Source organism: Danio rerio, chromosome 17, assembly GCF_052040795.2.
Source record: "Danio rerio strain M-AB ecotype USA chromosome 17, GRCz13ab, whole genome shotgun sequence".
Taxonomy (NCBI): Eukaryota; Metazoa; Chordata; class Actinopteri; order Cypriniformes; family Danionidae; genus Danio; species Danio rerio.
In genome coordinates, this window is record NC_141037.1 from 49468074 (window position 1) to 49756431 (window position 288358).

The 288358-nt window shown below is 37.8% G+C and overlaps 5 protein-coding genes and 2 long non-coding RNA genes across 13 annotated transcripts; 4 read left to right on the forward strand and 3 right to left on the reverse strand.

The window, feature by feature from the left end:
- Positions 1 to 451: 451 nt before the first annotated feature.
- On the reverse strand, positions 452 to 18932 carry LOC147833180 (uncharacterized). Of its 4 annotated transcripts, none has more exons than XR_015513802.1 (3): positions 18734 to 18932; positions 4337 to 4439; positions 452 to 787 (listed from the first exon to the last, which is right to left on the reverse strand). It is a non-coding gene; the product is annotated as an uncharacterized LOC147833180 (long non-coding RNA). The 4 variants fall into 4 exon arrangements; XR_015513801.1 differs by lacking the exon at positions 18734 to 18932 and adding an exon at positions 5262 to 5284; XR_015513800.1 differs by lacking the exon at positions 452 to 787 and adding an exon at positions 1559 to 2499 and having other exon boundaries at positions 18734 to 18848.
- pgfb (placental growth factor b) lies at positions 13348 to 70513 on the forward strand. Of its 2 annotated transcripts, none has more exons than XM_087291067.1 (7): positions 13348 to 13779; positions 60049 to 60085; positions 63439 to 63635; positions 64398 to 64477; positions 64658 to 64687; positions 64768 to 64830; positions 67408 to 70513. In XM_087291067.1, exons 1-7 carry the CDS (start codon positions 13714 to 13716, stop codon positions 67427 to 67429), a joined length of 495 nt encoding a protein of 164 aa, XP_087147193.1. In that variant the 5' UTR covers positions 13348 to 13713; the 3' UTR covers positions 67430 to 70513. The 2 variants fall into 2 exon arrangements, with proteins under 2 accessions (XP_087147193.1, XP_087147192.1); XM_087291066.1 differs by having other exon boundaries at positions 66427 to 67661.
- A 1414-nt stretch (positions 70514 to 71927) lies between these two features.
- On the forward strand, positions 71928 to 76828 carry cipca (CLOCK-interacting pacemaker a). The gene is made up of 4 exons (NM_001327903.1): positions 71928 to 72089; positions 72565 to 72680; positions 73665 to 73834; positions 75943 to 76828. The coding sequence occupies exons 2-4, from the start codon at positions 72635 to 72637 to the stop codon at positions 76822 to 76824; spliced, it is 1098 nt and encodes a 365-aa protein (NP_001314832.1). The 5' UTR covers positions 71928 to 72089; positions 72565 to 72634; the 3' UTR covers positions 76825 to 76828.
- Positions 76829 to 83426: 6598 nt separating this feature from the next.
- Positions 83427 to 91927, reverse strand: zdhhc22 (zDHHC palmitoyltransferase 22). The gene is made up of 3 exons (NM_001424010.1): positions 91573 to 91927; positions 86482 to 87039; positions 83427 to 85121 (listed from the first exon to the last, which is right to left on the reverse strand). Exons 2-3 carry the CDS (start codon positions 87035 to 87037, stop codon positions 84835 to 84837), a joined length of 843 nt encoding a protein of 280 aa, NP_001410939.1. The 5' UTR covers positions 87038 to 87039; positions 91573 to 91927; the 3' UTR covers positions 83427 to 84834.
- A 4126-nt stretch (positions 91928 to 96053) lies between these two features.
- On the forward strand, positions 96054 to 239251 carry tmem63c (transmembrane protein 63C). Of its 2 annotated transcripts, XM_087288322.1 has the most exons (23): positions 96054 to 96104; positions 149461 to 149697; positions 156870 to 156949; positions 164052 to 164139; positions 166780 to 166817; positions 173280 to 173422; positions 176581 to 176632; positions 178004 to 178112; positions 181142 to 181215; positions 181328 to 181408; positions 186688 to 186808; positions 186953 to 187086; positions 189652 to 189774; positions 194207 to 194360; positions 194511 to 194617; positions 199888 to 199974; positions 200527 to 200592; positions 200669 to 200831; positions 210641 to 210746; positions 215230 to 215397; positions 227497 to 227612; positions 237726 to 237800; positions 238003 to 239251. In XM_087288322.1, the coding sequence occupies exons 2-23, from the start codon at positions 149509 to 149511 to the stop codon at positions 238204 to 238206; spliced, it is 2478 nt and encodes an 825-aa protein (XP_087144448.1). In that variant the 5' UTR covers positions 96054 to 96104; positions 149461 to 149508; the 3' UTR covers positions 238207 to 239251.
- A 2606-nt stretch (positions 239252 to 241857) lies between these two features.
- Positions 241858 to 244372, forward strand: LOC147833181 (uncharacterized). The gene is made up of 2 exons (XR_015513811.1): positions 241858 to 243860; positions 243913 to 244372. It is a non-coding gene; the product is annotated as an uncharacterized LOC147833181 (long non-coding RNA).
- Positions 244373 to 277724: 33352 nt separating this feature from the next.
- Positions 277725 to 283908, reverse strand: ngb (neuroglobin). Of its 2 annotated transcripts, none has more exons than XM_087288320.1 (5): positions 283809 to 283908; positions 283410 to 283649; positions 282613 to 282721; positions 279952 to 280071; positions 277725 to 279773 (listed from the first exon to the last, which is right to left on the reverse strand). In XM_087288320.1, exons 2-5 carry the CDS (start codon positions 283505 to 283507, stop codon positions 279621 to 279623), a joined length of 480 nt encoding a protein of 159 aa, XP_087144446.1. In that variant the 5' UTR covers positions 283508 to 283649; positions 283809 to 283908; the 3' UTR covers positions 277725 to 279620.
- Positions 283909 to 288358: the final 4450 nt, after the last annotated feature.

Genomic DNA, 288358 nt, shown 5'->3' on the forward strand with positions numbered 1-288358 from the left:
GGAACCGTTCTTCGCTGAACACGAACCCTGCTGTGACGGTCAACTCCTCTCTGCCTCTTAAGTTCGCCGTCATACACAACAAGCCACTGGACAAACTGGTTACAGCGGAAAAGCTGTCCACAAAGGGGTAAGTGCTCATCTGGAAAGCATGGTCACACCACACTGTAGCATTCGTTTTAAAGGTTAAATGCATCCATACATTCCTACAAAACTTGCGATCTTCAGAAATGTATTTAAGGGTATGTTTCCAGAATGAGCCTAGACTGTCAGGCTTTATTCTGGAATAACAATCACCTGGATGTACTTTATCCCTTACATAAAAATTAGATAAAAGATACACATGTATATATGCATAAATAGCTAGACAAAAACAAAGCCAGCATAATTAAGAACAGAAATATTTAACATCACATTCTTCAAAGAAATACGTGTCCGTGTAACAAAGGTGGTGTATTAACACTGTTATCAATATTTCCATAAATAAATTCAATTTAATTCATCTTCATTTCTATAGTGCTTTTACAATGCAGACTGTGTCAAAATAGCGTAACACAAGTTCTAATAAATTAAAACTGTGTCAGTGGAATTTCAGTTTACTTCAGTTCAGTGTGGTTTAGTTTTCACTGCTTAAAGTCCAAACACTGAAGATACCCATTAATGTGCAACTCCACAAGTCCCTCTATGGTAAGCATCATCTCTTTGTATGTGTTGTGCTTGAGGTCCTTAATGGTTGGGATCATGTCTTCACAGATTTTGGATCACATCAATGGTGTTGGGATGAGTATCCCTAGGTAGAAATAGAGAACAAAGAAAATAATTTGCGTAGCTGGTGTTCATATTGTATTTAGGAAAGAGATATTAAATATCAATGCAAAACGTGCTATAAATGAAAGCTATTCCAGACTTTAGGAGCCATAAATGAGATGGCTCGACCTCCTTTAGTAGACTTTGCTATTCTGGGTACTACCAGAAGCCCCGAGTTTAGAGACCTTAAGAGCCATCTCAAAGCAATAACAATTATTTGACTATTTCTACCATATTTTTACAGTAAAATTTGGGCAACCACAAGCACATTATTTCCAGAATTTCTAAAAAAGGAATGCTTTTTCACAGTGTTAATACAGATTTTTTAAAAAACATTTATTATATTATATTTTATATTTTTACTTTGTTTTTTCGGCGACACAATGACTCAGTGGTCAGCACTGTCGAAATCACAGCTGGTTCGAGTGCAGCAACCTTCTGGGCTTGGTCAGTTGGTATTTCTGTGTGGAGTTTGCATGTTTTCCATGTGTTGGCAAAGGTTTCTTCCCCGATTTCCCCAACAGTCCAAAGACATGCAGTATAGGTGAATTGAATAAACTAAATTCCTCATAGTATATGAGTGTGTGAATGACTGTGTTTGGTTGTTTACCAGTACTGGGTTTCTGCTGGAAGGGCATCTGCTGTGTAAAACATATGCAGGATAAGTTGGCGGTTCATTCTGCAGTGGTGACCCCTGATGAATAAAGTGACTAAGCCGAAGGAAAATGAATGAATGAATGGGTTTTTCCCAGAGTTGACTTAACAGAATTTTCATTTTATTTAACTGTTATTTCATATATTTCATTAAAGGAAAAACTTTTCTAACATAACAAACAAGACATAACCTGCTTTATTTAAAGTAAAACCACTTTTCAGGAAGTGACAAAAGGTGCCAAGAACAATAGCAAATGCCTTACAAGCACCTGTTAAGTGTCCTTATGCCAAATCTGCCGCCATGTGACGCATAATTGTCAGACAATAACAGCACGTCAGACTTGCACGTGCTAAACGCAACTTCCTAAATAAACACAAAAATCACAAGCCCATACAATAGAGAGGAATGCTGAGGAAACCGTTTAACACCTGTTAGCTTTTAAGACGTGAGGAACTCTGTCATCTCAGTCTCGTAAATAGGAAGTGATACAAATCGATAATTACCTTAATATCAAAGCAATACAGAGGGGATTTTGCTTGAGACTGAGCCACTTCCATGTAGCCCAATCTTCTATTCAGATTTATGTAAGAAACAACAGGTGGACAGACAGAGTGCAGGAATTGCAGGAAGTTGATTCATGTAATATCCGGTCGAGGTGCTGGCCAAATGGTCTACAGTAATGACAATTTTCAAAACACACAACGGTAATGGAGATTGCTGAATACCTTTAAGCTTCACGATATCCGGCAATTTTGTTCCAGTGCTTATCATGTCAACTCAGATTAGTGTTCCCATGTGTAAAATGAACCTTCCTCGGAGGAAATCGGACCTTCTAAACATTGATGAATGGATAGCTTTAATGTAGATGCGTTCTCCCTTTAGAATCTGGGATAAATGAAGGGCCATGGGGAATATAGAGTCCAGATCACCCTTAAAACATTTCTGATAATAACAGCAGCACGAGAGCTGATCCTTACATCTGATACACTGCATCTGGATGTTGTCTTTTATAATGCAGATAAGTGGCAAACACTACTGCTCTGTAAAAAATAAAAAATAAAAATAATCAAAGTATATAGGTAACACTTTAGTTTAAGTTTCAATTGTCACTATTGACTAGTGGCTTATTAACTGCCAAATTAGAAATTAGCTGTTTATTAGTGCTTTTTAAAGGATATATTCTGCATCATCTTATTTTACACCCATAATCATTAATACTTAAATCCAACTTCAATCTTAACAACTATTAATATGCAGCAAATAAGGACTTTATCAAGGTAACTGTCATAGTTAATAGTTTATTAATAGTGAGAATTGTACCTTAAAGTAAAGTGTGACCCATAAAGGTATTTGATGTGTTTTAGAAATCACCTCCAACAATATACTCCACTTTTTTTCTGTTTAAAAATAAGGAAATGATTGTTCACATTAGCTTATATCTACCCAATAGTCAATTAAATAATATTATCCGATATTTGGTTTCATTAAGTGTTAGTAAATACTTTAATGTAGATGTTCTCATTGTTATTGTGATAGCATTTTAGTATGTGGAAACCTTCATAATGATTAACTGTGACTTTTGGCTGCTTAAACTTCTAATTTACTTATCAACAGTTAGTGTAGTAGTTGTTGTATTGGTTACGTTTAGGTATGGGATACGATTAAGGGATGTAGAATATAGTCATGCAGAATAAGGAATTAAATATGTGCTGTATAAGCTCTTGTGTACAGCCAATATTACTATTTACATAAAAGTACGAATTGCTAAGCATACTACAGTGTTAACATTTTTGTTCATATTTACATATTGGTGTGGTAAAAAGTCCTCGAGGTAAAAAAAAATGCTTTTAAGAAAATGTCAATTGATTCATTATTGATTATCAATCAATTCATGTCTTTCTTTTAAGGTGACAAAGGCCTTAATTTCCCCCCTGGGATCTCTGAATTTAATTTCTTGATGCAATGTGTTTTTTTCATTGTTTGAGGTCTTGGTTACACCACCCTGTACAGCATTATTGAGTTCCTGATAGATTGAAAAAATAAAATACAAACTGACATTGCAAGAATGCTAGAATAAGTGTTTGTCTCAATCCGAATAACCTCGGTAACTGGCGTTTAAACTGTAAGTTGAACTGTTCTTTTATTTGAAACTACAGCATAATTCTAATTGGAGTATAAAAATAGTATTAATGGAGTATTAATGGCCAGAAGATTAAGTTGATGTACTATACTAACAGAATCATATTATCTCAAAATATAATTATAGAATCATGCCATCAAAATTACACAGCCTACTACTATAATGACTGTCAAAAACACGCTAATTTTCTCAGAATGTCTGAAAGATTGAAGAATCTGGTTTCTCTAATTCCCTGAGAGCTTGCTGATTGGTCAGATGGCCCAGTCTGTAATGATAAGTGCAACCCAGGCTCATTCTGAAAGCGTAGCCCTATATACATTTTTGGAAAGAGCAAAATATGTTTCCAGGAGCTACGTTTTTTTTTTTAATATATATTTTTTTTCGCGAATCCACCAGAGGCTTTTTGAGATCTCAAATTTCTCTCGCAAGTGCCATTCGCGCCTGCTGTTCTCACGTAAATTCACCAGAGGACACTGTTGACTAAATCACTGACTGACTGACTGACCACCAGATGGATCCCCTCACCTTACCCCTTACCTAAACCCAACCAATAGCACTTTGAAAAGCACCTATTGACTTGCTTACCCCCTTCCCTGAACCCAACTGCAGTGTTTTGAAAAGCAATCCAAAAAAAGAAAAGCCCTCATTTGGTTTTTCCCACGTTTTCAGACTTGACCACATTCTCACCCTGTAATTTTCTTGTTTATTTTATTTTTTGGCTTCTGTTTTTGTCTTACCTGCTTTCTGGAACCGTTCTTCACTGGACTCGAATCCCGTGGTCGTAGTCAACTCTGCTCTGAATCTCAAGTCCACAGGCGTACATGTCGAGCACTGGACAAACTGGTAACAGTGAGAAAGAGTTGTTACTACACTGTTAGACCTTACCGAGGTTTTTTACAGTAGAACACTGGCAACACTGTTGCCAGCCACTCACTGTAAAAGTTTGGTTACAGTAAGTAACTGGCAACAGTGTTGCCAGTTAATTACTGTAACTGAACCATTACAGTGAGTGGCTGGCAACAGTGTTGCCAGTTATTTACTGTAACTGAACCGATACAGGGAGTAGCTGGCAACAGTGTTGCCAGTTAATTACTGTAATAGAGCAGCAGTGGTAACTAACTGGAAACTATGTACAGTTAATTACTGTATTGTAGTGTTACAAATCACAGCATTATACTGAATACACATTAATAGTATGTCATATATAGTTATTGTAGTGTTACCAAAATTAATCAGTATTCTTAGCTGTTATTTAAAAATAGAAGGCATAAAATTTTTCAGACAAATTTATTTTATTGTTTTGGCACGAAACAAATAAATAACAGAAAAAGTATAACAAAATTAAGAAATCAGCAGATATAAATATTGTCTTGCATATTACAGGTCTGCACAGTGAGGCTGCAGTCACACTAACATTTGAGCAAGCAAAATTCTGTCATACGGCACTGCGAAGTGGAATTAAACAAAGCGAGTAGTGGAATTAAACAAAATAATTAGAGATTGAAAAAGCAAGCCAGAGAGGTCATGTTCTGATCTTTGATTGGTATCAAGCAATCACATGATGTGATTTCGCACGTCAGCGTTCTCCAAGCTTGAACTTTCCAATGCTGCGAATTATGAAATTTGTCGCATGAGCTATCATTCCAGGTCTGCAGTACTCACATGCGTATGAATGGAAGTCTATAGGGAGAAAAGTGCAGTGTGACCGGGACTTTAAGCTGTAACTCTAATTAAACACACCTGATCAAACTAATTAAGGCTTGTTAGAAATCTACAGGTAATGTTGAAGCAGGGTGGGTACTAAACTCTGCTGCGCTGCAGTTCTCCAGGAACTTGGAGTTTGACCCCCATGGTATACAGCAGTGGTGCTCAGTCCTGTTCCTGGATATCTACCTTCCTGCAGATTTCAGTTGCTACCAATATCAAACACACCTGCCTGTAATTATCACCTGGTGTTCAGGTCCTAATTAATTGGTTTAGGTGTGTTTGAAATGAATAGCAACTAAAATCTGCAGGAAGGTAGATCAGCAAATGAACAGCAAAAAACACAACATAATTATTTTAAAGTTTTAAATAATTAAAAACTGTGTTAAATCTCAATAAAAAGTTTAAAGTAATTATAAAAAATAAAGTTGGCAACACCGAAAAACCAAAGGATCCAATCGTTTATTGTTATAATTATCTCATGACAACAAACTTTATTAATGTTTCTAATATAAATTCATAGGTGGAAACACTGCTCTGAAAAATACTTAGCAACAAACTCACAACCTGGGACCGGACAGTGGAGCTTTTGTGTGTGGATGGCTATGTGTATCATGTTTTTGTGATTCCCTGTGACGATGAGCACAAGTTACCTTACTGAGATGAAGGAATTTAATTTTGGCTTAGTTGCCAGAAAGATACATACAACTGTTAGCATCTGTACATTATGGCAGTATGCAATATCCAATAAATACTTAAACTTAAACAAAAGTAATGTAAGAAGTTATATGAGGAGAGGCTAACTAGCTAACAATGTAGCTTTCAAGTACACAGTTCAAGATAACAACAATATAACTTAAAACACAGCCTTATTTTAGAAACCCTCAAAAACATTTGAACACATTTTACTTACTCATTATAGATTCTTATTTAAAGCCTAAAACATATCAGACTCTACATCTGAATTGATGGACAGAGAATAGAGCGCACTCAGCAGTAAACAAATCAAACACCTGGCTCCCTTAAAGGGCCAGCATTTTCTGAAAACTATTTCTAACACCTTTGTGTTTAGAATAAGACAGACAGCCTGTGGGAGTGTATGGTGATGCCTAAATCATTATTTTCTGCCTTTAAAATGCACGTCTCTATAAATAGCAACATAAACCATCAGAGAATTTATTGGAATTAATTCTTTGCACTACACAATTTCATACAAAGTCTACTCCTTTCACAGTAAAATAATGTGTTAATAAATAATAAATGTTTTCTTTTATTACAGCAAAACACTGGCTATTTTGCAGTTATTTACTGCACAATCTACAGAGTAGCAGTGCAGTTATACTAATTAAACACACCTGATCAAACTAAATCTAAAGGTAGTGTGTTGAAGCAGGGCTGGAACTAAATTCTGCTGGGCTGCGGCCCTCCAGGAGTTTGACATCCTTGGTACATAGCATATTTCCAAAGGAATTGCCTACATTTATCACAATCATGCACATATCATTGAATAAAAACAATAATATACAAACAATATACAAACGTCATCCAAAGCAAAAACATAAAAAATAAATAAATAATCTGATCCTCATGTTGTTCCAAACCTGTAGTAATAATAATAATAAAAAACAAATAACCTGATTAATACATTTATTTAGGAAAGTCTTTATACAATACTGTTAATGCCATTTTTACTAACTTCATTTGAAGTTTTCCAAACAAATTCATTGAGTCTCTGCGAAAATGTATGTACGTGCTGTTTAACATATTTTTTAAATAACACATTTTTACTAGTTAATTAGCAAAATACTAATATTCAGCTTAAAGTGCAATTTAAAAGCTTAACTATAGGCTAAACTAGGCAAATTAAATTAATTATAGAAAAGTAAACAAAGTTATAAAAATGATTGTGATAATTTGGTTGCTCTGTGTGAATATTTTTGCCTTTAAATGCATCTCGTCGATATCTTTACCTTTTAATTAGCTCTGTGACATTGATTGACTCCTGATACTCAATGTTAAAAACATAAAAGGAACCAAAGAAAACACAGAGATGGCTGCAGAGAAATTTAGCTTATCATCAATGCATTGTCTCACTTTCTCACTTTTTCCAAAACTGAACAGTATATATATATATATATATATATATATATATATATATATATATATATATATATATATATATATATATATATATATATATATAATATATATATATATAGCAACATAAAGCAGTACATGGGGTAATAATGGTTGAGCAGTAATTTACCATTTATTATCACAGTAACTATCTATAATGGGTACATAAAGTAAATTACTGTAATTTATTCTTTGCACTACAAAATTTCATACAAATCCTGCTCCTTTTACAGTAAAATACTGTTTCCTTTTAATACAGCAAAACACTGGCTATTTTACAGTTATTTACTGCATAATCTACAGTAAGGGTTAACAGTGTAGAACGGATACGGTTGCGGATTATTCATATTATTTAGCAAATTTCCCATTTATTGTATTTTACCAACGTCTACCCCCACCTCAACTCTAAACCCAACCATGACGGTAATGTAAAAACAGCAGTTGTACTGAGTATTATTTATGATATCGTTTAAATTATCCAATAAATTGTATTTTTGTAATGCCTATCCCCACCACAACCCTAAACCCAACCATCACAGTACCGTAAAAAGATTAATTATTGTTATACAGTGTCATAAAAAAGGCTGCTATATTGATGTGCATATCGCACTTTCGGCTGGCCGTGTATAGGTTCAAGGCTTTACCGCTAGAAAGCTGTCTACATGCAGATAAGCGGTCAGCTGGTTATCGAGAAAAGGAACTGAGTCATAGTAGCTACTAGCCATCTAGTAGCTTACGTTTGAAAGACGAAATGTAGCTCTGGCTACATACAGTAATTCACGATCTCCAGAAAGGGCTACGTTTTCAGAATGACCCTATGTTGCATATGTGGTGCCTATAGCATGTGTTGGAAAACAAAAGGCTATTACAACATTTATAGTAAAATAAACAGCTACAATGGTGTCAGTTTTATCAGTTCATGTCTGAGTATTTCTCTGATCCTTACTAATAAAATGAAGGTGAAATAGATATTGTAGAGTGAGTGTAAGTGAGTGTGTGAATGAAAGAGTGTGTGGGTGTTACTCAGCACTGGGGGTTTATGAGTTATTTGTGGTTCACTCTGCTGGAGCAGCTCCTCATAAGGAAGAAAATAACCTGAAGGAAAGCGAGTGTAAGTGTTCACTTTAATTTTTAAAACTTTGCAGGCCTTCTACATCCACCTACCATTTGAGGTTATACTTTCTAGTGTTCTAGTATACTTGCTAGAGGTTACACTCTACAATTTAACATTTCCAACAAATGAAGGCTATTTCATTGGCTTTTTGAAATTACTTATTTATTAAATGTTATTCAAATAAACAGGTAAAAGATATACAATTTCAGTATTAATGCTAATTCAAATTAAAAAGCTGTTTCAAAGTCCAAACATTACATCTTTAAACCACTATGAGTGAAAACTGCAGCAGATATTCTGACTCTGATTGGCTATTGTCATTTAAGTGTTTCTTATCAGCTCTGGATTCACCTTTGGGCTGATCCAGCCAATAGCAGACCTGCAACTACTAAGAGGCAGGGCTAAAGAAAGTAAGGGACCATCTAGTTGGTCAAATTTAGATAAAATACAAATGCATAAAATAAATGTAATTGATCACACTGGAAAAAATGCTTTTCTTGCTAAGATTTTTTGTCTTATTTCTAGTCTAAATATCTAAAGTTTCTTATATCAAGAAGCATTTTCTAGACAAGCAAAACATATTGTCTTGTTTTGAGAAATAAAATGCCAATATTACGTGATTTTTCCTTAAAACAAGCAAAATAATCTGCCAATGGGGTAAGCAAATTAATCTTGTTTTTTCTTTTGACGTAAGATTATTTTGCTTACCCCATTGGCAGATTATTTTGCTTGTTTTACGGAAAAACTCAGACAGTATGTTTTGCTTGTCTAGAAGTTTCTTCTTGATTTAGGAGTTGTTAAATATTTGGACTAGAAACAAGACAAAAATCTAAGTAAGAAAAGCATTTTTTGCAGTGCACATATATTGCATATACTATTATCATGATCACAATAATTTTGCCATGTATTGTGCAACTCCATTACTAATCAAAAATTCTATTTTAATATATTTATGGGTGCATTTTACAAAATGGCATTTACTGAACATGATCTTTATTTAATATCCTAATGATTTATGGCATTTAAAAAATATATTTTTGGCGATTCCCAAAAAAAAAAAAAATCTATGCATCCATTCATTCATTTAATTTTCTTCGGCTTAGTCAAGTTCCAGTTCAATTTCAATTTATTTTAGAAAGCACGTTTCCAACTGCCACAAAGCTGCACAAAGTGCTTTATAGAAAAAAACTGTATGGACATTATAAACAATAACAGCAATAGGCACATACTGCAATACTGTAATTACTGTGTTTCTCCTCTGTTTACGACGTTTGAAGTAGAGCGGCCGTCAACATAAAAATTCTGGAATGTAGTTGGGGACAGCGTTAGATTTGTTGTTAAGATTGTTTGTAGAACATGTCTCGCTAAAGCTAACAGTGTTCAAAGTAGTAGTCAAAACTACCTCTATTATGGTAAGAGCATCATGGTCATAAATAAAAATGGTACAACTGATGATAGGTGATAAAAGCAAGAAAAGCAATAAAGACAATGGTAAAATAAAAGGATGTCAGAGCGGCAGACGGCATGCCAAACAGCCTGGCGCCATCTTGCACCATACCCGTACCCCTATTATTTATCAGGGGTCGCCACAGCGGAATGAACCACCAACAATACCAGCATATGTTTTACACAGCGGATGCCCTTCCAGCCACAACCCAGTACTGTGAAACACCCATACACCTATTTAGTTTATTCAGTTCACCTATAGCATGTCTCTGGACTGTGGGGGAAACCGGAGCACCTGGAGGAAACACACGCGAACATGGAAGAACATGCAAACTCCAAACGGAAATGGCAACTGGCCCAGCAGAGACTTGAACAAGCAACATTCTTGCTGTCAGTGCTAACCACTGAGCTTCTGTGTCACCCAATATCTGTACAAAGACAAAAGTGCACCAACAGATCTAGTGTTCCCTGAAGATCCTTTAACAATCACATGCTTTTGTTTTGAAATCTTTTAAGACCTGATCTCTAAAATGGTTCTTCAACCAAAAATCCCTTTTAGGACGGTTTATTTTTAACTTGTGAATCTTGATAAGCTTCTTTCCCAGATGAAAGCTCACTGATTTCATTTGGTGGTAGCCCAAGAGCAAGTGGTGTAAGAATGGGGATAATCTGAGGCAGCGGAACTCGCACTGTTTGCTGACACCATTTAGCAAAGCGTGCTCTTTACAATGGAACACAGAGGCCCTGTCCATCAACAAGGCATGAAGAATGCAAACTGAAGAATCTCCAGCCTGAGCATTCCAGTGCTAGCAAACACCACATACTTGTAAATAAACTTGATGTAAGGAAAGAACTGTTCAACCTAAACCACATACAAATACATGCACTCATGCATAGCGACTAAATGTGGAGCAGATACATTTTTCAAAAATGCTGTCTCACTACTAGGCTAGTTTATAATAATATAGCATACTCTGCAAATGTTTTTTGTTTGTTTCTCAGGGCGCCTATTCTGAGCGTGAGCTTTTTCTGGTCTGGTCTGACTGAATGTGTGCCCCATACTGTTTTACCCAGAATACTTGATGAATTCTGAGAATACTGACCGCATAAACCATCGCAGAATGGGCCAAAATCAACACACATGCTTTTAAGTTTCTGTATTGTCTTATGACACGATAGCAAGTGCTAAGCCAACACAATCTCACGGCAATTCATAACTTTTTGATTTAGTGGCTAATTCGTATAATCTAATTCGTACAATTTAGTACAATTTGCTCATCCCCCAATGATGGTTGGGTTTAGGGGTGGGGTTTGGTGCCACGCCTCCTTTTTAAAATCGTACATTTTCGTACGACTGAACTCTATTAGCCACTAAACTGGCAAAATGTAAAATATTTTTGTTTTTTCGTTAGATCAGGCTGGCTAAGCATGTCACATGAAGAAAACACACTGTAAAAAATGCAGGGTTCCACACAATTCATTTATGTTGTCCCAACACAAATCTTTTAAACATTAAAAAAGTCTTAAGAATTGTGTTGTTTCTGCTCATTTGACATAAGTAGTTTGAACAAGCAGCAAAATATATTTTTTGAGTGCACTAAAAGGTAGTTTCACTCATTCTTCTGTAAATATTTTAACATCTGTAATGGGATGCTGCACTGAAACAGCTGATAGTCTTCATTTTTACCCATGTCATTTTACGTGACTGATCTCATTATTTGCTAACAAATGCTGGGTTTCACACAATTCTTTCATGTTGTCCTAACACAAATCAAGTTAGCTTTATTTTTTAACAAATTTAAGGGGATTGAACATAATCAAATTAAGTTCGAATGTATAATGCTTTTTTTTGTGTTTAAAATAACATGAATTTATGTTTTTGATGAAAGTCTGGATTAATAAATATATTGGATATTTCACAGGTTTGTTGGAAGAACTTCATTATTTTATTACTGCATGGTGTCATGATTTACATCCCCATTCCTTGTGTGTGTTTTCTGTTTAACCTTTATGTCATGTCTTGTTTCAGTCATTTTTACCTTAGTTATTTATTGTCTCACCCCCCTCCTCATCTTGTTTAGCTAATTGTTTTCAGCATTATTTGTCCCCTCTTGTTGTCTGTTGATTTTTTCATTACTTCCAAGATGTCATAGATGATCCTTAGTCTGTTATGTTTTCTGTTATGTATTCCTTGACTTGAGCATGGATCCTCAACTCTTTATTTACCCATCGTACACAAGATGGAAAATTTGGGCTCCTTCTTTCATGTCAGAATAAATGATTAAAAAAACGAATGAAATAGTTACAGATAAAACAATTTTAAAAGCAGTTTTAAAATAAAAAGTTAAATCTCCTCCACAGACTAACATGTACTGCTATTGTAAAAACACACCTAAATAATTTACAAATCTTACACTTTAAAAAATATTGGCTTGTCGTTACACAACAGTGGTCAAATGTAGACAAACTCTACGAATGACTTTAAAAGTGCGTTAAATTTATTAACTTAAATTTAAACTTAATTTAAATTTAATAAAATTTAATTCAATTGAATAAAGAAGTAAAAATAACCCAACATCCTTTGTTGGTTTGTCCATATTTGACTGAACACTCTAATGTTAATTTCCAAATTACCTCATACATGATTTTTTTTTTTAAATTATTTCAATATCTGTAAAATACTTTAATGGGACTTGGCTAATAAGAACAGCTGTGTTTAATATCTAATGTCAACGAAGATAATTAAATACTGACCAGTATATGAATCGATGCTAGTTAATAACAAACAATAACTAATGTGAATAATGGGTTTAGAGCTACCACTAAACGCTTTGAAAGAAATAGCATTTTGTGACATTATGTTCCAATAAAATAGACCAATGTGTAAAGTGTAACATATTTATGAAAAATGAGAAAAGACTAACACTTTCATAAGTGAAAGAATAAGTAATTTCATAAATAATTTAGATGTTACCTATTTAAACCAATTAAAATAATTTATACCATTATTATTTTAGACCACCAAACAATACTAATAAAAAAACAAGCTTAAAAGAAACTTGAGGAAAAAAAACAGCTTAAGGGGTCCACTTTATAAAGCACACGCACTTTGCTGTGTATCATTAATTAATTAGCTCATGCATGAATTCATACATTCATTCAATTGAATTCATTGGTTTGTATAATGTCGTCTGACTCAGCTATGCACATAATACAGTAGTGAGATGCGCGTCTATAAAGGGGAGGGCAGTGGGAGGACAGTATGAATATGAGCAAAGCTTCGGGAGGAGGAGGAGATTTAAATGATGAACTTGTTGAAAGGTAGTCAGGGCGCTCATGTGGAAGTGTGCCACTCTATTTGGGAAAGCAGGAAGCACGCAAACTGACGCTGGAGCTCCAGAAGCGCGCAAGGACCTTTAAAACCTGCAAACTGTAACTGCAAACACTGGACATTGCATAAGGACTTATTTAAAACACTTTACCACGTGCATTTACTACAGGGAGCGGTAGATTGGGTGCAATTACGTGACGTGTCACAGCTGTTGAAAATATTAAATTTAAATTGTTTAATTTAATTTGAGAAAACCTCCGACAAGGAAGACGCAATTTGGACATTTAGAATCGTTTTGTGGAATAACTGCTGAAATTGGATGGACTATTCGGGCGGACTACTGTTTGGATTTTCCTTCAATTAAACTTGTCTTGGCGTTCGAGATGAGTTATTTGACGTCACTGTTACGAGTATTTGCCGCGGTGCAGTTGAGCCTTTTACCTGGACAGGTGAGCAAATGGGTCGTTCATTTTTTTTTCACATTTACCTGCACACACTCCGAGTGATTTTTTTGTCACATGTTGGATTTCACAAGACACTTTCTTGCGTTTAATATTTTCAATAAAATTTTTGGTCAGTTTTATTTATTTATTTTTTTTTTTTTATTTTTTTTTTATTTTTTTTTTATTTTTTATTTTTTTTTTGGTCAAATTTCGGGAACCTCGGTATGTTTGTATACAATAAGTGTCGAATTAAAACTAATTCGAGCTCAAAAAGTTTGTTTTGCTCCTTTTGGTTGCGCTTTATTCACGCGTTCAGTATGAATTGCTAAAATGGGAAAGAAAACCTGTTAGCATGCCCAGAACAGATGCTCAACTATAGTCTTCCTATTTGAAATATAATGAATTAAAAAGAGGATGAGGGGGATTTGAATGTGTCTACGTGTTGTTGACAGTCATGAAAGAGCTGACTGAATGAATGGAGTCGGTTTACTTTTGACACGGCTCCCAGTCAAGCCGCACAGACGGTTGTTTTTATAACACCCTCAAAAACCTGATCCCTTTTTGAAGTGCTGCATCAGAAAGCGTTGAGTCATGAAAGGGAACGTGACGAACTGCATCGCTGTCTAAACCGCAGGCGTGTGTGACACACTGACGTGTTCGCCTTAGTGATGAACCAATGCCAAAGTCATCAAATTAAACAGCCAGACTATATTTGAAAGGCTTTATATTGTTGTCAAAGAAAATTACACACTAATTAGGCAAAATTAGCATGTCTAAGTTGTCCAAGCATGTCATTTACTGTAAGTGCTCCAATATAAACAAAGGTAACACACTGTGTGGTTCAAACCACACTCCTATAAAAGTAAAGGATCTTCACTCTTAAAAATAAAGGTGTCAGAAAGAACTAAAATTTCTGGCATTGATGGTTCCATGAAGAACCTTTAACATTCTTTTTTGTAAATGGTTGTTTACATAATAAAAAATATAAAAAATTGTTTAAGAATGATTCTTTGAAAGGTTCTTTGAGGAAACTAAAATAGTTCTTTTTTTTTAATGGCATTGCTGCGAGGACACAATTATGGAACATTCACTTTTAAGATTGTGTCCTATTTGACATGCCCAATTTCTCATTGATGAATGAGGAGATTATGTTAAGACAGCTCGTACAGTATCACACTTCATGGTATACTCTTAGAGAAAAACCAATGTCAGTGACAGTTCTTTGAAGAACATATTCAAAAATCACATTTCATAAAAGTTTAGTTGGAGAAAAGGGTCATTTAGGGTAATAAAATATTTTCACACTAAGATTATTCTTTTATGACAATGAATTCGATTTAGTGAACAGTTTGTAAAATAATCATTTATTTACTTTGGGGGATCCAGATTGGATATATAGAATTAGGGCTTCACAATATATCGTTTCAACATCGATATTGCAATGTTATCATTTGCAGTAGTCGCATCCTGAGTAAACACAATGTTGAGTCTGGATTATAATTTATCATTTTGCAAGTGTTTTTTGAGGACTGTGACTGTGTGAGGATTTTAAAAGCATTCAGACATAAGAAATTGTACCAATTGTAACTTAACAACAAATTAACAGCAATTAATTTTATTGAATTGTTTATAAAACAAAGACTATGCAGTATTATTTTTACATTTGTTTTTTTAATTACTGTATACCCAAATACAGTTTGACTCCTGTGGAAAACAATGAAACACTTTTTATTTATTTTTCAATTTTGTATATTGTATTTGTCTATGTTTGTGGATAGTTTATTATATTTTATACAGTCCCCTACAGAATCACACCCGTCAATCTAATCAATTCTGAATCTAATTCCTAATCAATTGTTTCCGAATAGTTTTTTAACTTGTATTTATATCGCAATATATATTGCATGTTAGATGTTAGATTTTTGTCCAATATCATGCAGCACAATATAGAATCTATTATAAATATAAGATTATGCACATTTTCGTCATGGCTGTTGTTGATTTTTGTAAGGGTCTCAATATTTTGACAGGATTATTTTTGTCATTTAGGTAGTTTTTTGTTCTTTATGCTAAAGGAGATCAAAATGGCTATATGCACTACCACTATGATTTAAGCTTTCATCTGAATATAATATCCTTCACATTCCTTTTTCTGTCAATACTGTCGGAGATTAGTAGAGAAGCTTCTGTAAATCTGGTATTTTCTATAGTTCCAGATGCGTAAAATGAGCAGTGACGAACATTATAAGAATGTAAATTGCACGTTTGACTTTTGTCATTCAATATTAATCACGCTACTTGCAGGTCAGAACAAAGTTTACATCCATAGTAAAACCTAAAACCGCACAGGTTTTCCGGACCCCACAAATGATTTATGCCTCTATTCACTTCCCCAAATGCACTAATGCCGCATCTCATATCACTTGACTGTAGGTGTGTCACGGCACCTTTGTTTCCTCTTTTCCCTGGCTTGTGCTTGCGGCAAAACTTTGACTTTATTTCAAGAGCTACAGGAAGTTGGCAGTCACCTGCGGTTGCTATTGCTGTGATTATTCAAAGGAACAGGTTTATTTAAGCACTTGTGTAAAATGAATAGACATCTTTCCATCTAAATGCTCAACAAAGCATCATTGGTTTCTTTTAATGTCCTAATGATATGACACAAATGTTTGTGGTACAATACATTAGAAATCCCAGACGTAAATTGATGTCCATTTTATAAGCATTTTTTTAAATAATAAAAAGGATGTTCCCTTAATAGTATAGGTCCAGACATTTGTAATTTGATAATACAATGTTTCTAGTAGCATTTGAAGTAGGTCATTATGGCACATATTTTCAATTTAAAAATATCTTAGACAGAAAGCTGACAATCATAATAAAAAGATACATGAGATTTAGTAAAAATATCAGATAGTGTGACCTTCATAATATTAGTTTAGTTTCATTTTTTATAATAATTTAGATGTGTAGTCTTTCTTAAAATAAAAATGTGGCACTGTTTGTTAATAACTTTGTATTTACCCCAAATACATTTTTAAAAGATCCGTTAAACATAAATAAATACATAATAAGAACATAATATTTTTCCACCTTTCTTAAAGGCACTGAAGAATATTTGCATATCACCTTCCTTCTGTGAATCTCCTGTTCTCTACTTAAGTTTGAAGCGTATGATGCAATCTTGTAATGCTCACTTGTACTGCATTAGGAAAGGAGTTGTTGTATCAAGTTGTATAATCAGCTCACAGATGCTTACTTGAATGCGAACTTGTAGTAATTTTAACAGCTGTTAAAATACTACATGCAGCATAAAGCTATGCAGTGAGGGTATTACATTGGAGATGAGTATTTGCAATGAGCTCCAACTACAAGAGTTTGAATTCATGCATTCTGCAATTCTAACAACAGTATATGTCACATTGTCAGAAGGGTAGTTGAGCAGGTATTAGGATAAGATTTCAGGGGTTTTACAGGCAAGTCATTTGGTCTTCACTTGAGGTGAAAGGTTGCAAACTACTGACCAATGGTAATTTTTTTAGGAACACCATACAAACTAGATTTTGGTCTGACTTTGACTTTTGATTCTTGAAATGAAATTATGCTACTTCTTCAATTTTACTTGTTTATCTGGGCCGTAAAGGTGCCATCTTCTTCTTTGGCCTTAGTCCCGTATGGTTGCGGTGTCGGCTCTTTGTAACAAGTCCTCCATTTAGACTTGTCCATATGATAATGACTTTTTTACACATTCCAGCTGGCCTGTCACCCTCATACACTACGGACAATTTAGCCTACACAATTCACCAGTAGCATGTCTTTGGACTGTGGGGGAAACCGGAGCACTCGGAGGAAACCCAAGTGAACGCAGGGAGAACATCCAAACTCCTCACAAAAATGCCAACTGAGCCGAGGTTCTTCCTGTGAGGCGACAGCACTCATGCGTCACTGCTTTGCCCCCCTAAAGATGAATGAATGCATTAATACAATTTAGAATGCATTAATACAATTTATTTTGAAGGAATAAAAGTAAAAAGTTGACTGAAGCTTAAATAAATGTTAAAATAAGGGTGAAATTCATTGTTTAAATCTTAAAAATTGTTGAGTCAGAGTTTTGCACTTACTGGGTTTACATGAGAACGAGGAAACAATTGTGTATGAGACTCATGGGATGACATTACCCTACTTTTTTTTATTCAGCTATGCCTAAGTACATCCAGATTTTCATTCTATGGCACCTTTACGACTCTACAGAACATAAAGAAACTCCAAGCTTTCATGCCCTCGTCATTACAGACGTGATTGTTGTGTACCATAGATATGGACATTAGATGACGCCTACCCTGTTGTTGTCTATTGGAAGTAATGTGTCAATAGAGCCGCCATTTTAGTACAGGGTAGTGCTCCTTTGAAATGAATGCGGGACCAAGCTGCAGTGGAGGACTGTGGCCATTTAGAGCCAGAGATATACACATATATCTATGACTGGGAGTTTTCCTGGAGGTCAGTGTGCATTTTCTTTTTTTTTTTTAATTACGAAAATTATAATTTTACATCACTTTACTACATGGATCAGTGATCACACGAGCATTCCTGATAAAAAGCTTGTGTTTGTGTGTATGAAAATGTAGTATACACTCTCCCTGTTAAATTTGATCTAATCCGTGTCCTGAAACACACCTCCTCTCCCACTTTCACTTCTGGTTCTAACAGAGGGAGCAATTCGTTTGTGAATCAATCTCCATTATGAATGACTCCTTCACCTAGCCGTCTTGTTGTCATATTTCTTTTGCATTGTTTGCTGATTTTATTCAACAAAACTAGCATAAGCTAAGTATTTAGTGTAAGTTAGTGCTACTCTGCCTAATGGTGAATGCAGTAAGTGACTGTATTTTAATCAATAGCGTTACCTGTATAGCACAAAAGTTCATAACAGACAAAAAGGTAAATAACTAAACCTTACCTATGAAATGTTTTGCCTCTGTGCTTTGTTTTCTTTGTTTGCTCGTTACTACACTCGTAGACAGCGCTAAAGTCCAGCCTCTGTACAAATGTGGCGGCGCTATTGATGCATGCTCAGGGTCCTTATGCGATATCTAGTGTATTTATCTATGGTTTGCTACAAATACATACTGCATCTTTTTTTTCAACCCATGTCTGTTAGTAGTCAACATTAGGGTGCAATACTGCCATCTGCAGGATTGGAGGGTCATTCCCTCACTCACTATGTACTGGTACTGGATTATTTGCAAATATGTATTATGTGCTTTTTTGAATGGGTAATTATATTTGCAACCACTAAAAAGAGTATACGTTATATTTAATGAATGTGTGTGGAATAAATGTACCCTGAATGTACTGCATTCACCCCGATGTTAGTGATTTTCATATGATTTACCAGTATCAATTGAGCATTCCTGAGAGATGTTTTAAAGATGGCCACCAAGTAAAATCCTAAATTTAAATGGTCAACAAGGGTGCTCCTGATTCCCCAGCACATACCAAAGACATGCACTATAGGTGAATTGGATGAGTGAAGTTTAATTTTAAACAAATTTTGAGAGGAGCACATGCTCATGATCGGCCCAGCTGGCACACATTAGCTAATCATGATCCTCCAATCAAAGGATTCCAAGTCACACACACACACACACACATATATATATATATATATATATATATATATATATATATATATATATATATATATATATATATATATATATATATATATATATATATATATAGTGACTTGGAATCCTTCGATTGGAGGATCATGATTAGGTTATATATATATATCCTCATGTCCTTTTTACAACTATCTTCATTTGAAAAAAAAAAAAAACTCCCCTCCTCCCCTTCTTCCAACTTTATCCAGAATGGGCGGCATAGTGGCCCAGTGACTACTGTTGCCAAACAGAAACAATACCAATGGCGTTGGGTCTTCGCTGGGCCATCTGGTATGTCTGTGCAGAGTTTGCATATTCTCCCCGTGTCTGCATGGGTTTGCCCTGGGTTACCCTGATTTCCTCCCATAAATCTTGAGCTAAATGTGAACTCTTGAAACTAAAAATTGTGTGTGTGTGTGTGTGTGTGAGTGAATGCGTGAGTGTATGGGTGTTTCCCAGTACTGGGCTGCAGCTGGAATTGTTGGAGGTTAATTTTGCTGCGGTGACCTCTGATAAATTAGTGACTAAGCCAAAGGAAATTAAATGTTTTGTTGAACAAAAGGGCAAAAAGCAATGGGGCCACACATTATCAGCACGATGATTGGCCTGATCCCCTGTCAATCAATCTACCTACAAATGGTCAAATGCATTGCTTCCCTGATATTTACAAATCTTCTTCCACGACTTTGTGGGATAGTAAAGATAGACACAAAATTCATATGAATTTATTCATGAATTTTCTTTTTGGCTTAGTCCCTTTATTAATCTAGGGTCCCCACAGCGGAATGAACCGTCAACTTATCCAGCATATGTTTTACGCAGCGGATGCCCTTCCTGCTGCAACTCATCACTGGGAAAAATCCACACTCATACACTACAGCCAACTTAGCTTATTCAATTCACCTTTACCATGTCTTTGGACTTGTGGGGGAAACCATGGGCACCTGGAGAAAACCGACGTGAACACGAGGAGAGCATGCAAACTCAGAACAGAAATGCCAACTGACCCAGTAGAGACTCGAACCAGTGGCCTTCTTGCTATGAGACGACAGCGCTACCCACTGTGCCACCGCATCGCTCCATTAATATGAATTAATATACATAATTTTAACACATGGTAATTGTGACGCCCATATTTTAAAAAGGACCACTCTGAACAAATAAGTTCAAATTGGCTAGATAAATCACTTGTACAATAATGCATCTGGCCATTTTAAGCTTTGTGGTTTGTTACAGAATCCAACATTCTTGTGGCCGTTTGAACGAGTGCTCTTATATTTGGTATTTTTTCCAACTTTAAATAATTATCTAAAGAAATCTAGTGCCAAAATGCACAGATGCATTACATTACAGTCTCGATTAAAAGACAAATTGTATTTAATGCATCTTTCGAATTCAGTGCATCAAGCATGAAACCCCCTTTAAATGGCTTACTCATGTGCAAGCTTAGTTGATGGAAAAGATCATTCGATGCACCAAAAATTTTCCAGTATTCCACTTGCACTTCTTCGATGCTTAAATACAAAGCTTCAGTCTTCAGTCTGTGAATTTTAATGTACCAGAGCGCACACACACACACACACAAACACACACACACACAAACACACACACAAACACAAACACACACACAAACACAAACACACACACACACACAAGAAGGCTGTCCCGTTTAGTGCCAGGTGAAGCTATTTTGAAGCTGATACTGAAACTTTATTAAAGCAAGATTAGCCACCTACAGTACTGCTACTTGGTGCAATGCAGTCAGATCACCTTTTACCCCTGGTGGAATGAAATGTAGTTCCCAGTGGACCAGGACAGAGTCTATGCAGAATAATGAATTCTCCCTCCCAAGCTTCACAAGGGATAGATGTCTTCTTTGTGCTGTTTGTCTTACCCGTCCTTCTTGCTCATCTGCTCTGTTAACCATCTCTGGAGAAAGCAAACAGAAAAAGAAAGTAAATATTGCCCATGTGGTTGTGAGGAACATTTATAGATGTCTTGTCCTGGACGCTCGTGTCGGGTGGAGTTTTCTTGAAATATACACTGAGTCAGACACTGACAAAGTTTTCTGTGTGTCGTTGTGTGGCATAAGCTTACTGTACGTGTCAGATTTGATGATGTGTCATAATGGCAGATAAGTTGTTGTTTTTTCTACATCATTGTGATTAGACAAAATAAGATTCTGACCTTATGATAACCTTGGATAAAATATCAAGGTATTTTGATTACTGCTTGTTTTAGATCTTTTTTTTAATGTCTGATTAATAAAGACAACTTGTTTCCCCATTGAACGCATCGTTTATTTTAACAAACAATTAAAATATTTGCAAACATTAAAGATGTCAGGTCAAATAATTAAAATAAATCATTGACTTCTGCTGTCTTCATTAGTTTCAAAAACACAGATTTCCTTACAACTTGAATATTTTGTTTCTTTAAGTATAAAGTAAGCTACTGCACTATTCACATCCATGGCATGCGTAATAGTTGGTTTATAAGCGATTTGCTTTTCGAATGTATCCTGAATGTGGATGATGCGAATGGGCCTTTTTTACTGGAGATACTGTAACCCTTAAAGATTCAAGAAACCCTTTAGTACTTTTTTTGAGATTTTAACAGATTTGTTTGTGTTGAGCATCAGTTAAGACAATGTTAGTACCTGTAAGCTTTAATTGTGGGGAAAACTGGATAATGTCAAGCTTTTTTTTTTAATATTATATATATTTTTTCTTAAAGCAACAAAGAGCGATACAAAAAGCAACAGCAATTATAAAGACAAAACAGAAAAAAAAAATCATAATAAAATAAAAATAAAAGGGACACAAGACAGAAAAAAGGTATTAAAACCATTATTACATCAGTTCCTCTAATATTATACATGGGTCAACAATGTTACACCTATATATCTAGGCCAGTGGGCGCAGGCAATATGGTGATCTTGCAGACGACAACAGGGTTATACCATTTAATGTGGAGCTTTTGTCAGCTAATTTCAGCTTCCGGGTTTAAAATGATTTTTTAGGGCGGGATCAAAATCGGTGACGTAGCGCAAAACTGCAAGTGCAAAGATGACTGGTCGGTTTCTCATTATTATTTAAAGCGGAGTTTTCTTATCCTATAAGAAGAGCTAGCTTCTTAATTATTCATGACTGCACGTGTTTCCGATGGCAAGACAGACCTGCCAGTGCCAAGCTGTGAGACCCTATGTTGATGACTGGGTGAGACAGCATCCACGGACCCACAGCACACAGTATTTAGCCGTTCATGAAGGCTCGTATGTATTTGTTTTCATGATCCATGGGGTTTGTTGCATGTTTTTCATCACAATCCTGTCAAAGCTGTTTGTGTGCAGCAAGCTTTTTTGTCGAGAGAGCAGTACGAGTATGGCGGAGAATGGTGGACTTTGTCCTTTATCAGTGGAGTTTGTTCACATTTAGACACATCGCCGTGCTGCTGTGTTCGCTTCAATCCTCCAGATTGCCAGCAGGGCTAATGGTAAAAATAGACCAGGCAAGAGACCTGCTGCACTGAGTCTGCATTCAGACCCGGGGATTGAGGAAAAAGTCCTCATTTATAGTGTTTACATAAACCCGATTATCTTTATAATGATATAAATTGTGGTTATCTGTATATGAAATTACAAATGACAATTGTAACAGAGAATTCAATTTCTGATTATTTCTTAGCATTTTAACTTTGTAAGCTATAAAATCATGTCTCAAGGTTTGTGTGTCATTTTGTGAGCTAACTGACAACAGCTGTTCGCTCCCTTCCTTCTCCCCTGCTGGCCACGCCCACTCCTGCCTCTGATTGTGGAGCTCCATGCTGATTATGATGCATTATTTGAAAAAATTCGGAGGTAGACTTGAACCGAAAGTGGGGGGTGTCATGGCCCTTTAAAGACTAAATACTGTAGCACAGTAATAAAAACATGTAAAAACAAACAAACTTACATTTACTATAGAATTGGTACAACAGAAAACTTCAGCGTATTTAAAACCTTGACATTTCCAAATCAGTCTTAATGAAATCATTCCAGTTGATGAATCTGAGCATAATGTTTAACTGGCTGGTAAGTATTGCTATTGGTAATAGAGCAGAAGCTTCGAATCTGACTTGATCATGCACACAGTGTTTGAATATCGTATACATTGCAGAGTTTAGCTCTATACAACTATTCCTTCTCATTCTTCAGCCTCCACATCAAAATTCCTGAAAGCAAACAAAGTCATGGTGCCCCAGGATTGGCCAGCCCAGTCACCAGACATCAACATTATTGAGCATGTCTCTGGGGTAAGATGGAGAAGGCATTGAAGATGAATCTAAGAATCTAGATGAACTCTGGGAGTCCTGCAAGAACGCTTTCTTTGCCATTCCAGATGACTTTATTAATAAGTTATTTGAGTCATTGCAGAGATGTATGGATGCAGTCCTCGAAGCTCATGGGAGTCAGACACAATAGTAACTCTTTTTCCACTGCACCAAGACTTTATATTCTATACAGTACATTATTTCTGTTAAGTGACGAGACTTTTGTCTAAGCACAGTCAGACCTTACTGTCCTAATTCAATAATTAAAAATCAAGGCATGATCATATTTTATTTTGGTAAAATAAGCGTAATGTATAGGTCTTTGTCTTTCATTTCAGCCACTTCTGAAGCCAAATGGTCAACTAGAAGTCAAGTTATTAGTTGTTGTTGCTAAAACTTGGATATGTACAAGACTTTTGTCAGGTAGTGTATTTAAAGATGTGCACACTAACCAGTCTTACTGTTTTTTTGTTTTGTTTTTGGAGACATGGGGCCCTATCATACACCCGGCACAATGCGACGCACACAATTGTTGTTTGCTACAGTAGTTTCAGCTCGGCGCAAAAGTCGTTTTGCAGCATGCTGTTTAAATAGCAAATAGATTTGCTCTCATATGTGCGCCCATAAGCTTTCTGGTCAAAAAAAGGAGGTGTGTTAAGGCGCATTGCTGGTGCATTGCTATTTTGAGCAACTAAAATAGTCTATACAATAGACCAGCTTAGAGGAGGTCTAAAGTCCAACGCAGTGCATGTCAGTTGTGCACCTCGCTTAAACATTGCTTAATACACACAGGATGTACAGCAATACGCAAATGTCTTTAAAAATGAAAAAGAATTAAATGATTAAAATATTACAAAAATTATTATTTTCTAACCTACATAAATATAAAAACCACCGCCTCCATGCCTTCTTCATCTCGGGGGGCTTTTTTAGTTTATTCATGACAATTTGCTTTTGTATAATGTTATTATTAGCAGTAGTATTAATTATATGCTTATTTATATTTGTTTTAATAAAAACTAGCTTTGCCCACCTGTCAGGTTTTAGACCATAAGGGGCACAAGTTTTTTGACCCTTCTTCGTTATTATTGTTCATTTATTGGTTTGCTGGAAATTAAAACAAAATTTAGAAATAGCTTTAAAAAAATCTGAGCTTAACAAACTAAATTAATCATGTATAGGCTAATGGATGTCGGTGCGTACAACACGTTTCCCTATCCACGAGAGTGAAAGTGAAAGTAAAGAATGAGGAGGCTCATCTCTCATTCTTGTGCTACAGATGCTCTGTTTAATTGTTTTCTCTCTAGTGAACATTCAGTTTTTCCACTTACAAAGCACGCCATGTAAATAGCAAATGCACTACGGCACAACTGACTCTTAAAGGGAATGGGAGATGAAACTCTGATTGGTTTATTCTTAAAACACACCTATAACTCATTAAGAGAATAAGCTCAACCCTGTTAGACCATGAGCCGGGGCGCAAAGTGGATTTTTCCGCCCTTAAAATAGCAAAACTGGATTTTGACACACCCTTAATGCTTTTGCGCCCTGCGCTTTGGACTTTGCGCCTAGATCGTCAAAATAGAGACCTTAGAGACTCTATTTATGTTTCAGGACCCAAACTGCTTATAAGGTTTTGTGCTGCACTGTCTGTATTTATCAAGTAGTAAAAATGCCTCATCCCATTAACAAAACAAGGCATCTGTGGATGAAGGACCACTGTCCTGCTGCACTTTATAGGCAGTGGAAAGAGAAGTCTAACCTGACTCAAGTTGTTTTTTATTATCAACAGCTCCACCGTTTCTACACATAATATGAGCAAAGGCATTTTTGTTGCATTATGTGGAGTATTGCAGTATCTTATTGATGACAAAGCAGATGATCTTGTTCACAGATGTATTCATTCCAGATTAAATTGCAGAACGGTGCAAAAGCGAATCAATAAATCAATGTGTTCTTCCTGTATTTGCTCTACCGCATCTGGAAATTCTCCAACTTTAGCTCCATGAAACAAAGAGAACACTAAATTACACCTCTATACTATGCTCCTAGAGGATTATGTGAGAGAGAGAGAGCAAGAAAGAGAGAGAGATTAGGGAAGTATATTTAATCTCTGTATTCATTCTTTAAATTAGACAAATTTTCAAATGAATCTAGTTTTAATAAAGCATTATTTTTGAAGGTCTGCTGAGAAAAGCCTAAATCATAAATAACAAATAATATAGTAGTTTTTGAACCAAACTAAAGTAACAACACAGGCTCATTGTGAAAACTTACTCCTGTCTATATTCCTGTCTAAATTATGAAGCCAGAGCTACATATTGTCTGCAATTAGTTTTTAAAAAGAATACTATGGGGCATTGTATGGAGGATATGACGCAGCTAATGGCTTCTGTTTCTGTTCCTGCAACCGGCTGACTGCTTACCTTCGTTTGGACGTTTTTTGCGCTGCAGTTTGCCCAGTAGTTCGCTGCATACATCGGTGGACTTGAAACCGAGAGAAGAATTGACCGCGACAAAACAGAAAGCAGGTAAAACAACAACAAAGACAAAAATAAAATAAACAAGTAAATAACTGGGTGAGAATGTGGTAAGATCTGAAAACATGGCAAAAATCAGGTGGTCGTGAGGGCTTTTCTCTTTGCTTTCTGAATTGCTTTTGAAAACACTGTTGGTTGGGATTAGGAAAGAGGTGCTCGGGTCAGTCAGTGCTTTTGAAAACACTATCAGTTGGGTTTAGGGAAGAGAGTTGGTGGGGGGATCAATCGGTCCTACAGTCAGTCAGTCGACAGCGGACTCTGGTGGATTTATGTTTGAAGCAGGCGCAAATAGCACTCATTAAAGAACTTTGAGACCTGATAAAGCATAAACAGCAGCCCCTGGTAGATTTGTGAAAACAAAGACTGCAAAAATGTAGCTGCTGGGACATATTTCATGATCTCAAATGTATATAGAGGTATGTATAAGTAATGAGCCTGGGTTGCATAGTAAAGTGTATTATACTGTATATATTATAGAATTTGCAACACTTTGTTAATTGATGCTACGGCATACTGTAGTATTAACTATAGTTAACTAATAAACACTGTGGAATACTTTAGTTTTAATACAGTAAAATAGTTTATTGTAACTACCCTATTGATGTAGAAACCTACAATATTGAGTTATTTGTTTATGGGCCGTTTTTCATCTACCGCCACTTTTAGCCTAGGGAGGTTGAGTAAAAAAAAAAAAACTTTATTTTAAAATAATGTAACCTCACAAGTTTAAACAATTTGTTTAGTTTTGAGATTTGTAAGAGGACAAACTTAGATAATAAGAGAAACTCTTTTTTTCTATCGTGAACTAAACAAATGTCAATTCCAGCACATCTCAATATACAGATTTTATTTCAAAATGAAATAAATGATGGCAGTCAAACATTGTCTAAGTTCATTTTTGTATCTAGTTTAACCGATCTTTCCAAAATATACATAATAACTATACATTTGTCGATGAAAAAAAATAGTTGTATGCTGAATTGTACACCTGTCACACTCTAAAATTTCATTTTAATTTGGTTAAGAGTTTATTAGAAAATAAATAAACTCAATTTGTATTTTAAATAGAGCATGAACTCATACATTGTGAATACATACAATGTGATGAGAACTTTTTAAATACTTTTTTTTAAATGTGTGTTGTGATGGAAATTACATTTTAACAGTTTATTGTGAAAAAAAGGAAAAAAAAAGCTTCACTGATTAGCTTTGAATTGATACTAGTCTTTTATGTATACATCACACTCTTATTTACCTTCATTTTGTTTAGTTTTTAAAAACATCTTTAAAGGTACAACATGTTTGGAAATGACATAGAATAAATGTATTTTTTATCAAGTGTTGTTGATAAAAAATTAAATTTATTTTCATCTTGAACATGTTCTTAGATGTCACTATTCATTTTCATAGAAACCACCTAAATAATCTTTCACACAAACCTTTTAAAGCGACATTACAGTGTTGTGGTGGAAATGACACTGATACTGTGTGACACCTAAATTTTGTATAAAGAATCTAATTGATAAAAGTCTCACATTAATAACTATCAAATATTTAAATTATTTCACTAGTGCTTAATTAAGATAAATTAATAGATACCAGATAAATAATATTTAAAAATGTTGTTTTCATTGTTGAAATTTAAAACTCTGGGTGTGCGACAAGGTGAAAACAGTAATTTTGACACTTTAAAGAAGGATGAAAAATATAAAAATAGAAAGGTAGTACATTTTTTTTATAGTAGGTTTCAGTGTTAGTTTGACAAAGAAAGAGGAATTTAAACAAAATTATATCTATTTTTGGATATATGATCAAAGGACATAAAAGTGCCGTAGTTGAGTAATTACCCTTATATTGCTATAGTTGTAACCACAGAATTATCATAACCAACTAATTCACTAATACACTAGGATTTATTATAGATTACTATAGTATTTTTTAAAATATAAGAATCTGCATGTATGTGTACTTTAAACCCTTGATGAGAATTCCCATGCCTATGCTTGATTTACACTCTTTCAAAATAGAATGCATTCATACTAGTAGAATATCACATGACTGGAAAGACCAAACAGCCAGTAGAGTGGAGGAACTATGACTTCACTTTGTAGGCTAATCGGCTGCTAGCATAAAACTGGTTCCATCATGAAAATTCCTGTGGGAGTTTCCCATAGGCTTTTCGAAGATTGCAAATAATAAGTACTGTGTTCAAACACTGTTCATTACACTTACACGTTTTGTCCAGTCGGATAATCCTCACACGAAAATACAACTTTGAGCACTTTTGGATCTTAAATACAAACGCAAGAACATTAGGCTATTAACGGACTACAGAGCCCTCGGGGCGCTCGCCTGTGACGTCAGCCCCACCCTGCTACAGACAACTTTTCAAGCTCATTTTTAGAAATATTGTCCATGACAAAGAGTTAATCTCTCTGTTTATTATATTATAATCCACACTATATATTATAAACAAATAAATACGCAGTAAATAAATAAATACATAGACATATGTGTCTTTTGGATCGTTTTTACGTGGGATTCGGTGGGAAATACATCTGTTTTGCTTTACGGTTGTTCTAAAAGTTTTGAAACTGTGTGTATAAATCTGCCTAACGTTACATATTATTATCATAAGACATATTTAAATAAGTGTATCGCTCACGTGCACACAGCCTGCTTACCTTAACAGACGACAGAAATGAGGCATGAGGAACAAGTCTATCAAATGCCTGCAAGTTCCATCATCATGGACACAGAGCAAGATTCAATATTCCTTTTGTGTCATTAAGTACAGCAAAAAGCAGCCCATACAGTCACATCTGTTATACATTTTATAGAGGAGTGTAAATATTGCAGTTATGACAGAGTTAAATGTGTTCAAATGAAGAAAAAAAAAGGCGAAAAAGCACTTGATCACGTGAAAATGACAGATAACATGCATGTATTTGACACATTTATTCATACGTTTGCATTACTGAGAGCAGGACAAAGACAGGCTGCACTAGTAAGCAGTATCTTCATAATTTGTTTATTAAAATAAATGATCAACAAATGAGTTTGTCTCGACAGCCTTTACAAGTGAAGGAATTATCTACACACAATGTGAATTCTCAATTATAATAATACAACAAACTATAAAATAATACTCATGAATATACATAAATAATAGAAAAATCCAACTGCCCAACACAAACGGGCTGCGCTCCAGACCAGATCAGCTCGTATAATCAGATCAGACGTATAATGTCTCCGACACCGCCTGTAGTCCCATTTAGCAACTTGATAGCAACCGTCTTTTTAAAAAATTCAAGAGTGTGCTGTAACTGATGTGTTTTATGTCGTAGAACAAAACGAGAAAGTATCTTGAGTTGGTGTTAGCCATGAACCTTATTTAAGCAATTTTACTGAAACCCCATTGAAAAAACCCATTGACTTTGGGACGAGGGAACCGGAACTGCTAAAATGCTAACTCACTTCCGGGTTTTTGCATACAAATTGACGTCGTAGTTCCTCCACTCTATTAGATTTGAGAACTAGAACAAACTGTTGTATAAATACCATTATGCCGTTTTTTTCCACATTGGGTCACTAGCCTGAACTTTTTTTTTTTGGGGTCCATGTGAATGCAACTACTCTCTGTAATGGTTATATCTGCTGATATTGAAGATGTACAGTATAAAAGGCATTTCACAGACTTTTATAAGTCTTTTTAGTGAATAATCTCTGATTATTATTTCTAGGTAAATAGGCCAGTTAAAAAGGGTCATGCTGTTAAATATATCCACACTTGTCTCATTTCATGATACTGTAGATTCCTTGATTGCTTTAGCAAATGTGCAGGTTCATTCGTTCATTGCTAATTTTGAAGCTATTCTATTTTCCTATTTTCCTGTGTTGTTTTATCTTCCTGTCTCCGGTGTCATGTGCGGTGTGTTCTTCCATAGTCTTTCCTCCATGTGTTCATACATTCTCCCCTTTGGGGGTCATGCAGCATGCCATCTTTCATTTCCTTCCTCAATGGATCATGAACATTGTCTCTCTCCATTCACGTAACATTATATTCCGCTGTTCTCCATATTTGTGTTAGATCTTAATCCCCCTGGACGGGACGGTGGGTTTGGAATATTTTAAAAGCTTTGTGTTAATTCACAGATTCTAGCTTCCTGTTATAGTGAACGTCCTGTGTCTGTTTTAAAAACATCATGGTCATGCCAGCTGTGTTAGATATTTTGGTCATCTGATCTTATGTCAGACCATGTTATTGGCAGTGTCCCCTCTAAGCGCATTTGTGGAGAAAAAATAAAAACTTGTTGATCGTTGAATCTCAACCAAATGAATGAGCAGTGGTAGAGGGTGCAATGCAGGCTCTGAGCAATCTTTGTGAAATTTGGAGACTATTTGCACATGATCCAGTTTATTTCTCATTTCTATTTAATGCCAGTAGGAAGTGTATAGGCCATTGCTTTTGAATGACATCCTCATATCTGCATACACATGGTGCTCTATTTTAATGATCTAGGTGCAAAGTCTAAAGCATATAGCACAAATGCATTAAGGGTGTGTCAAATTCCACTTTTGCTGTTTTAATGATGGAAAAATATGCTCTGGCGCATAGCCAACAGGGATGTGCTTATTCTCTTAATGAGTAATAGGCTGAGTAATCCACCTTCCCCCTTCTCTAAACCCAACCAATAGTGTTATAAAAAGTACAGAATCTCCTCTATGTGTCTCCACTAACATACATGGCGAGCTAACTGGACAAACTGGTAACAGCCGGAAAGCTGTCCATACAGGGGTAAGCAGTCAGCTGGTAATCGCGAAAAGTAATGGCATCATACCGCCCGTATCATTCATTTAAAAAATGAAATGCAGTCGTACGTACTTCTGGATACATAGTTCATTTTCTCCAGAAATGTATATAGGGCTACGCTTTTAGAATGAGCCCATGTTGATAATTGGTGTGTTTTGAGCATAACGTGCATTAAACCGATCTCATCTCACATTCCCTTTAAGAGTCAGTTGCGCATTTGGCACATTTGCTAATTACATGACAGAAAAACTGAATGCTTCACTAGCGAGAAAACGCTAAAAGGATAAAGAACGAGCCTCCTCCATTCTGCCTCTTTACTTTCTCTTTAACTTTTAAGAAGCTTTTTAAGACTCACCTTTTTAGTAGTGTTTTTAATGTGTGATCTATTGTCATTTTACTTATTGTTATATATTCCTATTTTATTGTTTTTACTGTTTTATTGTTTTTGTCTTGTATGCGCTTTGAGCTTGAGAAAAGCACATTACAAATAAAATGTATTAATACTATTAATAATTCTTTACTTCTTTCCTTTTGTGGAGTAAGTAAACGGTGGAAGCTCTCTCCACTAAAGAAATCCTTTAAACTACATATGGTCAATTTCAGTTTCTCAAAATAGCAATGCGCCAAACATGCACCTTAACACACCATCTTTTTAGACTAGTACACCAATGAGTCCACAAATAGATTTGCTATTTAAACACTGTGGTTCAAAACGTGGAAATTAGAGATGCGCTAGTCTGAAAATAGCAACAAATAGTGCCAATCACATCTTGCACCTTATTGCGCTGGATGTATGATAGGGCCCATGAAATCTCTAGTCTTTCACAGTGCTCCTGTGTGAAATTGATCATCTCTTCATTGACTGTAGTTGGTTATTATTCTTAATTCTGTAGCCAAGTATTTTTAGACCTTTCAGTCAGGTTTAGGTCAGGACTCTAGTTTGGCCATTTGAGGATTTGTCTGTTTTTAGCTTTACTCTATTGACCTTATTCTAAAATGTGGAAGTGCGCCTGTTTTCGCGATTGTTTTAGAACTTCCGATTCAGTCGCCTATGGGAGAAATGAGTAGGAATAATAACCGGCAGAAAACAGTCAAACTACTTGTTCTACAAACAAACGTTTGCATGACTATATAGACCAAGTAGAATAATATAATGAGTAAATATCAGTTTGCAACATCAAACAGCGAAACGAGCAGTTTTTAACGTATAAAAATGAATGGAAGTGAATAAGACCGGAAGTCTTGAGCCAAAAAGATTCTAATGGCTGCGCCCGCTCGTTGGCGAAGAATAAGGTGAATTGGCAGTGTGACAGTTCTCACTGTCCTATTTTATTTATTTATCCTAATTACCCTGATTTATTGGGAACAGCTGTTTTAATTGAGTCAATAGATGAAAAACAGAGACTCTCTGCTGCTGGTTTGTGGACAGTTATGGCTAAAAAAAAAGGAGTGAGGACCTACGGGTGCACATTATGGCTGCTCACAAATCAGAAAGCACTATATCTAAATGTTTTGGAGTTCCAGTGTCTACAGTGTAAAGTTTTATTACAAAAATACAAGATCTTTAGAAAGCCAAAAGTGCACCTGTGCTTACCTGGGGCCTCATGTAACAACGCTGCGTACGCACAAAAACTTTATGTACGCCAGATTTCACGCTCACGTTTGGATTTACTAACCATGAAATGAACGTGAGAATGTGCGTTGGTCCACGCCAACTTCATGTCTGGCATACGTGCATTTCTTGTGTGTGTTTGTTTTATTTCCATTGGCGACTAATAGAGGCAACTATGTTAAATTGCACACAACAAAGTATCTTTGGGCCGAGCAATGGCAGCTGTATGGGATGGGATCATCCGCATGTCTAGCAGGTATATAAAGTTTCCATACCATGCAGTTGACCAGCCAAACATTAAAGGGCAGTTTGCAGCGATCGCTGGTTTTCCTAATGTAATCGGAGCAATCAACTGCACGCACATTGCTATAAAGGCTCCATCTGAAGACGAATTTGCACACGTGAATTAGAAACATTTCCTTTCAATAAATGTGCAAATAATATGTGTTGCTCAAATGCGCTTAACAAATATTGTAGCAAGGTGGCCTTAGTCAAACCATGATTAATGTATCCTCACAAACAGCATGGTTAGGATGAGGCTCCAAGGTGGCGAGCACTCGGTCAGTTGTAGAGCGGGCAATTGGGCAGCTGCAATGCCGGTGCCGCTGCCTTGATAAAAGTGGAGGTGTGCTGCTATACCACCCTAACAAAGTGTTCCTCTAATACATCTGTGTCTCCCACAGACACAGATACTACTCCAGACAGTAAAGTGTCACCCACAATTGAGGTAACTCTTTCCTCAAAGGGTGTTAGTTCAGCATCCCCTGTTTCCCTGCCTGTTCGGTCCACATTTTGATGGTGTGCTGCTGTTCTCCTCTTAACCTGCATCTTTACATGGGACTATTTCTTTTTTTAATTCACTCACAGTGCAATAATTAGACCCCACTGCATTAACCACGTCAGCTAAACTCTCCGACTCTATTTTTTTTCTTTTGTTATTAATTCCGGAGGACAAACTTGCAATCAACATCATTTTTCTCTGGTCTACCTCTGATAGGAGCACCTCCAATTCATATTCTGCGAAGTTTCTTTTTTGCCTGCTTTTGCCATTGCTTTTTCGAGTCATTACCATTAGTGGGATTCCGCTTATGCAGTGTTTCATAAATCAGTTTTTTTTACTGTGTGCGCACATTTACAGCTTTGTCCTTACGCAATGTTTTAGTATGAATTCAATGCAAGTCTTTGTACATGAGGCCCCAGGAGTATGGTGAGGGGTAAAGAAGAATCCAAGGATTAACACCAAGGCCAGCCTGATGAATCTAAGCTTAGCTGGTGGCAACATCTGCACTTTACCTTTTGCAAATGCTCATCTGGACAAAGAAGACTTTTGGTTTTCTGTTTTATGGTCAGATATAACAAAAACTGAACTGGCAAAAATATCAGTGGAGACGAGCAAAAAGCTGGTCAACATTTATGCAGAATGATTTTAGGAGTATCATAACTAAAAACGTAATATACGTAATAAGAAAACAACACCTTTTTTAACTTTTATTTGATGTTTGCAATGCAAATCCAATTAGATCCCTTTAATTGGTAAACAAAAAGTCTCTCATATAATATATGTTCAAAAATATTACTTTAAAAACTGTATTGCAAATGAATCATTTGAACATTTAATAATACTATTATTATATTACAATAATAATAGTGAAACTAATTTAAAAACTGGATAAATATAAATGTACACACATTTACACAAGCAAACACATGGACTCAATGGTGGGCTAAAAAAATCTGCAGAAATCTGCGGATTTATGCAAACACTGATTCCATGTGGGCCTACTTATGTTAATATATTGTATTGAAGATATGTTTAAAAGACTGACCATTGAACTAAGTCTCATTGCAACCAACAAAAGATGTACAGTAAACCATTTATTTCTAATGCAGTAATTCAGGAGTCAAGTAGAAAATAAATCATTCTTCTTATCAAACTTGCTAGCGTATAGCACAACATGTGTAGTGATCCTAAAATGTGGATAATAGCAGTGTAATGGACTAAAAAAAATCAGTCAAACCCAAATTCATATAGACATCAAATACTGACATTTATTCTTCAGGTATGGCAACCAAAAACTAACATCCGATAGACATGATAGTGGCAACGTCCACACAACGTTAAGCTGTAACCTCATTAGATGTTGATATTTGGCTGGTTTAAGGTTGGACATTGGATATTGATGTTAGCCTGGCATTAAGATTGCTGAAATAGCCAATACATGCTTTTCTATTGATTATTGACACTTTTTGTTAAAGTTAAATAAAAGCTGAGAATTTGTTTTTTACAATGATACCCCTTGTGGGTCATGAGAGAATCCTGTCTCATTTCTGGTAAAAAAAAAAAAAAAATGGTTGAATAAAATAACTTCTCTAGGTCAGAATGTACCTGGGCTTTGATTATTTTCAGGCTTGACAGTATGTATATATGTTTCCCATCATATGAAACAAGGCATGAGTCTAACTCTCAGGTACATGAAGTGTTATGGTGGGCCTGTCAAAGATAAAAAGTTGGGGCACATTTGATCAGGCAAGATCAAATGTTTGAAAGACAAGATTGTACAAAAATGTCCTGATTTGTGTCAGACAAAAAAAAAAAAAAGGTATAAAACAACAGAGGATGTGATTCAGACAGCGAAGATCAATATAGTTCTGACAAACAGCCGAAGCTGAAGAAAGTCAGGAAAAACCCTCCAAATGTGAGATGAGAGGTGAGAGAAGTGACAGCGACATACATAGCGTGTGTTTGGTTCAGTGAGACTCGTGACGGGATTCAGTGCAGGTGTTTCCTCTCCGTCAACACTTCCAGCTAAATAATACTTGAGTCTGGCCATCTGCCTCTGCTCGCGCTTCCTCTGCCTCTGTATCGTCAAGTGGCAGCTATTTATACAAGCTACACTGAAGGACTTGCTTGCAAAAGTGAACACCTGAGCTGACTGTTAACTGATCCTGCTTCACTTTAGATCATCTGATGAACACTAAGCGTTCCTTTCTTAAGACTAGGCAATGACCACACCTGCCTATAATCCACCAGCAGTAGAATAAAGTTTCTTGCAGCAGCACATTCAGTGCATATTGGATTTCATGCATTGTGTGCAGGCACTGTTGTGTACTATTGTATTGTTGTACACTGATAATCATATTTTGCTATAGCTGCGTGATTGAATGTATGTTTCCATATCACCACAACCAATGCTTATTTACACTTGCGCATTTGGCAGATGCTTTTATCCAAAGCTACTTACAATACATTGAAAGTAAACATTTAATCAGTTCTGGTTTTGCTGGGAAATTGAACACACAATCTTGATGATGCTAATGCCACCATGCTTATGAGTAGGACCAGACATAATCTGCAGAAATTTTTTTCTATTTCTGCGGAGAATTTTGTAAAAAAAAAAAAATAAATAAAAAAATTCTGAGGAATTATGCAGAATGATTTTAGAAGTATCATAACTAAAAACTTAACATACGAAATAAATACAACACCTTTTTTACTTTTATTTAATGTTTGCAATGCAAATCCAATGCAATCCAAGATCCCTTTAATTGGTAAACAAAGCAAGTCTCTCATATGATATATCTACTAAAATATTACTTTAAAAACTGTATTGCAAATGAATCATTTGAACATTTTAACAATACTATTACTAAATCACAATAATATTATTGAAATTAATTTAAAAACTGGATAAATATACATTTATACACATTTATACAAGTAAACACATAGACTCAATGGTAGTCTAAAAAATCTGCAGAAATCTGCGGATTCTGTAGTTCATCGAGTAAGTGCCCATTAGGCACACATAAGACATTATTAATAGGTTAGATTTAGGTTGTGATGTTAGGTGACCAAAATTCAATGTCTAACCAGCATCTAAGGACAACGTTATTTTAGTGTCCAATAATGACGTCACATGACTTTGATATTTGGTCAATTTTAGTTTGTTAGAAAGTGACCAAAATCCAACATCGAGCCAACATCATATTGGCGTCAAATACTGACATTTTACTGACATTTATCAGGTATGGCAACCAAAATCCAACATCTAATAGACATCATAGTGGCAACGTCCACACAACATTAAGCTGTAACATCATTAGACGTTGATATTTGGTTAGTTATAGGTTGGACATTGGATATTGATGTTAGCCTGACGTTAAGTTCTGACGTCAGCCCAATTTTCATTTCCAAACAAAATGCAACGTCCCCATGACATTAGGGTACAATGTCAATTTGGTGTCATGTAGACGTCTTGTGACTGCTGGCTGTTTAAAGCCATTTCAGTCATCATACAATAAACATCTTCTCATCAGTGACATGCATCTAAAAAAATTTAATTCTATGTACATACATTCATTAATTTTCTTTTCAGCTTAGTCCTTTATTAATTTGAGGTCGCCACAGCGGAATGAACCGCCAACTTATCCAGCATATGTTTTACACAGCAGATGCCTTTCCAGCCACAACCCTTTACTGAGGGAAAAAATGTGTGTGTGTGTGTGTATATATATATATATATATATATATAAAAAAAAAAAAATATATATATATATATATATATATATATATATATATATATATATATATGGCTATCAGCCAATTAGATTTGAGAACCAGACAGAACTGTTGTGTATATAGATAGATAGATAGATAGATAGATAGATAGATAGATAGATAGATAGATAGATAGATAGATAGATAGATAGATAGATAGATAGATAGATAGATAGATAGATAGATAGATAGATAGATAGATAGATAGATAGATAGATAGATAGATAGATAGATAGATAGATAGATAGATAGATAGATAGATAACTTTTAACTAAAGATAACTTTTGAACGGAATGAGATGTCATCACCAAACTTGGTACACTTATGTATGGGGTCATTTTGAGGTCCCTTTAAAAACATGCAGACCTTGGCCACATGGTAGCGCTAATAAGCTAAAAAAACATGAATTTGTAATGCTGTGTCTTTGTCCAAGAAGGTGTCACAACATGGCTGCCTTTGGTCAATCGAAATTTGACCACTTATTAAACAAGGTTGACAATGGTGGATGAAAGCGAAACTTATGGGCATGTTTGACTCATGGCCCTAGAGGTCTGTACAAATTTTGAAAGAAATTAGCTACTATAGGGCAATATTATATGTTTTAGTGTTTAATTGGTTTTGTATTACACAACGTTTCACAAAGGCACACATATGACAGGGCTTCTCATACTGAACACTTTGACACTAAAATCACTGCTGTCACTCAAACTATTCATTTAAGATTCTTCAATATATGCATAGTCTATTTTTGCTAACTACTCCCTGTTGTTTTAGTCAATTGCCACAAAACCAGTGTTGTAGTAATCACTGGACTGAGTATATCAATAATTATTAAAAATATGAACTTTCCACTTTGGATAGCTGTAACAGGCTCATTTACAAAGAAGAGTGCCTTGATGGACCTGCATGCCTATTAACATGGAAAGAAAATTCAAAACCTAATGCAATTTTATGTACTTATGTGACAAGATTGTAAACGAGTGGGCAAAATTTTGTAGAGATCACACAATAGGTGGCACTATAAAATTGGAAAAGGTCTCAAAACTGTAGCTTCAGTGTGTCTTTATGCTTATTTCAGTGGTTCAATTACCATTTTAGATGCTGAATGGCAGCACAAGTACAAGACCACTTATTGCTGCCGTTTGTGCTTTTCACAGCAAATAAAACAAAAAAATGCAGATTTTACACAGCTTTTCACAAATACACTTGATCTACAAATCGTATGGTAGATTTGACCTCTCTGGGCAGCTTTTCTTAAAGACATCTGCTGTCAATCAAACAGTTTTTAATGTATATTACACTAATAATAATATATTCTTACAATCTATTGATATAATAGATTGACCATAACATGTTTTGCCTGTGTGTCAACATTATGTCCATTGAGGATGTGTAATAACGTCAGCCATAAATTCTGACTTGATCAGCATTAAAAGTTCTTAAATGCTTGGACCCCATAATGCAGCTTGCGGCTTTAATTTAGTGTTTTTCATATCACAAGAAGCTTTTAAATTCTGCAGCTAATTGTGACAAAACACTTCTGTCTGTTCAAAATAAACAGAAAATACAAGCATGATTTGAAAAGCAAGATTTGTTGCTTATTCACTGGAAAAGACAGCTGGAAATATTTTGAGTCAATTCAGTTTTATTTCTATAGCGATTTTACAATGTACAGTATATTGTGTCAAAGCAGCTTCACATAAAATTCATTTTAGTAAATTGAAACTGCTTCAATTCCATCATTCAGTCTATTTTTTTTTACTTATGTAAATGTAAGTATATATCATAATTTATATTGCGGTAATATTATTAAATAATATGTTAATGTTTGGATAAGAGATGTACACACAATTGGTGGTCTTTTAGTGGATGTATTACAATATACTTTATGTGAGAACTGTTGTAGCTTTGTTTAGCAAACAAGTGGTTCTAATTGAATTTTCATTTTATTTTTAATCTGTTTTGATTTTATGTGTTAGGTTTTCAAGTCCTACACCCTAAAAAATCATTGTGTTTTCTTTTTTTTAAAGAAAAATTCTGTGCAGAAATAGCAAAAAAGTCAAATTCAGTATGGTCCTGCTTAGCTCAGTTTTTCAAAACCCATTTGAAACCATAATCCCAAAAGCGAGGAAAGAACTGAACCATGACTTTTGTGTGTCGTTATTGCCCTAATGGATAAACTATGAAACTCTTATGAAATCTGCTGCAACACTATATATAACCCACATAATGTGTTAATAAACACACATACGACTCAGTTGTTGTGGTGACAGGACCTTGGCTCTTTCCTGTACAGGCCTGGTTTTGGCCCCGGAGATGAAGCGCAATCACAATCAGGAAAAAATGGATCTGTCCTTCCTTCAGTGGCACTCAAGGGACTGTCATCCACTCGATGTGCTTTAATCTCTCATCTGGAGGCAATTTGCTCCCATTTTCATAGCCACAACAGGGCTTACTGTAATAAGGAGCACAATTATCCATGGTTGGCCAATTTCAAGGGAGTTTATGTAGAGATGTTTTTTGGCCAATATTGTGTGTGTTGTCCCACTGGATTTTACTCACTAGCATTGGAATTTTACTCATTGGAATGCTTTATAAAAATGTTCATTATGATGTCATCAACAGACTCATGATCGATTAGTAAGGCTTGCTAATTTATGAACGGTATGTTTAAAGTTTAATGGCATTTGTGTAACTCTGTGATTGACTACTGTACATTGACTTAGTAATTACATTTGTAAATTACAGTTTTATTAATATTTTTTTTATTTTTTGCGCAGTCATCAGCAAGACTCAACCAGTATTAATATTATTATTAATCTTTTTCTCCCCTTTTTAGATTTCTGATTAAGTTATGTCAGATTTATTTATTTAGTGAATCATCTGATTTTTATTGAGCAGGTGTAATATTCATTAATATTAGTTATTCGAATTCTTATATTCACTAAGGTGCCGCTCTTTGGGGTCGAATGATGATAGTTACATCATCATTAACCTGCATTCTGCTCATAGGGCTGCGAGAACATAAATAAAAAGCGTGGAGCTGCGGAAAAATAATGAATAAAAAGAGTGAGGCTATGGACAAATAAATAAATAAATGAATAAAGGTGCGACTGCTGAGAGTGCAAGCAGCTAGAGACATCGGCCCTCACGGCCAAAAAACTGACCGGCCCACCGAGAATTCTCTCGGTCCTCCCGATTAGCTAATCCCGGCCTGGTTGTAAATTTTACTCAAAGTAAGAGTAAAAAGTAGCCCTTTTAAAAGTACTCATGAGTAGTAAGTAGTGAGTATTACGCGTTGAAAAGCTGATGCGTTTACATGTAATTTGTGGATGTGTGTAAACATAACATTCTATAGTGCATTGTGTTATTACCCAGCAGGCACACAACGTCATAGGACATTAATATTAGGTTAGATTTAGGTTGTGATGTCAAGTGACCAAAATTCAATGTCTAGCCAGTGCTAAGGATAACATTATTTTGATGTCTAATAACAACGTTAAATGACGTTGATATTTGGTTGATTTTAGGTTGTGTTAGAAAGTGACCAAAATCCAATGTCGAGCCAACATCTTAAACCAACATCCTATTGACGTCAAATACTGATATTGATTTTGGACGTCTTCTTGGACACTTTTAATGCTTCCAAACAGTTTGCTGCAATTATAAATCACCCATGTCTTGAGTTCGTTCATTATGATGCTATTTACCTTCTATGTGTGGTTTGATTGGACAGGAATTACAGGACTGATTTTGTTAATCTCCATAGACAAGAAAAAAAGTAGTGACTGCAGGTTGAAGGAAAGTAGTGGAGTAAAAGTGCAGATACAGCACTAAAAATGTACTCAAGAAAGAGTAAATGTACACATTTTTAAAACTACTCCGTAAATTACAATTCCCGAGAAAAAGTGATTAATTACAGTAATTTAAGTATTTGTAATTAGTTACTTCACACCACTGCTTCCTAGTGATGTGGAGCTGATCTGCGAATCACAGCAAATTATGTAAGCTGACTAATCAGAGCCTCTTGAGGGCGGATCTTCAGAGGAACTAAGAAATATGATCAAGTTAGTCGTTTTCATGTTAGCTAAGTAGTATGACTAAAGTAATGCCAAGTTCAGACTGCATGATTTTCAAAATAGTCGTGTCACAGACGTTTTCACACTGCATGACTACCTGGTCTCTGTTTTGTTTACACTGCAAGATAGATCAGCGACAGGGGCTTTCACATTGCATGATTTTACAATAGGAAGAATCGCCGACAACTTCGTCCAAACTACGTCTCACAACCAAAACTACGTAGTATATCTTTTGTTATTAACGAGAAAGAAGCCTTTAATGGGGTCAAAAATGTACATATTTGCTCACCTGGGTTTGAAGGGAATTATCAATTTCTCTTCAACATTCTTTTTTGACCCGGTTGTGATATTGCTTACATGACATGTCAAACAGGCATGGGTGCTTCTGCCAAATTTTCACTTGTTTTTCCTCCATTTCATGGGCCAAAACAAAACTGAAAATGAGCAATTTTAACTTCTCCCCCAAACTCCCGCGGCCTGCAGGTACACACACTAGTGAATGCTGCTCTCTCATTGGCTGTAGGTGATCGCAAATGTTATTTAAGTTAACTCAATTTTGAATCGCCAAAAGTTTCAGATATTTAGCACGCCAATTATCTCACAGGAATCAACAACTCATCTGCGATTCTCTCAGATTGCGTCTTTGATAGTTCACACTGTGTGATTGTTACTCGCGTGAACGAGCACCGATTTGCCTGTGATTTCAGACATTTGTCTGCGATTTCTCAAAACCTGTCTGCGAGTTAAAATCAGGACCAACATCACTCTCTGAATTATCCACTCCAGATAAGCCAGAAGGTCACAAAATATCTGATGTGGATAATTCAGAGAGTGATGTTGGTCCTGGAGATAGTGTTTCAAATGTATCACATGCTACCCTTAAAACACAGTAAACACAGTGCATGCAGCAGCAGTAGTTCAACCATATCATCTCCATGTATTCAAGCAGAGGCAGAAAAGACTGCACTCATGGCAATAAAAGCTTAACATGACATATGTAGGAGCCGTACATTGTATATTGGCGACTGGCCACAAGGTGCCAGTATGAGAGTTTATAACTGTGGCTTTACTGCATGGTGGAAGAGAGCGTTGGTAGGAAGCAAACAGTTTTTGACTGTAACTCAATGTAACATAACAACTTAAGGTAACAGGGAAGTGTGCATTATAGATTAAGGAAAATTGGTGAAGGAATTCTGTTGATTGGAAAATAAATACGTTTTTATTTGCATCTAATTTGCCTTCGGTCTCTGACTTTTAAAAAAAATTTGCTTGCTCTACCAACAATAGCCGCAATGGAACGCTGAAAAATCCAGCTTAAACAAGCCTAGGATGGTTGGCTGGTTTTAGCTGGTTGACCAACCTGGTTTTAGAGGGGTCTTGGCCATTTCAGGGCTGGTTTCCAGCCATTTCCAGCCTGATCTTAGCTGGTCCGGCTGGGAGATGACCAGCTAAAACCAACTTGATCAGCCTAGCCAGGCTGGGAGCCCAGCCAAAACCAGCTAAGTCCAGCTTAAATCAGGCTGGTCAAGTTGGTTTTAGCTAGTTTTAGCTGGTCATTTTCCAGCCTGACCAGCTAAGACCAGGCTGGAAACGGCTGGAAACCAGCCTGGAAATGGCCAAAACCCAAAAATGGCTCTAAAACCAGGTTGGTCGACCAGCTTAAACCAGCCAATCAACCTAGGCTGGTTTAAGCTGGAGTTTTCAGCAGGGACATGTTTCACACTGTCCACAGCCCAAGGTTTTTACTGCTGCACCATTAAAACTGACGTTTGGCATTGGCACAAGTGACTGACGATTTGGCCATAGCAGCCCGGACATGTATGTTGAATCTGTGGATCTCCAGACGAACAGGAGATGGAAACAGGTGGAATTGAGGTGCACATTTAATTCTGCAGTGAGTTGGGCAGCTGTGATTTTAGTTTTTTGGATACAATCTGGGTTAGCACCTGGACACCCCTTTCAGACAGCTTCCTCTTGCGTACACAGTTACTCCTGTTGGATGTGGTTCATCCTTTTTGGAGGTTTGCTGACATTACTATGGATATCGTGGCTCTTGATAAATCACAAAAACTTGCTGTCTTGGTCACAGATGCTCCGGAGAGACGCGCACCAACAATTTGTCCTCTTTTGAACTCTGTCACTAAAAACATTGTGTACATTGCAACATTTTAAGCAATTACTATGTTTTTACTTCAAATCAAACCTTTACACTCCGCTCTTACTGGTGGAATATGCCATTAATGAAGATTGGCCACCAGGCTGGTCAAATTTAGCCACAAAACCTCCAACAGTAAATTGGCCAGTGTTTTAATTTCATTGTCCATCCCCTTGATATATACAGTATAATAAAACAGGTCTAACAATAGATCTAACACTCAACAATTACATATTAAATAATGTTAACAATTAAATTGGATAATGTTATTTACAACCTAAATAATAATATTGTTTTTTGAGAGATGACAGTAAAAAGTCAATGAACTTTTAAAACATTCAGTTTAACAATATTAAATTAGGCGTAAAACTTAAGAACGAGTTTCTTCCAAATCCTTTTGGTTATTCAATTTGATATTGCATAACTCATCTGAATCACATGCTTTTTAATACATCTGTCTAATATTAGGCTGCTTGTTTTACTTTGCCTTTTGTGTTTTATCTGCCTTTTACCGGGCTTTCATTGATCTTTGCATGAATGTAACCTCGAGCAACATGCCTCATGATCACAGGATTCTGTACTGGTATTATTAAATATAAAGGAGCATGTGGTTATTACGCATCATTGAAATATTCCAGTGATCCACCCTGTCTCACTCAGTTTTTGCCAGTTAAGGCGTGCAGTCTGGCATCAGTTTTATAGATTTTTTTTTTCATTGTTATAATTTGTGATGTTGGAGTAGAAATTCCCATAGACTTCATGTCTGCTGTAAGTCTCTTCTTTCAGTTTACTCAGACTCTTCCTGTTAAAGTAAGCCAGTTCTCTCCCACACTGCTGGATCATTTGGAAAAGACGGGATACGCTTTCTGATGACTTCAGGTCACTGTGGATTATTATTTAAGAGGCAGGTCTAGCTTGTAGACACGCTGATCTGAGCATTATTTCTCTGATTTACACCTGGGAGTTAATAAGATAGCTGGAGCTATAAATTCAATTGATTGCTTATCATCATCTCTGTGAATTAAAGAGATTGTTCGGTAACACTTTAGAATAACTATCTGTTATAACTAGTTAATAGACCATTAATAAACTGCTAGTTAACAAGTTATAAATGACTTGTTAAACAAAAGTTAATAGTTTGTTAATTATTAGCACTTCATGGGTTTGTATTCTTGCATACTGCTGTACTGCCATGTCATGGTTCAGTATGTGTGTTTCTATACATTAAAGACAACTTTTAACATTTCATCTGTGGAGTTTCTTTGGTAAAACACAGCACACAGAAAAGCCTATAAGTGGAACAAGGTTAAGATACAAACATTTTATATTTTAAATATTACATCAAATTTCTGTAGCTTGAACTTGTTCCATCCATTTGCTGTTCTACAAGGATTCATTGGTATTAGTAGATGGTTAACAAACGATGAACAACTCTCGTCTGTAAAGTGTGAGTAAATATAATAGTTAAGTGTTAGTTATTAGCTTAAGCATGTTATTGGGACGCTATTCTAAAGTTGCAACTATTCCTCATTTACTAACAGTTAATAAATGAAAAATAGCTGCAACTTTAGAATAACGTCCCAATAACATATACACACCATAACTGATACTTAACAAGTCTTTATTAAGTAATTTACTAACAGCTTGTTCATGATCTATTACTAATTTATTAGGTATAGTTATAAATCATTAAAATACAGTTAAGAAGTCATTTACAACTTGTCAACTAACGGCTTGTAAGTTATCCATTGCCCATCTATAAGGCACAGTTGTAAATAATTAACAAACTATTAACTTTTGTTTAACAAGTCATTTATAACTTGTTAACTAACAGTTTATTAATGGTCTATTAACTAGTTATAACAGATAGTTATTCTAAAGTGTTACCGATTGTTCACCCAAAAATTTGCATTCCATCATAATTTACTTACCCTCCACTTGTGTAAGGGGCTGCCAGTTTTCAGCTTTCTTCAAAAAATCTTCTTTTGTGTTCAGCAGAAAAAAAGTAACTGATACAGGTTTGAAACCACTTGTGTAAATGGTGAGTAAACTATCATTTTTGGGTGACTTATCTCTTTAAGACTGGATAGGAGCAAAAATATTAGTAGAGAATTTAGTTTCGTTTGATTACCATATGGGCGAGGCAGTGGCGCAGTAGGTAGTGCTGTCGCCTCACAGCAAGAGGGTTGCTGGGTCGCTGGTTCAAACCTCGGCTCAGTTGGTGTTTCTGTGTGGAGTTTGCATGTTCTCCCTGCCTTCGCGTGGGTTTCCTCCTTGTGCTCCGGTTTCCCTCACAGTCCAAAGACATGTGGTACAGGTGAATTGGGTAGGCTAAATTGTCCATAGTGTATGAGTGTGTGTGTGAATGCGTGTGTGGATGATTCCCAGAGATTGGTTGTGGTTTGAAGGGCATCTGCTGCGTAAAAACTTGCTGGATAAGTTGGCGGTTCATTCTGCTGTGGCGACCCCGGATTAATAAAGGGACTAAGCCGACAAGAAAATGAATAAGTTTCTGGAAACTTGTGTGACTTTTCACAGTGTCAGTAACAGCACCCACTACTTCAAAATAATCCTCCTTCAGTGGAGCCAGCACATTTTCCCAAACAGCCTCTCATATTTTCCTATTTGCATTCGGAATGTTCTCGGTTTGTATCATAATCCACATTTTTTTAAGAGGAGCCAAAAGTCTGCAGAAATGTTTGGTTACCATTTTGTTTGCTTTCCTATTTGTTTCAACTTCCTGTCTCGCATCCTTCAGACCACAGCATTGGAGGCTTTTAAACTTGATGTTTCTGCTAGTAAACCCTGAAGTATCTCCACGTGCACAAGCTGATAGATAGATAGATAGATAGATAGATAGATAGATAGATAGATAGATAGATAGATAGATAGATAGACAGACAGACAGACAGACAGACAGACAGACAGACAGACAGACAGATAGACAGACAGATAGGTAGACCGATAGATAGACAGACAAAACATCACTTAACTTCTGGTTTATCACACCTTTTATCACCTTGTTCAATTTCTCTAGCCACACCCAGGCCTGATTACTGCCACACCTGTTTAAAATCTAGAAATAACATAAATAAGGACCTGCCGGATAAAGTTAAGTAGACCAAAAGATTTTCAAAAGCTAGACACCACGCAGACATCCAAAGAAATGTAAAAACAATTAGAAAGAAATTAATTGAGATCTACCACTCTGGACAAGGTTATAAAGCCATTTCTAAAGCTTTGGGACTACAACAAACCACAATGAGAGCCATTGTCTACAAATGGCAAAATCATGGAACAGTGGAGAACCTTCCCAGGAGTGTCTGGCTGACCAAAATGAACCCAAGAGCACAGTGACAACTCATTCGAGATGTCACAAAACCCCCACAACAACATCCAAAGAACCACAGGTCTCACTTTCCTCAGTTAAAGTGAGTGTTCATGACTTCACCATAAGTAAGTGACCGGGCAAAAATAGTTTGCATGGCAGACTGAGCAAAAAGAACATACAGCAAAATCTGATCTTAGTTTTGCCAGAAAACATATTGATGATCCCCAAGACTTATGGGAAATTACTCTGTGGACTGACGTGTATTTCCCACTATGCGTGTGACTTGTGTGTTTCCTACTTTGTTAGATTAGATTAAATTGAACTTTATTGTCATTACACATGTACAAGTACATGGCAACGGAATGCAGTTTAGGTCCAACCAGGAGTGCAAGTGCAGGATACAGGTATAAGTTATGAAGTGCAATTATAGCAAAACTATAAGAAGTGTTTACAGATGAATGTGTATTATCAACATTGTATACAGGTTGTATTAGCTATAAACAGAGATTAACACTAGATGAATATATGCACAGTTTGCTATTAATCATCAGAAGTATGCAGGTATATATATGACCATAATTACAAATGTATGTGTACAGTGGGTATGTACAATGCAAAAATCAATTCGTGCAATTTAGTGTGATTTAATGTGCAAATATTAAATAGTGCAGTGATTATGAGGTGTGTAAATTATGAGGAGAGTGTTGGGGTGTATGAGGGGGGCAAAATATTCAGTGGAGGGCAGAGTTTAAAAGGAGGACAGCTCTGGGGGAACCTGAAGCGCCTGCCGGAAGGCAAGATAGAAAACAGTCTGTGAGCAGGGTAAGAGGAGTCCTTAAGAATACTGCGTGCTCGGCGCAGACAATGTTTCTTTTGGATGTCCTCAATGGCCTAAAGTGGAGCCCCTGTGACGCATTAGGCAGTTTTCACCACCTGCTGCAGTGCCTTGCACTCAGCAACAGGGCAGCTTCCAAACCAGACTGGGATGCTGTTGGTTAAGATGCTCTCTATTGTATGGCGATAGAAGTTCACCAAGATGGCGGAGGACAGCTGGTTCTTCTTAAGTTGCCTTAAAAAAGAGGCACTGGTGAGCCGCCTTGACCTTGTCCTTTGAGATGTGGGTCCCCAGGAACTTGAAGGATGAGCCAGTCTCAACAGCCACCCTTTTGATGTGTATGGGTTTGTGTAAGCCTGCTCGTTCCTTCCTGAAGTCAGCAATGAGCTCCTTGGTCTTCGTGGTTGTAGCTGACGCTGATCGGTCAGCTTGTATTATGTTTTTTGTTTTGTATTTCATTATTTAAATTAGGGATGCACCGAATATTCGGCAACCGAAATTATTCGGCCGAAAATAGCCAAAAAAAGCCCTTTCGGTGTTCGGCCGAATAAGTAAAAAGGCCGAATAAATTTTGCCGAACAATGACGTTTTTAATGACGCGATCAAATAGCCTAGTAACCCGCGTAGAGTGAGAGGCGCGCGCTTTATGCAGCACTAAAGCGTCTTTTAAACAAAGACGCTGTAACAGACCAAGGAGTGAAAACAGCTAAAAGTGCACTCTTAGAAGAACCTATGAAATGCATCGCGACTGAGCTTGATCCACGATATAAAGATCATTACTTGGATATGGTGAAAAAGCTGCGCACACGAGAAATGATCCAGGCCGAGTTGGACTTGGGAAAGCCGATAAGTGTTGGAGACGGTCAGGTGGTGCACAGCGCAGGAGATGAAAACAGCGCCGAGAGTAAACGGGCTCGTACTACAGATGAGCCGCGCACCGACAGCGAGAGACTGTTTAGTGCTGCATCTCATGTCATCGATGAGAAGAGGAACCGACTTTCATGTGAGACAGCAGAGAAACTACTTTTCATAAAGAAGAACCTGCCACTTTTTCTGAAGAAGTAGGCTAAGTAGGCTTACTGTATGTCTAGGACAGTTATTCATTTGTTGTCATCCACATTTTTTGCACTATTTAATGCACGTTTGTTGTTGTAGACATACAGTTACATTCTTTCAGCAGCTATTCAAGAAGTGGGGCTTCAAAGATGGCCAAATAAAAATATTTTTTTATTTTACTAATTTATTTATTTTAAGTTATATTGTACTTTGTTTGTAGATTATCTGCTGGAATGTTAAAAAATGTTCAGTGTTAAATAAATATTTTTGAAATAGTATTTTTGTTATTTGATTTATTTCTCTGAAAAGCAACACAAAATAGTAAAAAGCTAATTTTTACTATTTAATTATTGTAATGGTGAAAAAATAGGCAAACTAAAAGGAAAAAAAAATGCAAAACACCGCGTTCGGTATTCGGCCTTCGGCCTTTGGCCAAGCAATTCATTATTATTCGGCTTCGGCTTCGGCCAAGATTTTCATTTCGGTGCATCCCTAATTTAAATGTGTATTGGTTTTTTATGGTATAAATTTCCTTGATTGCGACTGGGTTGAGTCGAAGGTCACATGATGTTTTGTGATTGATTTAACCCAGGGGTGTCCAAACTCGATCCTGGAGGGCCAGTGTCGTGAAGGTTTTAGCTCCAACTTGCCTCAACAGACCTGCAAGAATGCCTCTAGAAAGACTAGTGAGAGCTTGATTAGCTAGCTCAGGCATGTCTGATTGGGGTTGTAACTAAACTTTGCAAGACACCGGCCCTCCAGGACCGAGTGTGGATACCCTTAATTTTACCTCGGAGAGTTTGTATGGACAGCAAAGTAAGATCTCAACGCAGGCACCTGTTAAATGCTCCTGCTCATTCTACAGTTAGTTATCAGACCAACCTGGTAAACTACACATTGTTGTACATTATTTGTTTAATTTGATTTTATTTTTGATTGTGTTTGTGTAAAACGTTCGGTTTGTTTGTTTGTTGGTTTTATTTTTTTTTTGCGGTGTTCAATAAATGAAACGCATAGACATCATTATTTGGAAGTGTGGACTGTTTAAATAACCAGCGGGTAGCTACAGTGGTGTTGAGCAAATTATTGTCTGTGCAGATGCTGTATCTCCTCCCTGTAGGCAGTCTCAACATTGTTCCTCATTAGACAGATCACTGCAGTGTCATCTGCAAATTTGATGATGTGTTGGATCCATTTATGTTGGATCCACGCCTGCAGTTGTGGATAAAAAGGGAGAGAGGAAGGGGTTTAGCACACAGCCCTGTGGTACACCAGTGTTGAGTGTGACGGTGGTGGAGTAGATGTGGCCTGATCTAACAATCTGAGGTCTGTTAGTCAGAAAGTCCATAACCCATGTGTGGTGTAAAAGTAAGTCAAGGAAGAGTTGCTGTGATAAATAGAATGATGAATTTAGCTGGGTACCAGAACATCCTGAAACTTGTGTTCAGCAGCAGGACAGTGATTCAAAGCACACCAGAATGTCTACTTGTAAATTATCAAGAAAAGAAAAAATTCCCAAGACTTTGGAGTGGCCTAGTCAAAGTTCTGACTTGAATCTAATTGAGATACTGTGACATGACATTAAAAAAAGTGGTTCATGCTTAAAAAAATGCTCTATTCTTGACTTATAAGCACCTATATAATGTGTTTAATAATTATACTTTCATACTTCGTTAATGATTTATTTTTCATTACTAAATTAAGTATCACATTATTTACAAACCATTTGTATTTAACAGTAGTTGAGGGTTTTTAGGATCATTCAGAATGAGTTAACTAATATTTTAATAAATGCTTTATTAACTAAACTTCATGCAGTTTTGAGACCTAATCTAAAGTGAGGACTATTCATGCTTTATAAATCCCTTATAAATGGCAAATAAAGGCTCAGAATCAAGTGAACAATAATCTTCTAAAAAGTAAAATTAATGTAAAGTTTCAACATTGGTGAATAACAGGAGTGTCAAAATACAACATAAAACTGGATAAAACAATAACAATATAATAATTCAACAATATAATAAGATGTACAGCTTAAACTCTAATTAATTTTATTTTAGATAAGCTTGCAAAGATTTATTTTTCATTTGAAGTACAGTTTCATTTGTGTATCTTTAAATGAATAGGAATGTATATAGTGTCATTCTTCCTGTTTACAATTTAACTGAGCCTTTATTTGTCATTTATATGGGATTTATGAAGCATAAATAGTCCTCACTTTAGATTAGGTCATAAAACTAGATGAAGTTGAGTTAATAAAGCATTTAATAATATACATAGTAACCATTAATATATGCCTGAATAATAAGACATATAAATGTTGATTTCAATAGTTTATTAATCATTTACTAACTCATTCTGAATGATCCTAAAAAAACCAACTACTCTTAAATACAGCTGGTTTGTAATAATGTGATGCTTAATTTAGTAATGAAAAATAAATCATTAAGTATGAAAATACAATTATTAAGCACATTATAAATATGTTTGTAAGTCAATAATACGACATTTGTAGCTGCAGTTATAAACTGCTTTCTAACGCGTATTAATGTAGAGTTAATGCTTAACACATAATGAATTTACTATTTGCTAATGCTTAATAAATTATTTATAGTGTGTAGTTATTTTAAAGTGTTACCAAAACCTCTAATTTGGTCAAATTACAACAGTTCTGCACAGATGACTGGGCCAAAATTCATCCACAGCTCTGTAACAGAATAATTTCAAGCTATCGAAAACACTTTAATGCAGTTGTTGCTGCTAAGGTAGGCCCACCTAATAGTTAGGTTTAGGGGGTTATCTTTGACTGATATTTACATTTAATTAATGAGCTGAAACATAAAAGTCTGACAAACAGTAGGTAGGTAGTTAGGTAGGTGGGTGGATGGATGGATGGATGGATGGATGGATGGATGGATGGATGGATGGATGGATGGATGGATGGATGGATGGATGGAGGGACGGACGGACGGACGGACAGACAGACAGACAGACAGACAGACAGACAGACAGACAGACAGACAGACAGACAGACAGACAGACAGATAGATAGATAGATAGATAGATAGATAGATAGATAGATAGAATTAGTACTAGGTATCAGAATTTCTAGTGAATAATTTCTCTAACATTTCTCTCACACCTGGATGTTTTCCAGAGCAGTCTGTCCTGTCGGCAGTTTAAACAATGGCCTGGGGCGCTGACATGGCCTCATCAAAATAATCTCAGCAGACAGCGGAGCCATTACATTATTAGATGCAGATGGATGTCAACACACCACATATCACAAAAAATAGTGGTGACAAGTTAAAATGAGCCATGAGGAATTACCATTTAATCAAAAACTGAGACTGACAATAAAAACCGAGAAAACACACAAATAATACTCTGCATTCTGGATCTCTAACAGGCAAAAGCATCACAATCAGGAGTGTTCCAAAACCTTTATGATTTACTTTCAACCTAATCAATGAAGCAAACAAACAAAATGATACTGATTTTAATTTCCCTCTCTGTTTCTCACTTTAGGCAGCCTGCCACTAAAACATCAATTTCAGTAACTCAACCAGTTGACACACTATACCTTTAAGCATCGATCTTGTTTACAAAAGTTCCTAGTGGTGACATTAGGGAGGCCTTTATAACATTCCTATTTAGTATTTATGACCCATACAAAACATTTGTGAGCCCTTTACTTTCACACAGTCCATCTGGTTACACACACAAGGACAAAGAGGTGCTACGTGAGGTCCCTCACATAGCTGAGCTGATGTGCCAAGTATTTGAGAACCTTGCTCTTCTGTTCGAGACCAGAGGTGCATGGAGATGCCAAGTGCCTGCATTCTCATGTCTGAGTAAGCAGCAGTGAAGAAACCTCCTGTGAATAGACCTGCCTTTATCCGTCACTGAACACTGACTGCCTACCAGACAGCATTTAAGGCAACATAAGCATGTTCCAGAATAGGCTGCAAAATGGTGCCTCATAAGCATATTTATGGAGACAATGCCAGAATGCACTTTGCAAGCTCAGCAAAAACATTATACATTAAAAACCTGATCATTAGAAGGATTATTTGTTAAAGATGGCACAGTCAAGGGGAAAGCTATATGTATATACTGTACAAATGCTGGTTCACATTGTGCTGTCTTTTGTTTATATAAATATTTATTAAATGTTCACCCAAAAATGACAATTGTGTCATTAATCACTCTTATTATTCTCTTATTTAAAACTGCTTTTGCTTTCTTTCTTCTGTTGGATACCAAAAACAATATTTTTAAATACTATTTTCATTAAAATATCTAAAAATAAAAGAAACTCTTAAAGGGTTGGAACTACTTAAGATTTTTGGGATTAATTACTGCATGCCTGTAAACATTAGGACTATTATGCAAATGTCTGAGTACTGCATTTTGGCAACTTCCTGCACATTTCAGTCATCTAAAATCCCATAGCACAAAGTGTCACCACCTCTGACTTTAACTACACTGTAACAATAAAGATGATAAATAATCATCATTTTGAATTCTAAATCGGGGTTTTCACCCTAACATGAAGCAAAATAATTGTATCAATTTAAAGTTTGCAAAAAAACAAAAACATTATACATTGTGTGCATTTCCATCAAGTTTTTAGAGTGGTGATTGTAGTCAGGGCTTGACATTAACTTTTTTGATCACCAGCCACTAGCCACTAACTATTTTCATTCATTCATTAATTTTCTTGTCGGCGTAGTCCCTTTATTAATCTGGGGTCGCCACAGCGGAATGAACCGCCAACTTATCCAGCACGTTTTTATACGCAGCGGATGCCCTTCCAGCCACAACCCATCCCTGGGAAACATCCACACACTCATACACAACGGACAATTTAGCCTACCCAATTCACCTCTACCGCATGTGTTTGGACTGTGGGGGCAACCAGAGTATCTGGAGGAAACCCACGCGAATGCAAGGAGAACATGCAAACTCCTCACAGAAACGCCAACTGGGCCGAGGTTCAAACCCAGCGACCTTCTTGCTTCGCCCCCTAACTATTTTCAGTAGCCACAATTTTGTTGTTGGGAAAATATATTTTATACACATAAATATGACTTTGACATGCTAAAATTACTTGATTTAGACTTTGTGTTTTGTCCACATACCTCAATAATTTTACTTTTTTTGTGTATTAACTTGCTTAATGTGCATGAGCAAATGGGTTGTGGTTTCATGGTGTCACATTGCAATTTATTTTTAATTCACAGGACTTTTCAGTGCTCAAAATGAAGGATTTAGCAAATTTATCTCTGACCAAACCAAAAATAAAAACATATATTATTTCTTATCCACAAATTTCAAATAATTTGTCAAAAGATACAAAATATAGCTTTATATGCTCTTTTTATTTAACAAAACCTTTCTTTAATAATAAAAAAAAAACTTAAAAAAAAAATACTGCCATGTATCTAAAACTATGCACAGTAGCCTCTGTCCAGGCTAAAGGTCTCTCAGATCACCAGCTAACTACACATGCATGGGGAGTTAATCTCCTATTAAAGCAATGTTGTAAAAATGATAATTAAACCATATTAACAAAAATAACCTCAAGCAAAAATAACCAAAGCAGGTGAAAAACATACTGTGTGTAATAATGGAGGGATGATCAGGTGCACACGGGTCACGTTAGGCCCATAATTTAATCTGTTCTGTTCAAAGAAGTTCAAACAAAACAGGCAATTGCTGCTTACCAAGACTTATTTTAAAAACATCTGGAGCTTTTGGAAGCAGCAAGATCTTGGGTGCACGAGGATCACTTTTTGTCCAGTCTATTTTAAAGAGAACCGATTGCAGCAGTTGCGTTTCCAGGCATGGTTTCTTAGCGCCAGGAAACGGGAGCGCGCATGCTTTTTAAACAGTTGTGTGCATCAAATTACCAGTGCGCGCCAGTGATCATCCTCTCAGTCAGTTTTCACCTGCCTTCTTTCGCTTTTGCGAACGCTATTTTTGTCTGTGGGGCTTGATGAATATAGAGCCATCTTTATTGTTGAACGCTGCTTTTAAGAAAACAATAATTTAAAATGATCTTCAACCAGCCAAAGTGGCTAGCTGAGGTGTCTGTCAAATCCGCCACAGCTAAAATCTACCCACATTTGGCGGGTGTTCATTTAAAGCCCTGATTGTAGTATTGGCAACCACGTAACCAACAGTAAACAAGGCAAGATAATAGCTGATTTATACTTCTGTGTCAAGCGCAAGCATTTGGTCTAGTGCAGCCTTCGCGTGGTCACACTCCTGCATCTGTGGCTGACACCGACCCCAACACGCACCTCTTAAAAAATGTAACTACATGTCGCAACGACACATAGCGTAAGCTCTGTGATTTGTCTGCTTGGTGCTGAGAGCTGTGAGCCTGATGAAGCGAGTGTTTACAAGTGTGAGTCCCGTGAAGGTTTTGTGTACCTTTTGCACATCCACCAGTTCCTGCCTCTAACCGAGCAAGTTTTAGCTACTTGTAGATTTAAGTTAGCATCAGAAAAAACAAAACATCTGCAAAGAAACTTGACACAGAGGAACATAAAAACCTTCTGCTAGCTAGCGTTTTGGAAGTGTTATTGCAGAGCAACACAAACAGCATGCGGAATCGTAAATACATGACTATGCGCAAGGCAGGTGCCGCAGGTCACAGCAATCACTCGACGTAGAAGTATAAATCAGAGTCAGAGTTTATTCAGCAAATAAGCTTATTCGGGAAAAGTCCAAAACCATCTCAAGCAAAAAATAAACAAAATTTTTGTAAATTAAAGATTTGTTGTTTATAATTTAGCACTTCCACGACTTGTTTCTTTTATATTAAATATTTTTTGTTTGTTTGTTTATTTAACATGGACAATACCTTTGACATTGATATACAAAGAATTAACGCCGCGTACATAGAGCATATAGCTAATTTGCAGCCCTCGTCCCTGCTTAGGCTTTACTTAATAAAAAATAAATAAAAATCTACAACCACTACAACTACAGCTACAGGGCTTGGTTTGCTTGCAGGACTCCTAGGGCAGCTTATACAGTAGGTACTGCAGCCCGAGCGATTGCGGGAGCAAAATCTCAGGCCTGGGAAAAGTTCGGCAGACCATGGAGGAAGACCATCGGTTGGCCCCAAAGAGACTCTGGCAAACCGTCCGGCGCCTCAGGAGAAGAAAGCAGCTCCACATCGACACTGTTTTACAGTGGGGAGCTGTTGATCTTGACTAGGGATGTGGTTGGACGGTGAAAGGAATACTTTAAGGATCTCCTAAACCTCACTGACATATATTTTGTTAAGGAAGCAGAGACTGGGGATGCAAGGGTGGACTCCATCACCCATCTGAGTTCACTGAGGTAGTTTGCAAGCTCGGCAGTGACAAAGCAGCAGGGGTGGATGAGATTCACAATGTGCATCTTAGGTCTCTAAATGTTGTGGGGCTGTCTTGACTGACACGTCTCTACAATATTGCATATTGAGTTCAGGGACAGTATCTCTGGACCGGCCAACTGGGTTGGTGGTTCCCATTTTTAAGAATGGGGACCGGAAGGTGGGCTATAGGGGGGATCACACTTTTCAGCCTTATCGGAGTATGCCCTAGCATGTGATTTGTGGACTTGGAGAAGGCATTCGATTGTGTCCCCTGTGGCATTATATGGGGTCAGAGGCGCTCTGTTAAGGGTCGTCCCTGTATGAACAGAGTAGGAGTCTGGTTCGCATTACTGGCAATAAGTAAGACTTGTTTTTCATTGCATGTTGGACTCCAGCAGGGCTGCTCTTTGTCACCAATTCTGTTCAGAATTTTTATGGACAGAATTTTAAGGCACAGCCTTGGGCTGGAGAGGGTTCTGTTCGGGGACCACAGGATTTCATCTCTGTTATATGAGAATCAGCACCTTCAAGTTCCAAGGAGGTTTGTCATTTCCAGGTTGAAGGAAAGTCTTCACCCGAGGGGGAAGAGTTCCAAGTATCTTGGGGTTTTGTTCACGAGTAAGGGAAGGATAGAACATGAGATTGACAGTATTGGCAGCAGTAATAAGGTTGATGTACTGGTCCATTGTGGTAAAGGAGGAGCTGAGGTAGGTGTTCCAGGCATGTCCCACCGGGAGGATGCCTCAGGGAAGACCCAGGACAGGGTGGAGGGACTATGTCTCTCGGCTGGCCTGGGAACACCTCAGAATCCCACCCGGAGGAGCTGGAGGAAGTGTCTGGCGAGAAGGAAGTCTGGGGGTCTCTCCTAAGACTGCTGCTTCCGCAACCCTTCCCCGGAAAAGCAGTAGAAAATGTATGAATGAATGAAGGAAAAATCTACAAATAAACAAAATGATCTTACAACTGACAAATATATGCAGAGCCACAAGCGTAAATTGTAAATTAATCTGCATACTGAAGGAAAATGTAGACCTGACCACCCTGAATAAATGAAACGTTTATTAAAATATCTTCTTTTGTGTTATAGACTAAAATAAAATAAAAAATGGAACCATTTAAGAATGAGTAGGTTTTTGAGTGATCTATCCCTTTAAACATTTGTAAGATGGACATGTCTGACTACTGCACTTTGGCAGCATCTTGCGCATGTCAGTCCTCTAAAAACACAGTACAAGTTGTATAAAAACACCAGTGACTATAACTATAACAACAAACATGGTAAATAATCCCTCATTTGAATTCTGATTAGTGGTCAGTGGTCGTGTTTGCATCCTAACATGAAGCAAATATTTTCAAAGTTGGCAAAACAAGCAAATATTCCAAATTGTGTATGTTTCCATACAGTTTTTAGAGTGGTTGATTGTGGTATTGGTAACCTAGTAACCAACAGTAAACAAAGCAAGATAATGGAGAAAGATGATTAGTGGCTGTAATTTTCACTACGTCAGAGTTTATGTGATTCGGAAAAGTCAAAAACCACCTAAAACAGAAAAAAAAAAAATAAAAAAAAATTGTGAATTAAAAGATTTTTATTTTTAATTTGGCACTTACATGACTCTTTTCTAATAAGATACTTCAAAAAGCACAATACAGGCGGATGGAAACAATTTACATCTGTAGAGTTTATAAAGTACATTTAGAAACTTTTTTGAAAAATTTAATTACATTTTTTTTTTAATTAAAAATTAGAACTGTATATTTCATTATTCAGGGTGGGCCATTTATAGGGATACCCTTTAATAGAATGGGAATGGTTTGTGATATTAACGTCCTGTTTGTGGCACATTAATATATGTGAGGGGGCAAACTTTTCAAGATAGGTGATCACCATGGTGGCCATTTTAAAGTCGGACATCTTGGATCCAACTTTTGTTTTTTCAATGGGAAGACGGTCATTTGACACATCAAACTTATTGGGAATTTCACAGGAAAATCAATGGTGTGCTTGGTTTTAACGTAACTATTTTCTCACAAGTTTTTTTTATAAGTTTCTGAACACTTATAAAATAAAGTGGTCAAATAAAGTGGTCAATGTGCTGATCATTTTGTTGGATTGTCAATGCAAACCTCTTCACCCACTCTTCACACACTGAAAGCAACATCGCAGGAGAAATGCCAGACAGGCTTCCAGTCTCCTTAGTTTCAGGTGCTGCACATCTCGTTTCTTACAAAACTTACAAAAGTTTGCCCCCTCACATTTACTAATGTGCCACAAACAGGACGGTTGTATCACCAACCATTCCCATTTTATTAAGGTGTATTCATATAAATGGCTCACCCTGTAGTTATCATCCTTGATGTGAATGGACCTTATAACAGTAATGAGAAAGAGGATCAATATCATTTTTTTTCAGAAGTTTTTCCAGACTATGAGCAATTAATACACTTAAAGCCAGTAAAATCTAAACCATTTCAAGTAGCAGATGACATACTTGCACCTCTCATAAACTGAAAGTTATCTTTATAGTTTACATTTTTGCAAACAGGCTTTCTAAAAAATCCAAATAAACTCATGCATCTCACTTATAGTCAGCAACTGCTTAGGAAATGGCCCATTAAGCTGTTTTAAGCGACTTTAATCAACGGGGGAGAGTGAAATCGAAGGTTCTGCACTCCCGAATGTGTTTTATATAGCATGAGGTTAATGGTAGCACTTTCTTTTACAGTAAATGACTCCGTCAGTTCCCTCCATTCAGACTGAAAATCGCAAACGCAGTGACCACATTGACCCTGCCGGATTTCCCTTCCACTTTCACAGCCTTGCCTTTAAATTCTAGACTCGTAAAGAGACAAAGTGAAGTGTGTAGATCTTTTTTTATTGCCTGATCGTGACCCTAGTTTTTTCATTCATCTAGAATATACAAGGCATGTCTGTGATGTAGTGCATACTCTGTAGAAAATGCAGGGTTTCACACAATTCCTTCATGTTGTCCCAACAAAAATCGATGAAGTTAAATTAACAAATTTAAGTGGATTGAACATAAAACAATAAAGTTGTTCCCCCCAAAATCTCAAGAATTGTGTTGTTTCAGCTTATTATTATTTGACTTTCAGATGTGGAGGTCGATAGATTTAGCCTTTTAGTCAAGTATCAAATGTAGTTATCCTTTAGGCGCTGACTTAAAAACTGATTGTTGCATTTTTCTGGCTGATCGAATAAAAAATATACTGTTTATCCTAGGCTCAATTGAAAATAACCGCAGGGGGAGATGAACCGCTGGGAAAATAAATAGCTGAATCATATTCTTCAGGAAGCAGATTTTAAACTTGAACAGAATGTATTGTTAAATGAACACACACACACACACGAATATGATATGTCTCAGATTCTTGTTCTGGCACATGTTAGGTCGAGTAAATGTCCTGTAAAAACACAAAGGAGGAAACCTGTATTATTGTTTTTTGCCACTAGTGAGTGCTGTTGTTTAAAGCCCTGTCATGTAAATCAATGTTTCCCAATACGAGAACTGAATACGAATAAATAAAGAAACTATGGGAAGAAGGATGAGTAATATATTTAATAATAATAATAATAATAATTTAAAAATGCTATTTTTAAAAATATTTCTACACATTTTGTGTGTGTGTATGTATATATATATATATATATATATATATATATATATATATATATATATATATATATATATATATATATATATATATATTTTTTTTTTTTTTTTTTTTTTTACCCCAGATATCAATGACTTTTATATCTATTGAAAAAAGTTTAAAGTGTGGGGTTACTCAGTTAAGATCAACATTCTGTTATCAATCTTATTATTATTAACAATGATAATACTAATAAATGTGTGTCTTTTTATTCCCTTCATTTATGCTCTTTTGGAGTGGATTATAACCCATTTTTATTCTCTTTGTTTTAGAGTTCTTCGTTGGTCAATGTAAACAGCACTGATAAAGGTAAGAAAATATGGTCATGCCATGAAATGTCTCATTTTGCTACAATTACTTTTATAACTGTATTAAAAAGTACATTTAATACAATAGATGAGATTTAATGTTTTTACATCATATTGTATAACATATTTAACAGCAGGATGTACAAAAGTTCATTAAGGACTGTTCATTATACTGAACAATTAGTTATGTATATCCTCTATATTTTTCAAATGTAGAAGAGAAATTGACACTAACTCAACAACACCAACAGTAATATAAAAGTAAACAAATCTTAAATAATAATAATAAAAACAGGATGTACTCACGCACACACATACACACACTTCAGATATTTTTCATAATGGCTTTTCCAACAATTTTGTAAAGCAAATGTTTTCTGTATTAAGAAATTATTCTTTTATAAAGCTTTGAAAAAAAAAAGACCACTTGAAAACTCACTGGGTTTCTCTGGATTTATTAAACATGATTTTGAGTGGAATATTAATATTCTCTAAAAGTTTGATAGTATTGCCCTCAAATTGCAAATATTTAAAAAATATAATTTTTTCTACTTTTTGAAAAGGACAGTTGGTCAAATAACAAATGTTTCATTTTTTTCCTGATTGTTATTCAGGGTTAATATAAACTGAAACTAGTGTAATATAAACAAAAATAAATTACATTTAATAAATTACATTATGGGCCTCATTGTGGCATAGTAAGTAGCACGATCACCTCACAGCAAGAAGGACGCTGGTACGAGCTCCGGCTGGGTCAGTCGGCATTTCTGTGTGTAGTTTGCATGTTCTTCTCTTGTTGGCGTCGGTTTCCTCCGGGTGCTTCGGTTTCCCCCACAAGTCCAAAGGCATGCGCTATAGGTGAACTGAATAAACCCAATTGGCCGTAGAGTATGTGTGTGAATGCAAGAGAGTATAGGTGTTTCCCAGTGTTGGGTTATGGCTGGAAGGGCATCCGCTGCAGAAAACATACAGGATGTTGTACAAGTTGACAGTTCATTTGACTATGGTGACCCCTGATTAATAAAGGAACTGAGGGTGCACTCACATTATGCTATCCGTACCGTGCCCATGCCCATTTCCCGGATCGTTTGATAACTGTGAGTGCTCTGAATCGGGCTCAGGCATGGTTCACTTGGCCGGCCCTGGCCCGTTTGGAATCGGTATGCCAGGGCACGGTTCACTTGAGCCTGAGCCCGAAACTGAAGACGAGACGTGACTTTTACGGGACTGTTTCATATGGATTTATTATCATACTGTTTAATGAACCCCTCACTGCACGACAGCTACACCTTTAGCAAACCTCCTGATTCTTGCAGCATGAGGACTTTATGACTGGTTATGAGTATCAAAAGTGGCTGATCTGTTTGGCGAAATATTTGCTTGTCTAAAATGATATAACTAAAGAAATCTCCACTGTGCTGAGCGAGAGCGCTTGAACTGAACAGCGGGTCATCAATGACAGAAGTCTGCTTAGTTGCGAATGCAATGTGAGTGCGGGCCGTCGGGGGAGACGGGAGGGGGGACAAGCGTGCTTCGGCTTGGTTCAAGGCAACTGTACATAGTGTAAGAGTATGCCCTAAGCCGAAAAGAAAATGAATGAATGAATGAATTACATTTTGAACAAATGTTACCAGTAGTTTACAGAATGAAACAAAAATGCCATCAAACCTATAAATCTTAAATACAGACAAATATAACTTTTTAAAGAGCCCATATTATACATGAAATAGGGTCATATCTTGGTTGTAAGGGTCTCCAACAACAGTCTAATATGCATGCAAGGTCAAAAAACACTTTCATGGTCTTATAATCTGCATTTATTTTTATCTAATTATCCCAGCGACTCCTGTATGAATCGTCCAGTGATTCATTTGTTCCCAAACCCCTCCTTAGCGCGAAGCTAATCTGCGCTGATTGGACCGATGACAGTCTGTCCCGATTGGTCGACTGCCTTCAGTGAAATGACCAATAGCTAATCAGCAATATAAAAAGTAATCACAGTTCATACACGCTCAATAGTGTAGGCGTGGATTTTAGCTGCCACACACACACAAAAACACACACACACCTCCGGACGACAACGCTCCCGCTTCCGCCCGCACCCGCCAGGTTTTAGCCTGAGAACCCGCCCCGTTTTCTGCCTGCCACGACCGATCCCGCTAAAGAGCGGGGGAGAACACAACCAAAAATCACCCAGCTATACAGTCCAGACAGCCAAGCTGTCTGTATGAACGCACACACAGCACCAAGCACACAAAGCTCTCTCTCTCTCTCTCTCATACGCGCTCCCGTGATTTATTCGGAAATTTATTCCCGCGCCGCAGAAATCTGGCGTGGGGACAGCCGCGGGTATGCAGACCTCTACCACGGAGCTCCATAAACAAAGCAGCACGCGTCGCGTTTTTAACCTGACTTTGCACGCGATAAGAGAATATAGCCAGTTAACCTGATACAGTACACGCGGTTACAAGTGACAAATCACAACTAAATACATTAGCAAGCTAGAGTCAACGAGGCAACAACTTTAACCGCACGTACTTACACTTGAGAAATGGAAGAAACTCATCCTGACGTCCATCAGTAAGTTACTCTTTACTGATCCTTCCTTTAACAAACTCAGATGAAGTATTCTTTGTAGCATGTAGCTTCCAGAAGTTTCCAGTAGTTTCCAACTGCTTGGTTATAATGCTGATGTTTCATCTTTGGGTAGAGACTCGATATAATATCCATCTGCAGTGTGACTTCAATCGACCGGCATATTTGTGTGCATGTGTTTGTGGGTGTGTGTGTGTGTGTCTGGGTTTCTGCGTCAGAGGGCGGGGCCTCAGGTTTGAAATCTCCCGGGTTTGCGCGTGCACGTGAATAACTTGGTTTCGTTCGTACGTCATGGCGAAACACCTAATGACTCGGTATCAAGGCGACTCGTTTGAAGCACTACGAGTCGACTCTTTTATAGATGAATCAACCATTTTAAACACTGTATTCTTACAGATTTAAGCCTTAGCTGGATACTTCACTTCACTTAGAGCTGTGTTACACACTACATGGAGGGGAATTTTTAAAAACCCATAATATGGGCTCTTTAAAATATATTTATTGTTTTTAAACTGTAGTTGGCTTAACCAATTCTTGTCTAATGAAACATATCATGATTTATTATGTCAGAATGTATATTTGTCTGTGTGTGTGTGCCAACTATCTAATCTAATTAACTGAATAATTTTAACATGCTAACAATTGATTATCAGTTTATACTTGCTTTGCAGTGTTTATTATGTCCATATACACTTTTGTAGGTATAAAAATGTAAAGTGTATACATGTTTTCCTCCTGCCTTTTCCATTTGTGCTGCAGTGATGCTGTTTCAGGAGGTTTGGGGGAAGAGCTTCTGCCGCACTATAGAGAAGCTGGTGGAGGTGGTTCAGGAGTACCCAGGGGAGGTGGAGCACATTTTCAGCCCCGCCTGCGTGCCATTGGTCCGTTGCGCTGGTTGCTGTGGCGATGAGAATCTGGAGTGTCACCCTACGCTCACTTCCAACACCACCATGCAAGTAAGGACAACAGTCTATGCCGGTATCTATATCTAAATCTATAAACCTCAGATTAGTTTTCTGATGAAAAGGTGCAAGAGTTAGTGATAAGTTTCTTTTGGATAAAGGTTATGTCCGAGTGAACTGAAAGTTGCTGAGACTTTTATTTCAGTATGTTGAGGTACTTCCGGTCCCACTTTATATTAAGTGGCCTTAACTCAATATGTACGTACATAGGAATTAGTAGTTACAATGTACTTATTGTGTAAATACATGTATTTACTGTGTACTTATGCTTGATTAAATACATGTATGTAGTTACATCTGTAATTAACTTTTGTAATTACATTTGTAAACACACTGTTGACCATCCCTTACACCTTAACCCACCCTTAAACCTACCCATGCCACCAAACCTGTCCATAACCCAACCTCTATCCCAACTCAAAAGCACCACAAGTGTTCTCAAATACATTATAAACACAGTAAGTACATTGTATTTATTTTTTTGATGTAAGTACATAGTAGTTAGGGACACTTAATATAAATTGGGACCGTACTTCCAACTGAAACAGAATATTGAGTAGGGGGCGGGGCTTTCTTTTTGCACATCATTGGCTCGAGTAAACCAACACAAAAATACAGTCATATAAATTACAGGAAATGTGGAAATATAAATAAAAATTGCATCACTGATGTTGGATGGGTTTTCACTAAATTCAAAAACTTTGTTTGTCAAGCACGTAGTTGGGGTGGATATTAATAATATTATGACTTTTTCAGTTATTAAAGATTAAGCCAGCAGAGCAGGGCCAGGAATATGTGGAGATGACCTTTGTGGAGCACAAAGCCTGTGAATGTAGGTAAGGGAAAACATCTATTCAGTTTATGTAAGCACTGTGTTTTGCATTGCGATGCAGCTTTGGGTTGTCATTATAAATAAAAGTATTAAACATAAATGAGGAATAAACTGCATGCTGAACGGAAATAGAGGTGTTTTAATAGTCCCTTTGCTTTCTTTTCTTTTACATTGTGATTCCAAGACTAAGAAAACCTACAACAAAACAAGACAGGTAACAAGTTGTGCTACACTTACGCATTTTTGTTAATATAGGATATAGACTAAATGGAGTAATTGTTTCTTTTGTTGTAGATGGAAACCCAGAAATAGAGGGAGAAAAAGGAAGGAGAAGCAGAAAGCCAAAGACTGTGACCGGTAAGTAAAGCGTCTGCTAATAGTTTACCGTATATTAGCATTCAGCTAAGCTAACAATGCTTATCACACTTACTGACCTTTCAAAATATCCAAGGATATAAATAACATTTCTACAATTTTCATGAATAAAAGAAATATAATATGTTATTCATTTAAAGTTATTGTGCTGTACATCTTGGTCTGTTGTTTTAGACTATTTTAATGTTTATGTTGTCTTCATTTTAAAAAAAATGGCGGTCCCCTAAGAAGTTTACTGATGCCTTTGTTGTGAATGAAAGAAGAGACAAACCAGGAGAAAATTTTGGGTATTTTCAAAGCAGAATCTTTTATAACAACTCGCTATCTGTGTCGTTCATCCAAAAAATCTGAACTAGTGCAGCCAGGCACTCAGTTAAATACATTTTTATAGGCAATAATACATAGAGATGGAAACAGAGCATGCAAATGAAGTACATAATTTCCCCAGCTCTTATCTCATCAACATATAGAACATGTATAGGTGTTACTTCATTTCAGACTTTGCCCAATAGTCAGGAAATACATAAAGACAATAGTTAAATGTCTTCAATACTTGGCCAGCTATAGTTTTTCTAATGAAATGAGATTTATTCAAATTAAAGGGTATAATTTTTCAGTTAAATATTTGGAACTAATTTATATAAAATTCTATTTTTATATTTGTACACCTCCTTGTTACTTATGTCTGTGTCTGTCTACTTCTGTCAAGTGTTGTAAATGTAACGTGTGTAAACAAAGGTTGATTCTGTAATCATGGCTATTGGAACTAGGGATGCAATAGCACCCCCTGTACATCAGGCTCATACCCAGCAATGCAATAACCAGGTACATTTTCATAATCAAGAATGAGATTTGAAATTCTTTCAATGAAAAATTTATATAAAAGCATGTAGCTGGATAAATTCATGTCACTCACTCACAGAAACTGTCATAACCCAGGTGAGTAAAGGAGATTAAGAGGCTACAACCTCTGCTTGTCCATATTGACAGATCTAGTCATTATAAGCACTGAATTGTTGGACTTGTTTTAAAGGGTCATATCCTACATAGAGGGAAGAGAAACAACTGTTGGTAGTTAGCTCACAAAATGAGACACAAACTGTGAGGAGACCCATGATTTATAGTTTACAAAGTTAAAATGCAAAGATATAAACAGTAATTTAATGCCCTGCTACATTTGTTATTCGTAATTTCATATACAGATAACCACAGTTTATGTAATTATAAAGATAATCATGTTCATATAAACACTATAAATGAGGACTTTTCTACCAATCCCCGGGTCTGAATGCAGACTCAGTGCAGCAGGTCTCTTGCCCAGCGTTTTTCAACCATTGGCTCTATTGGTTATCTAGAGCAGAGGTGTCCAAACTTGGTTCTGGAGGGCTGGTGTCCATGCTTCCCTTAATGAACAACTAAATACCGTGTGCCGTGGCTGTGTCTCACAGTTTGGCAATGGCAGGTCTGCCTTGCCTTCGGAAAGTCATGAATATATGAGAAGCCGACTCTTCTCATAGGATAAGAAAACTCTGCTATGAATAATAATAAGTAAACGACATGTCATCTTTGCACTTGCAGTTTTGCGCTACATCGCTTTCACCCGGAGGAAACCCTTACAAACACGGGGAGAACATGAAAACCACACAGAAATGCCAACTGACCCAGCCGGGGTTGAACCACTGTCCTTGCTGGTGATTGTGCTAACCACTGCACCACCGTGACGCCTCTCCAGCCACTCAAATTCAAATATAATTTTTTATATCTTATCAGTGCTAAACCATTGGGCTATTTACTTTTTTTCTGCACAGCATAACATACCTTCTCATGGGTACTTTCAAAAAGCATGTTGATGGACTATTTTTTTGATAATGTCACTGTGAATATCATTATAGATTATGTGATGTCATATGATGAAATATTGTGTACCGTAACAATAGTTTTTACGTAGAAACATATGTCTAAGTGCTTTTTTTTTTGCAGTTTAAAGTCACCCAAAAATAAAAACACTTCCATCATTTATTCTCCCTTCACTTGTTCACCTCCTATTTGAGTTTCTTTCTTCAGTCAAATAATTCTGGTGGCTGGCACCCATCGACTTCCATAGTAATTTCCCCCCCTATAATTTAAGTCAATAAGTGCCAACAACCAGCATTCTTCAAAATATCTTTGTGTTCAACAGAAGAAAGATACTCATACCGGTTTTAAAACAAAAAATTATATGCAAATTTACGAAAACTAAAGCATGAATTTCCAGTATGTCTTTGTTAAAAAAAATATGATCCCAAGGCAATGTCTGTAATATAAATTTTGCATTCAAAACTGCTTATTTTAAAATACTATGAAAAAAACAAACATTTTAAAACTAGATTCTAAAACGTAATCTAAAATGAAATCTCCTCATTTTCAGTGACATTTTGATAAGAGCAAGTCTTTAAACAACACAAAGAGTGCACTGTTCTCTGATCTTAAGCACACATTTCCACTGATGTGTGTGTGTGTGTGTGTGTGTGTGTGTGTGTGTGTGTGTGTGTGTGTGTGCGTGTGCATGCTCTGTTACAGGTGTCAGCCTCCCCGCAGGTAAACGCTGTCTCGCCATGATGCCAGTCAATCACGCGCATCCGCCCCTCTCTGTGCGACCCTCACCATGGTCATCATTCACTCCTGGATCCCGCCACCTCTCCACACTCCTCGATCCAGGCGCAGAGCTGTAATGGTAGAGGGGCTTCTGTCAGCACACGGGGGAGCTTCCAGTCATCCATACCGAAAAACTGCTGCACAGCTCTTACTGAAGAAAAAAACAAAACAAAAAACAACAGCAGGAGACCAAACTTAAAATCTTAGACTGACGTCAACCCTTTGGACATTATCATAATAATATAATAAGATAATTATTTTATTGTTTAATAGTAATATTATTATTAGTAGAAGTAGCATAGTTACAATAGCGACCAGTCTTCCCTCTTATTTATTAAAATCCGCTGAAGTAAAACAGCTGCATTCCATGATTAGGGATCAACAAAGGCATTGTGTATTTGGAAAGAAGTCTAGAAGGAATCACACAATGAAAATGCCAAAGATGTTTTCATCTCTTTACTGCTATGCAAACTATATTACCCTTTAATTAAGCGAAAACCTCGTCAGACGCTCATACGTGATGCTGTGGTTAAAACTCCAGACTAGAGCTTCTGTGTGAGTTTAGCACTATGGCAAGCCTTTTTAGCATTCATTTTCCTTTGGCTTAATGCCTTATTTATCAGCAATCACCACAGCGGAATGAACCGCCAACTGTTCCAGCATATGTTTTATGCAGTGGATATCATTCCGGCCACAACCCATACATACACTCTCTCACTGACATTCATTCGCTACAGCATCTTTAAATTATCCAATTCACCTTTACCGTACGTGTTTGGACGGTGGGGGAAACTAGAGCAGCCAGAGGAAATACATGCGAGCACAGGACAACATGCAAACACACAGAAATGCCAACTGACCCATCCGTGTTTTTAACCAGCAACCTTCTAGCTGTGAGGCGATAGTGCTAACCACTGAGCAACCATGCTGCCCGCCATTTTAAAGTTTAATATTTTAAATACACTACTGTCTATTTTCACACTACTAGTACTTACTTTTTAAGATAGTACCTTTTCTATTACATATTCATTAGCTACTTGTACACATTCTTTAGGTACTGAAGTGATTTTTTTCATCACAGACCAATGGTAGCGCAAAGATGTTTAGGACCAAAACAAACTCCAAAATGTTTGCTGCAAAAAGAACTTTGTTTTGGCTGGATTTTGTTCAAAATGATGTAATTTCAGTTCTTTTTTTATTTTGTTTGAAGTATATCGGGGCCCTTACTTCTTAGATAATAGTCTTTCCTGATTAGCAATTAGTGCTTATTTAGTACATGCTAGTACACATGTATTGGTAGTTCTAGTACTTGTAGTAAATAAATAAATATAAACACGTAAATAAGTAATTAATTAATCTACTAAATAAGTAATATCTATAATACATACTAATATTAATCAAATAGGTAATAGGTCTAATGCAGGGGTTCCAAACTCGGTTGCTGGAGGGCCACAGCCCAGTACAGTTTAGTTCTAACCCTGCTTCAACACCGTAACCTTCATTCATATTTTTTTCGGCCTAGTCCCTTTATTAATCTGGGGTCGCCACAGCGGAATGAACCGCCAACTTATCCAGCACATGTTTTATGCAACGGATGCCTTTCCAGCTGAAACCCATCATTAGGAAAAACACACTTAACTGTAGGTTTCAAAAAAGCCTGAATCACAAAATTAGTTTGATCAGGTGTTTTTAATTAGGGCTGGAACTAAACTGTGCAGAGCTGCGGGCCTCCAGGAACTAAGATTAGCTGTGTCTGAAATCGCCTACTTCCATACTATATAGTACGCTAAAATAGTATGTCAGTCGAGTAGTATGTCTGGATTCATAGTATTGGATAAACAGTATGTGAGAAGTACCCGGATGACCTACTACATCCGACGAGATTCTGAAGTGCGTAATCAGATAATCGATACGCTATCCCACGATGCACCATGCAAGAATTTATGACTGGGAGTGAAGCAACGCAACTGACCTGGGTAGATCATGTGATGATGACAAATTGGCGCATGTAGTATGTCCGAGTTCTATTCATACTACTGACATTCTTACTGTATAGAATGTACTTTTCTAATGGCTGAATAGTACGCTTCAATTCAAATGCAGTACCTACTGAGTAGTAGGTGATTTCAGATGCAGCCTTTGTCACCTATGGCCTAAAATATCTAATATCTAAATACAAATTAATAATATTAGTGCAATTAACAAACAATAGTATCTGTTTACAGGTAATACTGTCTATCAAATGAGAACTAGTATCGAATAAAAGGTGCACATCTAAAAAAATAAGTTCTAGTACCTAATGAATAACTATTAATATACAGATAAATGGTAGTCAGAATGAATAATAGACCTCAGTGACACAAAAGTCAACAATAATATTTCATTTGTTACTAGTGACAACAGAATATTTACTCATCTTGGCTGAATAAATGTATTGAAGTATGTTTTATAGATTGATTGTTAAAACGGCTTGCCATATTCTTCAAATAAGTGGATTGACATACTGACCTCTAGTGGCAATAATGAAAGACTTAAAAACACTCGCAAAGTGTTTTTGGATTAACGTTGTCCTGAAAGTCATTCCACAAGAATATATATCGTTTAAATATTTACGTTTAGGTAGAAAATAAAAGATTTAATGTGTGCACTGTGTGAGGACAAAGACTTTGCTCTGAAAGGACCAGTCAACATGAAACGAGACAGACGTTCAATCATGATTTGAGTGAATGTTGATGCTTTTTATTATTCTTCTGTCAGTGAAAGTGAATGATTTCCTACACTTTGGACTCTGTAAAGTGCGGGAACTGAACCAAAGAAGCATTATTATCTATGCTGCTGACTGAGTGCAGGGCCCTAAATATAAATGCAATAATTTTCACTAAAGGGCTATTAATTGCCAAAGTATAAAAATGTTGTATGTTTCTAAAAAAAATACTGTTGATATGTATGAAAACTATACAAATTTAAAAGTACCTTTCGTTATAGAGTGACTATTGTTTTTTCTGATTATCATTAAAAATATTTTGTGAAACTTGTGGTGTATTTTATTGTTAATGTACTCAGTACTGTGTCAAAGTTTTAGGCCACCATTACATTTGTTGCTAGTGATGGAAATTACTATATTAGATACAGGACCACAAAACCTGTCTAATATTGCACATATATTTTTCTTTTATGCCAAAAATCATTAGAATGTTGAGTAAAGATTCTAATCTGTGAAGATATTTTGTAAATTTGCTACTTTAAATATATGAAATCTTTAAATCTCTATATTTAGGTTTGTTTGGACCCTCAGAATCCAGATTTTCTGATAGTTTTAGTTTTCTCCAGATAGTTAAAAATCTCAGCCAGTTATTCTAACTAACATTATACAAATATCAAACAAACTACACATCAATGGAAAGCTTTTTTTCAATCTTTAATCTCATTTCTCAGATTTCAATTTTCACATATTTATTTATTAATCACTCTCTTTATTATAGTGTACCAGAAATACAGATTGAAAAAAGTTTATTTATATTTTTGTTCTGATTATAATATATGATTAATATTTATTTAAAGAGGAAAAACGGCTGATGAAACACAGTCTTAAAATGGCCTCCACAGTGTCCAAATCTGAATATTATGAAGGCAGTACAGAACCTAGTGGACAGAAAAAGAAACATTTAACTGCATAAATTTAAAGAAGAACCCTGGTATATGCTGAAGGTAACCTGAAATTACATACAGATTATTTATGAATTCTTCTGGACAGTCCCCAAGTTTTGTTTCGTACCAGGGGAGTACAAATTAAACATTCATGTTTGCTTTAAGAGGGGATTTTGTTTTGAAGATTGTGTTTTTTGTTTCTTATATACAGTATTGTCATGTGTTGCACCTTGCCAAATTCTATGTATATTAGCGCATGACATTGTGGAATGAATTATTGGTAACTTTATAACTGACTTAATATAATTCTTATTATAATTTAATATTAATATCATAAGTTCTTAAGAATGCGTTTTCAGGTTAAAAGAATTAGTACTGGATGGATAAAGGGCTAGTTAATACCTTTAAAGAACTATTTAATACCGTATCAAACTAATTTACTTACTTTTTTCATTTTAAAACAGTACTAGCACGTGAATACTACTACTACTATTACCAGTATTAATATTAATAGTAATAATTATTATATTTTGTAAGCACAACTTGTAACGTACTTTTAATTCTGTGCCCTATTTTTGCATGCAGTGAACATTATAATGGGATTATTAAGATGATGCCGCGGCGCGTGCTGGATCACACTTGACACAGCAGTACAGATTTCACACCACATTTCAGTCACGTTTACAGTCGCAAGGGTTCAGCTCTGCGCCAATCAGAACGCGCTATGCAAATGTTAAGGCGGATCTTGCATCGTAAAACAAGTGACGTTTAGGCTGTTCCCCTGGTAACAGCCATTTAAGCCAGGGCAGGAGGCGGAGCGAAGTTTGTAAACTCACGTTGCAGTGTAGACGATCCGTTTTCCACAACAACAGAAATATAAGCTCAGTTTGAGACCGTCAACCGTCAGTTCGTTCACAGACTTCAGCAAGAAAGCGACTTCGAAAGAATATTTGTTATTGGTAAGTGTTAATAAAACGTGCGTTTGATATTGTATCGTGTGTTACTGTGAGAGTCTCGTGTTTAACATCGTGTATCAAGTGCTGCAGAAGCTTGACATTCAGACTCTGTTTAAAGTAACTTAACGTTAGATTAAAAACATAGTTATTGTTTTATTAATGCAGAATTTAAACTGTTAATATGTTTTTGTTAACACTGTGTTAGGTTATTATGGAAATGTTTACATGGCACTCTGCTTATGATTCATTCATGGGCTGTTTGTTTACTAACACAAAATTGTAGTAGTGCTTGCTAATTAATCCCAAAGCTATTTTTGTATTAATACATCTTATATTTGGTGTTTAAATGCGTACAACTGTCAGTTTGGAGCTGTATTTCACTGATATCACCGTTATAAATGTGTTCACGTTACAGTAGGCTATCATCTTTCATGGTTTTGACTTTCTTTTATTGACTCCAAGGCTTTGTCTTTTTCAGTCACGGCCTGCATCAGGGCTGTACAGATAGACTAAAATCAAACAAATCGGACCACCAGAGAAGATTCAACATGGGCAACAAACGGAAAGCCTCCAGTGACACCGACAAAGATTCAGGTTAGTCATTGACCTGGTTTTCTAGACTTAAAATTTTATATTCGCACATTCAGAATTTCTCCTTTATAATATAATTTCTGAAAAGTATTCTTTGCAAATTCCAAATAGTAAAATCATATTTAGCAGCCAATGACTATCAAAGTACAATTTTGTTCACTGTTAAATAAATAGTCCTGATGTTGTTTTCAATTCATACTTACATAAGATTTCCATCTGAATATTAGTTTGGTAAGTACTTTGGTAAAGGATATATGGAGCAAGTCACAAGTTGTCACTAAATTATGACTAAGTGCGACTATAAAAGCAACCTCATTAATTATTATTATTGTTTTAAGCAAAATGTGATGCCCTGATTTGACTTTCACTAATTCAGTGGCACAATTCTAACTAATTCCCATGTTACTGGCTGGATATATAAAACACAGCACATAATTAAGGGTATAACCCCATTTTTATGGGGGTAGGCTTGTATTTTAGAGGACTGTAAAAATACTCAAACTTGTCTTTGCAATGTTCTCAAACAATTATATTTACCAAAGTCACATTAGTGCTAATTTCGCTTCTGTCACATTCATATCGGATAGATGTCACATTCATAACGAAGCTGTTTTTCTTCATAAATACAAACATGTTAAATAATCAATTATTTTTGTTTTATAGAGTCAACTCTTTGGCTTTTGATGAGCATAGTTTCTTTTGGGTTGTGCAGTTTAATTTACAGAATTTCTACGAAGCATGTTGTATACTATAAACTCGCATACTTTTTTGGTCAGATCCATAACACATGCTTATTTTCCTAATTTAAAGTATAAAAAATGTTTACAGATTGATATTTTTCTAATCTGTAATTCTGTGGTTAATTCTGTGGAAAATATAAACGGACGTTTTAATATAATGCTAACATATACTTTCTCTGTGAATTTATGTTTTGAGTTTTTAACATCCATAACGCTGGAATTGCTCATGATTTTCTTCACACCGTAGATGCCAGCTCAGGATATTTTAGTGCTCTAGACCAGACAGACATTGAAGACATTGGACCAACTGGTTCTGCAGCACTAAACATGCCGACAGCTCCTCGGGTGCCTTTCATTACTGGCTCGCATCCAGGCATATCTCCCATGATCGTAATGAACAACTTTGTCCTCAAGCAGGTATGACGCACGCATATCATTCTGGATTTATCTTGTATTTGTAGTTGCTTTCCTGAGATATTTCGATTTTGTGACACTTGGGATTGTAGTATTGTTTTGGTCAAATTCAAAACTGTATTTATTAAATATGCTGGTAGTTTCAGGTCATTGGATCATTATTGCACTGAATACTCTTTGAATCTCAAAACATGTATAACAAAAAGATGAATATGACTAGAGATGTCTGTAAATCATTTATTAGCGAAAATCGTGAATTCAGACATCAGAAGCACACAGGAGAAATTCAATTTAATTTCAACACTGTGATGTATTAAAAAAATTCTAACGCATGTCCACATTAGCATTTTCATAAATGCGTTTAGTTCAAGCTGCGATGTTGATATAAGTGAGGTAGTTCATAACGTGCTTGTTTATTAAATTTCATTAATTTATTAGTGCAAGTTGTGGATTTTTTTAACGTAATGCATCTTTAATGTACAGCTGCTTTACATTTCACATGAGAAGAGATGTATCATTGCACATGTTGTTCATTTACTGCTTCTCAATGCTAGCAAGCGAGAACATGATGTTAATCAGAACGAGATGATTACTTTAAATATTGATTTATAAATATTAGTGCTGGGTCAATGACACACAAGGGTATCCACGCTGAAGACAAGGACGAACCTATTCATATGCCAAGAAATATTACATTTACACATTACATCTTATACATTTCTTAGGTTTTTAAGTTCGAAGTTTAGAGGTGTTCATACTTTACATTTTGTTTGATACAAAAAATTTGCTATTGCTCTCTTTACTTGATTAACTTTGAACCTAATTCACTTAATTAAGTTATTGCTGCACAATAAATAATCATATGATGAAAATATGAATCTCAGTCTGCATGCAAACTCCTGGTTCGGTTTGACCTGAAATATAAATCACAAATCAGAGACATCTAAATAATCCAAAAGCAGGACACAATACAGGGTGCCACCATAACAAGAACAGAATGTTCATGCATACCAGTTAAAGTTGTGATGTTCCTCATTACAGATCAATGCAGATGTCTAAAATCATTTCCTTGCAGCATATCTTCATTTGGTTCCTTTACACATTTTGTAAACTCTTTACATGATATCAGCTGAAACATAGATACAACATACTTTTTTATTTTTTTATTTCGGTCTAAGCCGAATAAACCAGCAGAACCAAAACCACATGTCAACACCCTAAACATATAATCTATTTAGGCGTTATATAGAAAGCTAACACATTATCCTTTTTTTTTTTTTTTTGGCTAACATGCTAGTCATAAAAAAGGTGTTTTGAAAATTGTTAGGGAGTAGCTAGCATAAAGTAGCTCAGCTATGCTTTTATTAGTTTGACAGTAGCTCAACTGTTTATGATATTATGTACCTTTTCCAGTAGCTAGCTATTTTCAGCAATTAGCAAAGTAGCTTTTTGACAGCTACAGTACATTTAGTGAACCTGCAATGGTTTGAAGCAGAAAGCCATTAGTGTATTACAGCCATCAATTCATAAAGTATTCTAACAGTTCTGACCTGAAGTAAAAATGTCCTGCAAGGACTTCAATAAAAACATTAAACAAAATATAGCTTTGTCCTTTTTTTTGTTTTTTATGGAGAAAATGCTACTATATCCCTTATCAATTAATATATATGTACAGTATATACTACATGCAATGCTACATTTATTGCAGCTTTGTACTTTGAATTTTGAAAGTTTGAGAAATTCGAAAACTGTCATAACAATACATTATTATATCATAATTATATTGTGTTGTTTTATGTATTACATATTTTACTTAAGATCAACATTTCTTTATATTGCCTTTGTGAAATAAGTTTCAGTGTAAGTAACTACATTTTAAGAAATAACTAATCCTGTTGCGAGCTTCTTTTTAAGAAGTGTAGTTTAACAGTAGCTTAGCTACTTTTTCTTGATGTGCAGCGGGTAGCTTATCAACTACAGTTTCAGAGCAGCTCCCCCAACATTAGTTTTGAAGTTGTCCTATGAGTTGCAATTGGCTCAAACTGTTATTGTGGATGAGAGCCAAAGAGTATGTGTCCGTTTTAAAAACATTTGATTTCTTCTTCTTTCAGCCGAACTCTACTGCGCCTGCTTTAAAACCTTGGAGCCTAAACACTTCATTAGATGTGGTTCCCCAGTCTCAGCTGCTTTACCTACAGCCTGTTGCTAAATGTTTACCCAGCGGTGACAGTACGAGCCAAAGCTTTGACAAGCAGAAGCATTCCAAAAAGCATGCTCCCCTGCAAAGCACCTTTCAAAAAATTGCCCCACATCCTGCTCAAGAACCTACAGTTGACCAAGGGCCTGGTGCCATCAATAGGAGGTCAAGCCACAGTCATGCTGGAAGACATCACCGACACCGTTATGAGGACAAACCTTTCCACAATTTCCCTTTGAAGCAGGATGTCTCTGAGACTTTTAGTGGTTACGGTGTAGACCCAAGTATTTCTTCTTTAGAAGAAATTGGTCACACCGTTGAAGACATGCATGTGAAAGACTCTCCGTCTAGGCTTTCAGATTTTCAGGAGCCCCATACCACCACTTCCCCGTTCTCTCTTTGTACTGACTCCTTCCTCGCAGCGTTCCCTCAGAAGTTCCCTAAAACTTCAATCAGCCAGAGCAGTGATGTGGAAAGTATCCCAGAAGCCCTCTCTCCAAGTTCCAGCAAACGCAAACGCTTTTGCAACACGTATAATATCTTGAATCGGTCAGGCCTGCTGGGCATCACAATGCGCACAAAGGAACTCATTCGACAAAACAAACGCTCCCAGGCCCAACTTCAGAGTCTACAGGCTCAGACTGATCTGTTTTTGGAGGCCATATGTAGCAGAGACCCCAAAGTCTGGACCAGATTGCAGCTCCTCCTCCAGAACTCTGGAAACAGTGAGGAAATGCCGGTGGACTCTGTAAAGGGTGTTGAGGAAGACCTATCAGATGTGGGCTGTATGGTGTAGTAGCCAGTTCAGATGTGCATATTTTAAACTGTATTCTGGCGATTTAGGAATTAACTTCTCTTTGCCCAAATGTTATTATGGAAATTTTACAATTTCATTTGGAAACGTCAAAGATTTGAGACTTTGAAGGGTTTTTTTTCTGCTTTTAACACTTCCTTTTGTGCACAATTTTGCAGTTTGAACAAGTATCATGCGAAGTTACAATGCACAAAGTTCACTCTATATCTTTTAACGCTGTTTCTGAACTGCCCCAAACACCTCTGTTGTAGGAGTTTTCTTTCTAAAAAGTACTCGACACACTATTCTGGATTTTAATTATTCCTACCCAAAGTTGCCCAAGTGGTTGATATACTGTATGTTTACACCAGACATTTGTGTGCTTAAAAGAAGTCTAAACATTGGCCTCTTGGCTAAAACAAGTAGCCCAAGATGGGCCGGCACGGTGACTCAGTGGTTAGCTCTGTCGCCTCACAGCAAGAAAGTTGCTGGTTCCATTCTCAGCTGGTCCAGTTGGCGTTTCTGTGTGGAGTTTGCATGTTCTCCCCATGTTTGCGTTAGTTGTATTGGATGAATACAAGTGAATTGGATATTCAATTGTATTTACTGCATAAAACATTTGCCGGAATTGTTGGCGGTTCATTCCGCTGTGGTGACCCTTGATAAATAAGGGGTAGATATGAAAGCCCAATATAATATATAACTATTTATATAGTTATAAATTAAACAGACTTCACATATGAAGCCATACATTCCTGATTATTTGTTTACTACTCTATTTTCAGACATGCAGTATTAGATTTTATCTGACCACACAAATTTTGCCTTGTATTAGCCAATACATACATATGTAGACATCTTTAAAGCACAGAAAAGTCTTGTTGGGTTGTCTTTGTGTTTCTCTGATTGAATATACAATATAGTATTTGACCGACATGATGAAGAACCTTTGTATTTGGATGGTGCGCCTTTTATAACATCTATCTGGAGTTTAAAAAGCACACTCCCAGAGTAATTCTGTAATGATTTATCATCTATAATCATTGAGGAATTTTGAGCGTACACTTAACAAACGTGGACATGTGAGACTTACTGTATATCACATCTTGTTAAAAAGCTTGGTACTACCCCTTGATAAGAGTCGAGAAATGAAGTTATTTCTTTGTGGGCTAAATATACCAAGTTTGCTATTGTCATTTCCCGTCTTTCGGATGAGACGTTAAACCGAGGTCCTGACTCTCTGCGGTCATTAAAAATCCCATGGCACTTCTCGTGAAAGAGCAGGGGTGTAACCCCGGTGTCCTGGCCAAAGTCCCTCTATCGGCCCTTACGATCATGGCCTCCCAATCATCCCCTTCCACCGAATTGGCTCGATCACTGTCTCTCCACTCCACCTATAGCTGGTGTGTGGTGAGCGCACTGGCGCCGTTGTCCTGTGGCTGCCGTCGCATCATCCAAGTGGATGCTGCACACTGGTGGTAGTGTGGAGAGACCCCCCTCATGATTGTGAAGCGCTTTGGGTGTATGGCCATACACAATAAATGCGCTATATAAATACACATTACATTTACATTTTACATTACATTGTGTAAACCATTTTAATATTATTATCTGGTGTTGAAAAACTGCTGTTTAGTGACTAATTAGATTAAACAACTTCATTTTACAACAATCTAATGTCATTAAGTAAGGTTTGCGGTAGTCGGTTTATACAATTTTTCACCATTACTTAACAAATCAACCCATTTTTCATCAGTAGCATTAGTCATTAAGGAAATAAGCTGCTTTTTTTCAATGTTCTTGAATTTGCACATTGTCAGAGCATCATTCGCAGAACTCTCCAGTCCCATTTGCACTTTTATGGATTTGTGCCTATTTAAGCCTGGCCTGGATAGATGCATCTATCCAACATCAACTCTTTCTTTTTCTCATTTTCTTTCTGAAAAAGCCGCAATCTAGTTGTTCATTTATTAATACAATTCATGAAGGAGGCCTTGGAACACTGGAACTGGAAAGAAAAAAAAAGATTTCTGATCAAATTAAACCAAAATGAATTTTTTTCTTCCATTTTTGTTCATCACTGTATCTAATGAATGCCTTTTTATAAATGACATATTTTGGTTTTTACTTTAAGAGATTATACATAAGTGCATATAAAATTAGTTTTTATAACAATTCTGCATAAAATGTGAAACTTGGAATCACCTTTGTGTGTATTTGAAATTAAATGTAACAATGTGTTTGTAATAAACATTTGTATGTGCATAATATGTTCTTCTCATGCATGCGTTTTTGTTCCAACGCTATCTCATGGCATTTCGTAACATTAGTGGTTAATTTGTATGTTTTCATTCGTACAATTTGCTTATCTGCCAATGACGGTTGGGTTTAGGGGCGGGGTTGGGTGCCACACCTCCTTTTTAAAATCCGATGAATTCATACAAATTAGCCACTAAACTGACAAAACGTAAAATAGTTACATTTCCTCGATCAGGCTGGTTTGTTCTTGTTATTGTCTATGGCAGTGTTTCTCAACCACGTTACTGGAGGACCACCAACACTGCATGCTTTGGATGTCTCCTTTCTCTGTCACACCCATTACAGGTCTTTCAGCTCTGCTAATGAGCTGATGATCAGAATCAGGTGTGTTTGGTTAAGGAGACATAGAAAATGTGCAGAGCCGGTGGTCCTCCAGGAACATGGTTGAGAAACATTGGTCTTTGGGAAAGACCATTGGAATTAAGGAGTACTATTAATCATTTGTGCTGGATAGGGTGTTTAAATCTGTTAACTATTTGCAATGCTTTGTGTAGTATTGTTCAGAGAGTTTACATTTACAAAGAAAAATCGGTTTTCTTAATTTTTTCTGTTGCATCCTGCTTTTCTGCGTACATACAGACTATTTGTTAGAGAAAGCAGGTACTAAAAAGCCTGCTTGTTTTTTGTTTTTTTTCTTTTCAGCATTAACCTGTTGTGTTCATATATCAAAACCAGATCTAAAATGACATTTTATTCAGTAGAAATCTATGCAACGGCCTTGTTTAAAGTTAGCTGTGAACAATTAGTACAGTTTTGTATTCACAAAATATAATAACAATAATAATTCATTGCAATTAATCAACTTTTTAGGGTAAGGGGTTGAAAATGAGGTATACGGGCTGAATTTAAACAAACAGATTAAAGGTGCAGTAGGTGATCTGCCAAAATGCTAGTCGGTTAGCAAATTAGTTTTGGGCGGTAGGGGAAACTGTGAAACTTTGTTTCAAAGCCAGGCCTCCTGAAATTGCCCACCGCGACACGACAGCAGAAAACCCACTAGTTCATGTCATTCGCAAGTTAGGCCGGCGGCGTGCAGGAATTATACTTATTACTAAGCCACACTTGCATGCTATTTCGGAGCGAATATTCAGAGTAGCATCACAGGCTGTCATTGTTCAGAATTAACCCAATGTGAATATAAAAGCATCTATAGCTCAGTAAAGCAGGCTAGGCGGAAAAGCGCTATTTACTCATGTTTTGTTGTTAAACTATAAATCTACATTATTGATGCTGTAAAAGGCCCTTATGAAACTGAAAACAGTCACGTCAATCTTTCGCCGGGAGATTTCAGTGGCTGAACAACATGTCTGTGCATAACCCATTTGTAGCATCTGCATCAGGTCTGCGTGAAGCTGAAATAGTTTTAAAAACAGAACCTGTCCTGTCTAACAGAAATACTTCAGGCATGGTGTCGTCCTTCCTCCAGTGTGCAAAAGTAACTCCAATATTGATTCAGGAGTTTAAAAAGTTTCAATTCAGCATTTGATTTTGCCGCTGCTGTGATCGTCTCATGCGGGCGTGCACACGCTAATGGCGCATATGTGTGAACAGAGATGCGCAAAAGCCCAAATCTTTATTTGTTGACAGTTTGAGCAACTTTTCGGAATTATGGGAGATGTCAGCCTGACTATATTTAATTGGATGAACATTTTTTTAGTTTCATGTCTTATCCAGAATATAAAAAAAATATAAACACATTTAGATCATTTACTGTAATCATTACTATAGGACTGTGAAGAGACTTTCAACCAGCACAACAAAAAATGTGTCTGAAGACAGTCACCTACTGCACCTTTAAGTTGAACATTACTAAATTTATTTTGTTTAAATTCAGCTCATACTGTATAAATAGTTTGCAACCACTTACCTTAAAAAAAAGCAGTGAATCCAATAAATCTTTTTTTCAGTGTGACTTTTTCCGTGCCTTCTAAAATAAAGGCATTTTACATGTATTTAATATTTTGCCCAATGATTTGTTCTACCAGTAAACTAACCAAACAAGTGGTAAAAATGACCACAGACACAAAAAAGGCAATGTTATAATATTTATTGTTATTTTTTAAAACTAAATGATGCCTAATATAACCATGTATAAATGCATTTTGCTTTACATCACATTTATATCAGGATGTTCGATGGCAATCTAACTGATTACAAATAAAGCACTAACTGAAAATATTCCATGCTATATGTTTCATGCGCCGAAAACAGCAACAGTTCTAACTTAGTTCAGCATAACAACTAAAAAGGTGGAAGACAAACTGCATATACATAAAAGAAAAATATCCTCTTACATGTAGTAGTGTGGCAGTGGAAAAAACCCTGTTTTTTTTTAAAAACCTCAACTAATCTGCAACAGAAGTAATTGATCCAGTCTAGAGGGACATGGAGAGTGTGGCTGTTTTGATAAGATGTGATTCTCAATCAACAGCTGCCTGAGAATGTTGAAGCTTCATGTTTCAAAACAATCAACAAATTTGGGATTGGAGCTGTCTTAAGCGCGCACTTACAATAATTGACTCGCTGAAATGAAACTTAATAGTGCACCGCTGTTTTATAAGAGGGTTTCAGTTACAGAACAGTGCGACCCTCCATTATTACTAATTACTTTGAATGAGGGAAGAGAAAAAAAAAATACTGCTAGCTTTGATTTAGTTGTAAATCAGTTAATAAAGCAGATTTTGTTTACATTATTATTACACACACACACACACACAAACACATTTATATATATAATGTTTATCTGCTGATCTTTGTTTAGAGTACCAAACTCATAAGTGCCCTTTGAAACATTCAATAACTAAACCACAAGATATAGTACATCTGGAAATTTATATTTATAGCGCTTCACTTTTTCCACATTTTTTATGTTACAGCCTTTTTCTAAAATGGATTAAATTTATTTATTTCCTCAAAATTCTACACACTATACCCCATTATGACAGTTGTTGCAAATTTATTAAAAATAAAAAACCTGAAAACTCACATGTACATAAGTATCCACAGCCTTTGCTCAACACTTTGTTGATGCACCTTTGGGAGCAATTACAGCCTCAAGTCATTTTAAATATGATGCCACAAGCTTGGCACACCTGTCTTTGGGAATTTCTGCCCATTCCTCTTTGCATGATTAGTGGAAACAAGCTCTATCAGGTTGGATGGCCACTCCATTAATATTTTGGCGGTGTGCTTTGGGTCATTGTCCTGCTGGAAGATGAACCATCCCTCCAGTCTGAGGTAAAGAGCACTCTGAAGCAGGTTTTCATTCAGGATGCCTCTGTACATTGCTGCATTCATCTTTCCTTCTATCCTGAATAGTCTACCAGTTCCTGCTGCTGAAAAACATCCCCACAGCATGATGTTGTCACCACCATGCTTCACTGTACGGATGGTATTAGCCTGGTGATGAGCGGTGGGTGGTTTTCTCCAAACGTACCGCCTGGGATTCACTCCAAAGAGTTCAATTTTAGTCTCATCAGCCCAGAGAATTTTGTTTCTTATAGTCTAAGAGTCCTTTTGATGCCTTTTGGCAAATTCCAGGCGGTAGAGGCTTCCGTCTGGCCACTCTACCATACAGCCCTGATTGGTGGATTGCTGCACAGATGGTTGTCCTTCTGTAAGTTTCTCCTCTCCACAGAAGAACGCTGGAGCTCTGACAGAGTGACCATTGGGTTATTGATCACCTCCCTGACTAAGGCCCTTCGCCCCGATCACTCAGCTTAGATGGCCGGCCAGCTCTAGAAAGAGTCCAGGTGGTTCCAAACATCTTCCACTTATGAATGATGGAGGTCACAGTGCTCATTGGAACTTTCAGAGCAGCAGAAACTTTTCTGTAACCTTCCCCAGCCTTGTGCCTTAAGACAATCCTGTCTAGGAGGTCTACAGACAATTCCTTTGTCTTCATGCTTGGTTTGTGCTTTGACATGCACGGTCAACCCTGGGACCTTATATAGACAGATGTATGCCTTTTCAAATCATGTCCAATCAACTTAATTTACCACAGGTGAACTCCAATTAAGCTGCTGAAACATCTCAAGATTGATCATTGGAAGCAGAATGTACCTGAGCTCAATTTAGAGCTTCACAACAAAGGCTGTGAATACTGATGTACATGTGATTTTTCAGGTTTTTTGTTTTTTATTTTAATAAATTTGCAACAATTTCAAAAACATTTTTCACATTGTCATTATGGGGTATTGTGTGTAGAATTGTGAGGAAATAATTTACTCTATTTTGGAATAAGGCTGCAACATAAAAAAATGTGGAAAAACTCAAGCGCTATGAATACTTTCCGGATGCACTGTATCTGCCATTTGATTGATAGGAAATAATCATTTAATAAAATATAGTAACATAATCTACTAACAATCTAGTACCTAACTGTAGAATTGCATCTAGCCAAGTATGCATTGTTACACTTTAAATTAATCTTACCCGTTACAAAATGTCACACATAAAGGACATTGGTCTGTGTGTGAGCTATTCAGAAATACCTATTCAAAATGACCTATTATACCAATGTTTTATTCTGGTTCGGTAACTAATTTTGCTCATTTAAACTGAATTTGACTTGAGGTAGCAAACAGGACGCAGACATGAGAATGTTAGATAGAAAAGACATTCAAATGTATTGATGTTCACACACAGTAAGTGATATTTAAATAGAACTGCAACTCTTGTCATACAATACAGTACTGTTTATGCTCAACAAGGCTTCAATAAGAAGAATTTATGTAGCAGTAATGCGATCTGAAATTGATTTTAAATGTTTCTATGTTGTGCTTGATATATTTGTGGAACCTTTGTGTTCTTTCAGCAATATAAAGTTCTGAAGAACATCATTTGTCTCAAATAGTAATATTTTGTAGCTGTATTACACATCCCAGTCCAGTAAAGTGGCTATGCCTCTTTATAAAGAGGCTCTATTAGATTGTGTTTTTACTTTTAAAAGCTGCTATTGTATAAAAAAAAATCAAAATTGCCAAAACGCAAAAAACGTCTTAAAATTTTAGTCAATAATAGTTGTGTAAACCTTCCTTGTATAACTGACCCAATCTTTTAAAGAAGGGTTTACTTTCTTGCTGGCTTGACAAGATTCAAAAGAAATAAAAGCAATAGTAGAAGGTTATACTATGTATATAGTCATATAGTATAGTTATATAGTCATAAGTTTGACTTTTTAAGTGTATATAATTTGCATCAAAATCAAATATGTGGATGAAAACCGGCATAATTTTCCACAAAGTATTTAAAATTCACATATAATTAATTAAATACCAATTTATATTGTAATTCAAGTTCTTGTAGCATATAATCAAATTCAAATCAAGTTTAAACAAATCTAACAGTCACCCACATTTTAGCAGGCCACTGTTGATGTGTTCTGATTACCTAATATGTATGTTTTGTAAATACTGTTTAAACTCATCCATGCTTTAATCCTGACCTCCTCTATCATTGCTGCTTCTAATCACTGCTGCCCTAAACTAGGGCTGAAATTGGGTTTCAGCACAGTGCTGATTGACATAGATATGGATGTTATCACATCTTGGTGATATAACGCTCACCTAATTTACTCTGTGATGACAGAAATCCACTAAAAAGGCAGATCTGTTGGATGGGCTTAAGCTGCTCAAATGAACTGAAGCCCTTATATGGTCCAAATTAAGGTAAACAGAGTGATTTGGCAAGTTTTCAGTCGTGTTTGTGATCATGGTAGACCTGCCAGTTTCCAGGTACAGTCTCGACAGTCGGAACCGGCACGAAAAGTCCCAGAACCCAATGGGAACCAAAAACGTCAGTCAGGTTTGCTCGCCAGGTACCACGACACTCCGACAACTGGCCTTTCTGCAGTTCACACCAGGTCTGTCCTCGGGCCACTAGCAGAAGCTGTTGACAGCAGAAACCAACACTCACTAATCCAATACCCAGCCAGATGTACAGCATTATCACCAGAAAGAACTGGAGACCTGAAATCAAACCTGAAGAGAGAAAACGAGTATTATCATATCCATTGATAAACAAAGCAAAGCACATTTCAGGAAAATCCAACACCATGTCATGGCAATCCCAAACTTTTTGATTTAGTGGCTAATTCATATACTCATTTGTACATTTTAGTACAATTTGCTCATCCTCAATTAGGGGTAGGGTTAGGAGTGGGATTGGCAGACATGGCTCCTTTTAAAAAGTGTAATTATGTTGGCACCAACAGCCTAGTGGCAAAGTACGCTGACATATAGCACTGTGGTGCTGGCGGTGACCTGAGATTGATTCCCGGCTCAAGGTCCTTTGCTGATCCTTTCCCCTCACTCTGCTCTCCTTGTATTCAGTGTTGCCAAATATCGCTGACTTTTTCAGCCCAAAAGCTGTCCAAAACCCACCAAAACGCACAAAAAATATTATATTAATATCTTATTTAATTCTCATGAATTTAAATCGAAATGAAGCTAATTACTTTAACTGTCATGATTTTTAACCACACAGCAAACAACATCAGCTGCCACAACATAACCAGGTCTCATCAGGTCTCATGTTTGCGCTATGCACTGGTTACACCTAACTGAATGGAGCAGGAGGACACAGTTATGGTTTATTATATAAGTCGCATATAAAAGTTACGTTTCAAAACTGCCCAAATTTTGTCAACCCGCCAATGCCATTTTTTACCTGCACAGTCAAAATCAAAACTGCTCAATTGGCAACACTGTATTCCTGTCTCAACTCCCCTCTCCCTTATAATAAAGGTGAAAAATGGGCATTTTTAAATTTTTTTTTGCGTTTTAATATGAATATAAAACCATATGAATTCATACAAATTAGCCACTTTTCTGAAAATATGTAAGTTAAGAGTTTCTTTGTGAGATAAGGCACAAAAAATGGAAGCATGGCTTAATTACTTGGAGGCTGCGACCTTTTTTTTAATTGTGTTTCAGTTTCTAGAGAAATCGAATATTAATTGAGAAAACAGTAGGCGTGGCTTGTTTTTTAAACTGTGAGCTGATTGGATGTAGTAAAATGGCCATTTCATTCAGAGAGATCGGGAAAAAGGTTTCGGGAGTTATTAACAACCCAACAGACAGCTCCTCCTCGCCATTTCTGTTTGTTGTCGAAACTTACAGTTGAAGGGGCGTGGTTAAGTATATTAGCCACACCCAATACCTCAGACAGACGTAATCTGAAAATTGCACTAAAAACAAACAGGAAGTGCATTTTCAGATTTCAATTTTCACTTTTTTGCTCTTGATGACATGCATAAATAAATTGTTCACCACAAAACTAGCAATGTGAACTAAAAAAACCATATGGTTAGTTTTGATGCCATGTGTACTTTAAACTTACCAAGGAAGAAGTAACCAGTTGAGAGTGGCAGAAGAGTGAGGAACGTCAATGGGTTCTCGAAGGAAATAGAGTACTCTATTGTCAGATATGCCACCCCTATTACCAATGAATATAGACAAGAGCTGGACGTATAGATGCTGAACATAATAAAGTAGCGCATGTTCCTGTTCCCAATACAGTTTCCAGTGAAAAAGCAGTGGTGGTCCCGTTTTAGAATCACCTTTTTGCACACTTTACAGAAGTGGCGTCCATTCAGGAGGTAGTGCGCATCAATTCTGTCCGGGCAGTCGGGTGAACAGACTGGGATAACGGTCTCGTTGGCACTCTCGGATGGGTTCCGTATAGTCATGATGTAATTACCCAGCGCATTCCCCATGAGGAATAGAAAGATACTGATGTGAGCCAGCATTGCGGGATTTATAGTCACATCTGAGCTTTGGAAAATAGTGGGCGTGAAAAGGAGGAAGTGGAGAGCGAATGTGACCACGGTTGCAGCGTAGAAGTATGCAGGAGCAATCGTGTTGAGTAGTTTGAGTTTCCCCATCTTGAACAACATGCCTGTGTTCAATTAAAAAAAGACAATAAAGGTCTTTATTATTCAGAACATCAATCCAATGATTGTTGATCAGTATCAACAATTTGTGCCAATGACTATGGTACACTTTAAAGTAGAGCTGCACCATATTGGAAAGATCTAACGTTGCATTATTTTGTTTTCTGCAGTATATATTGCGATATAAATACAATTTCAGCCAATTTATAATTTGGATTAATTGGGATGATTCTGTAGCATCTGCATAAATTGTAATAAACAGTCTACAAGCACAGGATATTACAATAAAGGAAAAGATACAAATGAATTAAACCGTGTTTTCTGGTTTTCTGGGGAGTCTAACAGTATTCAGATAAAGTAATTAAATAATCAAATGTAAAATAATACTGCATCATCTTCATTGACTATTGCGATCACATTGCGACATCAATGCTGAAACAGTATATTATGCAGCCCTAGTTTAAAGTGATACATATTATTGAATAAAATATATATATATTTTTAAAGTAAAATAAAAAAGTTTAATAAATACAAATTAGGATTTGCTTTTAATTTATTCAAACCCAATCCATCCAAGATGAAAGTGACTTTTTTCTGAGTTTCCTCCGGGTGCTCCGGTTTCCCCCACAGACCAAAGACATGTGGTACAGGTGAATTGGGTAGGCTAAATTGTCCGTAGTGTATGAGTGTCTGTATGAATGAGTGTGTGGATGTTTCCCAGAGATGGGTTGCAGCTGGAAGGGCATCCGCTGCGTAACAGCGTGCTGGATAGGTCGGTAGTTCATTCCACTGTTGCGACCCCGGATTAATAAAGGGATTAAGCCGACAAGAAAATAAATGAATGAATTTACACTGTACTGTGCTCACAGGTAAAACAGTTAAATAAAACATAAACGTTTAAATTAAAATGTGCTTTTAAAAGCTAATAAAATTGGCACTGTTCTTAAAAAGTAAAAAGAAAACTGCTGTACTTAAATGTAAAGTAGTATCATAAAGTAGCATATTCATCAAAACCTGGAAATGTTTTTTGGACCTCATAAATAAAGGTCGGAATCTGTGCGCGCAGAATTCCTCAGATTTCCACAGATTTTTAGCCCATCATTAATTCAGTTTATTTACTTGAGTAAATCTATATTTATTCAGTTTTTAAAATAATTACAGTAATATTATTGACTAATAAGAAAATGTTAATCTGATTAATGTAAAATGCAGTAATATTTTCTGTCTTTTAGTAGAAATATCATATGAGAGACTTGCTTTGTTTACCAAAAAAGTGGATCTAATTGGATTTGCATTGTAAACATTACGTAAAAGTTAAAAAGATGTTATTTTTTATTTCACATGTTAAGGTTTTAGTTATAATACTTATTAGTATTATACAAAATAATTCTGCAGAAATCCACAGATTTTTACCAAAATTCTCCTTAGAAATAACAAAAAAACTTCTGCAGATTCCATCTGGCCCTAGCAATATGTCATCATATTCACTTATAAACTCTTTTTGATAAATTTTGAAACATACTATGCATGTGTATTTGACTTATTTGTATATGTTTGAAATCTATACATAACTTCAGAATTTAGAACATCAGAAAAGCAAATGATTAAACTATACCTGTCAACATTGGGATATAATAATACGGGATACGCCCCAACAACCGTCACAAATATGGGGAGGAAATTAGCTTCAAATGATGGAATGCAAACATTAGAAAATCAAAAATAAAATTAAAATCAATCGATCACATCGATGTTATCGTATGTGTCAAAGGGTTAAAAGTGTGTTCATGTTTTACTTTAATTATTCAGCGGTTCCTCCCTGTACCAATAGAAGGAAGCTTGTGTACCACAGTTTGAAAACCACTGGAGTAGATGGTTACGACTCGGAAGACTCTTCGCGTGTCTGTTATTTTGTTTCATATAGTTTGTTAGTTAGTAAAATGCTTAGGGGGAGTTATACATAGTTTGGGTTTTGTTCTTTTCATTTCTTCAGTGCCGCCTACGTCTCTTCTGCCAGCTGTCTTGTTTTTCCCTGTCTTTGTACTTGTTTCAGAGTTGTATATATTTTAAAAACATAATTTTGCCTTGCTCATTCTTTAATAATCTACTTTGGTTGGCTTTTGCACTTAATTCCCTATTTGTATAATTTCATTTTAATTGCATATAAATGTCAAACTCCACTTTCCCCAAGAAAAACATCAGGGGTTTGTAACACCAAAGACTGTAAAATGTTATGTTTGTTGTACATTGTATTAGGCTCTACAAAGCAGCATTACAACAGAACCCTAAAATATATTTACTATGATAAAATAGCGCTGTTCCTGATCGACTGTGTCATAATAAAAGCTCCACTGCTGTCATGCAGTGTATCAGTCATCTCTTATCAGCAATCAGTTCAACAGTTTGATTTCACTTCGACAGCTATCAATATTACTCTGCTTCAAACTAACATGATACTTTTGGCAATACTGCACAGAAACCATAGGTCCGTCAATCATAATTCCAGTGCTCATTTGTAGGAGAGGCTTGTGGGTTGTTGGTAAAAAAAAACTATGGTTTGTCTAACCCCATTACTTTGTTCATTATTTGACCAAAACCAAAAAGTGTTACTTGCCCCCCGCTCTCCCCTATTGTCAAGGCCCAGGGTATAATCTATTTTTAATTTGTAAATATTGTTTTGACACCTGCAGTATTGTTCATTATTGACTTTAATTTTCATGAGTCACTAGGGGCCAGTTTAATCTAAAAGTAAAAACAGAATAGAAAACCCACTAATATGGACATTTAGAACATTTTCCATGAACTATCCCTCACAAAACTGATAAGTTTTTCATATTATTAATACGTACCTTTGGCTGACCAAATAAAAAGTAAAGAATGATATCAGTAGATGTACTGGAATGCTTTCTGAATATAATATGTCTCCAACAAGTGTTGCACAGGAAAGTGTTACTAAATAAGTGTTACTAAATCATTTATTTCATGGATAAATATCAATTGTACTACAAAACTGAACAGCAGAATAGTGATATGCGGATCGATACTAAAATATCGATATCTCCGATACCAGCTTTGTATGTTTTAGAATTGATTATCTGATCAAAATATCGATATTTCAGTAATTTGGAGCAAATGTATAGCAACCACAATTACCCTAGTTTATCTGAATAATGTACAATTAGTCGGAACTACTTGTTCTTCCACCTGCCAAGTCAAGTGCGTAATATGGCACTGTACAACTGCACAGCATGTAGCTAGCCACTCAGTCCACTGGCGTGGCACCTGTTGTTCAGTCATGCAGTCATTGAATGTGGGTGACCGCAAGCGAAGTATGTGTGAAGCTACTTGACTTCCATAAACTCAAACAATGCTGTTTGTGACACGTGTAACAAAACAGTGAGGTACTCTGGTAAAACCACAAACCTAATCAAACATCTACATATAAATCACAAGATAGAATATGACAACATCATAACTAGGCGCTCATTAAGAGGAGGAAAGGAGAGGCACAGGTGCTGCTAGGGCAAGACAGACATCGCTTTTAAAGTCCTTAGGCGCAGCAGGCAAGCGCTATCCAAGTACAGAGGGAGAAAATGTGGCGATGTGGCTGTATTTTGGGGGCTTGGGTTCTTGTGACAATGATAAAGCAACGGAAAAAGGTTAAAAATCTTCAAGGGGACCAAAATGTGAGAATGTTTATCGTTTTATGTTAAGGTGTTCAGGTAGGCGTTTTAAGATATACATTTTCAGATGCTGTCAATTAATATGTAAGTTGGCTCTTTTTTTATGATAATTCTTCCTCAATAAACAAGAATAACCCGTAATATGTCTCTTATTTAGTATAAAGTACATTATTTGATACTTTAATTTTCCAAACTGTAATTTTAGGCAAAGTATCGGTATCGGATCGGTATCGCCGATACTCGCCGTGTTTTTACTTGGTATCGGATCGGATAGTGGTAAACCAGTGGTATCGCACATCACTACTGCAGAAATTATGCGTTTCATACATGTTTCCTAAATATTCTCACGTCTTCCATTGGTCGGCAAAAAAAAATAGTCCCGCCCCAAAATTATGCCAGTGGTTGAGTCCATGTTGCCATGAAGGACTAAAAAAAGCAGTGCTGCTTAGTGCTGAAGAATGAACTTTAAACGAAATTGTGGACAGTATCTGACACAGAAACATATGCACATTAAATATGCTAATCAAAGAATGCACTCTATTTATCCATCGATCTATTTTTATATGTGTGCTAATTTACCATCACTTGTTAAACTGCACGATTAACATCGTTAAAGTGTCATGTACAGTACAGCTTATCATGACGCGATAATATCTCCAACAATGGAGAAAAGGGTCTGAACATCATCTTATGATCTTAAAACAATTGGTAGAGCTCTAATACACATCACAAATTAAATCCACAAGCAGTATTATATGCTAAAGATATGGTTTATGACGATTATACAATGCCTGAAGCATCATACAGCAGCTATCTGTTTGAAACAGAAGCAGGATGAGGATGTTGCTCGCTTACCTGACGCCGATTAAAGGAGAGGAGCCGCTGTATCAACACCGTAGTTCATCCCTCGCCGTCGGTGCTACAGCAGATAAACCACATTTGATTCATTCATAAAAGGCAAATTGGTTATAATTTCGTAATACCCAGAGCATCTGTTCGCGGTGTGTCTCAGTGGTTTAGCACCGCCTGTTGGTGTAGACAAGACAGCATCCAGAAACACTAGACATAGTAATAACAGACAGTAATACGTATAAAACACTGGTAATATGAATGTGTTTACGTATTTTTTGCATGACTTTGCCATTTTATATACGCATCTTTTTTGAATACCACTGAACCATGTTGTTTTGTCTACGATGTAGCTGCACGTTGTATGGCAAGCCATTTAAACATATAGCGCATTGTAGGGTATCACGTTTTTTTAGGATGCTACCGTAGTATACTTTCCATTAAGTATGAGCACTTATCCATAAGCTACTAGTGCTTATTCTTTATATTCTAGTTTTTATTTTTTACTATTACGTTTACCTTTTTAGATAATTACTAATTCATTAGATTGTGTTTTATTAAATCCTATCTTTATTTTACAGAGACTACCCAACAAACACATCTACGCTGTAGCAATGTCTACAACGTTGTAATTTTTCAAGGGCAACGTCGCCATTTATGTGCTCTCTACATTGTTACAGCATAGAAATTTAAGATGTGAGAAGGCTGTAGCAACGTTGTCGTGTGACATTCAGCAACCATGAGACGTTCTTACTACATGTATTAACGCTTTTCCTGGGAGTTTATCAATGCTGCCTAGAATACAGGATAAGCAGTAATCATTTTAATTATTGTTTATTCATGTTTCCTTTTTTAATTTAATAACTGCATATGTAAACTTAAAAGTGTAAGTGCCCCACAAACGTATATAATCAAACTTTTTTATTATATATTTCACAACATTTAATACATACAGTACAGACCTAATTACAAGCAAACAGTATGAAAAAAGGTTTAGATTATATTAAATAATTAACACTGGATGTCAAAGCTCTGGACTGGAGAATACAGCAGCCCGTGGAGCGCAGCCAAAGGCCAGGTGTAGTGGAGAACGCAGTCAGAGAAAGAAATCCAACAGAGAATGCAGTTCAGAGATGGATCCACAGCAGCCACAAGTCAAAATAGGCAGAGAACAAGAGAAAACTGATCAGAGCTTGACACAACAGGACTACACAAATGACCACGGATGTCTTCTTTAGTAAGAAGAAATAAAGCAATACTCACGTCTCCTCTGTTGTTGTTGAATGAGACGCCGAACGGGCTGTTAAAATTAAAACTGATTCATAGATGACGAGTAAATGTTGTACAGTTGTCGTCCATGCCGCCTAAGCACAACCTAAAGCAACGGCCGTTAAAGTGGCAACATTATGACACCGTTGTGACAACCTTCGGCAATAACGTAGATCCTCAACCTTTTAACAAGGTTGGTACAACGTTGTAGGAAGGTCGCTACATTGAGGCAACGTTGTTTGTTTGTTAGGAAAAGCTTAGATCGGGCCCAAAAAATTAAACCCGGACCCTACCCGAACCCGTGCACCTTGTGTCCGAGCCCGACCTGGTCCAACACATTAACGTAATTATGAGCCTGAGCCCAAATAAAACCCAACTATTTTTTAACATGTGTGCCGTTATAACAGATGTTCTCAACTACAATTCTAAGTTGTTTGAACCACAGAATTTAGTATATATTTATCTTAATGAATAATGCTTTCCCAGAGATGGGTTGCGGCTGGAAGGGCATCCGCTGCATAAAAACGTGCTGGATAAGTTGGTGGTTCATTTCGCTGTGGCGTCCCCGGATTAATAAAGGGACTAATCTGACAAGAAAATGAATGAATGAATAATGCCACAAGGACAAAGCATGTAAACCAGTCTGCTTCATGTGTCTGTTAATCGTAGAAGTTACTTTTTTTTTTTTTTTTGCTATCACCTCTTTCACACAACATGTGCGAGCAGAGCGTGAGCATGTGTGTGTGTGTGTGTGTGTGTTTTTTGGAATCCATTTTAGCACATTAGAATGTCGGCCTGTGGGGGGATGCTGTTGCAGGAGCTAGAGCATTGCTGCGCATGACTCGAGTTGCAAATTGTGCAAACTTTGTAGAACCACACATGTTTTGCTTAGGCCAGATTTGCTAAAATATTTGTATAATATTTTTAATTATGGCTTAGAGCTTTCCATCCAATTAAGCTAGTTAACTAATTTAAAAAAGGCTGGGCTCAGGCTCGGGCAGAGAATATAAATTCTTATAGAGACTGGTACTAATAATGTAGGCCCAAATATTTGTATATATTGTAATCATTGGATGCTTTTACTTATTTATTAGATTCTAGTATTTATTCATTAGACGTGTGCTTATAAGGTATCTTATAAAAAATGGCAAAGTACTTGTTTTTAATTAATAGTTACCAGTATCGAATAAGAACTAGTAGCCTATGTAGTATTATTTTTTTTTAATTACATGAAGATGAAGAGGGCTGTCTGGGTCAGTTGGCATTTCTGTGTGGAGTTTGCATGTTTGCATGTCTCCCTGTGTTCGTGTGGGTTTCCTCCAGGTGCTTCGGATTCCCCTACAGTCCAAAGACATGGTATAGGTGAATTGAATAAGCTAAGCTGGCCGTAGTGTATGTGTGTGAATGCAAGAGTGTATGGGTGTTTCCCAGTGTTGGGTTGAAGCTGGAAAGGCATCCGCTGCAGAAAACATTTCCTGCATAAGTTGGCAATTTATTGCATTGTGGTGACCCCTGATTAATAAGGGACTAAGCTGAAAAGAAAATGAATGAATGAATGAATAAAAAGGGCTGTGATGCCTCCATTTTCTGGATATTAGGTTTTGCTGTTGATATTATTAATTTAAATGTACTTACGTAAATGTAAAATATTTCAATAAATAAATGAATGAATGAATGAATTGACCTTATTCTAAAATGCGGAAGTGCGCCTGTTTTTGCGATTATCTTAGAACTTCCGATTCAGTCGCCTATGGGAGAAATGACTAGGAATAATAAACGGCAGAAAATGGCCAAACTACTTGCTCAACAAACAAAAGTTTGCATGACTACACAGACCAAGTAGCATAATATAATAAGAAAATATTAAATTGCAACATCAAGCAGCGTAACGAGCAGTTGTTAACGTCAAAAAATGAATGAAAGTGAATGTGACCGGAAGTCGCGAGACAAAATGATTCAAATGGCAGCGCCCACTCGACAGCTGAGAATAAGGTGAATAGCAGCCACTAAATTATTGTGGATTGATTGGTGAAACTGACATAGCTGATTCACTGCCCCTCCCCCTCCCCAATCGTCCTTGACAGCACACCTTCAATTGACAGCAATGGCAATGTAATATTCACCTTAAGGTATATCAACAAGCAGTATTAGTAATTTTGTGGCTCAGAAAGGAATATGAATAAAATATATCATTAGGGTCTGTAAAGTGAGTGTGTGTGTGTATAGTAATGGCTTTTGTAAAAATTTGTCAGTTTTAATAATAAATTCATTAATCTTCATTAATTTTAGACATGGCAAATACTGTATTCTGTAAAATAAAAGCATGTGAACAATTACTAAAAAGATATTTATAGATATGAAAAGTGCTTTTAAACTAAATATTGCTTTTTATTTGTTTTGCACATGAACTTGCTGAATTATTTCAAGGAATAAGTTGTAATATTTCAAGAGTAATTAATTAAATGAGTTAAAGCCACATTATTTTATTTAGCAGACACAAAAATATAACATTACACTCAATACATTTTGTAATGTGACACCCCAAGATTTAGTAAGGCCTATTCTGGCCACCCCTACGAAAATTTTCTGGGGGGCGCCACTGAATATGCGGGAGAGTCCTGGAGCATAGAGAGTTCGGATGTCTGCTTTAGTATGAAAATAGGCACTAGTAGCCTACTTATAGATAATTTTAAGGAATGTAAACAAAAACAATGGTCCCAAAGTATTTTTTACATTTTTAATTTCTATAGCTTTTAACAATGTTACGTTATGATTGAATTGCATCTTGTTACAGTTATAAAATAGTTATATAACAAGCAAGAAATGTTCATAGGCCAATGACAAGACCGCATTGAAATGGTCTATATTAGATGTCTAAACAGCTTGCCATACGCAGCGGCTCCTTACAATAGATCTACAACACGTAGTTTCAACTTCAACCAGCAGAGGGCAGTGCAAACCATCGCTTATTTGGTCAAATGTGTTTATTTAATTATTTTAGGAGGGGGAAGCGGTGGGGGTTAACACAGATAAAACCATGCCTTGAGACAAACCTGACGTTACGCGATATTGAGCGACGCCAACCAGCTTTTATCTGTAACTCACAGAAACACGCGAAATTCAAACTTATTCGCAGTTTTCGTGTTTGTTGATAGAGCGTCACTTTGCTGACGGTCCCTACACGGAAGGGCGCTCCCCGTGTGCGCTGGTGCTGATGCAGACAGAGAGAAGCATCTAACCGGACATAAACCACAGGAGGTGTTCGAAAGGTAAGCAGCACTATTGTTATATTCACACCACCACCAAAACAACTACTCCCGGAGAAACTTCACTTCACCAAACGATTCAAACACGAAATCTGAACTTCAACGGGTTATAAAAGTAGGCGTTTTTTTTGTTGATGTAACAGTTGTAGACACTGGGTTTAAAACGCTATTGCAGCAGACTATGCTTGGGTGCTAAACATAAAGAAGAGAGGAATTCTTCAATAATTAATCACCTCGAGGTGTCTCGAAATGCTTACCAGATGGGGGTTGCTTTGGCTTGTTTGTTTACCGTCTCATACATCTCCAGGAACCCCACTGCTTTATTGTGCCATGGGAGTGCGCACGTTGTGTCTTTATTATAAGCTCCTGATATGATCTTTTTAAAGTTATGGCTACTTTGCTGCTGCTGAAAATGGATGTATTAGTCTTTACATGCTGACAGCAGGGAGTTTAATGTCTGGATTAGGAATTGAATGGGAACAAGTCAAAGCTGTGCGTTACAAATCAGAGGATGGGGGCGGATAGATTTCTCCACGCTGTTGCCAAGAAGCTGTGATGATGCTCAAGCAGATCATCATAATAACTTCTAATCACAATTAGAAATGTAGCCTCTCATTTTCACTTTGAGAATCAACAGTCAAGAACATTTGCACGGCCATATCTGCACAAATTCAAAAGGAAGAAGAAATAAATGGTGTTTATCTTACATTTTTTAATAAAAAGTGTAAATTAAGTAGAATGACCCATTAAAATTACCTTAATGCAAAAGAATATTATATAAATTTAATCAAATGTAGATATTTATTTTATTTACAATTCAAAGTAGTTTTATATTATAGTTAAAAACTGATGTAAGAACAGATATACTTTCAATAGTCCTGAGGATCTCACAAGAATAATTATTTTGATAGGAATTCATTAAATTACTCAAAAGTAAAATATCTAATTTATTAAACCACTCAAGGAAGAATTGGAGATTTGCTAAATGTTCATAAAAAAATCTTTTAAGTTCCATTAACATTTTTATTGAACATGACTCAAGTTTAAGTTTTACAACTGCAGTGAATTCATACATTTACAGTCATTTATTATTATTTTAGTTCATATAACAATTCACACCATTTACTACTGGCTTATTACCTGCCCATTATTAAGATATTTTCTGTTTATTAGCACTAATAACGTTAGATTTTATTTTACATCCCTATTTCTACTCATTACCTAAACCAACTATACCCACTAAATTGGAATAAGCAAATAAGTGGTATTTTATTAAGCTAAAAGTCTTAGTTATTGGTTTGTTAATAGTGTGAATTGTTTGTTAAAATAAAGTGTGACCAGTAATTTTTCTATAAAGATAGTGTTGCATCATCAAGAGTTTTTCAGTTCCCAACATGCTTTGCTTGAGCTTGAAGGGGAAGATTAAGGCAGTTGGATCTTATTTTATGTTAATAGGTGACATGAGCAGGGGAAATGTGTGACTGCTTAATATTCTGCCATATTGAATGCATACTGGGTGGCACAGCGGCTCAGTATTGTTGCCTCACAGCAAGAACGTCGCTGGTTCCAGTCCTGGTTGGACCAGTTTGCAATTCTCTGTGGTGTTTGCATGTTCTCCCTGTGTCTATGTGGGTTTCCTCCGGGTGCTCCGGTTTCCACCACAGTCCAAAGACTTGTGCTTTAGGTGAATTGAATAAGCTAAATGGTCTGTAGTGTGTGTGTGTGAATGAGTGTGTATGGGTGTTTTCCAGTACTGGGATGCAGCTGTTAGGGCATCCACTGTGTAAAACATATGCTGGAATACTTACTGTAGCTTTTCATTCTGCTGTGGCAACTTTTGAAATAGAGACTAAGCTGAAGGAAAATGAATGAACGAATGTATACTGTAAGGCAGGGGTCACCTGGTCCTGGAGGGCCGGTGTCCCTGCAGGGTTTAGCTCCAACTTGCCTTAACACACCTGCCTGGATGTTTCAAGTATAGTGAAAGCTTGATTAGCTTGTTCAGGTGTGTTTGATTAGGGTTGGAGCTAAAATCTGCAGGACACCGGCCCTCCAGGACCGAGATTGGTGACCCCTGCTGTAAGGGCTATTTCTGAGTGGTCATGCTAATGTATGTTAGCGCTGGTACATGATATACACTCAAAAAATTACTATTGCAGCTTGTTTAAACTATTTATTTACAACAGTTGATGATGTTTTTTTTGGTGAAACAACTTAATTGTTTCATGTTCAATCCACTTAAGCTTGAAAAATGATTAAAGGGCACCTATTGTACCAATATTTCAAGATTTAAGAGAAGTCTTTTGTTTCTCCAGAATGTGTCTGTAAAGTTTCAGCTTAAACACCCATCAGATCATTTATTATAGCTTTCAGAATAATGGAATTTTCTGCTCTGAACACATAATTGTAGCTGTTTTTGTCGCCTGTGCCTTTAATGCTAGTTCTCTCCACCCACCGTTCCCATGTGGCTGTCAGAGTGTGCCTCAATCTCCGCCTTGGCTGCGTCAGATAAACAGCACAGTGACAGCATTAAGGAAGCAGATCTCATGTAACGTTTGTGAGAAATTCTACAGCAATAACTTTCCCAATGATTATTTGATGTATTTGTTGTGTAGTTTATTCAATCCTTTCTGCAACTATGAGACACACAATGTCGTTACAGAGTTCACGCACACACACACACACACACACACACACACACACACAGCGGACACGTACACACAGTGTGCACGGTTAACATTGCACTATTTTTGCACAGCAAATGTGACAGGATACATGCTAATATCCACTGCTGAATGGATATCTGTTATGTTAATGTACAAAATAAATCTTAACGTTAACGTCCACAAACCAGGATTGAAGCGTCTTCTTTTATAATTATACTGACATGCGGCTGTGGGGTGAAAGATGGTAAAATTGCTGTAATTCATTACAAACATGCACTGTTTAATAAACATTTTGCTCATTCTTGATCACATTTGATGATGAGCTGAACACATCTTTTAATCCAAGTTGCTTTGCTCACGTCCTGGCTTGTTGATATGATTATATGTGTTACTACGGAGACATGTTAATATGCAGTTGTCAATCAAATTGGTGGGTGGGGAAACTGCACTCCTATGTCACGCTGTGGTCAGCCTCAAACTGGGAGGGATTTGGATCCTATTTTAACGTCAGGAAATTTCCAAAAAAGAGACTTGTTGTCTTTATATCACCATAATATGACTGTGGGCACACTATACCTACACACACTTCTGTCCAAAAAGCTACAAAAAGAGGATTTGCATCATAGGTACCCTTTAACTTAACTTTATTAGGACAACATGAAGGAATTGTGTGGAACCCAGCATTTACAGTGTAGTTTGCTTTTCTTGGTAAACTTCTCTTTTGCCTTGTCCCAACATCTGGCATCTTTGTTATCTGCTGGTTTGTCTAACAAAAGAGTGTGCAGATGTTTAGCAGCGAACCTAAGGTATGTTAACATGTGCATTTGCATATTTATTTCTTAAAACAGAAACCCTGTTCATGCATATAAAGGATTAGTTCATCCTCATGTCATTTTAATCCCTTGAGACTTTTCGTTCATCTTCAGACACAAATTAAGATATTTCAGATCAAATCAGAGAGCTATTTCATCCTTCATAGACTGCAGAGAAGTCAAGAAGAGGAAGTAAAAACATTGTCAAAAAGTCTATGCGACTTCAGTGGATCAACTGTTACCAAATGAAGCTGTAAGAACACTTTGTGTCACAAAAAAGCTGTAGAAAATGACATTGTTTGCTAATGTCTTCTGCATCAGATCGGGGTGTATGTTTATTGCAGGTAATATGGTAGCTACTTGTTAAGCTGCTGACTCTAATGACGATTTTTTGTACTTTATTTAATAAATGGACACCATGACCTAACAAGACAGAGATAATTTAGGCAGGTAAATAGTTTTCACAGTTTTTGGCTACAAAAAAAAAAAATGTTCTTGGAGCTTCCTATGGATACAGATGAACCACTAAATCACAAAGTTTTTGGTTCATTTTCTGGTCTTCTGAAAGAGATTTTCTGAAAATCTCTGGACTGTTGATGTCTATGAAGGATGAGAGTAGGGTTGCCACTTTTAATACAAAAAAAATAAGGGACGCATATTGTCACAGGCCCAATAGCATGCCAGTGGTGGTCAATCTCAACTTAAAATATGTTTTTTAGGAAAGTGTGAAAACTTGGACATTAAAATAAACTTTTATTGTCTTCTGTAAACTTCTATAGTCAGTCTTTTAGTGATGGGAAGTTCGGATCATTTTACTTACAGATTTTAAAGTCTCGATCATCAAGATGAACGAATCTTTTTTCCGATTCATTTCATTCATTTGGTTCAATTTGCCAACATATTATTAAAATGTTACGAATTGCTTCCAAACACATCTAAAACTAGCCCAAAAGGTGGATTACATGACAAATAAATCATAAATAGAATACTATAAGAAGGAGAAAACAATAATTCAATGTTTACGTGCTCTTTTGTCTATGAAGGTATTGTTCTGTCTTTGCTCAGCTCACCTCTTCATGTCTTCAAATGTCAGTGATTCGTTCATGTTACACTGACAGTCATATTATTTTAACCCAGGGTTTTTCAAAGTCTAAGACAGTGGGCCTCCCTTTTGACACAACTTATCCATTGGCGGCCCCTCCTCCCAAACACGCACACGCGCACACACACACACACACACACACACACACACACACACACACACACACACACACACACACACACACACACACACACACACACATTTTGGAACAATTTAATCTGTAAATTAGTTTGAGTGATAAATGCATGACATTTGCCGCTTTCATTAATGGATAGTGTCCATTTGATTATCAAGGGTAGTCTTCTAGTCAGCAGTCAGATTTTCCGTCTGCTTTACATTTAAATGGAGCATCTTGGAAGGATATTCAGCAGTGCGTGATTATCAAACTGACTGTAGAAAGCAATTAATAGTTGTGGAAATGTCACTGCACTTGTGACAGAATGTTGGTTGAAGCTCATAATTGGATCATGAATAAATCATCAGAAGAAACACCTGCTCTTGGCTGATGTCTTTTTCAGCTCCTCGTCCTTACTAGTCTTAGGCCATAAAAAGGGATAAACTGTTGTGAGATTGTCACGTACTGTAATTGCATGTGGTCATGTACTGTAAGTGGTCAAATGTACGTACACAGTGGCTTTTGTTTTACGGGAATAATGTAAACATGGCTTTTTTAGATGATTCTTTTACCTTCAAGTGCTTTGAGTAAGAATTTGCAAAGTAGACATCCAGTCAAAATGTCAATCGTTTTGATTTGCACACTTTTCTTTGTCCAGCACTTTTCACAGAATATTACAAATGTTTATATATAAATATAGTTGGACCACCTAATTTAAAGGGCACATAGTTCACCCCATTTTTATGATTTAATATTAGTATTAAGGTTTTTCTGAGTGTGCCAGTTTAGGTTCAGTTTAAAACACAGTTCAGATTTTTTTGTTATGTGTTAAAAAGTGTCATGTTGTGGGCGTGTACACAGCTCGCTGTTTTAGGGGTGTGTTGCTTCACATGAAAATTAGTTTCGGCTTCCCGCCCAATGTAACAAGGGGGCGGAGCCAAGAGCTCACCTACTCTGTGTTTGCAACAGACAGGCAGATTGAGAGAAGGAGCAGGAGTGAGAGGATCAGCATTCAGCCATACATGTATGACTCGGACACAGACCAAAGCAGAGAGTACAAAATCATTTGTCTTTGTATAGTTTTACAGCCAACTGTGTGCTAGTTTCAAGTACCAAGCTTGGACACAGAGACTAATAACCACATACACTGAATTAACTTTGACTGAGGCATCGGATGTGCCGCTCGAAGCCGCGACACGGCACACCAGACACTCTCTGTGATGCGGCAGAAACATGAAGTCTCCCGAATCATTGTGCCACGCATTTTAGAACTCTAAACACAGGTTTCCATCAGGGCACACACAACGGCGCCCCAGCCGCCGACTTAAAGCACCGCCGCGTGCACCCCGTCAGAAACCCATGCCCAGAATTCCAAAATGCATAGCGCTGCATCAGCGTTGTGCCACGCAGAGCTGACCTTCTAGTGTGCGACCCTCAGGCAAGTTTGTTGTTTTATTTCCAATGGAAAGACGCGCACATGAGGCAACGCGCTTGCACTTTTCAAGCTGCACCTAGTTAAGATCACAGGGAGCTTCTGTAAACGTGAGAAGTGCAAACGGCTGAAGTTTAAGGTAGACGCAATGAAAAGTACAACCAATTATTCCGATCAGAGCGATAATGTGGAGAATGTCGATCTTGTGATGAGCTCAATGAGCCTTGAATCTAAAAATAGACCAAGGATGTTCCTTTAGGGATATCGATTTGACTCGCGCTGAAAATGGTGGACGTGAAACAACAAAATTCGGATTAGATGACGCGCCTGTCAATCAATATTGGTGGGCGGGGGGACCGCACTTCTACGTTAAGTTCTCTTCACTCTGAAAACAGCTCCAATTGGTCCATCGTTTTTATGTAGTTAAACTGAAAAAAAAAAAAGCACTGGGTGTGTTCATATCACCCCAATATGATTATCTATACACTATACTTACACACATGTCTGTCCAAACTGCTTGAAAAGTAGATTTTTTTTTTTTTTTACCATAGGTGCCCTTTAATAATTGCTATCAGGATGTGCAGGGACTTTTAACCAGCAAAAAAAAATAGTTTGCACCTTTAATGTCTGTTTTTACATGCTTCAGATGACTTTTCTTCAGTTAAGTTTTTTAGGCATGTGCCCCAATTTATATTCTCAATTGTCTTTTGCAACTTTATACCCCTGTGTTACTTGGAGCAACAACTCCACCTCACTCTCTGTCCATTAAAACTAAACATATTGCAGTGACATTTCAAAGAGCTGGAAAGTAAATAAAGGCCAGACAGAAAGGTTGCAGGTCAAAGCCTCCGACATAATAACACATGTGCAGTACAGGGATGAAAACATTTTTTGCCAGTTTGTGTGAATCAACAACTTTTAGGTAACAATTGAAAAGAAAAATGTGGACGCAGACAGTTTTAGATGAAAGTGCCATTTTCAAATTTCCCCCAGATTTGTGTAGACGTTGAGCATTATTACAATAGTAATATTTTTTACCAATGAAAAATTGTTTGTTTGTTTGTTGTGCCAGTTGAGTTCTGATAACCAATCTGATGACAAAGTGTAAAAAAATTCTTATTTCTATTTTAACTTGAGAGTAAATTTTAGTTCTGAATTTTGCAGTGTTTGTTGTTGAGACCCATCTTACATGTGTAAATATAAGAACATTTTGGCTTTCCATTTAATGACTCCCTTAATATTGCACTCATTTAAACAACATCTATAAAGATTTAATCAAATCAGAGGCTTAGTTTACCCCAAAATTACAATTTACTCACCGTTTACTCACCCTCAAGTAGGGCTGCACAATTAATCGGAAAAAGATCACAATCTCGATTCGACCCTACACACGATCCCAATTCAGCCAATTATATTTTCAAGGTGAGGAGAGCATAAAGGCAGTTGCACAAGGCTTCAAAGAAACATTGACACCTTCAAATGGTGTTAAAAGTGTCACATACTGTATAAGGTATAATTCACCCAGAATTGTCATTTCTGTCTTCATGTAATGATGTATTTGCCGCCGCGAAATCCCGTGTGTTGTGAGCAGTTAGTGAACAGAACCTGCATAGGCTGTGAATAACAGGTAATACAATTGTAAATAACATTCAGTTTGTTGCACAGAGCGATCATTTGAGAGCCACCCTGAAAGAATGATTTGCATGTGTGTGTGTTTTATCACAGTGACTGCAGCCATGAGCCGCAATAGGAAGTGAAAATGAAACTGGCCGCACATCATTTTAATGATCATATCGCATTTTACAGTTATGATTACGACAAGCATTTGACATGTTTGTCCTTTCATAGCTAACACATAGTGTTGTGCATAAAAATAAATGTTTTACAGTGTCAGTATAACTACTCTAGCTTATAAAATGTTGAATATAATGCAAGAAGAAATTTGATAATGACAAATGTCTGATTTTACCAGTGAAAACAAATGGTCTAATAATGCTGTCATTTGTCATTGTCAAACACGTCTCAGACATATTAATTAAATTTTATAATTGTAAATAGTTGTATTCTGATGTGGGCGAAGCTGTGGCGCAGTAGGTAGTGCTGTACCTTACAGCAAGAAGGCGTTTCTTTGAGTTTGGATTTTCTCCCTGCGTTCGCGTGGGTTTCCTCCAGGTGCTCCGGTTTCCCACACAGTCCAAAGACATGCAGTACAGGTGAATTGGGTAGGCTAAATTGTCCGTAGTGTATGAGTGTGTGTGAATGTATGTGTGGATGTTTCCCTGAGATGGGTTGCGGCTGGAAGGGCATCTGCTGCATAAAAACTTGCTGGATAAGTTGGCGGTTCATTCCGCTGTGGCGACCCCGGATTAATAAAGGCACTAACATAATTAATGTTTATTAAGGAAATATGAAATAGAAACCCAATAGAAGGTTTTCAATATTTAACAAATTTTTTTTTTTTTCATTTTTGTACCATTGGGGCCGGAATTATTTTAGATACAGTGTCCGTTTGATTGGCTGATAGAGTTGTTGTCCCAGGGTCATCATAAATTATATTGGTCTCAGGACAACTAGCACTCGGCAAAATCAGGACGAGCATAGAAATCACAAGACATGTCACTTGGATCTTTTTGAACAGGGAAAAGTGTAACGGTCAATTTATTCATTTATTTATTAGACATGGACATCACAATTACACTGGACAACCAAATGCATTTGTTTAAGTGTTTTAGCAAGCTGGCTAATTCTCAACACCTGTCCACAGGAGGCTTGACAAAATTGACTAAATGGAAATATAATAAATATAAATACACAACTTTATAATTCCTTACAAAAAATTACTGAAGGCAAAAGCAAAGATGATGATCTAACAAACTAATAGTAGACTATTTGTGCATACACAGCTGTATTGTTTTTGACCACTTTTTAAGAACTCTACTAAAAATATTTATATTACTTTCTGATTTTAGGCTAACAGGTAAATCATTCCACAGTTTAGCTCCCTTTATAGAGAAGACAGTTAGCAGTTGCTTGTGCACCTCTGTGACAGGTTTGATGCCTACTGATTAGATCAGAAAACAGGATTGGAACATAATTTAAACATAAAAAAACAATTTAAGATAATTAAATTTGATAAAACTATTAAAACTAAAAAGGTTGTTTACATAAAACTTCACAGTGATGCCATCGCATTGGCAAGTCCAAAATTTTAACTGCTTGTTTATATATTGGGTCAATAGGCTTTAATGTAGTTAAAGAGGTTTTCGACCAAGATGGAATGCAATACTGTACGTCAAGTGAGAGAATATTATTGTGTGCATGTATAATTTTGCAGTTTGATATGTCAAAAACCTTCTAATAAAACGAAAACAGTTTAGACTTGGCTTAACTTTCTTACTTATATTTTTTAACATGACTATCAAATTTTAAATTAATGTCTAGAGTTATGCTATATACTTCAATTCATTCACTTTTTTATAAACTTAATTTGTATTCAGCACCTCAAAAGTATCCCGTACAGGCCTATTTCCTATAGAGAAGCACATAGAAACTGTTTTCTTGACATTCAACATTAAATAAGACAGCTCAATATGCTGAATAAAACCTCACCTACTAGTACAGGAGCCAATCATCAATCTCTATACGGGGACTAAATCCCACCTTCTAGTACAGGAACCAATCATTGTTGGCTTAATACTGACGATACTCCGGGAGAGGGGCTTGGACCAGACATGAGACATTTAGAAACGAATCTAAAGAGACAGTTGTTTAATTTCATTGGTGATTCCTAATGAATCAATGAAATTCAAGCATAAGCTTGGTGAGCAGTTTTGGAGAATTTAATGTTTCCCCATTTAGACAGAATGCTCGAGCATACTGCCTGAGAGGCGTTTCAAAGATAGCCGGTGGGTGAAATGACTTGCCTTAAAGGTACTTCCATGGTAAACCACAAAATAATAATAATAATGTATATTATTGACCTTATTCTCCGCAGACGAGCGGGTGCTGCCATTTAAATCTTTTTGGCACAAGACTTCCGGTCTCATTCACTTCCATTCATTTTTAGACATTAAAAACTGCTCGTTTCGCTGTTTGATGCTGCAAATTTCCTTGTTATATTATTCTACTTGGTCTGTATAGTCATGCAAACATTTGTTCGTAGAGCAAGTAGTTTGACCGTTTTTTGCCGTTTATTATTCCTTGTCATTTCTCCCATAGGCGACTGAAACGGAAGTTCTAAGACAATCGCGAAAACAGACGCACTTCTGCATTTTAGAATAAGGTCAATACATTTTGTTTTAACATTTTTACTTTAAAGATTTTTATTTTGCCAGAAAACATTGCTAGAAACTTGTCGCAGAATGGTACAATATACGTAAGAGCAAGCTGAAAATATCATGAAATAATGCTATCTTTCGACACTAATTTTGATCAAATCAAACACTGAAACAATTGGTTGTTGGTGCAATAAAAAGCCTCATTGATTTATGCCTTAAAACTGGTTAATTCTCAGAAATTGCTTTAATACTTTAATACTTTCAGAATGCACCGTATAAAGAGAATAGTGTGTGAGAGCGATAGAGTGACCTTTGCAGACTTACCTTGGTTAATGCTGCAAGTTGATAATCAGCAATAAAAATGACAAATTGTACCACTTCCCATAAGGGAAAACCACCATCAACCATGAATACATTATATGGTGTCATGGCTTTGCCAAAAAAATAAAAAGTCATTATGATGGAAGTCAATTGGGCAAAAACAGCCACTAACATAGTGAAAGAGTAATTTGAACAATACACAAGCGTTAGGGCAAGATCTTGATACCCAGGCTTCCCTTTTATACAGTACAAATAAAGAAGACGATGTAAGAAGAGGTTCACGTATGAATATTTTATCAAAAAACAGCTGTTAATTTAGCCAGCAGGTGTGCCTACATCACGAGAAGCCTAAAACAAACCCTCTGTTTGTTCATGAGGTGAATTTGTAGTCATGTTGCTTAGTCATTTTCCGAGACTGCCATGTTTTCTCTCCAGTGGTTCGGTGATCAAAAACGTGTAATACATTCCTGAGAACGCACAACAAATAATCCTCAGTAAAATGTGCGTTTGGCATCTCGACGCAGCATGGGCATGAATATTTGATGGCGCACTTGGCTGAGATTGAAAGTTGATACATCCCGCTGCAGTACACAAAAGAGATGCTGGAGCACGAGCTGTACACATTTAAAGTCAAAATGATTAGCGTTCTTTTTCAAATATTTCCCAAATGATCTTTAACAGAGAAAGGAATCTTTCACAGTATTTCCTATAATATTTTTTCTTCTGGAGAAAGTCTTATTTGTTTTATTTCAGCTAGAATAAAAGCAGTTTTTAATTGTTTATTAAACATTTTAAGGTTAATATTATTAACCATCTTAAGCACTATTTTTTCCCCGATTGTTTACAGAAAAATCCATCGATATGCAATGATCTGCCTAATTACCCTAATTTGCCTAGTTAACCTAATTAAGCCTGCAATTTGAGCTGAATACTAGTATCATGAAAATATCTAGTCAAATATTATTTACTGTCATAATGGCAAAGATAATATAAACCAGTTATTAAAAATGATTTATTAAAGCTATTATGTTTAGAAATGTGTTGAACAAATCTTTCTGTTAAACAAAAATTGGGGGAAATGTACAGTGGGCTGATGATTCAGGAGGGAGGATAGAAAGTCCATATACTGTAGGTATGATTGGATGTAGGAGCTGCTCATGTTTTTTCATGTTCTCCTTTGCATTGTGGCGTTTATAGAAACATCCAACAGCTGGCACAGTGCGTTTCAGGCCTTGTTTGTCAGTCGTTTTTTTATCATCTGCTAGATTTGTTGTGTAAGGTAAGGGTTTGTTTCTAATATTATCTTTGGTGCAATTTTGTCTCGCTCATACACCCACACAAACGCACACATACATAAAAAGTCTGAAGCTGGCACCTGAGGCCTTCACGCAGTGGAGCAGTGACTGTGCGCGAGTAAGAAATAGTCGCGTCCTTGCTAGCAGACCGAGGTTAGGATATCATGTGGTGTTATACAGTATAAATGACCACCATTGTGGGTCACTTAATATATCTCACAGGTTGCTGCAAACTAAAGATGGAGCTTTACATATAAACAGGTCATTGATGTGACATTGCATTTTCACTGTTGAACATAACAAAAATTAAAATAAGTAGGATTGTCATCATTTACATGGTTAAACATGGTCTTCTATTGAACTCCTTATACAGTCAAAAATGTTGTTTGATGTTTGTTCAAACTACTTATATAAAATAAGCTAATACAACAGAATTCTTGAGTTTTTTTGGGATAACGTAATTGTTTTATGTTCAATCCACCTATATTATTAATAATACAATTCCTTCTTAATTACTTCCGAATGCATTGTGTGGAAACTAGCATTTTTTATAGTGTAGAAACTGTGTTATTACTTTCTTGAAACATTTTCTTAAATTAAATCTCAAAACGGTCATATAGTGTGACTGTTACAAACAGTTCAATAAATTACATCTCTTTTACATTAAAAAGACAATCTTTAATGAATACCTTGCTATTTATTAAATCGCAGTAATTTTTTTCAACCATATATTTCTAAAAACACATTTTTATTATTATTATTTTTTGTTCGTTTATTTGGCAGGGAAAGTGTACATTAATTAGCATTTCTACAATGCATCAGAATTAGCCAGAAGGCTATTTTTCATCTGTTGTCCCTGAAACAACAGTTGTCCCTGAACTTGTTTTATTATGTCAGTGAAAGGTCCATGGAAAATTGTAATTATTGAAGGACCCCATTAAAGATCATGTGACTGAAGCCCTCTGTGAAGTTTTTTGTCTAAAAATGTTTACTTTTTTAAAACCACTACAATATTGCGTTTTGTTGTCCTCACCCCTAGTAGTCCAACAAATTTGACAAAACATGGATAAAATTAAAATGAATAATTCTATATAAAATAGAAGAAGAACTATGTATAAAAATAAGCGTCCAACAATAAAGATTGTTCTCACGTTATTTATGTCACAATCACCAGCAATCTAGCATTTGCAGGTCACTGGAGAATTGCCACTTTAATGAACGACAGATCCCATAATGCACTTCACTCACACACCTGGCCCAGATTCCTCTCAATAAACACAGCACACCCGTACACACCCCATGTGTCTTGTAAGCTGTACAGTAAGTGAGCAATTCTAAAAGTTTCTTTGTTCTTGCCTTTTGTGCTTTTGACCTTTGTCTTGTTTATTGTTTTAAACTGTTTTGCCGTTGGTCCCGACCATCTCCTGTCTGTCCCAGTTTTGACCTTTGCCTGCCTGATGACTCTCTTAATTAACTGCATTTGGATTCTCAACTCTTAACAATTTACATATTATTAAGAGTAATTTTTTATTGTTTTGCTTTGTCATAGGACAAATTTACAATACAGCTCTTTTTTCTTAAAAAAAGGGTGTTTTACAACTACCCAAATGTAGAAAACTGTTTGTTGACTACTCAAACATATCATAGATAAAATAATGACCTTTAAATTACCATTAAAATGGTCATTAAAGCTAGGGTCACACTAGACTTTTCATTCCATAGACTTCCATTTCTATGCACGCGAATGCGTCAGACCGGAAACGCAAGTTCCTGTGTAAAGTTTAGTAGTTCACTGTGTTGCAAAGTTCAAGCTTAGTGAACCCTGACCTGTGAAATCACATAATTTGACTGTGTGAGACCAATCGAGGATCATAACATGACCTTTCTTCAAAGAAATTTAAAACATGGACCAATCGCTTGTGTTTTTAAAAATTTCTAATCATCTTGTTTAATCCCGCCTCAGAACAGAATTTTGAGTGCTTAAACTCTAGTGCGACCTCAGCTTTATTTTTGTTCACCTATTGTTTGTTTTTTTAATTCAAAGCTATTTTCTACATTTTACTATTTTTTGTCTTGTGTGAATAGTCTTTGTCGATTTAAATATTTTTAAATGTTGGAAAAGACAGCTAATATATATATATTCTTGACCATCATTCAAATCTGCGGTGTGAGGATATTTAAATTTTTAAGTATAATACCAATAAAAAAAATGAATAACGGTGAACAAAAAATAACTGTGTGCAAGCATCGTTTTACACGTATAACTATGACTGCACATCTGCAGCGCCATCACCCAATATCACTGTCTAAAGGTAGGATAGCAGAGAAGATAATAAAGTCCTCCAAAGAGCAACAATCCCTCACTGAATCTTTCAAGAAAACATACCCAACTGGTTCCGAGAGACACTTAAAATAACAAAGGCAGTGCGAGCATTTATTGCTAAAGATTTGCAGCCGTTTTCGGTGATTGGAGATGCAGGCTTTTGTCATCTTATAAAAGCCCTCGATCCGCGTTACAGACTAAAGTCTCGCATTTTTTAAGCACCGAGATAATTAAGATGATTTATTTATGTTTACTTAAAGGGCCATGAAACCCCCTCGTTTCAGCAGGGTGTTTTCACACCTCTACTTTGGAAAAAGTCAAAAAAATGGGCGTGTCCAGCTCTGTTTAGGGGGGAGTGTCGGAGAAACTAAAGTGGGTTGGTGTGGGAGTGTCTATTTGGGCACGCGCGAGTTTCAGAGTCAAAACACACACACACACACACACACACACATGGGAGAAAGTGATGGTGTTTACATGGACATCTGTAGTCAAATTAATTGCCAAATTATTAAATGGTGGACTTTAACTGCTGTTTGGCTTTTTCAATTAAGGAATTCTTTCATACCCCTCGCGACAAAAGTGATATTTGATTTGAGGAACTGCTCTAAGCTTGTATTTTTCATGCAATGTTTGATACCACACGGTGAATGAGAGAAAAAAAACCTCTGCATTTCCCGGAAACTTAGATGCACACAGCAGGTTGCGTCAGAAAGCCGCGTGTTTTATTCTGATCACAAAATGCGCCGAAAATCCTACCGAGTTTGGTTGTGAGTTTGGTTGTGGTGCTAACATGTTTACACTTGGTGCAATAGTTAACTTAGTTCAATACGAACACACTGAATAAACAAAGAGCACTGGTTGCTCACTTACCAAATCTGTAGAGACAGGACAATCACCAGCAACTAGAGCCGCGTCTTTATTAAGAGGAGACTACAAGCAAATCCGGATCTCAGTGTTTGCAGATGAGAACAGCTCTCAGGTAAACAATAATCCTCCTTAGACACGTAAGTTATTGTTGTCGAACGTCGCGTACACTGTTAATCCACACGTGACTCAAGCTGCGCTCTCACAGAGAGCACAATACAATGTGGCGTCTCTGTCGTCTAAACACTGTGACAGTAATGAAAATTAATGAAGTTGCACAATAGAGTGCGCTGATTGGTTTGAACCAAGCCTTACTCATGCATTAATGGCCGTGATGCAGCTTAAAAAAATTTTTTCAAACCGGAAGTACGAATTTGCTTGAAATAACGCAAAAACAACCAATTTACACTTTTTTAGCGAAATATAGGTGTCCTAATAGTGTTTTTAGCAGTGTGGGACACATATACGACTGTCAACAGCTCAAAAAAATGTGTTTTGGTGTTTCGTGACCCTTTAAGTACAAATATGTTTATTTGAAATGGCCAATTTGTCTTTATTAACTTCACATGTATGTTTATTTTCAAAATGTAGAATTTTATATGTTCCCCAGTTTGCACATGGGCTACCAGTAGCTGTGAGATTTCAGTGTTCATTTGTTTTTCTATACAATACACTAGGAACTTGTGATCTTTTCTTGGCTTTTAAGTAAAACAAAATGAGTATTGCAATAAATCATTTTAATTTTTTTTCTCCTTAACCTCTTACTGTTCCTATTGCCTATAGGAAAAAAAAAACAAAAAAAAAAAACACGTGTCATGCCATGAGAACCGTACTGAAACGAAAACCGTGTTAAAAAACCAAGGTTTGTATTAAACACTTGTTTGTAACACTCACACTTGCATCTTGAAAATCCAGCATTGAATTGTCCCTTGTTTCTAAACGATTCCACAGTAAAAGAAAGTGAAAAACATCACATTACCAAGTCTTGGAACATCATTAAAAATGCAAAGACTGTTTTCCCATAAGTTGGCACTGCACAGCGGCCTGTCTTCACAGCTGTTGTTGGCATTTAATTCCTGCATAGATTTGCATTTGCTATTCTCGTTTTTTACCTGCTACAGTACATGTGTGATCCTGTGGGTGGAGCCAATCAGGCAGCGATGAAGTTGATCTTCTTCAATTGAGGTGTTGATCTTCTTCTGTGAGGTGGAGTTTAGAAACACTGTTACATAATAAAGTGTCACATTCCACAACCTGTAGTTTTGCAGACTGGCTTCAGCATAAGTTGTTTCTAGGGTTATGATAAGTATTTGAGTTCTGAAACTTACAGAATGTTTTTATAGTCCAATGACCTCTTACATGTCATACGATCAAGGGAATTTTGATTTCATAATTAATGATCCCTATAAGGAGACTGAGCATTTTTTCCCCCTTGTAGCTTACCAAGAACTACTTTTGTTTTCGTTTACCTTGATTTTACAATGCTTTTATCCCTTTAGTGGAAACATGATTAAGCAATTTTTTCTGGTTATCATTTGTGAGGTGAAAAAAAGTAGAAATAAGACCATTCTTTAAAAGGAATGTAAATTCCTTTTTAGGGAATTTTAGTTTCCCTAAAATATGTCAACACATGCCTTTTGGAAATATGTGCTTCAGGATACATTTTTGTAAAACTGCAATTACTTAAACATACATTTGAGTGCAGTTTATATTTAAAATGAGCACAACACTGAATAAATACCACAAAACAACATCCCAATTTATATTACTTGTAATCAACATGTTTGCTTCACGCTTCTGGTGTGGTCAGTTTGCTTTGTAGCTCATCTTTTACGGTGTTGTAACTGTGATACAAAGCACTCGTCTTTGTGTCCGGGGAAGCATGTTCCACAAAGGAGATTAAAAAAAGGTAAAACTAAATGTTCACAGTACACTTTTCGCTTACATCTGCTTTTGAAAACACTATTGGTTGGGTTTAGGAAAATGTTTAGGTCAGTTATTCGCTAGGTGATCTGTATGACAAGTCTCGCTTTCTCATAGCTGTGATTTGCAAAAAATACACCCTCTAGTGGATTTGTCATCTAAAACATACCCAGAGCAATGTATTTTACGTTTCACAAAAATGTAGGCTAAAGGACATATCTCTAATGATCCAGTGCTGAAAAAAGATTATGTTATTTATCAAAACCAAGATGTATATGACTTTCTCAACCCAAGCTCATTCTGGAAACGTAGCCCTTTTACAAAAGTCGTCCAGCAAAAAAAAGCCCTCGTCTGTTTTTGATCGCGTTTTCAGATTTCACCGCATTCTCGCCCCATTATGAACTCGTTTGCTTTATTTTTTGGATTCTGTTTTTTGTCTTACCTGATTTCTGGAACCACTCTTTCCTGGACTCGAACCCGGTCGTAGCCGCGGCCGGCTCCCCTCCGCGCCTCCGCTCCGCCGACGTAACACAACGAGCTAACCGGACAAACTGCTTGCAGCAGAAAAAACCTCCACATGGAGGTGAGCCATCAGCCGGCGAGCTTGAAGAGGAGCGGCGTCACACTGCCGTGTAGCGTTCGCTTGAAAAAACAAAATGCAGCCACACGTACCTCCGGCCACGTAAATCGCGGTCTCCAGAAATGTCCGCGGGGCTACGTTATGAGAATGAGCTTGGGTTGGACTTTCTTGAGCTGAAATGAAATTAAGATTTCTGAGGGAAACCTTCCAGGATTTTTTTTCTCCATCTAATGAGAATAAATGTGGCTCAGCGTTCACCATTTTTCTAAATCCATTTCTAAGCAGCTTTAAAGTAATCCACGCGACCCCAATTGAAAAAATGTGTTTTCTCAAGGGCAACAATGTGTCATTTTCAGACAAATATGAACAGATTTTTTTTTGGTTCAAGCTCTGTGATGCACATTTACAAGACAGTTTGGTTCACAACCCTTCATGCGCACATCGGAAAGGTCACACAGTATTTAGGTCACTCCATTCTTTACAAGAAAACCTCCAGAGACTACACATTTAGCATTCTTCACCCTTTAAAACATTTAGTAGTCCCATTTTATATTAAACAACCTTAACTAATATCTACTTACAGTGAAATTAATAATAATTTGTTACAATATACTTATTGCGTAAATACATGTTTTTACATTATACTTGATTTATTAAATGCATGCATGTAATTGCATATTTAATTACACTGTTGTACATCCCTTACATTTAAACCCACCATTAAACCTACCCATACCACAAAACCTGTCCCTAACCCTACTCGTATCCCACCTTAAGAGCACCAGAAGTGTTATTATTACACAGTAAGTACATTGTATTTATATTGTGAAGTAAATAGTGGTAAAGGCTACTTAATATAAAGTGGGACTGCTGGACATGCAATTATACAAGTTCAGATGCGTTACTTTAGGAAATCACAAAACTACTTTACAGATTATTCAGTTAATGTTGATTTGGGTTATTTAAAAGAAACATCACGCAAAAAGAATAGCATAGCATAGGTGTGTGTTACATTTATGCCATTAGCCACTTTAATAGCTCATGCTTTTTAAAGTTTTTTTTTATTGGATTCTGCTCAACTGTAAGTACTGTATGTACTGTACACATATAATTTTTTTATTTCCCAAGTGACAGAAAAAGTGAAAATATAAGTATTGCATTTGAAATGTACACGATTTACAATGTTAAACTATTTAAGTTGAACTGCTAAATGAAATGAACACATCTATGAGCATTACACCTGTTGTTACGTTCTTTCCCTTTTTGTCTTGGGTTGGGGAAGGAAAATAACAAAGAAAATTAAAATTTATAATTTAAGGAAAAGACCAAATCACTTGTGTAAAGGTTAAATAAACAAAAAATGAGGGAACACTTCAATCCTCTGCCTCAGAAATGTGAAACAACCACAAGAGTAAACTTAAATCTTTTATTCTTTTGTTCTCGTTAAATAAACAATAAATGAAGCACAAGTCTTCAGGAGAAGGATTAACAACAACAAACAAAACCGAACTAGCTTAGGAGGAGTACTAAATTCCCTAGTTCAGGTAAAGGAAAAGAAATAAAACAACAAAGGCTTTCCTCAACTCCCTTACTATGAATAAACACAGTCAAACAAGTACAAAAATAAAAATGGCACCTTCTCCCTATACAGCTTTAATTTGTAAATAAAAAAGTCAGACAAAGAAGCAATGCAATTACGTTTTAAATACTGCACAAAACGGATATTTAAATCATACAACTTAGAAAGCAGACACACTGGCTGTAAAGTTCCACATGACTAGAGAAACACCAAGTTTCTTCAAAGACAGAAGTTAAACTGAACCCAATAGCTTAATAAACATCTCTTAATATATAACAATAGGATCAACAATAGCAATATGATATATAGGATCAATACCCACAAAGTATTCAACAACCACAAGTCTGGAGTAGGGGAGAAGTGAACCTCTCCTTGGGTTGAGGTACACAGCTCTTTTGTAGCAGCGTGTTACTGCAGCACGCTCCAATAATGAGCACCACCTGGGCCCAATTAGCTTTACCTTGCAAGCAGGTAGAGAGACACATTGGAAAACTAAAGCTGCGGTCACACTAGAGTTTGTGTGTGTGTGAAATTCTGTCGTACGGCATCATAGATATATACAATAGATATCGCATAGGGAACCTGAGCAAGCGTCAATAGCGCTACCACATTGGTACAGTGCTCCCAGGACATTCAACCGCACTTGTCAAGACAGTGTTATTACGTGAAGATGCGGGACTTTAGCGCTGTCTACGGGTGTAGTAACGAGCAAACAAAGAAAACCAAGCACAAAGGCAGAACATTACATGGGTAAGATTTAGTTTTTTTAAGTTTTTGTATGTTATGAACTTTTGTGCTAAACAGGTAACGTTATTGATGATAATACAGTCTCTTACTGCATTCACCATATGGCAAAGCAGCTCCAACTCGCACTAAACACTCGGCTTATGCTAGTTTTGTTGGATAAAATCAGCAAACAATGCAAAAAAATATGACAACGAGATGCTGCGCTGCTAGAAACTTGTATTATTGTCTGCTAAGTGAAGGAGTCGTTCATAATGGAGATTCATTAACAAACCGCTCTCTCCGTCAGTATGAGAAGTGAAAGCATGAAAGCAGGTGTGTTTCAGGACATGATTATATCAAATTTAACAGGGAGGGTGGATAGAACATTTCTGTACACACAAACACAAGCTTTTTGTCAGGAATGCCTGTGCGATCACTGATCCATCAATGTAGGAAAGTGATGGAAAATTATAATTTTCGTAATTAAAAAAAAAAAAATGCATACTAACATCCAGGAAAACTCCCGATCATAGATATTTGTGTATATGTGTATATTTCTGGCTTTGGATGGCCACAGTCCTCCACAGCAGCTTGGTCCCGCATTCTTTTTAAAGGAGCGCTACCCTCTACTAAAATGGCGGCTCTATTGACGCATTCCTTCCAATAAACAACAACTGGGTAGGCGACATCTAATGTATATATCTATAGTACGGTGCTGCGAAAAGGGGCGGGATTAAACAAGATTATTAGACATTAAAAAAGCGAGAGATTGCTCCATGTTTTAAATTTCTGTCCAGAGAGGTTGTGTTTTGATCTTCGATTGGTCTCACAGTCAAGTGATGCGACTTCGACCTGTGAAACTTAACGCATGACCCTGCATTTCCAGTCTGACACATTGACACATAGGGGTAATAAAATACAATTAATGGGAAATTTCATTCATTGATTCATTTTCTTTTCGGCTTAGTCCATTTATTAATCTAGGGTCGCCACAGCGGAATAAACTACCAACTAATCCAGAATATGTTTAAGGAAGTGGATGCCCTTCCAGTTGCAACCCATGACAGGGAAACATCCATACACACTTATTCAAACACATACACTGCGGATAATTTAGCCTACCCAATTCACCTGTACCGCATGTCTTTGGACTTGTGGGGGAAACCGGAGCATTCGGGAAACCCTCAAGGGGAGAACGTGCGGCCATGGCTTGAACCAGCGACCTTATTGGTGTGAGGCGAACGTGCTACCCACTGTGCAGCCCTGAAAATGTAATAAATAATATAAATAATTCCTCCAGCCGTGTGTGATCTATAACTGATTAACCATGTGGATGAACGATAAGCCTTCTGAGCCTATCAGTATCCGCAGAAGGCCCCTACTGGCCCATATCTATCAGCTGATAAAGCCCATAACATTCAAGTTTTATGTGATAACATTCAAATCAGCTGGAAACTACAGTATATTACAACAGCACAGAGCTAGTGTTCATACACCCACAGGGCTACATATTTTCAGAGGAATCAGCCTACAGATGTCTTAGATATACAGTAGCTGTGCAAGTTAGGCAGAGTTTGATGAAATATTGCGCCATCAAAAATTTATACACTTCACCTTTAGCGGCTTGGCTGATGTGCGTGTGTGTGCCTTGAATTTATAGTATTGCAACACCAGTAAATGTAGACCTTGTGTGGAGATATTTTTGATCACCATGAGAAAAAAAAAAAAAAACAGCTTATAAATAAAAAAATGAAGTATTTTGCAAATGCAAAATGTTAATTGTTTCCTGTTAGGATTTTGTGGTAGGGTTAGAGTAGAATAGTCCATACAGTATAAAAACAAATCTAAAAACAACACAAATTCAGCAACTGTGTGTTTGTGTGTGAAAGAGAGCAACTGATATGCCAGATTGCTGCTTCGATGTCACGTTACTGCATGTATGACTCACATCCTTTCTGTCAAGAATAGATCTTAATATTACATAAAGAAGATGCTAAAATAATCACCACCGCACTTTCTGTGGAATTTAGAAAGTCTGTGTAAAACACGCGGCACTTAAACCAATTAATTGCACAAGCATAGGTAACCATAGTTAGCATAGTTTGCTTAGGCAAGCATTGCTGTTTTTCAGGGCGTTTTGCATAGATGAGGTCCCATACATCATTATGTTTAGACACTTCATTTATAATTTCAGTATATAGCCTACATTGAATGTTTAAGGACGCGTGTATGCCTGAATGCACTGCAAACAGCACATAAGAAACAAATAGTCTTGTTCAGGAGTGTTGCTAGCAGGGCTTTACATTAACTTTTTAAATCACAGGCCAATGTGGCTAGTAGTTTTCCGATGTTACTAGCCACTCTGCATTTTCACTAGCCACAATTTTGTTGTTGGGAAAATATATTTTATATGCATTAATTTGACGTTGACATGCTAAAATTACTTGATTAAAATTTTGTGTTGTCCACATGCCTCCTCATTCATTTCATTTTTTGTGTGTCGAGTATGAGCTTGCTCAGTGAGCATGAGCAAAGGAGTCATGGTTTCATAGTGTTATATTGCATTTAGTTTTTATTTCACATGACTTTTTTTTAAAGCTCAAAATTAACGATTTACCATATTTATCTCTATAATCACACTAAGCAATAATTATTTCTTAGCCATAAATATTTAATGTGTCAAAACAAGCTAAATATATCTGTATACTATACTTTTTATTTAACAAAACATTTCTTAAAAAAGAAAGAAAAGCAATTGACTTTTAAAAAATAACTATTGTCATGTATCAAAAATAAGCACGGTAATCTGTCGTGGCTAAAGATCTCTCGGATCACCAGTTAACTGCACATAAATGGAGAGTTAATCGCCAATTAAAGCAATATTGTAAAAAAAAAAGATAATTAAACCATTTTAACAAAAATGAAAGCAAATAAAACTGTAAGCAAATGAAAGCAGGTGAAACATACCATGTGTGATAATGAGAGGATGATCACATGCACACGGTTAACTTTAGGCAATTTAATAATCTGTTCAAAGTGAAAGCCACCGGTGCTGCAAATATTGAGCTCTTAAAAACATCAGGACTGTGGATGCATGTTCATCACTTTTTGTCTAGTTTATGTGAAAGAGAATCCGATGACAGTTGCGTTTCCAGAACCTGTTCCAGACATGGTTGCTTGATTATTCGGCAGCATGCACGCGTTAAGCAGTCGTGTGTACGCGTTTTAAGAAGTCGCGCGCATCAAATCAGCTGTTAACGTGGTTGATGATCATTCTCTCATTCGGTATTCACTTGCTTTCTTCTGCTCGTGTGATCACAATTGTTTTACTTCTCGATTCTGAGATCACATTTGCACGCATATTGGGTCATCCTTATATTGTCGAACCCTGCTTTTAAGAAACTACATTTAAAAATTATTTTCAACCATCCAAAGTGGCTAGTGGGATTGTCTGTCTAACCCACCAAAGCTGAAATCTACCCGCATTTGGTGGGTTGGGGGGTGTTAATATAAAGCCCTGGTTGCTAGGCAGTTTACAAATACAGACCATTTCAATTTGGCGATGTCACTGGCCCATGACCGTTTCCTGTTAGTTGTTAAACCCTTATTTTGTAACTGTAACAAGATTTAAAAGTATGTTATTCCGAGATAACACAGGATCATTAGGGAGCTTAAGATTACCTGGACCGTCAGTGAATAGGCCTTTAGCCATAAACTTACATCCACGCTCATATGTATTTCTTGTTTTTGTTGCTATTTTGTGATTGAATAACACACAGGTTATTCTATGCTCCTTTCAACCAGTTTAGTTTTTCCCAGCTTTGCGTTTTTGACTGTTTAACATCATCTTGTCATTTAAAATGTTGAGGTTAGTGTATGTACCATTCAACCAGTTTTGTTTCTGTCAGCTCTGCGTTTTTGACTGTTCAGCATCATCTTGTGACTTAATAATGCGCAGTGTATGCTCCATTCAACCAGTTTTGTTTCTGTTAGCTTTGCGTAATGACTGTTCGATGTCAACTTGTGATTGAATAATGTGCAGGTTAGTGTATGCTCCATTCAACCAGTTTCGTTTCTTTTGGCTTTGCGTTTTTTAAATGTTCATTATCATCTTGTGAACGAATAATACACAGGTTAGTCTAGGCTCCATTTAGCTGTTTTTGTTTTTGTGAGCTTTGCATTTTTGACTGTTCAGCATCATTGTGATTAAATAATGTGCAGGTTAGTTTATGCTCCATTCAACCTGTTTTGTTTCTGTCAGCTTTGTGTTTTTGACTGTTTTGCATCATCTTGTGATTGAATAATATGCAGGTTATTGTATGCTCCATTGTATTGCATTGTATTTAATGAAATAATTAACTTTGACGATTTACAAAAAAGTTTTATGTCTAATTTTAAATTTAGAGTTTCTAGAGTAAACTAGTTTTTGCTAACACTTTATAATAACTACACACTATGATACATTTACTAAGCATTAGCATCTAGTGAATTCATTATTTGTTAAGCATTAACTCTACATTAATAAATGTTAATAAGCAGTTTATAACTGCAGCTACAAATTCTGTATTCTTGACGTATTAGCACCTATATAATGTGCTTAATAATTGTATTTTCATACTTAGTTAGTGATTTATTTTTCATTACTAAATTAAGCATTGCATTATTTACAAACCATTTGGATTTAAGAGTAGTTGAGGGTTTTTAGGATACTTCAAAATGAGTTAGTAAATGATTAATAAACTATTGAATTCAACATTTATATCTTATTATTCGGGCATACACTAATAGTTAACTAATATGTTAATAAATGCTTTATTAACTCAACTTCATGCAGTTTTTTGACCTAATCTAAAGTGAGGACTATTTATGCTTTATAAATCCCTTATAAATGACAAATAAAGGCTCAGAATCAAATGAAGAATAATCTTTGCAATCTGATCTAAAAAGGGAAATTAATATAAAGTTTAAACTTTGCCAAAAAACATGAGTGTTAAAATACCACAAAACTGGATAAAACAACAACAAATTTATAATAATGTAACAATATAATAATATGTAATGTTTAAACTCTACAGTGATTTTATTTTAATAAGGTTGCAAAGATTTATTTTTCATTTGAAGTACAGTTTCATTTGTGTATCTTTGAATGAATAGGAATGAATAATGTAATTTGTCCTGTTTAGAATTTAACTGAGCCTTTACTTGTCATTTATAAGGGATTTAAAAAGCATAAATAGTCCTCACTTTAGATTAGGTCACAAAACTGCATAAAGTTGAGTCAATAAAGCATTTATTAACATACATAGTAACCATTAATATATGCCTGAATAATAAGACATATAAACGTTGATTTCAATAGTTTATTAAAGGGCCATGACACCCCCCACTTTCGGTTTAAGTCTACTTCAGAATTTTTTTAAAAGATGCATGATTAATGAGCGTGGAGCTCCGCGAGCATAAGGCAGGAGTGGGCGTGGCCAGCAGGGGAGAAGGGGAGCGAACAACTGTTGATGTCAGTTAGCTCACAAATTGAGACAAACCGTAAGGAGACCCATGCTTTTATAATTTACAAAGTTAAAATGCAAAGAAATAAACAGTAATTTAATGCCCTGCTACATTTGTTATTCGTAATTTCATATACAGACAACCACAATTTATATAATTATAAAGATAATCGTGTTCATATAAACACTACAAATGAGGACTTCTCCCTCAATCCCCGGGTCTGAATCATAGATCTAAATGCAGACTCGGTGCAGCAGGTCTCCTGACCTGTCTATTTTAACCATTAGTCCTGCTGGTAATCTGGAGGATTTAGGCAAACACAGCAGCACGGCGATGTGTCTGAATGTGAATTAACTCCTGATACAAGACAACATCCGCCATTCTCCAATTCTCGTGCTGCTCTCCCGACAAAAATGCTTGCATCACACACACAGCTTGCTGTATGATCGGCCCTGACAGGATCACATGGAAAAACATGCAACAAACCCCGTAGATCATGAAAACAAACACATACGAGCCTTCATAAACGGCTACTGCGTGCCCGTGGGTCCGTGTCTCACAGCTTGAGCTTGGCACTGGTCTGGCAGGTCTGCGTCTGCCTTGCCTTCAGAAAGCGCGTGCTGTCTTGCTCTCATGAATAATTAAGCAGCCGGCTCTTCTCATAGGATAAGAAAACTCCGCTTTGAATAATATTGAGAAACCGACGCGTCATCATTGCACTTGCGGTACTTCGCTACATCGCCGATTTTGATCCCTCCCCAAAAATCATTTTAAACCCGGAAGCTGAAATTAGCCGACAAAAGCTCAAAATTATCTAGTTTTCCCCACAATTAAAGCTGACAGGTGCTAACATTGTCTTAACTGATGCTCAACACACACAAATCTGTTAATACTGTATATAAAAAAAAAGTTCTCCAGGGTGTCCTGAACTTTTAATCGTTTACTAGCTCATTCTGGATGATCCTAAAAACCCTCAACTACTTTTAATACAAAGGGTTTGTAAATAATGCGATGCTTAATTTAGTAATAAATAATTAATCATTTACAAAGTATGAAAGTACAATTATTAAGCACATTTTAAATATGTTTGTTAGTCAAGAAAACAGCATTTGTAGCTGCAGTTAAAAACTGCTTATAACGTTTATTAATGTAGAGTTAATGCTTAACAGATAAGGAATTCACTGTTTGCTAATGCTTAATAAATGATTTATAGTGTGTAGTTATTGTAAAGTGTTACCGAGCTCATAGAGTAAATTAAATTTAAAGTTTCGTGGCAAGTAGCTGTGTAATAAGCAAGATAAAGTACATCCAGGACAGTTGTTTCTGCAGAAGAAAGCAATTTATTCCACCTCGTGGATGTACTTTATCCCTAACTTAACAAACCTAGCATTGGAGTTTAATGATTGATCAGTTAACGATTAATAAATTATATAAGCATTGCTCATTTTTTTGTTCATGTTAGTAAGTACATTAATTTAAACTTATCTATCGAATGGGATACCCATAATTACATGTCCCGTATTGTAAAGTGTTATCATAATCCATTAATCCGCCTTCTCAGTATTATACATTTTACAATAATTCAAATATAGTTTATTTTTATTGTCATAAAACTGTAGATGGTGAAGACTAATTTAATAATAATAATAAAAACAATAACAGTCATGACCTAAATTTTTAGATTTTAATGTACGATAATAAATCCTAGAATAACATCACACACTCAGGATCTCCTGTTTTTTTTTTTTTTTTTGTAAGTTTTATTGAATCATTTGGTAAATTCAGTGAATCGTCTATTAAAGACTCCCTTTAATCTGATCATTTGAATTTTTAACCGCAAAATTTGCAGCTTCTTTTTACTATCAGTTAATCCAGTAGTTATTATTAAACGCCAAATGTCATCTATCTATGATGATGTAAATGCACAGTCCAAATGACAGATATTATTGAGTGAAGTGAACTTCTACAAACACCCCATGCTGAGTTTATACGGAGCTGTGAAACTGCGTAGGGACCCTGTGAATTGTAACACAGCTTTAGACTTTGCTAGTCAACAGCATCTGCGCTATGAACACACAGCATGCATATAAAACACAGCAGAAGCCACTGACTCCTAGCAACCACCCACAACACCCTAGCAACCACTTGAAGCTATGTTAAAAAAACTTTCAGAACATCATATAGTCCCTGAGAAAAACTATAAAGCATCAGTCACTTTTATTACTAAGTACAACAGCACATTTTATAGGGTTGGCCTTATCTAATTAGCATATTTAATTCCAGCAAGGCTTTGTCATCTAGATTCATTGTTATGTCATCAAGTCTACCCCAAGACTGTGGTCTGGATTATAGGCTGAAAGAAGAGGATGTCAGTTGTGGATGGTGGGGCTTCTTTCATCTTGGCAGGATGTTCTTTGGATATTGTGTGGCTAATCCATCCGTTCAGTCACAGCGAATTGAGTCGAGGGATTCTCGTCTGAAGTATGAGAAGGAAAATTGGGAAAGAAATGCAATATTTCCTGCCTGGCAGGGATTTTCTGTATTAGAGACAGTGATATGGCAGATTTTTAGATTGAATAATTCAAAATACAATATTCAATTCACAATAACTATTGTTTCAAAGCAGCTTTACACAAGGTGTACATTATTGCATTACAATCAAACTTGGAAGGTTATTAGTTACCATAAGTTTATTAGTAACTAATAACTTTAACTAATTAACTAGTAACTAATAGATTTTAACAGTTTAAGTTATTTTGAATAAACATAGTTAACCTGCAGTTATATGTATAGTACATGGGTGATGTCAACAGCAGGGGTCACCAACTTTTTGGAAACTGAGAGCTACTTCTTGGGTACCGATAAGTGTGAAGGGCTACCAGTTATTAAATAAATTATATGTAATTATTAATTATTAATAATATTCATCTATGTGAAGACATTGATCATGTTAATGATTTCAGTAGTTGTCAACAATGATTTAACAACACTTAATTTGTCTGAAATAGTTTTTAAAGTTTTTTTGTCATATAACTTAAAGTAATTTTCAAATTTACACCATTGCAAGTGTGATTTAAAAAGAATACCTATAAAAATATTAGATACAGCTTACTCATATGGGCTGCTATGGTGAGCTATTTTTAGAACAGGCCCCGGTGCAAGTCATGTGAACCTGGCAGGATCCTGATGCCCACGGGCACCATGTTGGTGACCCCTGGTCTACAGCATGTGTACATGTTTAATGAAGTATGTTTGTGTAATAAGTGTTTGTTTAGTCCTCAAAGTTTTCTATGGTTAGCTTCATATCTTCACGGGTCTTGGCGCTACAATACATATGCATTTAAACATGGCTAGTTTGTCTTGATTCCAATAACTGCTCTTTTAAAGGGTTACTTCATCTAAAAATGTTAATTCTGTTAATAGTTACTTTGCCTTTATTTTATTACAATCCACTAAGACTTTTTAGCAATGGTTCAAAGATGTTTAAAGTCCAAAAAATCAAAAATAATGGCTTTTTCTAGCAGCTTCCTCTCCTCAGTGTAGGGCGTACATAGGGATGAGTTATTTATTGCACAATTTTCAGTTTTGAGTGAACCGACTCTTTAATGTGGTTAATTTTAGTATGTGTGAACATTGCCATCCAAACCTCAGTGTGCACTAAACAACCTCAAGTCAAATATGGCTAGAAGTCAGAACAAAGATCTAAACAAGCTAAAAACAGGATTTGATGTCATGAGATGACACCATAAAAAGCAGTTTTCTCCAACATACCCCGTTCTGAAAACATTGACCTATATGCGTTTCTTTAGAACGGGAATTATGTAGCCAGATGTAAGTTTGACTGCATTACATCTTTAAAATGAAAGCTACGTGGCGGTATGATGCCGTTCCTTTTTGTGCTTACCAGCTTGACCGATTACCTTTATGTGGATGGCTTTTCCACAGTTACCAGTTTGTCCGGTGGCTCGCCACATACGTCGGTGGAGTTGTGACGTGGAGCGGAGTTGATCACTACGACTGGGTTCGAGTCGAATATCCAATATCTAGATTGCTTTTAAAAACACTGTCGGTTGGGTTTAGGGAAAGGGATGGGGGAATTAGTTGATCAGTCAACAGCTGCCTTTGGTGGATTTATGTGAGAACAGTACGTGCGAATGGCATTCGCGAGAGAAAGTTGAGATCTGAAAAAGACAAACAGAGTGGACTCTGGCCGATTCGCAAACAAAATCTCCAAAAAGCGTAGCTCCTGGGACATATTTGGTGCTTTGTATATAGTGCTTTGTGTATTGTATATAGGGGTACGTTTTCAGCCTGCCCATTACAGTTAAACTAATGTCATAAAAAAGAAAATTAAATAAAAAAGTAGATCCTTGTAAAAGATTATAATTGGGTTTCAAGATCATTTCACAGTTAATTTGGATTAGAAACTGTCAGGTGGTGTTACTACAAAAAAAAACACAATAATAATGTGAATACATGTTTGTAATTTTTTTATGTTCAATATTACATCTTTTAATTAATTCAGCAATTCAGATTTTATGTTGTATTTAATTATTATTTAAAATGTCAAATTGTTTAAATTGAATGGAAGTTTTTAGGAAGCAAGAGTAGTTCCAAATTCCATCAAGTGTGAATGCGACATGCCTGTGACTGTAATGAAGCGGCTGAGGACAATGGAGTTGAGGATCCAGGTGCAGTTTATTAAACAGAATGGTCATACAGGCAAGGTTAACTCAGGGACAGATGGGAGCATGCAGGCAATCCAGAGAATGGTCAGTATAACAGACGAATGGCAGAAAAACACAAAAGGCAAGACAAGGAAAACACTAGGAAATGCTCACTTATGGTTAATAAATCTCAGCAAGGGTGTGTGTGTGTGTGTGTGTGTGCGTGCGTGTGTGTGTGTGTGTGTGTGTGTGTTTGTGTGTGTTTATGTTTGTGTGTGTGTTTGTGTGTGTGTGTGTGTGTGTGTGTGTGTATCTGCTGTGTTTATAGTCCATGTAATTCAGTGGTCACCAAACTTGTTCCTTAAGGGCCGGTGTCCTGCACATTTTAGCTCCAACCCTAATCAAACACACCTGAACAAGCTAATCAAGGTCTTACTATGTATACTTGAAACATCCAGGCAGGTGTGTTGAGGCAAGCTGGAGTTAAACCCTGCAGGGCACCAGACCTCCAGAACCAAGATTGGTGACCCCAGATCTAAATAGTCCCGAAGCGCTTCAGCTGGGTGTGTATCAAGGGGAATCTGGGGCCAGGTGGGTGAGTGAAGTGCATGATGGGATCTGTAGTTCATTAAAGTGGCAGAGTTGTAGTTCTCCAGCGATTGGCAAATGCTAGATCGCTGGTGATCGGAATAGTGGCACAGTTCATTTGGATTAGAAACTGTCTAGTGGTGTAACTCCATTAATAAAATTAAAATAAAATGAATATATGGATTCTTGTATGTTGAATAATACATCCCTAAATTAAATCCACAATTTAGATTCTATTTTATTTCCGTAGTTACTTCAAATGACCTTGTGTCAATTGAAAACTCCATTAAGTGTGAACACAACAAGCCTGTGTCTGATTTGTATTGGAGAGGATCTGATAGCTGATTTGAAGAAAACAGAACTGTAACCTAGATTCAGTGAAAAAGATGCAAGCAAAACCCAAACAACAAGTACAGCGAAGATAAAAGCAGGCTGAAACATGACTCACGGATCTCCCCGGTAGAGCAATTCGGTCTGATTTGACGTTATTAAAGGTAATCATTAGTCATTTCACGAGGGCATAACACTGTTTTATCTTTACTCTTTGACAAGTTTCCTCAAACGAGCCGAGTTCACAATGCTATTTATGTCTTCCTTTTCTGCTGTCTCAGGTTTTTCTCAGTTTTTTGTACACATACTCCTCAATCATATGCTTGCTCAAGCAGGTAATGGGACTTCAGCTGACAAATGGTTTTACTGTGTGGACAAGCACTGGAGCTGATTCGTGCGGTTCAGAAGTCAGGCCAAATCTGATATTGAATTCCAGACCCACAGGATTCAGATATCAAAACAGGAAAGAAACAAGATCAGATAATCTAATATGTTGTAGTGGATTACATATCATCATGGCACAGGTGTGCATGAGTTCCCCTACTATCTTTAGGCAGAAGATTCAGAGGACAGCACTGATAGTTAAATATATAACATTTAAAAAGCTATTTATCTTTGTAATGTGACACATTCACAAGATAAGCTAAATTATGGAGGCACATTGTTAATTAGAGCTGTTTTTAGATTTGATTGTACTGCAAAAGTTTTATACTTCAGCCTATATAACATTCCTGACACAGGCTTCTCCCCACTAGTTAGATTGTGGTCTCCACAGCATCCTTTTCCTTCAAGACAGGAACAACATACTGTTGTATTTAAGTACTTAGCTTAGAACTTATCTAGGTAAACTTACCCTCTAAGTGTTCAGGCACAGGGATGTTGTATGGTTATCCTTTTGGAGAGGCTTGTATGCTCACACTACTCGCCTGGAAAAAATCCCTCTAAACTTGTAACTAGTTTGGTGGTTGTGAAATTGTCCATGAGGACCCCCAATCTATCAGTCACAAACCTTCTATGTTGGATTGTCTTGGTTTTTGGGAAAGTAACCTTCATTCTTAAAGAGCCCATATTATACATGAAATAGGGTCATATCTTGGTTGTAAGGGTCTCCAACAACAGTCTAATATGCATGCAAGGTCAAAAAACACTTTCATGGTCTTATAATCTGCATTTATTTTTACCTAATTATCCCAGCGACTCCTGTATGAATCGTTCAGTGATTCATTTGTTCCCAAACCCCTCCTTAGCGCGAAGCTAATCTGCGCTGATTGGACCGATGACAGTCTGTCGCGATTGGTCGACTGCCTTCAGTCAGAGAGTGAAATGGCCAATAGCTAATCAGCAATTTAAAAAGTAATCACAGTTCATACACGCTAGATAGTGTAGGCGTGGATTTTAGCTGCCACACACACACAAACACACACACACACACCTCCGGACGAGAACGCTCCCGCTTCCGCCCGCACCCGCCAGGTTTTAGCCTTAGAACCCGCCCCGTATTCTGCCCGCCGCGCCCGATCCCGCTAAAGAGCGGGGGAGAACAAAACCGAAAATCTGTATAAACACACACACAGCACCAAGCATAAAGCTCTCGCTCGCTCGCTCGCTCTCTCTCTCTCTCTCATACGCGCGCGTGCGCACTAACACACAAGCACCAAGCAGACACATCTTTCTCTTTCTCAGGCAGCCCGCTCCCGTCCCAAATCAAACCCGTTACCGACCGCTCCGGCGATTTATTCGGAAATTTATTCCCGCGCCGCAGAAATCTGGCGCGGGGACAGCCGCGGGTATGCACACCTCTAACGTTACCACGGAGCTCCATAAACAAAGCACCACGCGTCGCGTTTTTAACGTGACTTTGCACGCGATAAGAGAATATAGCCAGTTAAACTGATACAGTACACTCGGTTACAAGTAACAAATCACAACTAAATACATTTGCAAGCTAGAGTCAACGAGGCAACAACTTTAACCGCACGTACTTACACTTGAGAAATGGAAGAAACCCATCCTGATGTCCATCAGTAAGTTACTGATCCTTCCTTTAACAAACGCAGATGAAGTATTCTTTGTAGCATGTAGCTTCCAGAAGTTTCCAGTAGTTTCCAACTGCTTGGCTATAATGCTGAGGTTTCATCTTTGGGTAGAGACTCAATATATCCATCTGCAATGTGACTTCAATCGACCGGCATGTTTGTGTGCGTGTGTTTGTGGGTGTGTGTGTGTGTGTGTGTGTCTGGGTTACTGCGTCAGAGGGCGGGGCCTCAGGTTTGAAATCTCCCGGGTTTGCGCGTGCACGTGAAAAACTTTGTTTCGTTCGTACGTCATGGCGAAACACCTAATGAGTCGGTATCAAGGCGACTCGTTTGAAGCACTATGAATCGACTCTTTTATAGATGAATCAACAGTTTTAAACACTGTATTCTTACAGATTTAAGCCTTAGCTGGATACTTCACTTCACTTAGAGCTGTGTTACACACTACATGGAGGGGAATTTTTAAAAACCCATAATATGGGCTCTTTAAAAAGAGTGAATGGAGATGTTAGGTCTCTACGACCACAAACCCAAGCCACGAACATGGTTTGGCTCTATATCGTCAACCTGAGGAGGGACTGTGCATTGGTTATTACTCCTATGTAGCATATTGGTTTCATATGCAGACTCCACAAGCCATTAATCATTGGAGCCTTTTTAAATTAAAGTCCAAAGACAGGTCTCAGAGAAATACCCCTATCTTCAGTCACCAATGTAGTATTGCCTTCTTTTAGGGAATTTGTCACTGACAATTTTGATAATTTAAACAGTGAAATCTAACTTGAGATGAACACAAAGTGAAGTGCCATCTCTCTGTCAGGTGTTTGTGTTTATTGGGAGGACTGAACATTAGTTAAAAAGCAAGATTCACAGTCCCTTGGCTGTGAGAGTGAGCAGCTGGAGGAGCAAGAGCTAAAGCCACCTGAGCTCCTGATCAGAAGCTGAAATAAACAACACAAAGGCATCTCTCATGCAGAAAAGAATCACTGGGTATAAATTTAAAGTGTACTTTCTGCCAAGAGTTCAGTACAAACAGACTCTTCAATGCTAAAGCTCAATATATCATGATTTCGCTCACACCCCCTCATAGCAGTGCACTAAAATTACAAGTTTTCCTTTGCAGTTTTGAAAAGTACAGATTACAACACTGTGAAAAGTACCCTGTTTTATATATGCCAGGATAATAGATTGATTTCACGCGGCCGACTTTTTTTAAACGCCATTTTTAAAAGTGAAATCGAGGCTGTGGTGGGAAGAAACCTGGAAGTATTGTTAGGAATTACATAGGAGCGTTGTGTACTTGGCTGTATATCTTATCAGTGAAGAGAAAGTGACACTAATTTATCATTTCACCGCCTTCCGAATGACCTGAAGGTTCATTCTGAATAAATGATAAAAATAAAAAGGGATATCAGAGCTCATTTTCTGCTAAGTTAAGGGAAAAGGCCCTAGTTAGCTAACGCTTTCTTTCTCAAACACACGTTTTAGACGTCATTTATCAAACTCGAGTTAATGAACTGATTCTTTCACTATATTAGACTTGTCATGATACTGAATTAAAAGAAAAACTGTCAATTTCCTGCTAACATTTAAGGCACTGTTGATGGTTTTCCTAAAACAGCGCTAATTTGCCATTGTGTTCACATGCTCAACCGAAATGCTTGTGATTGCCCAAGAAGGTCATCAGTTCCCCCGCTGCTGTTTACCTAGCACAGACGAGCGATCTGCTTGACGACTCGACTGATCTTCACGGCTGCTTCGCGCTCCAGTCTCCGTGTATCTGTGTTTGCACTGGGTGAAGTGCAAACACAGATAAGGAGAGACTGGAGCATGAAGCAGCCATGAAGATCAGTCGAGTCATTCACGCTCAGCAGCGCTTCAATGTTAGCGGGAAATAGACGGTTTTAAAACTTCAGTACTGTGACAACACTATTACAGACAACACGAGGGTGTGCTACAGAGGACTGCAGTGTTTTATCGTGCACCGGGTTACACGATCTGAAGCAGGGAAGAGTCCCCACAGTGTTTACCTGCTGCCATGAACTGAAGCCTTTGAGGATACTTAAGCGTATTATTCTTACAGAGATTGTGATGTTGTTTGATGCTCAATTGCTTTTAATTGTTTAAATTGAAAATACTGAATGATATTAAGGTGATGTTTACACCATTTCTGCGTTTTGAAATCTCGGCAACAGCCGGAGGTTTGTAGTCCACAGCATGTTACTGCAATGTTTACAGTGCTTGTCCTATACCTAGGGTTTCTTCCCTCCGCAGCCTCACTTTGGTGAAAGAAACGTATAGTCGGCAATGTAGCAGAGAACATATGGTCCTGTAGTACATACAGTACACACACACACACACACATGGCATCCCTGTTAATGAATTATAACGGTCAGTCAACATTGTTCATATCACAATAGCTTTATACAAAAATAAATTTTATTTTTAGTTTTTTGTTTTGTTTCTAGTCTAAATATCTAAAAAAAATATTTTAAAAATAAGTATTTTCAGAAACAATTCATCAAAATTAAGTAAGATTTTCCTTAAAACAAGCAAAATAATAAGTAAAAGAGTAAAAGATTTCAAAATAATCATTTTGAAATAAGAATATTTAGTTTACCCCATTGCCAGATCATTTAGCTTGTTTTTAGGAAAATCTAAATTAATTTGGGGTAATTATTTTTTAAAAAGACAATATTTTTTACTTTTATAGAAAACGCATATTGATATAAGAATGTTTAGATAAGTGTTCTTAAAACAAAACAAAAACTCGAAGTAAGAAAAAGTTTTTTTAGTGTTTTTTTTTTTTTTGTGCAGTCCTGTTAACATCAGCATTGCAAAAAAATATATTCCACTATTATGTTTTCATATATCCTATCACTTGTCTAACATATTATTTCATTAAATATTATTTAGGTTTTAGAAGTAAGTCAGAGCACAGCAGATAGACACTATAAATGGGTAAACAGCATAGCCTATTTATGAATGAAGTCAAGACAGTGCTCTGTGAGAGAGAAGACTTAGGTTTACCCAAAGGGGAAACGGTTTCTGTTAAACAATTACATACACTTACATCCTGATCTGACCGAAAAATTAGGACAATGGAGGAGCTCTCTAGGGTTCTCTTACGAGGGTTCTCACTCTCAATTATTTAAATAGATCTCTATACCTGGACCACAGAGAGGTGTCCAAGAGAGCATAAGAGGCAGCCAGGAATCCGATGATCAGATCTTACAGTACGTCTCCAATGTTCTGCTAGTATGGTGGATCTGAACATTTTGAACAGTGTCCTGCATAAGGAGCACTGCAGTTCAAGAAAATGCAAATCCAGGATCAGTACTTGTCTTCTCCTACTCTGCAGAAATCTCCTAAGCAAAGTCCACAAAGTGTCACTAAATAGGCAAGCCTGCTTTGTCTGTGTCTCTCATACTGGCCAGGTTGAGCCAGAGGTGGCATTCCTGGGTCAAATAATTAACCATCGACTTTCTTTGGGACCATGCAGAGCGTAGTCAGCAGTCACTTTGAGGGTGAGCAAAGATCCCGACAGCACATTTGTGACTGCATATGGGCCACTCAAATACTTGTATGAACGGGAGTGATGTAATATGCAGATTCAGAAATTGCCATTGGCCATTTTTAAACAGATACAGAGTGATTGGTCTATAAATGGAAATTCCCCCGCAGTCTGTTAGTCAGACACGGTGCCCACACATTTCCTACACTTTAATATACACTAATAAATCTCTTATAGATCTATAGTCTTTGGCTTAATTGGTCCCTCGGCATGTTAAATTTTCAAAATAAGAGTCCAACATACATAGTAAGTTTATATAAACTTAGATAGACTTAAAAAAAAAAAGATAACAGTAAACTTATAATAACTTGGCTTCTTGTTCTGGTCTGCCTTATGTAGAACATGACCTAAAGTTTATGCAAAAGTTTGTGTGGGGATGGGAGGATAGGGTGCTAATAAATAGTGCTGTATGGAACATAACAGTGTTTTGTTCTGATAGGCCTGTTTTCACCAGAAATGTATACTCACTTCACCTGATTTACATGAGAATGAGGAAACAACGGTATGGCTATTTCATTACACTGAACTGTTCAGCTATGCCTAGGTGTATCCATATCATACCTGTAAACAATGGGATGTAAAAATAAGGGATTTGCCCACCATAATGAGGGACACCCCCGCCCCCCATCCCCAAATTACTAAATATGTTCATTTGGAGCTGTTTCATTGTAAATAAACAGTTAAATGGTCAGTAATATGTTTATTATTATTATTATTATTATTATTATTATTTACAAAAGAAAAAATAAATATATACATTAGCAGCAAATAACTTAAGTAAACAGTTAAAATTAATAGCTTTTATAATGAAATAGGATCGAGCTATCAAATCTCATTAGCCATTTCTTTACTGTATAACTTACACATTCTGATTAAAGAGCAACGAATGAATCTCTTATTTATTTAGATTTTTTTTGTTTGAATACATTAAATAACAGAGGTGTCACTTTAAAAATGCACACATCTAACAAAATAAAGAATGCATTTGACGGCTTTCCTAACTTTTTATGTTAGTTTAAGACGAAATTAGTTGTGTTTAAAAAAAAAACCCACTAAGTTCGACATCTTTAGATATTATTATTATGAATTATGTGTATATGTCTGTTTAAACCATTGGTTTAAACACGCACCCAAAAGCCAGACTTGTACAGAATCCGTTTAGGAAACGGCATCTTTTTATCACTATGAGTGCGTCAGCTGACAGTCATGCACCATCATACTGTATGACTGTTTTGAGGATTGCATGCTGTAGGTGGGGTGACAGCACCTGTAATGAAAAGGAAGGGGAATCCTGCCATTTTATATTTATTTCAAAGTGTTTTCATGGCTAAACAAAGCGAAAGCACAGAACAGACTTGCATTTACGAGCGAGGGGCGTCTCCTGGTGGTTTGGCGGTATGGCGGAATGTCTTGCGTATAGGGAGGCTCGACTTTTTAATGTTTCTTGCCATCCTTCAGAGAAACACTGAGAATACGGGAGAAATACAGGAAAATACCTTTACGGGATTATAGCGGAATAGAACTGTAAAATACTAGAAGAATCCCTGGTAAAACGGGAGGGTTGACAGGTATGATCCATTTTGTTATTATATGGCACCTTTATTAGTGTTGTCAGTATGTATGCATTTCACAGGTTATTCGTTCCATGTTTAGGAACTGCTGACTCACGGCCATAGTTTTCTAACTTGTGACAAATGTGTACACGCTGTTAGTTTAACTTATGGCCCGGGGATAAGAGTCAGACTGTAAAACAGCCGAGCCATTTATGCCTCATCTGTCCCACTGGAGGAGCTCATGTTTTCAGCAACAGTGCAGTGACCTTGAGTGCTGTTGGTCATTTGTTTAAGCTGACAGTTGTAAATTAGTGCCGTGTGAGGAATGTTAAATTATTTTCTATTAACTAGAAGTTTTCTCATCAAACATGAGCTTTAAATCAGACTTTAAATGTAGTGGTTGCTTACTGAAAAATTAACAAACCCAATTGCAAATGGACTGTTATGTACTTTACAGTAGGCCCATGTTTTTAAAGCATTTTCGCACATTTTTGAAGCATTGTTTTATATACAGTTGAAGTCAGAATTATTAGCCTCCTCTTTAAATTAGTTTTTTCTTTTTTATATATTTTCAAAATGATGCTTAACAGAGCAAAAAAATTTCACAGTATTTCTGATAATATTTTTTCTTCTGGAGAAAGTCTTATTTGTTTCATTTAGGCTAAAATAAAAGCAGTTTTTAGTTTTTTACGAACTATTTTAAGGTCAAAATTATTATCAACTTTAAGCTACTTATTTAGGGCATCTGCTGCGTAAAAACGTGCTAGATAAGATGAGGGTTCATTCCGCTGTGGCAACCCCAGATTAATAAAGGGACTAAGCTGAAAAGAAAATGAATGAATGAATCTTCTCACCGTTACACAGAAATAGGGGGTGGGGGGGGGGGGGGGTAAACAGGGTGTCTAATAATTCAGGGAGGCTACTTAAATACACTGTAAATACACTGTAAAACTATTTGTATATTCGAATTGTGTGATTCATGTTTTTATTTTTTCCTGTTTATTTATGGGACCTTGATCTTCCCTCCAACAACTTTTAAAAAACACATTCTAAAATGCGCATCCAATGGACGCTATGCTGATGCATCACAAGAGAATTCATGAATGGAAGTGAATCGAAATAACTGATGCAGTAGGTCACATGATCAAGACAAAATGGCGGCTTTAATACGTCCGAGCTCCATTCACTCCTCCTATTGTATAGAACTTAAATTTTAATTCAAATGTAGTAGCTACTGAGTAGGTGATTTTGAACGCAGTCATAGACTCATGTTGTTTCTGTGCTGACCTAAGAATATTTTCTGTCCATTCAGGAACCTTTTTGTTAATAGATTTTTACTTATTTGTCATTTAGTATTGTTATTGATTTATTCCAGTTTGGCTGGTTGGTCTCCACAAAGTCAAAAAGGTCAGATTGCAGCATTGCAAGTACAATTAAGAGTTTTGTTTTATGTTAAAAATTAACCTTTACAGCTATAATTACAGCAAAAAATATAAAATATATATATAAAAATTCTAATATAATATATATAAAAAACGGTCACTGAAGCAGGCCTTTCTGAACCAGACTTATCTTTAGGCTTGAGTGAACTGCATTGTAAAAGTTAGTATGTTTGCTTTATTTGTTCAGTTGTATCCTTTTTAGAGACTGAAAGTGAGAGTATAAGGTTTAAAAATAGGGCAACTTTGCATCTCAGAACATGTAGTTTTTTTCTCAAAGAATTTGTCAGGGTTCTGCCACTCTGGTCATGTAAATTCTTGTTTTGGTGGCAGAGTCTGGACACTAGCTCTGTCTAGTCCTGTTGTGCTCGGCTCGAGTTTTGTTGTTGGGTCGAGCACTTGTTTTGTCATTGTTTGTGTCTCTAAATGAGCGCCTTTTTTGAACGCGCATGGTGTGTACCCGTGTCTTGCGTTCAGTCTTCTGTTGGTGTTTTACTTAGCACGTGGTGCGTGTTTACCTCGTGCTTGTGTTGTCATGAACACGCGGTTAATGAGTTCTCTCATTGGCTGCTTGTTCTAGTCTTGTTTTATGTGAGCGCATGACTTGTGTTGTCTCTTTGTGTCATGTGCTCTCCCGTCTATTGTCTAGTCCCACCCTCCTTGTTAACCTATTATTAGTTAATTGTGTTCACTAGCTGTATGTTAATTTACTTCTGTTTATAATCCCCTCATGTCTGCTAACCTGTGCCAGTTCGTCACCGTATGTCATCGTTTCTCTTCTAGTCCTGTTGTGTGTTCCAGCTCTGATCCCTGCCCAGTCAAGTTTACTTGCTTGCTTGCTTGTTTGTTTGTTTAATTGTTTTGCTAGTGTTTTCCCCCTCGGGGTAGTTTATTTTGCTGTTTATTTTTATTTTTACTATTAATAAAGACTCATTTAGTTTTGCTCTTGAGTCCTCGCCCCTTTCCTCTTCACTAGTGGTTCTCAAACTTTGGTACGTGTACCACAGAGGAATGAAATATGTCATGTACATGCTACACAAATTTCTAAATTTATCAAAAATGATGTATATAATATGTCATATATGGCATATAGCCTATATTTCTGATGTAATCTGCCACGTTTTTTAACTGTGCAGAGTTGCAGCTGCTTTACTGGGCCTACTGCGCTACTGTATTGTTATACTGCTCATTTTGGTGGTAGTGGGAGAGACAATTTTTTTCCGAGGTGGTACTTGATGAAAAACATTTGAGAACCACTGCTCTACACAACCGTGACAGAATCAGCACATTTAAAACAAATCAGATGAGTAAATGATTTATTTAGTCAACTTAAATGCTGCAGTTTGCTTTGTTAAATGACTTTGCTTTTTCAGCAGTAGCTTTTACCTGTCAGTGTGTTGTACATGGTCCTAAATAGCATACAAGTGAATTTTTAATTTTAACCATTTGTATTTTACTTTAACCCAGTGTTTCCCAACCCTGTTCCTAAAGGCACACCAACAGTACACATTTTCAACCTCTTTCAACTCAAACTGAATCACCTCATCAGAACAAAAGAGACTTGAAAGATAAAGGGTCAGATAAGGTAGACATCCAAAATATGTACTGTTGGTGTGCCTCCAGGAACAGGGTTGGGAAACACTGCTACTGAAAAGAAATGTGAAAGGTGTTAAATTCTTTGAAAACGTCTCGGGTTACGTATGTAACCATAGTTCCCCGAGAGGGAACGAGACACTGCGTCTAACCAGAACGCTAGGGGAACACCTCTTTTATACGCGTCTTGAAGCACATGTGAAATCAATCTAATGTAATTAAGCAGGTGTCGTCAGACCAGAGAGTATAAAAGCCTGTACTGAGCATTCAGTATCAACTTCGAATTTGCTTGAAAGAAGTAACAGGCAGAAGAGAGTATGGCGGAATACGCAGTGTCTCGTTCCCTCTCGGGGAACTATGGTTACATACGTAACCCGAGACGTTCCCCTTCTAGGGAACTTCAACACTGCGTCTAACCAGAACGCTAGGGGAACGCAATACCCACTAGGCCAGACTCACTGCTGACTGTGAACGCACACTACGCAGTGAGAATAGAGGACCCTGGTGAGGGGTCTACATCGAGTTGATAGTGACGCACAAATGTATGTGGAGTCGACCATCCTGCCGCCAAACAAATGTCAGAAAGGGCTGAGCCCGAAATAGAAGCTTTGGAGGCCCCGACAGCCCTTGTGGAGTGGGCCTTAACAAATTTAGGTGCAGGGCGTCCAGCAGCCTGATAGGTAAATGAGATAGTCTCAACTATCCAATTACTTATTGTCTGCTTATTTGCCGGACTCCCCCTTTTTGAGGGTCCGAAGCAGACCAGTAACTGTTCACTCTTTCTCCAGTTGATAACCCGGTTAACATATGTATTCAGAGCTCTAACTGGGCAGAGTAAGTTTAACTTCTCTTGGTCCGACGACTGAAATGGGGGCGGGTTAAAGGCCTGTAGCACAGCAGGTCTCGCCACATGAGTGGGCACCTTAGGCACGTACCCCGGTCTGGGATAAAGAAAGGCTTTGGACATGCCTGGAGCAAACTCCAGAAATGAAGGTGCAACCGACAAAGCCTGGAGGTCACCAACCCTTTTTAAGGAAGAAATAGCTAATAAGAAAGCTGTTTTTAGTGTCAGAAACTTATCTGACGCCTCCTGCAGTGGCTCAAATGGGGGAACAGAGATGCCCTCGAGCACCAATGTTAAATCCCATGTCGGTACCCTGTGTGTGCTGACAGGCCTTAGCCTTATGGCTCCACGAAGGAAGCGACGAATTAGCGGATCCTGTCCTAGTGACTCATCATCTAGGGGAGAACGGTAGGCCGCTATAGCTGACACGTACACTCTCAGAGTGGATGCAGCTAACCCAGCAGACAGGCGATCTTGGAGAAATTCCAGCACTGAGGCTACCTGGCAGCTGACTGGGTTCAGCTGGTGTTCTCTGCACCAAGCTGAAAAGAGAGCCCATTTTAGGGCATAAAGCTTCCTTGTGGAGGGAGCCCTGGAGCTTAGAATGGTCTGAGCAACCTCGGTTGACAGTCCATACTCTATGAGGTGGGCCCCCTCAGAGGCCACACCCACAGTTTCCACAGGTCGGGTAGGGGATGAAGTATCATTCCTCCCCCCTGGGACAGAAGGTCCCTGCTGATGGGGATCTCCCACGAGAGACCCGCCAGCAGGGCTATGAGGTCCGAAAACCAAATACTGGTAGGCCAAACCGGGGCTACCAGCAGTAACCGTACTCAGTCTTGACGGACCCTCTCCAGGACTCCTGGGAGCAGAGCGATCAGGGGAAAAGCATACAGACGTAGCCTCGGCTATGTCTGAACCATGGCAACCAGTCACGGAGGGGCTGGATGCGCGAGAGAAACTCATAGTACGCAATGCGTGGTCTCTTGGGAAGCAAACAGGTCTACCTGCGCTTTCCGTAATCTTTCCCAAATGGACTCCACCACCTCGGGGTGAAGAAGTTTCCATTCCCTGGATCTCACCCCCTGCCTCGACAGGAGATCTGCTCCCATGTTCAGATGGCCCGGGACATACATTGCCCTGATGGACAGGATTTTGTTCTGGGCCCACAGGAGGATCCGATGTGCTAGTTTGCTTAGCATTCGAGACTTTAGACCCCCCTGCTGGTTGATGTAAGCGACCACCAATGTGTTGTTCGTGCAGACTAAAACATGATGGCCCCTTAGATCTGGGAGAAAGTGTTTTAAGGCCAGAAACACGGCCATCATCTCCAGGCAGTTTATGTGCCAGTAACGATGATGTTCTCCCCATCGTCCCGCTGCGGGAAGCCCCCTCAGGGTTGCTCCCCAGCCCGTTAGAGAAGCATCTGTCATAAGCATGACGCGATGACAGACAGCCCCCAACACTAGGCCCTGGGACAGATACTAGGGCATTTTCCACATACTTAAGGCTCGAAGGCAGCGCCGCGAGACCTTGATCATGCGGATCAAGCCCGTTGCTCCCTAGCCCGTCAGAGAAGCATTTGTCATAGGCATGACGCGATGACAGACAGCCCCCAACACTGGGCTCTGGGACAGGAACCAGGGTATTTTCCACATACTTAAGGCTCGAAGGCAGTGCCGCGAGACCTTGATCATGCGGAAAGGATTCCCCTTGAGGGAAAACCCCCTGGATTTGAGCCACCACTGCAGGGGTCTCATGTACAGCAGACCGAACGGAATCAAGCTGGCTGCTGCTGCCCTGAGACCCAACAACCTCTGAAAGTGTTTCACAGTGATGAACTGGCCTAGTTTGACTCTGTGTACGGTTGACTGAATCGATTCGATTCATGGCGGGGACAGACGTGCTCGCATCGTCATGGAGTCCCATAGCACACCTAAAGAAATGGTCGTCCTGGCTGGAACAAGCACACTTCTTGCGGTGTTTAACCGAAACCCCAACCTTCTGATATGGGTGAGAACGACATCTCGATGCCGAACTGCCATATCTTGAGTCTGAGCTAGAATTAGCCAATCGTCTATGCAGTTTAGGATACGTATCCCCTGCATACGAAGTGGAGCTAGTGCCGCTTCGACTATTTTGGTAAAGGTTCGAGGTGACAGAGCTAGGCCGAATGGAAGAACCCGATACTGGAACGCTTCGCCCCCGCAAGCGAACCTCAGGTATTTCCTGTGTTGGGGAAGGATGGAAATATGGAAGTATGCGTCTTTCAGGTCTATCGTCACAAACCAGTCCTCGGACTGAATTTGTGACACCACATTTTTGATGGTTAACATCCTGAACCTGAGGGCCTCGACGGACCGATTTAGATTTATCAGATCTAATATGGGACGCAATCCCCCATCCTTTTTGGGAACTATAAAATACCGGCTGTAAAACCCTGACTCTTTGTCGAGTGGGAGAACACGCTCTATTGCGCCTTTTATTAATAAGGCCAGTACTTCCTGTTCCATAACCAGAGCCTGTTCTGGCTTCACTATGGTGGGTGCAATACCGTTGAAGCGAGGTGGGCGTGCACAAAACTGTATTTTGTAGCCGTGTTCTACTGTGAACAGGACCCACTGGGACACCATCGGCAGGTGTTTCCACGCTGCCAAAAAATGTGCTAGGGGTACCAGCCTCTCGAGACTGGCCTCTGGTTGTTCTTTGACCCCCCTGCAGAGGGGGTGGGGCCCCCAATGCCCTCAGACACTGAGGAACGCCCACCCCGGGAGACACAGAGCCCCCCACCAGCATACGTGGTGAGGTGGTCTCTCCCTTTCTCCGCGGACCCTGGTTCAGTGAGAGCGCTGAATGGTGCTCTCGGCGTCCAGGGGGGGCCCTGGAAAGCCTGACCCCCAACACGTCAGGACTTTGTTTTATCCTTTGAACTTCATGATATGAGGAGCTGGTTGACGGCTGGCCCAGACTTTTTGATCTTGGGGGAAGAAAGTCCCCGAGGGAGCTAGAGCGTTTTTTAACTCTGTCGAGGGATTCGGCGACACGATCAACGGCGTCACCGAAGAGCCCTGAGCTCGATATTGGAGCGTCCATAAGAATAGCTCTATCGGTTTCTGACACTTCTGCTTGTGTCAGCCAGAGGTGCCGCTCAGTAGCCACCAGGGTAGCCATAGATCGCCCCAAACTAGAGGCTGCCTCTTTAGTAGCTCTTAAAGCTAGATCTGACGCCCGAAGAGCTTCTCGAAGCTGTTCGGGTGTTGCTCCCCCACCATCTAGGCACTCTTTAATTAGGTCAGCCTGATATGCCTGCAGCACTGACATGGTGTGCAGGCATCCAACAGACTGACCAGCCGTCATATATGCTTTACTGACTAGACCCGATGTTAATCTTAATGGTCTCGACAACAAAGCCCACGAACTGCTGAATAAATAGCTGTTTTTGGTGTCATTAACCATGCTGAATACGGATTTTTCCATGATTTAGAAACCGCATCATGTAGCTCGGGACAAAAGGGGAGGTCCCTTAGTGGAGGATCTACTCTGCTGGGTAATTCTCTCTCATCCAGCATTCCTGTCAGACGCAGCTGCTGCTGCTCACGTGCTGGCTGCCAATCTATTACATCGAACCGGTCAGCAGCACGTGAAATCACCTCCACTAACTCCTCATATTCCGCTGACTGGGGCGGCAGATTCCCCGACCCTCTTTTTATTTGTTGCTGCGGCGCCTCGGTTTCCTCGGAAACGGAGGACGCCGCCCTCTCACGAGGCGCAGAAGAAACCGCAGAGCGTGCTTCTGACGCTCCCGAAGGAGGATTAGATCTCACGGATCCAGAGAGAGAAAGGACAGAGTCCGTCTCCATCTCATCCACCAGATCTAGCTGTGAACCCCACGACCGAAGTCGACGCTCAGCCTCAGCACGAGCGGGACCCGAACCGCGAGGAGCGTGCGCCACGGGAGCTTTATTAAAGAACTCTCTCCGACTGCGCAGCTCTTTACGGGAGAGAACGTCACAGTGTCCACAGTCAGCATTCTCAAATGCTACCAGGGCATGCTCTTCTCCCAAACACTCTAAACACAAATCATGTGAGTCACCAGCCGTAATAAAGCGAGGGCATGGAGGCACACAACGTTTAAAGTTTTTCTCTGCCATACCAAAATAAAAAAGTAAGTTGTCAGTTTTTTTGTATTTTGTGTATGCAAATCAGTAATGAAAGATCACAGAAAGAGGGTGTATTTTCACGTGCGTGCTTCTTGAAAGCAAAGAAGTTGATACTGAATGCTCAGTACAGGCTTTTATACTCTCTGGTCTGACGACACCTGCTTAATTACATTAGATTGATTTCACATGTGCTTCAAGACGCGTATAAAAGAGGTGTTCCCCCTAGCGTTCTGGTTAGACGCAGTGTTGAAGTTCCCTAGAAGGGGAATGATTTGTTTGTTTTTATTCTATTGTTGAGAGCCAAACATTTAATGGAAAAGATGCTATTACTTGTGTTAAAGTTCAGTTGCATAGTCAAGTGTTTACAATCACCTGATAACCTGTAATCATTGACTTCCAAACTAAAAAACAAATACTAAGGAAGTCAATGGTTACATGTTTCTAACATTTTTCAAAATGTTTTCTTTAGTGTTCAACCGAAGAAAGAAACTTATAAAGGTTTGAAATAAGTAAAGGGTGAGTTAAACATGATAGAATTTGGTCACACTTTATTTGGATGGTCCATTTGAGTATTACTGTCTGCTTAATATCTGGTGATACTGCTCCTTCAAAAGACATTTAGCTGACTATAAGAAACTTTGCAAGTACCATACATGTCAGATTACACTAACCCCAACCTAACAATCTACCTATAATCTAATGAGAATTAGTTGTCATGTAGATGCAATGTAATTTAAATGCAACAAACGGACCATAAAGTAAAGTGTGACCCAAAATTTGTATTTTTGGGTTAACTATTTCTTTAAGCATTTTAAATTTCAAGGACACACACACACACACACACACACACATACACACACATACCTTCATGAATGTTCTCATTCATTCATATTTTATCTATAGGTTTTTAAAGGATCTACAACAGAAAAATATGTGAATTACCTGTTGATTCGATGTGATGTTGCATGACTTGGCCTTTAAAAAAAGTAATTTGATGGACCAATTTGACCTGAGTTTGTATGAGCTGAAAGATGGTTTGTTTTACTATGGCAACCAGCAGTTTAAGGCACAGCATTATCTGTGAAATCAGCAAACAAACCGGTGAGTGCTGACCCTTTTGTGTGTTCCTGTTAATCCGCTTGAGGGCAATATTCATAAAGGTAACCGAAAAACATCTGTTAAATCGAAAGAAACAGAGCTTTGTGCTGCCTATGTGTTTGTTTAAAGGTTTAGACCAAATTTACATGTTCATGTGCAGGCTACATTGCTTAAACTGCTTGAACCTGGCAACCATGTGAAAATGGTTGTGAAATATAACAGAAATATTTGGTAAGGTGATTTTATTTCAGCTTTTCAGTTTTCCAGTCTTCAATGAGAGGTGATCCTTCAGGAAATCGTGTTAAACTGATAATTTGGTGTGTGTCTGTGTGTGTGTGTGTGTGTGTGTGTGTGTGTGTGTGTGTGTGTGTGATACATTTCCATCCAAAAAAATCAAAATAAACAAAAATAATAATAAAAAAGAGCAGCATTTGTGGAAATTAATTTACTGTCATTTATCACATTGATTTAGAGGCTTCTTTACTGAAAAAAAGAATAACTTCTAAAAGGTAATGTGGATCAAACTATTTTAAATATTGCATTTGGATTTTCATTCGTTCATTCATTTTCCTTCGGCTTAGTCCCTTTATTCATCAGGGGTCACCACAGCCAACTTATCCAACATGTTTTACACAGCAGATGCCCTAACAGCTGCAACCCAGTACTGGGAAACATCCTTACAAACTCATTCACACTCATACATTACAGACAATTTAGTTTATTCAATTCATCCATACCATCTCTTTTGACTGTGGGGGAAACCGGAGCACCCAGAAGAAACCCACGCTAGCATGGGGAGAACATGCAAACTCCACACAGAAATGCCAACTGATCCAGCCAGGACTCGAACCGATGACAGTGCTAACCACTAATTATTTAATGATAATAAAGTTATCGTCTTGTAATTATGGAAATTATTTTCTAATTTCAGAGCAGTGGTCTGAATTCCCAATTGATATATTCATACGGAATAGACCATTACACACATTTTGCCGACGGCCAGAGGAAGACTATAATTTCCCCATCCTTACTCATGCACATCTTTCGTAGTAGCTGATTAGAAAGAATCCTAAGGGAAGAAATTACATAAATTAAAAAAATTTTTCCATCTCTGCTGTTTCTCCTAGACAATGGATTAAATGGTGATCAAAAGGAAAGTTTTGTTTCTACTGTTTCTGAAACACTTTCGTCAGTAATCTTTTAGAAAACACTTCAACGATGCAAACTAAAATCAGATCTTAGTATTAATCATTGCTACTCATTATTAATAAATATATTATTTCTTGTTAATATTTATTATCAGTTTTTAATTGTTAAGTCTGTGCAGGAAGATACAGAAAAGGCCATTACTACGGCAGTCATTTAACCTTATTTTTACACAGAAACAATGAAGGTCAATGCACAATGTATTGAACCAAACAAGGGCTTAAATGCACACAGGGTGATGAGAAACTGAACAAGACACAGGAATTAATAATTGGGAACTATGGAAACCAATTATCCTTGTCAGCTGTGTCCCAATTGCTGCATTTTTTAATTTTATTTTTGAAGGACACAGACATTGAATGAACCAAAAGTCCAAAAAAGGTCTTATGAAGAGCATGTAAGGCTCTGTACACAAGAACTCCCAACTCCAAAACTTCCATGTGATTTGTACGCACGCAAATGCAGGTTATTGAAACCAAAACTGTATGGAAACTGCTGCCAGGGTGAAGATTTTCAGAGCAACAGTGTGGTCATGTGGCCACTAAAACCTCAGATGTTTGCATCATAACGTTTGTAGTGGGCAAAGCGAGAATCCATGAAACACTGAAACAGTCGAAGCAAATGTGTCGAAGCTTCGAAATGTTTTAAAACCCATCTCTACAGTGACACTTAGTGGTCATTTGTTATGTATAGCACTAGAATAGTTTCAGCTAACTATTATCAGCTAACTTTCAGTAAGTTTCAGTTGAGCAAATTTGGGTATTGAACTCCACTTTATAGATTTGAACCTTCAAGTGACTTAGTGGAGTGATTAGGGCCCCTGACTACCATGCAGCGATAGTGGGTTCGAATCCAGGATGATACAGCTATTTTAAAACGCTCTGTTCTTGTATCGTTTTGTTTCAACATTGGTCTGACATCTGAATAAACACTTTGGGAATAATAAATATAGCTGCATCCCAAATCGCATACTTATGCACTATTCTACGCCATTTTGTAGTATAAATAGTGTAAGTAGTGCGTTCACACTGAAAACTCTAAAAATAATAAGTGCACTTTAATTACCCGGTTGATGCACTCATTCAGCCGCTAAAATGAAGCGTGGAATGATGGACACTTCACGCACTCAACGACCGCAGGTTTGCTTACGTAGCGGAAGGGGCGGAGCTATCGGGCACACATGTTGGATAACTTATTTATTTTGGATGGTGAAAGCAAAATTCTTCTACGAGAGTGATTATAGTGCCTCCCGATGGTAAATGTGGCAATACTCACGGCAGGTATTATTTGATAATTCGGTCGTTTATTTCACTGATTTGGTGACGGTCAAACGTCATCAGGGAAACGGTTTGAATTTCCGCTTAGTAAAAACACATTAGTGTGCCATTTGGGACGCCACTACATACATATACTATCCTGTTGAGTGTGTAGGTGCATAAGTACATAGTGCATGAGTGCGTATAGTGTACCATTTGGGACGCAGCTTATGTCTTGTTTTGGTTATAAAACAGGGTTGTTGCTAGATCAGACACAGCTGTAGCCAAAATTTAACAAGAATTATTTATATTATTAATTAAATTACCCATTTATTATGTTAATAATGTCTACCCAAAACCTAAACCTAACCATCACAGTACTGTAAAAATATTAATTATTGTTTTACAGTTTTACAAAAATGATGCTAAATTGATGGCGTATTCACAGCTGTATCTTATCTTGACCACACCATAAAACCGCATGATTAAAATACATAAAATCAAGATTTCGGAGTATTTGTACAAGTCGAGATTTTAAGCCAAAAGCCATATGAAGCACAGTAACAACCAATGACTGTATAAAGTATCAACAAAATTATACAAAAATATGGACCAGCTTGTTGAAAACTTAATTGAACATTATTATATTCATTCACACAGATTTTATAATTTCACATTTACTCAAAAATTTTAATTATGCTATTAATAACTCACCCTCATGTTGTTCCAAACTTCTGAGTCCTTAATTCATGTTTTAGAACACAAATGAAGATATTTTAGATTAAATCAGAGAGCTTCCTCATCCTCCATATACAGCTATAATTATGAAATGTTCAAAGTCCAGAAAAGGATCCAAAAACATTGTCGAAACAGTCCTTGTGACTTCAGTGGTTCAACTGTAATCATGGGAACTTTGTATGATTGCAGATGAACAACTGAAGGCACATGAAATTTATTTTTTTTTAAATCTATATACAGTAGGATGAGGGAGAAATGTCATTTTTGGGTGAACCATTTATTAAATACTTGACTGCATATATCTGCATATACAGTATTTAAAACCCATATGGGTCAAATTGTTAAATGAGTCATTTTCTGGTTTTGTTAACTGACTCAACTAATAGTTCCTGAAAGCACAAAAACCACTAGCTCTTGTTAACATCAAGAAGTCAACATCATTGAATACTAGATGATTTTATCCTTTCAAATCTTCAGTGGTGTAAAGTAACTAATTACAACTACTTAAATTACTGTAATTAAGTAGTTTTTCTCTGGAATTGTAAGTCGTTTTATAAATGTGTACCTTTACACTTCCTTGGGTACATTTTTAGTGCAGTATCTGTACGTTTACTACTTTTCTTCAACCTGCAGTCCCTACTTTATTTCTTTCTTCTCCATGTGGATTTTAAAAATCTGCCATGAGAGTCCAATCAAATCGCACATAAAAGGTAAATCGCACCATTATATACTGCCTCAAGACATGGGCGCTTTTTAAAAGCAGCAAACTGTTTGGAAGCATTAAAAGTGTACAAGAAGATGTCCCAAATCTTTACACACCTTGACCCAGAGACTGTTCAGATGAATGTCATTGATGAGAAGATGATGGATGTTTACTGTATGATGACAGAAATGGCTTAAACAACCAGCAAGATATCAACATGACGTCAGATTGACGTTGTACCCCAACGTCATGGAGACGTTGCATTTTGTTTGGAAATGAAAATCATATTGACGTCAAAACTTCAATGTCCACATCCTAAAAACCAACCAAAAATCAACGTCTAATGATGTAACAGCTTGACGTTGTGTGGACGTTACCACTATTGACATTTATCAGAAGTTGGATTTTGTTTGTCATACCTGATGAATAAATGTTTGTATTTAACAATTTCAGTATGATTGTAATGAGGAGTCTGATACGGAGGAATCCATTTGCAGTATATTTATTTAACAGTTTAATCACAATCACACAATAAGCACTAGCGTGCAAACTCACATTAAACGTAGTTAGTATGCGTCTATGGGCAGGCGGCTGACTGCCAAGGAGTGAGATAGCAGGCATGGGTCAGAGGCAGGCGGCGTGGATCAGAGGCTATATATCAGGCTGGGTTCAGGGCAGGCAGTGTGGATCAAGGTCAAGGATACAAGCAAGGTTCAGGGCAGGCAGCAGGCAAGGTAAGGCAAGGTCAGATATAGTCCAGGTAATACATGGGAGATCAGGCAAGGAGATAGCACTCAGCAATGTCAGACAGGGCAGGAAAAGACTTCGCACAGGACTGAGTGTGTGAGCTGCTTATATGTGTGAGCGTGGTCATCAGAGTGATGTGCTGCAGGTGTGTGTGTCAATCAGTGTTTGTGCATGACGTAATGGTTAGAAGTCCAGTGATGGTGACCTCTGCTGGCCAGCGAGGGGAATGACTGGGACCGAGTCGGTGACAATGATGTTGGGTTTAGATGTTGGGTCGATGTTGGATTTTGGTCACTTTCTAACAACCTAAAATCGACCAAATATCAACATCATTTGACGTCGTTATTGGACATCAAAAAAACATTGTCCTTAGATTCTGGCTAGACATTCAGTTTTGGTCACCTGACATCACAACCTAAAGTTAATCTAATATTAATGTCCTATGACAATGTGTGTCTGCTGGGGAATACCTGGATGCACTACAGAATGTTACGTTTACACACATCCACAATTTACATGTAAACGCATCAGTTTTTAACAGTGTAATACTACTGTTAAATACTTTTGAAAGGTCTACTTTTTACTCATAGTTTGAGTAATATTCACAACATATACTTTTACTACAAGTAATTACAAGTAATTGTACTTTTACTTGATTACTTCAGTACTTTTTCAACCACTGCAAATCTTACACTAATACATACACTGTATAAAATATCAGTAAAACAGCAGTTTACCATATTTTGGGATTCATCTTTTTTTTAATTATTTCTTGCTTATTTATGCTTTTGAATTGTATTATGGGACCTTGATCTGTCTTTCAACAACTTTTACCATGAAAAGTAAAAAAAGTGACATTTATTAACATATTTAATAGTTTGAAATGATCAATCGTTTGGGTTGGTGTTGTATATTACGCTACAGAGGCCTTGTAAAAAACTGCCAGTGAATTTTTCTGTTATTTTTATACACTATATATATATATATATATATATATATATATATATATATATATATATATATATATATATATTATATTATATTATTATTATATATTATTATTATTATTTTACTATCTATTATTTCACTATGTATTACTTTATTACTAAAATTTCAATAAAAGTCACTTTGTTAAACTGTACAGTTGAATTTTTAACATTAAAAGTCAACAGAGTGAAGGTCAACATCCCATAATACAATTCACAAGTGTAAACAAATGGTGAACACTTGTGAATCACAAAATATGTGAACTATTAATCAACAAATATGTTTTACAGTGTACTTTATTTCCTGTCGTCTCTCCCCAGTGATGCTTTGACAGTTTTGAGAGGTCTCCTGAGAGCTGCGCCGCTGCAATGGCGTTTGAGTCCTGGCCTGCAGGTGGAGTACGTCCTGTGGAGGAGCTGGACGTCAGGAGTTTCCTGATGGAGGAGAACAGCACGGCGGAGAGGTGTTACCGCTCTCACTCGCGCAGCAGCGTCCTGCAGGGTCTGCCCTTCGGTGGAGTGCCCACTGTCCTCGCCATCAACGTTGTGCTGTGGCTGGTACATCATCTATGATAACATATGCTCACATATTATGAAGAATTAATGCACCCTTTTCACATTTCCGGGTTCATCATACAGATATGGCTACTGAGAGTGCACAAGTGATTTAAAGAAAAATTGCACATCTCCGCAGTAAACCGCAGTAAAGCAGAACATGGTCTAGCACTAGAAATACATGGTATTATATAACATAATTAGCATACTGAACTGATATACTGTAGCAGCAAGAGCACGTGAGCTAAGCCGCGTGAAAAGCAGCATTCTTGTGCATTTTTTCTTTCAGTACAGTTTTTTAATAACAATTTAATAGGCCTAAGTCATCAACTGTGTATTTTTAGCCTATCTTTTTAGGCAGCTGTGTGTGTTATTATCTTATACTACATTTACATTTACATTTAGTCATTTAGCAGACGCTTTTATCCAAAGCGACTTACAAATGAGGACGAGGAAGCAATTTACACAACCAAGAGCAACAATGAATAAGTGCTATAAGCAAGTTTAGTTTAACTGACTGTTAGCCAATTTAAAACTAGGATCTCTGAACATAATTCGAATTACAATGCATGCCATCAGGGCTCTGTAACAACAGACATGCGGAGCGTGTGTAGCCTAAAGGACCGTGCCCACCGAGACGTTTTTTTGCTCGCGTTTTCTGTCGACGTTTAAAGCCTCGTGACTAAATAAAAGGCATCAATGTGATTGTGTACACCAACACGCAAAACGGCAGGCACAAAAGCATCATTTAAAAAAAAAAACGCCACATGCTCGTTTTTTTTTTGTTTTGTTTTGTTTTGTTTTGACGCACCGCTTTTGTTCACGTGCACAGAGCTGGTGAAAATACTGTAATCAGCACTTGGAGGCGCTCAAGCACAAAACTGTCAATGCAAGCGCACACTGAAGATGCCCAGGGGCGATATGAACATGGAGCTGCCTATTGCACTGCACTGTTAGACCTTACCAGGCTTTTTTACAGTAGAACACTGGCAACACTGTTGCCAGCTACTCACTGTAAAAGTTTGGTTACAGTAAGTAACTGGCAACAGTGTTGCCAGTTAATTACTGAAACTGAACCATTACAGTGAGTGGCTGGCAACAGTGTTGCCAGTTGTTTACTGTAACCGAACCATTGCAGTGAGTAGCTGGCAACAGTGTTGCCAGTTAATTACTGTAATAGAGCAGTAGTGGTAACTAACTGGAAACTGTGTACAGTTAATTACTGTACTGTAGTGTTACAACTCACAGCATTATACTGCATACACAATAGTATGTCAAGGTGTTACTAAAATTAATTAGTATTCTTACCTGTTATTAATTCTTTAAATTAATTAAGTTGTAAATTCTGACAAATTTATTTTATTGTTTTGGCAGCAAACAAATATAAAACAGAAAATGTATAACAAAATTAAGAAATCAGCAGATATATCATCTTACATATAACTGAGAGCCACAGGTCTGCACAGCAAGGCTGCAGTCAAACTAACGTTTAAGCATGCAAAATTCTGTCATATGGCTTTGCGAAAAGGACTGGGATTAAACAAAATATTTAAAGACTGAAAAAGCAAGCAACTGGTCCATAATTTTTGTTAAGAGAGGTCATGGTCAGATCTTTGATTAGTCTCAAGCAATCACATGATGTGATTTCGCAGTACAGAGTTCTCAAAGCTTGAACTTTCCAATGCTGCAAACTGTAAAATTTGTCACATGAGCTAGCATTCCAGGTCTGCAGCATTCATATGCGTATGAGTGGAAGTCTAAAGGGAGAAAAGTGCACTGTGACTGGGACTTTAAGCTGTAACTCTAATTAAACACACCTGATAAAACTAATTAAGGCTCGTTAGAAATCTACAGGTAATGTTGCAGCAGGGTGGGAACTAAACTCTGCTGCCCTGCAGTTCTCCAGGAACTTAGAGTTTGACCCCCATGGTATATAGCAGGGGTGCTTTATCCTGTTCCTGGAGATCTACGTTCCTGCAGATTTCAGTTGCTACCCATATCAAACACACCTAAACCAATTAATTAGGACCTGTGACCTTTAAAAAAAGCATATAGCATATACAACCAAATAACCAACTTTTTTTCCAGTTGGTTTTCTTATAAAAGATTCGTTAATTTTATAAACAATAAAACATCTATGCAAATTAGACAAATGCAATATTATATGTAAAAAACCCTAATTATTATATACTATAGAAGCCTATAGGCTATAAGTCAATATATTGCCTTGTTGTTTCTTCACGTGCAGCGTGCTTATTGGACTGCTAGTGACAGAGAATAATAAAGCACAGAAAGTGTAAGTTAAAATTTAAGTTAAGCTTAAGTTATAAATAGTTAAGTTTAAATTAAGTTAAATAATGACTTTGGTTAAAATGTTAACATAGATTTGTGATTATTAACAATTACAGTAGAGTGATTTAATACATATAATCCACAGAGAGATCGGCTTGCTGTTTTTTATTTGACAGAACAAAAAAATGATTAAATGAAACATGATTACAAAAAATATTCAATGCTGGTTCTTTAAAAGGATTCAGTCAGTGTTTTCGTTTTAATCTACATTTCAAGTAAAAAATTTCTAGGACAAGCCTATTTATGTTATTATTTCTTTATTCTATGCTGTTGGAAATGCAGGTGCCTGAATATGTTCTGTTAATATGTTCTGTATGCTGTTGTTCGCATGTAAATAAATCAGTGTTTTAAAATGCAATACTTAATGTGTCAAACACAAAAAAAAAAAATCTGCATATATAATAATTTAATTCATTGGGTAAACTTAGAGCACAGTGAATGGGAAAGTACAACAAATAATATTTTTGCAATCCTATTCACTGAAATAATTAAAGAAGAATTCCACAATGGTGCAATCCATACTTTTATAAAATTAAAAATAATAGTGACACTGATAACAGCAGCCAAAAGAGAGAACAAGGCCAAATTTACTGCCCAGCCATAGACACTGCATCAGAAACACCTTGCATAAGTGGTCAAGTTTTTTTTGTAATTTGATGCAAAGATGATATAATACATTCATAAATACATAAAAATGTACATATGTTTTTTTTTTAAACCTAAATCTGAAAGATTTTAAGATTTAAGATGTTAATGGCCATTATACACATCATAAGTCTAGTTAAAAGGCTCCATTAGCTGCGAACGCATGACATTCATTTAATCTCAAGTCAAGTGTAAATGCTGTGTCAAGTGGGTACTGTGTATTTACATGACATTTAATGATTAGGGCTTGGGTTGCTCTCTATTTGATGGTGTCATTGTCAAAGAGTAATTATACATTACGTATACTGAGTGATCGTAGTTACAGTTTTTTCCAACTGCTTACACACATTTTCAAAACAGTGTCTCCTTTTTTCAAAACTCTACACACACAATACTCTTCATTCTCAAAACTGCACACACAAAATGCGAAATGTCCCACATCTACAAAATATAACATTCAAAATGCCATAAACAAATGTCAGAACGAAACATTTGCATCAAATGGCACTTTCAAAATAGCAAATGTTTGAATGAGCCATGTAAACACTGTTGCTCAAAAGCTCTTTGCTCTTTAGGCTTATATCTACATTTCAATACAATGTTTTACAGTGACAGTAATCTGCTGAGAGGAGTAACAGGTACACTGTGAACACCAACAACATTGAAAAAACTAAATATTTTTTAGGCCAAATATTATTGTATTGTTTAAAGCATAAAAAAAGAAACATACTGTATGTAAAAAGTGTAAAAAAATATATAATAATAATACAGTACTAATAAATAAATTGAACATGTAAAGCAAAAGTATGTTCTCCAGAGTACAGTAAAGAACACAATTGTGTGTGAAGGGAGTCTCAGGGGGAGAAGCGTCAATTGCCTGGAAAAGCACCATGTGTGCATAGGGTTGGTCATCATACACTTTACAATGCCAGGCTCAGAAAAAAATATTTTATTCTTTTAGAATTAAGGATTTAGAAAAGGAAAAAATGGGGTAGGTACAAAACTACAAACTTTGGATGGGGTGGAAACCGATTTTTGGACCAGAACAGCCCAGTGTCCCATCACCATTGGCCTGTACTAGACAAAAAATCTCGCGTTCAATCTGCCCAGTTGGTGGAATGAACTCCCTAACTGCATCATTTACATTTAGTCATTTAGCAGACGCTTTTATCCAAAGCGACTTACAAATAAGGAAACAAGTCCTCAAACCATACACAACAACTGAAACAAGTCTTAAATGTACTTACAGGCTGCTGGTCTAGATGCTAAAGTGCTTCTCCATCAGAACGGCAGAGTCACTCGCTGTTTTCAAGAAACGACTAAAAACTCACCTATTTAGTCTCCACTTCACTTCCTAATCTGCAATTGCCTCTCTGGATATATCACTAACTGTACTCAAAATAAATAAATAAATAAATAAAATTACTAATGCTTTCCTTCTTAGACTTTACAGACCTGAAACTTGCTTATAGCACTTATTCATTGTTGCTCTTATAGTTGTGTAAATTGCTTTCTTGTCCTCGTTTGTAAGTCGCTTTGGATAAAATCGTCTGCTAAATAACTAAATGTAAAATGTAAATGTAAAAGCAGTGATTGGTTAGTTGTCAGTTAAGAAATTAGTGTTACCACATTTGAGAAGCGTTCGTGGGTGACCTTGTGATTAAGTGTAGCATTTTGATTGGTTGTGTTTGGAAAAGGAAAGCAAGTGGATTCCTGTTCAAGTTTTGTGTTTTATGTAGAGAATTGTGTGCAGTGTTTAATGCAATTGAAAACTGAGTTCAAGGCTGACAAACAGCTTCAATTTTGGAGATTTGAAATATAGTTTTGCATTTTAAGTGAGATGTTTTAGAAATCGTGTGACAAGAAAAGATTTTGTGTGTAAGTAGTTGGAAAAACTGTAATAACATGAATGTGCATCAGGGTTAAGGTTAGGGCTAGGTTTATGTCATGTAGTTTTGTATAATGTGCAGGTACTGTTATTACAGTTTTTTCCAATTGTTTACACACATTTTCTGAAAGCAGGTCTTATATTGTCAGAACTCTAACACACAGATTGGGTAAAACTCTTCAATTCTTCTGCAAAATGAAACTCTACATTCAAAACAGTGTGATTTCTTCTCAAAATGGTCTTTTGTTTTCAAATGACACACACAAGCCATCACATCAATAGACATTAATAAGATCAGTTGAACACTGATGTGCTGAATGTAATGACCACTTCTTCTCCATTTATCATAATGACCTTCTGTAAGCCTTTTTCTGTTCAGTGTTACACTTTACTACAGACAGTAGGCCTACAGATGTGCATTGTAAAATATTTCAGAGTATTGTTTTTATACAAAACAAACAAATACCAAATATATTTTACTGTATTTTCCCCACAAATACAGTGTACACAGTGTTCATCCCAACCAACACAAAGTTGCAGATAACGTGGTTTACATATAGCATCAACAGAAGTGTTTACTGAATACAGTTACAGTTAAAAAAAATAAAAAATAAAAAAATAGCAATACTGCATCCTCTTTTGTTTTGGTCTGGCCAAGCAGTGGGGGAAATGTCACCTTGCATGGCGAATCCAACCATAAAAAGCATCAACTGCTATAGCTTGGAGAAGGGGTATACGTGTGTGTGGATTTCGGTCATACACTTTACATCTCCAGGCAGAAAAAAAAAATCCTCAATAGGTTTGAGGAATATGGAGAATATGGAGGGAGATAAACAACTATAAAACATGGGTGGGCATGTAAACTAGTTTTGAACCAGATGAGCTCTGATTACTAAATTGCAATTGTGTGTGTCAGGTGTTTACTCATGTGATAAGTTAGTATGCAAAGTAGGACAACTGACTTTACAGTTGTGAATGACAGTGTGTTCCTTGCGAAAATAAAAGATTTTCTGCATGAAAATTGTGCAAAATGCAGAGAATTGTGTGTAGTGTTTTGAAAAAAACTGTGTTTTAAACCTGCAATTTGAGTGTAAAGCAGGAACTGTGCTTGTAGTTTAGCAATTTTAAAGAGTTCGGAAATTGGCAACCATTCACTGTAAATTTTTAGTTTTCCAACCAGTTTCCAGCGTTTTTTTTTTTATTTATTTTTTTCAAAGTACCTTTTTTGACTTCCATATTTTTAATTTTTTTCTACTACCAGCAGCTAGCTCTGTGCAGCTCTCACATAGTTGCCCACTGAAGCTAAGAAGGGCTGCGCCTGGTCAGTACCTGGATGGGAGGCCTGTGCCCTTTTTAGTCTTGGATAGAAAGTGCCCTTCCAAAATGATCTGAAGTGCCCCCGCTTCATCCTTTCTACTATGGAAATCAATGGTTACTAGTTTCCAAGTTTTTGAAATATATCTTCTATATTGATTTCCATAATACATTTTTTTCTACTATGGTAGTCAATGGTTACTGGTTCCCACATTTTTTTTTTCACAATATCTTCTATATTGAAAAAGAAGCTCAAGCAGGTTTGTAAAAAGCAAAGTAGTGAGTAAATGACAGAATCTTCAGTTTTGGGTAAACTATCCCTTTAAACATTACTCAGCAGGACAAATTGTTCATGATAAATTTTCTAGAGCTGCGCAGAAATCCTTCTTCCCCTTTAAGTTTTGCATAAGTTGCTAACCGTACTAAATAGAGAGCTTCCCAGCAGTCGGCCGGTGTTTTCTGTTGTCTCGTCATTGACTGCTTCTTCCGGAGTCATTACCAACACAAGTGTGCATGCAGACCTCGCTGCCTGTTAGTTTCCAAGACAACCACTCACCTCGTCTTTCTCTGGCCAAAGAAATGCCTAATTATTACTGCTGCCCTGGGGTCTAGTCAGTCCAAGGGTTTACTCACATAAATAGCCTTTTATTTTTATATCAGCAGCTTTGACACACATTTAAAGTGCCGCAGTGTGTGTGGTTGCTGGGTACTCTGGAAAATAATCACTTTAGGTTATTATTCACTATGAATGTCATTTAGGATATTGACATATAATTTTAAGAAATTTTACATGCAGCAAATAAGTAAAAACTAGTTATAATAATACTAGTATGATAATAATAATGATAATGATAATAATAATAATAATAATAATAATAATAATAATTATTATTATTATTATTATTATTGGAAATGTGGTTATTATGAATATATACAGCATTTATGCATGAATTAATGTGGTGTTCCTTTGTTTTAGATCCTGCTTCTGATCTTCTCCTGTTTGAGAAAGGCAGCGTGGGACTACGGCCGTCTGGCTCTGCTTATGAAAAATGACAGGTATCATCTCAGAAGTGTTGACAGTTTGGAGAATGCATTAAGCTGTAAATAATTGAGCGAGTGTGAGTATGTTTGTGTCTGATGTTGGAGTGAACGGAATGCTTATCAGGTCAGTGTGAGATCCTGGCGCCACCTGCTGGTTACTGACGCATATTGTGAAAAAATATAATAATATAATATAATATAATATAGTATAATATAATATAATATAATATAATATAATATAATATAATATAATATAATATAATATAATATAATATAATATAATGTAATATAATATAATATAATATAATATAATATAATATAATACAAAATAATATAATATAATATAATATAATTGGCAAAAATAATGTTTAAGTTTAAACGAATCATCAAAATATAATGAATGTTAGAAATTTTTGTATGTTTTTTGGCCATTTAGGCAAATTATAGCTTATTGTGAAATTTTGATATTTTTTATGTGCTTAAAAACCGTGACAGGACATCTATTTTTTTATTTCTAATCTATTTGCAGCATCACAATAATTAAGAATAACAGAACATATTAAATTACACTAGAAGCTGCAGCAAACTCCTTGGAAACACAAGATATGCACAATAACTACATCAGACACAGGTGTAAAACATAATCAGTGACCACTACACACTTCTTTTATTCAGTATGTACTTAAATGTTTAGAGAATGGATTATATAAATTACTTTTTCCTAGTCTGAAAGCCCCAAACCCTACATTATGTATCTACAACTGTCAATTTGTGTGCATTTTGTTTGTTTTGGTAATTTTATTGAAATGTACAATAAAGATATTTTAGAAATATATTTTTACCCAGATACCTTGAGGACAAAAATATCCCAACTAAACCACCGAACCCCCCTTAAAGCGCCAATATTTAATCCCAGTGCCATTTCATTTTGAGGTGTCAGTGTGAACATATTTCACTCCTTATACTAACACAGCATGGAATACTACATAAGTATATTAATTTGAATGCACCCTATGAATTGAGAATAACAGGGATGTGGTAAAGATCAAAATAAGAGCCCTTAGTCACAGACAGATAGTGACAACAATATAATCAGTTATTAATATTTCATCTGGTCTTCTTAGCAGAACCACTGAAGGTCTCAGCAATCTTTCTCCTGCTTGATATTTTACATTTCAATAAAACTTAGTATAGAATATATGTAAAGAAAACACCCATGCACTCCACCTGACATTTTTAAATACATAATAGAGGATGTTGGGTTTTTTAGACTTACATTGGATGAAAAAAAGAAACTTAAACTATTAATGCAGTATCCATTTAAGTACATACTAAAAAGTGTATACACTGACACAACATTACATTTTGAATACTTTGAAATTACACTTATTGTAATTTGTAACAGCTCAATTTATTTGTTTTTCTCAAAGTATAATTTAACTTTGGTTCAAACTGTAAAATTTGGTCAAATCAAACATATTTATTGTGGTCAAGAGGAAAATGACATTCACACAAAGTAAAAAGGTATATATATATATATATATATATATATATATATATATATATATATATATATATATATATATATATATATATATATATTTATTTATTTATTTATTTATACAACAGTTCTATCTGGATCTTGAATCTGATTGGCTGATAGCCGTAATAAATTTAAGTAACATCAGCATCCGTACAGCCTCTTTACCTTTTGTGTATTACTCCGCCCACAAACAGCCTGCAACAAACAGACACTACAGTTTGACAAATATTACTACTGTTACAAAACAAAATATACTTTTGAGGCTTTTTTAGTCGAGAATGTATTTGTTTAGATTGCAACTATGCAGTTTATTTGCAAGAATAGTTCCTATTTTAAAATATTTACAATTTCTGCTATAATTTGCATGTTCCTCATATTTTAGTGATTCATTTAAACTTGCACATATTTTTGGCCCCTATATTACACTGTAAAAAATGCTGGATTCCACACAATGGATTTGTGTTGAGGCAACATGAGGGAATTAAGTTAACTTTACGTTAAATTTAAGTGGATTGAACATAAAACAATTAAGTTGTCCGTCAAAAAGGTGGCTCAGAGGTTAGCACTGTCACATGACAGCAAGAAGGTTACTGGTTTGAGTCACAGCTGGGTCAGTTGGCATTTCTGTGTGGAGCATGTTCTCCCTGTGTTGGCGTGGGTTTCTTCTGGGTGCTTCGGTTTCCCCCACAGTCCAAAAACATGCGCTGTAGGTGAATTGAATAATCTAAATTGGCCATAGTGTATGAGTGTTTCCCTGTGATGGGATGCAGCTGGAAGGGCATCCGCTGCGTAAAAATATATGCTAGATAAGTTGGCAGTTCATTCAATGTGGTGACCAGATAAATAAAGAGATTAAGCAAAAGGAAAATTAATAAATGAATTAAGTTATCCCCAAAAAGCCTTGTGTTGAATTGAATTGAATTGAATTGAATTTTATTTGACAGATTTTAGACAAACTGTTCAAACAGTATTCCATACACTTTGTTAAAAAAAAAAAAAAACTGTTGAGGATAAAAACACAATAAAGCCCTGAGCTTATTTCCATTGTGGTCCTCTGTTAAATAAAAACAATGTATGGCTTCAAAATACTAATGAAGAATAAAACAAACAGTCGCCAAAGCAGTACGAACATTTAACTTATCCCGCACATGTTCACACAGCCAATGGTCTTCCAGCCGCAAACCTATTCACACTCAAGTAACATGTAAATTGAAAGATCCTCGTCCACCATGCAAACTAATTATCCTCATCAAACAACCATCTTTTGATAGCTTTTTTGAACAACCTTAAATCCTTTATTTCCTTAATTGATTTTGGTAGTTTGTTCCACATGATTGCACTTGTATATAAAAACATATTTTTCCCCACTAAACTTCTAAATTTAAATAAACAAATATTAAAATCCCAACTCCTAATACTGTATGAATGCTGTTGCCTCACCATTTGAAAATAGTTTATCAAATAGCTAGGAACCACATTATTAAACATTTTACGTACCATTCCCAGTTTTAAAAAACACACTCTATTACTAACAGTTAACATACCTAATTTATTAAAAGACTCTTTGTGCAGATGTGCTCTAGGATGCATTTTTAAAATTATTCGTACTAATTTATTTTGTGCCTTTTGCAATTTCTCCTTCAAATTTTGTGAGCAGCTATACCAAAATGACGTAGCATAATCAAAATGGGGTTGAATTAAAGCTCCTGCCAACAATTGTAAAGAATGAACATCCAAAAGATCAGATTGCATTGCTAAAAACCTAATTTTTCCATAAATCTTCGTAAAAACTTTTTTTGCCATAGCATCTCCTGATAATTTATTATCTATTAAACAACCCAAATAGTTTATCACATTATTTGACTGAATTTTCCAGTCATTAATCTTAACTACAAAATTATCATCTTTTTTTAATTTCACTCTTGAAGCAAATAAAATAGCCTCTGTTTTACCCATGTGTAAAGAAAGTTTGTTTTCTAAAAACCAGTTATAAACACTTTTTAACTGTGAACTCATAATTTCTTCCAGGGCCCTTTTGTCATGATGAGATACTAAAATTGCGGCATCATGAGCATAAAGATAGAGCTCCTCTGAACATGATATTTTTAAAACATTAATATATAAAAGAAAAAATAATGGAACTAAAATACTTCCTTGAGGTACTCCACGATTGATTGATAAGGGAGCAGATAATATACCCTTTATATCAACTCTCTGATTTCTATCATGCAGATATGACTGAATCCACTTTAAAGACCCTTTATCAAATCCAATTGCCTTTAATTTATATAGTAAAATTTGATGGTCTACAGTTTCAAAAGCCTTCTGAAGGTCCAGCAGCACCATTCCACAATATTTGCCACCATCTACAGATCTCCATTTTTTGTCTGTCATATGTAATATACATGTCTCAGTGGAATGTAATGCTCTAAAACCTGACTGTAACTCATACAAAATATGTTTTTTAGTAATATAGTTGACTATCTGTTCGTATACAATTTTTTCCAGTTCTGTTGTTTCATTTAATTTTAAATAAGTAAACAGCAAACATCATTTGTTAAGTGTACATTTCAGTGTGCACAACATGAAGTGTGTGTATTTGGTGTCCTTAAAAGTAGGATTTAAAGATTTATACCTCAGTCATTTAGTGTGCCACCCGATCTGTTTTTTTACATCTTTTTGGGGATGGTTGTATTTAAAATTTGAGCTCACACACAGGCATGGTGTCCCTTTGGGGTTTGTGGGTGGAATTCCATCATAAGTCTTTAGGCTCATGCAGTTCTGTTGTCGATGTGTTGCTTTATTCAGCATCAGCATGTTGCGTTAATGTCTTTGTTTACGTGGATGTATGTATGTTTGCAGAGCGTTGCATCAGTCTACGGAGAAAACTTCAGCTATAATGGCAGTAATATTTATTAATCACAAGAGAGTTTCACCTGCTCTTTCTCTGCTTCCTGTGATAAATCTGTGGGTGGGAGTGTTGGCTCTTTTGTGATCTTGAGGCTAATTATAGAAAAATTGGTACACTATAAAATATTGTATATAAGAGAAGAGATTTTCCAGTCAAATGTTCAGTTCATGCTTGTTTTGCCTGTTTATTTTAATTGTTTCTTCTTTTAAGATATCTTGGATATATTTACATTAATATATATTTAGTAATGCCATTTAGTAAGTGACATTTAGTAATGCACATTGTTACATTGAATAGCTATTACTGGACCTGAGGTAACATATGGAAGATTGTATTTTTATTTGTTTATTTGTTTATATTTTGTGGTGTGTTTCAGCTATTGTACATGGGAATATTAAAATAATCATTCATTCATTTATTCATTCATTTCCTTTCCAGCTTAGTCTCTTTATTATTCTGGGGTCACCACAGCGGAATGAACCGCCAACTTATCCAGCATATTTTTTACGCAGCAGATAGGGCAAGAACTGAACTTACCTCATGAACTGTGTGTGAGATCGCTTTCCCTCTGCCACACCATCCACTTGCTTCACCTCTCTGCTGTGGTTGCATCGCACTAATAAAACCCTTAAAATAATTCTTGCTTTGTCTCCTTTGTGTGGCTGTGACACTTCCAGCTGCAACCCATCTCTGGGAAACATCCATACACATTCATACACAATCATACACTATGGACAATTCAACCAACTTAATTCACCTGTACCGCATGTCTTTGTACTGGGGAAAATCGGAGCACTTTTCAAAGTATCTACTGAATCATATTTTTTAGGTCCTAAACATGCTTTAAAATTTATGAAACGTTAAATGACGAATGCTGGTTTCAGAATTCAGTTTGGCAAAATAGGTCAATAGGGTGTACTTTCTTTAAAGTAAACATGGAATTTGGTAAAGCATGTAAAGTAATAATACCAATAAATATCCAAAAAGAAGTAAACCCCTAAAAAAACAGTCACTTTAAATTTTCTCAACTAGTTTTGTGTAGTTTTGTATTTTTTCAGTTGTTGTTCAATAACAGGGGTGACATGGTGGCTCAGTGGTTAGCACTGTCACCTCACAGCAAGAAGGTTGCTGGTTTGAATCCCGGCTCGTATGCTGTAAAGGTGAATTGAAATAACTAAATAGGCCTACATGTGTGAATGAGTGTGTATGGATGTTTCCCAGTACTAGGTTGCAGCTGAAAGGGCTGCTGTGTAAAACATATTCAGGATAAGTTGGCAGTTTATTCCCCTTTGCTGACCCCTGATGAATAAAGAGACTAAGCCAAAGCAAAATGAATGAATGAATGAATGTTAAAAAACCAACTACTAGAGATTGAATCAGATCAACATTTGATCAGTCCAATCAAAAGACCTTCATGATGTTAAATGCCAAAGATATTGAGCTTTTGTTAACAAATTGTGATGCTTTGCCTTTTCTCTCAAAAATAAAAATGCAAAAGCTGTCACTATAAGGCAGTGCCTTTTCAAAGGTACATTTCTGCATCTAAAGAACACATATTATAAGTAATAGTATCTAAAAAGTAACAGTTTGTACCGTTATGATACCAATGTGAACCCTTTAGATCAGGCATGTCCAAACTCGGTCCTGGAGGGCTGGTGTCCTGCAAAGTTCAGTTCCAACCCCAATCAGACACACCTGGGCTAGCTAATCAAGCTCTTACTAGGCTTTCTAGAAACATCTTTGCAGGTGTGTTGAGGCTGGTTGGAGCTTAAATCTGCATGACACTGGCCCTCCAGGACCGAGTTTGGACACCCCTGCCCTAGATCATAGGTTTACCTCTCAACTCCTGGAGGGCCGCAGCTCTGCACAGTTGTGCTCCAACCCTAGTCAAACACACCTGATCCAACTAAACAAGGCATTCAAGACTACTAGTGTCTAGGGTTATTTCTCAATATGCGTTCTTTAGCTTTCTCGCATTCTTGTGTTCTCGTGTAAAGTCGTCATTAAATGACAAAGTACAGTTCCAAAACTCAAGACCGCAAAAACAGAGGATGTGTGAAAGATATCGAGGATGCACCGATGCAGACTTCAGCACTGTGCTCGCTCAAGAAGAAGCGCAGAAATTTTTATTATTAAAGATCAGAGATATAACTTAATTATCTCAGGAATTTTTCCTAAGTGAGATGGGGAACATAAACATTAATTTGAAAATATTAATTAATTCATAAACACCTTAAGGTTGTTTATTTGCTGAAATTCATATTCATATATTTTTTATTTGTATTGTGTAAAGTCTATTTCTAAGGTATTTGTGTATGTTGTCAGGTATTTTTGTATGGGATGTAGTCATGAACACCTTGAATAGTTGGATCCAGTGTGTTTGATAAGTGTTGGAGCAAACCTATGCAGAGCTGCTGCTCTCCAGGAATAAAATTTGAGACCTATGCCTTATATACAAACCTTTGCCTATTCTTAAAGGTACTGCCACAGTCAAAGCTTTTGTAACAAAATTTCTGAGTATTGAAAAAGGAAGTTATCACTCATCCATACTGTACAATGTCCGAATTTCCCCTACAAGTTATAGCATGTTTAATAGACTTTGTCATTTTAAAATATGCCTTGTGTAAAACTATGACCTGCTTATTTTCTTGTTTGTATTATAGTTTGACATCACTATTCTATGGAGAACAAAGCGAGAAGGAGAAAACCCCATCAGACTCCAGTCCGTCAGACTCAGAGACCAAGGACATGGTGAGAACTTTTTGTCAAAGAAAAGAAAGAGACACATTAAGGAAAAAGCATCACATACATCTTCAGTTTCAGTTTCTTTCATTTTTGTACTAATTTAAATTTACTAATTTTAATTCAAAACATCACAATAAATTGTAATGCAGAACATAACAAGAACATAACAAACATCAAAAACTATAATAAACAAATAAATAAGCTTTTATAATTTCAGAAATATATAAAAATATAATACGTAAAATATTTCCCAATTTTAAAAAAAATCACAGAAGGGAATGAATCAATACTTAAATAACTATTGCACAGTTCGTTATAATAGTTATAATAATAACATTTTGTGCTAAATTAACTATTTATTAATTTCTTATTACACACTAGCTATCAATAGTATTTAAGATACGGTATCATTCAATAGTCTTATAATGACAGGATAAAAACTATCATGAAACAGCGCTGACTTGCTCCTCAGGCTCTTGTAATGCCTCCCTGATGGCATAAGCAGCAGAATATGGCCAGGTTGGGTTACATACCTTATATGGTAACACTTTATAATAACTACACACTATAAATCATTTATTAAGCATTAGCAAATAGTGAATTCATTATCTGTTAAGCATTAACTTTACATTAATAAGTGTTAGTAAGCAGTTTATAACTGCAGCTACAAATGCTCTATTCTTGAATTATAAGCACCGATATAATGTGTTTAATGATTGTCTTTTCATACTCTGTTAATGATTTATTTTTCATTACTAAATTAAGTATCGAATTATTTACAAACCGTTTGTATTTAAGTGTAGTTGAGGGTTTTCAGGACCATTCAGAATGAGTTAGTAAATGATTAATAAACTATTGAAATCAACGTTTATATGTCTTATTATTCAGGCATATAGTAATAGTTAACTAATATATTATTAAATGCTTTATTTATTTATTTTTTTAGTCTTGTGACCTACTCTAAAGTGAGCACTACACATGCTTTATAAATGCCTTATAAATGACTATTAAAGGCTCAGTATCAAATGAACGATAATCTGTGCAATCTTTCTAAAAAGTAAAATTACTGTAAAGTTTAAACATTGCCAAAAGACAGGAGTGTCAAAACATGACATCCAACTGGATAAAACAACAACAACATAATAATTTAAAGATGTAATGTTTAAACTCGAAAGTGATTCTATTTTAGATCAGGTTGCAAAGATTTATTTTTCATTTGAAGTACAGTTTCATTTGTGTATCTTTAAATGAAAAGAAATGAATAATAATAATTTTTTTCCTGTTTAGAATTTAACTGAGTCTTTATTTGTCATTTATAAGGGATTTATAAAGCATAAATAGTCCTCACTTTAGATTAGGTCACAAAACTGCATGAAGTTGAGTTAATTAAGCATTTATTAACATATATAGAAACCATTAATATATGCCTGAATAATAAGACATATAAACGTTGATTTCATTAGTTTATTAATCATTTACTAACTCATTCTGAATGGTCCTGAAAACCCTCAACTACTCTTAAATACAAACAGTTTGTAAATAATTCGATACTAAATTTAGTCATGAAAAATAAATCATTAACAGAGTATGAAAATACAATCATTAAACACATTATATAGGTGCTTATAAGTCAAGAATACAGCATTTGTAGCTGCAGTTATAAACTGCTTACTAACACTTATTAATGTAGAGTTAATGCTTAACAGATAATTAAATTACTATTGCTAATGCTTAATAAATGATTTATAGTGTGTAGTTATTATAAAGTGTTATCAAAAAATCTTCTCTCTGTTAAACAGAAAATGGGGAAATTTTAATAACTCATTTCTAATAACTGATTTTTTTATTAATTACTGCTTTTATTCTGGCCGAAATAAAACAAATAAGACTTTCTCCAGAAGAAAAAATATTATCAGACATACAGTGAAAATTTCCCGGCTCTGTTAAATGTCAATTGGGAAATATTTTAAAAAAGAAAAAAAAAAAACAAAGGGGGCTAATAATTTGGACTTCACCTGTATATATTTGTTGTTTTTTTAGTTTTGTACTTTTTATTGGTATATTTTTTATAATTATAACATATAAAAAGCTCTTTTTACTTGCAAGACAAGTCGTATCTTGGGAACACCTGATCAAGCAGAAACACTATCTTTTCTTGAGTGAACCAAATCCGACAATACAAAATCCCAAACCATTGCATAAAAACAAATAAAAGCATCAGTACAACTAATAGAAATTGTTTCTAGCATCCCAGTCACCTCTATGATGATCCATATTCACAACTGCTAAAACCTAAAGACACATAGAGGCACAAACAAAGTTCAATCTGTCGACGTGCATTAGTCAACTGCATCACCCCGGAGCTGATGTCATCTCAAAAGACGCTATTTTCTTTTATGCACAGTATCTGTCCGTTTATATCCTAACCTCACTCTGTCTCCTTGTGTTTTATGTGTGATGACAGTTCACGTCCTCACAGCCATGTTAAAGATATGCATGGCTTTTTTCCGCTTGTTACGCTGCGCATGTTCACTTAAAGAACAAATGAGTCCGACAGATGCTAAGCTAGCCAGACGTGCTCTTTTTTTATTATTATTATCCAGGCCTTTTTTATGACACCGTTGTCTTCCCTCCCTCTCTTTATAGGGCTTCTGTTCCTGGCTCACATCTTTGTACCACATGAAGTAAGTGTGCAGAAGTGGTGATGTCATCAAGCGGCGTCCTGTTTGCTCATGTTATATCTCATTAAGAAGGGAAAACACTGGGGTAAAAGTGGACCGGGCAGTTTCCTAGCACATCTAATGTCTCAAAAACAGCCTTTCAGAACCGCTAGTCTGTCTCCAGGGTTGCTGAGATGTTATTTGGACGACTCGGGTAGCGTGTCCGTGCCATATTTAGCTGGTTCCTTTTAAAAATCTTCTTGAGAGTCTCCTCACTCTGTGTGAGGCGAAGCCAGAGGCGTGTGTGTATGTGTGTGTGTGTGTGTGTGTGTGTGTGTGTGTGTGTGTTTGTATCTTGTAATCATAATAGCCCTCAATGCTCTTATGTATTTGTGTGGTCTTTTAAAGAAGCTGCCACACATATATTGTTGACTGAAGCCAATAATTCTCTGGGAACAGAGTGAACATGGTCACAGAGGCTTCCTGGGCACTTTTAAGTGTAAAAAAAGTTGTTTTCAAGTAATCTGGAAAAGCTTTAAAGGAACACTCCACTTGTTTTTACACTCATTTTACAGCTCCCTTAAAGTCAAACAGTTGAGTTTTACCATTTTTGAAACCATTCAGACGATCTCTGGGTCTGATGTGAGCACTTTTAGCTTAGCTTAGCATAGATCATTGAATTGGATTAGACCATTAGCATCTCGCTCAAGACAAAAAAAAGTTTAAATTATTTTACATTGTTTATTATTATTTAATGATGTAACTACTGTAACTAGAATTAGCATAGCGGTCATTCTAAGCGTTCTCATATAAGACAGGTCCTATTCACATTTAAAGCTTCTACTGAGGCATTAAAATTAAGCTTTGTAATGTCTGTCTTCATGTTTAACATATCATCCTAAAAATACATGTTTTTAGGATGCAATACATTTTATTTGTAATACAGCCTATAAATACATGGTTAGACTACATTTTAGACCACCCACTAATTTTCACTTTCACAAGCAGGGGAAAAAAAGCATTTTCCGGGCACTAAATATGCTGTTTTAAAAGACGTATCGGAAGTAAAGTTATGTTTTTGCTAAGAGAATGTTTTGTTTTTGTTTGCTTGAAGTAAGCTAGGCAACAGAGATATGCATATTTAAAGTCACAGGGACAGTTGCAGGTGACCAAAGATCTTAGAATCACTAAGAGGCAACACTCAATAGAACGTTCCATTGCAACAGCAGTGCCAAGCAACAACCCTGGATTCCGTCATTTTGGAGTGAAAGTGATCGACTATCCATTGGATCTTATTGCTGTTGCGATGGCAAGCAGCTGCTTTTTTAATTTATTTATTTAAAAAGCGCATTAAAGCTGAGATACAACCTGAAAGACGACAATACAACATTTACTATCATAATCATTAGCACGTTTAATGATTTATTTTACAGACCGTGGAGTCTAGTGTCTGTTTACCAAATCGCACCAGAGTGTCGCCTCTTGGTGATTTTAAGCTGTTTGAGGTAACTGAAATGCATGTGGTCATTTTGATCGCTCTGATAGTTCTTGATAGAAATAGTATCTTTTGTGTTTTGTAGTTTTAATAAAATAACAGTGTTAGAATAAAATAAACACATATTTAGTAAAATTCAGGGAATTATAGATATGTGAGTTTTATTTTAACAAAGTTATTAAATGGCAAAAATTATTCTGTAGTGTACTAAGATTGGTGGAAAATGAAAAGTGTCTATTTTCTAGGTCAATAATTATATTATGTAGCACCTGAACATTACTTATCTAGCTAAGTAACTGTCATACATAATATCAATGCACCTGCTGCAGCCATGGTACAGCAGCAAAGTTTCTAGATTATGACGCACAGAGTGAAAATATAGTTCTTAGCCATAGCAGCCTATAGCAACGTTTCTGTCAGTCACAATGTAACTACAGAAGATTCAAGCATTAAATAAGAAAATGGACAAAAAAAATATTTAAGTGAGATGCTAATGGTCTAATCCAGGATGCTCAACTTGGTCCTGGAGGGCTGGTGTCCTGTAGAGCAGTGGTTCTCAAAGTGGGGGTCGGGACCCCCCGAGGGGTCGCTGGGCAATGAAGGGGGTCGCCTTGTGATTTCCAAAAATCTATTTATTTTTATTAAACCATAAGAATTAACTTATTTTATCCATAACTATACTAAAAAAATAAAAATAGTAGTTTATAGTTACTATATACTATATAGTTACTATAGTAGCTTATAGTTACTAGTTCTATTGGATTGCGACCCCTGGGGTAATTACATTATATTAAAGGCAGCAATAGCGTCAGATGCATTTTGATTTTATAACACCAAGTTATACTTTCTGGCACATTTAAAGCACTGACACAAATTTAATTGGTGTGTTTGCGTCATTGCATGCAAGGTTTCTGTATTTATAACCACCTCAAAGGATATTGGGGGTCGCGAGTCACTGGCATTGTTATTTTGGGGGTCGCGGGCTGAAAAGTTTGGGAACCCCTGCTGTAGAGTATAGCTGCAAATACAACTAGACATTCCTGAAGCAGCTAATACAAACATCCTGGCAGGTGTGAATTTAAGCAAATTGGATCCAATATCTTGTATGATTCAATGATTTATGTTACGTTAAGCTAAAAGTGATTCTGCTAGACCTGGATATTGGATTAATGGATTGAAACATGGTAAAAAAATAAACTGTTTAGCTATATTTGGACTTGTAAAATGAACCTATTTCCCAAGAAAGTGTGTAAGAGGGTTTCTTTAATATACAGTAACATTGAAAAGCTTGGGTTTGGTAAGGTTTTTAATGCACATAAAATGCAGTATGATTGTTCTAATAGCACAATACAAAAGTTTTGTGAAATAATTTAGCATTTTATGACAGTAGATTTTGCTTCTGTGATGAAAAAAGCTTCAGTCTTTAGTGTCAAATGATCCTTCTGAAATCATTCTAATTTGCTGATTTGTTGTGCTGCTTAATGCTTTTGCGTATATGCTTTTGTTTCAGAATTTATTTATTAATTGAAAGTTTAAAGTGATGGATTTATTGAAAATACATTTTTTTTTTACTTATTTTTAGATTTATTTTATTATGTCTTGGTTTTGATTAAAAGTATTAGTATAAATCTTTAAATAAATAAAAATAAATAAATAATGAATGAATGAATAAAGAGTTTCTATTCCCAATTGGACTACTTTCTGCCGTTTTTAGCAATGAGAGTCTGTAGTTTAGTTCAGTTTACCACCACCAACCAATGTTTCATAGTTTTCCAAAATCTTTTCTAGTTGAACATTTTTTTTTATTTATTTTTTTTACTGTTAGTTCAAAACATTTTTTAAGATCTCTGTACTATAAAAAATATGTATATGTAGCCTTTTCTATAGTTTTATGTCTCTATGCATGATTAAAAAGATCCATAGTAAATGAATTGTACATCCACAAAAACATCATTTATTCATCGTCCACTTCTTCTAAACCTGTCTAAGTTCCTTTCTTCCATTGAATACAAAGAAAGATATTGAAGAATGCTGAGAAAAAAACCTGCTTTTTATTTTCATAGCATTTTTTTTTTCTATTAAAGATGTCAAGGTCTGCTGTTTCCAATAATATTTAATTAAATATTTTGTTTTGTGTTCAAAACAAGAAATAAATTCATAAAAGAATCCATTGAGTTTGAGTAAATGAAGATTTTTTTTTTCATTTTTGTTGTGAACTATTAAGACGATAATGCAATTACAGATGTCACTACTTTAATTTGTTTCCTTTGTCGCCATACATACCGTGGCGGTGGCGGTAGTTGATGCGCCAGCAGCTTCTGACCGCTGGGTGGCGCTTTAACCAGAGATTTTCAGCTTTGCCTTTTCACAATACTAAATAGACGGTTCTGTATATGTATCTTATGTGATGTGATGTGTTTAATTAAAATATAATTTGTTTTAGTTTTCTTAGTAATAAACATGCTTCTACACTATACTGTATGCTTTAGAAACGATACATGGTGAGAAGTATAGCCATAGGCTGCAAAGAGCAAATATAAGAATTTAATTCTTTAGTCTTTATAGTGCCCTATTAAATTGCATTGGGGTGAAAAGAATGTTTCGAATTCTTTGACCATCATGGCGATGTTATTACCTCAAATCTTAAACAAGCGCTTATGAAAAACAGCACACACTATAAAATAATATTAAGATCATCGGTGGCGGTGGAGCACGTCACCTGACTGTGAACTTGTAATCACCTCAACTTACTTTATCAGTAGGCTATTTATGATTTATTACAGGCTATGTTACAAATATTAGACCAACTGCCACTTCATGTAAAACACTCTCATGCACTCAGAACTAGTGGCAGTTATGAATTAAATAAATGGGCATATCCGCATCCAAAGTGAGCCGCTTGTTATTTATCGTCTGTTTATTTTCTCTGTTCATTTCTCTTTCACACGCATGCAGAAAAACAAATCTGCTTGTTTAAAAAAGCACGTTATGTCCACTAATGTATAATAATAATAATAATAATTACCTAATATATCCATAATGCAGGGATGTGTGGTGCTTTGACTGGATATCTAGGTCGAAAGCTAAATTTTTACCTGTTGCACAGCATAGACTAGCCTATAGTGTGGAAAAATATCATTCACAACCTGGGATGCCAAAACCATCATTAGCCAACTAAGGCTACAAGTTCCGTTGTTACAATTATAGTTTGTTGATTTGTCATTTCCCAAAAGTTTGTATAAAATAGTTTAGTTTTTACATATAGTATTGCATTAATTGCATAGTCATTAAAGGGCACCTATGGTGAAAAATCTACTTTTCAAGCTGTTCAGACACATATGTGTAGATATAGTGTATAGACCGGCATGTTGGGGTGATATAAACACACCCAGTCCTTTTTTTTCAATTCAACAACATAAAAAGGTGGACCAATTGGAGCTGGTTTCAGACTGACTACAACTTGACGTAGGAGTGCGGTCCCCCCGCCCACCAAATTGATTGACAGCAGGCCCGTGCAGAGACCATCCAAAGGGCATGTGCAGGTTAAATTTTTTGAAGAGCGGGGGGGTAGGGGTGGTGGTTGTTGTCGCGCTCGTACTGAAGAGCGGTGTTGTCGCGCGCACTGTAAAGCGGAACAGAGGGTGTGTTGTGTCGCGGGGGTACTTTCATTTTCGTCACTTTCTATCCAAGACTAAAAAGGGCATGTGCACTGCACAGGTTGAGCCCTATGTGTGCACGTGCCTGATTGACAGCTTTGCGTAGCATGTCCTGGTAGTCACGCGTATAATCATATCAACAAGACCAGACATGCGCAAAGCAACCGGGAATAAAAAGTCTGTTCAGTTCGCTAGGATCATCAATCATCATCAAATGTGATCAAGAGTAAGTTTCACATGTTTAAAATGTTTTAAAACAGTGCACGTGTGTAATGAAGTACAGCGATTTACTTCAGCTTTACTTCATCAGCACAGCCGCGTGTCAGAACAATCATGAACGAAGACGCTACAATCCTGGTTTGTGGACGTTAAATCAGGTTTATTTTGTACATTAGCATAACAGATATCCATTCAGCAATGGAGATTTGCCTGTATTCTGTCACATATATGTGCAAAAAGAGGAAGCTAATCGCGCTCTGTCTGTCAGTGTGTGTGTATGTGTGTCGGTCTGTATGTTTATGTGTTTATCTGTGTGTGCACACGCGCATGAACTTTTTACATTGACATTGTGTATGTGACTCATCAATGCATCTCCACAACAAATACTCATTGGTAAAGTTCTTACTGTAGTATTTCTCACAAACGCTACATAAGATCTTCTTTCTAAGTCTGTCTGTCTGTTGTCTGACGCAGCCGAGAGAGGAGATTAAGGCACGCTGAAAGGCACGTAGAAACGGTGGGCGGGGCGGACTATCCTTAAAGGCGCAGTACGACTAAACAGCCCCCTGGTGAAAAAATGTTTAAAAATAAGATCTTTTAAAAGGTATAATGAAAAATCTGATGGGTGTTTTGAGCTGAAACTTTACAAACACATTCTGGAGATGCAAAACACTTATATTAAATCTGGAAAAAGGGGTAACCTAGGTGCCCTTTAAATAGTTTTTATCGCCCTAAAATTAACGCATAGATTATGAGATATTATTTAAAACACAAACCTGTGTTTCAATGACGGATGTGGGTGTCAAAAAATACTTTTTAAATCAATGTTTTTGTCTTAATATTATTTAATGTGAACAACACTTAATAAAAATTTTAATGTATTTATTTCACCACCTTATTGGAAAAAACTGTATCAATTACAGTGCTTCCCGCGCTTGGGTGGTAGCCGGATTGAAACACACCATTTACCCACATCACATAAATAGCCGGTAGATCGTGCGACAGTAAGGGTCACATTGAACTCTCACCTACTGTAGCTTGTTTTCCATGTGTCTGCCAAATGAAGCAATACCAATGTAAAGATCATAATAAGCCTTTCTTTTCTTTGCCCTGCAGGGATGAAGAGATCCGCAGTAAATGTGGCATTGATGCGGTCACATACTTGTCTTTCCAGCGCCACATAATTCTGCTGATGATGGTGGTGTGTTTGCTGTCCCTCACCATCATCTTGCCCGTGAATCTCTCTGGAAACCTCCTCGGTACCTTCACTACACACATCCTGCACTGGTTACTGTTTTCTCCAGCATGTGCTCAGCCATAAAGAGTTCATGACAACAGACACAACACATTCAGTCTCCAGGAAAAGGCAGTATATTTATAAAACAACATTACATCAACTGCTTAATTCATCAGCGTGCTTAAACCTAAAAAAGGCTGGTTAGAATAATCTCATAAATTAGTTTTGACAGGCTGTTTGAATAATTGGGCTTGTTTCACTGATTTTGAAGTCGTAGTCTAGAAGAATGTTCTATAAAGATATATACAGAAGTCAGAATTATGAGCCCTCCTAAATTACTATTTCCGCCCCAATTTCTGTTGAACGGAAAGAAGATTTTTCAACCACATAATAGTTTATTAACTCATTTCTAATAACTGATGTCTTTTATATCTGCCATAATGACAACACATACTATTTTAATATTTATCATAATATTTTTCAAGATACTAGTGTTCAGCTTTAAGTGACACTTAAATGCTTAACTAGGTTCATTAGTTTAATTAGACGAGTTAGGGGGATTAGGCATGTTATTGTATAACTACGTAAATATTGCTAAAGGGAGTTAATAATATTGACCTTAGAGCTGCTTTTATTGCAGTCAAAATAAAAGAAATAAGAAGTTTTCTAGAAGAAAAAAATATTAAAGGAATTACTGTGAAAAATTCCTTGCTCTGTTAAACATCATTTGGCAAATATTTGAGAATAAAAATAATCACAAGAAGGCTAAAAATTCTGATTTCGACTATTTGCTTTACATGAAGATAAGCTTCTTTCAAAATTAATATACTCTTCTTTGACCACAAAATATTGGGTTTAAGTAAATGGTTAAGAGCATATTATTGGATCTTAATTGCAGTGATCAATGGCATTTTATATTTTGCCAACAATTTTACTTGTATGATTCTATATGCATTCTATATGATTTGCAAAACCTAGTTAATGCAAAGCAGAACTTTAATATCAGTAAACATCATGTCAGATGAAATATCCCATGGCAATATTTCAGGATGACAATAATAACAAGATTCACCTAGTTTAAATTTAGAAGGAATGCTTCATTTTGCATAAAATTTGACTGGCAATTGACCTGAACTCTACTGAGAGTCTCAGCCTAGGCTTATTGGAAACACATACCTGATCCTACATTTTAGCAAAATGTAAAATATGAGCTCTTGATTTTCAATACACTTTTTAGATAACAAATCCACTTGACTATCCACATTTTTGCAAATCTGAAATATGTTACTTAGGGTACATTTTATTGTAAGTTTTAGATACACGTCCTTTTTGTAGATCATCTAGACCAGTGAACCACTCACCTAACCCAATCAGTAGTGTTTTCAAAACCAAACACTAGAGCTGTAGTTACTATGGAGTCAATCTTGGGCCATATATACTAACAAAATAAAACAAAATTTTGCAAACATTAAATTAAATATGGAGCAAAAAAAAAATAATAATAATTAAAGCAAATCTCAAAAAAAAATTATGAAGCGAACATTAAATTTTGAGAAATAAAAATTAATTTTGCTAAAATATTGGAACCCTGTAACCATTGACTTTCATGGTAGTTGTTTATTTTGTTGAATACAAAAGTAGATATTTTTTAAAAATGTTGGAAGTCTGTAACCATTGACTTTCATAGTACTTGTGTTTATTTTGTTAAACACAAAAGTAAATATTTTGAAAAATGTTGAAAGCCTGTAACAATCGACTTCTATAGTATTTTGTGTTTGTTTTGTTGAACACAAAAGTAGATATTTAAAAAAATATTGTGAGCCTGTAACCATTGACTTTTATAGTATTTGTTTATTTTGTTGAACACAAAAGTAGATATTTAAAAAAATGTTGGAAGCCTGTTACCATCGACTTTCATAGTTTTTGTTTACTTTGTTGAATACAGAAGTAGATATTTAAATATATATAAATATATATATATATATATATATATATATATATATATATATATATATATATATATATATATATATATATATATATATATATATATATATATATATATATATATATATAGGAAGCCTGTAACCATTGACCCATAGTATTTGTTTATTTTGTTGAACACAAAAGTAGATATTTTAAAAAATGTTGGAAGTATGTAACCATTGACTTTCATAGTACTTGTGTTTATATTGTGTTATATTATATTATATTTATATTGTGTTTACTTGTGTAATGTTGAAAGCCTGTAATCTAGTATGTAGCCTGTATTTTGTGTTTCCTACTATAGGAGTCAATGGTTACAGTTTTTCAAATCTCTTCAAAATATCTTGTTTTGTGTTGAACGAAAGAAAGAAACTCATGAAGGTTTTGATCTACTTCAGGCTAAATAAATAGTGAAAAAAATTCCTTATTAGCTAAACCATCCCTTTAAATACCTTTTCATCTTCCTCTTCGTCGTTTTCTTCTTTTTTATATTAAAGATTGCCATTTGAAAACAGCTGTAAAAGTCTGAGTTGTGCAGATGCTGCTGTTGTGTGGGCTTGCCCATGAATGACTGTAGGAAAAGCCTGGGAAAACCGTTGAAGGGACAGAAGCGCTCAGTCTCAACCCTCTATTAGTGGACGCGTGTAAAAGCATAATTCAGACCACCCTACAGTGTTTGAAGATGACTGGGTGGCACGATAGAGGGTTTGAAGAGCCAAGTTAAATATGGGAAAGGCCTTGACTGTCCGCGCCACAAGAACAGCAATGGTGGAAACCGCCGGCTTTACCTCGTGTTGTTCTCAAACCTGCAATGAGCTTTTCATGTGACTCCGAAGACCTCAGTGGCAGAAGTTTACTGTGGCGTTAAATGTGGATGTGTGGTTAACCGGTCTGTGGCACTGCTGGTTAGAAAAGGGTGGGGGTTAGACTCTGACTGTCATCTCTGTGCAACAGTTTGACACTGTATTTGTGATGTAAACCAGCACATGCATTCACAAATTCGTCATGGCAACCCAAACCTAGAGCATAATGATTTGGGTGTAGAGTTGGTGTTTTTTTTTTTTTAATTTCAAATTCTCAGTTTGTGCTGTACCACACAGGCCTCAAGATACTTTCAGACTTTTATTTTTGAGAGTTGGCATGCGAGAGGAACATGAAATATAAACACATGTTGTTTGTTTCTATGCTTTTCAGGAGATAATCCAGAGAATTTCGGACGAACAACGGTGGTTAATGTTCCTGCACAGTGAGTTTGGGTTTAATGATGGGTTTTGACAATAAAAGAAAAAAAAAAAAAAAACTGAGCTTGTTTTTTTAAATGTAAATTCAACAACTTTTTACAATGTATTATTGCCAATAGTTATGTTTTAAAGTTAAGCTCCCTTTAGCAGCTTAGAAAATAATAATAGAGTTGTGTTGCATGGGTCATTAAGATATTGCCTCTGAACAGGGTTGCCAATCAAAATGCACATTCATTTAAATGTAATGTGTGGATTTAATAGATGGTTTCTTACACACTATTTTTTTATACTATTTAAAATTCATATATATATGAATTTTCACAGAAATGTCACTTTTTCACAGTATGTCTGATAATATTTGTACTTTTGGAGAAAGTCTTTTAAAGGTCAATATTATTAGCCCCTTTAAGCAAATTTTTTTTTTCGATAGTCTACAGAAGAAACAACATACAATAATTTGCCTAATTACCCTAACCTGCCTAGTTAACCTAATTAACCTAGTTAAGCCTGTAAATGTCACTTTAAGTTGTATAAAAGTGTCTTGAAAATACTTAAATATTATTTACTGTCTTCATGGCAAAGAATAATAGCATATTGATGCTTATTAATATATACTATTACTTATATATATATTTAAACAGTTATTAGAAATGAGTTATTAAAACTATTATGCCTAGAAATGTGCTGAAAATCTTCTCTCCCTTATACATAAACGGGGGTGGGGGGGTGGGGGATGGGAACTGGGGGGCTAATAATTAATTTCAAAAAAGTATGAAATTCCCTCAAAATTCAAAATAATTTTAAAAACTGTAATTCCTAAAAATAAAATGATAGTTATATTTAACAAAAGTATATTTGAATTATTAATTATTAAACAAATTTACATTTCAAGGCCTGCTTAAAGGGATAGTTCACCCAAAAAGGAAAGGTCTGTTATCTTTAATTCACCCTCACTTGCTTTAAACCTTTATGAGTTTTTTTTTTTTTCAACACAGAAGAAGATATTTTGAAAAATGTTGCAAGCCCATAACTATTACATCCATAGCCTTTGTGATTACTAAGGGAGTCAATGGTTACAGGTTTTCAGATCTCTTCAAAATATCTTCTTTTGTGTTGAACAGAAGAAAGAAACTCATAAAGGTTTTAAACCTCAGGCTAAATAAGTAGTGAGAAATATTTCCTTAGTAGGTGAACCATCCCTTTAAATCTTACTCATCTGCTTCTTTTTCTATTAAACATTGCTTTATGTGCATGCAAAGTGAGTTGGGCTTTAAACGATTGATGAAGAGCTGAAAAGTATAGGTTTGTTGATTTAATTGGCTTATTTATAAGGTTGTTTGCATGATCCTAATCTTAGTTCTGTCTTCTCGCATTAGGAACATATTTCTGTGGTTGCACAGTATCTTCGCTCTGCTGTATTTTGTGATCACCGTGTTGTGCATGGCACATCATTCCTCACGACTGGAATACAGAGAGGACGAGAAGGTTGGTGTGTGTGCGTGTGTATATGTGTGTATATGTGTGTGTGTGTGTGTGTGTATATGTGTGTACATGTGTGTGTGTGTGTGTGTGTGTTTGTGTGTGTGTGTGTGTGTGTGTGTGTGTGTGTGTGTGTGTGTGTAATTACACCTTATATTTCTTCCATAAAGGACACTGCACAGCGATTGCAAGACAACCAAGTGAATGTTTGCAACAAAATAAATGAAGAAAGGTTTTATATTATTGATGAAATATAAATGAAGTCAATCAATCAATTTAGACACATTTAGGGTCCTTAAAAAGTATTAAAATGTCTTAAATGCTATTTTACAAGTTATTAGTATTTTTATCATTGTGCTAAAGTTTGTCTGAATTTAATCTGCGAATATCACAACACAGGCCTGTTCTGAAAACGTACCCTATATACATTTCTAGAAATCACAGATTATGTAGCCAGAGGAATGTATTGCTGCATTTCATCTTTAAAGCGAATGCTATGGGGCGGTATGAGGCCGTTCCTTTTCACATTTACCAGCTGACTGCTTACCTTCATATGGGCAGCTTTTCCGCTGTTACCAGTTTGTCCGGTAGCTTGACACTTACTGTATGTCGGCAGACTTGAGATGCAGAGCAAAGTTGACCTGCGACAATGGAGTCTGGCAAAGAAAGATTCCAGACAGCGGGTAAGACAAAAACAGAAGCCAACAATATAAATAAACATGTAAATATCAGGGTAAACATGTGGTAAAATCTGAAAACATGGTAAAAAGCAGACGAGGGTTTTTCTTTTTCTGTATTGCTTTTTAAAACTCTCAGTTGGGTTTAGGGAAGGTGGTGGGCAGGTCAGTTGATGCTTTTGAAAAAAACTATTCAGTCTGTTAGTCAGTCATTCAGTCAGTCGACAAGATCAGTTGGCACGAAAAGAACTCGTGAGAGCAATTTGAGATCTCATATGTGTTTACAGCACTCTGGTGGATTTGCGAAAACAAAAACTGCCAAAAAACATAGCTCATGGAACATATTTGGCGCTCTCCAGGAATGTATATAGGGTTGCGTAATCAGAATGAGCTTGGGATGGTATATCAGGATCCCATGTAGTTTATAAAATCGATTTGACATCCCACTGCTTTGTTTACTCTATTAACCAAGGCAATACCAGAATTTCAGCAGTCCTTTTGATGCCACCTGCTGGATTAGCATTTTTATTCAGTATATGAATAACGTTTTAGTTTTGTATTAGTTTCTTAATAATTTAGTAAATATTCTGTAAGTTAAAATGTCAGCAATGCCACCGTTTGAAACCGAAAGTGGCTATGATGTCTTAAAATGTATGGAAAAAATCTTCAAAGAAGATCTTAAAAGAATTGAACAATACTCTCTGATTCCTGCATATACCAAGAAGATGTGATTATAATATAGTATTGAATAATTAGAAAAGAAATAGAAAAGAAATTAGAAAAAATATTTTATCAATTACATTTTGGATGGCACAGTGTCTCAGTGGTCATCACTATCGCTTCACAGCAAGAAAGTCGCTGGTTTGAGTTGAGTTGAGTTTGCATGTTCTCCCTGTGTTGGCGTGGGTTTCCTCCAGGTGCTCTGGTTTCCCCCACAATCCAAACACCTGTGCTATAGGTAAACTGAATAAACTAAATTGCCCATAGTGTGTGTGAATGATCATGTATGAGTGTTTCCCAATACTAGATTGCCAATAATAGTTGGCGTTTCATTCCGCTGTGGCGACTTTTCAAATATAGACTTAGTGCTCGTACACACCAGGACGCTTTTCATTTGCGTTTATCATCAGCGTTTTTTGAGACCCAAGTGATTTTCACTTGCGTCGAGCAGAAGAGTATGCATAATCACTCCTTGACGTTAGATGCCGTTACACAACTATAAAAATAATGCTTTTGCGCCTGGCATTTTGCACATTGGTGAGCACTTTTACATTGGCACCTTAAATTTAGTCACGAGGTGTTAAACGTCAATGGAAAATGCTAGCAAAAAGCATCCCGGTGTGCACGGGCCTTAAGACTGAAAGAGTACTGAAAAATCATACTCAAGTAAAAGTACCATTACTTGCCTAAAAATGTAGTACAAGTAGAATAAAAGTATCTGTTGTAAATATTACTCAAAGTATGAGTAAAAAGTAGCCCTTTTTTAAAGTACTCAAGCGTAGTGAGTAGTGTGTTTTATGCTTATAAAAGTTGATACGTTTACATGTGATTTGTGCATGTGTGTGTAAACGTAACATTCTGTTGTGCACTTATTGAGTTTCACTTTTGTGCCTGGCATTTTGGTAAGCACAATTACATTAGCGCACTTTATTTAGTCACGAGGCGTTAAGCGTCAACGGAAAATGCAAGAAAAAAGCATCCCGGTGTGCACGGGCCTTAAGACTAAGGAAAATTAATGAAAGAATAATTACATTTTGCAAAAGTAAAAGAAACATTTCATAGATTAGTCATTCATTCATTTATTTTCCACACATACTCATTCACTACGGAAAATTTAGCCTACCCAATTCACCTGTACCGCATGTCTTTGCACTGTGGGGAAACCGGAGCAACCTTAGGAAACCCACGCAAATGCAGGGAGAACATGCAAACTCCACACAGAAACGCCAACTGACTCAGCCGAAGCTCGAACCAGTGACCTTCTTGCTGTAAGGTGACAGCACTACCTACTGCACCACTTTTTCAAAATAAATGTATTGTTTATAAAGGAATTCATGCTTATATTAATGCTTTTAACAATAAATAGTGTTTAAAAACATGCCAAGGAAACTGCTGGTTTCAGAATGATAAACAAATAGTATTCAGTTATTTGTCAAATAAAACAAATGTATAATGATAAGTGTGTTAAACGAATCTGCATAAAGCAGTACTTTGATGCTATTTCAGCAATGTTTTCATTGATATACCTGCAATCACTTTTCTACCAGAGAATTATATTCTTTTACTGCCTTGCAAGAACTGGTATTCCCTTCATAAATTGCCCTGCTGGCTCTCATTTTTGATTTATTATCATTGCAGGTGGCCAGAACTCTAATGATAACGTCAATTCCCCGCGAAATCTCTGATCCCGGCCTGATCACCAAACACCTGCAGTGAGTGAAAAGCACATATCTGATATACTGAGCTCCATTCTTCAGCATGCTGGATATTAAATGTCAACACAGGCGAGTGTAAAAACCCCATTTCTCCTCTGTGTTCAAACAGTGAAGCTTATCCCAGCTGCACCGTCACAGACATCCACTTCTGCTTCAACGTGCAGAAACTAATGAAGCTGGATTCAGAAAGGTCATTCACATGTTTACACTCATCTTCTAGCAAATATTGTAAATGAATGTTATTATAATGAATGCCAAGATGTTTTAACATTTGATACTTAACATGTATTACAGTCACGCATTATTTTAATGTACAATTCATGCTGTTAACAAACCATAAACTAAGAGTTTTACCTCAGTGAACTACTAAATATCTGCTTATTTTTAGTTAGTAAGGTAGAAGTTGGGTTTAGGTATTGGATCAGGGATGTACAATAAGATCATACTTTATACAGTACTTTAAGTGCTAACAAACAGTTTATATCTTAATAATAGGCAAGCAATAAGTCAGTAGTAAATAGTGTGAAATGTTACTCAAACTAAAGAACTACTTGCCTGTATTACTATACTTTTTTGAATTACTAGTACTTATAGGGGACTTACCAATCTACATCACACATGATGTCACATGGGTTCAATCGCGCATAGCGGTTGCAAAAAAAGGCCGGTTGCAATAGCAAACATGACATTTTGTGCGGTAGGATACCAATTTTAAATAGAAAACTTAACTTTTACCGTACACCACACTGCTTTAATGCCAACCGCAGACATCTTTGGCTAACATCCATCATGAGCTGAATGGAGTGAGGACCTGATTAAAAATGCTCGACTCTGCAGTTCTCATTTTATATCAGGTAAGTTCACGCTATGCTGAATCATACACATTACTCGTTTTTGATTGCAGCAATGATTCAACAAAAACAGTTAAATATGGATGCACACGCTAAATGCTAAGAATGAAATGTAAAAATGTACGTTCACATACCCTGCCGTACAGCTGCAGCTCACTGTCAGAATGCAGTTGTTTTGCTTGTTGATGATTACCCAGGCCTTGTAAAGTTGTAAAGACTTCTTTCCTTGTCTTTGGCTTAGCAGAACCTTGGTTTTTAGGACTACATAATGTTGATTCTCGTAATTATGGATCATTACAAAATTGTTGGCATCCAAAGACTTGTATGCCTTTAATTCCTTTCTTGTACTCCGCTGCTCATCCGTTTGCACTGGCTGCCAGTTGATGCTCGCATTAAATTCAAAGCTTTGATATTTGCTTACAAAGTGACTTCTGGCTTTGCTCCTTATCTGCTCTCACTTTTGCAGATTTATGTGCCCTCCAGAAGCTTGCGTTCTGTGAATGAACGTCGCCTCGTGGTTCCATCCCAAAGAGGGATGAAATCACTTTTCCAAACTCTCGCATTCAGTCTGCCCTGTTGGTGAAATAAACTCCCTAACTGCATCAGAACGGCAGAGTCACTCGCTGTTTTCAAGAAACTACTAAAAACTCAACTATTTAGTCTCCACTTCCCTTCTCCCTTCCTAATCTGCAATTGCCTCTCTGGTTCTACCGCTAACTGTATTACAAAAAAAAAATAAAAATTACTAATGTTTTGCTTCTTACACTTTACATACCTGAAACTTGCTTACAGCACTTATTCATTGTTGCTCTTATAGTTGTGTGTGCTAGTGCTCTCATTTTTTTTCTGCAACCTTGCTGCACTCGCGTCCTAAATGTTTACAAAAGCGTAATTCATCTATTCCTAATGCACTATAGTATGTTTTTAAAGACACTATAGTCTTAAGCCATTTGTTGTCATTTTAACTGCTTTTTTTGATTAGCTTGATTAACTCTTTCTATGATTAGCCAGTATGGTCACTCAAACAAGTTAAATACAATTTATTAGTAAAGCTAGTAAAAAAAAATTTAAATAATATTTTTAAAATGGTTACACTTTCATTTTAAGGTTGTTACACATGTTCCATGTTCTTACACTGTAAAAAAATCCTGGTTGCCTAAATTTTTAAGCTGTATCAAATTAACCTTATGAGTCTATTTAACTTACAATATGTTAAACTGACTTAAAACAGCTGGCAAAACTTATCAAATTAAGTACGAACATAACTAACTTTGTTTAATAAATTACAATCAACTAAGGCTGTCATGACTAATTGGTCATATATTTTTTTACAATATAGTAATTACATAGTATTAACCAATTAGTTTGTGTATGTTTTTGATTAATACTATTAATATATAATCAATAGATTAGTTATTGTAAATGTACTTTTTGTAAACTTATTGTAAAAATACTTTTGCTGTAACAAGGAGACCTTAAAAATAAGTGTAAACCAAAAATGTACTATAAACAGTCAAAATGTGAGAAAATAGCTCAGAAAGTACAGGGTAATATAAGGAAACCACAAAGGTTAGGCTTAGGGCTACACTGTAAAAAGTATTTAGCTGACTTTAAAAAAAAGTTAATTTTGTTAGCGTGTTTTTTTTTTTTTTTTTTCCTTCGGGTGCTTTGGTATTCCCCACAATCCAAAGACATGCGGTAGGGGTGAACTGAATAAACTAAATTGGCTGTAGTGTATGTATGTGAATGTGAGAGTATATGGGTGTTTCCCAGTACTGGGTTGCAGTTGGAAGGGCATCCACTGCGTAAAACATATGCTGGATAAGTTGGCAGTTCATTCCGCTGTGGCGACCTCTAATAAATAAAGGGACTAAGCTAAAAGAAAATAAATGGATAATAAAAAAGTGAGCAAACCCATTGCCTTAAAATAGCAAGTTGACATTAAAGAGTACACTGAAAAAAATTATTCAGAGATGATTCCTTGGATTTACTATTTTTTTTTTTTACGTTAAGTGGCTGTAAACAATTTATTTGGCCTAAATTTAAACAAACAAATTAAGTTAAGTTTTATTAAACTTAATTTGTTTGTTTAAATTCAACACAAATAAATTGATTGCAACAGTTTTGCAGACATCCTTTTTTCAGTGTATTGTAACTTTTAAGTTGACTTAAGTTTTGTAATTAAGCATGTATTTAATTTACCTGATATTTTTAAGGCAACAGGTTTACTCACTTTTTAAAATTAAAGTCAACTAATCGCTGTGTAGTTATTAACCAGATTATATAGAGATTATGAAAATGTGTACTGGTAACTGTTGAAGACGAACTTGCTAATAAATACATATTGGTATGTTGAATGAGTACTATTATATAGTTTATAGAATCAAGTATCTAATATTACTAATAATAAGAACTAGCATAAATACAATATAATGAATATGAATTCCTATTTAACAGATACAAGTGTCTAAAAATTACAGTAATGTATGTATTAGTAATGACTGAGTTCCTGTATCTATTAAGTTCTAGCATATATTGCATTGGCGCTAACAAATCATAAGCAGCTGGTCATTCTGGTATGAGCTTTTTTATTATAGATATTAATATCTAAATAAGAATAATATCTAGTATCTAGGGAATAATTACTAGAATGTAATAAATAGTTACTAGTATTAATAATGCAATACCTAATGATGTAAAACATTTTGTATTTTGGGGTTCCTGTTTTAATTTTTTCTTTGTTTATTTATTTCCATCAACTTTTCACCCTGAAAAGTTGGAAAAAGTGACTTTTACTATAATTTGTAATAGTTTAAAGTGATATATTGTTGGTGTTTGTGTTGTATATTACAATACAAAATCCTTGTAATAAACATGTTCTGTTTTTTTACAGACTTATTTCTCTATATATAATTTTTTATACATGAACTTAATGCAACAAAAACTAAGGATATAATTAATGATTTTTGAAGGAATCATACAGCAGCTTAGGTGACTGATATCAGAGGTCAAAAAGTAGAATGTGTGGAGAACTACAAATATTTGGGTACCATTATTGACCGATCTTTAGACTAGTGATGCTGTGTGCAAGAAGGGGAATCAGCGCCTACATTGTCTTAGGAAACTTTCACGTTTTCACATTGGCACTAATATGCTTGCACTTTTTTATAGTGCTTTTATTGAGTCTGTCCTTCGCTCTGGAGGCATGGTTTGGAGGTCTGTCTCTCAGGTTGATTGATGAATCACAGCTAAGTATTGAATCCCTGGATAGTAGGCAGCTTTTACAGATAGCCCAGAACATTAGTAGCTGTAGTTCTGATCCTCTCTCTGAGAAGTTTATCCTGCTTCCTTCGGGTCATAGGTTTCAGATGCTTTTTAGTAGGACAAAATGGTTTAGGAATAGCTTTGTCCCATCCTCTATTGTCGCTCTGAATAAATTGTAATTTTTAAAAAGGTATAATTTGTATGTGGGTATGTACAGTTGAAGTCAGAATTATTAGCCCCCCCCCCCCCCCCCCCCCCCCTTAAAGCTTTTCCTTCTTTTTAAAATATTTTCCAAATTATTTTTAACAGATTCAGGAAATGTTTACAGTATGTCTGACAATATTCTTTCTTCTGGAGAAAGTCTAATTTGTTTTATTTTGGCTAGAATAAAAAAAGTTTAAAATTTTTTATGCATCATTTTAAGTACAAAATTATGCCCTATTTTTTAAGCTATATTTTTTGACAGTCTACAGAACAAACTATCGTTATACAATAACTTGCGTTAACCTAGTTAAGCCTTTAAATGTCACTTCAAGCTGTATAAAAGTGTCTTTAAAAACATCTAGTAAAATATTATTTACTGTCATCATGGCAAAGATAAAATAAATCAGTTATTAGAAATGAGGTTTTTTTAAGTATTAAGTGCAGAAGTGTGTTGAAAAATCTGCTCTCCGCTAAGCAGAAATTGGGGAAAAAATAAACAAGCGGTCTAATAATTCAGGGGGGCTAATAATTCTTACTTCAACTGTATACGTGTGATTTAGTTGTTTGTATCAAATGCCAAACTTTGCTGCAAAAAGAATCTACCTACGGGTACCAATATAGTCAACTAACTAACTAACTAACTAATATATTTCACACTACTTAAATATCACTTTGTTAAACTGTAGAGTTGAAGTTTCAACATCAAAAGTCGACAGAGCACAGATCAAGGTCCCATAATGCAATTCAAAACTATAAACAAACAAACAAACAAAAAACATTTGTGAATCACAAAATAAGTAAACTGTTAATGAACAGAGTTTTTTACAGTGTGATATCTAACAATAAGTAATAATTTCTAATGAGTAACTACTAGTATATTTAAAATATGGGTAAAACTTTAGTTTGTGTAACAATTCACACCATTTACTACTGGCTTATTACCTGCATATTATTAAGATATTAACTATTTATTAGCACTTATAAAGTATGACCTTATTTTACATGCTTAATCCTAACCAATACAACCAATACAATACAACTACTACCCTACTAACTATTAATAAGCAGCTAATTAACAGTTAATGGAGCTAAAACTGTTAAGCGTGAATTATACATTAAACTAAAATGTGACTAAATTATGGTCTTTCAGACGAAAAGCGATGAAAGGAAGGCTGTACTTCACGACTAAAGCTCAGAAGAACGGAAGGATCATGATCAAGACTCACCCTTGCGCACAGATCTTCTGTTGTGATATATGTGGCTTTGAAAAGGTAAAGGATCAGAAAAGGTGTGTTAATATGTCTGGACTGGCCATTTGTGTGTGGTTCTGCACTTCCCCATGTTGGCCACTGGAGACCAGCATACACCAGCTCCTCTCTGTCTGATTAGGTCTAACAGTACTGTTCTCTGATCAGGTGGATGCAGAGCAGTACTACAGCGAGCTGGAGGAAAAACTGACAGACGAGTTTAACGCAGAGAAGAACTGGATCTCCATGAAGAGGCTGGGCATTGCATTCGTGACCTTCAGGGATGAGAGAATGACAGCAGTGTAAGTGTTGGGGGGAAACGGATCATTCTTGAAAGGATTGTTGATCATCAGCACCATCCATTAAAGGAGAATGTTATAATTACAGTACACAGATTTAAAGGATAATTCACACAAAGTTAAAATGTACTATTTAGTCACCCTCAAGTGGTTCTAACACTTCATGAGTTTCTTTCTTCTGTTAAACACACACTATATATATATATATATATATATATATATATATATATATATATATATATATATATATATATATATATATATATATATATATATATATATTTTTTTTTTTTTTTTTTTTTTTTAAAGAAAGCTGAAAACCTAAAACTATTGCCTTCCATTGTAGGGAAAACAACTCCTATGGAAGTCAATGGTTACAGGTTTACAACCTTTTTCAAAATATCTTCTTTCCTGTTTAACTGAAGAAAGAAACGTGGGAAGGTTGAGTAAATGATGAAAAAATTGTTATTTTTTAGTGAACTAACCCTCTAAGTAATGTAAAACATATGAAGCAGAGCGGTGGCAAAGTGGGTAGTGCTGTCTCCTCACAGCAAGAAGCAAGAAGGTCGCTAGTTTGAGCCTCCGCTGGCTCAGTTAACATTTCTGTGTAGAGTTTGCATGTTCTCCCCATGTTCGTGTTGTTTTTCTTCAGATGCTCAGGTTTTCCCTAGAGTCCAGACATGCGCTATAGGTGAATTGGGTAAGCCAGATTGGCCATAGTGTAGTGTCTGTATGTGAATGTGTGTATGGGTGTTTCCCAGTGATGGGTTGCTGCTAAAAGGGCATCCACTGCGTAAAACAAATGCTAGATAGGTTGGCGGTTCATTCCGCTGTGGTGACCCCTGATTAATAAAGGGAGTAAGTTTAAAAGAAAATGAATGAGTTTTCACGTGTTTGATGTTTTTGTACATACTATTATAAATTTTTGTTTCGTGGAGCTCTCAGGTTTCCTACAGTTTGTCCGGGAGTCCATGTGGAGCATATATGAAACACACAAATCTGAAATTGCGGCATTTCTAAATGTAAACCAGCTTTTTTTTTATTATGTTCCAAGTTCTTGTGATCTGTTAGCATTATTCAAGGGTTAATGTACTGTACATCAGTTGTTTCTGCAGATTAAGCCCCATCCTTGACATGAAGCACAGGGTCTTTTATCATCCTGAAGTGCTTTATGCAAGGAATAAAGTACATCCAGGCAGTTTTCATGGCAGAATAAAGCCTGACAGACTGACGAGAAGCAGAGCCCTGTTGTATAAGACTGAAGGACTTTATTCTGTAAAAACAACTGCCTGGATGTCCTGCTTTTCCGTCTCATTACATGGCTGCTTGCTACAAATATAAAATTAGACATGAAACATTGTTCTGTGCTATAATAGTTTTTTAATTTCTTTATTAAATGTGAAGTTGACAGAAATCAAAAAAGCTGAATGAAGCATACATTAACTAGCACATTATTCCATTACAAGTTGGTGGAAAACAGTCAAAAACAGCCAAAAGACAAGCATATAACCCAGGCTAATTGTGAAAGTGCAACCCGTACAAATTTCTGGAGAGCGCGAATTATGTAGCCAGAGCTACGTATGGCCGCGTTTTATCTTTAAAACGAATGCTACGTGGTATTCTGTTTCTTTTTACCTGCTGACTGCTTACTTCCCTATGGACCCTATTACCTCCCTTTTCAGCTGTTACTATTGTTTTGTTTAAAACAAACAAAAGGCAAAAAATAAAATAAAGAAGTAAATAACAGCGGATGCCCTTCCAGCCGCAACCCATCTCTGGGAAACAAACATACACACACTCAAACACTACGGACAATTTAGCCTACCCAATTCACCTGTACCACATGTCTTTGGACTGTGGGGGAAACCGGAGCACCCGGAAGAAACCCACGTGAACGCAGGGAGAACATGCAAACTCCACACAGAAATGCCAACTAACCCAGCCGAGGCTCGAACCAGCGATCTTCTTGCCGTAAGGTGACAGCACTACGTACTGCACCACCATGTGGCCTCTGATATTGGTATACTTTTTAGAATTAATAATATTGTGATATTCATAATTTGTGAAGTCATACAGCTCTGGGTTTAAAACAGCGACCGCTGGTTTCTCATCTACTCAAAAGTCTCTGTAGTCATCTTGACAACACGAACACTGACGTCACCTCAATGGAAACCCTGCCTCTGCTTTCATTTGATTGGAGAAAGACAAAGACTGACATAACATGCTTTTTCCGCTCAGAGTTGATGTTTTCAATTGAGAACGCACAGTACGCAACAACAAAAACGTAAGGCACAGCAGGCGGTTAAAACATGAGGCATGCAGGGTGCATAAGCAGTGGGTAAAAACGGCCGCAACCGTTAGTAAATCATTCACAAAAAAAAGGTGCCTCTCAAGCAAAAAGCGCGTTTGGTGTGATCGGCCCCTAAAGCATGTGCAGGAATAGTTGGCGGTTCATTCCGCAGTGATGACCTCTAAAATAAAGACTAAGCCGAAGGAAAATTAATAAAAGAATTAAAATTTTACCCTTACAGTATGTGAGTGTTCATCTTTGTGCTTGTGTTTGTGCAGTATTGTGAAAGACTACAGTCGAGCTCGCTGCCGCCACAAACCCCAGCAGTCCAGCATTACCACAGTGGTGCGATCCCATCAGTGGGACGTTTCATACGCCCCTGCCCCTAACGACATCATCTGGTAAGTCCAACGGCAGACACATCTATACTCTGAAATGGAAAAAAAGTATAAGAATAAAGTGAAGCTATTTTGATTCATTGTTTTGTTCTATTTAACGTTTGTAACTATAGTTATGGTAGCAGTGCTGGAGACATATATATTTTTCATGACACGCTTTGTTCCAAGCCATTACACTTGGATTCAAGAGATGAAATCGGATTAATTAAGTCTCAATCTGAGTGTGTGCCTAGACAGCCACTGTGAAAGCCATTATATCCCTTACATAATATGTGTTGAGAATCATATATTGAGTGAGTGTTAGTGTGCGTGGGTGTGTGTGTGGGGGGACAGTGTCAGCCCGTCTTTCTGCTTGACTGGACAAGTGTGTTTGTGCGCGCATGTGTGTGTGTGTGTGTGTTTGTGTGCATCTGAATTCAAGACTTTCAGTTTTATGGATGTAAGCTCTAATGTTGTAGCATGTTTGCTTCTTATTAAAACAATTTATTGAAGTGTGAATGTTTTCCAGTTCAGCATGGACCATGAATGCTTTCTAGCGCTGCATTTATAGAGTAAAGGATTTTGCGATGTTGGAAAATTAGACAGTGGAAACAATTACTTTCCAAAGGCATTTGTTTGGATTTTATGTAAATAGCATTGTCACTTTTATGCCTTTCACGTGCACTAATTTGACTTTTAGGGGTAGTTCATAATGAAATTAAAATCTGAAATTATTTAGTCATTGTTCCAAATGCATGAGATTTATCATTTCATGCAAACCCAAAGATGTGTGTAGACCAGTGTTTCTCAACTGGTGGGTCGTGACCCTAAAGTGGTTCGCGGGAACATTTTCAGTGGGTCGCGGAGTGTGTGATAAAAAAAAAAACAACAAAAGTTAAATTTTTATCTCATTTTGCTAATATCAGACTTTTATTTTGAACTGCGCATGCGACAACCGTACCGTTTGACATGTGAAATTTCATTCAATTAAAGCAACTAAGGCGAAGCAGTTGCGCAGTAGGTAGTGTTGTTGCCTCTCAGCAAGAAGATCGCTGAATCGCTGGTTCGAGCCTTGGCTCAGTTGGCGTTTCTGTGTGGAGTTTGCATGTTTTCCCTGCATTCACGTGGGTTTCCTCCGGGTGCTCCCGTTTCCCCCACAGTCCAAAGACATGCGGTACAGGTGAATCGGGAAGGCTAAATTGTCCGTAGTGTATGAGTGTGTGTGTAAATGTGTGTGTGTGGATGCTTCACAGAGATGGAAGGGCATCCGCTGCGTAAAAACATGCTGGATAAGTTGGCGGTTCATTCCGCTGTGGCGACCCCGGATTAATAAAGGGACTAAGCCGACAAGAAAATGAATGAATGAATAAAGCAACTAATATGTTGAAGTGCAAGTACGACCTTAAATATGTAAAGTGTGGATTTACATATATTGAGGACAAAGATGGCTTAAAACCTCAGTGTGTCATATGTGGCGAGGTGCTCTCACAAGAGAGCATGAAACTTTCTAAATTGAAATGACATTAAGAAACCAAACATCCCAGTTGCAAGGACAAACCTGCGGGCTATTTTCAAAGACGACTCCAAAAGCTGAGGGCATCACAAAAGTACCAAACATCTTCATGTTCAAAACCAGTACAGGCACGCTGCGCATCGACTGTGTAGCTCACAGTTTAGCGAAGGCTAAGAAAGCCCACATATTAGCAGATGAGCAAATAACTGGTGATTATTAAAAATTGCTGGTTTTAATTTACTTTAATTTGCTGGTTTGTTCTGTTCAACAGGATCAGTGTTAATGTGTTAATGTTTTATTAACAGTTCAGTTTACTAAATGGTAACTGAACTTTTCCTTACCCCAACCATTGTTTACAGTATTTGACGTTTTTACTCTGTAGTATTACTATAATTTGATACATTTTGATTTATCGGTCACTACTTGTGTATGTTAACAAATAAATACAAATGAATTATATTTCCTAAAATTATATTATAGTTCCTAAAAATGTAGGTCGCGGCATAATGACCATGTTAAAATTCAATTCAATTCAATTCAATTCAGCTTTATTTGTATAGCACTTTTACAATGTAGATTGTGTCAAAGCAGCTTCACATAAATGGTCATAGTAACTGGATCAGGGTAGTTTAGTTTTTTAGTGTTTAAGTTCAGTTCAGTTTAGCTCAGTTCAGTGTGGTTTGAAATCATTACTGAGAGTCTAAACATTGAAGAGCAAATTCATCGATAAGTAGCTTTTCGGATCCTGAACCATGCAAGCCAGTGGCGACAGTGGAGAGGGAAAAAAACTTCACCAATAAGAGAGTAAAAAAAAAAACCTTGAGAGAACCAGACTCAGTTCGGCACGACCATTTTAATTTCTCCACTGGCCAAAATGTGGGTCTCATGGCCAAACCAATTGAGAACCACTGATGTAGACCATTTCAATGTGGTCATGTCATTGCCCAATGGACATTCCCTGTTTGTTTCCAAACCATTCCATAACTATAACTAGAGACAAATAATCATAACTTAACATTAAAACAGCTAGCATAACATTATTTATTAATATTTTGCATTCTTAGAAGCTATGGAAATTAAAAATATAAAACTGAAAATACATTAAGACCATTGTTATTATTTATATCCTTCAAAATAGTTTATATCTTGGGGATGAAATGATAGGAATAAATGGATCTTGTTGTGAACTTCATTGACTTTCATTATAAATATTTCACCACAAAGTGTTAGCCGTATAAATATGATCAATTAGCATATTTTTGTGTGCTCATATTCAGCTTTACAAGCATCATATTCAAATCCATCAGGTGATCACAGTAAAGCACACCACATACTTCAGTTTAACTTGTCATGTTTGATTTAGCTTGAAGTATAATGGGGCTTTTAAGGGATAGTTCACTCAAAAATGAAAATTCACTCTATTTACTCACCCTCCACCTGTTCCAAACTTGTTCTGTTAAGCAAAAGAATATATTTTGAGTGATGTTGGAAACCTGACATTTGCAGTTTCTTTGCTCTCTACAGTTTATGTCACTAGCAAATTAGATTTATGTAAAAAACTGAAAAGTCAACGTAAAAGCATTTATTAATCTTCGTTATTAATATTATATTATTCTCCACAATAATTAAAGTCAAAAATCCAGAAGTCATCATTGTTTTATTAAATGAAGATAATAAATAATACAGTTATGTTGCATTTTAAATGAACTTTAGCATACAACTATAATACTATTTCTCACAGTTGACTATTAACTTTTACTAATACGACTATTGTGAAGTGTTACTATAGTATTCGTCATCCTTTGGCAATTGAATTTGTTTGAAACATTTGTTCATTCTGAATATATATATAAAACAAAGCAATACACTAAGTATTTTTTAAAACTATTCGTGTTAAAGTTACCTTCATAAAACCATGATAAAAGCTTTAGAAATGAATTGCAACATAACAAAATTGGTACCAGCAGAAGCCTAAACTTGATGGTGATTAAATAGTAAAACAGTATTCATCAAAACTAAGATATAAAATATACAGGGTAGGTTTATAAGGGTTATATTTAATATTTTTAATACCACACCAAATGAAATTTAGAACCAGTTGTATAGTATATATATTTTTAATAATACAGAGTTAGAAAAAAACACACACAACAACAACTAATTAATTATCATCCTTCTTTATTAAATCTAGAAAAAGTTAAAAACTTGTAAACAGCTGACTAATAATAGCTAATACTAATAATTGGGATGCACCGGTCAGGCCAGTCATACAAAAAATTGGTCAGTTGATTGATTCATCTCTAGTTTTATTTATTTATTTATTTATTTATTTATTTATTTATTTATTTGCTAATGTACAGGTTGAAGCAGTTGTCAACAGCTGTTATAGTGTAAAATTTTATTAAAAAAAACACATTTATATATGGTGATTAAATAGTAAATATATTTACTAGTATATATATATATATATATATATAAATATATATATATTTATATTATAGATAAATAGAACAAAAACTAAAACTGTTCCGTTCTATCGATTTTGAAAACCTTTGAAACACAAATTTAAGATATTTTAAGACTAATTATATCCTTATACTATAGAATTCAAGACTTCTTAAGGATTCACAGGCACCCTGAGTATAAGTGAACTATCCCTCGAAAAGCAAACAGTGACATAAAACAGAAAGCATCAGAAATCAACCAAAGGTTTAATCTGAAAGTTATATTGTTTTAGAAAGGTTTAAACCATGTACTGCCAGCTAAACCATCTGAACACCAGCTTGGCCTAGCTAACCAGCTTAGACTAGAGTTTTCCAGCCCAAACCTTCCAGTTTATGTTACATCAACTAAACATCCCCCTTATTCTTGGAGAGCAGGCCGTCTCTGTCTGTAACTGCTGTGAAGAGCTTGTTATGTTGATTGGTGCCTGTATTGTTCCAGGGAGAATCTGTCAGTTTGCGGTCCTCGCTGGTGGCTGCGCTGCATCCTGCTCAACATCCTGCTCTTCCTCCTGCTCTTCTTTCTCACAACCCCTGCGATCATCGTAAACACCATGGACAAGTTCAACGTCACTCGGCCGGTCGAAAGCTTAAGGGTCAGTGACCATCAAAGCCCTTTTTTTTATAACCATTTGGCTGTATTACGCCACATTAGAACGTAAAACAAAACAGGACCTGCTTTTTGGTTGTTGTTTTGGGAAGTTGAATGTTTTGGATTTGATCTTTTACTGTCTTCTGCTGTCTAGAACCCAGTAATTACGCAGTTCTTCCCCACTCTGCTCCTGTGGGCCTTTTCCATCCTCCTGCCCTTCATTGTGTACTATTCGTCTTTCTTTGAGTACCACTGGACCAGGTATGATGCCGTTTCCACTGCCTGACTTTAAACTCTTCTAGTCTGTGTATAAAAATGAGAGAACTGCATCAGGGAGGTCTTTCTGCTTCATTATAACAAAATTATTGTTTTAACTTTTTACAAGGTGTAGTGTTTTTAAATCTGTCTGTCTATCTATCTATCTATCTATCTATCTATCTATCTATCTATCTATCTATCTATCTATCTATCTATCTATCCATCCATCCATCAGTCCATCCATCCATCCATCCATCCATCCATCCATCCATCCATCCATCCATCCATCCATCCATCCATCCATCCATCTATATATATATATATATATATATATATATATATATATATATATATATATATATATATATATATATATATATATAATTTATCTATCTATCTATCTATCTGTCTACCCTGTAAAACCTAATCATTTCAGAGGACTCAAATTTTGTAGATTACCGAATAAAATGTAAGTATGTGTAATAATTTTTACAATTGTAAAACTTTATGTCTCCTTGACTAGTAAGTTTTAAGGTATCTTTACTCATATTCTATTACATTAATACTGAAATCTTTTGATCTTTAATACTAAATTAGTTTGATTTAATTATGTTTATCTTCAACTAATACATTTTATTTTACACAACTTAATCTACTCAAAAGATCAAACATTAACAGATTCCAAATAATTGAAAGATTTCAAAGAAATTTCTCCAAAAAATAGACTGAAATGAATTTATCTTTATTTATTGTTGTAATGAGTGCTGGTGACAACAGGGGTTGGATCCAAGTGCAGCTTTTATTAATCATTAGGTAATATTATTATATGTAATGCTTAATACAGGGAAACTTGTGTGTGTAGTCCATGTAATCAGTAATGACGAGCTTCAGCTGTGTGTGTGGTTAATCAAGAGGGGACCTGGAACTGGTGTGTGACTGCAGAGCATAATGGGACATATAGTTCAGTTTGTGTGTACAGTGCCCTCTAGCATGTCTGATGGGCACTTAACTTGGTGGCCTTGACAAATATCATAAATATTTTTAAAAACAATGTGGACAAATAGCAAAACACCATGGATTACCTGCAAAAGCCAGTCTCCTGCTCAAAATCCTTAGTTCATCTATCAAAACTAAATTTCTGTATTAATGAACAGGTCTGTGCTGTCAGAAATACGAGCACTTTTCATTTACTTAGTCATGTTGTCAATACTATAGGGTACTCTGGAGGGCTGTTCTGGTGTAAACGAGAAACAAAAAACAAAATTCCTTTTTGTTTGTTTTGCTGTTTGTACTGTAATTTTTTGACAGATCATGTCAGTGTGATACAGATAAGAAAAGACAGCATTGTTTAGCACAAAGAAAAACAAAAATAGAAATGTGACCATAGGACAACCTCCTTTTAGACCTTCGTTAGAAAAAGTCAAGATTCACCTGGGAGAAATTGATCAATTGTAAACAGATTTAGAAATAAAGTTGAATGGAAATGTTGAGTTTGAATGTATTGTATTTAACAGGAACAATGCTCATTAATAAACAGTAAAACTGTAAATAAGCCAGAGTTAGCCAGAAGGGCTAATTTTCATCTGTGGCCCCCTGCCAGATTTTAAAAGGCAACCTAAAATCAAAAAAACACATCATCACACATACAAAAACAGTAAAGTTACATATGACAAACGGATAAAAACATGTGATAAGAATTACTTAAAATGTTAGACAAAAAAATTACACATGATTACAAACTTGATTTGCTTTTAGCCATTTCTTTAACTTGTATTTGAAAGTTGAATAATTTGTAACACCCCTTAAGTCAATCATAAGTGTGTTCCAAAAATGACAGGCTCTAACTGAGAAGACTGATCGTGCAAAAGTTGTACATCTAAACTGCACAGCACAGTCTCCCCTGGGAACAGATCGTGCTGCTTGACCATTATTGTTCTTGTGTGTCACAAACTCACATAATGGAGATGGAGCATATCCATTTAAAATTTTAAAAATCATACAGGCATCAGCCAAATATTTCACATTATCAAAGCTCAATAAATAATGTATAGAAAAATGCATTATGACAGAATATTATAACAACTTGTTCAGTCACTTTTGCATGTGAAGACTTATGCCATGAACAATAGATTAAATGTTGTGGGGAGACTCTCAACAGAGACCAAAATAATACATTTTCACATCAATGTGACCAATGTGACATAAGCAGATAATGTAGCAAACATCAGAGAATTGTACATAATCATTTGCATGGATGTACAAAAGCATTTGCAACTTTTTCAAAGGAATGAGAAACTGCTTTTCTGATGTGCACATGTAACACCAAGATCTGAAGATTGAACAGGGAATTTTGAGAATTTCAATTCGGATCTGAGACATGGATCAAAGTGACTGAGAACTGTAAGTGTAATCAGATTAAATGACCAAAAAAAGAGTAATCCAATAAAATTCAGTAAACCACAAATGGTTATTATTTAAAACAAATACACAAAAAGCAACTCAGACTGAAGTTTAGCCCCCTTCCTGATAACATCCCAGCATTCCTCTGACTTGCACACTTATCAACACATACTTTGAAGATAATGAAAATTCTGTCAAGTTAGAACTGCATTTATTTACTCAGCTAAACATACAGTAAATTAAGATAATATTAAAGACAACATGAAGAATATGGCCTCTTTTATATTCTAAAATATAAATACCTACAATCACCATAAAGAGAGAGTTCACCAAAAAATTTTAATCTTGTCATCAACTCCTCACCCTTTACTTGTTCCAAAAACGTTTGAGTTTTGTTCTTCTGTTGAACCCAAAAGAAGATATTTTGAAGAATGTTGAAAAGCAGCAGCCATTTGCGTCCATAGTATTTTATACATAGTTTTGTTTCTACTATGGAAGTCAATGTCTGCATGTTTTATACATTCTTCAGAGTATCTCCTTTTGTTTTTAAAAGAAGAAAGACATTTGTAAAAGTTTAAAACCACTTGAACGAGTAAATGATGAGGTCTTTTTTCATTTTTGGGGTGCAAATATCTCGTTAATATAGCCAAAAATACAATTAAAACTTATTTCAAGTGAAATCCACTGCATAAACACGTTCATATATCAGCGCACAAACATATTGCATAACTGCAGAACATCCCCCAACCCAGACTCCCACCCACCGATGCACAACACGTTCACATGATGTCCCTCATCCTGCCTCTCCAAGCTTGTTGTCATAGTGATCATAACAAGGGAATATAATCATATGCACACTGGCGGCATCTTTCACACAGTCATATTATGGTTCGTGCGGATCAAACCCTCTGCATTGTGCAGCTGCTCTACCTGCAGCACTTGACTGAAACACTTTAATCATTATTATGCAAGTCAACCTAAAATCCAATTTGGAGTGTTTACTTCCTTTATTTGCATTTTAGGAAATTAATTACATTCAGGAAGAACTGGGATTGAGAAAAACTCCATCAGTATATAGTATAAGAACTGGTGTGGAAATGCATGATATATACAGTATATAGTATGGAAAGTAATTGATTCAATAGGTTTATGATAACATGTTTAAAAAAAGAAATCTATTTAAGAACCACAGTGAATCCCCATATGTGTTAATTTATTGTGATTTTAAATCTTTTTACTTTGCCACTATTCCTAAAATTACCCATTTGTCATCATTTGTAATATAACAATTTGTATTAAATGTACATTATATAGTAAATTTAATATGATCACTTTGTATTTTGTTTATTTAATTTATTTTATTTTGTCCTACTTTATCTGAAGGTGCAATTCTCTATTAGAAAACCAAGATTTTTACTTTACTAAACTTGCTGCTTATTAATAGGTTGTTGTTAGGTTTAGGGGTATGATTAGGGATGTAGAATAAGATGATACTTTATAAGCATTAATAACCAGCCAAAATCTTATTAATAGACAGGTAACAAGCCATTAGCTCATGGTGGGAATTAATACTTCAAGTCTTAAAAATTACTTTTTGTATATTTGAATAGGCATGTTGCTTTATTTATAGATATGAATGTATACATATTCACATAAATATGCATATACAATATGTTTTACTAAATGACAAATACAATGGAACATTAATTTACCCATATTTTGACAGTTTATTTTCAAATAATTTTGGTCTATTTAAAATTCTCTTGAAACATGTATTTGTTGTGTTATTTATTATTTAATAAATGTATTTTAATTGGTACACTGTGAAAAGAAAATCCATAAAATTCACAATAAAAATAACTGCAGCTGTGGTTGCCAGAATTTAACTGTTAAAAAATATGGTACATTTATACACCAGTGTTTTGAAACACTATACACAACTTAAGTTAAGAATATACAAAGTGAAGTGTCATGCAGGGAATTATGGAAAAGTCAATTTACGCTTATTATATAGTTATACACCATATATATTAAAGAAACTTACTGTTAAACAGGTCACAACCATTTTTTTTTTTTACGGTGTAGACAGAAGAGGGGCTAATGATTCTGACTTCAACTATATATATATATATATATATATATATATATATATATATATATATATATATATATATATATATATATATATATATATATATATATATTGGTGTATTTAAGTATTTAGGTGTAATAATATACAACAAAAAATCCTGAAAAGTATCATGAAAAGATCACATTGATAGTTTGTGTAATATAGGCTATAGCAGAGAAATTATTATTATTATTTTATCTTTTGCAGCATCAAAGATTATTTCTACTTTTCTTAATTTCTGTAATTAAGTGTGTTTTACAGTATTGTAGGTCTGTTTGGTACAGTATGTGAGTTTTTCTGTGAAACCGAAGACTAAAATCTGCTCAAAGTTAGTTGGAAAAATCTTGAAAATCTTTCTTATCACAAGAACCTCACCAGGCTGCCAAAGAACATTGTTCAGTCTAAACTTTGATTTAAAAGTTCCAGGATTTATTCAATTGAAAGATCAAAACATTAATTTGGACATCAGGCTGTCTTAGAACTAAAAAAGGTTCATGTAAATATGAAAATGTGAATCTTTTACATAAATCTATTTTTTGAATCTATATATGTGAATTATGTCTTGTCTGTTTGTATATATATATATATATATATATATATATATATATATATATATATATATATATATACAATCAGATCTAATTTAACAAAGTTATATCAATCAATCAGTTAATCAATTAATCAATCAATCAATCAATCAGTTCAGTTGTAATCAGTATTTTTTTATGTGTGTCTCCTTCAGGTCCGGTGAGAATCAGGTCACCATGCACAAATGCTTTTTACTGCTTGTCTTCATGGTAATCATTCTACCATCACTGGGTCTGTCCAGGTAAACATCCTGTATTCTAAAATGAAATCATTATATGCTGTAATAAAACATCAGTAAAAGCATCTTATTTTTTCGCATTTTAAAACGTATATCTTTGTTAGTTTTGTGAAAGATATAAGTTTGTCTCAGAAAAACAAAATCTTTATATACAATACTAGATGTGAGTCAATAATAAATAAGGATGTCCTACTTATGCAGACCCCCTTAGTCTTTAAATAAGCCTTTTAAAGCATACCATAATTATTAATGAAACATTTAAAGGTGTATTTTTGGATGTTTAAACAGTTAAAGGTGCATTTTTCTAATAATTTCCTAATGATTGTTACTTTTATAAGTTGCTCACATTTACTGAACAGTGAATGAACTGTTAACAAACATGAACAAGCATTAAACTGTTGTGTTCTTGTTAATTAACAGTAGCAAAAGATTATTAAACTCTGTAAAATACATTGCTAATAAGTAGTTTATGTCAAATAACTACTGAGATGTTTTTGTGAAGAAGTGTTATCTGCACAGTATTATATGTTTCATGTCTTCTTTTCTGCTCCCCAGCTTGAATTTGTTCTTCAGGTGGCTTTTTGACGTCCGCTTTTTAGATGAAACAGATGTAAAGTTTCAGTAAGTTCTTAAATTATAGCTCTTGGTTCGTTTATTTATAAATGGTTATTAACATTGCTTTTTTTAATCTCATCAGGTGTGTGTTTTTGCCTGATAACGGGGCGTTTTTTGTGAATTATGTGATCACGTCCAGTCTGATCGGGACAGCGATGGAGCTTCTGCGTATTCCTGCTCTGCTGGTGTACTCTCTCCGCCTTTGTTTTGCCAAATCTAAAGCCGAGTGCATCCATGTTAAAATAGTGAGTGAGTCCGTACAGTGAGTTGTGTCTCTTCTGTTCACCATTGCTGAAACTATTGAATCAAAAATACCGTAAAAACAGATATAATGAAAATGATTACAATTTAAAATAATCATACTAATTTCTGTGTTAGCAAAGCTGGATTTTCACCTGCTACTTATCCAGTCTTAAAGAAAGACTTTTTAAAAATAGACTCATTTTATAACTGCTTAGAGTTAAACAGTTGAGTTTTACCATGTTTTAAATCATTTAGCCAATCTCTAGGTCTGATGGAAGCACTTTTAGCTTAGCTTAGAAAATATCATGAATTGGACTAGTGTAAATCAAAAAACTGCTTGAATAATTTTCCTATTTAAAGCTGAACACTTTTGTGCTAAGAGCGTCTGAAAATGAAAAGTTGTCATCTTGTATGATTATATAGCTACGAACTATGCTTTCATTCTGCCATAATTAGCAAGAATCAATGATATTGTGCTCTTACTTGGTTAAATAGCTGCGGACAATTTTCAGGCATTGTGAGATGCTCTAATTCTATTCAATGATTTATGCTAAGCTAAGCTAAAAGCACACTGAGATGCACCAGACCACAAGATCTATTGGGGATGCAACAATACATTTAGCCCACGGTTTAATACATACCTCGTTTTTTTAACACTGTTTTCGGTTCGGTTCTCATGGCTTAACACATTTTTTTTTTATTCTATAGGCAAAAGGAACTGTAGGTTAAGGAGAAAAAATAATAATAACGATTTATTGCAGTACTCATTTTTTTTTACTTAAAAGCCAAGAAAAGTACACTAGTTCCTAGTGTATTGTATATATAAAAATAAAAATCTGAAATCTCACAGCTGCTGGTAGCCTGTACAAACTGGGGAACACATAAAATCCTACATTTTGAAAATAAACATGCATGTGAAGTTAATAAAGATAAATTGGCCATTTCAAATAAACCTATTTGCACTTAAGGAAACATAAATAAACCATCTTAATTATCTTAGTGCTGAAAAAAATGTGAGACTGTAATAAGTAAACACGGATCGAGTGCTTTTATAAGATGACAAAAGCCTGCATCTCCAATCACCGAAAACGGCTGCAAATCTTAAACAATAAACACTCGCACTGCCTGTGTTATTTTTATGTGTCTTTCGGAACCAGTTGGGTTTGTTAGCTGGAATGATTCAGCGAGGGATTGTTGCTATTTGGACTTTATTACCTTCTCTGCTATCCTGCCTTCAGACAGTGATATTACTGGGTGATGGCACTGCAGATGTGCAGTTATGGTTATACATGTAAAACAATGCTTGCACACAGTTATTTTTTGTTCACCGTTTTTTCTTTTGTTGGCATTATACTTACCGGCAAAACCGAAATGTCTTCACACCGCAGATTTGAAAGACGCTGTCGCTTCCTTGTACTGTTGCCTCAGCCTCACTTCACTGCCGCTTGCCATATTAAAGTGTGGAATGATGGTGACGCACCCACTAACTTTAGAGCATAATGATAGGATATTTACTCGCGGGGAGGAGTTTCCTCATCTCAGCTCATAGACTTACAGGCACACACACACACAGTCAATTTGGGGCGATATAAAACGCACATAAATTATTTAAATGCAAAACCAAGAAAACCGCAATTCACAAGTGTGTATTAAACCGTGAATGTCATACTAGCGGTTCAATATTATATTGAGAGTCATGGCCTCCCTAATACACAACAGTTTTGTCTGGTTCTTAAACCTGATTGGCTGACAGTCGTGAGATATTTTGCCAGCAACAGCACACAAAGGCCTCTTCACCTTTGTGTATTACTCCGCCCACATACAAGCAGAGGATGCTCTACAGTTTGACAAATATTCCTGCTGTTAGGCAACATAATGTAATTTTGAGGCTATTTTAGTCAAGAATGTAGTTGTTTAAATATCAACTATGCAGTTTATTTATAAGGATAGTGCCTATTTTAAAATATTTATCATTTCTGAGAGACCGTGCGTCGGTGTCCATTAGTCAAAGATGGTTGACGTTGTCTAGCCACAAGATGGTGCCAGGACCGCATAACAAGTCCTTGCTTAGAAGGTTAAAACTGTGTGTTTTCTTGTTTCTTGCGCACGAAACAGAAGCGTTGGGGTTTTTAGGGTGGACCGAATAGAGTCAATAAGAAGCTGCAAATAAGAAGCTCGATTCAGCCTCGTTCGTCCTTATCACAACAGCAGTCTGGTAGTGATTGCGCTGCTTTTTTCTGGGTTAATTATTGTGATATTGTAATGGTCGCTTAATGTTTGATATGCATTGTGTATAAATGTTATGTCCTCTTTAAGAGGACTTCATCTGTGGTTGTTTTACTTTTGAGATGTAAGCACACATGTATAGGAGCTCAGTTCAGTTCTGGCATGCTCTGAGGAGGAGTGTGTTATGGTCGCTCTACCGCTGTATCATTCTTTTATTTGAATAATGTAACATTTTATTTTGCAACAGATGTCTTTTTCTTTTCCTTTTGCCTATTTATTTTCGCTGACTGGCATGTATGTTATCGACAGTACTTGGGAGAAATGCATTAAGGCCAATAGGAAGACCGAAATAGTTTGTCTCCTTTTTTTTTCATTCCTTAAAGTCTTCGGGTAAATGCTGAGTTCCCCTTCGGTTGGGGAACTTCAGTGCCATGAATGGGAGGATTCGTATCAGAAGCCGCTTATCTGGAGAGTATTGAACGGGCCAATGAATGAAATTAATTGGCAGCGTAAGCTTGCGCAGGTGTGCGACATCTGCAATCATCTCAGCATATAAGCACACCTGAAGCCAGCAGACGCCATCCTTTTCGCTTCAGATCCTTTCTGAGTGAGTCGATGAGGGTTCCTCTTGCTGATCAGCACTTCAGAGCGAACGAGTGTGTCTCCCGGTCCAGAGTGGGTCTTCGCGGTGGCAGACGGTCGAGCTGGGTTACTCCCTTGCCTGCGGTTCTTTGGGTCCGGTCCTCCAGAGCGGTGCGTATAGTTGCAACTTTCCTAAAAGAGCAACACAGTCGTGCAGCACGTCCTTTTCAGGATGGCGCTCCGACTGTGCGTTTCTGGATGCGGGGGTTTCCTGTCTCCGGATGATGGACACGATCACTGCATTGCATGTTTGGGGGTCCAGCATGTTAATGCGGTGCTCGCGGGCGGTTCATGTCGTCATTGCGATGCCATGACCGTTGCACAGCTAAGATCGCGGCTAACTTTCGCAAGAGAGCGAGCCACCCCAGTTGCCTCCTGTTCTAAAAAAGCAGCGGGCGCTCGGGCAGATCTGAGGGTTTCAGCGGGAGCTAATCCGCCGCCCACGGGCTCGCGGACCTCTCGCTCCTCACGGCGCTCCATCCAAGCTTCGGGTGGTGAGAGTGATCCGTCTAACCAGATGGTAGCTCTCACACTCGCTGACACCGGAGATCAGATGTCCTCCGCGGCATCGGAGGGTGGGCTTTCACTGTCCGACGAAGATCCGGACCCGCTCGCCCCCTCCGGGCAGGTGAGCGCTGTCAAATCGGATCCTGAAGCGGACATGTTAGCCGTGCTTTCCCGGGCTGCTTCGGCCGTGGGGTTGGAGATGGTTTATCCCCCAGCTCCGCGGCCGGACCGACTAGATGGGTGCTACATAGAGGACCAGAAGGCGAAGCCTTCGAAGCCTCTCGTCCCCTTCTTCCCGGAAGTGCACAGTAGGCTCACGCAGTCCTGGAGGGCACCTTTCTCTGCCCGTGCTGCGAGTGCCTCCGCCCTCACCGCCCTTGACGGCGGAGCTGCCAGGGGGTATGAGGCGATCCCGTCAGTGGAGCGCGCTATCGCGGTCAATCTTTGTCCGCGCGGCGCCTCTACGTGGCGGGGTTTGCCCCGCCTCCCGTCCAAAGCCTGTAGGTTGTCTGCCTCCCTCGGAGCCAGAGCTTATAAGGCTGCGGGCCAGGCTGCTTCTGCTTTGCACGCGATGGCCACCTACCAGCGCTACCAAGCGCAGGCGCTGGCCGAGCTGCACGAGGGCGGGTCCAACCCAAGCTTATTACATGAGCTGCGCACCGCGACCGACTATGCTCTTCGGACTACTAAGTCCGCCGCGTGTGCGCTGGGGAGGACGATGTCCACACTTGTGGTTCAGGAACGCCACCTCTGGCTAAACCTGGCCGATATGCGCGACGTTGACAAAGTTCGCTTTCTTGACTCGCCCATATCCCAGGCTGGCCTGTTCGGCGACACCGTCGGTGAATTCACCCAGGAATTCAAGGCGGTGAAAGAGCAGTCGGATGCGATGGGCAATGTCATCTATCGGCGTGGCCGTAAGCCCACTCCGCCCGCCGAGCCATCCACCTCCGCTGTTCCTCGCCGAGGGCGCCCGCCAACGAGTGCTGCCCCGCCTGCGCCTCCGGCCAAGCGGGCGCTGCGTTCACCTCGAAAGCAGGCAGCCCCTCCTGCCCAGGGCGCCGTTAAGTCCGGTAAACGGACCGCGAAGCGTCCCTGAGACAGGCCATCCGGAGAAGAGGAAACTTGCTCTTTCCCCGCTGGAGGGTGGGGCCCCGATAACAACGGTACTTTTCAGTGCCACCAAAACATCAGTAAAAGAGCACTTTTTCCCTTCCCCGGATGTGACTGCACGAGTTCTGCCAGTCCGGGACGCGCTGCCTTCCGGCTCGCAGACTCTACGTGCTTCGCCAGTGGCTCACGAGCGCTGGGGGGACGGTCTCCCTTCCCTCAGCCCTCCAGCCCCCTCTCCGGAGTCAGGGTGCGGAGCCAGAGCGAATCGCTCTCCTCCAGCTTTTCTGCGGGACCCTCGTGCTTCCCGGATCAGCACACCCACTCCGCGCTGCCCCACCGCTGGTACGTCAGTGATTGTAGCGATGACTCCATTAGCGAGGGCTCTGCCTGCCTGGTTAGCGCGGGCCAGCCCCTCGCGGTGGCTCATACGCACAATCAGACTCGGTTACGCGATTCAGTTCGCGAAACGGCCCCCCAAGTTTACGGGCGTGTATTTCTCCAGGGTCAACCCCCTGTCCGCCCCTGTCTTGCGAGAGGAGATTGCTGCCCTCCTGGCGAAGGGTGCAATCGAGCCGGTTCCTCCAGCCGAGATGGAGAGTGGGTTTTACAGCCCATACTTCATCGTACCCAAAAAGAGCGGTGGGTCACGGCCAATCCTAGATCTGCGCGTTTTGAACCGCTGTCTGCACAAGCTGCCGTTCAGAATGCTCACGCAGAGGCGCATTCTCCAATGCGTTCGTCCTCGGGATTGGTTTGCAGCCATAGACCTGAAGGACGCGTATTTCCATGTCTCCATTCTTCCACGCCACCGCCAATTTCTGCGGTTTGCGTTCGAGGGTCGAGCGTGGCAGTACAAGGTCCTCCCCTTCGGGCTCTCCCTGTCTCCGCGGGTCTTCACCAAACTCGCGGAGGGTGCCCTAGCGCCCCTTCAGCTCGCGGGCATTCGCATACTCAGTTATCTCGACGACTGGCTGATTTTAGCCCACTCGCGGGAGCAATTGATTGTGCACAGGGACGAGGTGCTTCGGCATCTCCGCCTACTGGGGCTTCAGGTCAACCGAGAAAAGAGCAAACTCGCCCCCGTGCAGAGGATTTCTTTTCTTGGGATGGAGCTGGACTCGATCACCATGGTAGCGCACCTCTCCGAGGAACGCGCTCGCCTGTTGCTGAACTGTCTGAGGGAGCTCGACAGCAAACTAGTGGTCCCACTGAAGTTCTTTCAGAGGCTCCTGGGGCATATGGCATCCGCAGCCGCCGTCACGCCGCTCGGGTTGCTCCATATGAGACCACTTCGGCACTGGCTTCACGATCGGGTCCCCAGACGCGCATGGCACGCGGGCACACACCGGGTCTCGGTTACTGCGCTGTGTCGCCGCGCCCTCAGCCCTTGGAACGACCCCTCGTTCCTACAGGCCGGTGTGCCTCTAGGACAGGCGTCCAGCCATGTTGTTGTTTCAACAGACGCTTCCAACACGGGTTGGGGGGCCGTGTGTCGCGGGCATGCGGCTGCGGGCCTCTGGAAGGGTGCCCAGCTGCATTGGCATATCAATCGCCTAGAGCTGTTGGCAGTGTTCCTCGCTCTCCACCGCTTTTTACCGGTGCTGGAGCGGCAACACGTGCTGGTCAGGACGGACAGTACGGCGGCGGCGGCGTATATCAACCGCATGGGGGGTATGCGCTCTCGCCGCATGTCTCAGCTCGCCCGCCGTCTGCTCCTCTGGAGTCACCCGCGGCTGAAATCGCTGCGCGCCATTCACGTCCCAGGCACGCTCAATCGTGCAGCCGATGCGCTCTCACGACAGCTGTTACGCCCTGGAGAATGGAGACTCCACCCCGAGTCTGTTCAGCTGATATGGGCGCGATTCGGGGAGGCCCAGATCGATCTGTTTGCTTCCCCCGAGAACGCTCACTGCCAGTTGTTTTTTTCCCTGACCGAGGGCTCTCTCGGCACGGATGCACTGGCCCACAGCTGGCCTCGGGGCATGCGCAAGTATGCGTTTCCCCCAGTGAGCCTGCTCGCGCAGTTTCTGTGCAAGGTCAGGGAGGACGAGGAACAGGTTCTGCTAGTTGCGCCCCTTTGGCCCAACCGGACCTGGATATCAGAGCTCTCACTCCTCGCGACGGCCCTCCCCTGGCGGATCCCTTTGAGAGAGGACCTACTCTCTCAGGGACAGGGCACCATCTGGCACCCTCGCCCCGATCTTTGGAACCTCCACGTGTGGTCCCTAGACGCGAGGAAGACTTGGGTAACCTACCGACTGCGGTGGTTAATACCATCACTCAGGCTAGAGCCCCCTCCACGAGGCGCGCCTACGCCCTGAAGTGGAGTCTATTCACTGAATGGTGCGTCTCTCGCAGAGAAGACCCCCGAAATTGCCAGATTAGTGTTGTGCTCTCTTTCCTTCAAGAGAAGTTGGACAGCAGGCTGTCGCCCTCCACTCTCAAGGTTTACGTGGCCGCCATCTCCGCTTATCATAGCGCGGTAGCTGGCGGCACCGTGGGAAAGCATAACCTGGTCATCCAGTTCCTTAGGGGTGCTAGGCGAATTAATCCATCTCGCCCCCCTCTCATGCCCTCTTGGGATCTCGCCCTCGTTCTCACGAGTCTGCGATCCGATCCCTTTGAGCCACTCGAATCAGTATCTCTAAGATTTCTGTCCCTGAAGACAGCTCTGCTGGTTGCGTTGGCCTCCATCAAGAGGGTCGGGGACCTGGAGGCATTTTCGGTCAGTGACTCGTGCCTGGAATTCGGGCCGGATTACTCTCACGTTATCCTGAGACCCCGCCCCGGTTATGTGCCCAAGGTTCCTACCACCCCCTTTAGAGATCAGGTAGTGAACCTGCAAGCGCTGCCCCCGGAGGAGGCAGACCCAGCCCTTTCTTTACTTTGTCCAGTTCGCGCTCTGCGCATTTATGTGGACCGTACTCAGAATTTTAGATCATCTGAGCAGCTCTTTGTCTGTTATGGCGGTCGGCAGCAGGGAAGTGCCGTATCGAAACAAAGATTATCCCACTGGATTGTGGATGCCATTTCACTCGCTTATTCGAGTCGAGGTCAGCCGTGTCCCCCGGGAGTACGTGCACACTCCACTCGGAGCGTTGCATCCTCTTGGGCGCGTGCATGCGGCGCCTCTCTAACAGACATCTGTAAAACTGCGGGCTGGGCGACACCCAACACATTTGCAAGGTTTTACAATCTGCGAGTGGAGCCGGTTTCCTCAAGGGTATTAGGTAACCCTTTGGTGATTGAGGGACAACTCGGTAGGGTGTTGAAACACGCTTGCTGCGCCATTCTCCCTAACACGGAGGTACGTGCGCCTTTTTTATCTGTCAGTAAAGTTCCCCGTCAGGTGAGCCCTGCAGATTCCTCCGTGGCCCCCAGCACTGACTCAGCGGAGGAGTCACTTGCTGGCCCACTACGTTGTAGGTCTGCCCGCTGGTCAGCCCGCGTTTTGGGTATAGGTGCCTGCTATGCGTGATCCCCACTAGGCGATCCCATATGCTTATTCCGCCACGGTTAAGTCCCCCCCCTGGGCGGACCCGTGTCTTCCCTCTCCGCTAACCACTCTTTGCTATGCGTACTCCCCCTTTTTAGGGCTAGTCCATAGGTAAATTCTGCCATCTATCCCCCCCTTGGGTAACGGATGGCCTCCGCAGCGTCCTCCCTATCGGGATTGCACGCTTCCCAACGTACTGTCGTATTTCCTAGAATTATCTAGATGCTCACGACTTCCCAAAAAATATATCTAATTCCGTAAAACTTCTGTTGAAGTAGGATAAATTAGGGCCAGGGACACGTTGGAGGACCGCGCCCCCCATGATGTGGGTGCGTCACGCTTGCTTGACTATCTCCTCATCGGGGGTGTTGGTAAGGTGCAGTCATTATGGCGCTTTCCATATTCTCCCATTCATGGCACTGAAGTTCCCCAACCGAAGGGGAACGTTCGAGGTTACAGAAGTAACCCTTCGTTCCCCGAGGAGGGGAACGGAAGTGCCATATTCCGTCGTCATAATGACTGTCCCTTAGCTGTTTGAAAGTCTCTTCAGCTTAAAAGGATGGCGTCTGCTGGCTTCAGGTGTGCTTATATGCTGAGATGATTGCAGATGTCGCACACCTGCGCAAGCTTACGCTGCCAATTAATTTCATTCATTGGCCCGTTCAATACTCTCCAGATAAGCGGCTTCTGATACGAATCCTCCCATTCATGGCACTTCCGTTCCCCTCCTCGGGGAACGAAGGGTTACTTCTGTAACCTCGAACGATATCTCTGTTGATGGATGGTATTTAATGTCACATTCAGACTCATAATCTTAAAATGTGAGCAAAATCAGCCGTTTTATCATCACTTTAGAAATTACGCTATAGAGGATCATTCAAATACCAGCTCTAAAGTGACGTTGGTAAATTAGTAATGGCTTCTGCTGTTCTGACGTCAGCTGCAGATGTGAGTGAAGGGCGGAAAAAAGTAGTTCCTAATACAAAAGGGTTTTAGACTCTCCGTTTTTGATTTTCTTTTTTATATACACGATTGTGCCATCAAACTGTTGTATAAACGCAATATCACACTCGTAGCTGTGCGATATGGCTGTATATCGGCACTGGTGGGACGCTAAGACAGTCGCCCTGCAGCTTCATGCCAACGCACGCCTCCCACTAGTGCTGATATACAGCCATATCACACTGCTACGAGTGTGATATTGATCATATATACACACACACACAAACACACACGCACACACAGTTGAAGTCTAAATTATTAGCCCCCCTGAATTATTAAACCTGTTTATTTTTTCCCCAATTTCTGTTTAATGGAGAGATTTTTTTCAACACATTTCTAAACAAAATAGTTTTAATAACTCATTTCTAATAACTGATTTATTTTATCTTTGTCATGATGACAGTAAACAATATTTGACTAGATATTTTTCAAGACACTTCTACACAGCTTAAAGTGACATTTAAAGGCTTAACTATGTTAATTAGATTAACTAGGCAGGTTAGGGTAATTAGGCAAGTTATTGTATATTGATGGTTCGTTCTGTAGACTTCGGTAGATCGAAAAAATATATAGCTTAAAGGGGCTAATAATTTTGAAATTAAAGGTTGTCTTTTTTGTCAGACACTGCAATTTATTTATTTTTTAATGATTTTTTATTCAAATCATTCTAAATTGCATTCACTGTTATTTTAAACACTAAAAATATGTAAAGCTTCTGCATTTTGCTCTTTTTCCATATAATCACGGCTGAAAATGATTATCAGGCACTCCCAAAAAAAGAGCCAATAAATACTTTAGCCACCTCTTTCTCCTTTCTCCCCTCAGAGTCAGGCCTATGAGTTTCAGTTTGGTCTGGAATACGCCTGGACCATGTGTATATTTTCAGTCAGCATGACCTACAGCATCACCTGCCCCGTCATCGTACCTTTTGGTGAGTCTGAGTATGCTTTTTACTTCACCACAAACCGACCTTTTCTTTTAGCACTCCTTGTTCCATGCCCCAATTCTTCTTTCCTCCTAATTTGTGCTCAAACCCATTTGTCTCCTCTGCACCATTTGTGTGGTGTGTTTCTTTTGCTCTCATATCCTCTGTTGCCTGCAGCTCTCTCTTTGTCTGCCTTTATTTCTTCTTTCCGTCAGCCTTCATTTCTACCTCTGTGAGTGTTCTGATACCTCAGTCAGTGTGTGGGAGTCAGAGCCGTATCTCCAACAACATCTCAGTATCGCGGTGTGACATGGCCGCTAGGTGTGAACCCGCTGTAGTCTTCCAGACGCTGCGACCCGTCTAGCCAAGATCCAGACGCCCACTCCACGCCTGTTCTGTCACCAATACACACCATGACTGTTTATTTACTATACGCTGACATCCATCATCATCATTTTTCATTTACTTCTGAATTTATCTGCCAACTTGCATTCATGTGTGGTCTGGGTAAACAGGTAAATACTATACCTGTGAGGTAAGGTCCTAAGAGCAATATTTGGGTTTGATGAACCCAGAATAACAAATGTCTTAGCCAGTCAGTGTTTGTTTGCACTTTGACTAACTCACCAAGTTACTTTACTTCCAAGGTGCTCTGTAAAATAAGATGATTCTGCGTTTTAGATTTTTCTACATGATTTTGTTAGTTTAAACAACTTGCACTCTCTAAACTTGCTAATTGAACTTAACATGGTAAGTTTTCACTGTCTCAACTACAGTTGAAGTCAGAATTATTAGCCCCCCCTTTTATTTTTTATTTTTTAAATATTTCCCAAATGATGTTTACCAGAGCAAGGAAATTTTCACAGTATGTCTTATAATATTTTTTTTCTTCTGGAGAAAGTATTATTTGTTTTATTTTGGCTAGAATAAAATCAGTTTTTTAATTTTTTAAAAATCACTTTAAGGTCAAAATTATTAGCCCTGTTAAGCATTATATTTTTTGATTGTCTACGAAACAAACCATCATTATACAATAACTTGCCTATATACCCTAACATGCCTAGTTAAGGAGCCCCTATCATACATTAAAAAAGGGTCATATTTTGGTTTTAAGAGTCTCCAACACCAGGCTGATATGCATGCAAGGTCAAAAAAACACTTTCATGGTCTTTTAATAAGCATTTATGATTCGTTCAGCGATTCATTTGTTCCCAAACCTATCCTTAGCGTGAAGCTAATCTGCGATGATTGGATCAGTATGTTGTAATTGGTCGACAGCGTTCAGCGTGAGACAGAGTAAAATGCCCCCCACGGCTTATCAACATTATTGAAGAAGTCAGAGTGCATAGTGTATTTGTGAGCATACCTGCCAACACTCCTGTTTTTCCCGGGAGTCTCCCGTATTTCAGGCCCATCTCCAGCCACCAACTCATTTTGTTATTTATTCTGGAAACTCCCATAATTTTAACCACCCCATCTCCCCCCAATCCTCAACATTTTGGTACGGTCTGTGAAACCCCTGGGTCGCCAACATTGATATAGGATCATAGTAGTTACTATCACCATAGTACACAGAACCCGGTTCTCACAAGTATTATCAGGGCTGTCGCGTCTATAGAGGCGTTCTAGGCGGCCACCTTGAGCGGAATAGTGAGGGCGGCATCTACGAACTGCCCCCACCCCCCCAACGAATGCCCCATTGTAAGCGTGTAGATTCCAGAAGCATTCGAACTGCACAAGGCAGGGCCTATAATGCTGAGGTATTTTTGCAAAAATAAACCTCAACCACTGACTGTTCACACTTTCATCTTTGGGTAGAGAAAATAACACTAACTTACGTCACACTTTTAATAATATCCAGCTGAGCACAGCATCTTCATGACTTAATTCAACCTGCATCTGCTACAGTGTTTTGTCTTCCTCTTTTTCTTTGCTACTGTTTGTGGGCGGGGCCACATGTTTAAATTTTCCTGGGTTTGGGTGTGCAACAATTGGGTGGGGCTTACGTTTTATATCATTGTCATGCCAAAAAGGCTATAGACTCATTATCAAGATGATTCATTTGAAGCACTATGAGTCGACTCTTTTATAAATGAATCAGTAGTTTTAAATACTGTGCACTTTCAGGTTTAAGCCTTACCTGATCATTTTTGAAAACCCATAATAGGGGCTCTTTACCCTAATTAACCTAGTTAAGCCTTTAAACGTCACTTTAAGCTGCATAGAAGTGTCTTAAAATATCTTGTAAAATATTATTTACTGTCATCATGGCAAAGATAAAATAATTCAGTTATTGGAAATGAGTTATTAAAACTATTATGTTTAGAAATGTGTTGAAAAAAATCTTCTCTCCGTTAAACAGAAATTGGTTAAAAAAAACAAGGGGTCTAATAATTCAGGGCGGCTAATAATTCTGACTTTAACTGTAGTCTGATTTTAGCTGACTAAGCTTGGGTGTTTGTTGCTTCAACTTGAGTTACGATTGTCCCTGCAGTTACTTTGTAAGAACAATTCTTTTGTAAGTTAAATGACTATATAATGAAAATTGTAAAGACATCTATAGTAGTTGGGGTTCATTTTATTACCTGCCTATTATCAAGATATTAACTGTTTAGTTATAAATTATGAACTTTTTCTGCATTACTAATCTTACACAAAACCGAAACCCAACTTCTACCTTACTAACTATTAATAAACAGCTAATTAGTAGTTTATTACGCTAGTAGTGTTAGTAAAAGTTGCAGTAGATGATCTGCCAGAATGCTAGCATTATCATAATAGCTTAAAAATTTTACAACCCTCCCCTGCTGTCCAAAGCCAGGCCTCCTTAAGTCATGAACACACAAACGCGCACTGATTGGATATAACACTAATTCAGGGTTTGAAAAATTTTTGATTCTGCCTTTTTTGCCAGAAGCCTTTTCAGAAACAATCTTTCTTTTCATGCATACAAGGCCACGTTGGTCTGTCGGAAAGAAGTTCAGATTGATGCAGAGTTTGCCTGATGTTGTCTCTGTCAGCGGTAAATGCGTGCTTCTGCTTAAAAAGGCTGCACCGAAATTCAAATTTAAATTTGTTGACAGACAGTTTGAGATACCTGACGTAATTGAGTTATTTGTCGCTCCGGCAATTTTTAAATAAATGAACATTTTTTAGTTTATGCCTCACCCAGAATATAAAAATACATATAAATACATTTAGATCATTTACTATTGGAATGTGGAGAGACTTTCAACCAGCAAAACACAACTTGTTTCTGAAGACAATCACCTACTGCATCTTTAATGGTTTGTTAAACTAAAGTGTTACCAGAAAATCTGCTAGATTAAGTTTTTGTCAACTTAAACACCAGTAAATAGAAAATGTAAGTTAACCTATAAAAGTAAACTTTTAGGTCAACTATAACTTAGTCAACTAATAAATCTAAAGGTAAATATATTTACTAAGTGTTAAATAAATCATACTTAACTGAGTAAATTCAAAAAGATAACTAAAATGTTAAAAAAATGTGTGTACAATTGCAAAACGTCTAAAGCAAATATGCATTTAATATTTTCATCACAAAAGCCATAAAAGCAGAATTTAGACAAAGGTAGAAGGGACAGTGGTTGTCTCAGGTAGAGAATATTATTAGGACATTAACCACTTGGTAAAATCTGGACAATCAGATTTTAACACCTTTATACAAAAGCATTGGCACTGTACCAGCTTAGAAGGCTTCACAATTTGTTTTAAGGAACAATTCTTGCTATTATCAAATCATTAAGCATGACTTTTGCCTCAACAAACACTTACAGTAATCTACTGCTTATTAGTAGATATTAAAAGTACAACAGGAGATCTTGAAAAATGCTATCATTAGCCTGATAGCACAGAAAGCCTACTCTGCAAATCACCATCCAAAGCCACACCTCCTGAACACATGAACGCGCTCTAGACAACATCACTACAACATCACTAGAAAACTACATCATGCAACATTCACCAGAGAGAAAACTTTATTACAATACCAAATTTTGTAAAAAAGGTAGGTTGTTGATGTTTGTCGCCATTTTCTGTCTGAACCGTGTCAGTGAACATGCTGACTTTCTGTTTAAACAAGGGATGCAGTTGCATATTTTAACAAATTTTCATGCCCAAACGTTTGTGATTGGACAAACTTTTCTTGGTCCTACACCTTTTTACAGAATATTAAAATATATATAAATACATTTTTAACAATTCATTTAATGATCGCTATCAGGATGTGAGGAGACTTTCAACCAGCGCAATAACTAAAGTTTCTGAAGAAAATCACCAGTTGCACCCGAAAGATAGTGGTCTCAAAATTGGGTTTAGGTATTTAAAATAAGATCATGCAGTATATGTATAAGTACTTATAACAGCCAATATCTTAATAATAGGCAGGTAATAAACCACTAGTTAATAGTGAGAATGTGTTACTAAAAGAGAAGATTAATTGATAACTCCTACTTTTCATTTTTTGCAGGGTTGTTGTACCTGGTATTGAAGCATATGGTGGATCGGTATAATATCTACTATGCCTACACACCCACAAAGCTCAACCAGCGGATCCATGCGGCCGCCATCAGTCAAGTTGTTGTGGCGCCCATTCTCTGCATGTTCTGGCTGCTGTTCTTCTCTGTGCTTCGACTCGGTAGGTTCAAACAGAAATATATATCTGCCCCTGTTTTCAAGTGGATCTCAAATCCCACTTCAAATGTACTATGTAGTTATATTAATTTTATATATAGATAAATACAAAACAATTAGCCCTCCTGTGAAATTTTTATTCATTTCAAACATTTCCCAAGTGCTGTTTATTGGAAAGAAGATTTTGTTCAACATGTTTTTTAATATATTATAGTTTTAATAACTAAATTATTTTGTATTTTCCATGATGAAAGTTACTTTGCAAGAAACTTTTCAGCTACAGCAAAAGAGTCATTTAAAGGTTTATTAGGTTAGCTAAACTGTATACATTAGATTTTCTGCATTTTCATGAGCTTATGATATTTAATATGGAACTGTACATAAATATTGTGGAAGGTTATGTTAAAGCCATACAATTATACACAGCACTATAATTCAGTTGTACGTGCAAAATAATTTAATAAGTTTCAATAATTTATTCACCAAAATTTACCATGACTGCAGCAAAATTCAAATAGAAAAATTTGATCAAAAGATAAAATTATTTTGCTGCTTTTTTACATTTTTTATTTATTTTTCAGAATAAAGTGAAAAAAAGTTAAATAAAATGGTAAAATCTGTTATTCGGTAAATGCAAAAAAAATTTTTTTACTGTATATGCAAGTTTGGGTAATTAGTAGGGCTGTCAAAATTAGTGCGTTAACACATGCTATTCAATTGAAATATTTAACACGATATAAAAAAAAATTAGGCAATTAACGCACTTGCAGTTTTTTTTTTTTAGTTTCTGTCGTGGCCGACGTGTGTTCAGGGCAAGCGCGTCCATAAATGCGACCTCCTCTTCCCTCCTGGTCCTCACTTTCATCCGCGAACCGGTTACTTTTTTTTCACTTTTGGGTTAAGGGCGTTGAGATCGCCGTTTACCTAGAGTGCCAGTTCAGCTTGCTCCGGTACCGTGCATGTGTTTAACATGCAAAGAAATATTGATAAGACCAAGAAAGCGCTTTTAGAAGGAAAGTTTCAGTATAAAACAATTAATGTCGCATCACCAGGCGTTTCCTCCAGAGTTACATGTAATTTCGGGTATTTCATTTTTAATCTTTAGACTTTAACTGCAGTTCAGCAGTTCACTTTTATTCAGCAACATATTGTTCACGCCCCACTCAACTGTTGGATGAAAATATGAAGTAAGGACTGCTGGAGGAGTGCTGTTTTAATGGAAGTTGATACCGCATGGCGAACAGTAAAAAACCTCAGCATTTCGTGACTCGGGTGGTCCTTTAAGGTAATCAAAAATTGCTGCTTACATGGTAAAGTCCTAATTAGCATTACCCTTAATCATAAAATCTGAGTATTGGTGTCCATGTATATGTACTCAGAAAGTGCCAGATGATGTCGCAAGCTTTCAAAGACAGCCCATTCCTCTGCCTTTAAGTAGATTTCATGCGCTCGCAAATGTGTCATTAAGTTTGACGTGTTTCCCCCCTACACACAACTTTTGTAAAGCGACTACCTCACGTTGCTGTGTCAGAATCCTTGCTTGTAAAATACAGCCATATTTTAGAAAGCTAAGTTTAAGCAAATTTGATGAACGTGATCGTGCGTGTTGATGAATTTGAAGGGTGTCGCTCACCGGGTGGGCTGTACTACATGCGTTTTCTGTGTGTATGTATGCGTGTGTGAGTTTCCTAACAACAGGAGCAAACGCATGACATTGCTGACGTTGTCAAAAGTCTCTTTAAATCATTCTACATGTATTCTATAGTCTTTGCGGCGTCCGTATCCCTCAAAGCTGTTCAGAATTAGATGTTGAGAGATTGTGTGACCAAAGTCCCTGTAAGAAGTCTATAGTCTTTGGTACGTTCCTTTGATGTACCCCTTGGCCACATTGTCCCCTGATAATTTCAATAGACTGGACTGTCTTAGCAACTGGCTAAATGTTAAGGAGGACTAAGCAAAATTGTTCCTACTTTATAATTAATGTTCTCAACTCGCAATACAACTTTACAATGAGTACAATTGTTTGTATTTAATTCTTTTATTATTATTATTATTTTCCATTTTTCTTATTTGCAATGCCTGTATTTTGGCATTGATTTTTTTTTTTATTCAAATGGCACTTACATGCCTGTGTTTTCATTTCTGTAATAAATATGGCTTTTCACGGTTAATCATGATTAATTACAAAAAAAGTGTGATTAATTAATTAAGTAGTTGACAACTCTAGTAATTAGGCAAGTTATTGGACGACAGTAGTTTTTTCTGAAGCTGTATGAAAAAAAACTCCTTTAAAAAAATGAAAAACTGCTTTTATTCCAGTCAAACAAACAAAAAAGAAAGAATACTTTTAAATTTTCCTTTCTAAATTTAAGATCACTTGATACAGAGTTACATTAATATAGAAACGTATTAATTGATTTTGAGAAATGGCTGTTATTAATAGAAAATCTGTTTAACCAAACTGACTAATGAAAATGCTCGTTAAAAAATAAATTGGATTGCAATTTTTCTTGATTTACTTTACAATTTGTGTTATATTATTATCTATTTATTTCTCTATAGTCCAAGGACTTTGCACTGTAAAAATATCAGTGATTTCTAATTATTAATGATTTTGAATTGATTAATTGGCCTTTATCTCTGTTCTATTAACTTTAGATTTTGAAAAAATGTTTAAAAAAATTTACTTTTATCGACATTTTTTGTCATTTGAGCCAATATACATACAGTATAGGTTGGTCATAAAAAAAGATCTAAAATTATGGAAATGAGCTGCCTGAACTTGATTTTGGTTTTTTGACATATTTATTTTTCCTATACAATATAATCTTTTAGACTACTAAATAAAAGTCACTTTTGCACAGTGTGAAGCAGAGATCAAAGTCCTAAAATGCAGTTCTGAAGTACAAACTAAAGACACCCATGAATCACAAAGTGCAGGCGACTGTTAATTAACAGCTTTATTACAGTTTGTGGTATCACTAAGAATATTGGGTGTTGATTGATGTTACACAGTATCCAAACTAGACAAAATAGCCAAGTCAATCAATGAGCAACAACATATTTAGCAAATTCATGTGTACCATAGGCCTGTCAAGTTTAAAACTGTTTTAGGTTTGTTTTAATTCAACATGGCTATTTAAGTTAAACTGTAATAACCACATATTAACCTTGATTTTTGCTATATCTTCAAATAAAAAAGTTAGGACAGTATGGAAAAAGTAAATAAAAAAGAAAGTAGCAATTTCCAAATTTACTTTGACTTGTATTTCATTGCAGACAATACAACAAACATTATTTAATGTGTTCCCCATGATTTTTAATTTATTTTATTTTTAAAAAATAAACATGTATTCCAATTTTAGTTCCCCTTCATTGGAACGACGATGTGTGTCTAGATAAAGATACTTTGGGAGATCGCTAGACGACGAATCACTCAGATCAGTAAGAAAACGGGCCTTTGAATGCCAAATGAATAGGCAGAGCTCAGCTACACAGGTGCCAGCAATTAAGCATTAACAGAGTATATCAGTTGGCGCGTGTGAAGTGAGCATTAGATTTTCGCTTCAGAGCCTCACACTACAGACTAAAGAGTACCTCTGCTAAGCTGATTTCTTTAAGAAAGCAATATTCCTACCAGTGTGTGCGACAAAATGTGACAGCAGCGGTCAGCAGGCTTCTTTCCCATCCCCTGGACTTCTCGCAGGTAGCTAAAAGAGCAGTTTTCACTAAAAAAGTACATCCTAAGAGAGCAACATGGTCGAGCAATACTTCCTTTTCAAGACACTTTCCAACTGTGCAGTTATGAATGCGTTTATGAACAGGTCCAGCATGTGAGGGTATGGCTATTGCGCAGTTGAGATCGTGGCTTGGAAGCCAACCCTTTTGCTCCCCGTGAATGTGGTTAGCAACGGGCAGATCTGGGGATCACAGTGGGGGTTTATCCGTTGTCACCGGGCCCACAGACCCCCACTCCTCCATAGCACGCCCTAGTGGCAGCTTCAAGTGTTTGTTTCAGTTTATCCCCTGGGATGCCCGTGCCTCCGCATGATTACACAGCCGATCAGACGTCCAGAGCGACATTGGAGGGAGAGCTTTCATGCTCAGATGACAGACAAGGCTATCTACCACACTCCGGGGTGAAATGTGTGGCGACTGATCTCATGTCAGACACGATAGCTGGGCTTCCTGTGCTGCTTCCATGTAGTTAGAGATGGCTAGACCCCATTTTTACCGATAGGCCAACTAGAGGGACGTGTGCAACATGTGGGCGGATATAGGATTAATCTTCCAAGCTCCTCCCGGGGTGCACAACGAGCACATGCAGGCGTAGAGGGCATTTTTCTCTGCCCAGTTCTCATGTGCTTCCACCTTCACCTCCCTTGATAAGCTGAGACCCCCGTTCAAGGTGGGTGGGTTATCTGTGTCCCTCACGGCCAGAGGCCACACCGTTTCGGGCCATGCTGCTTCTGCCCTGCATCACTGTACACTGTATGTGGATGATGGGCACACAGTGGTCCGAAAATGCCACCCTTGGATTAATTTGATTTCTTGGCAGGCCCATATCCAAGGTAGGCCTCTTTGACGACACTATCTGGGAATTTATCCAGGAGTCCTTGGTGGTGAGAGAGCAGCTATGCGCGATGGAGCAGGTCATCTCGTGGTGGGCTCAAAAAACTGCTCCTCCACCGCACCTGTCCGCACTGGCTGTTCTTCACCGAGAGCGCTCTTTCCGAGGCTCCAGGATGCTCCACCGTCACAGCACATTCCACTGACTAGTCCACAGGAAGTTGATGCTCCATCACTAAGCAGCTTTTTTTCTGTATCATCAGCCGAAGGGAAGTGCCGTATCAAAGCAGAGGTTGGTCCAATTGATAGCCATCGCCCCTGTCTAGTTGTGCCTCTCTAACAATACTGTTGAGCTGCAGCCTGGGCAACACCTAACACATTTGCAAGGTTTTATAATCTTCGAGTGGTGCCATTTACTTCTGAGGAAATACTTTATTTTGATGGTTCATTTGAGTATTAGTATACTGTCTGTTTAATATCTGTTGATACATGTACTCAAAAGACAGGTAACTGACTATAAGAAACTTTGCAGGTACATTTCACCTTACACTTAACCTAACCATAAATCCAACCCTACCCCCAACCTAACAGTCTACTTATAATCTAATGAGAATTAATTAGCATGCAATGTAAAATAAACCGTCAAAATAAAGTATGACTGCTCCTGATTACTGGGTAACCCTGGTCATTCAGTAAAACACTAAACTCAGTGTAAAAACGATTGTTGCGCCATGCTGCCAAACATGGAGATACGTGCACTTATTCTGCTCTGCTAAGTAAGTTCCTCATTTGGTGAACCCTAAAGAGCTCCTCTAAGGCCCCCAGCACCTGACTCAGTGGAGGAGCCGATTTTAAATTCTTTCAAATTTTTTTAAAGGGCCTAGGGTATGTTGATAGGTTGCACCTTTGATGATGCTTGTGCGCTCACGCTATGCTTGGCAAACTTCACATCAAAGGCATGACATGCTTATCTGCTGTGGCATTTTCCATACATTCTTCCAAAGTGTCTTTATCTAGACACGTCAGAGTTCCCATTAAGGGGGGACGTTTCAGTAATGAATGTAACCCTCGTTCCCCGAATAGGGAACTGAGACTTGTGTCTCTGAGGCCACAGCAGCTGAGACTCCAGTCGTTAGCTGAGTGATTGCCTTTTCAGCAGGCAAAAAATCAAGTGCTCACTTCACAGGTGCTAGCTGATATACTCTGTTAATGATTAATTGCTGGGCACCTGCAGAGCCAAACTCTTCCAATTCATTTGGCATTCATTGGTCCGTTTTCTTACTTTTCAGAGTGATTAGACATTTATTGGTCCCCTAAAGTGTCTTCATCTAGACACACGTCTCCGTTCCCAAGAGGAACAAGGGTTATGTTCGTAGCTGAGACGTTCTTGCAACACATTTAAAAAAACCGATGAAACAGTAAAGCATTTACCACTTAATTTTGTAATTTTGCCATTCATTTTCACAATACTTAAAAGATATTTAGGGACTGAAGACACCAAGTGATAAATTGTTTCGGGGAATTTTATCCCATTCTTCCTGCCAACAAGTCTTAAGGTGGGCAACAGTACGAGTTCTTCGTTGTTGCATTTTGCGCTTCAAATGTGTCAAAATTTTGCATTTCAAAATGTGCTGCTACACATTCAGGCCAGTGAAATACCTGTATCCTTTTCCTTGGCAGCCAGGACTTTGTAATATGTGCAGAATGTTATTTTGCATTGTCTTGTTGAAATATGCTTAGGTGTCCCTGGAAAAGAAGGCATCATATTGTGCTCCAAAATCTCTATGTACTTTTCAGCATTAATGGTTCCATCACAAAAGTGTAAGGTACCTTTGCCAAGGGCACTGACACAACCCCATTCCATGACAGACCCTGGCTTTTGGACTTTTTGCTCGTAGCAGTCTGGATGATCAATTTCAGCACACATTGTCAGTTTTTTTCCCAAAAAATACCTAAAATACAGATACATCTGACCACAGTACATGTTTTCACTGTGTAATAGCTTATCTCAGATGCCAAAGAAGTCGACAGCGATTCTGGACACTGTTAACATAGGGCTTCAATTTGGTGCAGTAAAGTTTTAACAGCCATTTGTGGATATAACTACATATTGTGGTACTTGACAAAGGTTTGTCAACATAGTCCTGAGCCCATGTGGTGATATTGCTTATAGATAAATGACAATTCTTGAAGCAGTGGCGTCTAGGAGATTATGATATTTCAGCTTAGGCTTGCATCCTTGTTTTTGTGCACTAAAAAATTCCTCCCGTTCGGATCACTACGAGTTTATGTTGAGTTGATCAACTCAGGGATTCATTTAGAAGTATCAATCACTTTAATTTTTATAAAACAGGCCGATAGAATGCCCATGAGATTGGCAAGCGCAGCTCTCGCAGGTGCAGCCACTCCGCAATTAGGCGTATAAAAGGCTGCATGCAAGAGGAGCTCCTCAGGCTTTGTTACAGAGCCTCACTCGCGCATGAAGCCTTTTCTAAAAGCTACAAAAAGCAGTGGTGTGTGTGGCACTTCAGCAATGCTGGTCTGGGTCCCATTCCTGTCTGCCTCACAGGTTTCCGGTAAGTGTTTTTAAGAAGCACACAGCAGTCCTTTAAGAGCAGTTTCCTCTAAAAATTCAACATGCCTTCTGGCCCGTGCATTTCTGGATGCTGGGGTTCCCTGCTCCCAAAGAATTGTTCGAGTACTATGTGGCGTATCTGGGCAACTAGCATGTCAATGCAATGCTCGGGAACAAATCATACTCTTGTTGCGAGGTGCAAACCACCTCTGTACCTCCCTGTATTGCGGGGGACCAGAGGCTTTCAACTGGAACTCAATTGCCGGCTAATCCCTGCAGTCCTCTTGTTTCTGATCAGCGTGCCCCATCAAGGACTTGACTGATACTGCATTTGCTTCCTCCAGGATCACTGATTTATCGTTTGATGACTCAGGTGACCAGATGTTCTTTGCAGCATCAGAGGGTGGGCTCTCCATTACTGATGACAGTCCCGATCCGCTTCCACCCTCTGGGGTGCCTGTGGTTTCAGATCAGGAATCAGACGTGGTGGCTATGCTTTTCCGGGTGGCCATGGCGGTTGGTCTGGAGATTTCACTGTAAAACCCTCTCAGATCCCCTGTCCCCTTCCTTCCAGAAGTGCATGAGAAGCTTATTCAGGCTTGGAAGACCCCAAGGATGAGAGATGTGGACAAAGGTCACTTTCTTGATGCTCTTATTTTACAGGCTGGCCTATTTGGCTACACCGTCGGGGACTTTAACCAGGAATTCTTGGCGGTGAAGGAGCAGTCCAGGGCCATGATGGTCATCTATCAATGGCCCAAGACTAATAAGCTGCCGGTGGCTGCGGCAACTGCTCCTCACCAAGGACATCCCCCTGCATCATCTTTCACCACTTTACAAACGGCCCCCTCTCCATCGGGGTGTCTGTGTTAAGCTTGTAGCAGGAAGGCAACATCCCTGCCTCAGGGTGCTGCTAAGTCCGGTAAACGGCCAGTGAGGCATCCCTAAGACATGCAACCCCAAGGTGAGAGGATCTGCTCACTGAACCATCACTTCCCGCCAAAAGCAACATCTCTCTGCTGGCCTCCGAGCTGGCAGCCCCCAATTCCTTCTTAAAAGAGTGTTTTCCATTTTCTCTGGGTGCACACTCGTAGGTGCTGCAGGTCAGGGATGCACTGCCTTCCACCCATGACCTGTAAAACCCCCCCACCTGTGAAAGCCTCATCCCCGGGCAAGAGTCTGGCTTCTTTGCGTTGTCTAAGGAATAAGGCGAATAAGGCCTCTGGGCCTGCCTGTCCTTCTTTGTAACGTGATGAGGTGGGCCCTCATATCCTGGCAAGCTACCCCATCGCTGGTGCGTCAGTGGTCGTTTCAATGGTGCCTATCGTGCGGGCTCTGCTGGTGTGGTTAGCGATGCTCAGCCCATCACGGTGGGTTATTTGGTCAAACAGACTTGGCTATGTGATTAATTTCGCCCGACCGCCTCCCAAGTACTGGGGCATGCATTTCTCTGTGTTGAGAACCACAGCTACCCCTGTGAATAGATTACAGTCCTACTGGCGAAAGACACAATCGAGCTAGTCCCTCCAGTCGACATAAAGGCCATGTTCTACAGCCCATACTTTATTGTGGTCGAGGTCAATCCTGGATCTGCACGTCCTGAACCGGTATCTGTACAAGATACCATTCAGGATGCTCACACAGAAACACATCACTGTGTGTGTCTGTCTCCAGGGTTGGTCCACAGCTATCAACCTAAAAGACACGTATTTCGAAATCTCAATTTTGCCACGACACTGACTGTTTCTGCGGTTTGTGTTCGAGGGTCAAGCATGGCAGTATAAAGTCCTCCCCCTCGGGCTTTACCTGTCTTTGCAAAGGTCATGGTGGGTGCGTGGAGTGGGTGTCTCTCTGGAGAACTTAACTTGTCAATGCTAACCTGTCTGGAGCTGGCTGGGAAACACGTACTGGTCAGGACAGATAGCACTGCCAGGGCGGTGGCCGCTTCTGCCGCATGTCTCAGCTCACACGCCATCTGCTCCTCTGGAGCCTCATGCAATTCAGATCACTGCATGCCATCCATATTCTGGCTGAGTTTAACCATGCAGCCGATGCACTCTTACAGCAACTCCCGGAACTTCATGGAAGAATGGAGGCTCCACCCTGGTGCAGCCCAGTTGAAATGGAAATGTTTTAGTAAGGCCCAGGTCAACCTGTTCACTTAGCTGAGACCACCCATTGCCAGTGGTTTTATTCCCTGACCAAGGGCTCCCTCAGCACGGATGCACTGGCTCACAGCTGGCCCTGGGATATGCGCAAATATGCGTTCCCCTCTGTTAGCCTGCTTGCACAGACACTGTGCAAGGTCAGGAAGGACGAGAAGCAGATCTTGATTTTTGCGCCTCATTGGCCCAACAGGACCTGGTTCACAGAGCTTACATTCCTCGCGACAACCCCTACCTGGCAGATTCCTCTGAGGACGGACCTTCTTTCTCAGGGAGAGGGCACAATCTGGCACCCACGTCCTGCTCTCTGGAACCTCCACATGTGTCCCATAGATGTGAGGTGGAAGACTTAGGTGACCTACCGGCCTCTGTGGTTAACACCATCACCCAGGCTAGAGGCAGGCCTACACCCTAAGGTGGAGTCTGTTCATTGAGTGGTGTACTTATACCCTCTTGGGACCTCTCTGTGGTCCTATCCAAACTGCGGAGACATCCATTTAAACCTTTCGAGTCAATATCTTTTAAAATCCTGTTGCTTAAGACAGCTCTGTTCAAGAGGGTCCGGCGTTTTTGGTCAACAAATCATGCCTTAGATTTAGACTGGCTAACTCTCATGTTACCCTGAGACCCTGGCCCGGCTACGTGCCCAAGGTTCCTACCACTCCTTTCAGGGTGCAGGCAGTGAACCTACAAGCACTGCCACTGGAGGAGGCAGACCCAGCCCTCTCACTGCTGTGATCTGTCCACCCACTGCGTGTGTACGTTGACCGCACTCAGAGCATAAGATCCACTGAGCAGCTCTTTGTCTGTTTTGGAGGTTGGCAGAAGGGATGTGCTGTATCTAAACAGAGGTTGGTCCACTGGAAATTGGATGCCATCGCCTTTGTGTACCTCAAGGTGAGCCGTGTCCCTCGGGGGTGAGAGCACACTCTACCAGTGGTGTTACCTTCTATTTGGTGTTAGCATGCAGTACCTCTCTAACAGACATCTTAAGAGTAGAACCGATAACTTCCTGGAGGCTGGGTAACACCAGTCATTCAGAAGAAAACTAAGCTCAGTGTCAAAACAACAGGTGCAGGTCTATTACGTTGTTTGTTTGCTTACTGGTCATCCAGTGGTCAAGGTAACTTTGCCAGCTACGTGTGGTTTCCTTTTTAGGTTACACCCATATGCATTACTAGACCATGGTGTGTCCCTTTACCCAGGTGGACCAGTGTCTTCCCTACCAAGCAAACCATCTCTCCATATGTAGTGCTCATTCTACCTAGGGCAAGTCCATATGTGATTCTTTTTACAGGTCTCCCCATTAGGGTAGCAGTGGTCTCTGCAGCGTCCTTCCCCTTTGGGACTGGCATTCTTTCCCATCATATTGTTGTATTCTAGGTAAGCCGCAGCCTAAGTTGCTAGGCATGAATGGTGAGTACGACTTCCCAAAGTATTTCCCCTATTAGGGTAATTAAGGCCAGGGAAGTTGGATGATTACGTTTTTGGTGGTGTTTTGGTGTACATGCTACTTGCCTAACACTCAACACCCCAAAGTGCACGATGGGTTCATCTCTTTTGGCATTTTGAATATTTTCCTTTAGTCGATCCACTTAACATAAACTCATAGTGATAGACTGAGGGCATAGTCATTCCATTGGCCTGTTTTACACAAGTTAAAGAGATTGGTGCTTCTAAGCGAATCCCCTAGCCAACCGACATAAACGTCTCCGTTCCCTCTTTCTCCTAAGTGTTTAATTATGCTAAGCATTGTTGATGGTGAAATATACAAATGTCTCTCTGTTTTTTTAGGAACATTGTTTTTGAACATTTCAATAATTTTCTCACGTATTTGTTGGCAAACTGGCGATCTTCAGCCCATCTTTTCCTAAAGGACTAGACCTTTCTTGGATGCTGCTTTTGTACCAAATCATAATTACAATCACCTGTTGACATCACCTATTTCAAATCACATGATTATTTAAACATTATACCTGATTACTAACCCTAAGTTGCTACTGTCTCAACTTTTTTTGGAATGTATTACAGTTTACTGTACTTTACTGTATTGTACTTTATTACAAGAAAAAAAATACAAATGAAATAAAATTGATGAGACAAAACATGAAATATTTTGTGTTCATATTGTTTGCATTGAAATACAAGTCAGAGTAAATTTGGAAATCCCTACTTCTTTTTTTATTTGAGTTTTCCATACGGTCTCAACTTTTTTCTGATTTGAGGTTGTATATTAATGTGCATGAAAACTGTGTTCCTCCAAATGACAATGTCCTCAAAAGAACACACTTTTACTTCAATAAACTATGGTTCATTTTCATAAGACATGTTCATGTTCACCACCAGAGCAAGAATAAACCACACAAGGCCCAGATTCAGGCTATCTAAATCCCAATTCTCAAAAACAAAAACCCAACTGTCAATTTTCATGAAGTGATGGTGATAAAATGTGGAATTTATTGCAGCATTAATTCCAAATGCTGAGCCACTTTGATGGCTAATTAGAGCCACAGAATCCTTCCTTATTCTAATTATGAAGATATTTCGCTGACTCAAGCTGCCTGAGGTAATTTCAGTTTTTTTGGGGGAAATTTTAGTCTAGACTGTGGTCTTCTCTAAGGATATAATAAATGTATGTTTCCAGAAGCAGACCTAAACTGAGAGACTAGTAATGAGACCCAGATCAAGGAAATGTTTGTGTGGTCTTCAGAGATCTTTAGACAAAGACCACAAGATCAGGACTCCAACTTTGTCACATATTAAAACATACACTGGTGGTTTATCTCCTTTGCAGGTCCAGTGCAGCCCATTACTCTGTTCACCTTCATTACTCTCCTGTGCTCCATTGCCTTCTCCTGCTTTGGATTCTGTATGAAAAAACTACGAGCTGACAGATCAACAAGCTATCAGGTCAGCCACAGAAGCCTTTATCTTGAAACTTAAAAACTGTAATACTAGGGTGTGTTTCACCAAAATGATCAGAGAAACATATGCTGTTATATTTTTTTCTCAAGTAAAATAACAAATATTATATATATATATATATATATATATATATTTGCATAGTCACATATTTTTATTAGTTTATAAATAAACAATACATTTACAGCATTTATTATTTATAGTTTCCACTCTGACGTGTGTCTGGAAAACACTTTGGGGAGATCACTAGACCACTGACCGATCACTTTTGAAGAGTAAGAAAACAGGCCACAGTGGTTGTGTCGGTTCATCCCCCGAGATGCCCACGCCTCCGATTTATGACACTGGAGATCAGACACCCATTGCAATATCGGAGGGCAAGCTGTCATGTTCAGATGACAGACCGAGCTCGCTACATCCTATTGGGTGCAATGCATCTTCATGGGAATTCTGACGTGTGTCTGGAAAACACTTTGGGGAGCTCACTAGATGACCAATAACTCTGAAGAGTAAGAAAACAGGCCACAGTGGTTGTGTCGGTTTATCCCCCGAGATGCCCGCGCCTCCGATTTATGACACTGCCCATTGCGACATCGGAGGGCAAACTGTCATGTTCAGATGACAGACCGAGCTCACTACATCCAATTGGGTGCAATACATGGACATGGTTATCGAGTAGGACATGATGGTTGTACTTCCCGGGATGCTTCGACAGTGTGGTTGGAGAAGGCTTGTCCCCCAAGTCTTACCGCTGGACCGACAAGAGGGATGCAACGTGCTGGCTTATATAGGATTAATTTTCCCAGCTGCCGTCCCCTTCTTCCCAGGGATGCACAGCAAACACACGCAGATATAGAGGGCCTTTTTTCACCCAGTCCTTGTACACTCCTGCCTTCACCTCCCTTGATTGCAACTCCCTTGATGAGATCCCTGTCCAAGGCGGGTGGGTTATTTGTGTCAGCTAGAGTCCACACCACTGCGGACCATTCCGCTTCTGCCCTGTACCACAGCAACACCTGTCTGTGCTGCACAAGGGCAGTTTTTTCCTCAGGCTTACTGCGGTCAAGTCGGCTGCGCATACCCTGGGGAGGACGATAGCCACACAGTGGTCCGGAAATGCCACCCTTGGCTTACACTGCACCAATCCAACAAAGTGCGTTTTCTTGGCATGCCCATATCTCAGGCAGGCCTACTCAGTGACAGTTCGGGGACTCAGTGGTGAGAGATCAACCATGCATGATGGAGCAGGTCATCTCTTGGTGGGCTCGGAAAACTGCTTCCCCACCAGAGCCATCCACGCTGGCTGTTCCTTGCCGAAAATACTGTTTCTGTGTCTCCAAGATGCTCCGCCATCACAGCCCGTTCCACTGGCTAGTGACACTCCGAGGCCCCCTGCAGGAAGTTAACGCTACCGTCACAGGACACCTATAAGTCCAGTTACCAGACCATGACGCAAACCTGAAGTGTGCTGCTCGGAGAGGAGGAGAATAGTTTTTTTTCATGGTAGAGGGCTACCCCCCCTCCCCCCTGTAAAGAAATGTTGCAATCCAAAAAAGAGCAGCTTTTCCTCCATCTTCCTGTGACGTGCTGCCTTCCAGCTCTTAGCTTTAGTGCACTTTGCCACAGGCTTTTGAGGGTGCCAGAGGACGAGCTCCTTCTCTCGCACCTCCAGCCACTTTGCGGTATCCTGGGAGAAAGTTAAGAGTCAATCTCTTATTTTCATCTCCTCCTCTGGTAATTCTGCTTCTAGGGTTGAGCACTCCCCATCCCAAAGCTGCCCCTCTGTGACTACATCAGTTATTGTACCAATGATGCTGCTCGTTCGGACTCTGTCAGCCTGGTTAGCGCTTTATTGAGGTGCGTGCTACTTGCTCATATAGAAACCAGAAGTCCCTCTATTACCCTTTATTTTACCCTTTAGATAGTAACCTGCAACCTGCAATGGAGACAGGCCCAACCCTTCATTTGTGTGTCCGGGCACTGCACTTAATGTGACCACACATAGGGCATACGTCTCTAAACAGTCATAATTGACAGAAGGGAAATGTCAAATCAAACCACAGGTTGGTCCACTTGATATGCCATCATCCTTGCTTCGCTGTGCCAGGGTGAGCCATGTCTCCCAGGAGCGAGAGCACACTTAAAGTTGCAGTGCCTTCTTTTCGGCGTGTGTTCGCGGCACCTCTTAGCAGATTCTGTAGAGCTGGGGGCTGGGCAACACCTAACAAATATGCAAGATTTTATAATCTTCGAGTGGAGCCATTTCCTCCTGATTACTTGGTAACCCTGGTCAATCAGGAGGAATCTAAGCTCGGTGTCAAAAACGCTTGCTGCACGGACATACATGCGAGATACATACAGTGACCATCTGGCCTGACATCACTCCACTGTGGTGTTGCACCTTTAGTCCCTGGATGGATCTTGCTCTCCTATGGGCCAGTAGGATTTTAAAACAAGTATCCAGACATGTTGTCATATCAACGGATGCCTCCAACACGGGTTGGCACATCAACTTCCTAGAGCTGTTGGCAGTGTTTCTCGCTCTCTGCAGTAAATGGTTTTAGAGCAGAAACTTGTGCTGGTCAGGACAAACAGACAAATTGCTTGCCATTCCTCTGGAGTCACACGTGGTTGAAATCACTGCATGCCATTCACATTCCGGTCAAACGTGCAGCTGATGTGCACTCAACGCAGCTAGCATCTCAAGGGGAACGGAAACTCGACCTCGGTACAATCCAGCTGATATGGGAGCACTTCGAGGAAGCTAAGGTCATCCTGTTTGGCCATTGCTAATTGTATTAATTTCTGAGGCCTCCCTCTGCAGGCATGTGTCCCTGGGCATGGCATGTGCAAATATGCATTTCCCTCATTGAGCCGTTTCGCAAAGACACTGTGCAAAGTCAGGGAGGACAAGGAGCAGGTCTTGTTAGTTGCACCTCTGGCCCTGCTGGAACTGGGTTTCTGAACTCACACTCCCTGCGATGGCCCGGCCCTGGCATAATTCACTGAGAAAGGACCTCTTGCGTTGTGTTATCCTTCCTTCAGGATAAGCTGGAGAGTAGGATGTCACTCTCCACAGGTTTAAGTGGCTGCCATCTCTGCTCACCATGAAGAGAGCAGTGGAGAAGCTGGGTGCCTGGCCCAGTATGTCTGGTATGCCCGTTTGGTCCACCCACATGCTTGCGTTCAGTGCCAGCTATCCGCAATCCCCAATGGCAATTCCATATGCTTATTTCCATGGAGCGTTTCCCCTTCTCAGGTGGACTCATATCTTCCCTACCTGCTTACTAGCTTTTTATATGTAGCACTCTCCCTGGATAGGGCTAGTCCATATGTTATTATCGTCATCAAGTCTCCACTTTTTTGGGTAGCAAGTGGCCTCCGCAGCGTCCTCCCCCTTCAGGGACTGGCATGCTTTTCCAACGTACTGTCGTAAATCTAAAAATCCCTGGATAACTATTAGATAGGTAAGCACATTTACATCCTCCAATCTATTTTTTTTTCATAATTTATTCCCATGTAATGGTAATCAAATGGCCTATGGGGCGTTGGAAGTTTGGTTGTGCGCTCATGCTATGCTTGGCAAACTTCACATGAGGGATGTAACAGGTTTAGCTGCTGTGGTGTTTTTCGTACACTTTCCCAAAGTGTCTTCCAGATACACACTCGAAGAGAAGAGGCACATCTTTGTTACAAGCGTAACCCTCATTCCCTGAATAGGGAACGGAATGATTAATCGCTGGCACCTGTGGAGCCGAGCTCTGCCAACTTATTTGTCATTGGCCCATTTTCTTACTTTTTAGAGTGATTGGTCGGCTAGCGTTCTCCCAAAGTGTCTTCCAAATACACGTCTGTTCCCTAATTGGGGAACGTTCGAGGTTACTAAAGTAACCCTTCGTTCCCCGAGGAGGTGAACGGAAGCACTATAAGTGGATTTGATGTTCTAAATCCACGTATGGGAGATTCGGTTCAGAAGCTACTCGTCTGAAAGAGTATTGAACGGGCCAATTAAGAATGAATTGGCAGCGCAAGCCTGCGCAGGTGTGCGGCATATGCAATCAACTGAGTATATAAGCACACCTGGTGCCAGCAGACGCTATCCTTTTTAAGCTGAAGAGACTTTTAACAGCTAAGGGACAGTCATTATGGCGACGGAGTATAGTGCTTCCGTTCCCCTCCTCGGGGAACGAAGGGTTACTTTAGTAACCTCGAACGTTCCCCTTCGGGGGGAACTCCAGCACTATAAGTGGATTTGATGTTCTAAATCCACGTACGGGAGCCCATTGAAAGCGCCATAATGACTGCACCTTACCAACACCCAACATGAGAGAGCGGTCAGGCAAGCATGACGCACCCAGATCCGCACCCAATAGGGGGAAACAAATGGAATTACATATGGACTAACCCTGAAGGGGGAGTGCGCATAAGAAGGTGGTTAGCAGATAGGGAAAGCACGGGTCCGCCCAGGGGGGGGAACCTAACCGTGGCGGAAAGCATATGGGGTTCACCAGCGGGGATCGGCCATAGCAGGCACTTATACCCAAAACACGGGCTGACCAGCGGGCAGACCTACAACGTAATGGGCCAGCAAGTGATTCCTCCGCTGAGTCAGTGCTGGGGGCCTCGGAGGAATCTGCAGGGCTCACCGAATGGGGAACTTTACTGACAGACAGGAGGGTGCACATCTCTCCGTGTTAGGAAAAAAAGGCACCGCAAGCGTGTACAACACCTACCGAGTTGTTTCCTCAATCACCAAAGGTACCTAACTCCCTTAAGGAAACCGGCTCTACTCGCAGATTATAAAATCTTGCGAATGTGTTGGGTGTCGCCCAGTCCGCAGCTCTACAAATGTCTGTTAAAGAAGCGCTGCGCGCACACGCCCAAGAGGATGCAACGCTCCGAGTGGAGTGCGCACGCACTCCCGGGGGGCGCAGCTGACCTCTGCTCAATAAGCACATGAAATGGCCTCCACAATCCAGTGGGATAAACGTTGTTTAGACACGGCACTTCCCTGCTGCCGTCCGCCATAAAAGACAAAGAGCTGCTCAGAAGATCTAAAGTTCTGAGTCCGGTCCACATAATGCGCAGAGCGCGAACTGGACAAGTAAGGACAGGGCTGGGTCTGCCTCCTCCGGGGGCAGCGCTTGCAGGGTTACTACCTGATCTCTAAAGGGAGTGGTAGGAACTTTGGGCACATAACCCGGGCGGGGTCTCAGGATAACGTGAGAAAATCCCGGCCCGAATTCCAGGCACGAGTCACTGACCGAAAATGCCTCCAGGTCCCCGACCCTCTTGATGGAGGCCAACGCGACTAGCAGAGCTGTCTTCAGGGACAAAAATCTTAAAGATACTGTATCGAGTGGCTCAAAGGGATCAAATCGCAGGCTCGTGAGAACGAGGGCGAGATCCCAAGAGGGCGTGTGAGGGGGGCAAGTTGGATTAATTCGCCTAGCGCCTTTGAGGAACCGGATGATGAGGTTATGCTTTCCCACGGTGCCACCAGCCACCGCGTCATGGTGAGCGGAGATGGCGGCAACGTAAACCTTGAGAGTGGAGGGCGACAGCCTACTGTCCAGCTTCTCTTGAAGGAAAGAGAGCACAACACTGATCTGGCAAGATCGGGGGTCTTCTGCGAGAGACACACCACTCAGTGAATAGACTCCACTTCAGGGACGTAGGCGCGCCTCGTAGAGGGGGCTCTAGCCTGAGTGATGGTATCAACCACCACGGGCGGCAGGTTACCTAAGTCTAGCTCGCGTCTATGGACCACACGTGGAGGTTCCAGAGATCGGGACGAGGGTGCCAGATGGTGCCTTGTCCCTGAGAAAGTAGGTCCTTTCTCAAAGGGATCTGCCATGGGAGGGCCGTCGCGAGGAGGGAGAGCTCTGATATCCAGGTCCGGTTGGGCCAGAGGGGCGCAACTAACAGAACCTTTTCCTTTTCCTCCCTGACCTTGCACATTAACTGCACGATCAGGCTCACTGGGGGAAACGCAAATTTGCGTATGCCCCGAGGCCAGCTGTGGGCCAGTGCATCCGTGCCGAGAGAGCCCTTGGACAGGGAATAAAACAACTGGCAATGAGCGTTCTCGGGGGAAGCAAACAGATCGATCTGGGCCTCCCCGAATCGCGCCCATATCAGCTGGACAGACTCGGGGTGGAGTCTCCATTCTCCAGAGTGAATCTGCTGCTGTTAGAGCACATCGGCTGCACGGTTAAGCATACCTGGGATGACCGCGGGTGACTCCAGAGAAGCAGACGGCGGGAGAGCTGAGACATGCGGCGAGAGCGCATACCCCCCATGCGGTTGATATACGCCGCCGCCGCCGTACTGTCCGTCCTGACCAGCACGTGTTGCTGCTCCAGCACCGGAGAAAAACAGCGGAGAGCAAGGAACACTGCCAACAGCTCTAGGCGATTGATATGCCAATGCAGCTGGGCACCTACCCACTGGCCCGCAGCTGCATGCCCGCGAAACACGGCTCCCCAGCCTGTGCTGGAAGCATCTGTCGAAACAACAACATGACTGGACGCCTGTCCCAGAGGCACACCAGCCTGCAGGAACGAGGGGTCTGGAGACCGAGTCCAGCTCCATCCCGAGAAAAGAGATCCTCTGCACCAGGGCGAGTTTGCTCTTTTCCCAGTTGACCTGCAACCCCAATAGGCGGAGATGCCGGAGCACCTCGTCTCTGTGCACAGTCAATTGCTCCCGAGAGTGGGCTAAAATCAGCCAGTCGTCGAGATAATTGAGTATGCGGATGCCCGCAAGCCGCAGAGGCGCTAGGGCACCCTCCGCAAGTTTGGTGAAGACCCGCGGAGACAGAGAGAGCCCGAAGGGGAGGACCTTGTACTGCCATGCTCGACCTTCGAACGCAAACCACAGAACTGACGGTGGCGTGGAAGAATGGAGATATGAAAATACGCGTCCTTCAGGTCTATGGCTGCAAACCAATCCTGAGGACGAACGCATCGGAGGATGCGCCTCTGCGTAAGCATTCTGAACGACAGCTTGTGAAGGCAGCGATTCAAAACGCGCAGATCTAGGATTGGCCGTGACCCACCGCTCTTTTTGGGTACGATGAAGTACGGGCTGTAAAACCCGCTCTCCATCTCGGCTGGAGGTACCGGCTTGATTGCACCCTTTGCCAGGAGGGCAGCAATCTCCTCTCGCAAGACAGGGGCGGGCAGGGGATTGACCCTGGTGAAATACACGCCCATGAACCTGGGAGGCCGTTAGGAGAACTGTAGTTCGTAGCCGAGTCTGATCGTGCGTATGAGCCACCGCGAAGGCTGGCCCGCGCTAACCAGGCAGGCAGAGCCCTCGCTAATGACGTCATCGCAGCAATCGTTGACGTACCCGCGGAGGGGCAGCGCGGAGAGGGTGTGCTGATCCGGGGAGCGCGAGGGTCCCACAGAAGAGCTGGAGGAGAGCGATTCGCTCTGGCTCCGCACCCTGACTCCGGAGGGGGGGCTTGGGGGCTGGGAGAAGGGAGACCGTCCCCCCAGCGCCCGTGAGCCGCTGGCGGAGCATGCAGACCTTGCGAGCTGAGAGGCGGCACGTCCCAGGCTGGCAGGGTCTGCAGTGCCCGTGAGCCACTGGCGGAGTGCACCGAACCTACGAGCTAGAGAGCTGAGCTCAAACTGGCAGATTTCGGGCTGTCACCTCCGGAGAAGTGGAAAAGTGCCCTTTTATTTCATGGCAGTAAAAGGTGCCGTTGGAAATAGCGCCCCGCCCTCCAGCGGGGAAAGAGCAAGTTCCCTCCTCTGCCGGATGACCTGTCCCAGGGACACTTTGCGGTCCGTTGCCAGACTTAGCGGCGTTCTGGGCAGGGGGAGTTGCCTGCTTCCGAGGTGCTCGATGCCCTCGCTTTGCCAGAGGCGAGTGCGGAGGCGGTGCAGCTCTCGTAGGCGGGCGCCTTCGGCGAGGAGCAGGTATGGATGGCACGGCGGGCGGAGCGGGCTTACGGGGCCGCCGATTAGACATCACCCATCGGACTGCTCACTCACTGCCTCGAATTCCTGGGTGAATTCGCAGACTGTGTCGCCAACCAGCTTGGGATATGGGCGAGTCAAGAAAGCGGACTTTGTCAACTTCGCACATATCAACCAAGTTTTGTTAGAGGTGGGGCTCCTGGACCACTAGTGTGGACATCGTCCTCCCCAAAGCACACGCAGCAGACTTAGTAGTCCAAAGAGCTTAATTGGCTGCGGTGCAAAGCTCATAAGCCTGGGTTGGACCCACCCTCGTGCAGCTCGGCCAGCGTCTGCGCTTGGTAGCGCTGGTCGGTGGCTATCGCATGCAAGGCGGACACAGCCTGGTCCGTAGCTTTGTAAGCTCTAGCTCCGAGGGAGCCGAAACTCACAGGCTTTGGATGGGAGACGAGGCAGACCCCGCCAAGAAGAGGCGCTGCGCGGATTAACCGCCATAGCACACTCAACCTGAGGAATCGCCACATACCCCCTGGCCGCTCCACCACCAAGAGTGGTGAGGGTGGAGGGACACGCAGCACGAGCAGAAAAAAGGTGCTCTTTAAGACCGCGTGAGCCTACTGTGCGTTCGGGAAGTAGGGAACGCCCCTCTAGTCGGTCCGGCCGCGGAGCTGGGGGATAAACCATCTCCAACTCATGGCCGAAGCAGCCCGGGAAAGCATGGCTAACACGTCCGTTTCAGTATCCGTTTTGACAGCGCTCACCTGCCCGAAGAGGGCGAGCGGGTCCGGATCATCGTCGGACAATGAAAGCCCACCCTCCGATTCCGCGGAGGACATCTGATCAGCGAGCGTGAGAGCTACCATCTGATTAGACGGATCACTCCCATCGCCCGAAGCTTGGATGGAGCGCTTGGAGGAGCTAGAGGTCCGCGAGCCCTTAGGCGGCGGATTATCTCTTGCTGGAACCCTCAGATCTGCCCGAGCGCCCGCTGCAGAACAGGAGGCGACTGGGGTGGCTCGCTCTCTCACGAAAGTTAGCCGCGATCTCAACTGCGCGCCGGTCATGGCATCGTAGTGACGACATGAACCGCCCCCGAGCACCACATTAACATGCTGGACCCCCAAACATGTAATGCAGTGATCGTGCCCATCATCCGGAGCCAGGAAACCCCCGCAACCAGAAACGCACAGTCGGAGCGCCGCCCTGAAAAGGACGTGCTGCACGACTGTGTTGCTCTTTTAGGATGCTTTGCAACAATACGCACCGCTCTGGAGGACCGGACCCAAAGGGACGCCAGGCAAGGGAGAACCCAGCTCGACCATCTGCCGCTGCGTGGACTCGCTCTGGACCGGGAGACACTCGTTCGCTCGAAGTGGCTGTAGACAGCAGGAGGAACCCTCATGAAGCTCGATCAGAAAAGTCTCTGAAGCGAAAAGGATAGCGTCTGCTGGCGCCAGGTGTGCTTATATACTCAGTTGATTGCATATGCCGCACACCTGCGCAGGCTTGCGCTGCCAATTCATTCTTAATGGCCCGTTCAATACTCTTTCAGACGAGTAGCTTCTGAACCGAATCTCCCATACGTGGATTTAGAACATCAAATCCACTTATAGTGCTGGAGTTCCCCCCGAAGGGGAACAAGGGTTATGTTCCTAACTAAGACGTTTTAGATGTGTGCTTGAACAGACATATATACATAATAATAGTAATAATAATAATGATAATATCTAAACATGTCGATCTAGGTGGGTTTTCTTTTAAACACAACAAATTCTGTCTTAAATGAGCATATATATATATATATATATATATATATATATATATATATATATATATATATATATATATATATATATATATTACTAAACGGGTAAGTAAATGATTTAATGACAAAACAATAGGTTCTTTCCTGAAAGACTAATAAGTAAATAAAAATGTATCTCTTTTACCTGGTAATGAAATTTTAATGAGCAAATATCACAATCGGTTACATTTCTATGGAGTACAAAAACAAAAAATCCTTAAAATATATATTTAACTGCATGTATTTCTGTAGTTGATTGTGCTTTGAAAACACTAATTGAATTATTTTACACTGGCTTTGAGAATAAGCCATCAAAGATGATTTATCCCCAGGTGGTAAAACCTGATTGCTTTTCCTTTGTTTCAGATGTCCGATCAGACGACAGAAGGGGGATTCAGTGATGCGGAGAGAAGCACCATTTCCACCACCGCCACAGCTAATGTACCTACTCGTCCCGTCACAGCTCATTTCATTCATCACACTCTCATTTCAAGTCCCACTTATGAAATTAATTTGTCCCTCTCATCTGCCACTCATGTCAATGGCACTTCACATGTAGCATGTTGCATAAACAATAAAATAAGAAGCTGTTAAGATAATGACACTTACTGTCCACCTACTCACCTTTTTTTCAATCTCTCAGCTTTTTATAGCCTCTGTCCTGCTGGAGCCAGAGCTGGGCTTGACTCCCATGCCCTCTCCAGCCCACCAGAGCTACGGCACCATGGTGAACAGCCAGAGTTCAGTGCGGGATGCCGAAGAAGATGAAGAGAAGGACCTGGAAGAAACTTTGGAGACTGAACTCAAGGATGACCTTCTCATGGACAGTCCGGTGGCTTTTCAGTGACCAAATCTATTCAGTTCCCGCTCTCTAATGCTCAAGCCCCATGCCTCAGCTTAGCTAGTGGCTAATAAAGAGGCACTATGCTGCACAATCTGTCCATTTGCGAATAAAAGACCAAAAAATTTGTGGCCATTCAAACAAACTGCTTCAAAAGCTCATTGAAAGGGCGGTTTCGGGTTCTGGGGACTTTGATGAGCTTTCAGAGAAATATCTGAAGTGGATAAAAGCAAAGATCTGTCAAAGAACAAGACCGGTGCACTTCTCTTGCTCGGACTATGCTTTCTACTTTCTGCATTTATTTTCTCTCTCTAATGACGTTAATGGGTGTCTGGTGGTTGGTTTGATTGAAGCTGGGGACATTGTATTTTGCCAGATATTTTCTGATGTACTTTTTTACATAAAGCCACACTGTACAGCTCCAAAGAGTCGAGGCAATGCTTCAGACATCGCATTATTATTACTCCTTTTGCTGGTGTTCTTGCATATTATTGTTATTTTCAATCGCCACTTGTATTTTAGCATCGCTACGTAGTTGTGCAACAAGTTGAGGGGGTGTTCTGTTCTTTTCATGTGTTTGCTATTAGCAGATTATTATTGTAACTGTTATTAAAGCCCTCAACCTTTTTTTTGTGGGCTAATCGCTACCTGTTATTGTTTGTTTTGCTGTGATAATAGCAGTTTTGTTTGTGCATACTGCGGTCAATTGGCACTACAGTAGATTTCAAAGTCACTTATTATATAATTTGTTTGTTTTTCCCTTTGTGAAGTTCAATCAATCCTTTGGTCAGTGGAGGAGATGTGAGGACATTCAAATGTGAAGACTAATATTCGGTCTAGTTTGGCAGACTCAACTTAATGAACTAAAAAAATACGAAAAGAACGAATATATAAGCAAAAGATAAATACATACATTGACTCCCTCTGTCTTTCTACAGTAGTGCACTTACAGTGAACGTCTTTGGAGTGGGTTGAAAGCTCTGTGGAAGGTTAAAATCACTTTTATTAGACAAAATAAATCATTGAGGGAGCCATGGGTTTCCTTTAAGAAGCAGTGTCTTTTGTCTTTTTTGGCTGACAAATTGGAGAATCGCTAGATAAAGATGGTTGTTCACTTAAGTCAAGGAGTTCATAAACTAAGTGAAATAAAATGTTTAATATGTATGTAATATTTTTTGCACACTTCTTATTTTTGTAAGAAAACTTAAAGGTCTCGTGAAGTGCTTTGAAATGTGCATTTTTTTTTATTCGATGTTTGACGTAATCTGAACTGAAAAATTAAGAAAGGGTGGGACATAGTGTAGCTCCTCCCCTTTTAAAAAAAACAGCCAATTGCGTTTTGTTTTTCATCACAGCTCTGCCAGTGAGAGTGGTTAAGATGAAGCGCATCAAATGAAAAGCAAATGAGAAGCAGGGCATATCAGATCCTAGAGAGAATTTGATTGGTCAAGATTTGGCTTGAGTTGAAAATAAAGTATGAGGTAATGTGAAAAAAAAAAATTTAAGTTGAAATGACAAACTACAAGCTTTACATAATAGTTTTAAATTTTCTAAAATGTGAATTTTGTTATTGTTTTGATGCACACCAGTTTATAGATATACTTAAACCTAGGAATACTAACCTCGAAACAGTTTAATTTTTAATTTCATAGGACCTTCAACAATGATTTGCAGTACAGTGAGGGTGTCAGTTGTAAATGACTCTGGGCAAAGTCTGTTGCGACAGTTCATTTACAAGAGAGATTGTCACTATTTCGTGAATCATTTTGACAGGTTAACATGAATAGTTTTGTTGCGAATCATCCGTTACACTCTGATTTGAGTGTGTCACGTAAAAAAAACATTGACACAAATTCGAAGAAAACCGTGTCAGACGAAAACTAATTTTAATGCAAAGAATTTATTCTTATTCGATTCATTGAAACTTTATTTCAAATCTGCTCAAACAAGGTCATCTATTTTATCAAAATACTCCAGTATGAAATATAAAGAAATTAAAGTTTATTAGCCATTTTCTTTAGCATACAGAATAACATTTGTGCGTCCAAAAATTATATGGTTGAACTACATTTACACTGTTAACAATTTCCTGTAGAATCTACAGTAACTTACTAGCGGCAGTTCGCCAGTAACTTAAGGCTGATTTATATTTCTGCGTTGAGTGATTGACATTACCTACAACCACTGCCTTGCATGTAGTCGTACATTTATACTTCTGCGTGCTGTTTGTGTTGCCCTGGAATAACTTGCAAAACGCTAGTTGGCAGCAGGATCCTATGTCCCTTAGTGTCAAGTTTGTTCGCAGGTGTTTATTTTTTTACTGAACGCTACCTTAGGGCAAACTCACATTATGTACAGTTGCCTTGAACCGGGCCAAATCACGATTGTCCCCCAACAGCCCGCACTCACATTACATTCGGGCCTGGGCATGCTTACATCATCGACGACGCGCTGTTCAGTAAGCGATTTCGCTCAGCACAGTGGAGTTTTCTCTAGTTATATCGTTTAAGTCGTTTGATAGGCAGTGAAACGCAGTCAAATGTTTTACAGAATAGATCAGCCACTTTTGATGCTTATAAACAATCATAAAGTCCTCGTGCTGCAGGAATTAGGGGGTTTGCTGAAGGTGCAGCTGTCGTGCAATGAGGAGTTTGAGTCTTTAATAAACTACGACAGTTTGCGTTTATTGAATAGTAAGAATGATTAATTAATCTTTATGAAATGGTCTCTTAAAACTGGACTTGACACTTGTAAACACTTGCTCTATCAGGCTCGCAGCTTTCAGCTCCGCCCACACTCATTACAGCTACCAAGCTGACCAATCACAGTGTTTACAATACGCATTGTTGCAATGTGTAGTTACAGTTTTTAAGAGGTGCGAGAGCCATGGTGAGGGCTATGCAACCACGCAAAGGCTGCGCTAGACAATACATGTGCGCTTGACGCATAAGTATAAATCAGAATTTACTGTAAATCAATTAAAGCAAAAATACTGTATTTACAGAACTGTTTAGGACATGTATTTACAATACTGTTTGTCTTTACTGTAAAACACAGTAATTTTCACACAGTGCAACTTTAACATACTGTACAGTAACATACTGCATAATTGTCCTACAGTAAAATACAGATAGATACCGTGTTATTTTACAAAAAAACAGTTAAGTGTGTTAACTACACATTAGCAGTGTAGTTTATAGCATAGCCATGATTCATTTTATGGTTTTAATTTAAAACTTTTTCTACTAATCCGTGGTTAATTTTTAAAGGATTAGCGTAATAGATTTACACTATAAAAAAAAAATCTGTAATTTTATGGTTTATTTTCGGCAGCTGGGGTGCCAGAAAAAAAAAAACGTAAAATAGCAGCCGTTAAATTAAATTACAGAAACGTTCGGTAAAGTAACAGAGGTTGAATTACAGAAATTTACCAGAAATTTTAATGTAAGTAAATTTCTGTAATTTAACGGCTGTTATTCTGTTTTTTTTTTCGGCACCCCAGCTGCCGAAAATAAACCATTCAATTACACATTCTTTTTACAGTGTACTAGTGACTACACATTAGAAAGAACATATTCTAGTATATGTGTGGTCAAATGCCTTACTCCAAACACGTATTGTAAGTTCATTATTGTGTCTGCCTTTACAAACTGAAGGGTGAGTTGAAGTTAACATTGTCGACTTCGCTTAAATTTTGTTGCATAAGACCATTCCTCTAAGCAAAATCAAATCCACAAAATATGCTTGTATAAAAGGATTTGCAGAAAGTGTTACAACGAACTGAAAACGACACATTGGTTGATGCTTCTACACATATTCTTCATGATATTCAAACTCTTTGACATGCTCAATCCAGCCTGCAGCTCTTTTTTGTTAGATCCATAAAGTGCTGCTCCGGCTTCTGTAACACTTTAATTCTCTTAGTAAATTTTGTATTCTCGTGCTCTTTGCTGCTAAGACTGGAAGGGAATGGGGTGGGTGGAGGGTTTTTCTTGCCAGACTGAATGTAAATGAGTTGTGATTTGTTCCGTGATCTCTTGCTGTGCCTTGAAGAAACATCTTAAGAAGAAAATAAAAAAAAATTTGCTATGTCTGACAATCCAGCATGACCTGCAATATGCTGCATGGACAACAGAGACAGATAAGACAAAGGAGCTAAATCCTAAATCGCATTTCACCCCTCAAAAAAAAAAAAAAATCAGTCAGGAGGTGATTGAGTCCTGCGTTTTAAACCGATTGCCCTGAAACATACTCTTTGCAAGTATGTAAATAATTCTAGATACACCAAGCTAGTTGTTGGTTTTGATTTCTGCAATGTGTCGCAATCACTATATGTACAACAATGCTAAAATCTTTTACATTCTTAATATCTCTATACACTGTGAGTAAACTTGTTGCTTTTAAAGTAATTAATGTAAATGTGCATAATTCCAAAAAAAAAAAAGTTAAGTAGGGATGTAACGATTCACAGTGAGCCAGTTGAAAATTGATTAAAATACAGTTGAAGTCAGAATTATTAGCCCCCTGAATTATTAACCATTATATTTTGCCCCTAATTTCTGTTTAACGGAGAGAAGATGTTTTCAACACATTTCTAAACATAACAGTTTTTATAACTCATCTCTTATAACTGATTTATTTTATCTTTGCCATGATAGCAGTAAATAATATTTGACTAGATGTTTTTTCTAGACACTTCTATACAGCTTAAAGTGACATTAAAAGACATAACTAGGTTAATTAAGTTAACTAGGCAGGTTAGGGTAATTAGGCAAGGTATTCTATAACGATGGTTTGTTCTGTAGACTATCGGAAAAAAATATATAGCTTAAAGGAGCTAATAATTTTGACCCTAAAATGGGTTTTAAAAAAATTCAAAACTACTTTTATTCTAGCCGAAAAAAAATAAATAAGACTTTCTCCATAAAAGAAAATATTATGAGACATTCCCCTGCTCTGTTAAACATCTTTTAGGAAATATTTAAAAAAGGAAAAAAAAAAAGTCAAAGGGGGGGGCGAATAATTCTGACTTCAACTGTGTGTGACGATTCAAACCGCTAGAAATGTTGAACGAATGGCGATACATGTTTTAAACAGAGGGCGCGCTGTGTTTTTACGGGCGGAAACTCGCTTTACAGGAGGTGGAGCGGCTGAGTTAAATGGCAGCTGTGACAAAACAAACTGTACAAATACTGCAGGAAGACGTTTACTTTAACAAAACAGCGAATAGGATGCAAATAGATCATCAGCACAGTGAAAAAATGCTGTCACAGACGTCTATTTGCAAAAAATAAATAAATATTAATCAGTCAAACCATGTGCACCTGATGATTTGCAGCTCCGCTTGCTCTGACGAGTGCTACAAAGAGATCACATCAGAAGATGCATCAGTGTTCTCATAGCGAAAGTGTGAGGATGTTTTTTTAAACTGAAAAAGAAAACTGTTCTGTTACAAAAATGTGCAGCATTTAAGAAAAAAATTAAAGGGATCTTCAATCTTCACCTCGAACTTGTTTCAAATAAATAAATGAAAATTGTGACTAAATCGTGAATAGTGAGATTTGTATTGTATCAAATCATAAATCGGGTTAATCATTAAATCCCTATAGTTACGAGAATGGGTTTACTCACTTTTTTAAAAAAGTAATTACTTTTACAGTGTAATAAACACCCATTGTAAACATTTGTTATGAAAAAGTTGTCATCTAATAGTCTTTTTTTAATGTAATTTACTATTAATATTTAGCAGTTTATATGTTAAAGCATGCTAGTCATTGCTAGCATGCTAAACATATTCAACCAAACTTTAGTGTCTGCGTTCCTGTACAAAACTGTTTCTGATCATGCCATTTAATCCCAATCGCATCTACTCCACGCTCAATCATTGGTATATCGTCAGTGTCTATAAACACAGGCAAACACATACACACACGCACAAAAATGCAAAACTCTCACGTCAATGTTTTCATTATGTACCTGATAACCTGCTCTTTTAAGATACCTTTAAGGATTTTCTTTTGTTCTGTTTGTGTTCTCGAGCTGTTGATGTGTACAATTGTTTTGTTCTCCAGTTTACAATTTGTGGCTTGAGGTGCCATGTGGTGAACCGGCGCTTATGATACGGTGAATCACAGCTCTTAAGGGTATAAAAGTAAATTTTCAACAATTTAAAGCTGTCAAAGGGTGTCTTTATTTCATCACTGTGTGTGTCTTGACAAATTCGTAATTCTTACCAGTATTGGCAGCATTGGATATGCTAATCATTTTTAAGTAGTAAAACTTGCATTGTAGCAGAATCTAGAGTCATATTTAGAGATGTACGGACACACACTGCTAGATTATTTATAAAATATAGTCTGTTGCTGATTGCAATACATGAAAAAACATAATGTTACTCATTTAGTCTTATGTCTGACTGCTTTTAGATTACATTTAGATTACTTTTTACCCTGCTTTTTCAAACGTGACTAAGAATATTAATCTTCAATGTAACCATTAACTGTGACTGATTTATACTGATTTGCATGTATCGTGTAGACATGGCATGGTGGCTCAGAAGTTAACACCGCCGCCTCACAGCAAGATGGTCACTGGTTCGAGTCTCGGCTGATCCAGTTTGAATTTCTCTGTGGAGTTTGCATGTTGTCCCCGTGTTCACGTGGGTTTCCTCTGTGTGCTCCAGTTTCCCCCACAAAGACATGCTGTGTACAATAGGTGAATAATGTATGATTGTGTGTGTGAATGTGAGCGTATAAGTGTTTCCTGTGCATCTGCTGTGTAAAACATATGCTGGAATAGTTGGTGGTTCAATCTGCTTTGGCAACCCCTGATAAATAAGGGACTAGGTCGAAGGAAAATGAAATGAATAAATGAATGAATGAATGAATGTATAGACACTAATGACAAAAGGTTATCAAACTTGTTTTGATAAGACAAATTTGTAAGTATACATAAAAGCCAATTCATGTTTTAGCCATAGTTCCAAAAGTATGGCACTGTATGTTTAAAACCATTTAAATTATTTTGATAATTATTAAATTATTTTGCTTGTTGTCAAGATCTCTAGATTATGTAAAAGATTTGGCATGGATTAAAAAAACTCAAACTTTTTAAAAAGTTTGAACTAAAAACTAAAAAACATATTTTAAGCTTGAGTCTTAAAAAAGGTTCATAGTGGGGCAGAATTGGGGAGAAGGGTAAAATTAAAGGCTAAATCTGGAGTTTTTATTTATTTAATGTCTTGTACATCACGCAGAGTCCAGTATTGTGCTCTGTAAAGATCTACACCTACCCCAACCTAAACCCAACTTCACAGTAACCTGTTGTGTTTTAGCAACGTCTACACCTACCACAATTCCCAACCCAACGTCAGAGTAACCTGTTGTGTTTTAGTAACTTCTACACCTACCCCAACCCTCAACCCAACCTCAGAGTAACCTGTTGTGTTTTAGTAACATCTACACCTACCACAACCCTAAACCAACCTCACAGTAACCTGTTGTGTTTTAGTAATGACTACACCTACCACAACCCTAAACCAACCTCACAGTAACCTGTTGTGTTTTAGTAACGTCTACACCTACCCCAACTCTAAACTAACCTCACAATAACCTGTTGTGTTTTAGTAACATCTACACCTACCACAACCCTAAACCAACCTCACAGTAACCTGTTGTGTTTTAGTAACGTCTACACCTACCACAACCCTAAACCAACCTCACAATAACCTGTTGTGTTTTAGTAACATCTACACCTACCACAACCCTAAACCAACCTCACAGTAACCTGTTGTGTTTTAGTAACGACTACACCAACCACAACCCTCAACCCAACCTCAGAGTAACCTGTTGTGTTTTAGTAACGACTACAGCTTCCACAACCCTATATCAACCTCACAGTAACCTGTTGTGTTTTAGTAACGACTACACCTACCCCAACCCTCAACCCAACCTCACAGTAACCTGTTGTGTTTTAGTAACAACTACACCTACCACAACCCTAAACCAACCTCACAGTAACATGTTGTGTTTTAGTAACGTCTACACCTACCCCAACCCTAAACCAACCTCACAATAACCTGTTGTGTTTTAGTAACTTCTACACCTACCACAACCCTAAACCAACCTTGAAGTAATCTGTAGTGTTTTAGTAACTTCTACACCTACCACAACCCTCAACCCAACCTCACAGTAACCTGTTGTGTTTTAGTAACGTCTACACCTACCACAACCCTAAACCAACCTCACAATAACCTGTTGTGTTTTAGTAACGACTACACCTACCCCAACCCTCAACCCAACCTCAGAGTAACGTGTTGTGTTTTAGTAACGACTTCACCTACCACAACCCTAAACCCAACCTCAGAGTAACCTGTTGTGTTTTAGTAACGTCCACCACAACTCTAAACCAACCTCACAGTAACCTGTTGTGTTTTAGTAACGACTACACCTACCCCAACCCTCAACCCAACCTTAGAATAACCTGTTGTGTTTTAGTGACGTCTACACCTACCCCAACCCTAAACCAACCTCACAGTAACCTGTTGTGTTTTAGTAACGACTTCACCTACCCCAACCCTCAACCCAACCTCAGAGTAACCTGTTGTGTTTTAGTAACGACTTCACCTACCCCAACCCTCAACCCAACCTTAGAGTAACCTGTTGTGTTTTAGTAACGTCTACACCTACCACAACCCTAAACCAACCTCAAAGTAACCTGTTGTGTTTTAGTAGCAACTACACCTACCACAACCCTATATCAACCTCACAGTAACCTGTTGTGTTTTAGTAACGTCTACACCTACCACAACCCTAAACCCAACCTCATAGTAACCTGTTGTGTTTTAGTAACGACTACACCTACCCCAACCCTCAACCCAACCTTAGAGTAACCTGTTGTGTTTTAGTAACGTCTACACCTACCCCAACCCTTAACCCAACCTTAGAGTAACCTGTTGTGTTTTAGTAACGTCTACACCTACCACAACCCTCAACCAATCTCTAAGTAACCTGTTGTGTTTTAGTAACTTCTACACCTACCCCAACCCTCAACCCAACCTCACAATAACCTGTTGTGTTTTAGTATCATATACACCTACCAGAACCCTAAACCCAACCCTACAGTAACCTGACATGTTTTATGAATGTCTACTCCACCTACACCACCTAAACCCAGCCCACATGTGGCGTGAGTCCCTCCTACTTGAAAGTCATTCATCCTACTTGCAATGTAATATCTCCCACTTGGATGTCTCTGGGCTGAAGCGATACATACTTGGAACGGAGACCATCCAACTAAATTTGATGTTTCTCAGTCCTACAGTTTTTAGGGTATAGAAGTAGAAGAATAAGAACATAAGTACAAATACAATAGGTTTGCGGCACCTTCAATCCTTGGACCACTAAAAATAAAAATGTAGTTCCTTCCAGCAGTCTCAAAAACATGAATTGTCACCCCTTAATTAAATCCCATGCCATTCCAGAAGAGAGCCAGTGGTCACTTGACTGGTCAATGCTTGAAAACTGCCAATTATGTTTTTCCTGCACACTAGATGTCATTACCATCTGAATTTGAGTGTTATGAAACACCACAGAAGCACAACAACTAAAGCTAGCCATGTAAAATGTTTCCAAAAGAGTAGGACATGCACACTCAATCATAAAAGAGCCGAATAATATGTGTGCTCTGATGTTCAGCTTCTACACAGGCTTTTAAAATTCATAAATTTCTCCCCTGTAAATTCCTGCTTCTTAGACTGCTGCTGCTTGTTACAAAGACCACAACAGGAGGTTACTTAGAAAGGATTCAAACAGTTGTCTATTCCAGGAGGTTTAGGTTATGGAGGTTTCCATTACTGTAAGGAAAGTTCCATAGATTGAGGAGTGCTGATAAATGCAATTCCATGTGTCCCACCATCGGATGCTTGTGGAAATGCGAAATAAGCCCATAAAAATGGAAGATATTTTGATATTTAATTGATTTGCCCTTTGAAATGCTTTGAATGTCCATCCACAAGCAGACTTTGATTTATTTAGGGTATTCGGCGGTTTTTGTCTCAGCTATTATTTTCCTTTCTTTCTCAGAACTGGCAGGGATATCTGACAGAAGGCCAAGATGTGGATACATCTAAATCTCTAAACATTTTTCCAGAAGTAACAACCGAGAGACAGAAACATCCTATAATTCTATACCGGGCTATTTGTTTGTGCCACTGCTAGTCTGTAATATGCCTGCGCTTAGATGTGCATACGGGAGGACAATAACCCAACCATGTGTCCATGCACATATTGCAAAAAAAAATGTCTCTCTAGATATAGCTGACAACATCTTCATAGAAAGATAGACATAGATAGATGGATGGATAGATGGATGGATGGATGGATGGATGGATGGATGGATGGATGGATGGATGGATGGATAGATAGATAGATAGATAGATAGATAGATAGATAGATAGATAGATAGATAGATAGATAGATAGATAGATAGATAGATAGATAGATAGATAGATAGATAGATAGATAGATAGATAGATAGATAGATAGATAGATAGATAGATAGATAAAGCTAGTTCTCTAAAATAGATGATAAGAACTTATTTTGGTGGGAAAGTACAAACATTCAGGTTAAACTAATCCTTTGTGGCTGTAGTAACGCAATTTGCCAGGATCTTCAGCATTAGTTACACTGATGTTTAACTTTCCGTGGGGTGACAATTCCCTGATGGTTGCAGTGATTAATATGTTGTAGCCATCGAATGTGGCTGAGTGTGAATGTGTATGCCACAGCTCACCTCTCTAATGACAGGCTGTGAGAAGCAGTGAGTATGCATACTAATTACTGCACTTTGGGCTGGCCCTGCATAAAGTCAACCTCATTATTTATGTGTGAGTGTGTGTTTCTGTAAAGGGCTTTCAATGATAGCAGCAAAGTTTGTTTTGCTGTATTGTTCAGATGTTACATCTATTGAATACTAAATATTATATATTTTACAAAGCAGTAAATGCACCTAAACAGGACCTGAAGTGACATATGTACCTAAATGATATAAAAGACATAATATACACTAACTGACAAAAGTATTGTTGTTATCCCAGTTGTAAGAGCAACAAATAAAGTGGCAGAAGGTAGATTTGTCTGATGCAACATCTGTTGAACTGCATCCCAATCTTCACAAATACTGAAGACCTACTAGAACCTGCATGGATCCAAGATTTTCAGAGACATCAGTCAAGTTTGGTGTAGGAAAAAACCTGGTTTGATGTTACATAAAGTATGGGACCATGTGAGAGATCTGCAGAGTTGATGGCAATATCAACAGCCTGGGGTATCAAGGCATTTGTGCTGCCCTATACATTACAAACCCCTGGAGAGGGCAAGTTTTTTTTATCAGGATCACACTCCTTCTCATACTTCAGCCTCCACATCAAAGTTCCTGAAAGCAAAGAAGGTCAAGGTGCTTTAGGTTTGGCCAGCCCAGTCACCAAGCATGAACATTATTGAGCATGTCTGGGGTAAGATGAAGGAGGCATTGAGATGAATCCAAATAATCTTGATGAACTCTGGGAGAACTGCAAGAATGATTTCTTTGTCATTCCAGATGACTTTATTATTTGAGTCTTGTAGAGATGCACGGATGCAGACCTGACTTTATATTCTATACTGTACATTATTTCTGTTAAGTGACAAGACTTTTGTCTAAGCAAAGCCAGACCTTGCTGTCCTAATTAAATAATTAAAAATCAAAACATGATCATATTTTATTTTGATAAGAGGTCTTTGCCTTTCATACAAGCCATATCTGATACCAAACGATCAACTAGAATATGTAATCAGCCAATCACACAACAGCACTGTTAACGTTTTTTGTTAATTACACAGTATCTAACTAATATAACTGACAGTTATATGGAATGTTACTGTATTGTAAAGTTGCGTTGTGAAAATGACTGTATATTTTACGGCAAAGATATACATACAACTATAATACAAATAAATGTAAATACAGTAATTCTACTGTTTTTGATTTTTATAGTAAGTTGCTGGTGAACTTACTGTAGATACTGTAGATTCTACATTCGAGCATGCGAAATTAGGTCGAATGATGGTATGAAAATTGGCAGGATAAAACAAGATTATGCAATACTGATCAAAAGAGAGATTGGTCCATATTTAAAATTTCTGTAAAGTCTGTAAAGTTGATCCTCTACTTGTCTCAAGGATTGACATGACATTGGCATGGCACTTTGGAACACAGCAGCATGCAAAACTTGTCACACAAGCTTGCATTTTTAGTTTGAATGGAAGTCAATGGGGCAAAAAGTGCAGTGTGACCATGACTTAACTTTAACTTTGCCTCTTTAACTTAACTTAACTTAACTTACGAAGTTTCAAGTATGCCTGGTATGACCTTGATTAGATGGTTCAGGTGTGGTTATTTAGGATAGGAGCTAAAATATGCTGGCATCATTGTTGGTGCCAGACTGGTCTGCATATTTCAGCAAACTATGATCTACTGGGAATTTCATGTGCCACCATATCTAGAATTTACAATGTGAAAACACAGAAAATGGAAGTATCCACTGAGAGGCAGCTCTGTGAAGCATATTGAGTAACTTTTTAGTGATGGTAGAAAGACTATTACAAAGTCCAATACCAGTTCTATTCCTTAACTTTTATGTTGTCTCGATTCTCTTTTTGTTGGAGAGCAAGGGAAGGAACCAGATAACCATTCAAATAAAGATTTTTTTTTAACCTTACTTTGAACAAAGGAGTATTCATTCATTCATTCATTCATTCATTCATTCATTCATTCATTTTCTTTTTGGCTTAGCCTCTTTATTAATCAGGGGTCACCATTAATCAGATGGAATGAACCACCAGCTTATCCAGCATATGTTTTACTCAGCGGATCCCCTTCCAGCTGCAACCCAGTACTGGGAAAGACTCATACACACTTTCTTACATTCACACACATACACTACGAACAATTTTACCTATAGCGCATGTGTTTGGACTACTGGGTAAACCGGAGCACCCGGAGGAAACCCACACGAACATGGGGAGAACATGCAAACTCCACACAGAATGCCAATTGACCCAGCCGGATCTCAAACCAGCAACCTTCTTGCTGTGAGGCGATCATTCTACCCACTGTGCCACCATGCTGCCCACAAAGGAGTATTAATTTGCTAATTATTTACAGCACATCTGGTATCAAAGCATAACATTAAAAGGTTTTTTTTAAAAAATAAGTCATTCATTACTTACCCTTAAAAGTAAACTTTACTTATGCCATTCCACTTGCGACTGTAAAGAGGACTTTGTTCGTTTTCGTCTTCTCATCAGCTACATCAGATTCCTTCTCCACATCCATATTGACTACAAGCAATATGATGCTTACGTGTTCACTGCTAACTCTAATGGTGATACATCGTACTGTCTGTACTAAAATGCATTCTGATGACCTGATAGTGAAGAGAAAATATCATAGAACAAAGTCATTTTCATGACTTTGAACGGTTTTCTTAGAGCTTTAAATGATAACAGTTGAACCCTAGAAGTCACATGGTATGTTTGGATGAACTAACCCTTTAATTACTCAGTTGTTTTCTAGTGGTTATGTCCAGGAATACATAAACATGATGTGCTAACAATCACTATACTTTGCTTTGACGTAATCCCACCTATTACTCTGACATATGTTTTACACAGTGGATGCCCTTCCAGCCGTAACCAGCACTAAGAGTACAACCTTCAGTGCTGGGTAACACCCACACACTCTTCCATTCTCACACTATGGCCAGTTTAGTTTGTCAAAATAACCTACATCACATGTCTTTGGACCCACAGAAAACCCACGCAGACACAAGGAGAACATGAAAATTCTACACAGAGTGGCCTCCTGGTCTAGGACTGTGACGCCCAGTTTAGACATGTAAGAACGGGTTTTAAACCACAGCGGTTCGAACTGTAGTTCTGCCGAGTGACTAAAAAGTGATCAGCATGATGGTAAAAAACTGTACATTTCTAGTCAAACCCTTCTTCTGCAATCTTATACCAAAAACGGAAATAAGGGCAATATTAATAGCTATAAATGTGGGAGAGCGTTGATATTATGTGATTGTATTGTATTGCAATATGGAACAATTAAGTGTTGATGTTAAATCAAAAGTAATTCACAAATACTTGAAAATGAAATAATTTACTGACAATAATTCTCTATGGTTACAGCTGAATTAATAACAAAATACTGTATAAAATGATAAAATATGAAATGATAAAACATATGGTATAAATTGTACCCAGCTGAAATGTAAAATGAAAGTTACCAGAGGTAGAAGGAGAGACACGGAGGGAGGGAGAGAGAGACAAAGAGAGCAGGCCCAAAAGCCTGATTGCAGTAGAGTCAGAGAAGATAGACTCCAGAGAAGGAGAGGAGCAGAACAGGAGAGAACCAGGCCAGGAAAAGAGAGGGCAGGAAAAGAGAGAGAGCCAGAGTTTACCACCTATTTTGTATCTTTCTTGACCATGTGATCACCAATGCTGAGACATTCAAACTGACCAATCAACACATGACCACATCATAAAACCCCCAAAGTCCACACAACAGGCCCTGATCTTATCAGTTTCTGCCTTTGTAATCCGTATGAACCTTTTTGAGTCAAAAAGACATGTTTTGTCATATAAACAAATGCATTTGATAATTTAGCCTCTTACAGACACTTCACTATTTATTTCTTGCCTATATGATGTATGATTATGTGTAATAATGTAGTAGCATGTCCCATTTCTTATTGAAATATTTAACTCTTTCGTCTAGGGTTAGGCAAAGAGGTATACAGTAGAAATGTGATTGGGCCTAATTGTAATATTTTTACTCTTTTCTTTTCTGTTTTAAAGTGGTAAGGAGAAGAGGTAGGCATAGTTTTTCAGGTAAGCAAAGAGATGTACAATAGAAATGTGACTAGGCCTAATTCAAATAACCCCTTGCTACAAATGAGGGCTGCAGATAAGCATTGTCAATGTCAGTTGTTGTGAATGAAAGCACCACATTTTTTACAATGGCAGCAGCTTTGAAAGGCACTAAGTGTCTGTTTTATGCAAAACAGACACTTAGAGTCTACAATATTCACCTTATTCTCTGTGTACAAGCGGGCGTAGCCTTGGCTCAAGACTTCTGATCTCATTCACTTTCATTCATTTTTAAACATTAAACACAGCTTGTTTTGCTGCCTGATGTTGCAAACTGATATTTACTTATTATTTTATTCTGCTTTGTCTGTTTAGTCATGCAAACACTTGTTTGTAGAGCTAGTAGTTTGACTGTTTTCTGCCGTTTATTATTCCCAGTAATTTCTTTCATAGGCAACTGAATTGGAAGTTCTAATACAATAGCAAAAATTAGCACACTTGCACATTGAAGAATAAGGTCAATACAAAACCTCCAGAATATACAATAAAAAATTTGAAAAGGTTGACATCTCAAATTCTGCTGCAGCATTTGTATGGCTCAGAATGTGGATAAAAAACATGAAAGCATGTATCCATCATTAGCTGCTTTTCCACTATCGTGCTGAATCGTTCTTTAAACAGAACTGTTCCATTCCGTGCCAAACCGGGCCAGACAGCACGGATACGGTTTCATTTTCCACTGTCGTGCTGCGACAAAGCTCTTTAAAACATTACACAAACCGCATCAGTAGTTGCCTTGGTAACGCAATGTAAACGGCTCCCTTTGTTCAATTAAATAAGAGCCGAAACTAGTTTTTTTTTTTTTCATAAAAGCGAAAGCAACCATGTGACTAAACACTGTTATGCCGCTCTATCAAATAGGTGCTAAATATAGGTACATGCACCCTTATTTATCTATACGTTGCGCAGCTCTGGCTAAATTTATTTGGAGGGAAAATTACCAAAATGTACCGTGATGATTGAAAATAATTGGAGGGGAAATAAATAGTATTTAAAATCTCTGAACATAACAGAAAAATAAACAATGATAAGACAACAATAATAGTGCATTTGCATTATAGTGGCAAATATAATTTTGGACAGGCCTTGTGAAAGGTAAGCGGGCACTTTCACTTATAAAAACACAGCTCATAAATTATTTCATTTTTAACAATTAATTAAATTAGACTGCAAAAGTTGATAATGATATAAAATATATTACATTTTTTGTTTTACTATTCAAACATTAAATAACGAATGCAGCAAGTGAAATAAAAACGAATATGAAACACATATATAGCAGGATTTAAAGCATATAAAGCACTATTATATTTAGCAAAATGCTGCTCTGTTATCTTTTTATTTTGATCATTTTATTTTTATTATTATAATTATTTTTTGTGTTCATAATTAACTAACAAGCTGTAGGCGAATTATTACTAGACGTTTTAGAAAATATTTGCGTAGCTATATTAAAGATCACCAAGAACAAAAAAAACAAAAACACAGAAACATGTTACATGCCTCATAAATGTCATATAACTTATGTATAACTGAATCATTTAATTGCCTAAAGCTGAAATGATAAAAATTGCTCATTTTATTTTTATCAAACATTTGTCAAAACGTATTGATATTTTTTGAGTAAAAGCAATACTGACATTTAAGAATCCATATTTATTTAATTCATTCATTCTTTTGACTTGTTTATTAGTGCATATGCTATAATATAAATCATACAACAGTACCTTGGACAGTTACAGTGCCGCTCCGTAAAGCTTTCAAGCAAAGTCTTTTGGACGGCCGACATTACAACACGCTGTCCTTCAGGTGGTCTCGCCGGTATTAACAAGCTGTCCTGGCTTTGAATTAAAAAGTGCAATTATTTCCTCGTTGTTAAAAGAGTCTGCAAGTTCGTGTTCCATGGATATGGTGATGTTGTTGTGGAATTTGGACATCGACGATGCGAAGCGTGACTTTATTCGCTTTATTCGATGCGCAGCAGGAAAAAAAAGTCAGCAGCGCAGGTCGCTGACATGTCTCTCCCGGATCAGAGCAAGTTTTGTGCTGTGAAATACAGCGCTGCGTGCAATAAACTCACATTCAGGCAGGCGAAGTAGGTTTGTATTTAAGTCAATGAAATAATAACTTTAATGAATAAAATATCTTCGTAAGAATGTGATGAGTTATTCACTTCTCTGCCAGATAGGCTATATATACTGCTCTATGGTTTAAAACCCTTTTCAAACTGTATCGTTTAGACCTGGATCATTATTTTATATTGAATGTACTGTAGTTTATTGAGGATGTCTGATGACTAGCACGCTTCTGCTGAGCCAGCTGTGGTAGCTTAGCAAACGAGTCGCGACGTCAACACACAGAATCTGTCAGCAGAGTTCAGCACGGTTGTCTAACCGTGCCGAGAATTCCTGGCCGAGAACGGTTTGTAATCGTGCCGCGCCGTTCCAGGCTCAGTGGAGAAACAACCGTAACCGTACCGAAGTGTTCTTAGAACGGTTTGGCACGATAGTGGAAAAGCAGCTAATGTTTGTATCAACAAAAACGGTTTGTGTTAACAGTGTTATAGATTTTCTTGTACCAGGTAATCATTAACTACTGTACGTTTACATTGACATGAGTAATCAAATTATTTGCTTTAATCTAATTAAGAGAACAATTAGCCTAAAGTGTTTACATGAGTTGCTTTATAAGTGTTACTTTCATGATCCTGTTTTACATGTTATAGCTCACAATTTGATTATCTTCATATGCGTCACCACGCTATCCGCATTTCTTCTGGAGTTTTATGTAATTTCAGGTTGGTTGTTTTTAATTTGTCGACTTTAACTGCAATTGGGCACTTTCACTTTCATTTACAAACATTTCATGCACGCCCTCCGTGACAAACAATATATTAGATGCAATTATGAACTGCTGGAAGAGTTATGTTTTAATGAGAGTTCTTACCGCATACCGAACAGAAAAAAAAAAACTGCATTTCACGAATCAGGTGTCTGTGGTCTTCACTGACTATGTAGAGGCAAAGTGTCAAACAGTGTGTGGACTATCCTATCCCAAAACACGGCAAAAAGTACTACATGACGGTAATAGTTCGATTAAGGTGTTTACATGTCTGTAATGCACTTCAATAACACGACTAAAATCAGCATACTCAACACGTCTTAATTTGATTTCACTTTAATTCGATTATGACCTTAATCTGATTAAATTAATCAAAAATCGCTGTTTACATGGTTAACTCCTAATCAGAGTATTGTCTTAATCGCATTAAAATTGAATTGTTGGTGTCCATGTAAACGTAGTCACTGTTGAAACATTGCATCCAGTATCGCTTGCTAACCTTTATCCCTTTATGGCTTTAGTGTAAGGGTCACCCTAAAGGGCCGGTGTCCTGCAGATTTTAGCTCCAACTTTAAACAAACACACCCAAAAAAGCTAATAAAGGCCTTACTAGGTATATTTGAAGCTTCCCAGCAGTGAATCTAGGACCAAGTTTGTTAACACCTGTTTTAGTGTACTCATCTTGTGATAGCTACATGTCCAAAAGGTCAGCTTTCTTGAACATGGCAGTGAGTTAACTATATTCAAATGGCCTTCACAGTCACCAAATCTCAGACCAATAACCATTTTCGGGATGTGGTGGAACTGGAGATTTGCATCGTGTGTGTTGCCAGCAAATCTGTAGCATCTGCATGATGCTTTCATGTGAAAATCTCTGAGGAATATTTCTAGTATTCTAGTACCATGTTTTCCCATGCTAAAATGTTTCTTGTTGATTCTCATGCTCAAAAAGCTAACTGTTCCCATGTAGCATTACTGTACCACTCACTGTCATTTCATTCATTAATTATCACTGAGCTCACATTGAAACATTGGAAATGAAGGTCACTATGTGCCTGCAGCTCTTTGCCATTTTGAACATCCATTAACCTCAAAGCAGATGAATAGAAAATTAATATGCTAATGAACCGCAAATACTAGCGGAACAACAAACAATGAAGGTCATGAGATCTGTTTTCTTAAACATCTGGATACTATCATCCAGATGAATATTTATGAAAATCATCTTTTTCTATATATGATTAAAAAATGTCAATGTTGTATACAGTTTGAGAAACCAAATGAGACCCTAAACCCAGGGCTTCTGGTAGTTACAAGACTGGGAAAGTAAACTAAAGGAGGTTAGGGTTTTCATCTGGATCTCAAACTCTGGAATAATTGTCCTGATAATGTTCGGGGCTCAGACTTTCTAAATAAAAGACTTATCTTTTTTAGTAAAGCATATACACAATGTATCACATAACTGTAGGATACAGTTAAATGCATATTTTCAAATGCATTCTTCCACATTGATTTTAATATCTCCACATCCATCCATCCATTCATTCATTCATTCATTTTCTTCCGCTTTTCTGGGGCCGGGTCACAGGGGCAAAAGTTTTAGGAGACAATGCCAAACTTCCCTCTCCCCAGACACTTCATCCAGCTCCTCCGGGGGGGATCCCGAAACATACACAGGCCAGCCAAGAGATAGTCCCTACAGAGTGTCCTTGGACTTTCCCGAGGCCTGCTCCCAGTGGGACATGCTTGGAACACCCCCCTTGGTAGGCATTCAGAAGGCATCCGAAACAGATGCCCGAGCCACCTCAGCTGACTTCTCTCAATGTGACAGAGCAGCGGCTCTACTCTGAGCTCCTCCTAGGTGACAGAGCTCTGATTTTAGGGGTGTCAAAATTAATTGTTTCTTCGGTGCACCGCGATGCAGACACGGAAAATTCTGTATTGGTTCAGTAATAATCATTACCGGTTATTAAGTACTCACGTCATTTATCACATATGCGCTCTGTCGCGAGGGAGGCGATCGCGAAAATTTACAACGCTCCAATGACACACAAAATAAACACATTTGACCTGCTGGCATGACTTTTCCTCTCCTCTCTGCTGTTTTACAGCGATACTTCTGAATACAGACACAATCGCGTGCCTGCAGAGTTTTCTCCACCGTGTCTATCATGGATCATCTGTGATTGCCGCTGCCGCCTGGCGCTTATCAGTGTAACTCATCTGTGAAGAGCGCAGCATGCAAGAGCCAATCGCAACCGTTGTTGTTGAGGGTGTGACCAATCAAAGGGGTGTAAGAGAACTAGACAAGTTGAAAACGAGCAGGATATTTATATTTGTTTATATCAATTGCTATAAATGCTTGTGTTGTTTAAAGGTACAGTTTATTTTAATGACTGTTTGTATTAAATGACAAAATTGTATTACAAATAGTATATAAATATAAATATATTCATACATTTTAATACAAGAATTGCTGCTGTGAAAAAATATATAAAACTGTATGAAAGCACCGTCAATGCACAGTGATGCACCGAAATATCGAACTGAACCGAATCGATGGCATGATAATCGTAAACGAACCGAACCATGAGACCAGTGTAGGTTCACAGCTCTATCCTATTGTTTCCGATATCTTGTCCTTTTTATGATGACCCAAAACTCATGACCATAGGTGAGAGTAGGAACGTAGATTGACCAGTAAATTGAGAGCGTTGCCATTCGACTCAGCTCCTTCTTTATCACAATGGACCGATACATCGGCCGCATTACTGCTGCCGCTGCACCAATTCGCCTGACAATCTCCCATTCCACCCTTCCCTCACTCTTGATCAAAACCCCAAGATAATATAAAATGAATATTTCTACAGCTATGCACATTTTTCTTTCCCTTGCTCTCTATTTCTACCTCTGGATGCCCATCCAGAGGCCTCTAGAGTTTGTTCTGCACAACTCGATCAGATCCAAAACCTGTGAAGAAGTGATGCAAACCCTACAAGTACTTGAAGAGACGATGCTAACCCTCGAACTTTGAAGACAACACAAAATCTCAAGCAATACACAAACACACTTCACTGAAAATGTATTTTTACGCATAAACATCACCTTTTTGGAAGGGACAGTGTGTCTTGTATAACTGTAGTGTACCTACTCTATATACAACTCCTTAACTTTTCAGATTTTGACTGTTACAGTATAATAAGGTGAGTCTTTTGTGAATCTGTTTTGGAGCGATAATTATTGCGAAAAGCACTATACAAGTAAAGTTGAATTGTACAGCGCAGGAATGTTTCATCAATGACATGCACCTCGCTCATGGGAGCTGTAGAGAAAGTAATTTTTCATACACCTGCCACAGTTTCAAGTGTCAACACGGGAGGGGGAAAAAGAAATCTGCTTGACATTTCCTTTCTGTCTCCTAAGCAACCTTCCTGAGCAGGCAGTCTTCAGAAGGTGAATACCCCTGGGAACAGAACACGCTGCTTTCTCCTTCTCTCCGCCATATGCTTGGAATAGAACTGCTGCTTGTCTCTCTATCCAACTGCTACCTGTGTTTGTCTTCCCTGCTGTGCATGTGCATCTGAACAGCTTGATTTGTTACAAACCAAGCTGTTATGTTAGAATGTTTGCATTTTATTAGCACAGGAATCTTGATCAAGTTAGACTTTTGTTTTGCACTGTGGTTTTAAAGCTTGACCATCGGTATGGCGATTTCTTATTTCTTTTTATTTACCCACTGTTTTTTCATCGGAAATGTGTATATATTTGGTTTTGGAGATATAATTGTTTTTATAAACGGATGCAAATTATACATTGACGATCGATTTGGGAGTCAGGTTTTCTGTTATGTTCTATAATATGCCTCAGTGAACCAAAGTTACATATTTAATTCATTTAAAAAATGTAATTTATTAATAAAACTTTAGTTTTTTTGTTTTGAGGGATATTGAGTGGTTCTCGATGACATTTGTGATATTAAACAAATGGTAACAGGTTTGCATTCCTGCACCTATTAATGGATGACCATGAAAGACTTGGTGCTCTTAGAACGATTCTAAGGGCCCACGCCCCAAAGTTTACTTTAATTGTCAACACCACCCAGCCCCACCTGGTCTTCACTTTCGTTTGCGACCTATTCCCCCACCCAACTTACATCTTATTTTAATGTACTTCAGGAGGGATCAAGCATTAATTACCCCCTTTACAACCCCCCTGTTATTTGCACCCTGTATATACAGTTGAAGTCAAAATTATTTGCCCCTTTCGATTTTTTTTCTTATTTTTTTAATATTTTCCAAAAGGACTTTTAACAGAGCAAGGACATTTTCACAATATGTCTGATAATATTTTTTCTTCAGGAGAAAGTCTTATTTGTTTTATTTCGGCAAGAATAAAAGCAGTTTTGAGTTTTTTATTAACCATTTTAGGGACAAAATTATTAGCCCCTTTAAGCTATATTTTTTCTTGATAATCTACAGAACAAACCATCATTATACAATAACTTGCCTAATTACCCTAACCTGAATAGTTAAATTAATTAACCTAGTTAAGCCTTTGAATGTCACTTTAAGCTGTATAGAAGTGTCTTGAAAAATAGTAAAATATTATTTACAGTCATCATGGTAAAGATAAAATCAATCAGTTATTAGAAATGAGTTATTAAAACTATTATATTTAGAAATGTGTGGTAAAAATCTTCTCTCCGTTAAACAGAAATTAGGGATAAAATAAACAAGCGGTCTAATAATTTAGGGGGGCTAATAATTCTGACTTCAACTGTAAATGCTGCTGCATTAACACATCTCAAAATATTATATTTAATGTTCTGCAAAAGACATAAAGGTTTGAAATTGGTGTTAATTTTAATGATGACAGAAAATATGTTTATCCAAAGGTAAAAACTTAAAAGCAATAAAAAATATACTTTTGGTTGTCACGATTTTTTTTCTGAGAAACGCCTTTCCTTCATATGTATTTGTTTGATGCTTGTTTATATGTAGCTGTAAATTACTCTTGTATGTACAATGTTTCTGTCTCAATAAAAACCATTAAAATGATTTAAATGAGCCCCTATAATGGGTTTTTGAAAATGATCTTCCATGCAGTGTGTAACAGCATTAAGTGAATAACAACATTCAGCTGAGGTTTACATCTAAAAGTGCACTGTGCTTAAAACCATTGATGCTTTAGCGAAATAGTTGACTCAGAGTCAAATAAACGAATCGAGTTGGGTTCGGATCTTTTGCTTGAACGCATCGACATCAACACGGTACATCACCAAATATGTAGTTCTAGTTCCGGAAAAATGTGAACGTGCTTTCACTTGAGCCACAAGCGTAGGCGCGGGGGATCACAGGACTGATTCGACTGAGGGGAATAAAGGGTTTATTTTTACAACAATACCACAGTATAGCCAAGTTAGTGCTTTGTTTTTTTCCTGACATTTTTCTGACGTTTAATACAATAACCTACGCTGTAACGCGGGATTTGCTAGCCGCTTGCTATTAAAGGATTAGCAGAGGCTATGAGACTTTGTCAGACTTTGACAGGGACTTTTTCAGTGACTTTACAGTTCATTTAGACCAGTTTTTCTTCCTTTTAACATGTACGTGTAATTAGCATAGTTTTCTCGTTTTGAGTTGATTGTGTGGTATAAGTTGTGATCATCCCGCGCGGCTTGTAATCACATATCGATTATAGATTCGTGCTTGTGATGCATCTTTCAAGTTAAATCTTTATAGGGCTTTTCACATATCTACTCCAAGCTTCATTAGAAACGAGATGCGTGCTTCTTCCTTTACCGATATAAATGCGTTTCTGAACTCACAACCCTCAGTTGTTTGCCTTTGCTATGGCCACCATCAGCTGTTTTTCAGACGCACGTCCACTTTCAAAATAGTTTACTATTTGTGTGGGTTAATACTGAATGTGTGTCACTGTTATTACTTGAGGTTAGGGTTAAGAGTAGAGTAATAAGCTGGTGTAAAAAACACATTGCTTTATTGCATCCCTGCATTGGGCTCTCACATCCTGCTACTTCATGCTGTAGCTGTGATGGGCATTTTTCTCAGTCTCGTGCTGATTGCAGTCAACCAATAGCAATAGACTGGGCCATCAGTCCAATCAGTGCAGTTAAGCTTCACGCTAAGGAGGGCTTTGGGAACAAATGAATCACTAAACGATTCATATGGGAGTCGTTGTGATAATTAGGTAAAAATAAGTGAAGTTTATTCATAAACTAATTTCGAGAGGAGCACGTGATTATGATTGAACACGGCTGGTCCTGCATTAGCATGCTTGATCCACCAATCAGGCCATTCCTAACCACTATAAAGAGCCAGGGTTTTCTCACTACAGTCATCTTCGATTTGAAGAATACACTGCTCTGCATCAAATGCTACTGCTACTGCTACTGCTACTGCTACTGCTACTGCTACTGCTACTGCTACTGCTACTGCTACTGCTACTGCAGCTACATCAACTTCTCCAGCTACAACTTCTCCAGCAACAACATCAACTTCTCCAGCTACATCAACTTCTCCAACAACAACAACTTCTCCAGCTACATCAACTTCTCCAACAACAACTTCTCCAGCTACATCAACTTCTCCAACAACAACTTCTCCAGCTACATCAACTTATCCATCAACTTCTCCAGCTACATCAACTTCTCCAACAACAACAACTTCTCCAGCTACATCAACTTCTCCAACAACAACTTCTCCAGCTACATCAACTTCTCCAACAACAACTTCTCCAGCTACATCAACTTATCCATCAACTTCTCCAGCTACATCAACTTCTCCAGCTACACCAACTTATCCAACTACAACTTCTCAACCTTCTACTTCAACTGCCTCACACAATGCAATCTCTGTGTCTTCAACCCAATTCTCCAACAAAATCACAGTAAAAACTCGATCACCATCCATGAACTTTGCCTAAACTCTCAATGCCTGCGATTCAAGCTGAACTCTCTTCTAGGGGTGCACCAGCGGTAACATACATGACACTTTTTAAGGGGAAGCCTCACAAACTACAACTAAGATTAAACATCCATCTTTAAAGGATGATTCTAGCGTGAATAGAATGACTCACCTCTCAATCAAGGTTGTAGACAATCCAATCCTTAAAACATCAGTCCACAACTTATGCATACATTGATAAACATCCATGTTAATCCTCCAAACTAGTCGCTGTGGTGCATTCAATAGAGTAGCGTCTCCAATCATAACACTAGTTCTCTGGCAAACAAAATGGCCGCCAGCCTTTTTCTGCAACTTTGATTGACACTCCTTCGAGCCAATAGCTGAAAGGAGAAGCGTCACCATCCAATGAACTCTCAAAAATTTGAGATGGTCCCACCCTCTCTCATGACAAGCTCATGAATGATTATCATTACATTTACACAATTACTACTAAATGGTGACATTAATTTTAAGTTCAGGGTTTGATGTTGGCAGATGATAAATAAATAAATACATAAATAAATAATAAAGAAAATAAATAATTATAAAATGTAAAAAAAAAAAAAAAAAAAAAAAAAAACTGCCACATCTGATAGCAGTTTAACTTCTAAAAAGTTTACTCTGCTACTGAAAAACATTCAATGCATTAGGCATAGAAGTCCAATCGTAATATGCCCCAGTGACTCATGTCCATACACTTATAAGCCATAAGCTTATAATGGCAAGTTGGTTAGATGTGAAAACAGCAAAGAAACAAACTTCCTGCTTTGACTTCCACGAATGAGAGGAGGACATTTCTGACATGTCCGATGTTTCATCAATTGACTCTGCGTTAGATACAAACCAAGGGGTTTAAACTCCACTATAATTCCACCTACCCTGTCTTCAAGAGGTACATCAGGATCACTAGTCGAGCAGATTTCCCATTTAATATGCCATCCTTAGGAGGGACAAATGCCTACCTCTACTATCTTTGCTCGTTGCGACAATGAGGCTTCGTACCATGCATTAACAAAGGCACTTCCACACTTAGTTGCCCATGCTCTTATTAAGACGCCCCGCATGGTTATCAGCTAAAATAATTCATTGTGTTTGCCATACATGTACCATGTTGTAATGTCATTTCTGATTCTCTCTTGTTTTTCTCATTTCAGAGATCATGTCAGCTGGTTGCAGAAGCTGACCCTCATCCAACCTATTACACTCCACATCCATTTCTAAATACATTTACACTCTTTGCAAATGACACTTTTCCACTCACATAGCCCACACCCTCGATGCCATATTCACACTAGCCTTTATAATTTAAGTCTTCTGAACTAAGTATGACATTTCAATCCAACGATACACCTAACCATATCTGATCTATCTTCGCAGGATGAAGGGATGCAGGATGATATCCGTTCCCCCACACACCTGTTCTAAACAGGCCCGGATTGGCTAATCGGGAGGACCGGGAGAATTCCCGGTGGGCCGGTCTGTTTTTTTTTTGGCCGCGAGGGCCGGTGTCCCTAGCTCCAGAATCTGTTGCTCTCAGCAGTGACACTTTTTTAATTCATTTACTTGACCACAGCTTTTTATTCATTATTTTACCACAACTTTTCTCTTTTGTTGTGGTCGAGTGGTTGGCACGTTAGGTTAAGACGCTGCGGACCTGGGTTCGATCCTTGCTAGAGTAATTTAGTGTTTTCATTTTTTGATAAGACATATAATACTGTTAGGGTTGTAGAACATTTGAAGTTCTAAAGCAGCCGTTTTCTCAAAAAAAAAAAAAAAAAAAAAAAAAAAAAGACATGATAGTGCCATTAGAAACTGATTTGGAAATATTTATTTACTTATTTTAATATAGTCAGTCGTGAACTGAGGTGGGCCGGTCTGAGGCTTGAAACTCCAGAGCTGAAAAGGTGTCCCACTCCGGCCCTGGTTCTAAACCTCTTAGCATTTTTACACCACAGAAGAGCAATACCACCTCGGGGAAGCCCAGCCGATCCTCTCCAGCCAACTTCCACCATCATGCATTATTGGGTATGAAGTATGACTCTGTCATTTCCTTCCTATTTCCCTTCCTATTTAACATAGGAGCTCCTTCACTACCCTTCCCTGTTTTTCTAGCTTTAACTTTTTCTCTCCAAATTTAAACTATCCTATACTTCTATTCACTTTCATTCACCACAGCTCCGACCAATTCAGGGGTTGTCTTGAGTTTCAGTTGCTGCAACAGGAACGTTCTAAATGAGCTTGCATACACTTACAAATTTTCTAAATACCACTATCGTTGCACTCCCCGCACTAATACAGCAGTAAATGCTTCTGCAGGAGCACAAGTTGCCTCCATACTGGCCCACTACACCACTGCAGCCGCAGAAATGCTCCGCAGAGTTGCACACCCAAAGCACCACTGCTACCGCAGTGACCCTCTAGCATATGCCTTATTCACCTTCATCTTTACATATCACTAAAGGCAGTATTTAACGTCCCTGCGGGAGCACTCAAAACTTACTAATATCGACTGTTTAGGTGCTCCACTTAACTATACACCCCATTAACATCACTGCAACTGCAGTGACGCTCTAGCTGAGCCCCTTTTTCACTTTCATCTCTAAATATCACTGCTAATAGTACTTAGTATTTCCGTGTGAGACTCTAATACTGAGTACCACTGCACCTCTGCTCTTGCAGAGACGCTTTGCCGAGCCTTATTCTCCCTCTGCACCACTGCTGCAACAGTTAAGCTTTGCCTGAGCTGCAACTGCAGAGATGGCTGTTTAGCCTTAATTCTCTGCACCACTGATTTTATTGCACTTCTGTAACTGCAGAGAAGCTCTGCTGAGATTATTTTTTCCCCTGCACCAATGCTGCAGCAGTGACGCCCTGCCTGAACAGTCTTCCAACAACAGATATAAACTCTGTCATTGGTCCTCTAACACCTCTAAATCCTCAATTTGCCTCAGCCAATATTTCCTCAGAGAAGCCCAGCTGATTCTCGGTTGCAGACTTCAACCTAGTTTCCAAGCAGCACGACTCTGTCTGTTCTTCCTACTTTCTGTCTTAGTTGCATAGGACTCATTTTTACTAAACTTTCCTTTTTATTTTATTAAACTTCCCTTCTCTTTCTCTTCATAATTTTTTAATTTCACTTGCACTCATTCTCCGCAGCTCGGACTCCCACAGGGGTAGCCCCAAGCTCCCACTGCCACAGCAGTGAAGCTCTTTAAAAGCTCACATGTACACTTTTCAAAAAATTTTACCATTATCACACTCCGCCGCAATAATACAGCCGTAAAGGCGTAGCGGGAACTCGTATTGCTTCCATACTGACTACAATTACACCTCTACAGCAGCTCCACTTAATTACATTGCATTGTAGCATCAATTTATTCTCCATCACCACACTCCCCGCAACAATACAGCCATAAAGGCTTAGCGGGAACTCGTATTGCTTACATACTGACCACCATCACACCTTTACAGCAGCTCCACTTAATTACATTGCATTGTAGTATCAATTTATTTTCCATCACCACACTCCCCGCTATAATACAGCTGTAAAGGCTTAGCGGGAACATGTATTGCTTTCACACATATAATGCACCAGACTCTGAATACCTATGCACCCCTGCAGCCACAGAGTTGCTCTACTGTGTCTGATTTCTATCTGCTACACCGCTGTTAATCAGCTCTCCAAAGCGCACTTCCCTTTAGAAACTGACTTTCACCGCACCTCTGCAGCCGCAGAGACGCTCAGCCGAGCATCACTCCCCTCTACATCACTGCCGCAGCAGTGACGCTTAGCGAGCGCATATACACTTCCACTTAGCAATCCACTACTGATACACTCTCCAGCACTGCCAAAGCAGTTAAACGTCTCTGCGAAGGCGTATTTACCTTCCAGATACTGACTTCCATTGCACCTCTGCAGCAGCAGAGACGCTCAGCCGAGCATCATTTACATCCCCTGCACCACTGCTGCAGCAGTGACGCTCTGCTGGAGCTCATGCACACTTCCATTACACTTATACCACTTCTGTCACTCCCAGCACTGCTAAAGCAGTTAAAACGCTGCTGCAGAAGCGTATTCTTCCCCTTAGGACTGACTACCACCGCACCTCTGCAGTCGCAGAGACGCTCAGCCGAGCATCACTCCCCTCCACATCACTGCCGCAGCAGTGACGCTCAGCGAGCGCATATACACTTTCATTTAGCAACCCAATACTGATACACTCTCCAGCACTGCTAAAGCAGTTAAACGTCCCTGCGGAGGCGTATTTCCCTTACAAATACTGACTTCCATTGCACCTCTGCAGCAGCAGAGACGCTCAGCCGAGCATCATTTACATCCCCTGCACCACTGCTGCAGCAGTGACGCTCTGCTGGAGCTCATGCACACTTCCATTACACTTATACCACTTCTGTCACTCCCAGCACTGCTAAAGCAGTTAAAACGCTGCTGCAGAAGCGTATTCTTCCCCTTAGTACTGACTACCATCGCACCTCTGCAGTCGCAGAGACGCTCAGCCGAGCTTCATCCCCCCTGCACCACTGCTGCAGCAGTGTCGCTCCACCGGAGCTCACGCACACTACCATTTATCCATACCACTACTGACACACTCCCCATTGGACTGCCAAAGCGGTTAATCAGTTAACCGCTTCTCATCTGCAGCTACAGCTCCGCAGAACCTTACAGCTTTATTTTCCATCACTACTATACTAAACCTTTACGAAACTCACCACATATGTTTTAAACCTTTACACTTACCCCACTCACTCTCCCGCTGGTCCTTACAATTAACAGAACCAGGGAGCACACATAGTCATACATAAGCACTTTCAGTTAATTTTTACACCCACACCAGTCTCTGTTGCTCCTCCAAGCTATTTCTGTATCACTTTTCAGCAGCCGGATATGGCATTAATCTCCTGTGCCTTTTGGGGGGTTCTTCAAATACGCGGCTGCTGTCCCGAGCGGAGCATTTTGGGGAGTTGTCGAGATCTACCTGAGCTCGAGGCTCCCCTCTCTTCCTCCAAACGGGAGGGAGCCCAGGGCTCAAGAACCTTCGAGCTCAGGGCTCTCTCCCGGGACAGCATGCCAAACTTGCTTATAATCAATCATCAGCTAAGTGTGAACTCTTGAAGTGAAGTTTATTCATAAACTAATTTCGAGAGGAGCACGTGATTATGATTGAACACGGCTGGTCCTGCATTAGCATGCTTGATCCACCAATCAGGCCATTCCTAACCACTATAAAGAGCCAGGGTTTTCTCACTACAGTCATCTTCGATTTGAAGAATCCCCCCTTCCACCCCTACCTTTTCACCTTTCCCTCCATAGGGCAGCACGGTGGCTCAGTGACTAGCACTGTCGCCTCACAGCAAGAACGTCACCGGTTCTAGTTCCTTAACAGGCCGGTGGTCGTTTCTGTGTGTAGTTTGCATGTTCTTCCCGTGCTTGCGTGGGTTTTCCCCGGGTTCTCCGGTTTCCTCCCACATTCCAAAAACATGTACAACAAGTTAATCGTTAAATCTAAATTTCAATACAGGTAATCTAATAATGCAGCATATCTTTTAATAGCCTTCAATCTTAATCTTTAGCTATTATAAAAAGGGGAGTTGTCGAGATCTACCTGAGCTCGAGGCTCCCCTCTCTTCCTCCAAACGGGAGGGAGCCCAGGGCTCAAGAACCTTCGAGCTCAGGGCTCTCTCCCGGGACAGCATGCCAAACTTGCTTATAATCAATCATCAGCTAAGTGTGAACTCTTGAAATGCATATTATAAAACAATGAAAGTGTTTTTTGACCTTGCACACATATCAGCCTGTTGTCAGAGACCCCTAAAACCAAAATATGACCTTTTTTAATGCAAAATAGGGGCCTTTTAACATGCCTGTTTCTGGTGTACTGTGTTAATATGCAAATATAGGCAGTTTTAATCGACTAATTTTTTGGGACAATTTTCACAAATAGTTTGATAGGGTATGTGCACTTGGACATGGCATTTAGGATCTGATTTCTTTAAAAAACAGCAATCTTCACTGCCTGGATGAGATATGAAATAATCAGGCTAAACAAGAAGCCTTGCATTAAATTCTGTTTTTCCGCACCATGTCTTTAAAATACGGAAATTAATTTTACCCTGGTATTTTCAATAGAGTTTCTGCACTAGCCTACTGCTAATGATGGCACCTACTGTCTTTTGTCTCGTTTTATGCTTTAATACCCAAATGGATGCTTAAGTATAGTTAACTGACTATATTTGAATTACATTACAGCATCAATGAAATTGAAAATAGCCACATAAACCTTTCACTGAAAGTTCATCATTGGCTGAAAAGCACTAGCCGTGCACATCGCGAGTTGGACTGAAAAAAAAAACCTTCCTTTGTGAATGTCAGAGTGTTTAGCTTTTTTTGTTTGTTTGTTTTTGTATATGTGTGTGCAAGCTCTTTTATTTTAAAATAGCATGTTCCCCTAATCAGTGGCGCAGTAGGTAGTGCTGTCGCCTCACAGCAAGAAGGTCACCTGGGTCCCTGGTTCAAACCTCGGCTCAGTTGGCATTTCTGTGTGGAGTTTGCATGTTCTCCCTGCGTTCGCGTGGGTTTCCTCCAGGTGCTACGGTTTCCCCCACAGTCCAAAGACATGCGGTACAGGTGAACTGTGTAAGCTAAATTGTCCATAGTGTGTGTGTGTGTGTGTGTGTGTGTGTGTGTGTGTGTGTGTGTGGATGTTTCCCAGAGATGGGTTGCGACTGGAAGGGCATCCGCTGCGTAAAAACTTGCTGGATAAGTTGGCGGTTCATTCTGCTGTGGCGACCGCAGATTAATAAAGGGACTAATCCGACAATAAAATGAATGAATGAATGAATGAAAGTTCCCCTTAATTAGTTTGTTTAAGAAAAGTTATGTAATTTTCACCTTGTTCTTGACATGTTGAGAAACAGTTTTTTATTTTGGCACTAATTTCTAATGTGTGAACTCTTTCTGGGAATTACTGTTGCAGTTTTCTTGGCAAACACACCATGACAACTTTAAATGTGCAGAAGAGTATTTGATATTCATGTGACCGCTTACTGCGTCTAGTCTTGTATTTCCTGTCATCAGTGGGATCCTGAGGGAAGCTAGTGGAGAGAGGTGTGAAGACTTTGGCAGAGTCTGTGTCACAGACGGACTCTCATTAGAAGAGGGAACATCAACACCAGAGACTGACATGTACAGTAAGGTGTCACAGACTCCTCGTGGAGGGTGTAGAACGAACTGCACGGCTGTGGATACCACAGTAATCTCTTTGGAAAGTTTGACTCATGGTTAAGACTCATCTCACACAGTGGTTTTCACAAAAACAAAGATTAAACTACAGCCTACAATTATAGTGATGGGTAGTTTGGATTATTTGGATGAAATAAAACGCTATTTATTGATAACACATACAGGCAATTCACAAACAAACACAAATGGTTATATCTTGAATAAGACAGAAGTGATAAGAGACAGTAAATACAAACAAATTCATTGGTTATCTGGGTCTCCAGGCTAGGCTTTTTAGGTTAGCTCCTCAGGTAGTTCACTGGTTAATGCTTCACATCTCCACAAATTAAAGTTTCACAGTCTGTCCTGCACCAATAACTAACAAAAAAATCAGTTCATCATTCTTGATTCTTCGCATTTCAAGTCATCTGTTCGGCAGTAGTAGGTTATAGGGAAACTGTATATTTCCCAGCCTTTCTGGGAGAATATCAGCATTATATCAGCATTATATCAGAGAATATTAGCTTTATGACTGGCCAGATTGCCTATCAGTCAAACTGCCTGCGTAAACGCACTGGAACTTTTCATTTTCAGTAAGCCAGCTCAGCTGCTTCCGGTAAACTGTCATGCCATTACAAAATTGTCACTTTAAAGGGTTACGAAACCCTCAAGTACTTTTTTGGAGATTTTAATAGATTTTGTGAGTGTTGAGCATCAGTTAAGACAATGTTAGCACCTGTAAACTTTAATTGTGGGAAAAACTGAAAAATTTTGAGCTTTTGTCAGCTAATTTCAGCTTTGGGGTTTAAAATGATTTTTGGGGCGGGATCAAAATCTGCGACCTAAAGCAAATCTGCAAGTGCCAAGATGACACGTCGGTTTCTCATTATTATTCATAGCTGAGTTTTCCTATCCTGTGAGAAGAGCCTGACTTAATTATTCATAACTGCACATGCTTTCTGAAGGCAAGACAGACCTGCCAGTGCCAAGCTGTGTGACACATTGATGACTGGGTGAGACCGTGTCCACGGACCCACAGCACACAGTATTTAGTTGTTCATGAAGGGTCGAATGTGTTTGTTTCCATGATCCATACAGCAAGGGCCGATATAGTAAAGCTGTTTGTGTGCAGCAAGCATTTTTGTCGGGGGAGCAGTACGAGAATTGGAGAATGGCGGTTGTTGTCTTTTGTCAGGAGTTTGTTCACATTTAGACACATCGCCGTGCTGCTGTGTTCGCCTAACCTCTAAATTACCAGCAGGGCTACTGGTTAAAACAGACAGGGCAAGAGACCTGCTGCACTGAGTCTGCATTCAGACCCGGGGATTGAGGAAGAAGTCTTCATTTCTAGTGTTTATATGAACACGGTTATCTTTATAATGATATAAATTGTGGTTATCTGTATATGACGGCTTTCCCGCTGTTACCAGTTGCTATGTATATGGGCAGAGACGCAGAGAGGAATTGACCAGGATGACTGGATTCAAGTCTGGCAAAGAACGGGTCCAGAAAGCAAGAAAGACAAAAACTGAAGCCAAAAAATAAGATAAACAAGTAAATAACAGGGTGAGAATGTGGTAAAATCTGAAAACATGGTAAAAATCAGGCGAGGGCTTTTCTTTATAAAGGAAAGCCCTCGTCTGATTTTTACCATGCTTGTCTAGAAATCAAGAAGCATTTTCTAGACAAGCAAAACATATTGTCTTGTTTTGAGAAATAGTATGCCAAAATGAAGTCAGTTTTTCTTCATATCATGCAAAATAATCTGCCAATGGGGTAAGCAAAATAATCTTGTTTTTCGATTTGTGATAAGATTATTTTGCTTACCCCATTGGCAGATTATTTCTTAATGAAGAACTCACTTAATATTGGCATATAATTTCTCAAAACAAGACAATATGTTTTGCTTGTCTAGAAAATGCTTCTTGATTTAAGAACTTTTAGATATTCGGACTAGAAACAAGACTTAAATTCTAAGTAAGAAAAGTATTTTTTGCAGTGTATCTGGATTGATTTTTTTTAAATTGTCGGTTAGGCTTAGGGAAGTTGTTGAGCTGGTCAATCAGTGCTTTTGAAAACACTATTGGTTGGGTTTAGAGAAAGAGGAGGGTGGGGAAGTCAATCACTCAGTCATTCAGTAATTTGACAGCGTCCTCTGGTGGATTAACTGTAGGCGCAAATGGCACTTATGAGAAAAATTGGAGATTTCAAAAAGCGTGCACAGCGACCTCTGGTGGATTCACAAAAACAAAAACTGCAAAAAACGTACCTCAAAGGGGGCTCTCCAGAAATGTATATAGTGGCATGTTTTCAGAATGAGCCTGGGTTGCTTTAATTACATTAAAGCATCAATGCTGTAAAGGAACTTTATGAAATTAAAAATAGTCACATTAACCTTTCACTGGAAGCTGAAAAACAGCTGTTCATATAGCCCATTTCTGTAAAAGGACAATCTGTTTTAGCCCACTTTATAAATGTGGATATATTAGTTTATTACCACCAAAACCAAGCAGGGCTTATTTAAAAACTAACTATAATATTAAAAAACAATCAATTGTTTTGGTACATACAGGTTATACATACAAGCTAATAAAAAATGTTTTACCTAATATAATATCTGTTCTTCACTGTCAGTGGTTTCACAAAAATCCTATATTCCACAAAAGGTTGGAAGGTTGGGAAAAAAATTATTCTTTTAAGAACTGCTTACTGAAAGGTTCTTTAGGGAACCAAAAATGTTTTGTTCTATGGCAATATTATGTAAAAACCCTCTTTGGAACCTTTAAGAGTATGATCTGTATAAATTCAACAGTTCTAAAGTCACACTCCTGTCCTCAACAACTCTTCTCTACTGTCTGACTCTCAAAATACACACACTCCGCACACTTGCTCACTGCGCTTGTCACGGTTGTCATGGTAATTTTCAATGCCCTGCTTCGAACACATTGCAGACTTTCTAAAAATAAGGATCTCTAGACTGTATTGTTTTTATTATGATTATTACTGTGCCTTTTTGTCTCTCTCCTACTCCTCTCACTGTCTCTCAATTGTACACTTGATTTAGCTTTTAGAACAGATATAGCTTGTGTGTTTGTGGCTTCTATTCTTTGGTGTTCTAAGATATAATCCTAATTATAAATCTGGCATCATATAAATTCCAAATAGGACTCTCATAAATGTAAAAACAACATACAATCGGTGCTGAATAGACAAGTGACATTGGTGGAGAGACATTTGTGCTCCTTATAAGCAAGACAGAATGTGCCTTGGCTTGACAGTCAGCCTTCAAGACATTTACAATAATGCAGTGTAATTGAATCCACAAACCCAGTGAGCAGCTCTCGCTTCTGGAGTTTTGCTCCATCTCATTCACTGTGACACTGTCACATCAGAGAGTGCAAAGGCGTGAACGCTTTTTCTTTTATAACCTTCTGATTGTCGAAACTGGGGCATTGTGGAGAATAACATAAGACAAATGTTGCTTCTTTATTCTTCAAGCCAGTGAGCCAGAGTTATGTAAGTTATATTCCAGAGAAACATTGTGTTTCTATAACTTACAGGTGTTATGATTGGAAAGTTGGTTACATGACTGCTTCAGATTTAATAAAATTTTTTTAAATATAGACATAAATTAGTCAACTTGACCTAAATTATGCTTTAACCATGTTGTTTTTTTTAATTGATATATTTTCTATTTTTTTTATCACAGTTCATTAAAAGGTTTGAACTGTTATGTGGATGAAACAATATACTGCTTGCAAACAATGTGGCACAGTTCAATGGTTAGTCGTCACCTTAGAATGATAAGGTTCTATCTGCGTTCTGAATGATTTTGAGATAATGAGCTTCAAGTTTTTGCATTCCATATAGCTAACAGTATGTGTGTTTTTTAAATAAAACGTCTTAACATTTAAACACTGAAAAAAAACACGTCATAAAGTAAATAAGAATATGTCAATTTTAAAATTTGACGGTCACACTTTACAATAAGGTTCATTAGTTAATGTTAATTATTGCAGTTATTTACAAACAGTGAATAATACATTTACTACGGTATTTGTTCATGTTAGTTAACGTTAATGAAAATACAGTAGTTCATTGTTAGTTCATGTTAACTCATGGTGCATTAACTAATGTTAACAAGCATGGACTTGGATGTTAATAATGCATTAGTAAATGTTCAAATATGATTAATAAATGCTGTACATGTGTTGTTCATGATTAGTTCATGTTAGTAAATGCATTAACTAATGAACCTTATTGTAAAGTGTTACCATTTTGACAAAAATTTCAGATAGAACCTTATAATTCTAAGGTGACGAGGTGACTTTATTAGACTTCACAAAATTAAAGGTCAAAGAAATGTGAGCTAAAACTGCTTGTCTTACTTAGTTTTTGTCTTGTTTCTACTTCAAATATCAAAAAACTTAATCAACAAGAATTTTTCTAGATAAAGAAATAATCTTAATTTAAACTGAAAACAAGATTAATTTGCTTGTTTTAAAGCAAAATGACTTGAATATGGCTAACTACTATTCACATTGTATTCTGATTGTAAGAGTTTGAATTCCAAGCTAATTTAATTGTTTTCTGTACTTGTGAATGATGGGTTTTCTGTTTAATTGTAACTCTAAATTACATTAAGGGTGATTGACTTCTCCAACAGCTTTTGTTGTAAAACATTTGTTTAGTAGATAAAAATAGCATATTGTCAGTGTTGGTATAAAAAATGGGCACACTGCAAAAAAATGCTTTTCTTACTTAGATTTGTTTAAGATTATTGTACACTCTTTATATATATGACTGCACTCCCTTCCATTCAAGTAATTCTATCCTGAAATTTGCAGATGATATTGCAGTGGTCGGGCTCATCAAGGATGAAAATGAGACCGCATACAGAGATAAATAAACTGGCTTTATGGTGCACTGATAATAACTTGGCCCTCAATACTTTAAAAACAAAGGAAATCATAGTGGATTTCAGGAGGAACAGACCAGATACTCTGCCCATATATATATACAAGAGGACTGTGTGGAGATTGTCAGTAATTTTAAGTATCTGGGCTTGAATCTGGACCAAAACATATCATGGAAAACCAACACTACAGCACTGGTCAAAAAGGCACAGCAGTGACTTTATTTTCTAAGGGTGCTAAAAAATAACAACTTGACCCAGGAACTGCTAGTGTCCTTTTGCAGATGCACCATTGAAAGTGTGCTGTCTTATTGCATCCCTGTGTGGTATGCATGAAAAAGCTGCCCATGAAAAAGCCCATGAAAAAGCTGCTCTCCAAAGGATTGTCAACACAGCGCACAATATCATCGGCTGCACTCTTCCCTCCTTAGAGAAGTTGTTTAAGACCCACTGCTACAGCAGAGCATGCAGCATCCTGAAGGACTCGTCTCATCCAGCATACCATCTATTTCAAATGTTACCTTCAGGGAGACGATATTGGACCATACAAGCTAAAACAAGCAGATTAATAAATAGTACATTTCCAAGGGCTGTTGCAATAATGAATGGACATTAAATCGAGGGTGTTTCTGGCCAAAATCATTTTAATCTAACTCACATTTTAACCTGCTGCTAGAAAATGCACTTGCCACTTTATACGCACATCATATGCACTTTTAGTAATGCATTGTTATTCTTTTAATGATTGATTATTGTTGCCATTTTATCTTTTTATCTCTTGTTATTATTGTTGTTGTTTTAGATAAATACTGTAGGACTGCACTGAGGCAAAACTGCATTTCGCTTACCCCATTGGCAGATTGTTTTGCTTGTTTTGAGAAAAAAATCACCTAATTTGGCATATTATTTCCTAAAACAAGACAGTAAGTTTTGCTTATCTATAAAATTCTTCATGATTAAGGAATGTTTAGATATTTGGACTAAAAAGAAGACAAAACTCTAAGTAAAAAAAGCCTTTTTGCAGTGTGCCTATTTTCTTATACCAACACAGACAATATTCTATTTTTATCTACTAAACAAATGTTTTACAACAAAAGCTGTTGGAGAAGTCAATAGCCCTTAATGCAATTTAGAAGTATAATTAAACAGAAAACCCATCATTCACAAGTACAGGAAACAATTAAATTAGCTTGGAATTCAAACTCTTACAATCAGAATACAATGTGAATAGTAGATGGTCATATTAGTCATTTTGCTTTAAAACAAGCACAATAGTCTTGTTTTCAGTTTGAATTAAGAGTATTTATTTATCTAGAATAATTCTTGTTGATTAAGTTTTTTTGATATTTATTTTATTTAATTTTGTTATTTCTTTTCTTCTATATATATATATATATATATATATATATATATATATATATATATATATATATATATATATATATATATATGTGTGTGTGTGTGTGTGTGTGTGTGTGTGTGTGTGTGTGTGTGTGTATATTATATATATATAAGACAAAAAAATCGAAGTAAGAAAATAATTTTTTGCAGTGTAATGGGTTGCCAGAACTTTTTGGCTGTTGTTTTGAGGATTATATATACAAGAGTTGGACGATGAGACTGAAACGCCTGGTTTTAGACAACAATAATTCATTAGTATAGTGTAGTACCTTTTTTGCAGCCAACAGAGCATCAGTTCATCTTGAGAATGACAGATACAAGTCCTGCACAGTGGCCAGAGCGATTTTGAGCCATTCTTTCTGAAGAATAGTGACCAGGTCATTACGTGATGCTGGTGGAGATAAACATTTCCTGACTCAATTCTTCAAAACACCCCAAAGTGGCTCACTAATATTTAAATCTGGTGACTGTGCAGGCCATGGGTGATGTTCAACTTTCCTTTTAATGTTAATCAAACCACACTGTCACCACTCCTGCTGTGTGTATTGGTGCACTATCACAATGATACATAGCACCGGGTTCAGGATACAATGTTGAATGGTACATTGAATGCACATGGTCCTCCAGAATGGTTCAGTAGACCTGAACAGTGACGCACTTGTCTAGCACAAGCATTGAGCTGAGGGAATGCCATGATATTCTAGCACAAACCATCACTGATTTACCCTCATTGCGTCACCCTCGTTGGGTGGTATGGGTCTTTGGAGCTTCTTCCCACCGTAACTCTCCCAGATAGGGAAAAGACAGTAAAAGTGTAACTAAATCGAAACACTTGTTATATAAATGTAACAATTGTCACCCAAATTAACATTAGATGAAAGAAACATATATATAGTGTATTTTTATAAAATCACATCATCAATTACTGTCCTAATATCTATAATATGGTGATTTTTATTGCTTTATAGTGAATACACGGATAGGGATCAAGTTCCCTAAGAATTAGCCATGTAAAATTGTCACTATATATGAGCTTTAATGACATATGGCAGTTAACTTTTTCCTCATTAAAACATGCCACTGTGTTCTAAAACTGACTCATAATGCTATAAATATGACAAGGAGGTTTATAGAGAGATCCAACATGTTGAAATGGAAAATCAGTAAATTAATTTCCAGCAGAGAGCCATATGTAAGATATACTTTATTTGTGTCATTTATTACAAATAGGTTTGAAATGCATGTGTTTACATAGAGCCTGATCCTGATTCTAGTTTGACTGGTGATTGGCGGAGGAAACAGGATGTACAGTGTAACTGAAATATCATCTTTTTGGTAACTGAGGAACCAGGTCGTAACATCGCTGTTTAATATCAGCTGCTTCAGTGAGGTAGACATTGAAACGATTTAGTCACAGAATATCAAGTGAAAACACTACAAATACAATATACTTCAATAGTCAATAAACAGAGATTATCACAAAAGAACACTTTCACTTGAAAATATTGTAATCATTGCACCTTTTTTAAAAGATACTTAATACTAATAAGCTGATCATTCCATAAAGACAGACATCTCAGAGGTTACGTCTTTGAGAGAGGAAAAAAATAGAAACGTTTTACACACAAAAACAGTCAGTGCACTGTTAAGCAATGCATAAAATTAAATAACCAATCCACATACATCGTAATATACAAAACAAGGCTATAAAGTAGGTACTGCTATATATAAATTAACATGTAAAACATAACATACCAGCAGTTTCAATATCTGTGACAGTTCTACACACTTTAAAATACTTGGCCTGAAACATTGAAATGTAGAAACATCTCTCGTATATAAAGAGAGCAGCATTTCTACAAAGCTATTGAATTTATAATGATAGCAGCAAAAAGGTTATCATCGCTTTTAATGTTTTCTATAGCTCATAATTATGGCAACAGATATTCTTATCTTAGATAAGAGCATGTATGTTCTTAACTTATAGCTTAAGGTTATAGAATAAGCCATCTAATATGATTTACTATTTTTAAAAAATATTGTTCAGAAAGATTGCTAACCGAACCCAGTGATAAACTACATTTTGACATAAAAATCTCTATTTTTAACACCCAGTGGAGCAAATCATTTAGCATAAACAATTTTTGACTATCTACACTTCTAAATAAGTGAATAAATCTTCCAGTTACTATGATATAACAGTCACTTTATGTTAAGTAACAGTCTACGCAAGTCTTTCATAAGTAAGCCTCGGGAGTAGACTGCTTTGAATATAATCCCATACAATGGAAATGTAAACTTATGACATGGCACAGCTTCATAAATTAACAGTCTAAAAAATTCCAAAAGCTATTTCGGATGTAACAGTTCTCGTCATTTACTTTCATCGCCAGAAGTTCTGATAATGGTTGAAGAATGTGGCAGGCAAAATTTCACACGGACATATAAATGGCATTAAAACAGGGCTACTGATTGCTTATTGACTTTGTCTTTATCATTCAGACCATACTGCCAAATACTATAGTTGATAATTTACTGAACTTACAGTAAACGTAACCTAGCACAGCGCAGGCGTGGATTATAGAATGAATTAAATGTAATTTAGGGTTAAAGTGAAGTTGTAGTGGCTTTAAATGCCTTCAAAATAAAACAATCCCTTCAAGATGACCAAGCTTACATGTGCATAGTCAAACCTCTGTTTTACGCTCACATGAAACATCAATACATCAAGACAGTCATTTAAGATAGCTTGAAGAAATACATTTAGTCATTACTATATGTACTTAGTCATTACTATATATACAAAGCAAACTTTGCTTTTGAAGTTTCAACCATTAACCATCTATATCCTGGACTTACTTCAACCTCCTAGGCTTCGTTATCCCTAACCACCTTCTTAGTCCTTAATCTGACCAAGTTACCAAAGTTAGGATTATAGAATGAGCCAAAACACAACTCATTTGAATAGATTTTCCCTTCAGCGGTCCGAGCCCCTCACTCTTTAAAAACATTTTTTGAGAAGTTACATCTGGTGACCTCAATAGCAATAAGATGTTCCAGAGTGAATCTCACATCTACTTCCTGCTCAGTTGGACTTGTGTTCACCATTTTTGGCCCAGCCTCGAGTCATGGCTGACACCACAATGCTGTACATGGTGAGCCAGGCCTGGCGCAGAGATGTTGTGTAGGCTGGTCCCAAACTGGACTGTAGCATATAGAGCAAGGACTCTCCAACCAACTGATGAAAACGTGAAAGAATCAAATCAATCACCTGATAGTCTGAAAATTCACTGTGACACAACTGTCAATCTCATTGTCATCTTTGACATTTGAGAGTTACAGCTGCAATATGCAATTTCCATCATCACAGATGACTAGCTAATGATGACTGGAACTTGCAAGCAAAGTGTACTCACAGCGAAGGACTGCGTATTCACTCCAACTGCTTGGTGCTTCCTTCCCAGGTTCAACAAGAAGTCCTCCAGTGTGTGTAGGTCATCAAGATGGCTCACAGCTGCATCAATCACTAACATCACCTGGACAGATATACAACCACTTGAGCTGAGATGAACATATTTATCTGGGATTGCACTTGGGCCAAAGTTAGTCAAGTAAAAGAAACTTATTTGACTACACTAGAGGGGTTATTTCCTGGAAAATCATCTTCCTGTAGAGGTGCCCAATCCTGTTCCTGGAGATCTACCTTCCCACAGAGTTCAGTTGCAACATTGATCAAACACACCTGTCTTTAATTACCAAGTGCTCCTTCAGATCCAACTTAGTTGGTTTAATTTTGTTTGATCAGATTTGGAGCTAAACTCTGCAGGAAGGCACTGTAGGTCTCCAGGAGAAGGATTGGGCACGCCTGTTGTAGAGCAAGGCTGTCAAACTTACTTACAGAGGGGTTACAGTGCTGATATATTCAGCTTGTTCCATAGTTAAATCCGTGTGATCCAGCAATTTAAGTCCTTCAGGAGGAAGGTATACCTCCTTTAAGAAGTATTTTTGCTTTAACCTTCAACCAAATCCATTAAGACATTTGCTTGTGCTAGTATGACTTGAGTAATCCTATGAAATCAGATTCTGTTCCAGGTTTGTTGAGCTCTGCAGAAAGGGTTTCTCCACTTAGGAGAGGTATGAGACACACTTGTCCTAAAAAAAAACTATGTCACTGTCTAGCAGAAGTAGGTATGTTTGGTCCTAGAGCAGGCGTGACCAAGCCTGTTCCTTGCGATCGACCTTCCTGCAGATTTCAGTTGCAACCCATATCAAACACACCTGCCTGTAATTATCAAGTGCTGTTCAGGTCCTAATTAATTGGTTCAGGTGTGTTTGATCAGGGTTTAAGCTGAACTTTGCAGGAAGGTCGATCTCCAGGAGCAGGGTTGATCACCACTGTCCTAGAGAAACACAGCCCTGTAGAGTTCCAGACAATCTTAATTAACCACACCTGAACAAGCTAATAAAGCAAGCAGGTGAGTTTTTATATTTAAGTTGGATCTAAACGCAACAGGAGTGTAACATTGTGGTACTGTACATTTACATAACTCTGCTCTATGGCAGCAGTTCGCAATCCTGGTCTTTGCAATAACACTCTCTGCACATTTTGCAGGTTTCTCTTGTTCAACAAACGTTATTTAGCTCATTAGAAGAGAGCTCTATGAAGAAATTGTGTTCCAATTGACGTTCTACATAGTTTTCCCTGCTCTAGCCCCCTGGCCCCTGCTCACAGGAAACTGGCTGATGTTTTCTACATTTAAAAACAAAGATTTGCACAACAGTGTTTGCAGCATCTTCAGATGAACTCATTAGTGTTAAGGGTAGTTAGTGTAACTGTAATTATTAGTCATTTCCTAAGAACTTTAATACCTTTGAATTAAAAATTCTTCTTTTAATCTGGAATCAAAAATATCCTGCAAAAAACATGTGATGTCCTCCACTTTTTAGGGCAATAACTATTGTCCTCCACTTTTCAGGGCAATAACTATTGTCCTCCACTTTCCAGGGCAATAACTAACATTTGAACTACAATGGAATATTTTGGGTTACCCAAAGAACCTTTCGTTTTGTTTTTTCTTAGTCTAAGGACCATTTTAATAATATGAAAAACCTTTTTACACTAAAGTATAGAATAATTTAGGCATGACACTTGCCCCTGAGCACTGAACCATCAACTTACCAATTTGACCCATTTACTCAATTAAATCAAGATTGCTACACCTTATGCTAAATGTTTGGTATGTAATGCTACCTGTTTCCTAATTTTAAGACTGCAAAGAACGATGTGGTCTCTTTGAGACCGGATTTTCTTGGCAACCTTGGAAGGACACAAAACACAGAGGCATCTCTGTGAGAATTAAAATGTGCTGATATTATTGATTGCTGTTGCTCAACAAGTTCTGCAGGTTTTCTCCATGCCTTATATTCATTCATTTATTCATTTTCTTTTCGGCTTAGTCCCTTTATTAATCTAGGGTCGCCACAGCAAAATGAACTGCCAATTTATCCAGCACATGTTTTACGCACCCTTCCAGCTGCAACCCATCTTTGGGAAACATCCATACACACTCATTCACACTCATACACTACGGGCATTTTAGCTAACCCAATTCACCTGTACCACATGTTTTTGGACTGTGGGGGAAACTGGAGCACCTGGAGGAAACCCACGCGAACGCTGGGAGAACAGAAACGCCAACTGACCCAGCCAAGGCTCACACCAGTAACCTTCTTGCTGTGTGGCGACAGCACTACCTACTGGGCCACCGCATCGCCCCATCTCTTATAATAAACTAAATTAGTAGTTCCACAAGGCATCACATTTGTGAGCTTGCAGCAAGAATCTACCCCTGGATTTCTAAATAATTATCTTAAATCAGCATTTAATGCATCCTCCATGCTAAGAACCCATCTAGGTACTGCCATGTATTCTTGATACCTGGTTTCTCTTAGTCATGGGATCTAACTTTTGCAGTAGTTGATAATGTAGAACAAGAAGAACACGAGCAGGCAAGATTTCATTAGAACACATACTGAGAATCGCCCCAAAAGTAGTTACGTTTGACCTCAGGGCTCACCTTGGTGACGTGCTCGAGGAACTCTGGGCTGGAGAGACATTCAGGTGCATCGCCACAATTTGTGCTGTAGCTGAAGAGAGTGAGTAGTGCAGGATCCAGCTCAAATAACCTATCAAGAAATGTTACACAAACCAGTCACAGGCCTGGATCTTGGTTATGGTTATTTCCTGTTTCTATAACATGAAGAAAAACGAAATGGTGCGATATGAGACATTTAGCCTTGAAAAGAACACTGAACTGTGTGCATCCCTTTTCTTCTGTAGCTATCAAGTTTTGAAAGAAAATCCTTTTCATCCTTCCCCGCGAGTTTGAAGAGGAATACTTGGTAGCATCCTTCCTCTGAGAAGGTGATTCTGATGAAAATGCTCTTGCTGCTCCCTGTCGCCAAGCAACAAGTCAAGCCTCTCACTGAGCTGCGGTTAGATGAACAGACAGCGGGAGACTGATAGGGAATGTTTGATGGATTAAAAAAGCTTACGCTGTACTTTGCTTGCCAATTTGCTACACCTTCATGACAAGTAAACTTATTGAGTTATGAAATGCAATGCAATTTGACTGCCTATTACTGTTTGTAATATTTCCTTTATTTGCACGAAATGTCATTGTTTTAAGAATGCATTACTTGTATGAAATTAGAATTTTTGACAAATGTCCCAATCTCAATCAAATCTAATTAATCAAATGCTCTGAAGATGTACACTGCATAACTTTCTGAATAAACACGCAGGCTGATTTGAATGACATTATCCTGAATGCGAAAGAGTTTAACAGTGCATGCAGCGTGATGGATACAGTACCTCGTGAACAAAACGATTCCATGTGGCACCTTGTTCTTCCCCAGACTCTCCCAGCTGTCCCGGATGAGACCCTTATCTTTTTCAGACAGCTTCTCCATTGTGACCCTTAGAATTGCTGTGATCCCAGTTGTCTTTCAATGGTGTCGCTTCAAAATGTTTTCTTCAGTTCAAAGTAGGATCTCCCGAATTCCCATTTCCGGACTTCAGACTTCCAGAGTTCGGGCTTCAGGTTTGACCCCCCTGTGTAGGGCACAAATTTGCAGATATAATTCGGCAAACAAGTCTTATCAGAAGAGCGTGCATCAGAAAGCCTTTTAAATACATTTCATTGACAATTGAAGTCATGCATTCAACATTCAATAGAGAAGAAACCTAACTTAGCTCTGACTTTATACTCACAACAAACAGTGTGAAGCTGACGTACCTTGCCTTCACTGCTCTAGAGGTGACCTTCTTCTCTCACTGGCTTCGTCTGTCTTTCTCTGGCATTAGGATTTCTGTTTGTTCACTGCGAATATGTATATGTCAAGCCTGCAATCCTTGTGTTTGCTCTCTCTCTCTCTCTCTCTCTTTCTTTCTTTGTCTCACTCTCTCTCTCTCTCTCTCTCTCTCTCTTTTCCTCTTTGCTCCCCCCGCTCTCTCACACACACATGCAAACACTCACTTTCTCTCTCTTTATCTCTCCCTCTATCTGCTCCCTCTCCCCGCTCTGCTGCATGCAACCTCATAGATGCTGCTTGATGTGCATTCAAACTAAGATGAAGAAACGTGTTCTGCAACCTTCTGAAAGCAAAAGACGTGCGCATATTTCAGTACACTTTGTCTTTTTTCAATCCACCACATTGAAACTGTCCTAAATGGCTCATATGGACTGTCGATAAGGACAGAATGGAAATATCTCTGATCTCCACTGCTCCTAATGTAGTTCATGTTACGAGCCATAGCTCCTCCTACAGGTGAGAGTCTGGCCTTTAATAAAATTACAACACTTTCAGACACTCCAGATGCATTTATGATTGAAGAGCACATTTGAGGAGAACTAATTTGAAGAAAATATTGTGTACTGGAGTGAAAGATGTTCATTTTCAAACTAACAAGAATTGCATAATGTTTTTGTGAGCAAAATGTGAAATTTTTTTAATTCACTATTCTTGGTGCTTTGAAACAACTCCAATGTTTAAATTAAGATTCAATTTGTCAATAGGAAATAATTATGAAGATTTTTAGGAGCTACAAAAATAAGTAATTTTTTTATTAAATATGGACAAATCCAACTTTAACTCAATGGTTGTGTTTGTGCATATTCTATTAAAAATAACAATGAAACAACCCAGTTTTTTTTTTTTTTTTTTTTTTTTTTTACAAAACCATTGGAGCACTGGTGTGTTATGTAACTCAAAGCATTCATTTTGAATGAACCTTCAATAAGACTCTGGAATCTTTTCAGGGAGTGATTCGTTCATCTACCAATTCGCACATTTGTGCAGGTGGTATAGTTCATTTCAAATCTTTTGAGTCGTTCATCGCGGAAAGGCAAAAGCCAATCATATGTGTTTAGAGCCAGAAAAAGAATTGATCCATTCATCTATCGAGTCTTCTATCGGGTCTGAGTCATTAGTTTCTCACAGGCCAATCATATGCATTTAGAGCCAAAAAAAGAATTAATCCGTTCAACTCTCGAGTCCTCGGGATTGAGTCATTCTGTCACGTGATGAACGAACAACTCAAGAACCAGAAGATTCGAAAGGTGAACTAATTATCATGGCTCCTATCGGCTCAGACTGTGCACATTGGTTAAGATTATATGTGACTGTCAGTGTAACGTGAACGAACCACTGACATTTCAAGACATGAAGAGGTGAGCTAAGCAAACAGACAACAATACCTTCATAATAATAATTATTCCCTACATTTATATAGCGCTTTTCTGGCCACTCAAAGCGCTTTACACAATGGGTGGGGGATCTCCTCATCCACCACCAGTGTGCAGCATCCACCTGGATGACGCGACGGCAGCCATTATGTGCCAGACCTGATTGGTGGAGAGGAGGAAAGAGGAGAGAGAGTGATGATATGCCAATGACAGATTTAGCCAGAATGCCGGGGTTAAACCTACTCTTTATCTAAGGACATCCTGGGTTTTTTAATGACCACAGAGAGTCGGGACCTCGGTTTAACGTCTCATCCGAAAGACGGCGCTCACTGAGCAGTACAGAGTACCCGTCACTATACTGGAGCATTAGGATCCACACAGACCACAGGTTTAGCGCCCCCTGCTGGCCTCACTTACACTACTTCCGGCAGCAACCTAGCTTTCCCATGTGGTCTCCCATCCAGGTACTGACTGGGCGCAGCCCTGCTTAGCTTCAGTGGGCGACCATGTGAGAGTTGCCGAGAGCTAGCTGCCGGCATAGACAAAAAAAAATAAATAAAAAAATTTAAAAATAGACAAAAGAGCAGGTAAACATTGAATTATTATTTTCTTCTTCTTACAGTATTCTATTTATGACTTATTTGACGTGTGATCAACGTTTTAGGCTAGTTGTAGATGTGTTTGGAAGCAATTCATAACATTTTAATAATATTTTGGCAAATTGAACCAAATGAACAAAATGACTCGAAAAAAAGATTTGATCATCTCGATAACCGAGACTCAAAGATCCAAGTCAGTAAAATTATCCGAACTTCCCATCACTAATGTCTTGCGAGTGTTTGAGGTCAGTAATTTCTTATGTAAAGAAATTACATTTATATTACGTTAGAATTTTAGGTAACAATTTATAATAACTACACACTATAAATCATTTATTAAGCATTAGCAAATAGTGAATTCATTATTTGTTAACCATTAACATACATTAATAAGTGTTAGTAAGCAGTTTATAACTGCAGCTACAAATGCTCCATTCTTGACTTATTAGCACCTATATAATGTGGTTAATAATTGTATTTTCATACTCTGTTAATGATTTACTTTTCATTACTAAATTAAGTATCGAATTATTTACAAACCGTTTGTATTTAAGAGTAGTTGAGGGTTTTCAGGATCATTCAGAATGAGTTAGTAAATGATTAATACACTATTGAAATCAACATTTATATGTCGTATTATTCAGGCATATACTAATAGTTAACTAATATGTTAATAAATGCTTTATTAACTCAACTTCATGCAGTTTTGTGACCTAATCTAAAATGAGGACTATTGATGCTTTATAAATCCCTTATAAATGACAAATAAAGGCTCAGAATCAAATGAACGATAATCTGTGCAATTTTTCTAAAAAGTAAAATTACAGTATAGTTTAAACAATGCAAAATAACAGGAGTGTCAAAATATGACATCCATCTGGATAAAACAACAACAATGAAATAATTTAACATTATAATAAGATGCAATGTTTAAACTCTACAGTGATTCTATTTTTCATTTGAAGAGCAGTTTTATTTGTGTATCTTTAAATGAATAATGTCTTTTTTTCTTGTTTAGAATTTAACTGAGCCTTTATTTGTTTTATTTCGGCTAGAATAAAAGCAATTTTTATTTTTTTAAACACCATTTAAGGACAAAATTATTAGCCTCTTTAAGCTATTTTTTTTTCTCGATAATCTACAGAACCAACCATCGTTATACAATAACTTATCTAATTACCCTAACCTGTCTAGTTAACCTAATTAACCTAGTTAAGCCTTTAAATGTCACTTTAAGCTGTTAAGAAGTGTCTTGAAAAATATCTAGAAAAATATTATTTACTGTCATCATGTCAAAGATAAAATAAATCAGTTTTTATAAATAAGTTATTAAAACTATTATGTTTAGAAATGTGTTGAAAAAATATTCGCTCCGTCAAACAGAAATTGGGGAAAAAATAAACAAGCAGTCTAATAATTCAGGGGGCTAATAATTCTGACTTCATCCCACTTCACTTACACTGGGACATTGGTACAGAAAGAAAAAAACTGATCAGATGATGTTAGTGACCTACCCGGATTATAAACAGTTGAAGTCAGAATTACTAGCCCCCCTTTTAATTTTTTTTTTCTTTTTCAAATATTTCCCAAATGATGTTTAACAGAGCAAGGACATTTTCACAGTATGTCTGATAATATTTTTTCTTCTGGAGAAAGTCTTATTTGTTTTAATTTGGCTAGAATAAAAGCAGTTTTAAATTTTTTATATTATATTATTAGCCTCTTTATATATATATATATATATATATATATATATATATATATATATATATATATATATATATATATATATATATATATAATTAATTTTTTTTTTATTGTCTACAGAACAAACCATCGTTATACAATAACTTGCCTAATTACCCTAACTTGCCTAATTAACCTCATTAGCCTAGCTAAATATCACTTTAAGCAAGAAGTAACTTGAAAAATATCTAGTGAAATATTATTTACTGTCAACATAGCAAAGATAAATTAAATCAGTTATTAAAAATGAGTTATTAAAACTATCATGTTGTGAAATGTGTGGAAGAAAACCTTCTCTCCGTTAAACAAAAATTGGGGGAAAAAATAAAGAGGGGGGGCTTATAATTCTGATCTTAACTGTACATGTAGGAGATTTGATAAATAAGATGGTGTTAGACCATTAAAGGATTTATAAACAAAAATGAATCATTTAAAATCAATTCGTGACCTGACAGGCAGCCAGCCCAGAGAGGAACAAACTGTGGATATGTGTTCATTCTCAAGAGTCGCTGTCAGAAGTCTAGTAGCTGCATTTTGGACTAATTGCAGTCTATTCAAGGCATTTTGACTGATACCCACATAACGAGTTGCAATAGTCAAGTCTTCCCAAAATAAAAGCATGAATCACCTTCTCAAGGTCATTAAAAAAGAGAAATGACTTCACTTTTGACACCATAAGTCGTACAGTACATGGAAAAAAACTGGGTTTAATGACTGAACTTACTGAATTC

What these genes read in the sequence shown, in the direction of transcription:
- pgfb (XM_087291066.1), top strand. Translation starts at nt 13,714, where the DNA reads ATGAGTTATTTGACGTCACTGTTACGAGTATTTGCCGCGGTGCAGTTG. An exon ending in CACAAAGCCTGTGAATGTAG is followed by an intron (nt 64,478 to 64,657) that starts GTAAGGGAAAAC and finishes TGTGATTCCAAG; the next exon opens with ACTAAGAAAACCTACAACAA. An exon ending in AAAGCCAAAGACTGTGACCG is followed by an intron (nt 64,831 to 66,426) that starts GTAAGTAAAGCG and finishes TTGCACTTGCAG; the next exon opens with TTTTGCGCTACATCGCTTTC.
- cipca (NM_001327903.1), top strand. Translation starts at nt 72,635, where the DNA reads ATGGGCAACAAACGGAAAGCCTCCAGTGACACCGACAAAGATTCAG. An exon ending in TGACACCGACAAAGATTCAG is followed by an intron (nt 72,681 to 73,664) that starts GTTAGTCATTGA and finishes TTCACACCGTAG; the next exon opens with ATGCCAGCTCAGGATATTTT. An exon ending in ACAACTTTGTCCTCAAGCAG is followed by an intron (nt 73,835 to 75,942) that starts GTATGACGCACG and finishes TTCTTCTTTCAG; the next exon opens with CCGAACTCTACTGCGCCTGC.
- zdhhc22 (NM_001424010.1), bottom strand. Translation starts at nt 87,037, where the DNA reads ATGTTGTTCAAGATGGGGAAACTCAAACTACTCAACACGATTGCTCCT. An exon ending in AACTGGTTACTTCTTCCTTG is followed by an intron (nt 85,122 to 86,481) that starts GTAAGTTTAAAG and finishes TTCTCTCTTCAG; the next exon opens with GTTTGATTTCAGGTCTCCAG.
- tmem63c (XM_087288322.1), top strand. Translation starts at nt 149,509, where the DNA reads ATGGCGTTTGAGTCCTGGCCTGCAGGTGGAGTACGTCCTGTGGAGGAG. An exon ending in ATATATGTGGCTTTGAAAAG is followed by an intron (nt 186,809 to 186,952) that starts GTAAAGGATCAG and finishes TTCTCTGATCAG; the next exon opens with GTGGATGCAGAGCAGTACTA. An exon ending in CCCCGTCATCGTACCTTTTG is followed by an intron (nt 210,747 to 215,229) that starts GTGAGTCTGAGT and finishes CATTTTTTGCAG; the next exon opens with GGTTGTTGTACCTGGTATTG.
- ngb (XM_087288320.1), bottom strand. Translation starts at nt 283,507, where the DNA reads ATGGAGAAGCTGTCTGAAAAAGATAAGGGTCTCATCCGGGACAGCTGG. An exon ending in GGAATCGTTTTGTTCACGAG is followed by an intron (nt 282,722 to 283,409) that starts GTACTGTATCCA and finishes ATTTCTTGATAG; the next exon opens with GTTATTTGAGCTGGATCCTG. An exon ending in TGAATACGCAGTCCTTCGCT is followed by an intron (nt 279,774 to 279,951) that starts GTGAGTACACTT and finishes CGTTTTCATCAG; the next exon opens with TTGGTTGGAGAGTCCTTGCT.